The following is a 288358-nucleotide window of genomic DNA, read 5'->3' as shown; positions in this document are numbered from 1 at the left end:
CAGTCTGTTCTGCTTGGGATACATGTGAACTCTACTATCCCTTTTCTGTCTGTCTAGCCAAGGCGTCTCTGAATGCTCAAGGATTGTTTTCAAACCGAATTGATAAGAGACTAAAAAGACCCAGTCTAAGTTTGCTGGACCTTATCTTTTTTCTTTAAAATGCCTACCACACTGTAAATTTAAAAAAAAAAAAAAATAGGCAAAAATTAAATCAAATGTAGTCCAAATAAATACATTTGCTCTTACCAAAATAAATATTCTTGTGATTTTTAGAAAGCAAAGGCCATTGCAAGGTTGAGAATGTGAGTGTCAGGTGGGAGGAAGGAGAAATTGCGGGTAGGATCCACCAGCCACAGAGAACAAAGCTCCCTCTTGTTCCGGGAGGGAGGACACTGCCTAGGAACGTGTCCACTAGGTGGCGTTTCATCTCTGGGATTGGGTCTGTCATTGAAGAACCAATCTGGTAAGCATTTTGGTGGGCTTGAGAAAGGTAAATATGTATTATATGCCTTAAAAATCATTTATGTCTGCAAATCACTATTTTAAATAGCGGTGAGAACAATTAAGATTCCCCTTGTAGTGTGAAAACTGAGTGCTATCACTTTGGAAGATTTCATAATCAAGATTGTGAGTATTAAGCAGAGTGGAACAATTCCGAAACTGAAGGTAATCTTAGAGATCATCTCACTGATCATTCTTGTTTTGCAGGGGAAGACATTGAGAACCAAGCATATCATGTCACTTGCCTCAGATTATATTATTGGATAGTGATAGGACCAGGATTCGACTCCATGTCACCTGAATCATCCTGATTCAGGTTAAAAGCTTTCATCAATAACTGTGCATGAAACAATGACCATGAGGATGTCTGCTTGGTGTCCGGAGCAGAATGTGTCATGCGGGACGGCAAGGGCAGACCCTGAGGAAGATGAAGCAAGGCTGAATGTTTGGGGGAGGACGTGAGTTCACAAATTTTGCTTCTAAACCTTGATATTTGCCTGTTTCGTTTGACAGGGAACTGGCTTTTCAGACCACAAAGAAAAGCCCCTGGGTGGGTCTCCGAGACTAACAGTGTAATATGATCACGAAGCAAGGCACCACTATGGCCACGCTGAGTTCTCTGTTGGGTGTCGACTATATTCATTATCTCAAACTCATTTCTTGAGGTGTTTTACTCAAACTAAATATAAATCTTGGCTTATTGTGGGTTTAAATTTACCAAAACCGCTCCAATGAGTCTGGAACATGCTACTTCCCTGGGATATTAATTTTTGAAGGTATGATTTACAGTGTTCTTTTTATTCTCCAAAATATTACGAGCTTATTTTTATGAATAACTCAATATGTCATGAATCTTGGGTTGGGGCTTGTGGGTTGGTGACATTGTTCTATTTCTTGACCCATATGATAGTTCCAAGATATTTTGTTTCATGATAATTCAATATTTTTATGTTTTATATTTTTCTTAACATGTATTATATTTAAGAGTAAAAAAAAAAAAAACTTTAAAAAAATGTTGGGGTCTGTGTTTTTGAATTTGCGAGGCCCTTCGTGAAACACAGTGGAGTGCTAGCAAACTCAGCAGTGGTATTCCATGAGCTCCATCGACAATGAGAAACCAGTTTCCAGCTATAGAATAGTAACTACTTTTATAGCAGCACTTTAAAAGTAAAATATTTAGATGTATATTTCTGCTGTTCTTTTAGTGACTTGAAAACACTGTAGAAATATCTTTTTGCTTTTTCTAGATTTCTGATACTCGGATGAAGGGATTTTGGCCCAACGTAAAGTAAGAAAATGAGAATTTCAAAATTGATTTTTTCATGTTTAAACTTTAGCTTTTGAACGCCCATTTGTTAGTTTTGGACTGTCTGCCTGAGGAAGACTGTGTACTTGTCATGCATCTGTGTGTGTGCCATCCATTCACCTCAGAAAATTTAGATGACTTCTCTGAAAGCGTTTGTCCTTCTGTTAACTTACTCCAGGTGTGTTAGTGACAGGACATGAAACTCAGGGGCTCCAGATCCATGTTCACTAAAACAGACCTGAGTTTTTAATCCTTTCCTGAATGTTCTGCTAGTTTAAACTGGTCTCCCTGTCTCCCTTTGTTAGTCTGCACATATATATCTCCTCTATACAATACTAGGAACAATTCATGTGGGTCTTACACTGCCAAGTTTAGATCCAATCAAAATTTGTGGTTTCTGTTTCAAACTGACCTTGAACCTTTGGTGTTTGGGCTTGTTTAATCTTGGCAAAGTTTTGCTTCCCGTTTCTAAGAATGAACTATTATTTGGCCCAGAGGCTTCTTGCCCATCTAATAATTCTTAGAAAGCAAGATTATCTATCATTGTGTGAGTGAATTTGGTAGGTTAAACATTCATTGTAATGAAATAAAGCCTGGAAGCATCAAATAAGAAATATAGAAAAAAAGTACTTGATAAAAATCAATTGTATTTGAAGACATCTAAAACATTCAAAAATAGGTAATAATTTTATATATTTAAAATACTAAGGAGAAAACCCAGTTCCTGAAACTGACCTTTAAAGTGTTTTACTGTCATGAAACTCTTTGATTTAGTGAAAAAGAAAAAAAAACTCAGGCTAAAAGTCAAGATGCATAGGTCAAATTTTCTCAGTCAATAACCAACTACCATGTAAAAGTTGCTAACCTCTGCTACTAATTGTTTAACATTTTTAAATAGGTAAGTTAATACCTTTTTTTTTTTTTGGTACCAAATTACTTTATTGAAAGCAGAGGCGGATGTTTTGGTAAAGCTTATAGAAAGTGTAAAGGCAACACAAATATGAATGCACCGCATTATTCACCATGAAAAGCCATCCCCATTGGCTATAGGGAAGCCAACTTGAGGCTTTACTCCCATTGTCACTGTCTCTTGGATGTGCTGGTTAAAGATATATACTCTGATGCCAGATTTTAGAACCCCTCTCTTGCACAAGTTCATCACATGATCTTCCATTTTTAAAATGTTTCTCACCTGTTGATTTAGATAATGTATCTCAAGGAATTCAGACAAATGAGAATCACTTGTCAGTGGGTATTTTTTACAGTTCCAATAATATCAATATTTACACATTTTCTAGGTATTATACATACTCCATTACAATCAGCCTGCTCTCCTGTTATCAATATCTGGTTTATTAATATCCTCTGGGAAATGTGACCACATTTTTGGTTCTGTAGTCCTGGGGCACCTGCAAAATAGGTCATCATGTCAGGTAATTGAGAAGAGATGACTGCTGCATGGCATTGGGGTGGTGGAGCCCGTGGGGCAGTTTGAGCACAGAATGTGATGGTAAAGTAGGGGCATGGATTTCCGGGGCTGATCAGGCTCCAGGTTCCATCCAGGCACTGCTGAAGAAGGAAACTATAGTGATTCTCTGCATTTAGCATCTGCTCACTCACTAAAATTGTTACGCTTTAGTTTCAATTGTAAGATAATAGTAGACTTTAGCTTTTGGCTTTAGTGGAATAATAAGGACCAGATAAATCCTTTACCTTAACCAATTAGAAAATGTGGCAAAATATATAAAACAATAATTTTAAGACATTGGTCAACAGGAATCACATAACTATTATCCCAAAGAGAAGGGAAACAAAATGGTGAACTTATTGCCTGGAGGTAGTTTACAGCTACAGCAGGGGGGCAGGAGACTTACAAAATGCATTAGTTTCACTGACTTATGGAGATAGAGTTCAGGGTTTGGGGAAACCACAGAAGTGAGAATTTATGAGACAGAGTACCAGAGAGAAAGGAACTGGGGGGGGGGGGGGCGGGGGGGTAGAAAGGGAGAGAGAGGGCTAAAAATAATAAACAGTGTATACTGAGCTATAAAACAATATCAAGAGTTTTAACATACATGAAATTATAATCCCAGATGGAAGAGAGAAGAGAGAATAGAAAAATATTGGAAGAAATAAAAATAAAAATATGAAAATTTTTTGAAAACTATAATTCCACAGATCCAAGAATATCCATAAATTCCAAGCAGAACCAACAAGGAAAACCCAACCAATGCATCTCATAATCAAATGCTGATAATCAGTGAGAAAGAGAAAACCTTAAAAGAATCTAGAGAAAATGATACTTTACATACAGGAGAAAAACAATTTAAATGACCACACATTTATCAGCAGAAACCACAGGGTCCATAAGACAGTGACACATTTCTAAAGTGCTGGGAAAAAAATTATTATAGAGGTACAAATATAAGAATAACAGCATACTTCATGTCAGAAATTATGTAAGCCAGTAAACAACACAGGTATACCATTAAATTCCTGGAAGAAAGAACTATCAACATAGAATTTTATACCCAATGATAATATATTTCAAAAAGGAAGGTTAAATAAAGATTTTTTTTCAGACAGAATTAATGTTGAGACAATTCATTACCAGCAAATATACACTATCAAATGTGTTATAGGAAGTTCTTCAGACAGAAGAAAAACTGTATCAAATGAAAATTTGAATCTATGCAAAGGAATGAGGACAATCAGAAATGTTAAATATACATGTTTCTCATTTTTAATATGTTAAAGGACAATGAAATGTTTAAAGTATTGTGGATTTTATAATATATGAAGAAACAGAAAAGATTTGCAACACGTAATTGACAGATGATTTGTTTACAGAATATAGAACTAATTCCTATGAATTAATAAAAAAAATTAAAGTTCCTCACAGAAGAGAAAATACAAATGGCCCATGAACATATGAGAATATTCTCAACTTCATGAGAAATTAAAGAACTACATCTTAAAATCACAAGGCAATCTCATCTAAAATCCACCAATTGGCAAAAATCAAAAAGTTTGACAACATCTGTGTTGTTAAGGGCATATAGAAATAGGAACTCATGCCCTGATTGTACAGCTAGTATGGGAAAAAATGTACTCTGTAGTAAAATTCCACTTATAGGGATAGTTTATAAAGATTGAATATGTATACTGGAGACTTATATAAGAATGTGCATCATGACAGTCTTTGTAAGAGTAAAAATTAGAAACCTAAATGCATACTGATAATTGAATGGATAAATTAATTATAGTATAGTCATAAAATGGTACACTATATGCCACTGAAGAAAATTTTAGTTACATGCAACATGAATAAACCATAAACAGAACCATAAAATTAAGCAAAAGCAGCAAGTCATATATTGCTCATCATTTATACAATATAATACAAAAAATCAGCCAAAGCTAATAAAATATTGTTGTCTGTCTTTTCCACTAGACCCTTTAGTATGTTTATCACAGCAATATGAAAGTCCCTGTCTGATAAATCTTTACCTGGCCCTCTCTACATCTGATTCTATTGACCATTTCTCCCCTTGACAATGGGTTAAATTTTCTTACCACTTGGCATGACTCAAACTTTTATCTTGTGTGCCCAAAATTATGTGCAAACCACTAGTGGAGATGGAAATAATATTTACTCCCAGAATAAGGTATGCCCTACTTCTGTCATGCCACTAGTGTGAGGGACTGAGTCAATCTAATCTACATGTTAGCTGGGTCTGGGCTTTGTTACAGCTTTAGTTATTCAGTCCACCATTGGTTGAAAATAATTTGATGTTGGAATCAGGACCTTCCCTTCAGAAGACTTGACATCTGAGGATTTATAAAACTCCAAAGATCTCTTTGTGTTCTGCAGCCTGGCCACCGGCTTTCTGAATGTGAGAAGTTCCTTCATAGTCTGTGAATATCAGCTTTCTGGGGTTCTGGGAAGTCCTCTTTGCTCTCTAATACAGTTATTGGCCTTCTGTACCCAGGAAGTTCCTGGTCCCAGTCTTTGCAGGTTTGAGATAATGCATTCAATGAAGGCCTTGAGAAGCTGGAAGAGATTGTGCTCTCCTGCCCTGCTCCCAGGCCTCAGCAGATGCTACCTTGCTCTCAAGGAAGGCCTGCAGATCCTCAGAAGCATTCCCTTCCATTCTCCTGCCTTGACTCTAGCCTTTAGCATTCTACCCCCACACACTAGGTGAATCCCTTGGGAAAGAGTTGATGAACGGATGGATACTTGCTTTGGGTCTAAGACTCCTTGGGATTTTAATCCATCATACCAGCTCACACATATCTGTTAACAGTTTGTTGAGAGTTTGGCTGCTTTTACGTCATTCTCTCTTATGGCAGACTTCTCCTACTGTTGCATCAGAGATGAAAATAGTTGTACATATCTTTATGCCTGGGAATGTCTAACTACTTTCTGGATCTTAGTTCACTTAATTTTCTTTACATCTTTAATACTCTGATTAGTTTTAAATACCCGCTATTCTCATTGTTAGGTAGGAGAGATGAATGCTTGTGATTTACAAAATTGTTGAGTAAAAGCAGAAGTTAAACTTCGAGTTTTGAAAAAGAATTCATCTAAAATGGGTTCTTTTAAAAAATTGTTTGTATTGCTTTTTGCTAATTTCAAAAGCATTGCATGTTGATTATTAAAACTCAAATTATACAAAAATTATAAAGATCTCAGATACATAGATATTGAATGTCTGTCTTAATTCTGTCCTCCGGGCATATCACATCTAAAAGTTTGCTATAGTATTATTCAAAATAGCAAACAGAGTTGGTAATCTCCAAAATAATCTGATTCACCAAGACTGTTTTAAACACAGCTGTATATGCTCCTTGAGGTGAGTTAAAGTTATGAATTTCTATGTGCATTTAGAAAAAGTGGTGTCTCCAAATAAAATCAAGGGCCTGAAAATTTTGTACAGCATGCAGTAACTTTCTTCTTCTCTCTTCTCAGCAAGTATTGACCTTACCCTAATCTTATGATAACAAAATTTCATTGTACCAAAATGACCTTAGCTACATTTTGATTGAAGATCTTCACAGATCAAAGAGAAATAAAGGTTAGCTGAAAAATGATTGTAATTGACTTAAGTCATGTGCTTGTTGGATGTTGTGTTGAGAAAATCTGTGGAAATTTTTACCATCAGGCTGTTTTGTGCATGCAGAGATGGTCAGGACTGAGACTGAGGGAACAGAGAGCCATTGGCTTATCTGGAAAAATTAGAGGTATAGAATTATCATTCTTGCTTCATTCATAATTATTAATTATTTAAAACTTGGGTTTATGAATCTATTTCAATAGAAAGATTTTTCCTTGAAGAATTTAAATAAATAAGTTCAGCATATTTCAGGAAATCTTTCCAAGAAAAATTAGAAATACTCAATAGTCATGATTAATAGTTTTTGGTTTTATGGTGGCATGCCCCAGTAAGTATTTCTAGCTTGGAGGCCCCAAAGTTCTAAAGGCACATTGCTTTCCTTAAGGCAGAAGTTTAGCCCTTATAGACTGTCTCAGTTCATGTCTATTCCATTGTTTACTCTACTGAATTGTACTGTACACTTTTACAGCCTATGCTGCTCAATTATTCAACAAATATTTATACACAACTTACTATATGCTAGAAGCTGTGCTAGGTGCTCTAGGTTCTGGGACAGGCAAGTGAGCAAAATCAAACACAATCCTTACCCCTGTGGTACTCTGCTGGGGAAGATAGATATTATTACAACAATCACAATAAATACTTACAAATTACAAGCAGATATAAGTGCTCTGTTTATAAAAGCATATAACAGAACAACCTGACCTAGACCTAGTCAGGAAAAGTTTCCCTGACTCTGAGAGCTGAAGAATAAGCAAGGGTAAACTGAGTGAGTGGAAGAGATTTGGTCCAGATGAAGTGAACGGCATATACAAAGGCTGGATGGGTCAAGAATTGCTTTGGGAACTTAAAAAGGCCAGTGCAGTTGAGGGGCAGGAAAATAGGGAGTTGATGCTTTGAGATACGGTGGAGAGGCATGGAGGGGTCTGACCAGGCAGAGCTTTAAGTGACTTAAGTGATTCTGATCTTCATTCTCAGAAGAGTGGTAATTAATTAGAGTGGATTTGGGGTTGGGTTGAAGAATGATTTGATCAAAATAACATTTTGAAAAATGACTCTATTTTCAGTGTGGAGGAAGTTTGGAAGGGGCCAGCATGGATTCAGGAAGAACAACTATTACTAGTAGATTTTGCCAAGTAGGCATCTTGGAAGGTGGTGGTCTCTTGTACCAAAATGTTGTCAGTCAAGAATGAGAGAGAAATTAGCCGGGCATGGTGGTGCATGCCTGTAGTCCCAGCTACTCAGGAGGCTGAGGCAGGAGGATCCTTGAGCTCAGGAGTTTGAGGTTGCTGTGAGCTAGGCTGAAACCACGGCACTCACTCTAGCCTGGGCAACAGAGTGAGACTCTGTCTCAAAAAAAAAAAAAAAAGAATGAGAGAGAAAAAAATTATCATATGAAATATTTACAAGGTAAAATTGACAGGACATGATGACAAATTTGACTTAAAGGGGGTGAGGAAGAAGGAAACATCAAGGATCACTTTTAGGATTTTAGCTTGCCCCATTGATTGGATGGTGATGCCATTAGCTGAGATGGGAAGCACTGTATAAGGGTGAGTCCTTAGTGGGAGATGATGAGTTTGATCTTGGATATTTTGAGTATGAAGTGCCTTTGCAGGATTAAGTGGAGTTGTCAAGTAAGCAATTGGATTTGTAGGTCTGGGGTTTGAGGAAATATTCAGACTAGGTAAGTATTAGTAAGATAGATGTCTAAAGTATGGAGATGGAAGAAGTCAGGGAAGAAAAGTATAGCGTAATAAGAGGAAATAAAAACAAACTATGGCCATGCTTGGATTATTCCAAATGCAATGTGTCCCCCTCCTGTCATGATACCCTGGGAAGGGCACAATATCCCTTCTATGGTATTTCTCTCCCAAAAGTATTACCTGATTTCAATCAAAAGAAAACATCAAAAAACCAAAAGTTAGAGACAGTCTGCAAATAAAAGGTCCGTATTTTTCAAAGAGTCAGGGTCAAGGAAATGAAAGGAAGATCAAAGACTGTTCTAGATTAAGGAAGTCTAAAGAGATAACAACTAAATGTAATGAATGATACTGATTTGGATGCTGGATGGTACAAGGAAAAGTGGTAGGTGACATAGCCTCATGGTATAAACAGCCCACCATGCACCACTACATCATAAACTACAAAAAGTCAGGAACCCTGTCAGTTCTGTTCACTACTGTATCCTAGTGACTGGCACCCACAATGCGTTACATACATATGCACTCAATAAATATTCTCTAAAATAGTGAACACATGAACAGATAGTGTGCCTTTGGTGGATTTTTAGATCTCTAGTTGCTATTCCCATTTTCTGAACCTGACTTATCTCTCAGTCAGTTGCCATTTCCATTCCTGGACGTGGTTAGTATCTTAGCCAGTTGTCATTCCCATTTCCTGAGCCTCTTGGCTCCTGCAGAATTATAACTGGAGAGTGTGTGTACTTGACTCTTCTTAATCTTTCCACAGCCCTCTGCTTCCTCTGCCCTCAATGATTAAGCCATTGGCTTTCATGCCCATAGTCACCTCAGGAACACACTCATAAGATTGAGAAATTCAACATGGTTCACAATTAGAAGAAAGTGCCTTATCTCAAAAGTAGCTTCCCCCACTTCATTGAACCATTAAATTTGCTGTTCCTTCAAATTTCAATGCCTGAGTCTTTTATGATTAGCCTGGAGAGCTGCATAATAATGTTTTTGTTAAAAAATAAACTGGTCTATTGGTATCTGATAAAGGCTATTGTTTTCTATATATAGGGAGGCCATTTTGATTAATCTTAGTGTTCCCTACCAGCATTGAGCACAATGTTTTACACATGGAAAATTCTCAATTATAAACACACACACGTTATGTGTGTGAGTGTATTTGGTGAGGGGAAGAGAGAGAGAGAGAACATTTACTCTCCCTGAACCACATTCCATAATAAAAACATCAATTGATCTCGTAGGTTTACTGCCTGCAAAACAGAAGGTAGCTGGGATTGATGAATAGAAGCCTCCATTACATTTTATTTAATTGTCCTACAGTAAAGAAGTCTGCATCTTCAACTGAATGACAAGTTATGCTTCATTAGTTTCTCCTCTCATTTTTGCACTTCAGGCACTTTGATTAGATGGCAGCTCTATTTTGAATGGCTCATTCAAGCGTGACAAGATGCCAGTGAGTATCTGGAGAAGCTGTAGAATTAAAAGCACCCTTTACATCTGGGAGACACTACCTCTCACTTATATTAAATTGAACCCTGTGGTTCATAAATATTCATGTCTGGAAAAAAAAGTATCTTAGATAAATGAACAAACATCACAAAATTCCTTGATGGGAGGCTCAACTAATGCTTCAGAATTAGAAATTTATTTTTACAGAAGTGAAATGTTTGCTTCACTTGGCACACTTGGGGTTTAGGGGGCTTAGAGATCTATTTATTTTTAATTATGATATGCATAGAACATTAACCCTTCAGTGATCAAATATGTTCCAACAATATATGAAGCTTACAAGATGTAAAGCTTGAAGATTTTTTATTTTCTCAAATTGAATGATACACTATATGCTGGTATATTGTCTTTAAAATAAGTTTAATTTTACTCCAAATATGAACTCTGCTTTTATATTCATATATTGACTTGATTTTACACAAATAATAAAATTTCATGTATGTGGGGATAAGATCTTTTAAAGATCTTTCCCCATTTTCATATCTTCATAGAGAATCAGATGGCCTGTAATGTCATTGGTGAAAAGCCAAGAATCTTAAATTGTTTCTCTTTTAAGATAATTAAATACGAAAAATATAACTGGCTGCTTTTAAAGCAAGTATTTATAATATTTTAAGTTGTTTATATTCATGAGCCATAAATTTGTGTTCATGATCTGGTAAAATCATATAAATCCATCATTTCAATAGATGTAATCTTTAACCAATATATACCCTTCATGACTATTTGTACTCCTCCTTATTTAAAAAAAAGTCCCCATTTTCCCTGTGGTTTATTCATCACTGTCTGGTAAAATGCCTTCCCCAATTTATATTCTAACCTCTGATATCCAGATGCCTGGAAACTTAGCTACTATCTTTGCATTTGTATTTTCTTTTTCAAGATGGAACTCAGAGGCTTTTTAAAGCCCTTTAATAACGTTTCTCAGGGGCATGGGTTAATTCCAGAAGAAGTTCAATGGAGATATGGAGACTTTCAGAGAAAAGATGGAAGAACCCAGAGAAGCCGACTGAGATGGGTACCAGTGACGCTCAAGAGCCCAGCCCTATCTGATGGATTTTTCAGCAGCAACTACTTCATTGTCTTTCCTCCATGCCTGGACAAATACTTTTTATGAAAATTGTCTCTTTAGTTTATTTACTATCTTGCACACATAAAAGTCCTTTGAACTGCTGGTGTGTGTCCCACCAACTCCTCTCTCTCTCATAGGAGCCTTTGCTCTCTGCCTTCCTGCCCCCACACATACTTTTCTTAAACAAACATCCTTGTTTTAAAAAGCAAAGAAAATCTCATCTCTCCATTTTTGTTTGACTTTCCACACATTGCTGTTAACTGTTCCCTAAACACAGATGGAAGCCAGGCTTAGACTCTTCTACTGGTAGGTTTTTCACAAGATCTCTTCTCTTTAAATATTATGATTTATTCTTCTGGAAAAAAAATTGTCCCTTTCAGGGTCTCCTCTCTCCCCCATACACCAGGAATTGGTTATCCGTGACTCTTGTCATTCTGCCAGTAATGGCTCTCTGGTGACAAAGCCTACACCAATGTAATAGCCAAATGCAGGGTTAAAAAAAAAAAAAAAAAAAACCCTCACAATGTATATGTTTCTTTCATTTGGCATCTCCTAAATAAATGTGTCAAAGATAGAAAGAGACATAAAACATTCAATAATCTCTGATCCAGGAGAGGAAGCATGCACGAAGATGAAGAAAATGATTCCTTCAATTGTTTATCATCTATTAATATAATTCCCTTGCTTTGTCTCTGAGCCAAGAAATGTGTGGCCATACTCTCAGTTGTGTGATGATTTCAGACTACAGTTTGGTCTTGTGCATGCAAGGGTGTAGTAAGGATGCTGGAAATTCACAATGCCTTTTAAAAACCAGGTAGATTGTTCTTGGGATGGGGGAGGCAGGCTTCTCGCTGTCACAGAGGGCAACTATTTCCAACATGAACTCATATAAAAAGCTATGAGCATAATTTCAAAATGATAAAAGGCTTTTTACTTGGAAAAGAAGAGGTTTAATCTAACAGAAAAAGTACGTGGTTATATATTATCCAGAAACCAAAAAATGTATAAGCGCCTTGCACTTTTGATCTGTCACTACTAATTTCACTATCTTCATCTATAAAATAAAGAAGATAGACTAGAATCAACTGTTGGTTTTCTTTTAATGCTAATATTTTGATCTTATGGTTCTCCAAGTATTTCTAGCTATTTAAAAAAAAATTGAGGCACCTTTATTTTAAGCAAACTTATTACACAAAAGCTCCAACTTTAAAAACTTTGACTAGAAGCTGATTATGCACATCACTAGAACTTTGTTTCTTCCTTCCTTCTTTCCATTTTTCCCTTTTGTTTCTCTTTTTGTTATTTTGTTCTTTCCTCTTTTCTTTTCTTTTTTTTTTTTTTTGGAAAGAGCTCCTTAAAATTTTGAACTTTGAAGTACAAGCTATATCATCTAATTTTCAAACAGCTTTGGAGGAAAGATGATAATGTAACATAATGCACACTGTTGAATACCAAGAAATGTGAGACCCTTTGAGATTAGAATACTACGTTTAAAAAAGGTTAAATTTATTTTTATTTTCATGTTCTTCTTGTAACTTGTACAAAATAGAGTCTTGATTATATATACACATACACCTCTCTCTCCATATATACACAAAATATATACATATATATGTGTGTATATATGTGAAGGAAATAAAATATTGGGTGAACAACAGCACTAACACAAAGTATACACACATGTGCATACAAACACATCAAGCCTGACTTCCACACTCTGTGAAACTAATTTATTGATTTTCTCTCTCTCTATAATACATATATATACATAATACATATACATATATACATAATACATATAGAGATAGCTCTATTATATATATTGACTTCCTATCTTATAGATGTATATATTATATATTATATATTGAATTTCATATTAATCAATATAATATATATCTCTATATATTAAAACAGTTATGGACAGATCTCAATTATATAATTAATAGATATAATAGAGATCTATTGTATAATTTAAATATATCTATTAATTATATAATAGATTTCTCTTGGTAGATAGCTATAGATGAATTCAATATAGAATATATAATAGATGTATTTGTAGGATAGGAATTCAACATATATGATAAGGATATCTATATATCAATATATGCTATCTATATATCTATATATATCTCTATATCCATATATATGGGAGAATCAATAAATCACTTTGCACAGGATACGGATTCTAGCTCCTTTCTTCTTAAAGTAGCTTTCTAGACACACATGTGTACACACACACACACACACACACACACACGCGCTCTCTCATACGTGTGGGCACCTCTATTAATACTGTCGTTCACCAAATATTTTTGTATTTCCTTCTTCCAGGCACAAGATAGGGTTGCATTTCCTCACCCCTTTGAAGTTAGATGAGGCCATGTGACTTGGCTGGCCAGTGAAACATGAGCAGAAATGTTACATTTCACAGCCGGGTGGAAATTCTGACAGCCAGTATTCAGCTCGTCGCATTCCCTTCCCATTGCTGTGGTGACCAGAAAGCACACATGACACGAAGTGTCTGTCAGTCTGGATTCCTCGGTGGTCCTGATAAGCAGAGACTCCTGACGACCCGTGTTGGGTACGTGGCGTCAGCAGGAAATACATTTTCTTGGGCAAATCACTGAGATATCGGTGTTGTTTGCTACCACAGCCTAGCAATGTAACCTAGTCCAGGAGTTGGCAAAACTTTTCTGTAAAGGGCCAGAAAGTAAGTTTAGGCTTTGCAGGCCACATATCGTCTCTTTCAGATAGTCCTCCTTTTCTTAACAAACTTCTAAAAATATATATTCTTAGTTTCCAGACTGTACAAAAACAGGCTGCAGGCCAGTTTTGGCCTGTGGGCCATAGTTTTTTGACCCCCTGACTTAGCCTATCCTGAGTGTAAAAGGCAAATGCCTTTTCTATGTATCAGTTTCTTCAACCATAAACAGAATACAACTGACTCATTGTCTCAGGGTTTCTTTGAGAATAAAAAGAAGAAATGAAGATGAAACTATTTTGAAAAAAAGTAATGTTATATGCTATGCAAAATGTTATTATTAGTTCAACTTAAACGATGATTCAAAGTGATACTTCCAAACAAAAATGGATAAAAAACCCCCAATATTCTCCATTGTATCCTCTTTATTTTCAGGGAGGTAAGCTATTTCAAATGGAGCTCTTCCATACCATAGCCCAACATTTACCAAGGTGCCTTTTGTAGAGCACTGGTCTCTTAAGACGCCCTTTCCCACTCCACAAAATAAACTCTTAGGATAAATAAATTTAGACAGTTCTACACATGATGTCTGTAGAATCCTTTTTAACATAGTACCTAACAATATCCAGTGGAATTGCTATTCAGCAGAACCCTTTAGGCAGCCTTGTTCGCCTTTTACTTGGTATTTAACTCCTTGAAGTTAAGTCGTTGCTAGCATGACAGGTCAAAATCTACGACCCAGCTCCAGGTTTACAACATCTCTGGACAATTTGCGTGGCATGCTCAGGGTTGAACTCCAGTACTTGGTGATAATAAAAATTAATCTCATGCTAATGTGTGAAGCTACAACAAATGCAAGTTATCTTGGTTTCAAAAGAAACACGCTCAGGAAAAATCACTGGATGGGAGAGACAGAGGATAGATGTTTGGTTATTTGAGTTTTTATTTTTCCAGGCCAATTGTTTTATAAGAATCAAGGGAATTTGCAGTAGCATTCTCTGAAGAACTTCAGACTTTTAAAAGCAACAAATAGGGTTCCATAGAGACCTTGTCATCTGCGCTAGACATTATGTTACACTGGATTGTCTCACTCTCATATGTGGTAATCATCTCTATGCGCTGTGTTAGCCAAACCTAACTCAGTATGCAACCCTAGAACGAGGAACAAATGTTTTCCATTTAGAACTATATTAGAATACTGTAAGCTAGCAAATAAATCCAAGGGGGAATTATGAGACAATAAAGAAATTAAGAGCTGAATGAAATGTTTCATTATTCAATATACATTATATGTATATTGCAAACACATAGATATATATGTACAAACATACATACGTATACATAATATTATGATGTAACTGGGAACAAGCTTGAGAAATACAAGCGTTACCTATGCCAGAACAGATATTTGTATTTCAACTTACAGGGAATGTTACACCCATAATGATCTCGGCGATTTCCCACAAGACACAACAGGGGAAAAGAGAGGTATGGTGTACTATTTAAGATGATAATCAATAGTCTACTCCATGAACAAAAATTGTCTCCAGCTGAAATGGTCTAGAGTTCTTCATGCATTCCCATTCTTCCTGCCCTGAATCACCTAAATCAAAGCACCAGAGTAATACCACCAGACACTGGAGCCTAAAGACTGGAGCTCAACTGTGAATTTTTCAACAAATAAAAGTGTGACTACAGAAAAGTTACTTAGCTGCTCTGAGCTTTTACTTATTTACCAAAAAAAAATAAATAAATAAATAAAAATAATAATATCCCTCTCTCTAAACTTGCTGTGAACATATTTATGGAGAGTGCATATGAAAGCTCCTACATTGTGACTGACATATGTTATATTATGTGCTTAATAAATATGGACACACATCTGGGTCAGTTTACATGTCTCAATCAAATTATCAGTGATTCAGAATACACAGCTCCTAATTATTCCTTTAAAATCAAAACTACATGGCAGGTTCTGAGGGGGCAAGATGAGTTTCCTAGGTTGTTTTGGCTGCAAATTAAAAGAAAGCCAAATTTAAACAAGTTTAAACTATGATAACATACATTTTTCCCTCAAATGGAATTTAAAAGTGATGTGGCCTTCAGGGATTGTTGATGCAACAGTTCAGGAATGTCCCTGCATATCCAGGTTTTTTCCCTCTGTCCTCTGTTGTCCACAGCGGTAACTTAATCCCAAAGCTCTTTCTGCAGTGGGAGAGAAGGTAAACTCCTTGCAGCCATGGGATACATTTCTCCATTGAGTCTGATCGGGCCAACTTAGGCGTCACATTCCTGAGCAAATGACAGCCAGGGGAATGTTGTGTCCTGATTGGCTTAAATGTTAAATATTAGTTCCTCCAGCAATAGTGGCAAGAAGAAAGGAATCATCATAATTGGCTTAGTCAAATCAGAACCTGTCTCTTTAGTATCACCTTCCAAACCACAGGAGGCTGTATGGTAGGGGGTCGCCTCTAACAGATTTATCTCTATGACCAGCTTTTTCCAAAAGATCTATAGGGATTATGTTTTCCTGAGCCTCAGTCACCATTCCACCTTCAAAAGTCATTCAATTTTGAGCCAGGAATTTGTAAAGCAATTTAAAAAATTATTTTTTCTTATTTGCTTTATCTAAGCTAGACATGTAAATTAGCCCATGTAAACAGGAAATAGAGCTTAGTTTGAGAGAATGCAGGCCGTACAAAAGAAGGCATTTTTTTTTTTCATTAGAAATTATATACCAGGACAGTCATGCACTGCATAATGACATTTTGGTCAAGGACAGACCACGTAAGATTATAATGGAACTGATAAACTTCTATCTCCTAGTGAGGTTGCAGCTGCTGCAACGTCAAACTGCAACACACTGCTCACGTATTTGCGGTGATGCTGGTCTAAACAAACCTACTGCGCTGCCAGTCATATAAAAGTTTAGCATATACAATTATGCAAAGTACATAATATTTGATAATGATAATAATGAATGACTATGTTACTGGTGTATGTATTTGCTATGCTATATTTTAATTGTTATTTTAAAGTACTCTTTCTATGTATAAAAAAAAGTTAACTGTAAAACAGCCTCAGGCAGGTCCTTCAGGAGGTATTCCAGAAAGTTATTGTTATTGTAGGAGACCACAGTTCCATGCATGTTATTGCCCCTCAAGACCTTCCAGTGGGACAAGATGTGGAGGTGGAAGACAGTGATTATTGATCATGACCCTGTGTAGGTTTTAGGCTAAAGTGTGTGCTTGTGTCTTAGTTTTTAACAAAAAGCTTTAAAAAGTAAAAAAAAAAAAATTAAATTAAAAAAAGCTTATATAATAAGGATATAAAGAAAGAAAATATTTTTGTACAGCTGTACAACGTGTTTGTGTTTTAAGCTCAATGTCATTACAAGAGTCAAAAATCTTTAAAAACCAAAAATGTTTAAAGTAAAAACATTACAGTATGCTAAGATTAATTTACTATTGAAGAAAAAAATGTTCTTGTAAATTTAGTGTAGCCTAAGTGTACAGTGTTTATAAAGTCTACGGCAGTGTACAGTACTGTCCTAGGCCTTCGCATTCACTCGCCACTCACTCACTGATGTACCCAGAGAAACTTCTAATCCTGTAAGTTCCATTCACGGTAAGTGCCCTATAGAGGTGTATCATGTTTTGTCTTTTAGAGTGTATTTTTACTGTACTTTTCCTATGTTTAGATACACAAATACTTATCATTATATTCCAATCACCTACAGTATTCAGTACAGTACCATGCTGTCTAATTTTGTAGCCTAGGAGCAATAGGCTATGCCATATAGCTTAGGTGTGTAATAGGCTAGGTTTGTGTAAGCACACTCTGTGATGTTTGAACACAGTGAAATTGCATAATGACACATTTCTCAAAACGTATCCTCGTAAAGTGATGCTTTACTGAGCCATATTGCAAGACAGGGGTCTACCTTATCATGTGCCATAAGTTTAATGTGCTGTAAGTTTGATGTCAATAAATATGAAAAGTTGTGGCCATGCAACAATTTTAGTCAGATGATATTTTAGGGTAAGCACCATCATGTTTGATTTCTGGTCCTACCAATTTCCACCTGTGTGACTTCAGCAAATTACTTCACTGCTCTGTGGTTGATTTTCCTGAACTGTAAAATGAAGATAAATATAGTACCCACCTCATAAGATTGATATGAGGATTAAATGACTTAATATATGTATAGGGCGTAGTACAGGATGGGCATGTGGAACTCTATGAAAATATTTCCTGTTATTATCATATTACTATTATTTTTTCCTTCTGCTTCAAAGTAGTGAGCTCTCTATTAAGAATATATCAGGATAGACAAGAAAAATAAAAGCGAAGATATCTCTTTTTATGTATTTTATGACTGTTATTAAGAATCTGCTTCTAAAAAATATATTGCATTTTAGAGAAGTGTGATAAAATTTGTGGGGAATATAAATCTGGAAAGACATATTTCATGCAAAATGATAGAAACCCGACACCTCGTTTTGTATGCTCCATGAGGTTATAAAACTCCTCAGGACATACTCATGCCAAGACTCAAAGTATAAAAAAGAATCCAGTTTGTTTAAACAGTATTTGGGTAAGATTTTAAGTGTTAGTTGTTCATAGATTCATTGACTCTGAAAGATACAGTATTACCTGGAATTTCTTCTTCTACCTATTGTAGAATAACTGTACCTATGTGATTGCTATTTTTGGAATATATTTTAATTCCAGTAGCTTTAAAAAGCTATGGGCGGCTTATGTTATTCATCAATAACAAGAATTCAAATGTTATTTTTAAAATTGTTTTAATAGTACTTAATCTAATTAATGATCTAAGAATAAAACAACTAGGACATTAACATAGGATACTTCATATAGTTTGCTATTATAAAAGGTTGCGCTAATGAGGTCACAGTCATAAATTCTATTTAAGTATGACATGGTTTAGTTTGAAAAGTTCTGTTCTATAACCAGTCCAATTCCAGGCAGCCCTCTGGGGACTGTGGGCTTTTGAGGACATAAGTAAGACCAAGCAAGGGTAGAGAGGGTACAGCCTGCACCTATGCAACTGTTAGAAAATAATCCAGAGCTGTATCTTACAGATGGTGGGTCAGTGGCATCATGAGTAATAACAATCATGGCAACTGCAGTTTGCTGAGTCCGTTATAAGTAACATCCTAGACACATTGATAGATATTTTACAAAGTTTATTTCATCTGATTTAATTTTCACACCACCATAAGAAAAGAGGTGTTATTAATATTATTCCTTTTCCAAAGATGAAGAACGTGAAACTTGGAGAGTTAAAGGAAACTTACCCCAAATTACAGAGCTATAGCACTGCACATAAGAAATGCTCTTTTTCAATGAAGGGTGGTTGAAAATGGAACAGCAAGGCAGCTCATGGGGCTGCTGAGCTTTCTCAAGTCCTAAAGTTGCTTTCCAGTGTTTTTTGAGCTATACTCCACAGTTGCAATTTTCAAACAGCATCATCAAAGGCAAATAAAAAAGTTATAATTTAAAAATGCAAAAAAAATTTTCCTGATTTTTATTTTGGGGGAGGAGGACTGGTTAATGATGGTGACACTAATAATAATAATAATATTGAGTACTTACCATGGGGCAAGGACTGTTTAAGCACATTTAATCTTCCCAACAACCTCAAGTGTAAGATAGGTATTATTTTATTCCTAGTCTACAGATGAAGTAAATAAAGATAAAAATTTCCTCCAAGATCACAAAACTATCATATGGGAGAGACAGAATTTAAGTAACTTCCATTTATAAGGTTAAAGCCCAAGCTTTTACTGAGATATTTTATTGACAAAAATAAACAGCAAAGAAATGTTTACATAATTTTGTGGGTTTGTGATAATAATGGTACCTAACTCCTGATTGATTCCATCTAAATTTCTCCTCCCCAATTCAGCTTCCAGAATGTCTTATCAATGGTTTTATGGTATGTTATACCTATAATGAGAGTCTCTGGTGAAGACATAAAAATTAATATTTCCTGGAGACAAAAATGCAGAGAAGGGAGTATACAAGCTTCCTCACACATTTTGAATGGGATGTTGATTCTCACCTAACTTTCTTTTTTTCATTTAATTGGTGAAAAGTCATAATGTTATTGATACTTCCCTAAGGTACCTATAACCTGCATACAATGCTTACATTTACTTAAAGCATGTGGGAATTCAGCCATAAAAACAAAACGGAGAACAATTCAAATTCAATTTCATCATTTGTTGAAATACATGTCTCTTTGGTCACACTTCCATGATGATAGTAGCGGACAAGCAACACAGCTAATAAGTTATTTTAATAGGGTGATGTAGCTGTGTGTGAACTGTTAGTTACCTCCCCGGAGAGTGAGTGACAGATTCCAGTTCTCATTACTGTGTAGATTAGTCTCAGAGAATTCATTAGTGCCCAGTGTGGCAGCTCTGCTGAGGGCCCTTAATTTGGAGAAAGAGACAGGAGGCCTATGTGCCCAAGAAACTCTAAAGGCAGACGAGCTGGAGTTGAAGGCTTTTAGAGCAAAGAACTCTCCTGAGAAGATGGCAATTATTCACCGAGTTTTTTAGGCAATTGGTGACAGCTCTCTTCCCTTAGTCTGTGTCACTACATATGATAGAAACAGCAGAGGACTACTGGATTTCACCTCACCTATGAGGATGCAGGCTTAATGTAGAGTGTTTCAAAGGCATCATACATCCATATAAATTATCTCCAAATGACTTTTTGATTTTTCAAAATGACAGTGAGCAGAAGTAGCATAGAAAAATGCAATTTATCAATAATCCTAATATTTTAGTTTTAGGCAATAGTTTTAACCCTTTCCACCACAACACCAAGCAAGCTTGGTATTAATTGATTTAAAAATCTTATATGTGTTATTTCTGCCAAATGCTGCTGAAGATATTTCTTTGAACTAGCTTCATAACAAACACAATTTGTGACTTCTGGACAATTAAAGGTGCCATCATAGCACCTTTCATGTACTATTAAAAAGCTCCCAACTTTTCAGACTGCTGCCCTTAGGAAAATATATGTTTTACACACAACTAATACCCATATACATGTAGGTATTTACATAAGTGAAATTAAAGTTTTGGTGCATATGATGCACTCTTATCTGTATTAGTCTATTGTAATCTTTTCCTTTATACTTTCCTATTGTATTTCTTTTTTTAAAATATTGGTTTTTAAAATGTTGATTCTATTTAAAAAATTGATTAAAAATTGATTTCACCACTTAACAATGAATCAAGGTCTGCAGTTTGGAAAACCGTATGAAAGAACCCCGTCTCAGGATGAAAGACTTGTCATATTAAATATCGCCAGAATAATAATTTATTTACTGATTGCCAGCCATAGGCTGGCACTGTGCCACTGCTTTACAAAACCTCTTATTTAGTTTACTCTTCACAACAATGATGGAAATAGCTATTTTTTTTTTTTTCTATTTCTCACACGAAGAAAGTCAAGCTCAGAGAGGTAAAGAAAGTTGTTCTGGTACACACAGCTAGTTAGTAGTGGAGCTACAATATAAGCACATAGCAGGCATGCAATAAACATCGGTGGACTGAATTGATCGATCACTCAGCAATCATTGAGAATGAGGGCACCAGCCAGCTGACTTTTGACTGTTGGATGTATGGACAGCTAATCCTCATTCCACCATTTCTTTCTGGACCACAGTCAGTTATAGTTTTCAACTATCTCAAAACAAAAATTAACAGTTTTTATTGAAAATGTAAAAATTCTTTCTTGATTGGGAGGAGTGATAATAATAATATTGATGCTGATGACGATCATTGCTAATATATACTGATTACTTAATATATGCTGAGCACTACCCAACATGTTCCTACATGTGTCAATATAAAATAATACTGGCCACCTCATAGAGGTGGTTGTTGTGAGGATTAGGTTTATTTATCGACACTAAGGGGTAGGTACTATTATTATCTCCATTTTATAGTTGAGGAGACGGAAGCACAGGGAGGTTAAGGGATTTGCCCAAGTACATACAGCTGATAAAACCAAAGCAGGCTGTCTCCAGAGCCTGAGCTCTTAACCTTTACTCCTGCCTAATCACTGGCGATCAGCTCTGTGCTTCTTTTATCACTAAGCAAGGTTGATTGCTTCCAAAGCAAACACTTAACAATAAGAAATGCTAGATGCTTTGATGGAGAGAGCCATCCATTTTAAGTCATTTAGCTTTCCTAACATGCTCATAGTTTCTTAACTTTAGAGCATTTTTCTGGTGGTTTGAAAATAGTCTATATTATTCAGCACAAATATTGAAAATTATGATTTCAGAATATTTTATATTTTCTTTTTCTTTCTTTCTTTGTTTCTTTCTTTTTTTTCTTTTTTTTTTGAGATAGAGTCTCATTCTGTTGCCTAGGTAGAGCACAGTGGCATCATCATAGCTCACAGCAACCTCAGATTCCTGGGCTCAAGTGATCCTCTTGTCTCAGCCTCCCGAGTATTAATAGCTAGGACTACAGGCACATGCCATGACACCTGGCTAAGTTTTCTTTTTTTTTTTTTTTTTTTTCCAGTAGAGACGGTGTCTCACTCTTGCTCAGGCTGGTCTCAAACTCCTAAGCTCAAGCAATCCTCCCATCTCGGCCTCCCAGAGTGCTAGGATTACAGGCATGAGCTATTGCGCCTGGCCTGAGAATATTTATTTTCATGTCTCAGTATTTTATAAAGTTGGTGATGTTGTTAAAGAAATTAGTCATGATTTTTAAAAATAAAATCAAATAAAAAATATCTGAGTAGTTAACAGCAATTCATTTTGCTAAGACCATGTCAGGAAGACAAAGAAATACATTCTCAAGTATGAACATGAGTACCTTAGTGGTGAGAAAAGCTGTGCTGGGATCATTTTATTGATATAATTTAAGGGACTGACATCAGACCTGAAGAGGAAGTCAATTTAAAGCCAGGAGCCAGGTTTACAAGCTGATCACAGGATTGGCCAGAGGATAGGAGTGGATCTCAGAGTTCTTCAAGCTACTTTGTAATGAGAATTTCTCCCTTTGGTCCCTAGGGAACCAAAGAAATGAGACTTTCTCCCTTTGGTCTCCTAAATTAGTTGAAGCCCTCTCACATAAATATAGTGGACAAAATTGATCAGTTTTTGTAGCAGAGAAGGCCAGTGCCCACAAATACGCATGATTTTCTTCTTTATCACTAAAGCAAGGGACCAACACTAAACCACCTTTCCTAGCCTCAACACTGTGACCTGTGAAACGGGGAAGGAAGCAACGTGCCTGTTCTCTAGCACCTCTCCTGGGATCCTCTATTCTCTCTCTGTCTTCTCATCTACCTGCTAGACCAGTGGTCCAACCTTTTTGGCGCCAGGGACCAGTTTCATGGAAGATAATTTTTCCACGGATGGGGGTTGGGGTGATCTAAGGCGATGATGCCAGAAATGGGGCATGGCTATAAATACAGATGAAGCTTCCCTCACTGACCCACCACTTACCTCCTACTGTGAGGCCCAGTTCCTAAGCTTCATGGAAGACAATTTTTCCATGGATTCCAGGGGACAGGGAGCAGAGCTGACAGCGATGCAAAGCCCGGTTCCTAACAGCGCATGGACCGGTACCAGGCCGCAGCCAGGGACTCGGGGACCGCAGTGCTAGATTATACCAGGAAATCTTGTGTTGAAGATGGAGGTAAACTAGGTCTCTGAATGACTGGGTGGGGCAGGGCCACCCTGACAACCTGCATCAGACAGGAACAAGAGCAAGAAATAAGATTTCATTGTATGAGGCCACTGAGATTTTGACAGCAAAGAAATCTGCCCCCCAAACAAAACAGGCTGTTTACAGCAGCTAGTGACTTACCCTGACTAAAACAGCACTCGAATCTGAACACTGGCAAAAGACTGGTGTTTAGTGATGTAAATTCGGAAAATGGGTGTATGATTGTCACGTGGCCTCCTCGGTAAAAGCCTGGCTGATCTCCTTAAGAGCTACGACTGCTCCGGGGAACCACTCTGGCAGAGCAGAACATGCGGTGACTGGTTTTCTCTCCACTAATCCTGCTGGAGCTGGCCTCCCCTCAACAACCAGAGAGACCTGGGATTCCTCAAAGGCTCACCTGGTGGGGTCTAGGTAAAACACCTGAGTTCAAATTCTGCCTTCCATGCTTAGTAGCTGTGTCACTTAGCAATTTGTTTAAAATCTCTATGCCTGTCTGTCTGTATTTACTTATTTATTTATTTATTTTCTTTCAACGGGGTCTCACTTTGTCGCCAAGGACAGAGTGCACTGGTGTCATCATAGCTCACAGCAGCCTCAAACTCCTGGGCTCAAGCAATCATCCTACCTCAGCTTCCGGAGGAGCTGGGACTACAGGTGTGCACCACCACTCCTGGCTAGTTTTTCTATTTTTAGTAGAGACAAGGTCTCACTCTTGCTCTTGCTCAGGCTGGTCTCGAACTCCTCAGCTCAAGTAATCCTCCTGCTCCGGCCTCCGAGAGTGCTAGGATTACAGGCTTATCTGAGAAAGGAAATAGTACCTACACACAGAGTTCTTTTGAAGATTACAACGGTTAATCAGTACAAAGTACATAAAACAATGTCTGGCACATGGTGCATGTTCAACCTGTGTTAGCTATTGGTTTTGTTATCATTTGCATTTCTTCGTAATACTTGAGTCATCCTCTCCCTTTCTTGGAGGGTCTGGGCTTAGAATTCTTACCTCTTTCCTAGGCTAAGGACACTTTCTCTTTTTCCTGATCATCTAGGGATTCTGGGGGCAGTAATAAGGCTTTTCTTTCTTATAATCCTATTTTTCTACTTTGTAGTTTCCAAGTTCTCACACAAAGGAAAAGAATATCCTAATGATTTTACATTCAGGTTTACAAAGAAAGAAAACTTCCAAATTTTAATTAGACTAAAACATGCACAAGGCAACAATAACCTGCAGGTGAGGTCTGGGGGCAGGTAGGGGCTGTCCACCCTCCTTTCTCCACAGGTGATGGTCATTTTTAGAAGGACCTCAGCTTTCTTTGCCCAAGCCTACCCATCTTTGCCATACATGTCAGTGTGGCTGAGTTACAGCGGGAAAGTGAAGGCCTACTTGTAAAGGAATGGGTAACTCTAGCATGAGCCAAGATTTGGGTTGAGTGGGCGAATTTATAATAAATTTTTACACAAAGAGATTCTTAATGTTTTTTATGTCTCACATCTCCTGGAAACAGTTAATAATTAATGCTGATAAGGACATTTTTGCCTTTTCTCTGTCATTGGCCACTTTATCAGGGTGGCAGCTAGACTCACACATGAAGGTAAGAAGGCATTTATTGCCAGAGTTTATCAGTTCTCTTCCTCTCCATTTCCAAAGCCAGATGACTGCCCATAAGTTTTTAAAGAGAACAAAGCGGGTGAGAGCAGAGACCATGAATGTGACTGAAGGTCACATGATAACAACAAGGAGGGTTTGTCAATACTGGGATGATGATAACAGCTCAGACGTGCACAAACTCTGGTCTGCATTGTCATCATTGCTCACAGGAGGAGAAAAAGAAAAAAAGTGTGCTTACCTGATTTTTAAGACTTGGATATAAGTCAGTACCTATTTAGTTTCTTTCATAAACTAAATCATTGACACATTTTATTAGCAATTAATAAGCAATGTGTATTTAAAAATTTAAAAATTGTCTTTAATGAGAGGGAAAGAAAACTTTCACCCATAAACAAATAATGCAGTGCCCTTTTTTTGTGAAGATGTGGGACAGACAATATAGAAAAATGATGAGTTGCAAGAGAATGAATACTAGAAAGTAAAGTTAAATCAAAATATATAATTTACCAAGCTTTAGAAAAAGCAGCCTTTACCTATATAGTTTTCTGTTTTATACAATTAGGTATACTCAAATTATTCAAAGACTTCTTTTACATATCTTCAATGTTATAATTGTACCAACATTATATTCATAAAAGATAGTAGATATTTTTCCATTCATCTTGGCTGCCAAGTATCTGAACTTCCTTCATATATTTGGGGAACACTTCCCATTAGAGAAACTAAAAAAATACCAGACATTCATCTTTCCAGCTTCTTTTGAAACTAGGCCTAGGCACAGGACCTGATGTCCACTAATCACACAACACCCACGACACCCCCATTTTCAATAGAGGGCTATTGATTCAAAGAAGCGGCATCTCAGGGAATTCTTTCTCAAGTTAGTGACTCTTGCAATAAGATCCCATTCCCAAGGCAGCAGCAGCCACAGCCCCTGTGAATGACTGTCCTGTCCAGTGCCAGTGGTGCTGGCAGTTCAAGCAGCAGTGGTAGTGACATACAGTCGACCCTCCATATCCATGAGTTCCACCTCCGTGGATTCAACCACCCAAGAATAGGAAATATTTGGGGAAAATAAAATTGTGTCTCTACTGAACAGGTACAGACTATTTTTCCTTGTCATTATTCCATAAACAATACAGTATAACAATTATTTACATAGCATTTACACTGTATTAGGTATTATAAGTGATCTAGAAATTATTTAAAGTATATAGGAGGATGTGCATAGATAGGTTCTATACAAATCCTATGCCATTTTATACAAGGGACTTGAGCATTCATGGATTTTAGTATCCCAGGGAGGTCCTGGAACAAATTCCCCACAGACACTGACGGTCAACTTTATTATTTGGGACATTGTTTGTGGCTGTGTGGCCTTTGAGTCTGATACTCCTATGATCTCGGCAATTCAATGAACTACTCAGTATCCTTTGTATTTTCTTATTAATAATTTTAGATTTACGGGAGAGTTGCAAAAACAGTGCAGAGAGCTTCCCAATACCCTTTACCCAGCTCCCTCTAATGTTAATGTCTTACATACCTACGGTGCATTTTTTAAAACTAACAAATTAACATTGGCACTAAACTCTGTTCAGGTTTCTCATTTTCCCAGGAATGTCTTTTTCTGTCCCAGGATCCAGTTTGTGATGCCACATGACATCTATCTACTTGTGTCTCCTCAGTCTCCTCCAGTCTGTGACAGTGTCTTGGTCTTTCCTTGTCTTTCATGACAGTGATACTTTGTGGTAAAGTATTTTGAAAAGTGTCCCTCCATTTGGGTGTGTCCGATATTTTCATGATTAGGCGGGGGTGATAGATTTGGGGGAGAAATCCACAGAAGTGATGTGCCCTTCTCAATACGTCATGTTGGGAGGCACATTACTGGTGACATCAGCCAAGATCTACTGGCTGACCTGGTGTCTGCCAGGTTTCTCCATTATAAAGTTACTGTTATTCCCTTCCCATATTGTATCCATTAGAAGCAAGTCACTAAGTTCAGTTCACAAGCAAGAGGAGGGAAATTAAACTCCACCTCCTTGAATTTGTGAAGATATTTTTAAACCACCACAGTAATTAATAAATATTTTGAGGTAACTACTTTAAGGCTATGCAAACATCCTGCTTCTCCTTAAAGTTTCACTCACTAATCTTAGCATTTGCACTGGATCTTGCCTGCAGTAAATATTATTATATATATTATGGGGTTCTAAGGGTGATTTTCTATTACCTTAATTCCTTCTATATTCAGTAATTGGAATTTTTCCAAAATGAATATTTGTCACATTTCCCTCATCTATTTATTTATTTAATCAGTTATTTCTGTCTGTCTAGACTCATGGATATCTATATTATTCTGTGGATCTTAATTCAATACTTTTTTTTTGCTTTTTTAGCTATTGGTAATTCTTTCGGGTTGTCTTTTGTGTCCTTTTGGCGTTCCTGCATCCTGAGTTTTAAAAATTCATTATCATTACAGTCATGTGGTGGACAACAACATTTCGGTCAACAATATATCACATATACGACAGTCATCCCATAAGATTACAATGGCACTGAAAAATCCCTATCGCCCAGTGACATCGTAGCCAACGTAGTCATAGCACAATGCGTTACTCACGTGTTTGTGGTGATGCTGGTGTAAACAAAATACTGTGCTGTGCATAAAAGTTTAGCAATACAATTATTTACAGTACATCACACCTGATAATGATAATAAATGACTATTTTACTGGTGTATGTATTTACTATGCAATACCTTTTGTGTTATTTATTTTAGACTGTATTCCTTCTACTTATAATAAGTTAACTGTAAAAAAGCCTTAGGCAAGTCTTTCAGAAGGTATTCCAGAAGAAGGTATATCATAAAAGATGACAGCTCCATATGTGTTATTGTCCCGAAGACCCTCTAGTGGGACAAGATGTGGAGGTGGAAGACAGTGATATTGATGATCCTGACCCTGGGTAGACTTAGGCTAATGCATATGCGTTTGTGTCTTAGTTTTTATCAGAAAAGTTTAAAAAGCAAAAAAAATTTTTTAACAGAAACAAGCTTATAGAATAAGGATATAAAGAAAGAAAATAGTTTTATATAGCTGTAAATGTGTTTGCATTTTAAGCTAAGTCTTACTATAAAAGAGTCAAAAAGTTTAAAAGAATTAAAAAGTTTATAAAGTAAAAAAGTTACAATAAGCTAACATTAATTTATTCTCGAAGAAGAGAAATGTTTTTATAAGTTTAGTGTAGCATAAGTGTACAGTGTTTATAAAGTCTACAGTAGTGTACAGTAATGTCCTAGGCCTTCACAGTCACTCACCACTCACTGACTCACCTAGAGCAATCTCTAGCCCTGTAAGCTCCATTCACAGTAAGTGTATGATACAAGTGTATCATTTTTTATGTTTTATACCATATTTTAGATACACAAGTACTTGCCATTGTGTTTCAGTCGCCTACAGTATTCAGTACAGTAACATGCTGTGTAGTTTTGCAGTCTAGGAGCAATTAGCTGCACTGTCTAGCCTAGGTGTGTAGTAGGCTACACCATCTCAGTTTGTGTAACTACACCCTATGATGTTCACACAACCATGAAATTGCCTAACAACACATTTTCAGAATATATCCCTGTTGTTAAGCAATGCATGACCGTATTTCCTTACCTTGTGACACTACAGGGTATAGTCATGTATACACTTCACGTATTTTTCCATCACAGTCCTAGCATCAGCAGTTTCTCCAAAGACTCCTACTTCCTTTTACTAGAGAATAGCATTTAGAAATGAATGAGCTTGCAATGCTTGTTTCCACTAAGGTGTCATTATTTCTAGATCTTTTCAGCCAAAATAGCTAGGAAATACATGTATTTCTGTATATCTATATATCTATATTTCTGTATCTATCTGTGTATCTCTGTGTATATATATACATACATATATAATACATGCAATTTATATTTCTGTATCCTTTTACCTGTATGTTTGCAAATACATATTTAGCTATATATGTTTCATATCTATGTATCTCTATCTATATTTAAATAAACAAGAGTTTATTCCAATATCTCTGACTCCAATCTAGCACAACAAGTTTCATTCTAGCCTTAGCTCCTTTATTTGTGGCTTCTTTCTCTAACCATGAGAAACCCGGTTCTCAACATCACAATGTATTTACTTATTTTGTTCAACTCTAACATACATGTCCTAGGAATCACTAAACTTTAACCTGTGAGAAATAAATTTACCATCTAGTACAAAGTTTTGGTGTACAGTTCCTTTTGTATTTAACCTTAGAGTATCAGCCAAACACTTTGTTAGAATTACTTAGGTCAACTTCTTTTTTCTGTATACCCTTCAGTGAAGTTATCTTATATAGTATGCTTGTAATATAGTTAGAGTCATTGGTCACATTTTGCATTAAATCCTGGTTAATTTGCTTTCAATCTGCATACAAGTTATGCAGTGTACAGCTTTGAGTTTTGACAAATGCATAGAATCGTGTATCCAACACCACAGGTATCACGCAGAACGACTCCATGACCCTAAAATGTCCCTGTGCTGCCCTTTGTAGTCAGTTTCCCCATTCCTCCATTCAGAACCATTTGAGACCACTAAACTGTTTTCTGTTCCTTTGGTTTTACATTTTCAAGAATGACACATATATATGAAATCACACTCCATGCAGTCTTTTGTGTCTGGCTCTTTCATTTAACAAAATGAAATTAAGATTCATACATGCTGCTGTGCAACATGAACAGAAACTTTGCAAAAGAAGACAGAATCATGGCCAGAAAACACATAAAAAAGTGCTCAACATCTCTAATCATCAGGGTAATGTAAATCAAAACCACAATGAGATATCACCTAACTCCAGTGAGAATGGCTTTTATCAAAAAGTCTCCAAACAACAAATGCTGGCGGACATGCAGAGAGATAGGAACACGCTTACCCTGCTAGTGGGACTACTACAACCTCTGTGGAAAGTAATTCGGAGATACCTCGAACAAGTAAAAATACAAATACCATTTGATCCAGCAGTTCCACTACTAGACATCTACCCAAAGGAAAAAAAAGACATTTTATAATAAAAACATCCGTACTTGAATGTTTATGGCAGCACAATTCACAATTGCAAAGATGTGGAAACAACCCAAGTGCCCGTCAATACATGAGAGGATTAATAAAATGTGGTATATATATACCATGGAATACTACTGAACCATAAAAAACAATGGTGAACTCGCAACCTCTTATATTATCCTGGGTGGAGCTAGAGCCCATTCTTCAACATGAAGTATCGCAAGTATGGAAAAACAAGCACCACATGTACTTGCTATCAAACTAGTACTAACTGATCAACACTTAGGTGCTCACATGGAAGTAATATTCATCGGGTGCCGGGCAGGTGGGAGGTGGGTGGAGGGGATGGGTAAATTCATAACTAATGGGTGCAGGGCACACTGTTTGGGGGATGAGCACACTTGTAGCTCCTGCTTGGGTGATGCAAAGGCAATATGTGTAACCAAAATGGTTGTACCTCCATAATATTCTGAAATTTAAAAAAAAAAAGAAAATAAATAAATAAATTGAAAAAATAAACATAATGCAGTGCTTTGCTTATGATTAAACATATGCATTAATTTGCTGAATTTACCCTGTATAATGCTAAGCATCTTTTTTGGTGCCTGTTTAAATAAGTCACCATTTAGAAAAAACAGGAATATTGGTGGGGAAATAAAATTATAAAGTATTCTCGTAAATTGGTTTCCAAATAGTAAATACTTAAATGAGGTTCATTATTCATTTATTGAATAAATATTTATAAAGTGCTCACTATATGTGACCCTGTTCTGCCATCAGGGATATAGTGACAAAAATGACAGACAAGGTTCTTGCCCTCATGGCAAAAGAACCCTTGAAATCTATTAAGTTTTGGATAAATTGCTATCCTGTTGGGACATTTTTATTTTAAGGTAGTGTAAGCACATCTCATATTCAAAGAAAAATTTGGTGTTTCTCTCTTTAGCATCCCAAAGAATTCTTTACCTCAAAAATTGAGCTTATGCTTTAGTACCGTACTTCTGAATTTAATTTTATAAGGGAGTGGGCTTTAATTAAAAAATTAAATTTTTTAATTTTATAAGGACTACATAGACAATAATAGTTACAATATTTATAATATAATAAAATACCTTTTATAATATTTAATGCTTACTGTGTCAGGAGCTATTTATTTATTTATTTATTTATTTTTTGAGACAGAATCTCACTTTGTTGCCTGGGCTAGAGAGCCATGGCGTCAGCCTAGCTCACAGCAACCTCAAACTCCTGGGCTCAAGCAATCCACTTGCCTCAGCCTCACGAGTAGCTGGGCCTACAGGCATGTGCCACCATGCCCGGCTAATTTTTCTATATATATTTTAGCTGTCCATATTATTTCTTTCTGTTTTTAGTAGAGACAGGGTCTCGCTCTTGCTCAGGCTGGTCTCGAACTCCTGAACCCAAACGATCCACCCGCCTCGACCTCCCAGAGTGCTAGGATTACAGGCGTGAGCCACCGCGCCCGGCCAGGAGCTATTTATTAGGTGTTAGATATACATTATCTCTTTTTTTTTTTTTTTTTTTGCTGAAGTAGTTATTAATTCCCATTTTATTGTGAGTGAACTGAGGCACAGAGAGGCCGACTAGCTGGAAAGAAAGGACTGGATTCAAACATAGGCTATCTGACTGACAGAGCCTGTGCTTTTAATCCCGTATAGGTAATCATTGAGATATTCAGTGGTTATATATCCCTTATTTTGTTAAAAGCAAACACTTTAAATATGTGTGTGACGGTTCAGTTATTGCTTTCACGTGTAGTGTGTACAAGGTGACGAAGCCAACAAGGATGACCCTACAGCTCTGGATGGGAAAGGCCTCTGACAGCAAGGCCATCAGACAACACCTACAATACATGGCAGAGCGCAAGAAAACTGGACACAGTTCTCACTACTTTTCCTTATTTGGTAAATCATTGAGACAATCTGCCCTCTGAGATTTTATAGACTTATAATTGAATAAATAATTGCAAAAAAAATTCCTGCTTTTCAACATCAACTTACTTCCTCTTTTCTTCTGAAGGTCTGGAGTAGAGAAACATTTTCTATGCTCAGTATTAGAATAAAAAAGTATGCATTCATTTCTTTATTAAATTCCTTTATGCCAGACACACTGTGATAAGTGCTAGCAATTCATCAGTAAACAAGGACAAGTTCTCCTACCTCACAGAACTTCTAATATACTGTGATAACTGTATGACAGAGGAAAAATACGTACAAACATGTGTTATGATTAATTCTATGTGTCAACTTGACCGGCCACTAGACGCCCAGATTAAACATTATATCTGGGCGTGTCTTTGAGGGTGTTTCCTGAGGAGATTAGCATTTACATTGGTGGACTCCGTAAAGAGATTGTTCTCCCCAATGTGGGTGGGCATCATTCCCTGTGTTGAGGGCCTGAATAGAACAAAAGATGAGGGAAAGATAAATTTGCACATTTTTCCCTGCTCCATGGCTTGAGCTGGAACATCTCATCTTCTCCCGCCCTTGGACTGGGGGTTACACCAGCGGCTCCCCTGACTCTCGGGCCTGCAGGCTCTGACTGTACCACTGGCTTTCCAGGGTCTCCTGCTTGGAGACGGCAGGTTGTGGGACTCCTCGGCGACCCTAATCTCATGAGCCAGTTTCTCATGATAAATTTTCTTTTGGTTCTGTTTCTCTGGAGAACCCTGACTGACACAGGAAGCATATTGAAGAGCTGTCTCAGCCAGTCAGGGCCCAGTAGGCTTCCCAAAGAAAGTGATGTGTTGGCTGAAGAATGAAGAGTAGCAAGTAAGTAGGAGTTAGAGAGGAGAAGTGACACAGAACAGTTAGCGGTGACGATGGTTCCAGGCCAAAGGAATGGCACATTCAAAGGGCTGCTAGCACATGAGGAAATGAGTACATTTAGAAAAGCTGAAACATGAAATTGGAAGAGGGAATGAAGTGGAAAACATAGCAGGAACTAGTCACAGATAGCTGTATAGTCATTTTAGTGTATTTGGACCTTATCCTAAGGGGAAACTGCCTACATCAAGGCCTGAGTGTCTCAGCACACTTTGCTCACATACTGAGACCATGTCACTCCCCGTTTACCTCCCAGGTTTTTAGTATGAACCACGTGAATGTAAAATGGTTAATTTTGGAAAACACGCTAATTTTCTATTTGGGAGTTGAAGTGAATGTGGGAAGTCCCTTTGAAACTTTGCTTTACTTTTATAAACCCATTACCGGCTCATCCCAAGGAAGGAGGGGATCATGCATTTGGATTCAGAATTGAAAATATGTTTTTCTTCTTGAAGGAAAATAAGTGAAAAACATGACGACAAAAGGTAAAACTGTGAATAAAATTAATGAATTTTTTTCTCTAATAATAATAAACAGTGGCTCAGAGACCTGGCCTGTGTAGCAGACTTTTTTTTTTCTGAAGTCAGTGACAACTCTGTGGCCAAGCTATGACTATTTCCCCTCCTGTGACGGGAGCACTGAAGATGAGAGTGAAGTCTGAGTAATGGATGCAGACAGCTGATCTTGTTGCTCTTGAAATGTTTGCTTCTCTTCCTTTACTTACTGAAAAGTAATTAACAGCATCAATGATTTAAAAGGGGGAAAAAGCATTGTCAGTCATGATTTGATGACCATTTTCTCTCATTTAGTGAAAGAATCTGAGTGGAGGTCCATTTCGTATATTATATAAAGAAGCCATTGGCTGGTAAATAGAAAGATACAATTAGTAAAATTTCAAATTTCTATCAGAAATGGGCTTTTAAAAAGTGTTTAAAATGTGAAAATCTTGTACCTGTTGGCAGTAATTTGGCCATTTTTCCTCACCATTGCCCTTGGTAATTGCTCATGGATGGGAATCCAGATACACAAGATATTGTGACACCACGACAGAAAAAGAAATTGCTGAAACTGGCATGTCAACCTCCCTTCCCAACATCATCTCCAATATCATCTACAGTTTCATCTGGTAGATGCTATTAGCATCCACATGCTACAACTGAGGAAAATGAGGCCCACAAAGTTTAAACAATTGCCTAAGGTTACACATCTAGTAAGTGGTTAAGGGCTGGATGAACCCGATCTCCTTTACTCCAAAGTCTGTGGTCACGTCCATTTCACACAGCACACTTTTTTGAATTTGATTGCTTCAAAAGCCAAACAGCTTTTCCAAAAGCATATCAGTTAGGAGATATTTTTGTAATGGTAATTTAAAATACTATTTTTAAAAATATATTTTTATTTCTTTAATATAAAAAGAGCATTACTGATAAAATGGAAAGTTCATATCAATTTTGAGATAAAATGAAAGTTTAAATATTAATAGATTTTATGGTTGCTCCGGGCTTCGGTGGATACAAATTTACTGTGTTTAGAGGTAATGTAGTTGTGAAGTTTGAGATATATAACAGACCTGAATGCTATTTTAGTTTTCCTTATGTGGATAAAAATGTTTTCTATGAAAAGTGTTATTTTAATTGGAAAAATATCATACATTCATGGAAAAATTCAAATATTACAGGAGGTTACAAAGTGAAAGAAAAGTACACATTTTCTACAGAGCACAAGAAGTTCGGCAAATGGACAGATGCATACTCAGGTGCAATTTGCTGTTTGCTTTTCAGTCCTGGAATTTCATTCATCATTCTTTCTAGTAACTGTGTAGCAATCTAGTGCACATTCATAACTTGTTTAACTAGGCCTCTACTGAATCACATTGAGATTGTTTCTAGTTTTTTGCTATTATGAAAAAAATGCATCAGTTCAAACCTTATATCTGCTTCTTTTCTCATTTGTGCAAACATATATTTACAGAATAAATTCTTATGTACTGTGTAGAAAAAGCATAATATGATTGACCAATTTCTATATAGCATCATAATGGAAAAATTTAATCTGTTGATAGGAAACTTAATGATTCATGAAAGCCCTTCATTCTTCTGGAAGTAGTAAAATAGAGTTTTTCTTTTCTTTGTAGCTATAGTTTATGATTGAACCTAAAAACCATAAAGTTACCATGAAACCACAATGTGTCAAGATGCAGAGTAGTTGTTTAAAAAACTGTACACTCTGGGGCCAGGATGACTTGAATTTTAACTTAGGTTCCATTGGTTATTAGCTATGTGACTTTGAGCACATTACTACCATTCTCTTTGCCAGTTTCCCATGTGAGATGGCCTAACCACCACCTCCTATAGGGCTATTTTGGTCACTATATGAAAGAATGCATATAAAGCACTTAGCATAATGTCTGGCACATAAAAAGCAGTACACATTCATTACTGTTATGTATCTATTAGTTCTATATGTTTTTTGTATGTGACATCACTTTTAGTATCCAAATCTGCACGAGTTAATATATTGTTAATATCTTATTCATTCATTCAACAATATTTAACCACGAACTACTATGTACCCGTACACTGTCCCGGTGTTGAGGATACAGTAGGCCTGTAGAAAAATGACTCGTGTTTAACAGTCATCAAAGTTTTGTAGAAGACAAAATGTTTTAATGTATTTTAACTTAAAAAATAATATTAGTTAATACCCTCTGAAGCAGGATTTAGGACATTTCATTACAGCTCTAAAGGTTTGCTGTTATTTTAAGTTGATTTTGATACTTTCCTAAAAATGAAAAATGACACTACAGTTTGTGGGTCAATGGCTTGTGGGAATTCTTTTTACAGCTGTCTTGTACCATTTATCTTAATCAGGCACTAAATAAGCTATTTTTTTTTTTTTTTGGTTATTTAGAAGATCATTGTGTCTTTTATACTCTGGGTCCCAGATTGCCAAAGATTATAGCTTAACCGTTATTTACATCTATCCGTGTGAAAACAGTAGTATGTTAGAGGGGTTCTCTTACATTCCAAGTCACTTACATTTAAAATATCAGTTGAACAAAAACATTAACTAGTAACATTTACAGAAAAAAGGAACTTAAATTAAATGTATATTTCACCAAAGATATGCAAAACATTTTTGAAAATTCAGAAATTTAGAATCAAATAGGATATACTTTTCAGTAACTGCTAACTCCTCTGTAGGTCTATATGTTATTATGCAAATATATATATAAAAGAAACATACACACATGCATCAGCAGTGGTATTTAGTGGATAAGTGGCAGCTTTCTTATTGTTATTTAAGTTTATGCGTATAGTTGGAAAAAGTTAGTGAGGGATCAAAGCCTGCCCAGAATGATGTCATAACAAGGTAATATGGAATCTGATTATGTGAAAAGCTGGATATTTACACAAAGAGGTCAGAAACCAGCTGGCTACATATAAACTAAAGAAAAACCAACAAACATCCTCAGACAGTTCTTACTCTTGAGCTGCTACGGACTTGCAAGCCCAGCACAATTTTTGTAAGACCCAGATATTGAGAATGTTTTCTAAGTCAGCATAAATCTACTCAAAAATTTTGTGTGGCTTGCTACCCAAGTTATCCCGGAGGCAATAAGAAAATGTGTTTATTTTCCCTTTGCATGCTATTATTTAAAAATTATAAAATTTTTAAAAACTGTAGCAGCATTCTACCTCTATGATTTAGGGAAAACATGCCTTAGATTAAATAAAACAATTTTGGATTATTTTTATGTGCTTTTTATTTTTATTTTGAAGATTAGAACATTTGTTCAGATTAGTTTTGGAGTAGAGATTTAATTGTCTGGACTATTGTCAATACCGTAGGAAGCACTTACCTGAAAATCTTGCTCTGTGATTGTCTGTTTCCCTCCCTCCCTTCCTCCCTCTCTTCCTCCTTCCTCTTTTCTTTCCTTCCTACTTCTTTTCTTCTTTCTTCTTGGCCCCCTTTCCTTCCTTCTGCTCTCTCTACTTTCTTCCTCCTTCCCTCCTTTTCTATCTCCCTCTCTTTCTTCTTTCTTTTCTTGTGACTCTAAAATTACAACCAGTACCATGAAAGATTATGTAAGAATATAATTTATCGTGCAAAAACCACTACTAAATTTTTTAAACAATTTTGTCTTTGGCAACTATATTCATGTCTTCAAAAGACTGAAGATACATGGTAAACTGAGTTAATGAATTATGGGAAGGAAAAAAGGAATTATAAATGTGATATTTTAAGGTTAGTCCTTAAAAACAAAGACGACTCCAAAATAAGAAAAAATGGTGATGACACAATAAAGCAGTATATTCAAGCCTAATGGAGAATAGAAATAGGCTAGCATTGCAGTTGTAACATTATATAGGATAAGAGCTGTTAAATATTTCAATGAAAATATAACTTATTTTCATTCTATGATGACTTTACAAATTTTTCTGTTTGTTTTTTTTTTAAGTAACTCTGGATTGCCAAGATTCTTGCAATATCATCTATTTTTTGTGGGGTTAAAAGCACTCAATGTTGGTACATAGCATCATTTTTGTTAGAATGGGTAAATACTGCAAGAGAAGTCCCACGCCAGTATAGTCCATAGACTTGCTGATCATGATGTACATTCTAGCTTCACAATAAGTAGACTTTAGTACCTGGCAGAATCAAAAGGCTTGACAGAGCAACAGAGAAATGTTGACCTTTACAGTGAAATTACTTTTGTGAACATTTGGTTTTAATAATCATGAAGACTTTCTAGTTTAACTCTTTTTCTGCCACCTTTATGGTCAATCCTTTAAAGTAAAAGAAAAAATGGTTGATGATCCCCTTTTAGCACAAAAGAGTGTAGCAATGGACCACAGCTTCAAGAACCAAGAGGGCTTGCACAAATAGTCATGAAACAATAGTGTTGTAATGACTCACTTGTTTGTCACTGTGACTCAGGGTACTCAGGCAGTGTCAAGATGAAAGAGTTGCAACGCAGAGCTAAAATGTCAACTACATTTGGGCTGGGCAATTCTGTCTAAAGCAATTAATCCCCCCATCTCCACTCCCTTCTCCTCCTCTCACTTTCCTCAATGTCCATCTCTGCTTTGCAGTTTCTTAAAAATAAAGAAATTCATGAAACAAAATTTGTTCTTTAAAGATAGCTGGTTTTTCCACCTCGTGTGCTGGAGGGCTACCTAGATTTTGCTTCTTGTTCCCAAGGCTAGACAGAGATGCAGTGATCCCAGAGATCCAGACACCACACAACGATCCCCCACAGAGTCATGAAGCCTTGAATTTCTCAGGAGAATGTAAGTGCTTCTTTGGCAAATACAAGTTTCCAGTATATGAGTCATTCACTCACAGTAAGCCCAAATGGAAGTTCTGTTTTATATTTTTCAAAGTAGAAACAGCTTCATTTTCTCATAATTATAAAAATATTTTGTGCTTACTGTACAAATATCAGAGAATCAAGAATGTTTAGAGAAGATATTCCAATTGTAGTTTTGCTAGCTATTACAACCATTTTATTCTATACTCTTCTATAATTTTTAATGCACATTCAAACACACACATGGAGTTGTTTGCCCCCCCAAATTTTTTTTTTTAAAAACATAACGTACAATTTACCATCTTAATTTTAAGTGTACAGTTGAGTAATATTGTTTATTCACATTGTTGTGAAACAGATCTGCAGAATTTTTTTATCTTGAAGAACTAAATCTCTATACCCTTTAAACAACTCCTCTTTTTCTTCCCCAACCCCACCACCATTCTCGTTTCTGTTTCTATAGGTTTAACTATTGTAGATACTTTATATAAGTGGAATCATATAGTATTTGACTTTTTGTGATTGGCTTATTTCACTTAGCATAATGTCCTTAAAGTTCATCCATGTTGTAGCATGTGACAGAATTTCCTTCCTTTTTAAGGATGAATAATATTCTATCATGTGTATATACCACATTTTGTTCATCCATTCACCTACTGATGGACATTTGGGTTGTTTTTACCTCTTGGCTATTGTGAGCGGTGGTTCTATGAACATGGGTATACAGATATCTTTTCTAGACCCTGCTTTCATTTCTTTTGGATATTTACCCATAAGTGGAATTGCTGGATCATATGATAAATCTATTTTTAATTTTTTGAGGAACCACCATACTGTTTTCCCTAGTGGTGGTACCATTTTACATTCCCACCAACACTGCAGAGATGTTCCAATTTTCTGCTTCCTGACTAACATTTGTTATTTTCTACTCTTTTTTTTTATAGTAGCCATATTAATGGATGTGAGATGGTATCTCGTGGTTTTGGTTTACATTTCTTTGATAATTAGTGATGTTGAACATCTTTTCATAGGCATGTTGGCCATTTGTATAACTTCTGAGAAATGTCTATTCAAGTCCTTTGCCCATTTTAAAGTCAGATTATTTGACTTTTTGTTGTTGAGTTGTAGGTGATTCTTATATATTCTAGATAATAATTGCTTATCAGATAAATGATTTGTAAATATTTTCTCCTATTCTGTAGATTGCCTTTTCACTCTGTTGATTGTGTTCTTTGAGGCACAGAAGTTTTTAAGTTTGATGTAGTCCCATTTGTCTATGTTTGCTTTTGTTGCCTGTGCTTTTGGTGTTACATCCGAGAAATCATTGCCAATCCAATGCCAAGAAGATTTTCCCCTATGTTTTTTTCAAGGAGGTTTATAGTTTTGAGTCTTACATTTAAGTTTTTAATCTATTTTGAGTTAATTTTTGTATAAGGTGTAGGATAAAGATCCAATTGCATTTTTTTGCAGGTAGATAACCAGTTTTCCTGACATCATTTGTTGAAGAGATTGTCCTTTCCCCATTGAGTGGTCTTGGCACTCTTGTCGAAGATTATTTGATCATATACATGAGAGCTTATCTCAGGGCTCTCTATTCTATTCCATTCGTATATATGTCTGTCTTTATGTGAGTACCACATTGTTTTGATTACTGTAGTTTTATAATAAATTTTAAAATTAGAAAGTGCGAGTTTTCCAACTTTGTTTTTATTTTTTCAAAACTGTTTTGGCCATGCAGGATACCTTGAAATTCCAAATGAATTTTAGGATTTCTTTTTCTGTCTCAGAAAAAAATATCATTGGAATTTGGATAGAGATTGCATTGATTCTGTAGGTCACTTTAGTGGTACTGACATCTTCACCAATATTAAAAGCCTTCCAATCCATGAACATGGAATGTTCTTTTGTTTATTTGTGTATTCTTTAATTTCTTTCAGCAATGTTTTGTAGTTTCATTGTACAAGTCTTTCATTTCCTTTATTAGGTTTATTCCTAGTATTTTAATTTTTGATTCTATTGTAAACTTAATTGTTTTATTAATTTCCTTTTTATATTTTTCATTGTTAGTGTATAGCAATGAAACTGATTTTTGTATGTTGATTTTGTATTCAATAAATTTGCTGAATTCTTTTATTAGTTCTAACAGGTTTGTTTTGGTATGTGGGATCTTTAGAGTTTCTATATATAAGTCATGTCATATGTGAAAGATTATTTTACTTTTTTCTCTCTAATTGGATGCCTTTTATTTGTTTTTCTTGGCTAATTTCTCTGGCTATGAATTCCACGACTATGTTGAATAAAAATGGTGAGAACCAGCAGGCATCCTTCTCTTGATCCTGATCTTAAAAGAAAAGCCTTAAGTCTTTCACTATTGAGTATGATGCTTAATGTGGGCTTTTCATATATGGCCTTTATTATGTTGAGGTAGTTTCCTTCTATTCCTAATTTCTTGAGTGTTTTTTTAAACATATCATGAAAGAGTACTAAATCTGGTCAAATGCTTTTTCTGTATCAGTTGAGATGGCCATGTGTTCTTTTTGTCCTCCACTCTGTTAAAATGGCTTATTACATAGATAGAGAGTTTGTGTGTTGAACCAAAGTTGCATTCCAGGAATAAATTCCACTTGATAATTGTGTGTAGTCCTTTTAATGTGCTGTTGAATTTAGCTTGCTAGTATTTTTTTGACAATCTTTGCATCCATATTCATCAGGGATTTTGATCCATAGTTTCCTTCCTTCCTTCCTTCCTTCCTTCCTTCCTTCCTTCCTTCCTTCCTTCCTTCCTTTGTGTCTTCATCTGACTTTGGTGTCAGGGCAATGCTAGTCTCATAGAATGAATAGTTGTTCCCTATTTTTTAATTTTTTGGAAAGGGTTGAAGAGGATTGGTATTAATTCCTCTTTAAATGTTTGGCAGAATTTTCTAGTGAAGTCATCTAGTCCTAAGGGTTTCTTCATTGAGAGGTTTTTGGTTACTAATTAACTCTTTACTAGTTATTGTCCTATTTAGATTTTCTATTTCTCAAGATTTAGTCTTGGTAGGTTGTATATTCTAGGAATTTACCCATTTCTTATAGGTTGTACAAATTCTTGGGATACAATTGTTTATAATACTCTCTTATAATCCTTTTATTACATGCAATGTCCCTTCTTTCATTTATTATCTTAGTTATTTTAGTTTTATCTCTTTTTTGTTAATCTTTTAAAAAAACTTACTCTTACTTATCTCTGCTCTGATCATTATTATTTTCCTTCTTCTGCTAGCTTTGGGTCTAGTTTGCTCTTTTTCTTGTTCCTTGAAGTGTAAAGTTGGGTTATTGATTTGAGATCTTTATTCTTTGTAAATATGTTTGTTTACAGCTATAGACTTTCCTCTTAGCACCACTTTCACTACATTAATTATAATCCCATAAGTTTTGGTACACTGTGTTTTTGTTTTCATTTGTCTCAAGGTATTTTCTAATTTCCCTTGTGACTCCTTTCACTCACTGGTTAAGAGTGTGTTGTTTACTTTCCACATATTTGTAGATTTTCCAGTTTTCCTTTTGTTATTGATTTCTAGTTTCATTCCATCATGATTGGAAAAGGCACTTTGTATAATTTCAATCCTTTTAAAATTCATTAAGACTTGTTTTGTGGCCTACCATGTGGTTTATCCTGAAGAATGTTTCATGTGCTCTTAAGAAGAATGTATATTTTGCTGTGTTTGATGGAGTGTTTGTTAGTTCTAATTGGTCTATAGTGCTGTTTAAGTTCTCTGTTTTCTTATTTATCTTATCTGGTTGTTCTCAAAATAAAGTCTCTTTTGCAACAAATTTTTTCCAATAAATTTATTTTGAACTTTTTTTCTTATTAGTGAATATTGTACTCATTAGAATGGGAGAATAAGGTTCCCACGAGTAACAGAACAGTAAAACAAATGGTGGCTTACGTAAGCTAAAACTTGATTCTCTTTTATGTGGAAGACTGAAGGAAGGCATTTCAGGGCTAGTATTGTGCACCGTGATATCAGGGGCCCAGGCCCCTTCTATGTTATTGCTCTGGCAAGCATGGCCTTCTTTTCCTGGATCATCTTATTGTTCAACATGTCTTCTACAGCTCCAGGGACACATTACAGCCAGAAAAAGGAAGGAAAGGGGGAAAAAAAGGTCTAACTCCTCTATAATGTGTACTTTCTGAAAATTGAACATACAACTTGTCCCTACATCTCATTGGAGAGAACTCAGTAACATGGATATACTTAGTTTCAAAGGAAAGTGGGAAATCATTCCTGTTGACCATGTGACTATCCAAAATCAAAGACTCTGTTGCCATAAAAGAATGAAAAGATGGATACTGAAAGACAACTAGCAGTTCCATCACAAGTGTAGACCTACCTCAATACATTAATCAGATATTTATTATTTTCTAAGTGTGCTATGGTATCATGTTGTATATTTTTATTCATTGTTGTTTTTGTATAACGAATGAGTTATTTTGTAAAAAAAAAATCCTGGAAGTATAATTGCTAAGCCAAAATGTATATGCACAAAAAATGAATCTATATGTCAAAGTAGTACATGTGCATAGCACAGATCAAATATTACAAAATATCTCATGATTAAAATAATAGTCTTCTTCCTCACATTTTCCCATCCTTAGCCCATTGCCCAAAGAGATCCAGAAGCAAATTTTCAAAACTGTTTTTGTTTTCATTCCATTTGTCACTTACCGCTATTATTCTAGATCACTGGTTCTCAATCATGACTACACATTTGAACCACCTCAAAAGCTGTTTTTAAAAAATACTGATTTCTGGATCCCATCCCAGACAATATAAAGTATAATTCTTAAGGGGGACTGGTCTTTGCCTCTTTTAATATAATTTTTTAAGCTCCCCACATGACTCTAACAGTGCATAGCCAAGGTTGAGAATCACTATTTTAGAAGAGTGCTAGTCAAACTTTAATGTGTTTATGAAACACACATGGATCTGGTTAAAATGCAGATTCCGTTACAGTAGTTCTGCTGAGATTTGGCTTTTCTAAAAGGTGATGTCAGTACTTCTGGTCTGCAGGCCACACTTTTGAGTATCAAGGAGCTAGACAATACATGCATTCTTCTACTTACTGGTTTAACTGCTTCAGACAATACACAATGACTCCCTGAGATGAAGATAGGGATTTGCTCATTTTCATTATACCTTCCCACCTCCTTTTCTCAACAATTGTTATATTATTTTTAGTTTTAATATTGGTTTTGTTCAGAATTTTAGATAATATGGCTAAATTCCTGTTTCTTTCTCTAATTTTGGCAGTATTTCTTGATGCTTAACCCCCCCCCTAAAAGATGAGATAATTAGGCTTCCATTTTTTCTTCCATCTTTCCTCTCTCAAAATTTTTGTCCCATCTCCTGTTAGTTTTGCTTTGACATTTAAATCATCTACATAGCTAATATTTCTGTGCCCTCCTGCAACTACAAATAAATCCTCCATAGTGTGTCCTTAGGTTATGTCTTAAAGTAGAAAAACCAACAAACTGATTTGGTTGTGTTATGTTTTAACACAAGAACAGATATGTGCAATGCCAAGTGGTACAGTAGGCTCCCAGTGCCTTCTCCATGAGCCCTTGTACAGGAATCTGGGCCTCCCAAAGAATGCTGTTCCTAGCATGATGGTCCATGAATTTCTTTATAGTTTGCTTTATATTTCGATCAAGATTTTCTAGCACAACTAGAAAATCTTTTGCCACTGGAAACCTCCTGGAACTTCTATTACTCTCCACTTTGTTGTTATTTGTTCTTTAATTTTTTTCATACTCTAAGGCATATTAGGTATTCAATAAGCCACTTGTTGTCCCAGAAGCCTATTCCCTGGGGCTTGCTGTCCTACTACCCTCACAACTGGTTTCTCCCTAGGCTTGCCACAGCCTGTGTCAGTTCTACTCTTTCCACCTTCCTAGTTTGCAGATTCCCTGGCTGAAGCGCACTTAAGTAGCTTCATAAGAGATGTTACGTAGGCGATAAATGTGCTTAGTGTTTGTATCTCTGACATATGAATAGAAGATTCCAGGTAGAAAATAATCTTATTTTAGAACTTTAAAGGTATCAGTTTGAATCTCTCTTTTGTGACTTGTGACTTTTTTCTTTCTAGAAGCTTTTATATTCTTCTTTTTAATTATATTGTTTTGAAATTTTACCACAATGTGGCTAGGTGGGGATATTTTTTCACTCATTGGGTGGACACTCTGTGGAACATTTCAAATTGAAGATTCTTGTCCTTTCTTTACTCTACTACATATCTTTTTATTATTTGCTTGAATAATTTCAACACTTCTTTGCCTTTTTCTCTTTTTGTAAGGTTTGTATTTGTTGAATATAGCCCTCTCAGTTTGTTCCTTATATTTTCCATCTTTTGTTTTTTTTTAATATTTTGGTAGACCTTTTTTTTGATGCTGTTTCCCAGCATGTGTAATAAATTTTTAATTTTGGCAATTATATTTTAAATCTCTAAGACCTCTTTCTCATTCTTTCGTTGTTCTTTATTTTGTTTTGTTTTGTTTTTATTTTGTTTTTATAGATATAATATTTCCTTGAATCTTTTTGAGAATATTTATAAGGATGATTTTTAAGTTCTTTTTTGCTACCTAAGTCATTTCAGCTTCCTTCAAGATTATTTTTCTGTTTTTTTTTCATAATTTAGTATTTCTCTTTTCAGATTGCAAGTTCTCCTCACATGTTACTGACTTCTTTCTGTCTATTCTTAAGAAAGGAGGCCTGAGTAGACGGAGTACATGCTTCTGCTTTTGTGAGAGTAGGAATGTTTTCCTAGTAGATATCTCTGCTTTTTACTGGAATTTCTTGCTGGGATGGGTCAGGCAATGTTGGCTGGTAACTTGGATTTAGGATTAGAGAATTGGGAGCAGGCTGTCTTGCTGAATCCGTGCAAATGCCCAAATGATAATGGCTTTTCTCTGCAGGAACAACAAATTTAGAAATTTTAGCTTTTCCTGGTTTGTTCAGTTTCTTTAGAAAGGATTCATCATACATATTACCTGAGGGTAAAATGTGGTCTGCCTGATCACTGTTGTATACATTGGAAATGAGGCACTGACCCAGAAGAATTCTGGCATATTCAAAGCTTTGAGTAATCTGTTTTTGCCTCCATCTTTCACTCTCCCCCTCCGTTGTGTCTATTGATTCTATACTGAGAACATCTCTCAGTTCCTACAGGCAGATTTGCTTTCTTATTCTACAGAACTCTCACAGTCTATTATAGGCTGATGACTTGTCTGCCTTTTTCTTCTGTCACATTTCTTCTATGTACTTTTTGTAATCCGGGAATTTATTAAACATCTTATCCTTTAGTGATGCACACACCTTTTTCTCTTTTGTCTGTTGTGCCAGGCATTTGCCTTTTGGCTGTTAGTCTTTACTCACTATCCCCCGGCTCTGCTCTCTGTCACAGGGAACTGACCCCTGCAAATAGCATTTCCTTGCCAGCTGCTTACTCCATGGTTCTAGTTCCTGCCAGGCAGTCCTGGATCCTGGGCTCCAGGAATAATACCTCTTTCCTTTGTCCCTCCAGCCCTACTGGTGGTAGTAGCAATGAATGTTGCTAATTTATCTAGCTTTTTAGATCTTCCTGCACCTACATACATAGTTCCCTGTATTAAATTCTCTCTGTTGAACTATTTGACTCAATTTCCTTACTGAACTCTGAGAGAGATACATATAAAAGCGTATTCTATTCTGTATTTCTACATTTTTAATTCAAAACTCTTAGAAGAAATGGGAGGTCAATGGATGTGTTCAGGCTGCCATCTTGAATTGAAAAATATATGTATTTTGATGCTTTTGATACATATTACCAAACTACTTGCTAGAATATTTGTATCAAGTTACATTTCCACTAACAGTGTGATGCTGTCCATGCCCTGACATCCTCACAATACAGGGTTTGATACTTCCTTTAAGTCACTGCATCCAATCTTTATATGGGAAATCAAATGAAAAATTCAATTTTTCTTGAATTCACAAGATCTCATACTTGTGTTGAGCTAACAGCTGGAAATGATCTATGAGGAGACAGAGCCAATAGCACTTGCCTAACTTTTGATTCAAGATGGCTGGCCAAGTTACTAAGGAGTCCAGAATCCCAACAGTATAAGAAAGATACAAAAAGCAGCTTTTCCAGTGTCTGCTTTTTCCAGTGTCTGCTTCTGATATCTAAAAAGGAAGAATTATTCTGGCTCTCTAGAAAAGTAAAATTCCCCTAAATAAATAAAATCATTGCTGAGATTCAAATTATTAGAGCATGATTCAGAGAAGAGTCTCAAAAAAGACTGAATCAAAATCAGCTCCTAATATTCTTGCTTTCTAGCGTATTAATTCCTTAGAAAAAGTTGTCACCTGTTTCCACAGGGGTCTCACATAGATTTCCAACTGGAGATCTAAAAACAGAGCAAGAGTATTAGAAATAAGGAATTTCTAAAAGAAAGAATCTGTCTTTCCTGCACCTTACCGAGTAATGTCATAAATGCAGCCCTTACCAAAATCATGTGGAAATATCAATCTGGAGTCTTGATTAGGCACATCTGGCCATGACTCAGTCCATTTTATGGTGGTTTTGCCCAATATTTACTTTAACTACAATGATGCTCTCAATATTCTTCACCTTATCAACTGCCAGTATTCATTCCACCCACCCAAGACCTCCTCTGTGCTTCCCATGTTCCTTCCACCTACATAGAGAGTCCGTTGAGATATGGTTTTACATCAATGGATTGGCCATGCTCTAAAGCACACAGTTTACATTGTGCAGCCTTAGTTTTCTTGTCCGTGAAATGAAGTTAAATGGCCATCCAGCTCTGAGCAGCAGCTACAATGGTTGGGTGATAGGGTTCCTCAGAAGAACCAATTAGCCAGGGCCTTAGATTCATCAAGGACCTCAATCAGGCCGTTTGATCTTGTCTTCCAAAAAAGTTATCTTATGTTTTGTGCGTTTAAAGTATGATTTTAAGTACTTAAAATATGCTATAATTTTTGTTATCCTGTCGTGACATTTCTTCCTTTTTTAAAAAAATCTTCACAGAAACTCAAAAAATGGAAGTGTCTCAGACCCTCTTAACGTCTGAGAGGGCCTGGTCCTATTATTTAATGAGCCTATTTGCATCTCTTTCACTCTCCCTATGGTCTATGAACATGTTATTGTGGGATGGAGAAGAAATTTGGTTTTATGAAGTGACGAATTGGTGTTCTGACTAAACCCAAATGTTTTGGTGACTGCCAGGGTGGAACCCAATAATTCTGCCAAGTTCGGATTAGCACCAGTGCTGCTTCCCCTTGGTGGAGATTCAGCCCAAAATTAAAGTTAAAGAGAAATAAAGGAAATCCACTGTGCAAATGGACTTCAATTATAATAATCACCAGAAGTAATTTTCAAAGCTTCAAAGAAAGAAAAATGGAAAACCTCATCAAACACATTAACACACTTTGTAATTTGCCTAATGGATATCTTTGTTGAAGACTATTTCTAATGAGATGAATTAAAAGCCAGAGTGGCCAAGAGATTGGGCCAACTCACGCACAAAAAAATGTCCCCAGGGCTTTTTAATTTTATTTCACCAGAATCTTTTACACACATGGTTTCTTATCAGTCTTATTTGTCATTACCTGTTCCTTTGACCTCTCAGAATCAAGGAAGAGTTCACAAATTATTTTTCAAAATAACCATTTATGGCTTTATATAGTCACAAAAGTTGTAAAAATCCACTAACTATACACTTTACTTGAATCTGAGAAATTTAAATTTAATCTAATTAGTCCCTTATTAAAGATAGGACATCAAAGCATTTAGTATGACTACATATTCTGTGTATATTGTGATTTTACTTAAACATAAGTTAATTCTTGGACGTCAGTTTACTTTTTCAGTTCACTAGATCAGCAGTCTCCAACCTTTTTGGCACTAGGGATCGGTTTCATGGAAGACAATTTTTCCACGGACCGTGGTGGGGTGGAGTGGGGAGCATGGTTTCAGGATGATTCAAGCACATTACATTTATTGTGCATTTTATTTCTATTATTATTATATTGTAACATATAATGAAATAATTACGCAACTTATCATAATGGAGAATCTAATGCCACCACTGATCTAACAGGAGGCAGAGCTCAGGCAGTGATTCGAGTGATGGGGAGTGGCGGTAAATACAGATGGGGCTTCTCTCTGTTTGCCTACCCCTCACCTCCTGCTGTGTGGCCTGGTGCCTAACAGGCCAGGGACCCATTCCAGTCCATGGCCCGGGGACTGGGGATTGCAGCTCTAGAGTATGAGGAAAGAAATAACTAACAGGAGTCAATAATGTATGTCGCAGGGTTCCAAAAGCTGATAGCTCTTGTTCTTTGCTAACTATGTGGCTCAAACATACAGACCAGTTTGTCCACACATGACACCACTTCTGTCTTGCCACTTTTAAATCAAGTCTCTTCTTCTGTCAGTGCTTCTTCTTACTGCTCAGCAAAAACTGAGTTCAACTCAATCCCGTTCTTCAGCAGTGGCTGAGGGAAAAGATAAGGTGTCGTCTTTGTGTATTTCCAAGATCAAGTTTTGCTATCTAGTCCTGGCCCAAGTAGATACACGAGCATGTTTTCTCTATATTCCAGTTGATGCCAAAAGACTAAGTATGTTTTGTGGGTAAAAAATGGCATCTCTGTTTTATACAAACAATCTCTCTGGGAAGTAAGGAATGTTTTTTCAAATTTTCAGTGAATATCTAGAAATTCAGAGTCTCAAAGCAAAAAACAAACAAAAAATTAACAAAACAAAAAAATGAAAAATTACCCATCTAGATGATATTCACCAAACTAGAGATATAAAGGAAAAAGCATCCACTATTTTTACAAGCACATCACAGTACTTGTTTGATAAATGGGCTCATACAAGGCAAAGGATTGGTCTTCAGTACAGGGAAGGGACTTTTGTCTGATTGTAGCCTCTGGCATTGGTGGGTCATATAAGAACTTGTGTGATTTAAGAAGTCTTGGGGGGAAAAAAAACTTCTGCAAAGAACTTTTATACTATGGAGTAGGCTGTGGCTATTGCCTCTCTACAGTTATCTGTTGCTTAGTGAAGAAGCACATGCGAGCAGGTTTCATTTTTGAGGAAGATGACTTCCAAGGAGGTTAAGTGGCTGGCTTGAGAGGAAAAAGTTAGGCAGTGGGGGATCCGGGATCGTAACGTCAAAGTCAGTGACTCTAGTCCACTTTATCTCAGTTGTGACGCTATCTCCACTATGCTGAAAAAAAGTGTTGCTGGAATTATCCATCGCTGGAGTTGCCATTTGTGCTATTTGCAGTCTTTTGGGGATATGTTTTCAATGAGCAGTAAGAAACATGTACTCCTGTTTTGGAGGTCTTGTGAAAGGGGTAGGTATGGGATTAATTCAACTTGGCAGTCATGTCCTTGAGGGAAAGGGAGAGCCAGGATTATCTCACAGACAAATAGAAAGGAACAGCAAGTTTTACACCCACTGGCTTTAAAACAATAGCCAGTGACGTCTGACTTGACTTGAGTAATGCACTTGAGAACTGTTTTGTCAGCATCTCAAGATGTAATCTTTAACCCCTTGTACGAATGGATCCTGTGACACTCTGGCATGGTAAGAATGATACACTGCCAGGTTAAAAACATAATGAGGTTTAAACTCCCTTTATCAATGTTCTTTACATTCAAAGATGCTGGACCCAGTGCTATGGGTAATAACGTATACATGTGTAGCAGTGAGGGTCCAGTCAGAACTCTGATGACTGATACATGCCTCCTCACCTCTTATGGTCATAAAATTAACCTATTCTGGATCCTTTTATTCAGGATGCTGGGTGATGAATGGCTTTTCCACCTTGACAAAGGACTTCATGGTCACGGCTTAACATTTTCTGTTTCTTACTCATGCATTTGCTTTGTGATAGGACAGATCCTCACAAACTTCGTTCTTGAATAACTTGCATTTTTTGCTGTACCATGAAACCATCATTTAGCCTTATTTTTCTTTAACTGAATCACTTTTTCTATTACTTTAAAAGATTATATCACTATTATAAACAGATTTAAAAAGTATATTATTTGCCTTAAATAGAAGGTAGCTATGAACTATTGTAACACACACACACACACACACACACACACAATGGATACAAAACAATGCTTTAAAGTTTAGGTAAATATTGTTATCTTGTGCTAAAGGCTCTGAATGGGAGGTCTAGAGACTGTCTCTGTTTTTAAAAAAATGGAGAAAGTGTAGGGGGCACTGTGAAGAGTGTTAAATACACACCAGTACTAGATTAAGAGTTTCTCCTTTGTGTGATCAGAAGGACTGAAAGAAAACTGATAAACCAGTTTCTCATTCTTGGATTAAAGTAATGATGCTGGGTCAGTGTGTCATCTTTTGCATTATCTCACTTTAGAAAATATTTAAGCAAGAGGTTTTTGAAAAACATGCCTAAATTAGAAAAACCATTTCTATTGCTCAGGCAATAGTGAGAAAGAGAATTTGAGACAAGAATGGGGTGTTGCTTTTCCTCCACAAGCAATTCTATTTGACAAACAACTTGAATTATGTGCTCAAATATTTCAAGTAGTTTATTCTCTCATTGGTACGGAAAGACAAATACATCTCTGAAACAAGTAACTACAAAACAATTCAACACTCAATTAAGGGTGCATGCACCCAGGCAGACGTGAGCACACAAGAGGAGCCCTGGGCTTCTCTGCATGAATAAATCACAACAAGACGCCCCCTATGGACAGACAAATTGGAAACAGGAGCCCACTCTGCGTGGAAGCTGCCCAGCGGGGTTCAGTGCACAGCAAGCAGAAGGCAGGCAGAAGGAAGGAGAGATTTCTGCCTCCATTTTTCCACCCTGGGAAGGACTATCAGTGTTCAGAAGAGGAGGAGAAACCCTACTCAGACTTATGAAGAATTGGCCCTCAGATGCTCTATTTCATTTTCCACGGTCTGACTGTGGTGTTGTGTTGAGCATGGACTAAGAAGGGCTTTAGCACAAAAGAATTCTGCAGAAACAGAGAGTAAATAAAACTGGTTTGTTCCTTGAAACACACTGCAAGTGTTTTAAAAGACAGATTTTTGATAATGCAAATAATTATTAAAACATTAAATATTTTGCTTCCCATTTAAATTATTGTCCATGGTTTTATCCATGTTTTATAGCAAATAGCAGTGGCAACAGCCCAGCCTTTTTTGAGAATGAGGACTGTGTTATGCTGGAAATTATACTTTCAATGTCTATAGATTCAGAAAATATGTAATGATCAAAGGCTGCTATTAATTTGGCAGAGCAAGTAAGTGAATTAGTATTTTATTCATCACCTCAACTACAGACGTTTACAAAATAGTGTGTGTATGACATATTATTTATTTAGTCTCTCTATGCTGAATGTGCATATGGATTTACAGACCCCTCACAATAAATTCTGCTACCCCCAGGGGTCCAAGACCTACTGATTGGGAACCACGGAGCAGGACAGGCTCATGATTGATGACAGTGAGGAGGGCTGGGGGCACATCTGCTAGTCTTCCATTGCTTTTATCATCACAGCCCTCACACTTTCTTCCTGGAACTCTGCACTCCGTTTTGTTTACTGAAAATATTTTCTGTATAAACTTCAACAAGTTGGTTATGACTTTCCACAGTGGAAACATTTGTCATACTAAAAAATGAATTGCACTTAGAGATTTGCACATTTGGAAGGAAAGTCATTTTAAATTCAAGATTCACCAGGTCTTCAACTGTATTTAATAATATTTTATCCCTGGAGCTGGGAAGTGCATGCATGGTTGTTTGCTGCATGACTCTTCATACTTTTGTGACGTAAATATTTAATAATATATTAAAGCAAAGGATTTCCTGCATCTCTGTTCCAGCTGTTTCCTTTTACATTGTTATCACAATAGGCCAACAAAATCTACCAATACAGTTATTATTTGCTGCACCAAGCACAGCTAAGAAACATTGTAAACTTACTTTCTGAGTGCTTTCTGGAATTTTCTCATTTTTCCTAGTACATTTTAGCAGAACATGTGATTTAATATGTGCTTGTAGACTTTTGCCCAGTTGTGCATTTCTTTTTTTGTGTCTACCTTTTGGGTGACCCTAACGGCAGTTCTGACTTTCTTACAGAGGAATTCTTCAATCTTTTATGTGTACGTTCCTGCAGTCATCCCTTCCCTTCCTGCATCGACAATGCCTTCCTTTTATCACAGCACAACTTTTCAAGCAACTTGTCTATACATTTGCTATCTCCACATACTCATGTCTTAGCCAGTTTCAATACACTGTGCTCTGGCTTCTGTCCCCATTACGCCACTGAAAATGTTCTTGCTGTGGTCACAAACCACTTCTATCTGGGTCCAAAGTTCACTTCTTTGTTCTCAGCTCCTTTGCTCTCTCAGATGCCTCTGATATGTTGGTCATTCCTTTTTAAATTGTTTTCTTAAGTTTGTTTCCATTATATTCATTCATTTATTCATGTGTTCACTCAGGAAGCCTTGTTCTGGGTACAAGGAATAGAAGAGTGAAAAAGAAAGACTGGGTTTTTGTCTTTATCAACTGACAGTCTGAGATAATCAGAAAAACAAATATGCAATTACAATACTGTGTGCCAAGGATCATGATGGGGAAAATACATGCTATGAGAGTGCCTCTGGGGATCGCCTAATCAGGATTTGGGAAGTCAAGGACAGCTTCCTGAGAAAAGTGACATTTAATGGAAGACTCAGAAAAAGAATAGGAGGTAGCCAGAGAATGGAGGCAGTAGAGTGAGGAAGGGCACTCCAGACAAGAAGAGCAGACACAAGGGCTCGGAGGCCGAGAGAGAGCATGGAGAGCTGGAGTGGAGCAGGTGACAAAGGAGAGAATGGTAAAAATGTCATGGGAGTGAGGCGACATCATGTCAGGACAGGCCTTGCAAGGTAATTTAAGAAGATTGGACTTCTCCGACTGGAGAGCCATTGAAGAATATGGAGGTGGAAAATGACTGAAGGGGGAGAAATGGCTGGAAGGGGCAAAGTTGGAGGAAGGGAGGCTTTTTCAGAGGCTGTGACATCAATCCAGGTAACACAGGATGGTGATATTAGTGGAGACAGAGAATTAGCTATCACAGAGGAGGAAACAACAGAATTTGAAGTTTTGTCGAGGGCCAGAATTGGGGACAATGCCTGGTCACAGAGATGCAAGAGTCAATGATGACAACCACAATGAGGTTTCCAACTTGGGCAACCAGGTGTGTGGTGGTGCCATTCAACAACCTGGAAAGCACCCAGGTAGGAACAAGATGGGACCGAAGGAGGAAGGGAGATTCTGACTTCAGCTGGAGCTTATTGATGCTTTTCAAAAGCAGGGACACACTTGGGCAGGCAGTAGGAGCCCTGAAATGCCCTGGATCCCCTCTGTATCTCTCAGAGAGGTAAAGAAACAAGAAAATAGTGATGATTTCTCTGTTCCTGGGAATCTTATCAGGGAGCATGTCTGATTGACTCACAATACAAGACGTGGAGAGTGGGAGTGACATGGCTCTCAGGGGAATCTACCTCTCTTCCAGAAAGAAAGACATTTCCTATGACATATAGAAGCCACAGCTTAAGATACGCAGCTCTGAGAATTGGGCTATCAGGGAATCTGCAACAAAAATCAGACACTTAGCACCAGAAATCACATTCTTAACAATATGCTTTAAGGCACCTCGGTCATCAGAACAGCCAAGGAAAGTTTAGGGGAAGTAAGAGCATCCCTAAAATAGCTTACATCTGAGTTGGGGGCTCTTGTTCTTTCTCAGGATCCTGGCAGGAACTTGGCAAGATATCCCAAGTGTGGGGTTAGCAAATCAGACCAAGTTGAAATGAGTATAGATAGAGGAAATACAAGAGAAGGAAAATACTAGCTTTTCCGTATTAGCTTTGCTGGTTTGTGCATTCTCTTTTGTATTTTAATGGTGCATCCCATTTTCAGTGGAGGTTTCATTTCTTGCAAGACCATTGCTTTTGTAATCCTGTCTAGAGCACTATGTAAAAAGGAATATTGAAAAAATGAAGAACTGTATTTTACTTACTTGCTACGTATTTGTTTAGTGCCATTTACATTTCTAACACCCCTAGTTGAAATATTGTACCTTTTTGTGCTATTAGAGGGACCATAATGAAATAATTAGAATATTATGGCCAAAAGGGACCATTTTTCTATTTTCAACATGAGTACTCTGGTGCATATTCCCCATTACTTACCATCTACTAAGTCCTATGTCTCTCTCCATGCTAAAACCCTACACACTAGCACAACTTGCCTCTTCAAAAGGCTATTACCACACCATTAGTAGAGTTCATTTCACTTCAGGAAGTATGAAAGAAATTCTCAGAAAATTATATTTAATGTTTCTTAAGGGTTAAAATTTCTTCTGCAAATGAATAAATTTCTTCTTTATTAAGAACTATTTTAGGAGCTACAAGAATAAGAGGTCATTGATGACCCAAATTTTTGTAAGCCGAGCACAGCCAACTTCCCAATAGTGCCTTTTGCAACAAGGGTGGCCAACTCCCTTCTGCTGTATTAGTCAGTTAGCCACACCAGGGAGTGATTTAACCATTTACAAAAAAAGTGATTGTTCCACTATCCTCAGGAGAGGGCTTAGTTAGTCATCCACATCCAGTTTTGTTGCCTCAGGCATCACACTGCACCTATCCTTCTCATTAGAATTTTGGGCTAAGATGGAAGTGGCAGAAGATTAACACTAACAATCCCTCATACTTCACACAGCTATTCCTGTGCACCAGGCACTGTGCCGACCACTGTTGTACGTTATCTCAGACCTCAGAATCAGCTGGGATTATTGGCTGCATTTTAGAGATGACAAAACTGAAGTTCAGAGAGATAAAGACATTTTCCAAGGGTCACCCTGAACTGGGGTTTGAACTCAACTGTTCGATTCTTTAGTCTGGTCTCTTAATCACTAGACTGGACCAAAGGCTTGCAAATTTTGTTCCTAAAGGATGAGGGAACAGAACTACTGGATCCTGTCCCAATCAGAACAGCTCCTCTTTTAGTGTTTTACATATTGAGGTTCAATGTACAGTTCATTGAAGTAAGAGTCCATGGCCCTGTTTTAAACACAGTTTGAAGCACTCGCATTAGCTATGTTGTCTCTGTACAGCATCTGAACAGTTCTATACCTGCACGTGGACTACAGATCTGCCTGTGTTGTGCCCTCTTGGGCCACTAAAAGATTGACTAAAAGAATAGTCCCACTGGATGGATGCAAAGTCTAAAATCTCATGTCAGTAACTCTGGGTTAGATCAACAAAGATCTGTTAAACTGTTTACATGACACAACAAGAATAGCTCAGTAAAAATGAATTCTCATGCATGTTAGGCATCAATTCATTAGCTACCTTGTTATTTAGGAGTGTCCCAGGATAAGAGACAAGGGAAGGTATATTTTTTGTTAGTGGGAAGGCTAGAAACAGTTACAGTAGTGGAGAGTCATTGAAGAGATCAGAAGAGACAGAATGAGGAAGATGGAAGAAAAGCAAATTTTTTCATGAGGATAGTCTTACATAGCAAAAATTAAAAAGGATGGCTCTGATTCATCGAAGAGTCTAAAAGGCAACTAATCAGATTTAGTTTCTTATAGGCCACTCCCAGAAACCACATGGTGGGTCTTTTTACAATTTTTTCCTAGTCACAGTTGTACAGTTAGAAAAATATTACTGTCTTCATTCTAAAAGCAACTATGATTTCACAGTTCAGAAAAGATGCTGTGAGAATTTATTGTACAGCATGAAAACCTTTTGAATTCAAGGCATTACTATTATCTAAAGGACAAAGGAAGCTGGGATTATAGAGAAATAGCATGTATGAACCACAAACACTTGGCATATCATACACAGTGGGACTTCCTGCATGAGGCTGTACTTCAAAATTTTGAACACCAAAAGGCAGAAGCTGGGGAATTTGCCATTTTGTTGCTGCAAGCAGTTTTTTGTATTCCAAGACGTGGGTATCTAGAACCGACAACTTTTTTATTCTGGGAAAACCAATTCAATTTGCATTTCCTTTCTGAAAAATAAGGAAAGTCAATACTCTATTCTTGGGGAAGAAATAACAATGTGGATTCAAATACTTTCAACCTGGAGGATGGGTTGTCCATTTATTCACATAAATTTGATGTAATCCAAAACAGAATTCTCTTTCTCTGCAGGCAATTTCAATTTTGGGGGTGGAGAGAGTAGAGGCCAGGGACGAAAGTATTTTCTTTTTTAATACAGATTTATGTTGCTTTGCAATAGTATATTATTGTTTATTTTGGGGGAAACTCTCTCAGAGCATGTAAGCCCATATGTGTTTGTGTGTGTACATAAATGTATGCATGTATATGTTATTGCTAGTTTATAAATTATTGTCAAGATTTTAGAGTCATTGAGACTGCAGGAAAGTTGGGAATGCCTGAACTTGACATTTTATAAAAGGTTCTGGACAGGACTTGGTGCAGCCTAGACTGGATTGCAGATGCCCGATAATAGATGTAATTCATGACTGAATAGTCCAGCTTGAAGGCATGTACTGATGGGGACCCATCTGCCTGTTGGTCCGCATAGGTTAAGGCCAACTCTGAGGCAAGGCATGGGGCTGGAAAGAGGCAGATCTTAAGATATGCAATGAAGGCCCAGGAAGCAGACTTCAGGATGAGAGAGGAGGAACTTCTTTTTCTGTTGGAGCCTCATAATGATTGATCCAGGAGGGGAGACATGTTAGAGGAAACTCCGTTGCAGGGTATGCATAAGTGTGATGGGGGGGTATGTGTTGATAAGCTGATTCTTGCGGCATGTCACATGCTTTATTACTAAACTTCCAGTTTTTAAGTAATCAGTGTTGCAGTGTGAATAAGATGAAGACTGTGGAATGATCACTGAATTTAGTAATGTGAGGTCATCAGAGAGCTTAATAAAGTCTTATTTAAGTGACAGCCTGGTCTCCACTGTGCTTTGTGTGTTCCAGCTTCAAAAGAAACTTGATGCCCACTTTTGAGATGAAGCAGTGAGGTGGGCACAGCAACAGCATAAGGAAACTCATTCCAGGGAGATGGAGTGAGCAGAGGTCCATGGAAGGAGCAGAGACCTAAGGTCTGAGCCAGAGGGCTGTTGAAATTGTAAGCAGTGGCCAGGATGAATCTCTACAGAGAAGAACTCAACAGTCACATGAGGTGAAGACTCAGGTCTTTGTTTTGGATATTTAAGGTTAATATGATTTCATTTTCAGCTTTACATTAAAGGGGCTTGGACATATGATTTGCACACAGAAATGTAATATGTGAACACTACCAATACTAAGAGAGTCTGTTTTTATCCTTTAGACCAAGCTCTCAAGTTAGATTTAGTAAAGGATTCTACTAAAATTGTAGTGAGTGCAATCAACAAAACTTTCTATGTCTTATTGCTTTTGTAGTTATCATGATACAGATTTAAATCATGAACTCAAAAACAATCTAATGAGCATATGCTGTGTACCCAACACTGCCCTAGGCAACATAGGGGAGAATAAAACAAACTCAATCCCTGTTCTAATCATGTTTACAATCTGGTGAGAAGAGAGAGTCAAAAAAATAAACACACTATGGAGTATGCCATGTTCTGATAAGTAGTGTGGAAAAATAACTAATCGGGGCGAGGAAAATAGTCATGTAACAGGTAGGGGGAGTATGGTGCTATTTTACGTAGTATGGTCATGGAAGGCCTTCCTAATAACACGAAATTTCAGCAGAAACATGAACAAAGTAAAGGAGTAACTCTGTGGATATCTAAGGGGATGAGCAATCCAGCCAGGAAAACAGCATGTTCAAAAGCAGATGTGTGATTTGTTCAAGGCATGGCAATGACAAGAGTGTGGTTGGAGCAAAAAAAAGAGAGAAAAATAGGGCAGGTAGGAGACGAAGTCAGAAAGATAGAGTTGAGTGAGACAGATAATTTCCAGAACCTTGCGAGCCATGGTAAAGACCTTGGATTTTACTTGAGTGTGCAAAGAAGGCACAGGAGCATTTTGAGAAGAGAAGGCACATGAATCTGACATTTTAAAAATGTTTACTAGCTACTACATGTACAATTTCAGGGAGACTAGTTAGGAGGCTACCACAATAACCCAAGTGACACTTGATGATGACTTGTTCTAGCTCTGAAGCTGGTGAAAAAGAATCCAATTCTGGTTGTATTTTGCTTATGAATTGGATGCAGCTTGTGAGAGAAATGGATGAATCAAGGATGCTGTCTTAATCTGTTTTTGTGCTCCTATAAGAGAATAGCACAGATAGAGTTATCAATAGAAATTTATTTGACTCATGGTTCTAGAGACTGGGAAGTCCAAGGTTGAGGGGCTGCATCTAGCAAGGGCTTTCTTGCTGTATCATAACATGGCAGAAGATGAGAGGATGGAATGAGAGAACTCAACTCATTTTTATAACAAACTCACTCCTCTGATAATGACACTCATTAATTCATGAGGGCAGATCCCTCATGACCTAATCATCTCTTATTAGGCCCCACCTCTCAACACTGTTGCATCGGGATTAAGTTTCTAACACAAGAGCATTGGAGGCCAAATTCAAACCATAGCAGATGTCTCCAAAAGTTTTGGCCTGGGCAACTGGTCAAATGGAACTGCCATTTATGAAATGGGAGAGGTTGTTGAAAAAGCATGTTTGAAGCGAAATTTCTAATGTTAGACTTAATATGTCTATTGAATGTCGAAGGAGAGAAGGCCAGGAGGCAGTTTGCATTTTTCAGTGTATAAAGTTACTTAAAGCTATGGACTACATGAGGCCACTTAGAGAGCTGCATTAGTCAGCTTGGGCTGCCATAACAAAATACCATAGACTAGGTGGCTTAAGAACTGAAATTTATTTTCTCACAGTTCTGGGGGCTCAAAGTCTTCAGAAGACCAAGATACTGGATAATTTGGTTCCCCAATAAAGGCCCTCTTCTGCTTTGTAGATGACCACCTTCTCACTGTTCCCTCACATGGCAGACAGAGATGGAGCTCTGGTCTCTCTGTCTGTTCTATAAGGGCACCAATCCTACCATCAGGGTTCAACCCTCATGACTTTATTTAAACCTAATTACCTCCCAAAGCCTCACTTCCAAATACCATCACATTGGGGAGTAGGGCTTCAACATGTGAATTTTTTGAGGACACAATTCAGTCCATAGCATGAGCTAATGTGGAAGAAGGAACACGTGCAAGCACTGACTCCTTCACAGAGATTGGGAAAATTAGGAGGAGGCAGAAAGGGATAAAAAGAGACTGGCCTGTGAAATAGAAAGAGGACTAAGAGAGACCAATGAACCAGACATAAAGTATTTTAAGTTATCAGTGTTGCAGTGTGACTAAGATGAGGAGTTAGGAATGGCCATTGAATTTAACAACTTGGAAGTCATGGTGACCTTGATAAGAACTCTTTAGCAGAGTGGTAGAAATGATGGCTTGCTTGGAGTGGATTTCAAGAGAGAATGGGAAATGCACCTATAGCACAGTTCAGTTGGGACCATGATTTGGAGATAGTCTAATTTTATTATTATTTGTTGATGACATATAATAATTACTTACGTATAAATAAGTCAACTCAGTAAGAGTTAGTGGGGCCATTAAAACGGGAGTCATCAAAGATGGCATACCTCTAAGTCATCCGAGGAAGGTGCATCACCAGTGGTCAGCAGAGGGCATACGCTGAGGGGACAGGTGGTCCATTTAAGAAGGGCAGGTCTGCAAGTTTCAGTCAGTTACTATTTGGGATCCCTTCTAGAAAAGTAGCAAACTCTACTGTATAATTGTGAGGACTAAGGGAGGACACACAGTAAATCTGTTGTCACAGTCTCTGGCACTGAAGCCATCAGAAAGGTCATTTCCATTATTACCATTATTTTCTTAAACTGAAATTAGTAATAAGGAATCCATTTACTCAGTTTTTAAACTATGCAGATTTTTCTTCTTGCCTTGGCACTTTTACATAACATTTCATAATAATGCAATTGGTAGGGGGCAAATCTAGGGGACAAAGTTTATTGTTCTTGAGGGGCACATTTCTCTAGTTTGTGTATTATGGACCAAAAATTTAATTGTATCTCTAAAACTAAAAGCCAAGCACAAAGAGGTTTGTTTTCAGCTTTCATGCAGGGTGGTATAACAGTGTAAGCGTCTCACCCTTCTGGGACTAAAGACATCATGCTTTCCCATGCCTCAAAGTGGAAAATCATTCCACTGTTCTGGGGCAGCATGGAACACTCCCCGTGTGAAGCAGTCAGCAAATATTTTACTTGTTTTATCTTACTTTTTCCTCTTGCTAGTTCCCTTTATTTTGGCAGAAGGTGGGATGTGATGACCTACATTAAGCATTTCCACATCTAATTCCCAGATTCTGGGACGCCGGTTTTACCTTCCTGCTTAAAAACACATGAACTTACAGAAGTTACCCAGAAAGAGTCCCACTGAAGACAGATGTCCCCTCAGTTATAGCATGGTCTGAAACAATGTATTTGAATGAGGATTTCCTTTGCCTGTTGATCAGACTGGTCACATTAAGCAAATTTTCAGTACAGTAAGTAGTATTTCCTGAAGTAACAGAGCTTCCTTCGAACGGCCTCTGAGTGCAGCTCTCATGAACCATAATGTTTTTTGCACACAAGCCTGAAAATGACCAGTGCAGATTTTAGCAAATAAACCCCTTTCTGCATACAGGGTTATAGAATTCTATGGCAGGCAATTCAAACAAGATTATATTTGCTTCTCTTCACCTTTTTCTAAGCTTATGCCCCTGAGTTTTTGCTAACATTTAAAAAAGATATTTAAAACTGCACCTCAGCCACTTTGTAAAAATGAAAGAGTACATTGTACAGGCACCAAAGGTGCATGTCAATGCTTTTATCAAAGTCAGGGGCCTGCTCTGGGGCACTAATTGGAACCATGTGTTGAAGATGCAAGACAGAATTTTCAGCTGTTCTTTAATTAAATGGAATAAAATAAAGACTAAACCTTACATTTCTTTATAAAGAGAGGCTGCTGGATTTGTTCTGCTAGCTGGACTGATGGATGACCCCAAGTGGGGATGCTGGCACCTGCATCAGGGCTCCACAGACACTGGCAGTTGTTTTAATATTTCAGACATTCTCCATGTTTCTAGGATGCTATTTAGTCACATTCATAGAAGGGCTGGTTGCATATGCTTCCCTGATAAGGACATGAAGGGAAGTGCTAGAAAACCTAATTATTTTCAAGTACACTAGTAGATTGGCTCATGAAAGATTTTCTTATATCCTTCTAAAGTTCAGTTACTGCAAAAATCATCAGTGAGGTGGAAAAAGTGCCTCCTCCTGCACTTGCCCACTAAGAACGGTGAAGAAATAGTGGCTGACATTTGTGTCTAGTAGAAAGACAATGAGAAATATTGTCTCGAGTTTTCTGTTGAAACTTGAAAACAAAATATAATTTGATTTTTTAAAAAGTGCTATTTATGCCACTTTATACTTGGGAGAAAAGAATAGTCTTTAGCTCTTAATTGTCCTGGGATCAAAATCCTAGGGAATAAAAGGTTAGCTCACAATGTCTCCTTTCAGGATTTAAGCCCCTCTTGCAGGGTGCTTTATGTTATTTAACATTCATTGAATGGCACCAGTGTATGGAACTTTACTGGATTGCATCCAGAAATGGTACCTATGCACCAAGTGCTGAAGCCTTATGAAAGAAATGTGAATATTGTTTTCAACAGCACAGTGGTAACTACAGCCTCCAGAAAGACATGCAAGGGAAGTGAATTAGTGATAACAGTGACAGCAATTACTTTAAAAGTGTATATGAGTAGCATTTTGCAGGAAATGAAGATGTTAAAACAGGGTTGGCAATGTTCAAGAAAGGAAGTCAGTTCTACAAGAGGCTTAAAAAACTCCCATGATCATGATCACTTCTAAAGGAAATGATAAAAACCATTTCTGCTTATACCAATGCCTAAGGGACAAGCACTGGAAAGAAGCTCTCTCTGTTTGGGCAGGTGAAGTCTCACTCTGCCAGTCATCTCTCAACCTCCAAACACTGTGTTGGAGTTTTATCTGTGGATGTTCATTGGTATGAAGTGGAGTTTGACAACTTCCCAGACAGGCTGGGAATAGCATCAGTGGGTTACACAGCCTGCAAAGAAATGGGAGACCTCTGAGTGCATGTCATTGTGCCCTCACGTTACCCTCAAAGTTCCTTTTCTAAAGCAAGCACAAATCGAATCAGGGCACTCCCTTACTTCCCTTAAGATCCTTCTATAGCTGTTCATTTAGGCTAAAATCTAAACTCTTAGGGCCAAATTGAAGACTCTTAGTAGGTAGCCTACCCTACTTCTCAGCCTGATGGTTCACTCCTACCACAAGGAACTGAACAGGCCACACTCTCTTGTTCCTCTGTGCCTTGCACATGGCTGGGTGTGCCTCAGCCACCTGGCAAACCTCGAGTCTTTCCTGAAGTTCAGTTCAAACTTCATCTATCTCCTCTCTCAAGTTTCCCTTCATTGCAACCTCTTCTCCCTGTACTCTCCCAGGGAAATAAGAGTAGGCTGATTCTCTTTTGTGTCCCCGAGCATCTTGGGCACATCTCCTTTTCAGCACTTATCAGGCATCCTGTCGTCTGTATACATGTCTGCCTCCTTCCTTTGCCTACACCTCCAAACACCTAGAAGACAAGGGTGATGTCTTGTTCATTTGTATATCCCCAGTGCCTGGCAGAGAGCTTGGCACAAAGTGTTCCATAAATGTTGATGAATGAATGAACACACATACGTGTACATATCAGGACTTGTGTTCTCCTAAACACTTGAGAACTTTGGGTAAGCTGAAGGCCCCCTGTCCTTGTATGCAGCCCAAATTTCAAATTCTTGATACAAAGGATAGTGAAAGTGAAAGAACACATTGTGTTACTATCACTCAAAAATCTTTACTTAACATTTGCTAATTGTAGGCAATTACGAAAGTTACTGATATCATGTATGTATGATGGGTTAAGGCTATCATAGAAAAATCTAACCAAGAGAGAAGTGTTCATCAGAAATGGCAATATTTGGTATAGAATTCCTCAAGAAAACAATAGTTTTTGTTTTATTTTGTACTTTTTTCTCTCTTGTCTTCCTCAAATGCCGTCAGTCTTGCAGAATATAAAATTCTTGTTAAATACACACAGCCTTTGGGTGATAAATTATTGCATATGAAAAGCCATCTCCAAGTCAGATGTAACCACACCGTAAATTCCAAATCTTAAGGAAAGACAACCAATTATGGCTAGTATGGAAGAATTACAATTTTATCTCTTGTGGGAGAATATAAATAAATAAATCAATAAGTAAATATACTAATATGAACAAACCTAAAGCAACGAGATAGATTTTTCTCTTGCCTAAATAGCACTTGGACATACAATGGTTTCCTCTAGAGTTTTTCATTTCTTATACTTTGATGGCACATTCACCCCCATTCTGATAGTCATATTACTTCTTTATATAGGTCAGTGCCTTCAGTAAGGTCTTGCCTTGTCTGGATGTCATGCCATCTTTAACATGGCAATGCACGTGTGGTAGAAAGTATTATTTCAACATTTAGTACTAGGGAAAATATGTTACACAAAAGCATGTTCATGACTATTTGATAAAAATGAGATGAGCAAAAGAAAGAGATAGCTAAGTTGCTCTGCATGAGAAAGTTACAGGAACTGTGAAAAAATAGAAAGGAAAGGGCGGAGGGGAGGAAAGAGGGAAGGAATAGACAACGTGGCAGTTGGCTCAACCCCATGGAGACATGTTGTCAACAGGGAATTCTTGCAGTAGGAAAGCCAGAAGACTGTAAAGAATAAAGTTATGGTAAAACAAAATATAAATTGCTTGTTTTATTTGGGGTAAACAGCTTTTCTCTGATCCAAACCTTCAATGAGTTCTGCGATACACAGAAATTTGAGTGTTTTTGTCATAGAAATTTAAAAAGAAAGGAGATAAGTTCCATGCTGGCTTGGCATAAAGCTGAGAAAGAAGAAAGTCAGGATTGATAAAATGTGCGTGAGACTCAGAGCCCAGTGGAAGCAGGAATTCAGAGCAGAAGTGTCCATGAAAATATATCCTACAGGAATTTGTAAAAATCTTTGGAACAACAAAAGACTTATGGGACCAGGGACAGGGAGCTTGGTTTAATAAATTTGAAAGAAAGGGTCAATTTAGTTGATCATTCGGTAATATGTAACTCTTGCCAATTCACTATATGCTGATTTTATAGTGCAATAGGAACAACCATGATAGGATCTGCAGACATGTTTCATTTACTGTATGCCAGGCACTGTGCTGCTCTAGGTGCATTATCTTACTTATTGTATCTCATTGTATGGATGAGGACGCTCAAGTTCACAGAAAATAAGTAAGTTACACAGTCCACAGCTGTCAGAAACATGTTAGAAACTTGGCTTGATCTGGTCCCCAAATCCATATTTCTAATTCCTACTTCTTCAGTAACCAAGTTCCAGTCAGTAAACAACTGATTTTTGTCCCGTGCATATACTAAAAGCTACTACAAGTGTTGTAAAATTACGTCTGTATGTTATTTCATATGAGTAACTGTATTAGTCAGCTATGGTCAAAATACTGCTACATAACAAACTATCCCAAATCTCAGTGGCTTTTGATAGCATGCAATTCTCATGCTCAAAAGATAGCATGTTTGAATATGGGTCTGCTTATCTAGCTTGGGCTCAGCTGGGCAGATCTAAAGGTTTCAGGATAGTGGGCTTAGCTCTAGCTTGAGGATCAAGTTCAGTTCTGCTCTATAGTTCATCAGAGGCCAAGGCGAGAGGGGTAGCAGCTACTTGGAGCCTGTTCCTCTCATGGCAGGGATTAGACCCTCTTGAAGGGATAAGCAGAAGCATGTAATGCTTTCTATTCCTGGGCTCAAAACTGGTACATTGTTATTTAATCCAAATTTTGTTGGCCAAAGCAAGTTAATTAACTGGGGTTGTAAAGAGAAAATATTTACTGAGAATAATTTAATCTTCCATAATAATATAATTACTTCTCTGTAAACTTAGGTCCTCAGAGAAATATACCATATTATAACTCTTTTAGGAGAGTGAAGCAAGATTATTTCCAATATTCTTCAGTAGGAGCCTCTGGAAAATTCCACATGCTTGAATTCCCTAAATGTTTGCAAAGCATAATGACAAAACCATCACCTTTAAGCATGCTTCTCCTGTCCTCACTACCATCATCCTATCCCAATAGATTGTGTAGAACTCTTATAAAGTTTTCAATCAAGTTTTATATGTATACACACACACACACATATATGAAATAGAGACACAGAAAGAACTTGTCATAGCATAAAAATACTACAACTTGCAATTAGTCTTTTGACTATTTGATAAGACCAAGTAAATATTGTTTTGCTTCATGTAAAAATTGTGTTGCTTTGTATTTTTCAAGGATCAATATACATATTATTCTACTAATGGTGGCCAACTTTGTAAGGTCTCATATTTAAAATGTTTTTTACTTACAAAATTTATAGCATTATATATGTTCCCAAAGATCATAGGTATTTCACACTGTCACTAAAATCTGTCAGAGATTAGAAGATACATCTAATGTATATAAGACCTTAGCTCTATGTAATGGCATTTTAATGAATTTAAAAATTTATGTTATAAAAATTACCTGTACTTTAATAATAAAAGTGATTTTATTTTCCTATCATATTCAAAAGTTTAATTGTCTATACCAATCAATATAAAGCTCTCCTGATTTATTCTTTTAATGGTAGTGTTAACTAGTGACAAACTTGTTAATTGAAGATAATGAAAATTAATTGAAATCTGCTCTGGAGAATGTATTCTATTTCCTTATTAGTTAGGCATTTTTTTGTTTGTTTTAAAGAACCAACCTCAGAAAAGGAGACAGTTATTTCTAAGAATATGTATGTACTAGAACTGACTTGGGAATCCATAAGGACTGAGGCCACTCCAGGCACTGGCTACTCTCCCCGTCCGTCCCCAGGGTACTCTGCTTCTGCGTGTAAATGTTCTCATTGCTCTCTCTTATAACCAGCTTTCTCTGCTAATTTCTAGTTTGGCTTCTACAGTGAACGCAAGTTCAGCCAGGCCATTACCAAGTTAGCCAGGACATTTCTTCCCCATGATCTAACCAACTATGGTTAGGGTTGGGACATGAGGCAGGGTCATGTGGCATCAAATGTGGGTATTATATTGGACACTCCTTGTACACTACTTCATAATCCTCTAGGCCTCTTTTCAACACCAGCCACTTCTTTGGCAATCAGTTCCAGGGAGGCTTTGCCCTACTTCAAGTAGGTGCAATCGGCACCTGTGCTCCTCGTTTCCTGAGCTAGGGCTGCTCCGAGACTGCAGCATGGGTCACCTGCAGGACATGATGTCCATTCACAAACCGCCACCTGAATTATGGGGGAGCACAGTGCTTCCAGGCTATCCTTGACCAACAGCAAACAGCAACCAACGGATACATACTTCTCCTTTTCACCCCTGCATGTATAGTTCTGAGAAAACTTTCAAAAGGTGTCTCAGAAGATCCTGGTGAGATGGAGCATATGTCACCCACAGGGGTGGCTGTCTTCTCCTCCTTTCCTGTTTTACGCTCCCTGTCCTGAGTCCCTGGGATCACGTTGCCTTTACATGCAAGCCCTTGTCTCAGGCTCAACTTTTAAAGGAATCCATGGTAAGATAGATTGCTAGAAGGGTCTTATATGAACAGATTTCATAGGAATTGTCTAATCCACCTATGTTAATTTGAATGGCTGTGTTATTTCTAAGATAGCAGTTAAGTTGGAGATATTCCCTGAATCAAAAGTAAGCAGTTCAGGACTAGTCTATATTCCATTTACTGCAACAGTGGCTACTAAAATTGCTCCTGACCTTAATAGGAACACCTAATATCAAGATGGGTGCATGGCTCTAATCTCTCTCCTTTCCTGCAGAACCAAATGCCTTTAGGGGCACTGAGACCTTCATTTAGAAAATTTAGCTGTTTGTGAGATTGTGAGATGAGATTTTTGGATGAAAGGCCTCTGAAAGACATAAGAAAAATCAATGGATGAACAATAAAATTCACATAGAATTTTATTCAAGTAGAGGAGAGGAAAATCAGAAAAAGAGGACAATAGTGGTTAAATGAGAGGATATGTGGATATATAAAAGGGAGAAAATGAGTTTAAGGTAGGCTGGGGAGTGTTTCTAAGGGGATAAGAAAGAGAGTTGGGCGTTAGGAAAAGAGATGGTAGATGGTCAATTAATGAAGCAACCACAAAATGATTGTTCTAATGTATTTCTTTCAAGGTATCTTTTTCCAATTATTAAAATATGGAGAAATTCATTTCAGGTTAGCTCTTAGAATACTTACAAATGAAATCTGCCCTCCTAAAAAGAATTTATTAAAAGCTGTCAGATCAGAAGTGAAAAATTTAAATTCAGACAATAGTTACAAATGGATGCATGAATAGTTCTTTTGTGATTATATCATTCTCCCTTAAAAAAAATCATTAAAATAACCACAAAATGTAACTATTTCTGGTGTTTCCTGACTTACAGGTAAATCATGAGGCCTTTCATGAATTTATATGTCAGCTATTTAATTTCATTTTATTAAAAACAGATTCCACAAATAATACTGAGTGCAAGAATGACACAGACGTGAAAGGATGAGGGTTGGCAGCTCTTCTGGGCACTGTCTATCAAGGGGTCCCTCGACTGGCCTTCCTTTCCCATTCCTGCACACCCAGGAAGGGCCCTGTGACCTGAGGTTTTCTGGCAGCCCATACCTTCCCAAGGAACTGCCAATTAGAACTGCAGGGCTCAATTCTTGCCATATCTTCTTTACATAATTGAGCTCACTGTTCACACGCCTTAGCACCCCTGGACAACACTGCTTCTAGGATAACTTGTAACTCAGCCCCTTCATCTTGATGATTTACAATTACAGATTTAGGCATCAACCCCATGCCGCCCCCCACAGCACTCTCTGATGAGAGCTCTGTACTCTCAACTGATCTTGGGCAGACAGACTCATCCTCAGCTCACCCTTCAATCCTTCCCAATTGCTCTTAATCTCCCAGTTGGATTTTTTTTTTTTTTTATCTTCTATGAATTGTTACTCATAACTTTTTAACTTTTTGTTCTTCTCTTTATGCCACTTATCCTACCACTCCTTGATCAGTTCTCAATGCAAGCCCCTCCCACATACTCCATTCTTTGAAAGCAGGCCCAAAGTTTCATTTACTAGAATATAATCTCCACAGCAACAGGACACTTGTCTATGTTATTCACTGCCACATCTAGTGCCCAGAACAGAGACTGGCACGAATACTCAACAAATATTTGTCGAATGGATGGATTTATTCTTTAATTCTACACCCGGCCCAGTTCTGTGTTTTGTGCATAACAGATCCTTAATAAACATTTGTTGAATCAAACTTGCCCAGTAAAGAGCTGCTTGGCTCAAAAACACAGGGTCTTGTATTTTACAAATTTGAGTTATAGGCCACTAAGAAAAACTTTTCTAAAGTAGATTCCCAATCTTTTAAAATCATGTAATAAAGACATCTCTTCTCGAGAGGGGATTTTTATTCTTTCATGAGGTTCCTTAATGAGGCCCGAGCCATACCCTCTGATGCCCAGACCAAGAATTATACATCTTAAGCTGAAAACACCTTTGGAAATGTAATCTGCTTGTCTTAGAGATGAAGATGATAAGGTCAAGAAAGCCAGGTTGCATTATAACTCAATTTTTGTTCCTTCCATTTCAGTGTTCTGCCACAATCTATTTTAGAGTATAGGCAATGGAAAAATGTGAGGAAAAAAATATGGCATGGAATGACAGGATCTGGACATCTTAATACCAAATCAATAGATCTCTATCAATATAGGGCAATAAATACAAAATTGTGTCTTCAATTTCTCGACAGTAAAGGAGGAACTCATGATTATAGGATTACTATACTCTGTTCTAACCAACTGAATCAATCTGACACATAGCAATTGTTGAAAAAATCCACTGCCGTAGAAGAATATAAACAAAATGTTCTAAATATTATGAACTTTATAGACTATATTGTTATGATTACTTAAGAAACACTTTCCCTACCATTCCTATATCACCACTAGTGAGTTAATAGCCAAAATTCTGTTCCTTCTTTTTCTCTTTCACTACACACACACACACACACACACACACACATACACACAAAGTTGTATGTTGATTTTGGATAGTCATTTGTGGTCTATTCGGGCGAGATAATGTTATTTTGAGATTTTGGTACTTCACATACAAAATCTCCTTGGAAAGATCCAAGATAAATATTAGATAATACCAAGTTCAATATTATCCAATGTGAATTTCCAATGTGACTGAATAGAATTTTATATTTTATAATTATTTATTTACATTTCATATATTTAAATTTTAATTTTAAAGTATTCCTCGTAAATGTAAGCCATCAAAGAAATTAAAATGTTAAAAATTTCTATTTAAAATGTTATCCTGTTGATTTAGTTAAAACCTGTCCTGTATAAATAATAGTGTGTAAATATGTAATTTTTCTTATTCTCTCTGTAGTCAAACCTACGTGCATGCATATATATGCGTATATTATATATAATTAATCACAAGGAGTACTTGAGATTTCTGAATAATTATCTCTTTGTATCAAATCATCTGGCTGAATTTCAATCTTTCAATGAATTTCTTTTCAAAATGGTTTAGCAACTTAATGAAATAAATATTTGATTATCTACTGTGTGAATGATATACATTCATTCATTTAATAAATACTTTTAAGCTTCTGTGAACCCAACCCTGTTCTGGGTACTGGGGATAGAGAGATGAGACAGATGGCCTTGGCTCTGCTGTGATGGGGCTCACTTTCTATCAGGACATAGAGACATGAAAACATAATTCCTGACAGTGATATGCACAGTGAAAAAAATTCTATTGGGACAGAGAGTGACAACTCTAAAAAGGGTATTTCAGGGAAAGTACCACTGAGAAGATGACATTTGGTTCTAGATCTGAAAGATAAGAAACCAACCATGCAAAGATGAGCATTTTAGGCAGAAGGACCAACAAACAGTACAGTGGTTCTGAGATCTGGCCTGCTTGAGGGACAGCAAGGGACAAGGCAAGTAAAGAGAAAGAGGTGGGAAATCAGGCTGGGGAGGTAGGGAGAAGCCAGATCATATCAGACCTTGTAGGCCATGGTAAAGATGTAGACTTTTTTCAAAGAGCAATGGGTTACTATTAGAGGGTTTTAATCCATGTAGGGAAATGATCTTATCTAAGATTTTAACATTCACTTTGGCTGGATTGTAGGGGAATAGGAGATTAAGCAGGGAGACCAGTCAGGAGGCAGTTGTGGCAGAGTGAGACAGGTAGACAGAGTCAACATGTATTTTGGAGGTAAAAATAAAAGGATGTATATACAGGAAGAGGGAAGCAGAGGCTCAAAGAAGGATTATTAAGTTTTTAGCTTGAAGCAACCGGGTAAGTGGTAGTGAAATTTCTTGAATAGGTAAGACTGTGGAAGAAATGATGTTGGGATAATCAAATTTCTGCTTCGGATGTGCTAAAATATCCAAAGAAAGGTTTAAGAAGATAAATGTATTCATCTGTATTTGAAAAGAGATACTAAGATGTATCAAGATTTGATACAAAGAAATAATTTTTCAGAAAGCTTAAGAAACTTGCTTGTGATAAATTAATAAATTATACATATATACACACATACATACACATACATATACATAATGTAACTAGAGAGAGAACTATGCTAATTTTGGAGATATCAGCATATAGAGGGTATTTGCAACTACAGACAAGCTAGCGTGACCTAGGGTGACAATGTGGGTAATGAAGAGAAGAGGACTGAAGACTGAACCCAGGGCAATCAAACATTCAACTGCTGGGCAAAGGAGAGGGTATCAACTAAGAAGTCTAAAAAATGAGTCACTGGAATGAAAGAGGAATACAAAGAGCATATACTATTGCAAAAGTCAAGTGAAGAAAATGTATAGTTATTGACTATATCAAAAGTGCTGAGAGCCTTAGTATGATGAGGACTGAGAATGGAGCAACTATTGGATTTAGCAACATGTGGTCATCATTAACTTTGATATTGTTAATTTTGAGTAGTGTGGAAAGAATGGATGTTAAATTGGGAAAAAGTGAAGATAAGAATGAGAAGTTAGGAAGTAGAAATAATGAATATAAAAAAATAGTGCCAGATGTTGGGGATAGATAAGTGGAAATGACAAAGTCCTTGTCTTCAAGGAGGGCTCTTGTATGTGTAAGATAAATCTTTTATCAATAATCCCTGAAAAATATGCTTTTCTTTTGACACAAAGGGATTACATTTATATTAATTAATGAGCACTTTCTAAAGACCTACTACAATAGTAAAAGAAAAACTTAAGCTACATAAAACATTTTATTAGGAACACAAAATCTTCAATGCATTAAACATTTTATTATCAGGTTGTTTATGTTCAAACTAAAAATATGTTTCATATATCATCACACAGGCTAAAATGCTCAAATATCAGTGTTCAGAATATGACTATTCAAAAAGAACTGCAGACATTTAAAAAAGATGTTTTCTTTGTCCTATTTCCAAAATCTTCCTAGACAGGATGTTAGACAACTACCACATATGATATGTGTGAACGATTACGATAAATGTGTCCTTTGCAACAAAAAGTCTGAAATTTTATGTAATTATAGGCATGCTGAATGAATAGTTTAGAATAATGTACCACTGTCATCAAGTCATATCTTCATATACACATGTAATCCATTTTGCACAATGGTTCCAACTCAGTGTGTATGTAATTAAATTATAAGGTGCAGTAATAGCTGCTGCTGAGTTGAAATTTTGCTTTTTCACTTTTAAGAAATGAATAGAAAACATGGTCCAGTGAACATCAAAGTACTTTTTCGAGACTATTAAATCTCATCAAAGAGGTCTGCTGGGCTGCTGTTTTTCAGAGTTTCCAAAGACATGTTTTCAGCTGAGATGTGCCCCTTTTTCAACGTCTCAGGTAATGAAGAATCAAGTCTAGAGTTAAAAAGAAAATCAAGACAGTTTTATTTTTAAAAACTTCCATTATAGAGTAAAAGAAAATGAAGAGACATATAAGTGAAATGACAGTTAGATCCTGTTTCAGAATTGGTTTACAGATTTATTTCCCTATGCTCTTGCTGTTAACTATAAAGAAAGAGATGAAGAGAATTTAATTTCTTTAACTTCTTTAGAATTAATTACTTTTTATGCTGAGCTAATGAAATTTCAAAGGTCTACAATAATACTCAAAATCAAGGTTGAGAAATAAAATATCCTATCCTCTGTGCTTTTCTGCCATGATACAGAAGAGTTTTCAAGCCAATCCTTTAATGATTTCATCACAATTTACATTTTCCTTTGGCTTCCTTAAGTTCTACCTATTAACATGCATTTTAATCTCTTAGTAGCAGAAAGTTCTGATCACATGAATTTCCTTTAGTGGTCAGTTGATTATAAGCAGGTAGATGACTAATAATGACACTTCACATTTATAACAGTTGCTGATGAAATGTTGATCCACATTCATTTACTGAATCGACATTTCTTCATTTAATAAATTAAAGTATATTCAGGCTTGGTACTGCAGTTACTATTTCAATGGATTGACCTCTATGTTTCTGTAAATATTTTCCATGAGTCCTACGATAATAGGCTTGTTCACTGCCGTGATCACTGTTGACCTGTTAATTCGCCTTAGGAAGAGTGAGCTGGAGGATAACCGAGCTCAATCAGAAGTAAAGCTGAGGAACGTACATTAATAACCTTGTATAAACCTTGTCAGAGGTCCTCCATGCAACCTAAATAAAATATGCTTAATATTAACAATTAGAGGTGGCTTCTGGGGTAATTATGATTAGGTTGAGTTAACCCAGTAATACTCAGTAATACTCAGTAATACTCTCCAAATTCCAACTTTGAAGGCAAGAGAGGAGTCAGAGCAGCATGGTAGAGCTGAAAAAACATGGGACTTGAAGTCAGAACACACAAGTTTGAATCCAGGTCTATTTCTTTTTAGCTACATGACCTTAGGCAAAGTCCTGTAAAACTGAGATAATATCTGCCTCAGAGGTGGTCTAAAGATTAAATTAGTTGATGTAAATGAAAATGTTTATATATTTCTACAAAACATTTGGAAACATCATTACCTGCTAATATTACATAAACTACATAAGAGCTTCTGCTAGTAGCAGAATAAAAGAATAACCAACTAAACCACCAAAATATCAAGTATGTTTAGATGATGAATATTTTAAAAAGCCTGCACCGATACTTAGTTTCACAGGTTATTAGAAATGAATACACCACAGGGTCCTTCTTAGCCTCCTGATTGCATACAATTAACCACGATTGCCTGCCACTAGACCTGAGACATGTTCTGTCTTATCCTGAGCAAGCCAAGTTCAGACAATATTACCACTATAGGAATGCCAAGGTGCTAGGCATTAGTATACTGTCAAGATGACAAACACTACCCTCCGGGAGTTGCAATTTTAAAATTAACAATAAATACAGACATAATTATTATAACATGTAATTAAACAACTAAAAATATATTTCATAGCAGGAGAAAATGATACAGCATGAAATAAAAGTATAATTATTACATGTATAAGTTCTCAATGTCAACTCAAAACACATTAAACATTTTTCTTTGTCCCTAAATGTCTTAGAGGTGCTTTTACTTTTCCTAGGCAAAAGAGATAACTGAATTATTTCAATTAAAAAGTAAGACATGGAAAAATTTCATAATTTTGTTTATTGTCCAGACACTGTACAATCAGAACATAGAGATCTATCAATTTCATTTTAAAAAATCAACTTAAGACAAAATGACAATTCTGAAGTGACAAGTTTGAAAGAAATAGATTTGTGGTGCTTCATTTATGATTCTCATCTCCTTCTGAAGTCACAGGAGCTTAGGAAGTAGATATTGACCCTTGCTCATTGTGTCTTGTCATAATAGGTGCTCAGTAAAAGTTGTTTGGTGAATGGAGATCATAGTTCGATAGCTTTCACATCCATGGTAAGTCAACGGAATATATTTAGAACTCTCCCCAAGACAAAACAAAAAAGTTTTATTTTTATAAGTAATAAATGTTTACAAAAAGACTTTTTGTAAATCCCGAAAAGCATAAAAAGGAATATAAAATGCCTGTTATCCTATTTTGCATTTTTTGTATTTTCAGACTTTTTTTCTTTTTAACAAAAATGGGATCATTCTATACATTTATACTTTTACAGCTTGAAAATTTTACAGTATATTAGAGATGTCTTCACATGCTGATTTACACTCATCATTAATTTTCATTTGGACGTACTAACCACTAGTCCACTGATAGATTTTGGATTGGTTTCCATTTTCAAATACTCTTATAAATAACACAACAATTAATAAATATCCTTATGCATATATTTTAGCATATTTATCACCTTAGTTTTTCATGAACATGCTTGTTTCAGAAATTGTGCTCAGAGGTGTAAATAGAAAGCAAATAACTCATAGAACTTGTATCTAAAGTCTTAGAAAGTGAGCTAAACAAGTGATTTAGTGATTTGAAATTTGGGAGTTCCTTGCTATCTAATTAAATTACAGTCATTAGTTATGGCTCAGTTTAAATTCTAAAACTTCCACGAAGACTTTTTATTTTGACTTTCTACATTCAGGCTAATTTTTCTTTCCTCTGATCATTTAGATTACCTAATGTCTGTACCCTATATTTCAATATATATTTTTTTCCGTTTAATCAATGCTGTATTTGTTGAGTGTACACTATGAACCGCTCACTGTGTTAGGAAAATCTAATAAATATGATAAAGGTAACACATGATTCATGACTTCAGAAAGCTTTCAGTTAAAGTTTTTACTTTACTTAGTGTTTTTCAAATGTGTCTTTTCATTCTAAAAATTTTATGAATAGCTTAAAGATAAGAACTATAATTTGTAGGCCGGGCGCGGTGGCTCACGCCTGTAATCCTAGCACTCTGGGAGGCCGAGGCGGGTGGATCGCTCGAGGTCAGGAGTTCGAGACCAGCCTGAGCAATGAGCGAGACCTCGTCTCTACTAAAAATAGAAAGAAATTATCTGGCCAACTAAAATATATATAGAAAAAAAAATTAGCCGGGCATGGTGGCGCATGCCTGTAGTCCCAGCTACTCGGGAGGCTGAGGCAGTAGGATTGCTTAAGCCCAGGCGTTTGAGGTTGCTGTGAGCTAGGCTGACGCCACGGCACTCACTCTAGCCTGGGCAACAAAGCGACACTCTGTCTCAAAAAAAAAAAAAAAAAAAAAAAAAAAAAAGAACTATAATTTGTCCACAAAGAGTAATTTCTCCCTTTAGCAATCTCTATAAACATCATATCAATATTTAGGGTTCAGATAGATTTTTAGATAGTTTTCCATGGGCAACATGGTTCAATAGGAGGAATTCTGAATCCAGGGCCAGGAGATCTTTATTTATGTTCCACCACATGGAGATTTTGGTTGGGTCACTGAATCCTTCTAGACCTCTGTTTCTTCACTTAATTTGTGGAAAGTGAGGGTTACTATAAATGATCCTGGTGCTCTTTAAGTCCTTGAATTTTGAGACAGTTATGCTCAAATAAATTACTTTACAAAATATCAGTTCTCAAAAAATATTTATGGAAAAATGAATAATGTGCATTAAAGAGGAAAAGCAAATGACAGAATAAGAAACTGTAAAGTTAAAGGCTAAAGCATAAGAGATTTTATAAATAAAAGGAATAAAATGAAGCTTCTTCAGATAATGATGGCCTCACTAAAAGATAGTTTAAGTTCTTAATCATATAATTACAGAGATTCCTATGTTCTATTAGTTTAATTTCACACTGCATTAAAATACACACATACACACACACACACACACACACTAGAACTTGAATCAAATTTGTACTATTGTCATCTAATTAACAATGAGTAGCGTAGATCAAAAGCTAGATTTGGCAAAAAAAAAAAAAAAAAGTTCATCCAAGGAAAGTTTCTTTAAAGTGTTAGAATGAATGATTGACTTCTCTTTTAACTTTCTGCCTGTTGAATTACCAACATCTTTTAAAATGATATTTCCAGGTATTAGCTAATTTTGTAAAGACATTTTCTCAGGCAAGTTTAAAATATTATGACCATGGCTGGAACAGTAATCTTTTCTTATTCAAATGAGAAGCATTAGCATTGCTTGGGGTGAGTTACTTGCTTTTTGTAACATATTCTGAAAATAATATTTCTGCAACATGTCAAGGCACCAACCTCAGCAAATAGAGAGGTCCAGGAAAATGTTTAATTATTAATGGCACTGTGACACTTAAAGAATCATGGTCACTTGACTTCTGACACAAACAATGGTTCCAAACTAAAAAATCAATATTTATGTGGCCTAACTATATGTCTACCTGCACAAGACACATAAAATTTAATTCCAGGTAAATTAAACACGTAATGACAAAGGCAACATTTTAAAGCTTTTAGAAGAAAAGAGAATGTTTTTAGTATCTTGGGACAAGAAAGTTTTTTAAGGCAGAAATGGAAAACCAGAAAGGTAAAGATTGATAAAATCAATTACATTAGAAGTACTTCTATTCATCAATAGATATCTTAAAGGAAGCAAAAAAATAAGTCACAAACTTCAAGGAGGTACTGCAACATACACCACTAACAAAGGATTAGTACCCAAAGCACTCCTAGAAACAATTAAAAAAACCCAGCATAATTTAAAAACATATGGCAGGCAAAGACTACAAGAACTCCCAAGAAGGAAGAACAGTGGGGGTAAATAAGCATATGATGATAAGCTCAACTTCGTTAGTTACCAAGGAAATGCAAATTAAAGACACTATGAAATGTTTTACACCAGATTAGCTAAAGTTAAAATGTACAACAATATCAAGGATTTCAGAGGATGTGGAATAATTAGAAAAATTATTGCTGGAGGAACTGCAAACATTTGAAACCACTTTAGAAAACAATTTGGCAATAACTGACAAGGTATACGAAGACGTGCGCACCTCTAACCCAGGATTTCCACTCCTACCTATATATCCTAGATAAATATTGGCATATGTGTGTGTCAGAAGATACGCACACAATCATAGGCGTATTGTTTATAATAATGAAAAACTAAAAACTACCCAAATGTCTTTTCACAGGAAAATAGGCAAATAAATTATTGAATTTTCAAACAATGGACTACTATACACACACACACACACACACACACACACACACGGATGAATCTTCAAGCATAACTTTAAGCAAAAGGGCAAGGCACAAAGGAATACACAGGGTATGATTCTATTTAATTAAAGTTCAAAAACATGCAAACTATGCATTATTATTTTATTCTTTGAACAATGGTGTTTGTGTGCGTGCATGTGCATGTGTGCAGTATGTGTCAGTGTATCTGTGCATGTATATATGTAATAGCTCTGGATCTTACTTGCTCTTCCATGACAGTGTTCTCAGATTTCTACATTTTGTATTAACAGCTTTGGCTATTGTGAAGATGGCAATACAGAAGAGGAGCAGGGTTAATATTAGGCATAAACAGTTTAATGTCGGACATAATTGGTGAGTGTGAAGTGCCTGCAGGATATCTAAACAGAGATAGATGTTGAGTAAGCATGTGATTATACAGGTACAGAGCTCAGGAGAGAGGTTTGGACTAGCTGTACAGAGACAATCACTGCCATGTCACTGACCACTAAAGGCAGATAAATGAGTTGGAAAGATCACCCAGAGCAGAGTCTATCAGAGAAAAAAGGTTTAGTTTGGAATAGTGGAGAATATTAAAATGGTAGGAGCACACAGCTAGAGAGAGGGGAATGAGTAACAGGAGGTTGAAAAGGAATGATTCAAGTGGGATGAGGAGAACCAGGGAGCAGTGTTGTTACAGAAGCCAAAGGCAAGTTTATTTTTGTGTGCCCACAGCTTGTGCTGTGTCCACTTGCCACCCAAATGTCGGCTCTGTGTAGAACTCTGACTGCCGAACCTGTAAACACACTTTAGATAAATTATTTTCATCCTCTGTAAATTATCTAGAGTTGAGAAGATAAGTCTGGAAGGATACTGCGATGCTCATGATTTATTACAGACAAGAACAGTCAATGTTTTCTTTTGGGACAAACGAAGTCTCAAACTCTTGGACTGCGATAGTCACAACAAAAATCTAGCAAATGTTCAATTCCTGCCTATCCACCAAGGCGGGGCATTCTGAGGTGGCTGTTTCTCTCACATTAAAATTAAAAAGTATATACAACTTTGTTTTGCCACAAACTTCCCTGGCATCCCCCTATCTCTTCTCTACGTTTCTTCTGGGATTGGGATAAAGCTCAGATGTGGGGAGAGGGATGAAGATAGAGGTAAGGGCAACCTGAGAGTTGGCTGGGAAGTCCATTATTTGGTAATAATAATAGCCAAATATCTAATAATTTCTTTTTTTAGGAGGAAGATGTATTAAATCAAACCTTTAAAATGACCTCAAAAAACAGCCAAATCAAAATATCAAGTACTTGCTGCCATTAAGTAACTAGACAGCTATCAGATTGACCTTAACAGAGTTCTCATTATGGAATAAATTCAATTATAAAAACATCTTTTAAATGAAAAAGTTTTAAATAATGTGCTTAAAGATTTGACATCACCAAAGTTACCACTGTATTTTCAAAATGTTGGTATTTTCAAAAATGTTTGATCTTAGAGTAAATGGGAAAAGTAGTCTACAAATATCTAGTTGACCTTATAAAAACCAAAAACATCTCCTAAATAAATTAACAGACTGAAGTCATCAGGATTCGGTAAAACCAGTGTTGAACATTGTCTGGAATTCACTAGGCCTAGATGCCATTTCATCAGCCTGAGAAAATGAAAGAGGAGCTGAAATTTCTGGCAACCAAAATGGCAAATAAAAGAAATTGCATTTTTTATTTTCAATTAAATTCTCAAAGAAGTTTTCCAATAAGTAAGAGTTTTGCCCTTTAAATTCAGCAAGAGCAAAAAGGAAATGAAAACATGCCTTTGAAATAAGTGATTTTGAATGAAATAAAGAGAATAATAAAGAGTAAATACATTTAATGCTAAAATATAATTATATGCCTTATAGATACTAGGAAAGGATGATAATTCTAAAATTTTCCTGTAATATACATATATTATCGATTTGAAAATAAAATTATCTAGTTCTACATAATTTAATTTTTAAAGTCAACCACCAAGATAAATATATCCAGAATCTACAAGAATGCCGACCATTTATGTAGGAATTTCATAATAAGAAAGATTTTGTCACTCTGCTGTACTTTATTCATATAAATAATATTGTCCTGGTAATTCATTAAATAACCAATATCAAAGTCCATACCATGTGTACTCACCATTAAATTGGTACTAATTTATCAACACTTAGGTACACATATCCATATATGTGTAACATTCATCGGGTGTCGGGCAGGTGGGAGGAGGGAGGAGGGGATGGGTAAACTCACACCTAAGGGGCGCAGAGCACACTGTCTGGGGGATGGGCACGCTTGTAGCTCCGACTCAGGCAGTGCAAAGGCAATTTATATGACCAAAGCATTGGTACCCCGTAATTTTCTGAAATAAAAAAATCAATACCTGAAATATATTAAACTCTATGTTGTCCTGTATTAATTGTGAGTTTTCAAATAGCATAGGTGACATTTGCACTGTTGATCTATGCCTACAAAAGTAGAAAACTGTCACCCTGAGAAAAAGTTTTTCTCTATAACTTTGATTTTAAAGACAAGCCAGGTAATGTGTGAGCTAACTGCTGCTGGCTGTGCAACAAATGAAGCCTCCCTCCCCAGCCTAGAAACTTCTCCAGTGGGAAGACTCTAAATTTATTCGTCCTGGCACAACATGTGGCACATAAGTGTTTCACTGATTGTATGTATTAATTAATGAACAAATAATTGAATAAATAAGATAAACAGTACTAACAAGAAGGCACAATAAAGTTAAGCAACCTGCCCAAGGCTACATAGGCAGTAAGCACGGAAGTGAGCAGGCAGCTAAGCTGGTGACAGAGCCCGAGTTTTAGCCTTGGTTTCCCTCACTTTAAAATACATACCAGTGTATGGGGGGAACTAAATCTTATTTCTACTCCAGAGGATGTTGTTTTTCTTCTTAGGAAGGCAGCTTGGTTGTGTGCACTGTGTCTCAAAAAGTAGTTCTGTGAGGTACTCTCTAAAAAATGAGAGCTGTAGTCCAAATGTTTGGAAAATATTTATTTTCCTCCACTAAGTCCTGTATGTGTTTCATGTGCATGTTATATATTAAGAGCTATGAAAATTTCTTCCATAAATAAACCTGTTAATTAAATTATTAGGTAAAATGAAAGCAAGGTGCAGAAGAATGTATGTAGAAAACTAGAGTGTGTGTACATACATTATACATGTGTGTGCATTTATGTATATGTGTGTATGTCTAGAATAGCTCTGGAAAGATACACAAGTAAATGGTAATGGCTGAGAGGAATTTGGACTGAGAGACAGGGATACCTTTTGCTGGGTATTCTCTTAAACTGCTGGAATATTTTTTAAAAAACCCTTATATAGAGAGTGTATTTTTCTAAGTGCTTTAAGAAAAAAGAAGCTTGTTTAACCTAGGTTTTCCAAATGAACTTGGCAGCAGAAATCTCTTTTCTCACAATCCTTCCACCATTAACCCAAGAAACTAGTGTTCTCTAAAATAGGCTGTTGTTCCCTAAGAAAACAGCATGTACCAGCCTGAACCCAAAAGCTTAGTGGTCCAATAAAGGAAAATAAAAATACAGAAAAAGGAGGCAGAACACTGCTTTTGGCTACAAAGAAAAGTGGAAAACACACAGGCAGACGATAATGCCGTTACGGAAGTTAGTGATTTCTAGCGAACCTGGGGCCAGGACTGATAGTCTCAGGACAGTGAGGAACCAGCTGTTTTAGTTTCCCATGGCTTCTGGAACAACTTACCATAACATAGTGCCTTAGAACTACACGAATTTATCATCTTACAGTTCTGGAGGTAGGAAGTCTGACAGGGATCTCACTGGGCTAAAATCTAGATGTTGGCAGAGCTGTGTTCCTCTCTGGAGGTGCTGGTGGAGAAGCTGTTTCATTGCTTTTTCCAGCTTCTAGAGGCCACTCCCTTCCTTGGTCTTTGAAGTCAACAATGGCAAACGGACTCTTTCCCACATCACACCATTCTGACCTTGTTTGCTTTGTCATATCCCTCTCTGACTCTCCTTTTCTACCTCTCTTTTCCACTTAAGGGCCTTTGTGATTACATTGGACCCACTTGGGTAATCCAGAATAATTTAGCTATTTTTAAAGTCAGTTGATTTGCAACTTTAATTCCATCTGCAACCTTAATTTCCCTTTGCCTTGTGGTCTAACATAGTCTCAGGTTCCAGAGATTAAGAAAAGGACGTCTTTAGGGCGGGGAGGGGGAGAAACATTATTTTGCCTACCACTCCAACCTTACCTTTGTTAGGGCTCAATTGTTATTCCAATCTACCAGCTTAAATACATTTCAGGAAAACTGAATATTGACACAGTCCGAATAAGAGCAGGACCTACAAAACCTAGAGCTGAGAGAAACCCCCAACCTGGTTGGAAGAGGCATCTGTGAAGTCACGGCAGTATGACCTGACGCTCAAAAAACCCCCACACATTGGGTCTTATCTAGAGATTAACTGAAGCAGAATCATTGAGACAGGCTGGCAACCACCGTCACCCATCACCTCCTCGTCCAATATTTACTGAGTGCCTATCATGGGTCAGAGACTGAGGTAGAGACTTGTGATAAAAAGTGAGCAAACAATCAACCTAAGGCAGAAGTAATATTGAGCTGCCAAACTCCCCTAAATACATACTTATAGGAGCCCTTGTCTAGGAGATAACAAAATAGAAAGCTGATTCACTACAACAGTTCTAAAGAGTAAGGCTGCTGAAGAACCATCATGGGCATGTGACCTGTGCTGCCAGTCACACAGGGACACAAGCTTAAAAGGGCTTCATAGTTGGTTCAATGCTCTGCTGAATATTTCCCTAGACTTTCCATGAAACGGTCGACTAAGGATGATTGTGCAGCCTGACGTGGTAAAGACAGACTATTCTGTAACATTACCAACATCATATAATACCTTCTATGTAACCAATATGTAAAACTCACAAACTGAAAAACTATTTCTTTACAAGGTATACTAATTCAACTTGATATTATGGGTGAACATAAAGAGAGTCACTACTCAAATTCTGGGAGATGTTCTGTCTTTAAGAGATATGTCAGAAAGGGATCAAAGCACTGGAAGAAGGCAGCCAGAAATAATCAATAGAATTCCTTGGCTTTTGATTTTGAATAAAAAAGATTGAACTTTTCAGTTGATGTTTAAAATATAACCAAACTGTAAAGTAAAACCAAAATGTATGTGGAGGCTGAATGCTTTTAAGACAAATCGCTGTATCCCACAATTGGTAGCAATTCGCTGTGTAGGGAGGCAGCGCAAGCCACAGAGGATATAGTCTGTATCTCCGGAATTACTGGAGAAAGACCTCTCCAACATTTTTTGACCCAGAAAAGTCTTTTACATGTATGGTACTATGATTCCAATAAAAATGTATATGTCAGTACTAAACTTTTATTTATCACACTAAAAATACATGAAGTAATCTCAAATATTAAGTCAATCAAATCTATATAGAAAGAAGTTGACTACAGTTGTGTATCATTTCACATAACTATATGAACTAAGGACACTATATACATTTTCTCACTGTGAAATCTGTATAATTACATAAATTTCCAATTTTCAGGACTTTATATTGAACTAATGTTTATTTTGAGGAAGCAGAGTAAGTATAAGAGAGGGTTCCATTAGTGCACTAACTGATACAATGTGGTCTCATTTCTTTAAATGTCCTACTATAATCAATGGCTTAAGAAAAATATAAAAAGAGATTTTTACAATCGTAATTCTCCAAAATTCATAGTGGAGGAAGCTTTCACATTCCATTTAGAAATATTAACAAGTTTGATAAAATCAATGTTTTGTAAAGGCATTGTTTTAATTTGCCAAAATGCAGGATTGGCTGCAGCCTTTGATTATTATGCCCTGAATGTATAAATTCAATAAATAATTAATTTAACAATTCAAACAACCACTGTTGTCTAACTTATTTTATTCTGGTATTATAAGAAAGCTATATATCTCAGCCTCAATCGTCTGTCACTTGAATTACTTATATAACTATTTACTGTTCTTGCCTTTCATTTTTTCCCCCTCAGGCCATATTCCACACTGCTGATAATTAGTTACCTTTCTACAAGACAAATCTGATTATTACTTTCCACTCCTGCAAGGCTACAGTTGAAATTCCCTTGGAATAGATAGAAAAAAAAATCATTGCATAATTTCTAGCTTCATGTCCACCATTCTGGCTCTAACTATCCAATGCCTGCCTCATTAAACTTCTTGTCATCCACCAAACACACCATTCTCTCTTAGTGTCCATACTTTTCCACACAGTTCCCTCAGCTTTAGGACTCTTCCATCTTCTTTACTAAGTAGACTCCTACTCATCCATCAAAGCCAAGTTCAAATGTCACTGCTTCTGTTTAGCCTCCAGGAAAGAAGGTCATTATCTCCTATTTACACAAAGTCTATCCTAAATCAAGTAGGTCTTCGTTCCAGTTAACCACTGCTGTGGAATAAACCACCCCAAACTTAGTGGTGCTTATATTTTCTGTGAGTCAGCAATTTGGACAGGGCACAGTGGGGATAGCTTTTCTGTGCTCCATGGTGTCAGGGCCTTAGCTGGGAATACTGGAAAGCTGAGGTTGAAACAAGGCTGGGTTTGAAAGAAGACTCATTCACTCTTATCTGGTGCTTGGACTGGAAGACTGGGACTGGCTACTGGAGAGTCTACAGTGGTTTGGCTTCCTTGCAACATGGAAGCCTTAAGTAGTCAGACTTCTTATATAAAAGCTTAGGGCTCTAAGCACAAGTTTGCCTTTTCTGATTTAGCCTCTGAAAAATCACACAGCATCATTTCTCCTGCATTCTACTATTTACAAATAAGTAAAAAAGCCCACCCATATTCAAGGGGAGGATACATAGAAATCATCTCTCAATGGAAGCACTGTCAACCAAAGAGTTTAATTCTGCACATCTTTGTTACTTCCATCTTAAGTAACTTGAGAACAGGGACAATAATATAGACTCATTGTTTCATTCAGAATTTAATTACTTAGAACAAAGAACTGAGTTTCTATTGAATAATTTACTAAAAAGCCTCTTGTTGAGGGTATTTGCCTATGTTTTCTCTTAGAATTGAGTGTGGAAAAAAAAGCTATAGATAGTCTCATATACAATTTACACAGACTATAATCCATGCCAGACCAAAAGTGCAACAATATAGACACAATGTACATTATCTGGGGCATGGGTACAATTATAACTTTGACTCAAACAATACAAAAGCAATTAATGTAACCAAAACGTTTGTACCCCTGTAATATTCTGAAATTAAAAAAAAAGAAAAGAAAAAAATATTTAAACCTCATTTATGGCTCAGCAAGGAAATTTTAATTTCCGCAACTATTGCTGCCCAGTAGTTAGCTCACTTTCCATTATGAGGCAACGTAAATTATTTACTTTTCCAAGTAGTTTTGGATGTTTATAAATTTATATACTTACAAGTTCACACTAACACCATTAGTGTTTAGTTATACCCCACTTTACTGGAATGTTTGGGGAGGGAAATTTGTGGTTAAATGAACAGTGTTTTAATCCTTGTGGCTAAAAGTCTCACTAACAAATGCTGGCTAACTTCTAAGCACACATATACTCAGAACCCAACTTCTGGAAGACTCTCGTTAGTTGGATTTTTTATTAGCTTAAGTTTCATTAAATTATTATTACCATTAAAGTCTTAGAAATGTTGTCAATTGAAACCTCTTCTATCTGGCTATTGAGAAACAACGTGGAAAATAAGCAATCATACTTCTATTAATAATGCCAGTAAGTGAAAGCTGAAAGAAAATCTTTCAGTTCTGTATATCCTTTACTCTGTACAGAATGTGGCCCCTGTTCTGAACAGGGAACTATTACCATCAATCTCACAATCAATAAGTAATCAAGAAGGAGAATCAGATTTTAAAAATCGGAAAGCATAAACAGAAATTAAAATGTTAAACCAAGAAATTCTAACACTTGTTTGGAATTACGAAAGTTGTCATCCATAAATTCACATGCAGCCTCAAAAGACAACCATGAAAATTGAACAGGCAGAAAGTATTTATCTGGATTCTACAGTCTGATCATAATTTCCTTTAAAATATATATAACCTCAAAGCTCCCTGCAAAATGTTACTGGACCTCCACAGATGGGTAAATAAAGAAATCTTAATTCTTGTAAATGGCTGTCTAAAGTGTATCCTTTCATCACTCTCTGTAAAAATAGGCCCATATATGTCATATCATAAAAGAAAATGAATCTTTGATATTTCCTATTTTATCACTGAACACTTTTCTATAACTAAGAAATTTGGAAGTGACTAGAAGGAACAATTAAAAAAACCCATTTGTAAGAACATAAGTTTCCAGAAGGTAGGAACCATTGTTGCCTAAGTGTAGTTTTCCACATACAGAAGATTTGCAACTTAAGAAATGGTCGTTTTTTAAAAAAAGCTTATCTTAAACTCGGGACACATTTTTCAGAAATGTTTCAAATAACAGAGTTTTTAAGACTATCCCACAAAGACTACTTAGCCTATGATCTAGATGAACTACTGGAAAGTAGTAATCATAAGAACTTAACTAATAGGCAACTCAATTGTTAAGAACCTGTTTTTCATGCATTCCTTACTTGAACCAATATTTTCTCAGTGTCAGACATTGTGCTAGTCACTGAAATGCAAAGATAAAACAAAACTACTCTCCTTGAAAATCTCACAATCTAGTTGATGAAAAATATATTTAAATAATTAATTATAACATGCAATGATGAAGTATGTAAAAAGTACTGATTTGTAGGATTAAAAACCCATTTTAAGTTTCAAATATAATGCCAGTAACACATCTTTCCTTATAGAAGGCCTATTCATATTTTTAGATATAGAAATAAAAATTCTCATGTTATTCAATGTGTACTATATGGTCATTTCCCATAACCCTTGAAGAAATACCTGGTTGTTAATGATTAAAAGTAACTTATTCATAACAGCAATAACTGTCTTCTTTGGCAAATTTTCTCATAAAGAAAATGGAGTTGACTGCTGTATCAGGCCACTATTTAAGAGAAAAGTTTATTTATATTCTAAATAAAATTTTATTTTATTAAAATAATAATAGACCCATCTAATCCAGACAAACCAAATGCAACTATCTAAATTTAGGTAGAATGGGTTTATAGGCTATTTCTCCATGTGAAGTTCCCTTCTAGTTCCAAAATTATATTAATGTATTCTCAGGACATAAGAGAATAGTGTAGATTTTAGGTTTTATCCAAAGTTCTGAATCTAAATTATTTGTATTATCTCCTCCCCATAATTTGCTTTGGATGTTAAATCATAATCAAATAAATATTCTATAGGGTAAAATAGTTACTATCTAAAATAAATTTGGAAAAGACAAATAATGAAGTTCCCTTATCGCTGCTTAAGAAGACTAGGATTTCAAATACTACAGAAAATCTAAATCCTCTGTAGATCCCAGTGGATGCTAGTAACCACAAAAATCATTTATTTTTTGGTATATAAAGTAGTATATGCACATAAAGACTTCAAGAAATCTAGAAAAAAAAAGAAAACAAAATAAAGATCACCTGTCTTTACCTGTTGATATCTTAGTGTACTATTTTAAATTTTTATTTCTATATACACATGATATACATATATACATAGTCTTTTTAAAATAATTATACTATGAAAAGTACTTTGTACCATCTTCCCCTTAATAATTTGTTGGAGAATACCTTTCTTTGTCAATAATTACAGGTCTACATAATTGTTTTTAATGACTTCATAGTATTCTGTTACATTGAGGTACCTTAAAAATATAACTGATTCTTGATTCATAGTCAAAAATTATGAACAATTTAACCTATAAATTACATTTCAATTAACATCCTTGAATATACTCTTTTTAGGTAATGTTCTTAATGCAACAGGTCTATTTAATTCTAATTGAAAACAGTTGACTACGACACTACAGTGCCTGAAGTTTCTTACTCATAGGAATGCTAGAGGAAGAAGTAGAACTTACAACTAAGAAAGTAACATATATGCTTTTTCCTACCTGGAAATTAAATTTTTTTAAATGGACATTGTATTTTGATACGATGTGATTTTTACCATAGGAAGATTAAAACACTTCACAGATATAAAGACATTAATGGGAGCAACTACCACAGTAGTTGTCTGTATAAACCTGGAAAGAAAGATTAAATCTGGAGGGAATAAAGAGAGTATTTAGTAAAATACCTTTATATTACCAAAATAAGTTAGAAACTCTTTATTTTTCTCTTTAGAGACCATTCCCCCCAACCCCTTACTTGGCAGTCATAAAAAGTTTTGTTACTGCATATCAGAGGTGTACCTCATATATATTATACATGGAATGCTATTTTTGTTCATTTATCTTGATGAATTTAGATTACGTTATCTGACCTATTACAGATGATGAGTGTTTTGTTGGCTGCTTATGTAAGTGTGGAGGCCAAATTCTTCCTTACACTTGAAATAAATGGTTACTATTAACTTGGAAATAAGGCAAATGGGTATTTTTCACAGGATTCAGAAAGAGTTAGAGCCCACAATGCTTCTAAGCCTAGCAAGCGGAGGGTAAATAAAAGGACTAAAAAACAAAGGTAACTTACACATCATGATGCTGATATTTTAATTTCAGTATACATGGTTATACTTTGATCTCACTCTGCCACACAGGTAATTGAATAATTCAAGAGGGAAAAAATTACTTTTTAAAGAAGAGGACTTCGCCTTTGTCTGTGCAAATAAGAATTCTAACCAGAAATTTTAGATTTTCACACATAACCTGGAGCTTCCTTTTATGTTGTTTTTTAGAGCTCAACATTCAAAATTCTGTTGACATGAGCAATATATATAACCTGAACTTTTGTACCCCCATAATAAGCTGAAATTAAAAAAAAAAAAGAAAAAAAAAATGCTGTTGAAAGCCTATGTAAAATTGCTAATCTCTGACTAAGAGTAACAGCTAAGCAAAAGTATTAAATGTTTTCCTTATACTTAGGACTGTATTAAGCTCCTCATTTGTGTAATTGTCACAGAACACTATGTCCTTATAGTCTCTATTTTCCAGATGAGAAAACAAAATCTTAGATATTAAAGTGACTCATGGAGGTCTCACAACTTACAAACTGGCCAAGGAAGGACTTGAACTCAGGCCTGCCTGCCTTCTCCATTCTCCTAACCAATACCTCTTTCCCTTTTTTTCCCCTTTGCCTCAAGTATCTTTCCCTTCATCACTATAAGCCCAAATTCTATCCACCCTGGAAGGCACAGCCCAAAAGCTCCATCCTTCATGAAACTTGCCTTGAACTCTGCCTCTTTATAATCTCATATCACACATCACTAGAGAATGATTCTAACATAAAGTAAACTAATTCTGCTCAAAACAACATAGCCTTATGTGTTACCTGGCTAATTATAATGTGTGAAATTAAAAGTAGGTTCATTTACAGCAAATACCTCTTAAAGCACAAAAGGTGTTTACAGTCAAATTATAAACTCTATTTTTCCTTAAAGTCATTAACATCACCATTTTGATTGACTAATACTTAGCAAGCACTCAGAAGTGAATTATGCTTTACTGGACACTGTCTGCATCATATTAAATTGACATGGTCACTTCCTTCTTTGAGCTTACAATCTAAAACAGATGCCATGGTATAAACGAACATAAAAAGAGATAAAGGTGCCCATATACATCTGCTCAATGATTAAAATACATTGCACGAAATACTTGTATTACGTTCCAGTCACAGTGAAAGTGGTGTGTGTGTGTGTGTGTGTGTGTGTGTGTGAAGAAGATTGAAATGTTCATATTAAGGAAGGGTTGAGGTAAGGATTTTTCAAATGCAAGTTTTGTCTGTACAGGAAGGCAACAGCTCACATCTGTGCAACTGAGATTTTATTAGAAGAATACAGATGTCAATCACACAGAATAACCACTGGACACATGTGAACCAGATGCTTCCATGTAAAATAACCCAGGGTGTTTCACAGATGAATCACTGAAAACGTAATTACACATCAGTCCTAGTTTATTAGTAACAGGTCCACTTCTGTGGTAGCCATATGGTACTGTCCATCCTGAAGTAGTGAAAAATACAAAAATGGGTACTTGGAGATTTCAAATATAAACTCTTCTGCTGCTGCTTTGCTCTATTATCCTTGCGAGGAGGTAAGTGATGATTATATGTTTTCAGTCAAATGTCGTTGGGACATATGTGTATTGCTGTCTCTTACTAGTAAAGGATGTTATATCAACAGAAAAGAAACTGTTTAGTGGCCATACAACTCCTATCTATCTAATCAATGACTGCTGGGGTAAATATTCCTTTAAAATATCCCAGAATGTGAGCTCAGTAGGGGACTGCTATGAAAGTTTTCTTTTGCATATAGTTTAAACGTTGATTCAATAGGTATGGATTCATTGCAGACAAAGCACATGTAAAAGCTGTCAGGAAACCTCTATGTTTTATAATATTGAGTCTTAGACCTACAAGGGTCACTAGTCTGTGTTTCATAAAGCTGTCTACCTATTTACATAATCAATTTGCTTGTTTTCTTCACGTGCTAGAGTACCAACTGACAAGTAGAAATGGAACTCTTTAGTTAACAGCAAAGCCTTTTAAGAGGAGTTTAATTTTCTGCCACAAAGAGACTCTTTAAAACAAGAAAAATCAGCAAACCGAACTGTACTGCTTTGGAGTATTGTATCTTATCCATCCATGCTGTACTTCAATGCTGAGGTAGAGACAGTTTTAAATAGTCTTTAAAAACTGAGGCCTTTGGGACATAATACTACGCAATATTTTAATGCTTCAGCTCTGGGGTTTTCTTTTGTTTACTGTTTGCCTACATTAGTCAAAAAAAGAAAAAAGAAAAAAAAATGTCCTGACAGGTAGATCTTGCTACGTCTCCTTCTTTCTCTCCAGTCTTAAAATGTTTTCATAATAGGATTAAAAGGGAAAAACCTAACCTGTTATCTTAAATTGCTCCTCAATGGTTTCAATTATTCAAAAATATTTTATGTAATATTTGATACATACAACGTACATATAATATGTAACATACATATAAGCTATAAAACATACTAAGAAACTGAACCCCTGAAATGCTACCACCTAACTTTACCAATTTTACCACCAAAATTACCAATGTGGGTATACCCAATCTGTTTCCCGTCTCCCCACAGAGGTATAATCTTACCCTATACAGTGTGTTAATTATTCCCTTGCCTTAAGAAGAAAAGTTTTATTACACACATATACATATACTACTAAATAATATATTGTGTAAACACTGCTTTATTTTTGAGCTTTATACCAATGGAATAAGGTAGCTTTCTGTGACTTGCTTGTTGTACTTAATTTTAAATAACTATGATACATCCATCTCAATAATTTTCAATGTTGTATTGTGTGATTAGATAATTTATTTTTATTATTTTTCCTAAAACAATGCCACTATGGCCGTTTTTATATAAATTATTTAGAGCACATGTACTAGATTTTCTCTTTGCATAGTATGGATTCCTGGGTCATAACCATATGTGAATGTTTAACTTTTTTTAAATAAAATGATGCCAAATTGTTTTTCAAAGTATCTGACTAATTTCTACTCCCAATAGTGGTGTGTAAGAATTCTTGTTGATTAATTTCTATCCAACACTTAACATCGTCAGAACTTTATATTTTGCCAAAATCTTTTTCTAGGATTATAAAGTTTTTCCTCCTTATACATTGAAAGAAAAGTTACAGACACAGTATCATTTGAAGGTAAGTTGCTAATACAATGCCCCTGTTACTTCCAAATACTTTAATATTTAGTGAACATTAATGTCCTTATATATATTCTCCTACTTAACCAAAATACAACCATTCAAAACAGAACACTAACATGGATATATTACTGCCATCTAATCCTCAATCTCCATTCAGAATGTCCAAAATCTCATATTACTTTAACAGTTACATCTCTTTAGTCTTCTTCCTCAGTTCTTCAGTCATCTCTTGAGGTACTTTTGACAATAATTGGCCAACTGATATCTTAGAATGTACCTTAGTTTGAATTTGCTTGATACTTCATCATGGCTTGATTAAAGTTGTGCACCTTTGGCAGAACTATAACAGAAGTGTTGCTGTGTTCTTATCGCATTTGATCAGGTGGTGTATGGTTTCAATTTGTACCACTGCTGATGATATTCACTTTGATCACGAGGTCGGCTATGCTTTTCTACTGTAAAGTTTCTCTTTTTCGCTTTGTAATTAATAAATGTTTTGTGGAGAGGTCATGATGCAGACCATATTTTCATATGCTTAAAAGCTATTTGTGTATTTCTTCTTTTCTGGAATGTCTGCTTAAGTCTTTGGCCCATTTTACTACTAGGTTTCTTGGGTTTTACTTACTGACTCAGAGAATACAAATTCTTTGTCAGTGATATGAGTAGCAAATATTTTCAGTACGTGGGTTATCATTTTCTTTGTAATGTCTTCTGATGAACAGAAGCTCTTTATTTTAATGCTGTCAAATTTATACATTTTTTCTTCTATGAGTTGTACTCTTTCAGCCTAATTTAAGAATTTCTTCTTTTCCTCAAAACTTTAAAAATATTCTCCAGTGTTTTCTTCCAAAAGTTTTAAATTATTACTTTTTATATTCACATTTTTAATACTCTTGAAATTCATTTTCAATTTTCCTAATATCATTTATTACGTAGTTGATCCTTTCCCTAGTGAACTATATTACTACTTTTGCCATTTACCAAATTAGCATATAAACATGAGCATATTGTTTGACTCTTCTATTTAGTTTACTTGTTGTCAATCCCATTGTCAATACCATACTTTACGAATTATTATTCTTGTATAACAAGTCATGGTATCTTGTAGAGAAAGTTATTTCATTTTATTCTTCTTCAGGACTACTTTGGCTATTCTTAGCCATTTGTTCTTCTATGTAAATTTCAGAAACAACTTGCCAAAATCTTGTTGGGATTTTGATGACAAATGAAATGAATATACAAATAATTTGGGGAGAATCGAAATCTTTGATATTGAATCTTCCTGTCCTTCAAAGTTTATAATTTGCTCCATCTTTTTATAATTTAATCCTTGCATATTTTGAATTATGTTTTCTAACTATGTGACACTGGCATATGGAAATGCAATTGATTTTTATATTATATATTAAGTCACTTTGCAAATTCTGTTATTAATTCAAAGTATTTGTAGATTCTTCTGGATTTTCTATGTAGTCAATCATATGCACTGTGATTATTGAAAATTTTCTTTCTAAGACTTGCACATTTTATTTCCTTTTGTGCTCCACATGCATGGGCTAGAACCTCCCATAAAATATTGAATGGAAGTAGGGTTAATGGGTATCTTGATCTCAAGAAATGTTTCTATTTCTTGTGTTTTCTTATTGCATACATAAGAAAATTCTCATAAACCCTAGCTTGCAAAGAATTTTATGTCTGATTGCTGAATTTTATTAAATTTCTATGCACTAATGAAGTTTATCATATAGTTCTTCTACTTTAATCAATGTGGCATATTGTAATTATTTATTCCTTCCTGAAATAAACCCAAATTTTTATCAGATATTTTTTCAGCTTTAATGAGGTTTAATTGATAAATTAAAATTGTATATATTTAAGGTATACAACTTGGTGTTTTGATATATGTATCCACTGTGAAATTATTACCCCAGTCAAGTTAATTAACATATTCCTTACTCCACATAGTTATCTTTTCCTTTTTTTTGTGGTGAGAACACTTAAGATCTATTCTTTTAGCAGATTTTGAGTATATAATACAGTATTATTAACTATAGTTATATTTCTGTACATTAGATCTCCAGAATTTATTCATATTGCATAACTGAAACTTTGTATCCTTTGACCAACATTTCACCCTGTTTCCCCCTCATTGCACCATATATTTTTATGTTTTAAGAAAATCTGTTGCTAGATTTATTTTGCTGATACTGTTCAGGATGTCTATATTTATGTTCTAGAAAAAGACTGGCCTGTAATTTTCCTGTTGTAAAATTCTCTCCAGCTCTTTTGTTTGTTTGTTTGCTTGCTTGCTTCTGGAATCAAGGTTAGGTTAGCCTCATAGAATGAGTTGGGAGAATTCTTCATTTACTTTTCTGGGAAAGTTTGATCATGTTGAAATAATTTGTTCCTTGTGAAATCTGAGGACTTTCTTCCAGAGAGGATTTGTACTTATTCCACTGAAAGCAAGGGGCAATACCCGAGGATACTCACTCAGGGCCCAATATAGTCTCTCAGCGGCTGTGCTCCATCAGCATTTTCAGTGTAGCCCTACTTCTCAGTTTGTTTACTGCCCATAGAAAGGTGCCTGCTTTGGCTTCAGCTTGTTGTAGTTCTGAAGATGTCCCATAATTTTAAATGGATTTTTGTGTGTGCTAGGAAAAGTATATTTATAATTGATGCGGGATTTAGCTGTATTTTAGTGGAAGAGTCCCTCAGAATGTCTAGCTTGCCATATTTTCAGAGAGGGCTTCAGTAGTTTTAACTTCATGATATGCAGTGCCTTGTCATGGAAGAAGCATCAAGTTTGGAACCAGATAAGGCTGAGTTAGAATTTTGGATCTGTCACTTTACTGATCATGTGATCTTGAGGAAGTCAGAACTTTTCTGACTCTGTCTCTTCTTTGAACTGGGGATACGAAAACCCAACTTTACATGGTTCTTCAAAAGTATATAGCTAAATGTAACTGGCATTTACTGAGCACTATGAGCCAGATACTGTTATAAGTATTTATAGGTTATTAACCCATTTAATCTTCGCAACAGTGCTAGGAGGTAGTATTATTATCATCTCCTTTTCATAGTTGTGTAAAATTGGAAGATGTTAAGTCGTTTGCCTAAGATCATAAAACTAGTAAGTAGGGGAGATCGGAGTCATCTGATGGGATTTCATTTCATACTGAAAGTCTGTCTCTATTGTTAAATAATACTATGCTATTATTTGCAATATTAAATCATTTAGTATGTAAAAGGTCAATAACAGTATCTGGCACATAGTAAGGACTTTAAAATAATAGCTAAATTTTTACAATGATAGTAATATAATTATTATTCGTGAAAGAATTCATAAGGCAAATGGATAAACAAACTGCGATACATCCCCAGATAGAGTATTACTCATAAAAAGCAATGAAATACTGACACAGTTCTACATGGAAGCATCTCAAAGGCATTACACTACATGAAAGAATCCAGACTTGTGATGGCTACATGCTATATGATTTTACACAACATTTAAAAAAAGGCAAAACTGTCGGGACAGAAATCAGACGAGTAGTTGCTAGGGCTGGGGGTAGAGAGAGGACTGACTAAAAATAATTGTAAGGAAACTTCGGATGATGAAAATATTCCCAGCTTGACTATATAAATTTGCCAAAATTCATAGAACTGTACAGTTAAGAAGTGTGAATTTTACTTTACACTAATTATACTTCGATAAACAAAATAAGTAAAATTTACAAAGTAGGTAGAAATCTTTCCCCTGAAAAAGCATTTTCCAGCAATTATTAAATATTCATATGAACTTTTTGCTCAGATTAACATGCAGGTGTATGCTATTAGTTATTGTAAAAACCTACTGATTTAAAAAAGTAAAGTGTATTGTTAATTGTGAAACACATATCCGTGGAACAGCAATAAGAGTTCCTAACCAATCCTCTGAGAATGGAGGAAAGCAATTAAAGAAGGGGGTTTGCTAGTGTCAAACCGTTAAGAGACACATAATATGCTTCTTTAGATTTTCTTCTTTTTACACTCTTTAAGAAATAGATTATAAGCTGCTTTCTGGCAAGAATAGGTAACAATAAGACCAAGAGAAATGTAACTGTATAGTACTAAAAAGCTAATGTTATGCAATGTCAAAATTACACTTGTCAAAGCAAAACTTCCAGAAATAAACCATATTGTAGTTCAAAATGAAAGAGTGGAAAATGTGATGGTAGTGGAATATATAGATCCCAAATGGATTTTCCCATAAAGATTATTACATGTGAAATGGCTCAAGCTTGGTTAGAAGGATTACCTAATTTCTTTTAATTATGCTTAAAAAATTAGGGACATATTCTATTATGAAGAATAACTAAATAAAATGGAATCTGGAAGAAAACTGCCTTTGAGTAATAAGAGAACCTGCTGAAAGCAGGTAAGGTCATGGTTTATGAAAAACAGTATGCTCAACTATATAATAGCTTTGATTATGATGCAGAAACATTTTTAGCCTCACTGCAAAAGGGAAATGTTGACTTTGGAGTAAGGTCATACTAGGGAGTAGAATAGGAGATGCCTCCATGCTAAAGAAGACTTCCTGGTACTACATTGTTCTAGGAAGCAACTTCTTAAAAATCACTTGAAGGGTTTCCATTTTATCTGTGAAAGCAGCCAAAGGTGGGGAAGACAGCCCATTCTACAGGATCACCTGAAGCTGAAATAATCTTATTAAATCAATTTAGTAAGTCAATTTTCAAATTATTTTTAGTCTGCTTTACACAGTGGGTTTGTTTTTAAATTTAGATAGGGACTATAGGTATATTATTGTGAGCCAACCAAAATCTTTACTCTCCTACGGTGACTACCTAATGTCAAATAGGTCATAATCTTAGCAAAGTCTTATGGCTAATCATCAGAGCGAATGGGAGGAAACAAAGGCAACCATAAGATTAGTCCACTGACATTAACATATAAGAAATTCAAGTGTGTGCATGTCTTCCTAGAATAACAATTGTATTTTCCTTCTTCGAGCTACACAAAAAAGCTGCACAAATGGCAAAAGGCAATCCAATCTTGTATGCTTTAAAAAAATGAAAACAACCAAAAAGCACTGATGCACACATTCAACTTTTCCTCTTACATCTGTTAGTAAGCATAAGTTCTATTGAAATTCTACATAAATTAACACAGATTCCCAAATATGATTGTGACTTTTGTGAGATTCACATTGGTTTATTGGCTGATTAAACTAGTAGCTATTTTTTCAGTCTAGATTTCCTATTACTGAAGTAATTTTTTGTCTAGAGATTAGCAGACCAAATAATGTTGGAATAACTGAAATTTCTAAGCTTATGCTGGCATCGCTAGAAATCAGAGAGACAGATTCAGCATAATACTATGTTTTTGTTAAGAGCAGCCAATGGGCACAACTTATGAAATACCCTTGAAAATTAATGGAAAGGTATACATCTCTTTAAGTGGATGATATTACCACTATATATAAAATATTTGGACATATGATCATGAAACTGAGTTAAATATATTTGTAGACAGCCAGAAAAATCTTGTTTTGCAGTAAAATGATAAGTAGAAATTATAAGATATTTAAAATAAATCTTTCTATAAGTGAATATCAGCATATATATTATTCCCATAGGTTACTATACTATTATACTATTACCCTGATTATTTTTATAGGTATCACAAGTAATATATATATAGGAATGAAAACCCAAAACTATGCTCACAGGAATAATGAGAAAGAGGATTTCCTATACTATGTACTATCCTTCATTTAAACCTAATTACTATGCTATGAATAAAATATTTTTAAAGTTTTAGAACTCAATAGAAGAGTTCTCTTAGACCACTGATAAAAACAAACAGAATATTGACCTCTGTCTAAATGGATTCTTTCAGTTCTGTGTTCATTTGCATTAATAGCAAAATTTTTAGACCATATTGGAGGCAATTACCCAGGGAAACCTGCTGCCAAAATAATACATGAAGGGAGACCTCCCTGAAGGGGTGAGTTTGCAAACCTGTATGTAACTGGGATGTAGACACGGTTCAAGTTCTGGGTGTGTGGGCCAGAAGTCTGGAAGGTCTGGGCAGAGGGTGTGAGCTCCATGGCTCTCAGCTGAGCTGGGGAGCATGGGAAGGGGAGCAAGTGTTGGGCTTCCTCAGGAAGCCTAGTGAATATGGCTAAAATGTGATTTTTAATTTTTATTCCCTAGTACTTTGGGAAGTGGCAGTATTTGGTCCCTTTCCCTACAAAATTGAAAAACTGAATAATGCTTAATTCTGTGAAGAATGTGGGAATGAAATTCCTAGTATCAAAGTATCTAGTGATCAACTAATCCAGTTTACTGGCTCTGGGGATAAAACTAAAATCAACAGCTGCCTTTTTACTTGTCATCCCTGGATAATCTAATTGTCCTTGATATTATAATTTCTCTTTCCTTCTTTGTTTTCATGGGTAAATTACTGATACCTGATCTATTAATATTAATACACTGTAGTAAATCTCCATTTAGTTTATAACATCTTTTCTTTACCATTCTCTCTCTTGAATTACTTAAATCAATCTTGAAGATAGATTTCAAAACTCATCCCAATCTGGTCTAATCTGAAAAATTTCTACATGTTCCAAACACAACATCAGATATTTTGTTCACTTCTGACATAAGAACTCAGAGAAATGACCTCTCTTTATTTTTCACTTAGCCAAAAACTTCTAGGCAAAAATTCTTACTAATCTAAAAAAAAAAAATGGAAGAAGAGAAGAGAAATATTTTTATTAAAACTGTTGCCTTATTTTTATTAGGATTTGAGGGACTGGTAATTATTTATATAACTAGAATAAATAATCTCTCTTTCTCCCACTGATTTAACTATGGTACTGTTGATATGGTTTAATTAACATTTCTATGTAACAACTTCTCTAAAATCCTCAGCAACTGGCAATGACAGAAATCATAATTATTCTTTACTTTTATAATACTGGAATATTCCTTTATCTTATTTATTGTATATATAATATTACTTTTTCCAAGAATACTTCATAGCCTTATACCTTTTTATAAATGTGACTAATCAAAATTTTAAAAATCAATGAAAATTATTTTAAGGCATATTATTGATTTAAAAACGTGCAATTCAAAATGCAGTTTTGTACTGTAAAACTCACCACACTTTTTTTGGTTTTTGTATTTTGTACTTTCTTCCTTGCTTGGAAAACACTTATTTTTATTTCAACTCTCAGTTCAGATCTTCTAAGTAGCTTTATAGAATTTGGCCCATCAGAGTGGGTAGACCAGAGTCCATGTTCCACCCCTGTACCTGCCTCCTCCTTCCATTCCCATATACCTCCCATAGGGCTTTTGCTGCACCATACTATTATTTTTTGTGTTTGTCTCTTTCACTAAATGTTAGTTCCTCAGTGCATTTGTTTCCTATGACTGTTGTGACAATTACCATAAACTTAGTTGTTTAAAACAACATACACTTATTCTCTCACAGCTCTGGAGCCCAGAAGTCTGCAATCAGTGTCACTGGGACAAAACCAAGACGCAAGCAGGGCTGCACTCCCTCCAGAGCCTTTAAGGAAGAATCTGTTCCCTGACTCGTCCAGCTTCTGGTGGTTGTGGGATGCCGTGGCTGGGAGCCACAGCACTCCAGTCTCTGCCTCCAATGTCACATTGCCCTTTCCTCTTCTGTCATGCCAACTTTCCCTGTGCCTTCCCCTTATAAGAATACATGTAATTACATTTGGGGCCCCCTTGAAAATCAGTACTCTTAGGACAATCTCAAAAGCCTTTACTTGATCACATCTACAAAGCCTTTGCCATATATAGTAACATTCCCATGTTCCCTAAATTAGGACATACATATCTTTTGGGGGTTGTGGGGGGCAGTTAGTCAGCCAACCATACTCAGTGATGGAGAGATATCTTATTCATGGTGGTACCTTCAGTCCTTAGCATATTGTCTGGCACACAGTAGGTGCTACATAATTGTGGAATAAACACATACAAAAATTCACTAAGGTTTTTAATTGTATATAAAGTCATTTAAAATTGTGAGTTTACAGTGTTCAATAGAGTTCAGTATTGAAAACCACTGACTAGAGGCTTTAACAGGCTAATTGTAATGTTTTTAGTGGCTATACATAGTAAATAAATAAATTTGCTTTATAATTAGGTTCACTTTAAACGTATAACAAGATTCAAGACAATATGCAGACAACAGATATGGGAAAAATTCTCCAGTCAGCACAATTTCCAAGTAATTAAATAAATGTTAATTATGAAAACATAAAACATATAATAAAATAAGAAATAGCCTATCAGTACAAGCTCATTATATTTCTAATTAAAAATATAATTCAAATGTTTTCAATTATTATTTTTGAAAGGGTTATTTTATTTATTTAAAGTCATAGATAATAGATAATTAAATATTTACCAATTTATAGAAATCAAGTGGATCTCCCAGAGATTGAATATGAATGCCCCCAGTGAATGTTTAGCTGGTTTCCTGGTCTTTGTGCCATTTTGGTGTGACTTAATCATGGGTAATAAAGAACATTATCAGAACACATTACAACTTCTTTGCATGCTGATCACAGATGTGAAAAATGTCTTTTTTTTTTTTTTTTTTTGAGACAGAGTCTCACTCTGTTGCCCAGGCTAGAGTGAGTGCCGTGGCGTCAGCCTAGCTCACAGCAACCTCAAACTCCTGAGCTCAAGCGATCCTCCTGTCTCAGCCTCCCGAGTAGCTGGGACTACAGGCATGCGCCACCATGCCCGGCTAATTTTTTCTATATATATTTTTAGCTGTCCATATAATTTCTTTCTATTTTTAGTAGAGGTGGGGTCTCGCTCTTGCTCAGGCTGGTCTCGAACTCCTGAGCTCAAACGATCCGCCCACCTCGGCCTCCCAGAGTGCTAGGATTACAGGCGTGAGCCACCGCGCCCGGCCTTGAAAAATGTCTTGATAGAGGATATTCTTCAGAGGATACCACATCTCTGCAATCATGTTATGTTCTTATCTGCACTCTATAATTCCAGTTCATGTTGTAGAGTAAAAACTCCATGCCTATGCCTGAAAGGTAGACAGATCTAAAGCACCTATGTTTTATTTTATGAGATATCAAGTTTTTTGTATATATGGTACATTCTTTTTCTCCATAGTGTACTGAGATTAACAACAATTCGAAAGATAAAAAGTTAACATATTAACCTTATTAATAAATATTTGCTGTGTCTTAACAGGAATATGCCATGCTACCAATAAAATACTTTTATATAAGTTTTTCTGAGTGAATATATAAATGTTTCCACAGAGGGCAAGAATCAAAAAGCTCTGATAGCATTTGTCAAAAGCGTTAGAGATGTTCTTGATGTATTCTGCTATGTCATTCCAAAATATCTGATGAAACTTGTGGCAAATTTTGCAACTCTAAAAAAATGAAGTGAAACTGATATAAACTTGTTGCAATCATAATTCTCAAAACTATTGTTTAGTGAATACAGGCATACCTTTGAAATATTGTGGGTTTGGTTTCAGACCACTGCAATAAAGCAAAAATTTCAATAAAGCAAGGCAAACAATTTTTTTAGTTTCCCAGTGCATGAAAAATTATGTTTATACTATGCTTAGTCTATTAAGTACACAACAGCATTATATATAAAAAACTAATGTGCATACCTTAAAAATACTTTATTGCTAAGAAAATGCTAATGATCATCTGACAGCCTTTAGCAAGTCATAACCTTTTTGCTGGTGGAAGTTCTTGCCTTGATGTTGATGGCTGCTGACTGATCAGGGTGGGTTGCTGAAGGATGGAGTGGCTATGGAGTTTCTTAAAAACAGACGACAATGAAGCTGGCTGCACTGATGGATTCTTCCTTTCATGAAAGATTCCCCTGTAGCATGTGATACTGTTTGATAGCATTTTACATACCATAGCATTTCTTTCAAAATTGGAGTCAATCCTCTCAAACTCTGCTGGTGCTTTATCAACTAAGTTTATGGAACAGTCTAAATCCTTTGTTGTTATTTCAACAATGCTCACAGCATCTTCACCAGGAGTAGATTCCCTCTCGAGAAACCACTTTCTTTGCTCATCACTATGAACGAACTCCTCATCCATCCAAATTTTATCATGAGATTGAAGCAATTCAGTTACATTTTTAGGTATTCCACTTCTAATTCTAGTTCTCTTGGTATTTCCACCACATCTACAGTTACTTCCTCCATTTTAAAGTACTGAACCCCTCAAAGTCATCTATGAGGGCTGGAATCAACTTCACCCAAACTCCCATTAATGTTGATATTTTAACCTCCTCCCATGAATCATGAATGTTCTTAATGGCACCTAGAATAGTGAATCCTTTCCAGAAGGTTTGCAATTTACTTTGCCCACATTTGTCAGAGGAATCATTATCTCTGGCCTAATTAAATGTACTTCTTAAATAGTAAGACTTGAAAGTAGAAATTACTTCTTGATTTATGAGCTACAGAATGGATGTTGTATTAGCAGGCATGAAAACAGCATTCATCTTTGTGTACATCTCCATCAGAGCTCCGGGTGGCCAGGTGAGGTGTCAATGAGAAATAATATGCTGAAAGGAATCTTTTTTTCTGAGCAGTATGTCTCAAGACTGGGCTTAAATTATTCAGTTAACCATGCTATAATTAGATGTGCTGCCACCTAGGCTTTGTTGTTCCATTTATAGAGCACAGGAAGAGTAGATCTAGCATAATTCTAAGGGTCCTAGGATTTTTGGAATCATAAATCAGAAATGGCTTCAACTTAAAGTAACAAGTTGCATTAGCTCCTAATAAGAGAGCTAGTGTGTCCTTTGAAGCTTTGAAGCCAGGAATTGACTTATCCTCTCTAGCTATGAAAGTCCTAGATGGTATTTTCTTCCAAAAGAAGGCTGTTTTGTCTATGTTGAAAATCTATTGTTTAGTGTAGCCACCTTCGTCAATTATCTTAGCTAGATGTCTGGATAACTTGCTGCAGCTTCTCCATCAGCGCTGGCTCTTTCCCCTTACATTTTTATCTTATGGAGATAGTTTCTTTTTGTAAATCTCATAAACCAATCTCTGCTAGCTTAAGTCTTTTCTTCTGCAGCTTCCTCACCTCTCTCAGCCTTCATAGAATAGAAGAGAGTTAGGGCCTTGCTCTGGATTAGGCGTTGGCTTAAGAAAATGTTACAGCTGGTTTGATTTTTACCTAGATCACTAAAACTCTCTTCATCTCAGCAATAGGGCTGTTTGCTTTCTTGTCATTCCTGTGTTCACTGGAGTAATACTTTTAATTTCCTTCAAGAACTTTTCCTTTGCTTTCACAACTTGGCTGTTTGGCACAAGAGGCTTAGTGGTCAGCCTATCGTGGCTTTCAACTTACCTTCCTCACTAAGCTTAATCATTTTTAGCTTTTGATTTAAAGGGAGAGACATGTGGCTCTTCCTTTCTCTTGAACACTTAGAGTCCATTATAGGGTTATTAACTAGCCTAATTCAATATTGCTGTATGTTGGAGAATAGGGAGGCCTGAGAAGAAGGAGAGAGATGAGTGAACGGCCAGTCAGTCAGTGGAGCAGTCAGAACATATACGTTTATTGATTAAGTTCACTGTCTTCTATGGGTACAGTTCATGTTTACTGTTATAAACAATTACAACAGTAACAGGAAAGATCACTGATAATAGATCACCATAATAGACAAAATAATAATGAAAAAATTTAAAATATTGTGAGAATTATCAAAAGGTGACAAAGACACGAAGTAAGCACATGCTATTGGAAAAATGGTGCCCGAAAACTTACTCAATACCAGGTTGCCACAAACCTTCAATTTGTAAAAAATGCAATTATCTGAGAAGCATAATAAAGTGAAGGTATACCTGTATTAGAACAACACTGCCTATTGAAAGCTGTTATCACGTAGATCATTTACATTACTATTTCCTTCCATTTTGGGTATAGAGAATCCAGGGTATTATATATTCTATATCAATCTCATTTACAATTATAATTTTTATAAAATAGAATTCTGTGCAACCAAATAATTTTCTTTCACTAGGCCATGTATTATCTAAAAATAGTGCTAAAGGATAATTATCAAAATATAGCACTGCATTACTTTTATCCCTTTATTAGAGCAAGAGGTATGATTTATTTATTTGATTGATACAATGTTTTTTAACTGGTGTCTACCATATGCTATTACTATGCTTTTTAAAGGAATATATGTTAAAGCAACATGTATTAAGGGAAAAGTTTATAGTGTTAGTAGATGTTTGAGAATCAGGAGGAAGGTATTTGAAGAATGTGATTAAATAACAATTAAATAATATTAATGAAGAATAAGATTTTATTAAAGATTATGATCTTATTTGGGCACAAGATGTATAGAAATTCAGAAAGCTATGTAGGAATAATTAAATAATATACAAAATTACTGTCTTTACTTATACTTTAGCAAAAAATACATAAAATAAATTAAAATATAATATTTTAGAGAGTGAGATGGTCTATAGAGAAAATTTTAGATTATAACTGGGGTGGGGTTATAATATTTAATAGTGTGATCAACAATAAAAGAAAACTATAGGTGCAACACAGATGACATAGATGCAAAAATCCTCAACAAAATACTAGCAACCAAATTCAACAACACATTCAAAAGATTATTCATCATGGTCAAGTGGGATTCACTGTGGGGATGCTAGGATGGTTCAACATATGCAAATCAATCAAAGTGCTACATCATATCAACAGAAAAAAGGACAAAAAGCATATGATGATTTCAATTGACGCTGAAAAAGCATTCCATAAAATCCAACACACCTTCATGATAAAAACTCTCAAAAAATCCTGGGTATAGAAAGAACTTACCTCGATAGAACTAAAGCCATATATGATGGACCCATAGCTGGTATCCTACTGAATGGAGAAAAACTGAAAGCCTTTCCTCTAAAATCTGGAACAAGACAAGGATGCCCACTTTCACCACCGTTATTCAACATAGTACTGGAAGTTGTAGCTAGAGCAGTCAGAAAAGAAAAAGAAATAAAGGACATCCAAACTGGAAAGGAAGAAGTCAAATTACCCTTGTTTGCAGATTAAATGATCTTATATCTAGAGAAACATAAAGACTCCACCAAAAAAACTATTAGAACTGATAAACAAATTCAGTAAAGTTGTAGGATACAAAATTAACATACAAAAATCAGTAGCATTTCTACATGCCAATAGTAAAGGATCTGAAGAAGAAATCAAGAAAGTAATCCCATTTATAATAGCTACAAATGAAGTAAAATACCTAGGAATAAACTTAAAGAAGTGAAAGATCTCTATAATGAAAACTGTATGACAATGATGAAAGAAGTTGAAGAGGACATACAAAAAAAGGAAAGATATTCCATGCTCTTGGATGGGAAGAATCAATATTGTTAAAATGTTCATACTACCCAAAGCAATCTAAAGATTCAATGCAATCCTTATTAAAATGCCAATGACATTCTTCACAGAAATAGAAAAAATAATACTAAAATTTATATGGAACCATAAAAGAGCCAGAATAGTCAAAGCCATCCTGAGCAAAAAGAACAAAACTGGAGGAATCACATTACCTAACTGCAAATTATACTACAGAACAGTAGTAACCAAAACAGCAAGGTATTGGCATAAAAACAGATCCATAAACCATGGAACAGAACAGAGAACCCAAAAAGAAATCCACACACTACAAACTTATCTTTGTTCACTAGGTACCAAGAACATACATTGGGGAAAGGACAGTCTCTTAAATAAATGGTGGTGGGGAACCTGGATATCCATATGCAGAAGAATGGAATTAGACCCTTATCTCTTACCATATATAAAAATCAAATAAAAATGGATTAAAGACTTAAAATCTAAGACCTGAAACTATAAAACTACTAAGAAAAAACAATGGGGAGACACTTCGAGACATTGGTCTGGTCAAGGACTTCTTGGGTAATACCCCCAAAGCATAGGTAACCAAAGCAAAACTGGACATATGGGATCACAGCAAAGGAAACAATTAAAAAAGGTAAGAGACAACCTATACAATGGTTGAAAATATTTGCAAACTACCTGTCTGATAAGGGATTAATAACTAGAATATATAAGGAGTGCCAATATCTCAATAGGAAAAAAAAAACCAAATAATCTAATTAAAACATGGGCAAAGGATCTGAATAGACATTTCTCAAAAGAAGACATAATAATGGCCAACAGATATGCAAAAAAAAAAAAATGCTCAACATCATTCATCATTAGAGAAATGCAAATCAAAACTATGACGAGATATTATCCCACCCCAGGTAAAATGGCTTTTATCAAAAAGACAGGCAATAATGAATGTTGGCAAGGATGTAGAGAAAGGCAAATTCTCATACGCTGTTAGTGGGAATGTAAATTAGTGCAACCACTATGGAAAACAGTATGAAGGTTTCTCAAAAAAATAAAAATAAAACTACTATATGACCCAGCAATCCCACTGCTGGGTATATATCCAAAGGATGGGAATTCAGTATATTGAAAAGATATCTGCACCACTCCCATGTTTATTGCAGCACTATTCAAAATAGCCAAGATTTGGAATCAACCTCACTGTCCATAAATGGATGAACGGATAAAGAAATTGTGGTATATATACACAATGGACTATTATATAGCCACAAAAAAGAATGAAATTCTGCCATTCTCAACAACATGGATGGAACCAGGGGACATTTTCTTAAGTAAAATAATCCAGGCACAGAAAGATAAATCTCACATATTCTCATTCATATATGGGAGCTAAACATTAAGAAAAAAAATTTGATCTCATGGAGACAGAGAGTAGAATGCTGGTTACCAGAGGCTGGGAGGTAGAGGGTAAAGTGGGAATGGTTAATGGGTACAAAAATATAGTTAGAAGGAAAAATATTTAATGGACAACAAAGTGACTACTATCGACAATAAGTTAGAGTACACTTTAAAATAACAAAAAAAGTGCAATAGACTGTTCCTAACACAGAGAAATGTTAAATGCCTGAGGTGATGGAAATCCCAATTACCCTGATTTGATGATTTGCATTGTATGCCTGTATCAAAACATCACATGTACCCTATAAACATATACAACTATTTTGTACCCATCATAATTAAAAAGAGAAAATTTAAAAAATGTGTCATGTATTAAAAGATCTCAACAGACAGGGTCAGTACTGTGCATGTATTATGATCCCATTTGTGTACATTAATATATATGATCTTTATGTCAGAAAAATGTTTTCCAAAAGGATACATAAGAAAGTTAATAGTGGCAACATTTAGACAGAAATTTCAGAGGTACGGTGGAATGTGAGAGAAGCTTTTACTTTTTTATTTTATACTTTTCTGTACTGTGGTTTTTGATTTTTAACTACCTGTATTGTTAATTTTACTTTAAAAAGACATGAAAAAAGAGCCATTTGCATATCCTTGGCATGGTCTCCTTTCAGTCAAACCTCATCAGCAGTTGATGTAAGAATTTACCTTTGCCCTTTCGATGCCATCTCAGCATCCCGAAATGAATTTTGCAAGTGTCCTGTTTCCTAACTTCCTTTCTCAGAGCCTAGTCCAATGATTTACTAAGTCATAAGTTCACTAAGAAAAATCAGTTCCTCAATTTCAGCTTCTTGGCTACTTAGCAACTACATCAATCTTAGCACTCATTTCCATAACTTCTCCATGCTGACTCCTGCATCAACCAAGTATAACCACACATGTGAATATACTCCTGCCTCTGTACTGCAGATCTGTCCTTCACCATCCAGAAATGCATTTCCTTCTCTTTTGAACAGAACGAAGTCTCTTCTTTGAAAACTCTGCTCCCATATGAAAATTTCCTGCATTCATTTCCAATTTATGTTTATCACTGAGAATTCCCAAATATAATTTACACTGTATTAATCCTACTCAGGTATCAGTTCTGTTTCTGTATTAAGCATGTACTCTCCATAAGAGCAAAAGTCAAGTCTTTCTTAGGTATCTTCCCATCTTGACCTAATACATGCACCTCATGCAATAGGTAATCTCTCCACATTGCTGCGTTATGTGAGCTAATTTTATTAATTCGTATTGCTTAGAAAATAAATCTATAAAAACATAAGGAATGATGTTGCCAAGAATGGTTCTGTAAGTAACCTCCAATCCTTTTTAATAAATTCTGTGAATTTACTTGCTCATCTTTCTTTCTACTCTCTTTCTAGAACGACTTTTTACTACTGCAGAAGCTGGAAAGCTAGAAACTGTATTACCAATCTCCTCTGTAAAACTATTGAGATATTTGGAAGCTGAAAGTGGGGCAAAGGACAACATCTTACTCAATTTGCCGTTTTTGTTTTTCTTCCCACAACAAGCAAAGTCTTAATGAAGAATGAGAGGACATTCTGTAGCAGATTCTCACGCCCATTCAGTGTTCTATGTGTCAAGAGGCAGTTGTGTTAGAGACGGTGGCCAGAATACACATTCTCATAACCCATTCACCAACTTTCAGGCTACCATACAGAGGGATTTCCTGGTGCTTGGATTGGAGTATGGCTTATTCTGGTCTTTATTTTTCTTTTATCAGTTTCTCAAAAGACTTTATTTCCATGTTTGGGAATGTTTTATAAAGCATATTAAAATTCTATAAAATTATTGATATTATGTTGCATTTTAAATATATTGCCTTTATGAAAAAGAAGAAGTATGTATAGGAACTATATCTGAAATAAAGGGCCTCCTTAAATTATTGTACAAAAAAATAGTGGAATGAGTTATTGTTAGAATAATATATATGAAATACATGAGGGAATTTTTTTGTTTTGATTTTGCCCTGTCAGAAACTCTACCAAAATGATAAGATGATAAATTGTTAGTAATTTTTTTTATGGTTGAGAATCTTTTATTGCCTACCTTATCAAACTTCTCTGCCACAAAACACAGTTATGAATTGAAATTAAAATATTTCATTTCCTGTGGCCAAAGGTTCTAAGAAGTATTTTTTTTCCTATTTTTGATTGATACATAATAGATGTACGTATTTTGGGGGTACATGTGATAATATGATACATTCATATAATGTGTAAAGATCAAATCAGGGTAATTGGGGTATCTATCACCTTAAATATTTATCTTTTGTTTATGCTAGGGACATTCAAATTATTCTCTTCTACCTATTTTGAAATGTACAATAGATCATTGTTAACTATAGTCACCCTATTGATCTACCAAGCACTAGGTCTTATTTCTTCTATCTAACCGTATGTTTATACTCATCAGTCAGTACCTGGCTTCTGTGTTCCAATGGCAGCTGATGTGGATCACTCCCAGAGGCCCATCAGAGCCCAGTCCAGGCTTTCCAATGACTTTATGAGGACCTAATTCCTTATGTGTATTAGCTTCTTAAGACTAAATTGCCTTGAACTTGACAGCTTAACACAATACAAATTTATTCTCTTATAGTTCTGGAGTCCACAAGTCCAAAACGAGTCTTATGAGGCTAAAATCAAGGTGTTGTCAAGGCTGTACTCACTCTGGAGGCTCAATGGGATCAGCTTCCTTGGTTTTCCCACTATCTAGACTCTAGAGCTTCAGTTCTTGGATTCCTTGGCTCACTTCCCTTTCCCCCATGTTCAAAGCCAGCAGCTTAGCATCTTCTCTAATTCTGCTTCCATCACATGGCCTCTTTTTCATTTGCCTAAAAGCTCCTTCTTCCTTCCTCTAGTAAGGAAATTTATAATTGCATTTAGGGCTCATCCGGATAATCCAGGATAACCCCTGCATCTCAAGATCCTTAATTTAATCACAGCTGCAAAATCCATTCTACCACATAAAGTAACATTCACAGGTTCCAGGGATTGGCACCTGGATCTCTTTGGGGACCCTTATTCAGCCTACCACACTATGCCTTCCTCTTCACATGTCAACATATGAAGTAACTTATTCACAGATTCCAGGCATTAAGAAGGTGACATCTTTTTTTTTTTTTCCCCCTTTGAGGGGAAGCATTATTGTTTGCCACAGAAAGGTACATAGAATAAATGTGAATATATAATATAAACATAATGAAACTTATAGTAATGCCAGGAGGATTTTTTTCTTGATCACCTTCCCCACATCTGGCCCATCCTTCCCATTTAGCTCTGACTCCTGCTGCTCTCCTAGGTAAACCTCCCACTGGAGCCAATCAAGCCTCAATAAGTCACCTTTCTTTCTAAAGAAACTAAGATGTTATTTTGTAAATGCCTAAATCCATGTATTAAATAAGACTTCTATTTTGTCTAAAATATAAATGGTTAAAAGTGACCCATTTTACAATATGATTTAACTTATTCCTACATGCATAACTTTTCACTGAAACATTCCAAACCATGTACTACTATTAACATTTCTATTCATGCATCCATATACATGCTGTTTATGTTTCTATCCATTCATCTACCCATGGTATTTACGTATGTCACATTAAAAGAAATGGAACGCTCAGAATGAGTTAATACTTTCTTAGTGATACAACTATGTAAGAACTTCTCACTGGACTCAAACTTTGTTTCATTGGTGGAACTCTTTCTTCAAATGAAATCTTGTAGTAAAAAGATGAAATGCCCTGGGAGTGAGGAAGAGAAGGTGGGAGGAAGACCCTCTCATTGACCACCCCTTTTCTTGGTTCTCCAAAATAAATCTGAGGAATTTTTAGGGCTTAATGAAACACAGTTAGAAAAAGAGAAATATAAAAATGCTCTGGTAAGATATAGAGTATACTGCATGCTTCCTAAAGACTTTCTTCACAAAAGTGAAAATATAAAGCCAATCCTTTAGTGTTAACTCTAAGCTATCTGGAATTATCCATCTAGAATCCCATATGGTTCAAGAAAGCCAACCTTTTAGAGTGTGTGCATGTAGTAAACATGTGTATACATAAATGCTTCCTGGCTTTCACCTTACTTTTGCAGTTGTCTCTCTCAACCTTCCTACTGTACCCTGCATTCCAACAAAAAAGAAATGCTTTCTGCTCCTTAAACATATTTTTGTTTTTCTACTTCTGTGTTTCTGAATCTGTGATTCTCTGCCAGGGATTCTGCTTTACCTCCACCATTCACAAATTTGGCTTTTTACCACTAGGGTATAAAGCTTTCTTATGGTCACAACTCTAGTCTAGCCCCCAATTCTAGTCTATAATACTCTTAAGAGATTGACAAGTGCTTTCAATTTTTTATTTAAAAGAATTCTCTTTATAGTTTTCTTAAGACATGTATCCTATTTTGCCTTTAAAATATAGATTTTGTGCATTTGTTCATCCCTAAGCTCAATAACAAGTATATTCAGGTAGCTACACTGGGGAAAGCTGGTAGCCCCTCAGTGATGAATATAGTGCGGAATCTGTCAGAACTGCTTGTGGAGGGCCATAGATACAAATGCTACCTGTTCTGTACAACTCTTCCTCCTACCCCAAACCCTAAACAATTGGAAGGAACAATGTACAGTGACTGTCCAGAACAAATGAGTAAACATTATCAGTTTGAATTAATAAAATTAAAAATCCCATCAGAATTCCTTGAGCACTTGTAGAATAGTCTATTAGCAAGGAAGTGTGCTGGACTAAAATACTTTAGAAAAAAGTCTTGCACTTCTTTTAAATATTTGGCCAAGGTGAGGCTAGACTAAGAGGGGAAAATAATGAAGGTAAGTGTGCTCTCTCTCTGGCTTAGTAAAGGTCCTGAATCCTAAATACAAACAACCTTGATTACTTACTCCCATAGAAATAAGGTACGATCTAAGAGTTGAACATCAAAATATTTTGGGGAGTTACAAAATTTCCCTTCCTCTATTCCCCCCTTTTCTTTTTGCTTTCTGTTCTCTCTTCTGTTATATTTTGTGCTTCATGAAGGAGGAAAAGAAGCCACAATGAGATGAGTCAGAGTTTCCAGCCTCTCTAAAGCAATCACTGCCCAAGCTGAAGAACTTCACTGATGCAAACTCTTGTTGTGTAATCAATCCTTTCACTGGACACAGGAAGGAATATTGCTAGTGTGGCTTGGCTCACATCACCCGCTCTCCATCAATTTCTCTCCCGCTCCCCATGTATTGCTTACTTACTTTGAAAATCCTAAACCATGCAAAGTACCAGACAACAATGGCTGGGAATCGTATTACTCCCTTTCTGTGGTACCAACATTTCCTTTTGATTATGAAATTATTCATGGCAACATAACATCTTAATCATTTCATACTTAAAAAGTCAATCTTAAGAGTATACAATCCTAAGAGATTTACTTGATTACTTGAATGTTTTTATTAAGTTTGGCCTTGTTTGAAAATGTGACTAGAAAGTCTAACATAGAAATTCAATAATGATCTATGATTTCATGTACTGAAATGTTTTTCTTTTCATGTTTGAAATGAGATGAACTTACAAATGGTTAATTAATTTTGAATAAATTTTAATGTGATGGCAAATCCTAGGGTTTTTAATAACTACTCATTTTCCTACTTTTTGACCTTCATGAATATTTATAGATAGATATATATAAGCACTAATTATGCATCAGCCCATATAGGTATCATAATAGCACTTGATAAGGACCACATGGTTTCTACTCACTAGGAATTTGCAACCTTCAACAGAGAATTCACTAAAATATTCAGGGATAAACTTGATATGGTTAGGAGCTGCTTTTTCCTGGATAACTAAGCAAAAAATGTTGCCTGAAAACTCTTGCAAAATATATCCTTATTCTTTCCTGACTTAATAAATAGAGGCTGCAGATAAAAATGTAACATCTCCTTCAGGTGATCATCCTGAAAATGAGTTCTCATTTTGCTGTGATTCTGAAGAGATTATTCTAAAATTCCAAGGACATTTTTATTTTTAAAATACTTAATATCATCTTCCTCTCTTTTAATTAATTCTTAATTCATTAAGAAAGAGTTACCATAGAGCTAGGACAGTAAAGTAGAGTTGACAGTGCCCGGAGATCTGTGGGTAATGCAGGAAAAGTCCCTTTACTGTCGTGCCCCTTCCTGCTTTGTAAAGAGGGATCAATAATAAATCCATACAACACACTTCCTGGGATTATAGTAAAACAGTGATAATATTAATATAAACATATGGGAAAGAAACACATAAAAGTTGTTATTTTATTTTTATAAATCAGAATAATATGCTACAGTACAGACCTTACTGCCCAAGCATTTTACAATGATTTTATTTGGACAGACATTTCCCAGTGAAGTGGCTGAGAAAGTTTCTTTTTGTACTGAGGCCAAATTATGATGGATCACTCATTGCAGAACTCATTCATTGTTTAATAAACTTTTACTTTGTGTTCTTCTGGTAAATTTGAATTAACTTCTCTAGAATAGCCAACTTTTAGAAACATGTTATTTATATTAAGCTAAAAGCTATAGTCAATAGGGCAAACTATTCATTTTATTAAATTACAAAAATGTATGTCTTGTGAGCATAATTTTCTGATTTCTTACTATGACCTTATCTGAGAACATCTTCTACTGGTTATTTTCTAAAATATTCTTATATTATATTGAAGTTTTATGTTAAACAATGTATCAATTTATTTGAGAATGGGTTATATGTGTATTATTTTAGTAACAATGTTTTATTGCTGTGGACATATACCATTAATAGTATGGCAGCAAAATCCATTTTTACATATAGCAAACTTTTTTTCCAGAATAGACTGAATTAGTGAGCAATCCAATTTATAGCATTTTGTTAATTTTTGAGTAGGTAATACATGTAATTGATACAAAATAGCACACACAAAATATAGATTTTCCCTTTACCCTTATACCTTTAGTCATAGTTACCTCTAGGAACTAAAGCCTGTTGATATTAACTTCTCAGCCATCACTCAAGAGATTATTTTAATTAAACTGAGTTTTAATGATTTCAGATCTATATACTAACCCAGTCTAAGTTAATTGTAGGCCAGGGTATAGGGCAGAATTTTCCAAAGGGTATTCCTTAGAACATAAGTCCTTCAAAGTGTTCTACATAATAAAAGTCCAGTTATTCCAGTTAAGTTGCATTATGGAAAGTGCAACATATTCCAGACTCTACTTGGAGATTTAAATTACATATCTTAGAGGTGCTGAGTTTTTCAGGTAAGAAATATGTCTAACTGTAACTTAGAGTTTCTCAAACTTATTTTATCACAGAACACTTTTTTCTCCATTCTCCCCACCCCCACCCCATTGCTCAATAACACTAATAAACAGCCTGTAAAATTCATCTGGATTAGGCAAAACTAAAGAAATCTGAATAAACTCTTGGCTTTAGTTAATAATGTATCAACATTAGTTCATTAATTGTAATAAACATACCATACTAAAGTAAGATTTTAGTAACAGGAAAAACTCAGTGTGAGGTATATGAGAACTCTCTGCACTATCTTTTCAATTTTTCTGTAAAACTAGAACTGTTTTAAAATAAAGTTTATTATAAAAAATTAGTTTGAAAATGCAAATGGAACATGAAATAACACTCAGATGAGTGTTAAGAAACCTGATTTCTAGTCTTAGTTCTACTGAGTTGCTTTTGGGAGACCATGGTTAGGTCACAAAAACTAAATCAATGAAATTTTCTTTTTCTCCCCATTCACTATAAAATGTTACCAAGATATGAATCAGCTAGAATTCGTTTCTAATTTTTTATTCAGAAATTCAACTTCAGTTTATTAATTCAATTTAACAAATAGTTTTAGGTATCTATAACATATTAGCTAATTTGAGTGCTTTAAAAGAACTTAAAATATTAGTTTTCTGAAGCAAATTAGAGTCTTATCTATTATAACTAACTATCAAATTAGTTAAAATCAAGTCTTATCTAACTATTCATTTATGGAAAAATCAATAATTTATGAAGAATACATGGATAAATTTTATGGAAGCAAAGCAAAGGCAAATTTAAGCAAGTGTTTATCTAAATGACTACATATTGGGGAGAGCAATCAAATCTTCATTATCTGACAGAAGATAACTGAGGGAAAAATCATAGCGAGTATATTTGGGAACAAATTCTATAAATCAATAAAACATCTACATACCAAATATATTTGTAAGAACTAACAGATGGCAAGAGTTGTCATCTTGGAGACCCCATCCCTCACACCATACACAGCAGTGCTTGTGGTGTATTCTAATACCATAGAACAAAGGACTTTGGTAGAACTCAGATAAGAAAGTGAAGAAAGAGAAAGGAGGCATGTACCTCTTTAATTCAAGCCTCATGAACACAGAGATCTTTACCAAGAAGTTGTTTAACATCCCAATATATTTTGGCAGACAATTCATATGATCTTAAATCAAAGTACTTGTATTACTTTTAAAGTTTTGGATATTTGTGAACTGTACTCTGAAATACTAGATTATTAATAAATTTATTTATATCATACTTTTATTAGTTTTATAGTTGTAACCATTTCTGGATAATCTGTGAATTCCTTGTTATCTATTCCTCACTGCAATTCTGCCAGTTAATTAAGGGTTGACTGTAGTTGAGTCCAAAGAAATTAGTTTTACTATATTTTCAACTCATTTCCTTATTTGACATGTGTCATCTACATATATTATCAAAGTTTTCCTTAATAATATTTGTAACCATTTTTTGAACTAGAAATTGCACTCATTTGAATCACTAACTTTAAGCCTTCCATTCTCAAACATTTACTTCACAATAATATTAACTAAATAAAAGTAGGATATGTGGTGCTCTTTGTCCATCTAGTTGAAATTTCTATTCTACTATTTGTAGTTTTTTTGACAGATCATACACTACTTGATTTTTGCAAGTTATAGTAGTATGAAATTAAAGATATTCTAACTGACCCATTCTAAAAGATTTCTCATAAAAATAATCTCTCTTTTTTACAGTTTGGAGGTATTGTAAATTATAGTTGTTACTTATTTTCCTTATACTTTATTGTTACACTACCACAATTGTAATTAACGTTTTCTCATAATAAAAGCAAACCATATGTGTTGGCGTCTACACTATAATTAACTGTTTTTACAAATGCATGTTTTGTTTTAATTCTATCTCCAATGAGATATATTTGACACCTTTCTCTGTGCATAAATAAAAATAGCCTTCATTTTCTTTTATGGCTAGGGTGCAATATGGTATAGAGCATGTACTTCAGATTCTTACTACCTAAGTTTGACATCCTTTTCTAACATTTATCATCTGTGACTCTTTGTGCTTCAGTCTCCTCAAATATAAAATGGGAATTAAAATACTAACAACCTCATTGAATTATGATAAAGATTAAATGAGGTAATACATGTAAAGCACTTTGAAAAGTTGTTACATTGTGGTCTTTCATAGTACTAACTATCATTACTTTTGTAGTTGATGTTATTCTTCATTATCCCCAGAACCCTCATGAGCTATTTTTCCTTGAATTAGGTCTTTCTTAATTTTTTCCTATTAAAGATAAAATTTATGTATCATAGTTATTTGTCTTTTAGCCATCTAATAAGCTTTACCCATAAAATTATTCTACTTTATACCTTTAGTATAACTCTTACTAAATTTCAGAAACTTATGAATTTGAATGCTTGCTACCAATATAAAAGACTAGGTGTTCAGATAATATCATGTATAATCCATGTATAATGCAGTTCCAAGTAGTTTCTGTAGAACAGGCCTCGTCCTGACAAATTCTCTCAGTATTTGCTTGTCTGGAAAAGTCTTTATTTCTCTTTCATATATCAAACTTAGTGTTGCAGGGTACAAAATTCGAGGCTAACAGTTGTTTTGTTTATGAAGACTGAAGACAGGGCCCCAATCCCTTCTGGCTTGGAAGGTCTCCATTGAGAAGTCTGTAGTTAGCTTGATGGGTTTTCCTTTGTAAGTTACTTGATGTTTTCACCTCATGGCTCACAGGAGTACTTCATTCATGTTGACTTTGGCCAGTGTGATGATTATGTGCCTTGGTGACTGCCTCTTTGCAATGAATCTCCCAGGTGGTTGTTGAACTTCTTGTATCTGGATGTCTAAATCTCAACCAGGACCAGGGAAGTTTTCCTCAATTATTCCCTCAAATAGGGTTTTCCAGCCCTTGTGTGTGTTTTTGTCACTCCCAGGGATGCCTATGATTCTTATATTCCTCTTAATTTTTTGTTCTTTATTTTGACTGACTGAATTACTTTGAAAGATTTGTCTTCAGGCTCTGAGATTCTTTCTTCTACCTGGTCTATTATATTCTTAAAACTTTCCACTGTGTTTTGCATTTCCTTAAATGAATTTTTCATTTCCAGTTCTATTTGTGTGTGTGTGTGTGTGTGTTTAATATGCCAATGTCTTTAGTGAATTTTTCATTCATTTCCTGAATTGTTTCTCTGGCTTCTTTGAGTTGGTTTTCCATTTTGCTTTGGATTTCATTAATTTTCCTTGCAATCCATATTTGGAATTCTTTATTTGTCACTTCAATGTTTCCATTTTGGTTGGTATCCATTGCTAGAGAGCTGGGTGTGTCATTTTGCTCTGATTTTTCATTTTTCCCGAGTTCTTCTGCTGATTCCTTCTTGTCTGCTGTTTCTTCTTATTTTTGGATTTTCTTTTGTTTAGATGGGGTATTTTCCCCTTCACTCATAAGGGTTTTGTCTGTAGTATATGTTGGGTAAGAAACTTTGGCTTTGCTTGTGGGTACTTTGATGGTGGTCTAGGTTCTGGATGGATGCCTTGGTTATAGATATCCTTACTGTAGTGATTTTGTCAGGTGCTAGTTCTTTGTAGGATGTAGGAATGGTGAGATATGAGAATGAGCAGATTCCCTGACTGCCCACTCACATAGGGAGAATGGAGGTCTTTGAAATCCTTTCCCTTTCCCCAGACCTGTGGTCTTCTTAACAGTGTGAACTGTATTGGCACATCCAGTTTAATCTCTGAGACAGTAGGTGGTGCTTGTGGGTAAGAATCAACCACACCCTATATGATTAAGTCAGTAAATGTTAAAGGCCTGTGCAAATTGACTTCCCTGTCATTAGGTGGCGCTTGCTAGGAAGACCAGCTGTATTGTTATTTTTGGGATCTGTCACTGACTCTAGCCCCTCCGTGGAATCACTTGAGTGCCCCACATGGTGGGTGGGACCCTGGAACTTCCAGGTGAGTCCTTATTCTCCACCAGAGCAGAGGTGGGTGGAGGTATGAGGATTTGTGGGGTTGAGTCAGATGAGCCTGCCCTTAAGCTCCATAAAAGCTGGTAAGGTAGCTGACTTAGTGGAGGCCAAAGGTCCACTCCCAGGCTTCTGGGGAAATAAGCCAGGGAGGGGCTGAATTGTCCCTATCCAGCCAGAAAGTCTACTTGTCAGGGAGGCGCTGTCTGATATTCACAGTCTGGCTGTCAGCAGTGGGTTTCATTCTTCTTCCCTCTCCCCTGCTCTGTGGTCTCCCTCTGGAGTCTGCCAGTAGACAGAAGCTCAAATTAGCTGAGCTCCCCCACAATGGTGCCACAGGCTGGGAACTTCCCGGTTCTGGGCTGAAAGCACAGCCTTCCTGTGGGAGGAGGGGTGATCCATGAGTGTGCTGCTTCTGCTCTTTTTAGTTCTTCCCATGAATGCACCCTTGCCCCCTGGATTAGTTCACAAATCTCCCCTCTGAGATCATGCCCCTGACCAACACGATTGAGTCCTGGGGGTACGGGATCTGGCCTGTGGGCCTGTCCCTGGGTCCCTAAAGATCAATCCTTGACTGTGCCAGGGAGAAGTGTGTTGGTCCCAAGTTGCCTATGGGGTGCTCGAGCAGGTCTGAGGTCCCTCTAGTTTGGGGTGTGCCCTATTCTGATGGAGCAGCCAGGCAAGCAGCTCCAGGGAGGGCTGGTGAGCAGAGAGCTCACAGTCGATGCACCCCTTACTCCTCTGCAGATCTTTAAGAGGAAAGGCTTCAGCCCCACTCTCTATGGAAGCCCCGGATTGGTGGATGCACTAACAGAGGGGAAGCAGCCTTCCTCAGAGCCCCAGCTCAACTGTCTCTCTCCCCGCAGCCATGCATGGGGGGAGGAATAGAGTACGGATGGAGGAAAGCTAGCACTGTGGTTGTCTCTGTACCTCTCTCTGGAAGGCAACCCACTTGGAATGTCCAGGCTCTGGGGTCACGCAGATCCCCTGGGACCCACTGGCCCCTGTGGCCCCTGCATTTGGGGCCAGAGTTGGGAAGGTTGGGAAATGTTTGTGTGGGAACATGTGAGACAAAAACTGAGGAGTTGAAGCCTGCTGGGGAGGAAAAAGGTATACGGTGGGTGGAGAAGCAATAAGGCACCTGCTGTCCTGGTTTGGGTCTCTGGTGAGAGGAAGTGCCCCAAGAGGGCTGGCAGCCCGGTGCTTTCTCCTCAAGAAGCTTTTAGTTCATTGGCAGCAGCAGCTTTTGGGCTCATGAGGGTAGAAAAGCTCTCCAGCAGCTCAGGAGTCAGAGATGTGAGGGAGGGAGAAACAAACCACCCACCTATCCTTTTCCCTGGACTCCAAGCTTCTTGGGAGTTGATCTCTGCTGGTATCTTGTAGGTTCTGGCACCCTTCTCTCAGAATGACACTTGATCTGTGTGTGTGTATGTGTGTCTCTTTCCCATCTAAAACTTTTCCTACTTTCTGAGAAGATCTGGCAGCTGATGTCTCTGGGCAGCCAAAGTCCTGAAGTTAAAATTAATCTGCACAATATTTTTATGTAGCACACACATCCTATATGGAAGAGTTTTATCCCTTAGTTTCGTTTTTAATTTTTAATCATTGACTCCAAGTCCATAAGTGGTATGAAGCATGATTTAAATTTAGGGAAAATGACATCTGGTTGGTGTAAATGACAGTAATTAGAACAGTTATTGCAGAGAAGGCCATTGTGGCATATCCTTGCCAAAAAATGTTCCTATTTTTCATGGTACCAGTTTAATTTTCATTTGCATGTCCTATACAAGACTGTCAAAATTAAGGTGAAGGCAAACAAGGTTCATTCAAAGTGAAGGAGAGTGTTGAAATAAATTTAAGTGTCAGAATAAGATGAATAAAACAGGCAACAGGGAAAATGTGACTTCAAGGGATTTTACACATTTTCTTTGTTGGTCATTTTGGAAATCTTCCAAACATTACATGAAATAAAGTCAAACTCAAGAGATTTTTGTAATTTATATAATTTATACTCTGGAATAAAGCAGTGCTAAATATCACTGGTTCTGCTATATAGAAAGGCGAGCAGCGGAAGAAAAGAACAACAAGGTCATGCTTATTGCTACTTTCTTCTTATCTCCCACTGGAAAGCATCAAACTCTATCTTGAGTCTGACAACACATCATTCCTTTCATCTCTCATCCGGATTACAACAGCCTCCTAATTGGTCTTCTAGAGTTCCACTCTTGCCCACTTTTAATCAATCCACCACAGAGCAGACGTGATCACACAATGTAAATCAAAAAACATAATTCACTGTTTAAAACCCTGTGAAAGCTTCCCAAATCTCACAGAATAAATTCCAAACTCCCTTACTTTGGCATCCATGTTCTATATGATCTGGAGCCTGCCTATCTCTCCATGCAAGGTGGGCGTGTGTGAGTATGTTACCTCCCTTGTACACTTCTACCTAAACATGCCAAATTTCTTCCTACTTTAGAGCCTTTGCATATGTCCTTCTTTCTTCAAGAAATACTTCACTTCTAAAAGGTGAGCTCTTTCTATTTGCATGCAGCTTAAATATCACATGCCTGGAGTCCTTTCTGACCTGCTTGTCTAAGGTAGATTCCTTCTGTGGTTCTCTGTGTCAACATCTTGTTTGCTTCCTTCTTAGCATAGATCATAATGTGCAATTATTTTTTTTATTTCTCAATTTATTTATAAAGTCTCTCCCTTAACATGTAAGCTTTATGATAACAACAATGTGTATATCTTTTCTGATGGTTTCTTTTTATATTAATATATAACTTTTTATGACAGAAATGTAAGGTAGATTATTCTATGTGCACATCACTTGGAAACACTAGGACAGTATTTCAGAAAATATGTTCCATGCTGGTGCATGATAGTCAATGAAAAAGTGGCTCTGTGGTCAATAATTCTTGCAAGTATTATGCACTATATGTCCCTCTTGAGAGTCCATGATGCACATTGATATATTAAAAGCTTTAAGAAAAAATCCTTTTCCTTTTACTTAGTCCATTGATTCCTATATTTGTAGATTTTGCAAACTCTTTACTCTTTTCCTTACTTAGCATTTATTAACCTCCTAAGGTACTAGTGTTCAACATAAGACTCTCTGAGAAATCATGTGCTAGGGTTTTTAGAGAATAACTATTTGTCTATTGACATTTGTTTACCTACCTAAATGGATTCATGGATTTTTATCATAGCTCCAGATAGTGCTTCAAAAAACTCTCTTGTTCTATAAAATCATGGACTCAAAAAGTCAGTGCTAGAAGAAAAAAAAATTACCTTTAAAGCTAACTAAATTTATGTGAACTAGGAATAAACATTAATAATTTCTGAAAACCCCAAATGCAGGCCTACACCCAATGTATTTTATGTGTTTTATTTTTGATACGTGATCTTTTAACTACAAATATTCTAGTTTTATTATTATTTGATTTTGAACTAATAAAACAACCAGAACTCTTCACAATTAATTCCTAAAAAAGCTAACCAGGTAAAATTTGCTTTTAATGGCAATCTCTGCCCATTGTTCTTATGTGCCATACGAATTGCTGGAAGCAATATATGAATTGGCTGTCCACTGCTCCTAAAACATTTTTGTTTAGCTAGTTCACCAGAACTTTCACTAGTAGTCATGAGTATTTGGAGTATATGACTTTTTATAGCATGATATAATAAATATAAATTTTCATTGGTAAAGCTATTTTTATTACTCTATCTTTGAACCATTTCACAACTTTACATTTTTTTGTTCAACGAAATTTTATATCTGTAGAAATCCAATAATACTGAATCTTTTTGTCACATTCATTATCTTTTTAAAAATTTTGTTTAAATTTTATTTTTAATTATTATGAGTACATAATAATTGTATATCTTTATAGGGTACATGTGATGTTTGGTATAGGAATACAGTGTGAATTCATCAAATCAGGGTAATTGGAACTTTCATCACCTTAGGTATTTAACATTTCTTTGTGTCAGGAACATTCCAATTCCACTCTTTTTGTTATTTTAAAGAATACCCCAACTTGTTGATCATAGTCACTTTGTTGTTCTATCAAATATTGTTCATTCTATCTACCTATATTTTACACCCATTAACAATCCCCACTTTATCCTCCCCCCACTACCCTTTCCAGCCTCTTGTAACCATCATTCTACTCTCTGTCTCCATGAGATCATTTTTTTTTTTTATTATTTAGCTCCTACATATGAGTAAGCACATGCAAGATTTGTCTTTCTGTGCTTGGATTATTTCACTTAACATAATGTTTTCCAGTTCCATCCATGTGGTTGCAAATGGCAGAATTTAATTCTTTTTTGTGGATGTGTAATATTCCATTGTGTATATGTACCACAATTTCTTTATCCATTCATCTGCAGATGGACGTTTAGGTTGATTCCATACCTTGGTTATTTTGCATAGTGCTTCAATAAACATGGAAGTGCAGGTATCTTTTTCATGTACTGAATCACCATCCTTTGAATATATATACCCAGCTGGGGGATTGATGGGTAGTAGTTCTATTTTTAGTTTTTTGAGAAACTTTCATATTGTCCTCCACAGTGGTTGCACTAATTTACATTCCCACTAACAGTCTCTGAGGGTTCTCCTTTCTCCACATCCTCAGCAGCATTCATTATTGCCTGTCTTTTTGATAAAAGCCATTTTATTTGGTGTGAGATGGTATCTCATTGTAGTTTTGATTTGCATTTCTTTGATGATGAATGATGTTGAGTACTTTTTCATATACCTGTTGGCCATTATTTTGGCTCCTTTTGAGAAATGTCTATTCAGATCCTTTGCTCATCTTTTAATTGGATTATTTTTTATTGGATTATTTGACATTTTCCTATTAAGCTGTATTAAGGTGTATTAAGTCAATATACTATATAACTACAAATTTGAAAGTTATTTTCAAATAAAAATAACATTAACAGTAAAGGTAAACATTTATTACTATGAGACATGTATTATGCTGTGAGTTTTACATGAATTATCTCATTCAATACTAAACAAAACAAACAAAAACTTCAACTAAGATATTTCATTATGTCCTTTTAACAGAGGGGAAAATGAAGTTTAGTGATATGAAGTAATTTGCCAAGGGTCAAAAAGCTGGTAGGTAATAGAGCTTGGGTTTCTATAGTCTGTATTCTTAGCTGTTATTTAATCAAGATATGATTTTGACTGAATATAAACCATTTCACTTTTCCAAACCAGTGACTATATGTTGACATTGTTCTAGTTATTGAAGAACAGAGGCCAGTGGTACACAATTTTTCAGAACTATTTCTGGAACAGTCATATGATGGGCAGATAATCAGACTAGCATGATGAAAGGCAGCATTTAACATGGCCTTTTGAAGCAAGAAAGTACCAGGACAAATAATAGCGACTATGTTTCAGTAACTTAATTCATATCTGAGTTACAGCAAACACCTATAATTTACAGCAAGCATCTAAATTAAAAGAAACTATGGTACTGTGAACTGATTTTGATAGTAATATGTATTCATTGAATTGTACTGTTTGTTACCGCTATATAGTATTAGGTGCTAAATAAATGGTGGCTGCTCTTATTATTGCCATCACTATTATTGTTATCAGGATCGTGGGCAGCTCCCTGTATTATAAAGAATATATCTTAGAAAATCACATCAGAGAGCCACTAAGCAAGGGTGAGAACCACTGTTGGTTGCTTTGGGCATAGAATAAAGGTGACAAGCTGTTAGACAGAAAAGCAAATGAGTGAGCCAGAAAGGTCAGAGAAGAACCGTAACAGGGAGCTTCTTTTAGACATGTCAGACATGAAGTTGATTAATTGAGAAAGGAAACTAAAACTCACACAGACAGACCAATTCAGCCTACTGGTCCCCAGAGTCACATTTAGATTTCAGGCAGAGATGTGTTGTGCCAAATTATTCCATCTCTAGAACCTCACCCAGCTATGTCTATTATCTTACTAACCAGGAATTAAGGGTTGGATCGTCTGGATTTTCTAAAGGAACACATGCCAAGGGAAGGGGATATCTTAGACCAATCCCACTACTGATTCAAACAAACTTTGAAAAAAGAAATAACAAGCTCCTGCGAAAAGTCATGTTTTCAGCTTTTGAAAATCAGTTGTTACATTCCAGGAGGGTGGAGTGACGGTGGAGGGAATCACAAGCCATGCCTCCGCCCCTCTGAACAAAGCCCAGAGGAATTACCAAGGGGATCAGAACACATAATACAACTCAGAATTATAAGAACATACTCATGGTTTTCAACTGAATTTATTACTTTTAATTTACCAATGCTATTGTAATGAAATAAACAACCTCCCGCTTTCATATTAATTTGTTGCACAATATGGAACCACAGCCAATTTCTCTTTGCTGAGTATTTCCCAAAACTATGAACAAATTAGGATGATTCTGAAAAGATGCTTACTTTCGATTTTTTTTGTTTCTGCCAATCAGTAGGTCAAAACAAGTGATATAAAACATTCCATAGAGGTTCCAAAGACGGTGTGATGACGTGTTTTATTCACAGAACGTCAATGACTCTCCCATTTACTTCTTTATCCATTCCTACTCCTTCTTGGTACAGTTCAGTAACTTTCAGAGTTTACCCGTACATTCCTTAAAGTTTTTAACAATTATTTTTAACTTCACAAGCCATATATAAATGTATTTAGATTGTATTTCAGATAATGTTAAAATTCCCCCTGAGGCCCCCTTCTCCACCAATTCCAGCTCCTACTTGCACCAGAGATGGCCACTCAACAATTTATATGTAACCTTTCTGCATGTTTATTTATGTGCCAATAGAAAAGATTTGGTATTTTTTGTTTTTACTAACTGCTATTGTAATGTTTGTACAATTCAGCAACTTGCTTTTATTAGGCTGTAAGAAATTCTAGGGCACAGACATTCATTTATAGAGGTTAAAAGATTAATGAAAATAATCCTGGACAAGCAGCAGGTTCTGGGCCTGACCTATCAAACAAATTTTGAGTATGTCACTAGCCTCACTATTCTCATTTTTGAACAATCTTCCCCATTATCCTCTCTCACAGAGTTTGTATAAAATCTAAATGAAGTAATATGTATGTGTATGCTTTGAAAACTGTGCAGTCTTACATATAAAATATTATTATTAAATATTATCTGGAAAATAATCACAGGTGCTACTATTCTAAAAGTATATACTATAGGAATTTAACTTAAAATTTTAAGTAGGAGGTGTCACAAGAATATTTTAATATTAACATTTTTAGCTAGTGGCATAGTCATTCCTAAATGTGAATGCTTCACTGGAAACACTTTGAAATATTAGGTCAAATGTTTAATCATGAGGAAATATATTTGCATGCACACTCACATTATTGAATTGGTCATTTACAAATCTAATTCCATTTTTACATCCATAAGTGTCTGTGCTTGATTCCCAGAATAAATGTACCACAGCCCAAATGCATTAAAACAATCAGAATGACAAAATCAGAAGAGGTTGCAAAATTATGACATTGTAAAATATTGAAAAATTCATCCCAAATCTCCTATATATGATGTTCAAAGGAATTATTTTGGTAAAAACAACTGACAAATGATTACAGCTTAAATTACCTTTTTTTTTTTTGACACAGGGTCTCACTCTGTCTCCCAGGTTGGAGTGCAGTGGTGTCATCATAGCTCGCTGCAACCCTGAATTCCAGAGCTCAGGCAATCCTCCTGCCTCAGCCTCTCAAGTAGCTGGGAATACAGGCACATGCTACCATGCCCAGCTAATTTTTTCTATCTTTTGTAGAGACAGGGTCTTGTTTTTGCTAAGGCTGGTCTTGAATTCCTGGCCTCAAGTGATCCTCCTGCCTTGGCCTCTCAGAGTGCTAGGATTACAAGCATGAACCACCACACCTGGACTTAAATTACAATTCTTTTTAAGTAGAATGATCTCTATAAGATACATGCCTGAAAGGTTTGCATTTTAAGTAAATTAAAACGTTAGGATTCTTACAGGAAATGGCTAAAACAATTCCTTAGTCTCTGAATTAAGTTATAATACAGTAAGTTTGATTATAGATCTAATATGTTACTGGGCATATTGATTTTTCTTTATACTATAATAGTTAAACACTATAATAGTTAAATGAAAATAGTTAAATAGTTAAACACTATAAATAGTTAAATGAAAAGTTAAACACTATAAATAGTTAAATGAAAAGATTGCTCTATAAAGCCCCTCTTTTTTTTTTTTTAGGTCTTTTCACAAATAGGCTCATCAATAATGAACTGTATCACCTCTACCTTAAATAAAAACCTCCATCTATTTCTTTTGATTGACTTGTATTATGTCTTATTCACTGCTTTTTTTTTTTTTGGGGGGGGGATGGTTAGGAGGTTTTAGGGAAGTGACTGATGTTTATAATCTTCTCATTTTCCTTTATTTGAAATACATTACCTCACACTATTTTTTCAGATTCTCCAAGTTTGACTGAATACCCAATTTTTACTTCTCAACATTAAGTCAGAAAAGAACCATGGGAAAGTCCTGACATATACACATATGTAAAAAACATTACAAGAAGTCATTACATTTGTGTTGGGGGGAGTGTCAATGTGATGATAGCAAGATAACTCAGAGATGAGTTAAGATCCTGAAATAGAAGACAGAGTGCTTCACAAGTACATTCATGTCTGAGAAGGAAGGTGGGGCAGATGGAACATGTATCTAATGTCTACCTTTTAGATGCCAAAAGTGAAGGCAAACAGTAAGAATATTTAGAGTCAATTTAGTACAATTCCAAAGTATTGGAGTGAACGTGCGCATTTAACGAATTAGTAGAATGAAGTCCATTATAACACTCTAATTGTATAAACCAGAACAATGAGTTATATGACAGTTTTAAGAACTGTTTTAATGTTCTAGTTTGTGCTAATTTTTTTAAATAGAGAAATTCTGACCACCAGCACTTAAAAAAAAATTAGTTTCCACTCAAAGGAAAAAGTAAAAAAACACAATGATGAATGCTCCAGCTACTCCAAGGTAAACATAAATGGGAGAAATGAGAATTATGAATGTCCATTTTGTAAATTAGGTAGATAGTAGAATAAGAAATGGAATCCGAAGATCACAATGTTCTAGATCTAGCTTCAATACAGCGAAACATTTGGATCATAGTTTCTTCAAATATAAAATGAGAGGGTTGGACTATATATTCAATGTTCTTTACAACCTATGATATTTAGTGGGGAAAATTTCATAACTATAGCAGGTTTACAGACCTATGATTTGAATGCCCAAAATGGTAAGCTGGAAAATTTCCAGCGGTTCATAGACTATTGCTATCAAATCCTTTTTTTTTCAAAAACAATTTTTTGGGCCGGGCGCGGTGGCTCACGCCTGTAATCCTAGCACTCTGGGAGGCCGAGGCGGGTGGATCGCTCAAGGTCAGGAGTTCGAGACCAGCCTGAGCAAGAGTGAGACCCCGTCTCTACTAAAAATAGAAAGAAATTATATGGACAACTAAAATATATATATACAAAAAAAATTAGCCGGGCATGGTGGCGCATGCCTGTAGTCCCAGCTACTCGGGAGGCTGAGGCAGTAGGATCGCTTAAGCCCAGGAGTTTGAGGTTGCTGTGAGCTAGGCTGACGCCACGGCACTCACTCTAGCCCGGGCAACAGAGTGAGACTCTGTCTCAAAAAAAAAAAAAAAAAAAAAAAAAAAACAATTTTTTGTCTGGCTACAGAAGTAATTACATGCTCTCTGAAGACAATGTGGATAATACAGACAAAACCAAGCAAGTACTGTCACTACCCAAAGATAACCTGGGCTGTTAACATACATGTTTCCATATATATATATTCTCATATGAATTACTATAATTTATTGAATCCAGTGGTTTTCAACTTTTTATTTGTATGAGTAGATTTTTTTTTTCCTAAACAAAATCTTACATGGAACCCTAATATGTAAAACACATAAAAGTGAAACTATTCTGGTTAAAGTGGTGATGAAGGTCTTGGGCCTTTTCTGAGAGGTCAACACATTCCTATGGAATCTTATACTCTGAGAAGTACTGTTTTAAAACTATTGACTTAACCAATTCCCTAATGCTGGACTTTTAAATTGTTTCCTTTTTTTGCTATTATTAATAACATTCACTGTCTGGGGGATGGACACACTTGTAACTCTGACTCAGGTGGGGCAAAGGCAATATATGTAACCTAAACATTTGTACCCCCAATATTCTGAAATAAAAAAAAAATATATGTATATATACATATGTATAAAATAAGGAAAAAAATAACATTCAGATCTTTGTGTACATTCATGGTATTTCCTTAGGGATAGTGTCCTGCAGATGGAATGTCCTGCATGTCTAATAGTTTTAAGGCACTCATTGTCATGCCAACTAACTCTGCCAATCACCTCCCCAAACCATTTGCCACAGGAGGCATCCGTTTTCTATCCGGCTTTTTAATGGTAGCTAACCCCAATGTAGTATTTGAAACAGATTCTATTCTCTCTGATATATGTCCTCATCTTTTGTTTCTTTTCCTCATGATGCCAAGTATTGCTACTAAGGTTAAATAAATGCCCCCCCTGAAGCACTAATATTTCCTTTCGTTAAACGCCCTCACGTACCTATTGAAAGAGCCCTTTGCTGCCTTTGGACAATGATCTATCAAACAGTCATCTTCCATATGGAGGTGAACAATCAAAAGCAGAGAGTTCCTTTTGGAGGAGAATACCTTTGCAACTTAGCACTTTAGGATACCACGTCTTATCAACAATTCTATGACAGGTCCTAAGTTCCTTTAATGCTTTTTTAGTCTGTATCTAAATTTTGGTTAAAATATGTTCAAAGCAGCTTCTGACCCCAGATTCCAATAAATGGATGGTTTCGAGCAGATTTTCAAGTAAGAAGAGACCTCGGAGATCATTTAATCTATGCTCATAATTTTGTAGATGATGATACTGAGGCCCACAGTGGCTCCTTCTTTAAGTCAGTTACTGTACTTCTACAAAGTGGCAGGTAGTCTGCTGGGTAGAGCTAAAATCGTGACACAAAGACATTGCATACATACTCTCTATACCCAGGGGATTTATAACCAAGTGGAAGAAACAGACAAATAGATTAACAAATACTATACCACAAGTGTGACTGACGCTATGGGAGAATAAGGCAAGGCAGGTAGACAAGACAGGTAAGTTGGATAAGTTTTCTGAAGAATGCAACACTTATACTATACTTTGAAGGAAGTATATAGATCAGTGAGATAAAGAAATGCAAAGGCAGGAAGGCATTCCAGGCAAGGGTAATCAGAAAACACTGGAGGAACATGAACTTCGTATTCAGCATTATAAACAACGAACATTAAAAAGTGGATGGACATGAGGCCAGAGGGGGATGCAAACGCAAATGCCCACAAGTTACAAAAAGGGGTGAAACTCCTGAATGTACTTAAAGAAAACAGTCAATACAGCCAATTGCTACCATGTGAAGGAATAATCTTCTAATTTCAAGAGAAGCCAGAAATCTCTCAATTTTTAAATTAATGATGATACCACATTTTAAAAATTTTAAATGCACAGTTCAAACCAGACCAAAACACATATGTGAACTGAATTCTGCTAACAGCCTGCCACTTTACAACCTCAGGACTAGAGAGATAGACAAGACACAGCTCATGAAAGCCTGTGTGTACTAAGCTAAGGGTTTTGAACTTTATCTAGGGACACACTGAAAGACTTGAAGATGATTAACATCTTAGAAGGATAACTCTGGCGGCTGTGTTGGAGTCCAGTCTTGAAGGAAGCTACGTAAGAAGGGCTTAAACCAAGGCAGTGACAGGGGCATGGAAAGAAGACAGATTTGAGAGAGGTTAAAAAGTCATATAGTTTAGTAAATGGCACACTTGAGAACTGAACCCAGGTCTCCTACCTCCTTGCTTGACATTATTAGAACTACAACACTATTATAAAATGTCTTTTTGAGTGGAATACTATTTGTTTTGCAATTCATAAGATAAAGGTGATATAATAAAAGGAATATTCTTTGCAAATGTTAGCTAGAAACGTCAGAATTTTTTCCTGTTGATATCATTAGTGTACATAGGTAAACACTAGAGTAAATAAATACTATGTAAAAATAAATCCTCCAGATAAGAGTATATACAGGGAAATGATGAGGAGATAGACAACGGGCACAGACATTGACCATGAATAAAGTCGCTCACACCATGCTTCATTTAGCTAACTTTCTAAGCCAGTTTACAACTAAACAATATATAAAGATATTGTTATGGTTTGAATAATGGTGTTCCCTCCAAAATTCTTGTTAAAACTTAATCCCCATTGTGGTGGTATTAAGAGGTGGGGCCTTTTTGGGAAGTAATTAAGTCATCCGAGCCCTACCTTAGGAACAAATTAGTGCCTTGTTAAAAGGGCTTGAGGGAACTAGATTAAGCCCTATTTTGCCTCTCCGCCTTCTGCCCTGTGAGGGTATAAGCATTTGCTTTTTGCCATGAGGCAGCAAGAAGGTCCCCACCAAATACTGAATGCTGGGCCTTGATCTTGGACTTCCAAATCTGAAGAATTGAGAGAAATAAATTTCTGTTGTTTATAAATTACCCATTCTGTGGTATTTTATTATAGCAGCACAAATAGACTAAGATAGATATGATAAATTATTTAGTAAAGGAACAGAAAGTTCTTACTCTATTCCCATCTCAAAAATTCTATGTCTAAAATTTAATCAATTTGTAAGTTTCTAGATTATCTGCATTATAGTTAATTTCTACATACTTAGTGGAAGTGAAGACTACAGCTTCCATCTGGTTAGTACATTTTTGTTTTAGTTCAATGAAGAACTGAGCCAGACAACAAGCAAGTCAAATGGAAAGTGAAGTCATTAGGTGGGGTGAAGTGATGTCAAATCTGAGTGTTTTCTCTCTTAACCTTCTGGATAGAAGCTTGACTCCATTTGTCTGACTAGCAAATGAGTGTACAAAGGAGTATTTGTTAAATAGCTCTGTGAATAATAAAATTTACTCCTATTACCTAATTATCAAAAGGCTAAAAAGGCTATATTTTTTCCTTACTAAACAAGATTATTAAAATTTTTTGTAAAATCATCAAATAATTTATAGTTGTCCTAAAGTTTTGATATTATACAATCACATTGGTAATGAGAGAAAACAAAACTTCCAAATTATAACATTTGGAAATATGTTATATACTTGTAAGTCTGTAACAATGTAGCTAAGCAATGGTTCATTGTATTATGACCCTCTACTCTGCTTATAGTAAAGGTGTCAATATTCACTTCATGGCAGTGGTACTAAACCTTCAACCAATATTGTTTGTGGTTCCTTATTTTTAAAAGAATATAAGAGTGTGTTGGTGCTAAGGATATGCTAAATTTACACAAGTCTCTGTATCCTATCAGTAGGAACAGATTAGGTTATGCGCTGTAACAAACGCCCCAACATCTCAGTGGCTAGAAACAATGAAGCTTTAATTTTTCATTCATGCTATATGTCCATCCTGGGTGGCCTGGGGGACTCCACTGTGTTCTGTCTCCTTATTCCAGGACCTATGATGACAGGGCAGCCACCAACACTGTCAGCTGCTATGACAGAGGGAAAAAAAATTTCTCTGGCTTGGAAATTACACATGTCACTTTTAATCAAAACTTGCTGGCAAGAACTAATCTCATAGTCTCACTCAACTATAGCTATGAAGAGCAATTTTACCATGTGCCCAGAAGGCAGAGAGCTAGAAATATTTGGTGAACAGAATTAATGACTATCACAGTTACCCAAATAATTGCTCCATTATGGTTTCATGTATCTTTGTTTTCTCTACTTGACTAGACTGTAAAGTCAGAATCTATGACTTAAAAGGCTCTCAACAAATTCTTTTGATTCATTGATTATACATGAAGAGTTCAGTTTTCAAGTGTTTTTTAAATAAAGTAATTATGCCCATTTAAGACTTTCCCCCTAAAACCCAAAACTGCATATATAAAAATGCTCCTCAATTTATGATTGGGTTATGTCCTAATAAATCAATAAGTTGAGAATATCATAAGTTAAAAATGCATTTAATATACCTAACCTACCATCTTAGTCTATTTTCTGTTGCTTATAATAGAATACTTAAAACTAAGCAACTTATAAAGAAATAAATGCATTTCATACAGTTTTGGAGGCTGGAAATCTGGGGTCAAGGGGCCACATTTGGTGAGGGCCTTCTTGCTGGTGAGGACTCTGCAGAGTCCCAAGGTGGCACAGGGCACCACATGGCGAGGGGGTTGAGTATGCTAGCTCAGGTCTCCCTTCCCTTTCTTACAAAGCTACCAGTCCCATTCTTATGATAACCTATTAATCCATTAATTCATAAATGTACTAATCTCTTCATAAGGACAGAGTCCTCAATACCCAATCACCTCTCAAAGGCCCCACCTCTTAATACTGACACATTGGTGATTACATTTCAACGTGAGTTTTGGAGGGAACAAGTATTTGAACCATACCACCTCCTAGACACCATAGCATAGGCTAGCCTACCTTAAACATGTTCAGAACACTTTCAGTACAGTATTCAATAAATTATATGAGCTTTCCAATACTTTATTATAAAATAGGCTTTGTGTGAGATGATTCGGTCCAGCATCTCAAGAGAGTATTGTACCACCTATTGTTAGTCCAGGAAAAGATCAAAATTCAAAATTCAAAGTATAGGTTCTATTGAATGTGTATTGGTTTTGTACCATCCTAAAGCTGAAAAATCCTAAATTGAACCTATTATAAGTTGGGGACCATCTGTATTTAAATACAGTTCTGGGATAATACTAAAGTTGTCAGGGACAGATGATCTAACAAAATAGTACAAATGAGTTGAGAGCCCAGAAAGAAACTACCTGAGTGTCAAATCCAGGTATAATCCACAAACCAGATATTTAAAAACTGACTGTATTCATTTTTCCACCGACATTATAATCCATTAAAGAATAAAGCACCTACCATAATACCTCTCTTTACCTTTATTGTATTTGCTGCTTAAAGCTCCACATTAGGAAGCATTCACACATTGTTGAAGAGAAACACCGACCCACGTTGTGTGTTCTCACTTTAAGATCACAGTCATAAATCCCAAATGTCTAAAACTGTTAAATTTTTATCTCTAGACCTCACTTCTCCCAGAAACTCTGATTCATAGTTCTTGCTATCTCTGTTGTGATGTCTGTTAAGTTTTTAAAACTTAACCTAGCTAAATGGAACTTTTTATTTTTCTGCTCTGCAAACCTGTTTCTTTCTCAGTTCTTCCCCTGTCTGAAAACTGCACCATTCACCCAGTTTCTCAGCTAAAACACAGGAATTCTCCTGATTCCGCTCTCTCCCTTATTCTCCTCAGTCAAACCGAGCAGCAAGTCCTGGAAACTTTACTGCTACAACACTCTCTGGATCTAGGAATTCCTCACTATTTCCCCAATTAGCCTATGCTAATACAGACTCTCACCAGGACTACTGTAAAACCTCCTAACTGATCTCTTTGTTATCACAAACTCCTCACTTCCAAATCCATCTTCCACATGTGGTTATAGCAATCTTCACAAACAAACATCTGTTCATGCCATTACCCTTCTTCAAATTCACCATTATACTTTGAATAAAAATTTAAAGGTCACTGGCTCTTAAAGCCTAAATCACTGACCACATATTTACATCACACACCAATCCTCATTTCTACTACCAGGGCCATCTTTCTGCTCCTTCAACCTTGCCATGTTGTCTCACCTTAGGGCCTGTGCACTGCTTTTCTTCCAATTTTTGCAGGATGTCTGCTTGTCACTTAGGTTCAGTTTAAATGTCAATTCCTAGAGAGACCTTTCGTGACTATTCTGTATAAAGCATACATCGCTCTCTTTTGCATCAGCCTGTTTTAATTATCAGCATATCTTTTTATTATTTTATGATGTGTCCTTGTTTATTTGTTTATTTTTACTCATTTCACACCACTAGAACGTAACTTCAGCTGGTTTGCTACCCACCATATCCTCTGTACATAGATCAGTGCCTAGCTCACATTAGGTACTTGGTGAATATTTGTTGAAAAGATATTTATGATTTGAATATACACTAGGTATATGACATCAGCAAGGAAGGTACCAAAGTTACATAACATAATATTAAAAAATTCACCCTTGGATACTTTGTAATTATTCTAGAATTTCAGATGATAAAAATTATTAGGTTATAAGTTATTAAACATAATAAAAGATAAGTTAAATGGTTTCTTTTTCTTTTTTAAAGACAGGATCTCACTCTATCCCCTAGGCTGGAATGCAGTGGCGTCGTCTTAGCTCACTATAACCTTGACCGCCTGGGCTCAAGCAATCCTCCTGCCTCAGCCTCCTGAGTAGATGAGACTATAGTTGCACACTACCATGCCCAGCCAATTTTTTCTCTTTTTTGTAGTGACAGGTCTTCCTCTTGCTCAGGCTGATTGCATACTCCTGGCCTCAAGCAATCCTACCACCTGGGCTTCCCAAAGTGCTAGGATTACAGATGTAAGCCATTGTGTCTGGCAAATGCTATTAGAGTATAATTTTACCACACGTAATTAACATGACTTGGAAGACAATTTGCATTTAAAGCTAGACAGTTGGATACTGGAAAGATAAAACAAAATGAACAAGAGCAAGAGTTGTAGTTGTAACCAATGGTGAGCATTTACCATATGCCTGACATGTTATATTTGTCAGTTCGTTAATTTAATGAGGTGGATGTTGCTATTCCAATTTTAGAAATTAGAATAGTGAGGCTCAGAGTGATTAAGCAGCTTGCCCCTAATCACATAGCAAATTGTCAGAATCAGGATATAAATCTGTATCTAACTCTTTACTCTGTGATATGGCCTTAGAAGGCAGTTATATAGTGAGTCCTAACTGAAGAGCAGCAGCAGCTACAACTATAAAATTGGTGATAACTCAGGAATGAAAGGTGTAACAGCAGGAGACTACCCCACACTAACAGAGGTGTGGTATCCCATTAGTCTCTGTATAGACCGCACTATCTCTAAGCTATAAACAACAGGCTCTAGGGCCATGACTTTACTAGAATACTGGCAAATTACATACATTTAGTGAAAAGCAAATCCAACCACGAGACTGACAATGGTAAACCATGTTATAACAGGAACATTCATGAACTTAGGCTCTGTTAGCTTACAGAAGAAAAAAAAAAAAAAAAAAAAACCTGAAAGATAAAATGGTCTTCAAGTTAAATGGAGTTGTATCTTATTTAGGGGTGAGGTTCTAATTGTAGCTCTTAATGTGAAAATCAATTTATTCTGAGAAATCCTTAGTTAAATATAACACTCTAGCATGATACACCAATTTCAATTGGTCCAGCACCCCAAGATCAATAGGTTTCCTATTTTGTGATTTATGGCTATTTGTTTTCTATTGAGCAGTAGAAAATGTAACATGGTTGCCTTTAGTGGCCACATTGTATAAACAAGGTTTATCTTTAAATGTGTTGCTCCTATTAAGAAGGATACTAAGAACCCAAACAGATCGGGAAAGGAGATATATGTTTCCCATTTCATTTTCACTCCTGGGAATATGTTTGAGTAGAATGCCCAGCACCATTTAAATTTTCTTTTTTCTCTTCTTTCCTCCCACTGTTTTTTTATGGTGGCAGAGGGGGATGGAGAGTGTCTGTGGCATATGCGTAAGTTCTATGCACTCATAACATGACCCTATTCTATATGTGACTGTAATGTAGAAAATATATCTGATATGCTATAGAAGGCAGAACTGTGGCCAATGAGCGGACATTACCAGGTAAAGGGGGCTTTCATTTAAAGTAGTATGCCTTTTGTCCCACAGAACATTTATGTAAAGGTTGCATGCCATATATTTTGAATTAGATAATAAATTCCATTCCAATACTACAATAATAATTATGTGAAACAAGTGGACAAAGTAAAAAGAAGAGAAAGAATAGAATTATAATCTGTTATTTTACGGGCGCAGTGGCTCACGCCTGTAATCCTAGCACTCTGGGAGGCCGAGGCGGGTGGATCGCTCGAGGTCAGGAGTTCGAGACCAGCCTGAGCAAGAGTGAGACCCCATCTCTGATAAAAATAGAAAGAAATTATATGGACAACTAAAATATATATATACAAAAAATTAGCCGGGCATGGTGGCGCATGCCTGTAGTCCCAGCTACTCGGGAGGCTGAGGCAGTAGGATCGCTTAAGCCCAGGAGTTTGAGGTTGCTGTGAGCTAGACTGACGCCACGGCACTCACTCCAGCACGGGCAACAGAGTGAGACTCTGTCTCAAAAAAAAATAAATAAATAAATAAATAAATCTGTTATTTTAGATTATCTACATTATTATTCCATTTATTGCTTATAATTCAAATGGGAGTATAAAAGGTCATAAATTTAGGATTCTTAGAGTATGTTAATGATTTATGATAGCCCTAACATTCAGAATGACCAAGTCACTGGATTAGATGTTCTATCATTGTAAATTATTTGAAATGTAGAATAGGATCACAATAATTTTAAAATTTAAAGAAAAATACAAAAGGCAGTAGAAAATTAAGTAAAATAATATAAATGTCAAGAGAAACAAGAATTTTCAAAGTTTCAGGTGACTTTAACCAAAAGAAAATTTTAATTGGGTTCACAGAAAATACAAAATACAACAGTGGCTCTGAAATATAATCCAGTAATATATTTGAGTCAGTAGTGTAGTTGATTAAATGGGCTAAATAAAACCCCTTCTATTTTCCTACATGCATCCTGTGTTACATGTATTTTAAAAGTTATTGTAATATGTAGAAATTCTTTTTACCTATGTTCCTTACCTGCTAGCCCCTTGAGAAAAATGAACGGTACAGTGCCTGGTCCTTAATAAATGTGGGCCTGAACTCTGAGATGAATTTAAATATAACAGCTATACATAATATATTAGCAAACACCACTGACTACATAACCTTAAAATTAAGGTAAGAAGATGACTCTTAAAATAATGACAACAAATATAAATCATGAAAAATAATTAACAGCAACTTCCCAGGGAGAATTTGGCAGATATTCACAGAGCCCAAACAGTCAGATAAATTAACTTTTAACCTTTACATATTATCCATTGAGACCCTTTCCCTTCACCCCTCCCTCCCCTCATTCTACTTCCATTGTATCTTTCAAAAACTTTCATTCTTTCTTCTTTTGGTTATTTTTTTTTTTTAATTCTTTCCCAAACTATCAAAGACAATATGCAAAAAGACTTTGAAAAGGAATTAAAATTTGTGATGAGTTCAAAATTTCTTTTTTGACTAATATTTCAGCTCCATGAAAACAGAGACTTTGTTTTGTTCCCTACTATATCTTTTTAAATAGTGTCTTGCTAATATCAGACCTTCAAATATTTGATGAATAAATTTTGTATTAGAAAAACTGTCTCCTCCAAAGAATCTTGTTTAAAATATGAGACTTCCTACTGGTTCACTAACAGAAATTATCACTATTTATAACAGTATTATAGAAAATGGCAGAAGATATTTCATACTGTATATATCCTATAGAGTATTTGGAGAAAGTACAAAGAATATGTGATATAAATATGGGATCTACAGCTGATAGCATCTTACAGAGGGAATGATAAAAATAATAAAGATGAATAATAAAAAACTGTGCTAATTATTTGCCAAGCTCTGTGCTAAGGATTTTATGTGCAGTATCTCATAATTTCTACACATTTAGATAGGTAATATCATTACACGTTTTCTTGATTAAGGAAACTGAAACATGAAAACATAAGCAGGAAACCCCAAATCTGATAGGTAGTAAGTAGTGAAGCTAAAACATAGATAAAGGTAGTTAATTTTTGGAATCCACACTCTAAACCATAATAGAATGGTGTTTCCTTACCTATGAAGTAAATCACATAATTTTATCTGATTAAGTCCCTCATAGAGAGAAAAACTAAGACCAAGACATATTGAGTTACTTGGTCAAAATCATATTTTTTTTTTTTACCTGACTTGGTCATTACCAAAAGCACAAAAACACATTCTCTTACTTCCTATATTAAACAAGCAAGCAAGTAAAAACCTTCCCTAAGCCTGCAACCTTCTCTGGCTACTTCTCCATTTGTTTGCTCACTTTAAGAGTAAAACTTCTTAAAAGACTTATCCACATTTTGCATTCTAATTCTCACCTCATTCTACTCTAATTGGTTATCTGTTTCAGATTCCCCTGGAGAACCTAGCAGCTTCTTTGTCCTTATTGTACTTGAGTTCTCAACAGTATTTGAGAGTCGACCATTCCTTTCTTCTTGAAACATTTTTAGTTTTGATTAAATCAAAGTCACCTTGTTTTCCTCCTACCTTATCAGTCTATCTTCCAGCTTGGCCTCTAATTGGTAATTGGTGACTATGTAGAGCCTGACTCCCAAGTCTTAAAATGTATGAGGGCTCAATAGTGAGCATCTTTTATTCAAAATCTGGGTGATTTCTTCTGCTCCTGTGGTTTTAAATACTAACTACAATCACTCTTCATTGTTCATGGATTCTGTATTTATGAATTCACCTACTCACTAAAATTTATTTGTAACCCCAAAATCAATACTCAAGATACTTTCTCAGCCATTTGAGGAAATATACATACACAGACTGGCAAAAAAATTGAGTCCACTGATACGCACGTTCCTAGTTGAGGTTAAACAAGGCTCTCTCTGTCTTCCTGTTTCAGCTCTCATACTGCAAACAAGTCTCCTTTTTGTGATAAATTTAGTGCCATGTTTTTCACATTTTTGTACTTTTTGTTGGTGATTTCACTGTTTAAAACAGCCCTGAAGTGTAGTGCTGAAGTGTTCTCTAGTGTGCATGGCTGTGATGTGCACTATAGAAGAAATATGTGGGTTAGATAAGCTTCACTGAAGCATGAGTTATAATGCTTCTGGTCATGAGTTCACTATTAATGAATCAACAATATATATCAAATAAGATATCTGATATAAGATATCTTTAAACAGAAATACACATAAAAGCAGGTAATGTATTGATCAGTCAATGAAAATGTAACCTACTAACTCTGTTATTTGCCCTAGGAACAATGGTTCAGTATTTGTTAATTCAATGTTTGAAGCTACTTAATAGAACATGGTTGCTGTGAATAACAACAATTGACCATATATACCTATGGTCCCCAAATCTTTGTCTTACTCTGAATCTCTCCATAGAACAATTAATCTAGTATAGCTATCTGCCCTCCTGACATATCCTCTTGGATGCTTAGTTGGCATCTCAATTTTAAACTGGAATAAACAGACCTCTTATCATTTGTGCTATCCTAAACCTGCTCCTCCACCCATCTCCTCAGTATCAGTCCTCCATCCACTCAGTTACTTAGGACAAAAATCATAGAAATCACCCTTGATTCCTCTCTCTCCCATAACACCACCTGTCAATCTTTACCCCTGTCCCTCAGTACCCCCCAAAACTATTCCATCAGCAAGTCTCTCTGTCTCCTTGGCTACCACACCACCACCATCTTTTCCTGGAATAACCTCTTAACCCCTCCTATTGCACCTTCTCTTTCCCTCAGGGCCATTGTGTAAGGTTATGAAGTATATGACTTATATACACTTCCACAGCAGCACTGTTACAATTCATATTACATATAATAGCCACTAGATCTTGTAAAAGAATAATCAGAGTACGCCACTCTTTTGACTAAAATCCTTTAATGGTTTACAACTAAGAAAAATATCCAAATTTCTTACTCTGACCTACAAAATCTGATATAATCTAGTCCGGCCCATATCCCTGAGCTCTTGTGTACTGACTACTCTCCCCATTCTGATAACACTCCTCATGCATTAGCTTTTTCTTTTCCTACAAAAGGTCAAGTTCAGTTCCAATTTAGGAATGTTTTACTAGCTGTTCTCTTTGCCTGGAATGGTCTTCAGCCTGATTTCTGCAAGACCATCTCCTTGTCATTCACACTTCAGCTTACACATAATCAGGGAAGGCATTCATGATTCAATTAAAGCAGCCACCCACAAATGCACTATCACATCACATGATTTTACTTCATTGGTTAATACATACAACTATGTCTTTTTCCCCTAATTATTATATGCTCCATCCCACACATATGTAAGTCAGTCCCTTGTCTCTTGTTCAACAAGCTAAGAGTCAAATCAAGAATACAATACCATTTACAATAGCTGCAAAGAAATTAAAATACCTAGGAATATACCTAACCAAGGAGGTAAAATATCTCTATGAGGAGAATTACAAAACACTGATGAAAGAAATCACAATGATGCAAACAAATGGAAAAATATACCATGCTCATGAATTGGAAAAATCAACTTTGTTAGAATGTCCATACTGCCCAAAGTGATTTACAAATTCAATGCAATCCCCATCAAAATACCAATGCCATTTTTCACAGATCTAGAAAAAAATAATCCTAAACTTCATGTGGAACAAAAAAGAGCCAAAAAACCAAAGCAATTCTAAGCAAAAAGAAAAAATCTGGAGGTATCACATTATCTAACTTCAAATTATACTAAAAAGCTATAGTAACCAAAACAGCTTAGCACTGGTATTAAAGTAGAGACATAGAAAAATGGAACAGAATAGAGAACCTAGAAATAAAACCATATAGCTACAGCTGATTTTTAACAAAACAGACAAAAACAGATACTGGGGAAAGGATGCTGTATATGATAAGTAATGCTGAGGAAATTGGATAGCCACATGCAGAAGAATGAAACAGGATCCCTATCTCTTATAACAGACAAAAAATTAACTCAAGGTAGATTAAACAGCTAAATGAAAGGTCTTTAATCATAACAATTTTGGAAGAAAACATAGAAAAAACTCTTCTAGACATCAGTCTATGCAAAGAATTTATGACTAAGATCCCAAAGACAAATACAGCAGCAACAACAAAAATAAATAAATAAATGGAAATTAAATTAAAAAGTTTCTGCAAAAGAAATAATCAACAAAATAAACCTACAGAATGGGAGACAATATTCTCAAAGTATGTATCTGACAAGGGCTAATATCTAGAATCTACAAAGAATTCAAATCAACAAGAAAAAAAAATAAATCCATTGAAAAGTGGTCAAAAGATGTGAACAGAATATTTTCAAAAGAAGATAGACCAACAGACATATGAAAAAATACTGCACATCTCTAATCATCAGGGGAATGCAAATTAAAACTACAACAAGGTACCACCTTACCCTTTATCAGACTGGTCATTATTAAAAAATTAAAAAAACAGTAGATGTTGGATGAGGTGAAAAAGGAATGCTTATATTTGTTCATAGGACTGTAAATTTGTACAACCTCTATGGAAAACAGTATGGAAGTTTCTTATAGAACTAAAGTAGACCTACCATTTGATACAGCAATTCCACTGCTGGGTATCTATTAACAGGAAAAAAAGTTATTTTATCAAAAAGACAACTGTACCTGAATGTATGTAACAGCAAAATTCACAACTGCAAAGATATGGAATCAACCCAAGTCCTCATCAAGTGATGAATGGATACAGAAAATGTCATGTGTGTATACACACACATACACACACATATATATATGGAGTACCACTCAGCCATAAAAAGGAATGAAATAATGTCTTTTGTAGCAATTAGGATGAAACTGGAGAATATTATCCTAAGTGAAGTAACTCAGGAATGGAAAAACAAATATCACGTGTTCTCACTAATACATGGGAGCTAAGCAATGGGTATACATGGTCATAAAGTGGTGTAAAGGACATTGGAAATTAAGAAGGAGGAAGGCTGAGAAGGAGGCGAGGTAAAAAACTTACTGTTGGGTACAATGTACACTATTCTGGTGACGGGCACATTAAAAGCCCTGACTTCAGCATTATACAATTCATCCATGCAACAAAAACACATTTGCACCTCCTAATAGTTTGTAATAAAAATTATAAAAAAGAGAAAAAAATATAAAATTATTATTTTCATGGTTTCTTTGAAATAGGAATATATAGGTCTGTTTGGTTTTATATCGATATGCTCATACTTCATTAGTTTGTCAAATTTATTTGTAAATACAATTCATATCTTATCCCTTATAGTCTAGAAATTTCTGGAAAGTCATATGTCTTGGCCCTGTGGAAAATCCTTTTTAAAATTAGCACTACATCCATAATAGATTGTGACAGGGAAAACGTCCATTTTCTCTGTATTCCATAAGCAGAATATCATATATCACCAAGTAAGAGAAACTCTATGACTTCAGATTACAATGAAAATACATGTCTAGAAGGAATATTTCCTGTGGTTGGAGCTAACAAGAACCCCTATATCAAGGAATGTTTTCAGAGGTTACAGTATACCTTCCAGAGGGCAACTATTCTGAAATCACAATTTGAAGACAGCTTACTTAAATGCTAAATTAAGTTCAAAAATTGAAATAAAATAAACAATATTAATACATCACAATCTATGTATTTGAGTATATAAATACACTCGTGTGGAAAAAGGATCTTTTCCAGTCTTTGGAGAAGTCAATTCCCATGACCACTAACTTTTGTTTATCCAGCTTGTGTGGTAAGCTGATTTCTAAAGAAAGACAGATAACTTACATTGTTAAAGACCGTGTTTACCAAATAGTTTTCAGTAACTGATGAAGCTTCCCAGGTCTTTGGTGGTAGGAGGATATCAACCTTAAATGTTTCCCAGTCTATCCCTACTGTTGCTTCCCAATCACACTCATACACTTACTTACAATCACTGTTCTTCAGATAACTCTTCCTGGATTAGCATAATATCCTCCTGTCTTCACTGCCAATCTGTAAACTTCCCCACCATCTAATACATGGTTTCCAGGGAAATTTTTCTAAAGCAGTGTTCATTATGCCATTCATCAGCTCAAAATCTTTTATCATGTCCCTGTACCATTCATAAAAGAAGTCCAGATAAATAAAGCTAGCATTTAAGTCTCTTTGTGATCAAGTTTCGCCTACCTTGACAGCTTTATTCATATTTCTACTCACTGTATATGGGCATTTTCCCTCAATCTTTCAGACTCTTCCTCTATGCATTTACGTATGCAATCTGTTCCCCTGATAAGATACCCTTCTTTTTAGTTAAGAAATATCCCAAGTTTCTCTAGCAAAGAGAATCAAGAAGTGTAATGGCTTCATTCAAGCTAGCCATTTATCTCTCTCACACAATAGTCCAGAGGGAGCTGGGTAGTCCATGATAGATATCTTGCCCTGCTCCACGAGATTGTCCAGGGACCATGATTCTTATCTTGTTGCTCAACCATCTCCTAGGATGTTTTCCTTAAAGGCTAGGTGGAAGATGGGCTAAGAAAGAAGAAAGAGACATAGAAATATATGCCCAATCATTTTAAGGTCAAGAGCCCTAAATTGTATACATCATTTCCACTAATATACCAATGGCAATGACTTTGTCACATGGCCATACTTTACTGCTAGTGAGGTTGGGGAATGTACCCTCTAGGCTGGCAGCTATGTACCCTATGAAAACTTGTGGATGCATCGGATGGTGGGAAAGGGGTTCTGTTACTAAAAAAAATAAGGGGATTCAGTGGACTGGGTTCAATTGTTAGTCTCCACATTATCTTTCCTCAGTTTATGCTTACAGAAACACTATTAATTTTCAAAGCCAAACTCAAATACACCTCCTCCTGACCAGTCTTCTCCAATTTTATCATAACTCCTTATTCCATAGTCCTACAAAAGAACTATCAACTCTCTCTCCTCTGAAATTTCATAGTTCTTCCACTTGTTATGGAATTTGCCACACTTTAGGCATATTTCAGTTAGCCATATACATATTAAAAATTTGTCAGAAAATTTACCAAAAAAGAAAAGATTCATGTAGGCTATTGATTAATCTTCCTTCATTGTTTTATTTCACATACAAAGATTGTTGGAGACAGAGCCTGTGCCAACCTCTTATTCTGTATTTCTAGAAGTGGTGTGGAAAGGAGTAAGCATTCAATAATATTGGTAATGATAGTATTGTTTTACTCAATACACTGATAATTTATCTTCACTTATTACAAACATGACATTTTAAAAAGCAACACACAGATTTGATATAGAGAAATTATAATTTTTAGGAATTGTTTAGAAACAAGATTATTGTAAAAGATTTTCAATTAAACAAAATATTATGTTTAAAAATTTTTACTGGCCGGGCGCGGTGGCTCACGCCTGTAATCCTAGCACTCTGGGAGGCCGAGGTGGGCGGATCGTTTGAGCTCAGGAGTTCGAGACCAGCCTGAGCAAGAGCGAGACCCCACCTCTACTAAAAATAGAAAGAAATTATATGGACAGCTAAAAATATATATAGAAAAAATTAGCCGGGCATGGTGGCGCATGCCTGTAGTCCCAGCTACTCGGGAGGCTGAGACAGGAGGATTGCTTGAGCTCAGGAGTTTGAGGTTGCTGTGAGCTAGGCTGACGCCACGGCACTCACTCTAGCCTGGGCAACAGAGTGAGACTCTGTCTCAAAAAAAAAAAAATAAAAAAAAATAAAAATTTTTACTGAAAATATTTTCAAATAATGATGTTTAAACAAAGGGTGTCTGTACCTACTGTCCTTTAGTAATGATTTCCCAAAATCAAACAAAATCCATGAATAATAATAATGGATTGCTATATGTTTTTAATTTCTTAGGTTTATTGTTTTTTTATTCTCACATCTGATTTCTTTATTCTATTTGCCAACATCTCAGTTACTTTTGGTGTTCATATCTTCTTATTTTGGCATAACTATCTTATACTTTCAGACAACATGAAACAACCTTTGGTTCTAGTGTGATAAAATATTTTATTTCATGATGTTTTAGTACAGACCAAATACTTATTTTACACTTAGTTATATATAATGGTAAATGATTTAAGTTATAGAATTTCACTTTTACACTGTAAATTTTGGATATAGTATACCAAATTTTAAAAATGGACCTATTTTTCTTTCAATATTGAACTATAAATTATGAGCAGGGAGTCATTTCTTTTGATTAATAAACACACTGACCAGGTATAATGAATATTTATACATTATTCTATGTTGGTAGAGTACTTAAAATGCCTGAAACAATAACTCTTATCAAACCAAATTTAGATAATTATGTATCAAAGTCTTTTGAAAAATAGGAGCATAATATATTCAAAACATGTGATAAACTAAAACTCAGATTATAACAGCCTCCTATTAAAAATCTTTTTAAACAGAAATCTGAGTCTGTCAGTAATTTGAAATTTAAATGTATGTAATGGCCTGGGGGAATTGTAGTAAGGGTTGTTCCCAGGGTGAGTTATAAACATGAAAATACTTTTTAAAACACCTATGTAACCTCCAATGAAATGTATTGTCTTAAAATTATGTTAAGATAGAACTTAAAACACATGCATTTACATGACCATGCCTATGATACATTTAATAAGCATGCTTTAAAAAGCCATAAAGCAGTGGTTAATACTGAATAATTAAAAAAAAAATTAAAATTTTATCCTTTCTGTATATTTAAAAAAATCTACTTGGGCAAACTTTATTTTAAAATATAACTGCTAATTTCATTGGCAAACCTATAATAATGTATGTGATCAATCTTTACTTAATTATTTTGTGTTGCAAACACAATTAATAAATCATCTTTGAAGTGCACTGACTATAATCAGTATACTCTGGAACAAGTCCAAGGGGCCATTAATCAAAACATGCAGCAAGAAAAGTGAGAGTCGCAGCCTGAACAGTTAGGTAAACACAGAGGGAAGCTAGTAAAAACCTATCTCCTTTTAAAACCACCTCTGTGTTTACTTTTGCAACTAAGATAAACATTATGATAAAATTAAGGTTGTGTAAAAAATGAGGTTTGCTCATGATGACCAAAGTAAATACATAGCAATTGAACGTTCATTTTATAAACCTAATTTGACACTAAAAATGTTTAAAGTTCAGGTACCAAAAGTCTGCAAGAATTAGATATTTGAATCTGATAATTACATTTTCCATATAAACATATATAATTTTCAAATATTTTGAGATTTAAACTAGAAAAAAGCAAAAATTTGTTGGCAATTTTTAAGAAGATTCTAGATTCAAAATCAAAAATACAGCACTTCTCTTTGGGCAAGTTATTTACCCTCTTTAGGTCTGAGCTTCCTGATGTAATGAGTACAATTAAATAAGATAATGCATATACAGAGCTTAGCACAACGTCTAAGACACACTTATTCAATGAGTGTTAAATATTATCATTATTATTGACTAATAGATCTTACCAATAATTTATGTGAATACAAGATGTCATTAGTAGAAATTAAAAGGCAAATGACAACTGGGAAAAATAAAAACATTTAATATATAAGGAGCTCTTATAAACCAATAGGAGACAAAGACCTCCACTCAAAATCAGCTAAGGCTACGAACAGGTAATAAAGAAAAGGTGAAATGCCAAAAATCAATATATATTTAAAATTTATAAGACTTCTTTAATGGTTAAATATAACAATTCAAAGAATGAGATACTATTCGTTGACTAAATGATTAGAATGATCTGGCAATGATCAAACTGAAATAGAAAATAAAACAACAAAAGGCAAACACTGCTTGTGAGAGTACAAATTATTATAGCCTTTCTAGAGAAATTCTGATGAACATAATAAAGAGCTAACAAATACACATGTCCTCTGACCTAGTAATTCCACTTTTTGGAATTCATAGGTACAAACAAATACAATGCTCTTTGCAATAACATAAATGTGGATAAAGCCTAAACGTCCAGTAGGAGATTGGTTAAAGAAATTATACATCTCTACAATGGAATACTATATCAAATGATGTTGAAACTATCTATGAAAGTAGAAAATGTTTATAATATATTAATATGGAAGTTAAAAAAATAGCAGGTTACATCATAAATGGTATGAGCCTAGTTTTGCAAATAAAGTGTGGAAGAGGAAGAGATCTGCAAAGATAGAGAATCATGCTCTTAATGGTGGTTGGCTCCAGGTGGGTGGGATTATGAATTTTCCATATGTTCATCCTTTTGTTTCTGTGTGTTCTGATTTTACTAGAATGAGTATGTAGTTTTATAATTAGAAACAAATAAAATGAACTTCATTTTATTGAAAAATAAATGGGTTAAAGTTGGACCCTTACCTCCTCTAAGTTTTAAGTTTTTATAATTTATGATATCTACAATAGAAACATAGGAAGAATTATACCAGAAGGCAAACTGATAACTTTCTTCAACACTCCATTAAAAGAAGAATTGTATTAAGAGTGAACACTTTATTTTATGTATTTCTGTTTTTTGAGACGGTGTCTTGCTCTGTTGCCCAGGCTTGAGTCCACTGGCATCATCATCATAGCTCACTGCAACCTCAAAGTCCTGGGCTCAAGTGATTTGCCTCCTTCAGCCTCCCAAATAGCTGGGACTACAGGCACATGCCACCACACCAGCTAATTTTTCTACTTTTTTTTTTTTTTCTTTGTCTTAAGCTTCTAGATGCTTGTAAAATTTTTCTACTTTTTGTAGAGATAGGGTCTTGCTATGTTGCTCAGGCTGATCTCCAACTCCTAGCTTCAAGCAATCCTCCCATCTCGGCCTTCCAAAGTGCTGGGATTACAGGGGTGAGCCACTGTGCCCAGCGATTTTAAACTCTATTTGACTGCAACTGTGTTACTGTGGGGAAGTGAACTCTTTAGGACACTGAAAAACGTTAATACACACGGTAATTTTGGTTCGGTAGCCAGGAGTGCTTGATGTTTATAATTATTCTTCTAAACAAAAGTGCATGGACTGTGCAGTTTCTTCAAGGATGATGCTGTAAGACCGTAGTATTAAAAAAATAAGAATTGAGCTTTTGCGGTGGAGGAAGACCATACCTTATACAAACAGTATCAGTGACAGCTGTGCAATACTCCATTCCACTCTATGAAGGTGGGGAAATACTGGGCTGAGATGTGCTGCATCTTTTTCTGTTCCTTATAGCCACAAGGACTGTGATAAAATTGTGTCACCTTGGCTAGTTAAATCATAAACTCACTCTAAGGTGTGTGTGTGTTGTTTTGCCATCCACTGCTCACCTGAAATATTACGGCTACCCAATTACTTAATGGGACCATTTAAAGGTTGATTCAGGACACATAGCTAAAACTACACTATGGTTCAAGAAGCAACCAACATCTGTGAAAAGTCATAATTTAATAATATTTTTAAGGTTGTTTTGAACAACATGTTCGAGCTCCGTGTTTCAGAAATCAGCCATCATACAGAAGATTAAACCATGTCTGTGACTTCTATATGAAATATGTTAACCTATAAATTTTTACTTGCTAGCCTGCAGAAACAAAGACTATACAAAAGGATCTAAAACATGCAAGTATTTATTTGCACATTTTGCCCAGGCTACTTTAATGGTTTTATCCTGCAGTTAAGATGATGTTCAGTTGCTCATTTCAAGGGTGTTTCAATGTATTCCAATCACTGAAATTCTCTTAGAAAATGATCCTGCTACTTTCAGCAGGGCTACCAGTGGGATAAACAGGAAATTTCCTAAGTAGTAGGATTGGGAGGGGAACAGGGAGGTCCCATATACACCAAATTTATTTTCTTGTAATCCATTTTAATGCCTAGCATCCTATAATTTGGCTTAAATGTTCTTATATCTTAAAAATCATGGACAGCCAAGAATTTTCAGAGTTCACATCCCAAACTAGTGCCCTGAAGAACACTATCTCTTTTTTTGTGGGCAGAGGCAGATTGCATGAGGGTGCTATGCTTGAGTACATTTGAAAAATTAAACAAGATCAAATAAATTGTTTCTGTGAAGAGTTAAGCAAGCCCTTATTCAGCTTCTAATCCCAATATCTCTTAAAACTAGTTTGCTTTTGAGAGAAGGAACCTACAAATCTGAGAAATAGAATGTCTAGAAGAAAAAAAAGAAATTTCTAGGTGGGAGGAAATAAGCTGAAATAGTTGAAAAAGTGTCAAGCATTAGAACATTAATTAAATCATTTAATTTGGACATTTTCTTAGTTGGCTGATTTTATTACCTGGCTGTTAGTTTCAGTAACCGGAAAAGTGGCTCAATTTACCTAAATAAGTAAATAATGAATGGAGTAAATGATTTGTTTGAATAATCCAGTTAGTCTACCTTGACACAATTGACTTTAGGTCATACCAATAGAATGCTATCAATAGAATTTTATTTAGAGATAATGAACAGAGTTGGACTTATTTGTACAGTAGTCCCCCCTTATCTCCAGGGATAAGTTTCAAGACCCACAGTGGATGCCTGAAATAGTACCAAATCCTATATAAACTATGTTTTTTCAATCTGGTAACAGAGATAGATACTAAGTGACTAACAGGCGAATAGTGTATACAGCCTGGATACACTGGACAAAGGGACGATTCATGTCCTGGGCGGGACGAAGCAAGACAGCGTGAAATGTCATCATTGTACTCAGAACAGTGAACAATTTAAATTTATGAACTGTTTGTTTCCAGAATTTTTCATTTAATATTTTCAAACCACAGTTAACCATGGGTAACTAAAGCCAGGGAAAGCAAAATCACAGATAAGAGAGAACTACTGTATTTGCTTTTTTAGAATGTTGGAAGAAATAATAAGAGCTTCTAAATTTAAGGAAAATATAAAAGAAAAATTCTTCCTTGGTTATTATGTTGTCTGATAAAGCATGACTTCATTAAAATTTTAAGGTGGGTGCTTCATAAAGCTCTAACATATTGTACTGTTGTATTTAGATACCTATTGTGCCCTTATATATTTACAAAAAGCAATTTTACAATGTTCTTGTTTACACTCAGGATTTTACCTGATGATCTTATGAAAGTAAAGTATACAAATATGAAAATAATTTTGCAATTTCTGCAGTCTTTGTCAGCTGGATCATTTTAATATACAGAATTAAAAAGACATAACAAGCAACTCTATAAATCACAATTTCAAGTGATGCAAGATAGTAAATAGCAAGGAATGTACAGCATATGGTTATGTTGAATAATAACTCTTCATGTTCACGCTAGTTGACAGAACAGAGTGCGTATTCCTCAAGTATAATCATATTGTGTGGATTAGTCACACTAAATTTTTAAATGAATTATTTATCAATATATGCCAGATTCAAGGATTTCAGAGTCTTATTAAAAGTGGGAAACCATCAAAAATCTAAAAATATTCCTGAAAAAAAGCATTTATATTCACCAAAAAGAAGCAAACTGGCAGGACAATTCTGTACCTCAGAACTGCTAACACATGCCAATTTAATCTATTATCCCTGGGAGCACTCTACATAAGTTTCAATGTTTTTAATTTTCTGGTTTCCTCTGTTTCAAAAGAATGAAAGTTTTATTACTGGGAATTCAAAATTGGACATTAAGCAATTTGAAAGCACAGTTAAAAAAACAGAAAAAGAAACTAAGTACAATAGTATCAGATCACTTTAAATCATTAGATCTAAGAAGATGCAACACTGACCAAAGTATCAGCATTTTCTAGTCAATGACAATTTGATAACTGTTAACAAGAGTTAAAAAACAGTATCAAAAGGTAGGAAAAACAGAAGAAAAGTCCTCTGCAATGTAAGAAACAGGGATGCTATCCAGTCCATGAGGAAAAGCTGAATTCTGAACATGGGCCACACAACCTGCTCGGTCTGGCCTCCGAGAAGCCCTCAGTTTAGTCTCACGCCCTCTTTTGCTGGTGCCCTCCCACTCATCACATTCACACATTCCGCCTGGGCACGGACTCATAGGCTGTTTCCTCTGCCTCAACACTCTGCTCTCTATTCCCTACCCCACTATTTCACTCCACTTTACCCTTCAGATTCTATAGCTCCAATCATGTTTCTTCAAGCCATATCTTCTTTGCTATGTTTCCCCTAAATTCTTAACTCCTTCATAAGTTTAGAATTACATAGCTATGTAATGATGTAATTAATGCTTGTCTTCTCTCAGGTAGAAGAAGCTATATGAGATCAGGGAGTGGGTTTAGTTGGCTCAGCAATGTGAAGGTAGTCATAGTCCAAATTCTTTGGTTCTCAACAAACACTGTCTACTGTGCATTTCCTTAGTCAATGTGAAATCATATGGTAGACCTACATTGGATGCAAACTCAGCTGAGAGGCTATCATAGGAGATACAGAAGAAACAACGTCTGAAATCCCACAGAGGCTTAGAATTGAAAATAACTAATGAAGTCAGGCTTCCCACATGAATTTAATGAGACATAATGGTTAATAGGCTGTGGTGATGTGAACTATAAAGTTAAAATTTTCAGTGCGATCTTTTCTTTGTCACTAAGAGAAGTAAACACAATTGTGTAATATGTTCATTCACATTTAGTCTTTTCTAGTTAAACATGGCTTAGAACACAAGAAACATGAATGTGGTAGAATACCTTTATTCACTTACAAATTCTTAAAGTATGCAGATTTCAAAAACTCTTAATAATGGTCATCTAAGAGTTATTTCTAATGAATGAACTTAGAACATACACTTACGAACATATCCATCCAAATATTTCATGTACTTTTAGTAAGTTTTATAAACAGGTGACACTTTCTTTAGTGTAGTAAATTGAAGGAGAACACCATGTAGTCAAAGAGCTTCATAAATAGTAGTGACTGGTTAAGGTTGAACTAACAGTTTAATTTGTAAGATAGTAATAACAATAACACAATAGTAATAATTAAACTGGTTTTATGGGTAGATTTGGCAAGTTGAAATAACTCATTCATATATTGTCTCCTTCTCTCTTTTATGAACAATGAAGAGTACGTCATTCATTAATCCACTGAATAATTGTTTAAATTAAAATCACTAGTATTGAAGTTCTGTGCATAATACAGATTTTGACATTATTTAACAGAATAGGGTCAATATTTCCCTAGGACATGGTTTTCACTTAGGATGGCATCACTGCATTTTAGAGTAAACTTAGAGATTTAGAAAACTACATCTATCTAGGGTTACAATGTATTTTTAAGATATCAGAAGTGACAACTTTTTAGAACTTCCAAACATACTGAAATATTCAATTATTAAAAACTGTGACTATTACAAATGCATTTTAACTTACTAATTTTTGTTAATGTTTTCTTAATTTTCTTATATGGCTGAGGAATAATTATTTTCATAAGGATGGAATTTTAATTTATACGTAAGTGATAATGTTTGATAATCTGTTGAGAAGTTATCTGCATTATAGCTTTCACACTTATTTACAAAACCTAAATAATGTGCTAAATTTTCCTGTATGAACAATATTTAGTTGCTTATTAGTTATGTTGCTATCCTCTCATTAAATTTTGTTTTAAAGCCCAGATACTCTGAGAGGTCATTTTTGCTTTGCCTGTTACCTTACCTCATTACTATGTTATATCACTCTTTATTTAAACTAAATCCCTGAAATGTAGACATACTTATTATCAAAAATAAATACATAGGGCTTGACTTCACTTCTCCCTCTTCACATGAATATATTTTAACAGTATTTTACAGAATATGGTTAAATATTTCCATGGTAGTTTTCAGACATATTTTCTTGTGAAAACTATATTTTATATTTCACTATTTAGTGTATTTATGGGTACAAACAACTTTACTATAACTTTCTTTTATACTTGACATACATAATTTGTCCAGGTATTTGGAAAGTTTATTTACAAATTAACTTCTCTCAGGTGAAAAATAACATACTTTTTATCAAATTCTGGTAAATTACAATTACTACTTAAAATGCCATCTCATTAACTCAGAAAGAAGTAGTTTAATTTTTTCAGAATGAAAAGTTTATTATATTTTTAAACAATGAATACAGATTAAATATAATGTACAAGTAACACACTGTGACTTTCTAATATTGAAATACTGTTGGAATAGGATTTGAGATCCCACCAATTAGGTTCTAGCATATCTTTGTAACAAAAGATCTTAAGTGGTTCTTGCTTAAATATACTGAAAGAATAAAATGGGTAAAAATAGGCACAAATAAAAATTAAAAGTTAAAAACCAAAATTATTTAAAAAATCATTGTAAAGCTCTGTAAATTTAAATGTTTATTTTATATCTGTATTCCTTTTATAGCTACTCATATTTGTTCTGCCGTCTCTAATAACTTTTAACTATAAAGTATTTTAGGTATTAACTGAAGTCACTTCTTCCCTTTGTATATTGAGTCAAAAGAAAAGCTTCCAAGAAAAAAAGTGGTTCTCAGATACAAATAAAATGCCCTAAATTGGCCAGGTGTGATGGCTCATGCCTGTAATCCTAGCACTTTGGGAGGCCAAGGCAAGAGGATCACTTGAGGCTAGGAGTAGGAGACCAGCCTGGGCAACATAGGGAGATTCTGTCTATTAAAAAAAAAATTTGGCTGGCCATGGTGGCATATGCCTGTAGTCCCAGCTACTAAGGAGGCTGAGGCAGAAAGATCACTTGAGCCCAGGAGTTTGAGGCTGCCTTGAACTATGATTGTGCCAATGCATTACAGCCTGTGTGACAGAGTAAGACCCTGTCTCAAAAAACGAACAAAAATGCCCTAAATCCATTCCTACTTATGATAGATGGTATATTTAAAATCTGAAACATAATTCCAATGATTACAATTTAGAACCTTACAGTTGATGTACTATACCCTCAAAATATACTATGCTATACTCTTGCAATCACAAAATTATTTCTGTATATCTCTTGTCTCTCAAAAGATTATAAGCTTTGTTTGGACCAAGCACAAACTCTCCAAACATTGGTTGTGCAGCTCTGGAAAAATAACTACATCTTTCTGAGCCTTGGGTGCTTTTTATGTGTAAGAAGGGCAAGTTAATACCTACCTCGTAAGATTTGTGTGAGATTTAAATGAGAGATAACATAGGAAGCACTTATCACAATTCTTATTTATTTTTGTATCTCTGTACTCTGACACCTTGTCATTATACCAATGACAAAGAGTCATAATAAATGTTCAGCTAAATTTAAAAGTCACTAAGATTTTTGTTTTATAGAGAAGTATTTAGTATTTTTAAGAATACAAGGTACCCTATGGTATTTAAAAAGTACCAAAAATTTTACATTGTAAAATACCTATAAATACTTAAATTTAAAAGACAGATAATTTTCTCATGGATAGATATGTTATATTTTTAATGGTTTCACAAATTTTAATTGGTAGCTAATAAATATAGAAGTAATTTATTGTTAAATCATATTCATGTTTTGAAAATGATAAATAGTTAAAGGTGTAATAGAATTATAAATATTGAGAGAGATCTTACAGATCCTCTGGTGTAATCCTTTCATTTATAGATGAGAAAAACTAAATCCTGGAAAGATAAAATGTCTTCTATAGACAGAAAAAAGAAATTAAATCATAGTACCTATGACCACCCCTTCTCCCCGTTTTGTTTGTTCTTGAGATGCAGAGCTGGAAAAGCCAAGAGAAGCCAAATAGAGGAAGTGTATGTTAGATGACCAGTGGGAATGTCTGAAGGGACAGGAGGTCATGGAATCTATTAAAGGGCCCAGGGAACTATTAAATTTAGAGGTAGTGGCGGATGTCTTTTCACCCACAAGTAGCAAACTAACCACATTTGTATTTGCTTGGGAGGCTATAGCTAGGATACATTAACCTAATTGATGTATATATTGTTGATGGATAGGAAGGCAGAAAAATAATAGTAGATTTAATTTAACAACATAAAATATGTGCTAATCATCACTATTTGGGAATGTCTTATTCTAAGATTATTTTTTACAGCTAAGGGCTTATTTTTATTTTTGTTTTGTAAAAGCTTCTAATTTTTTTGATAAAAAGAATTGGAAAAGAACTAGTATTTTAAATTTCTAAGAGCCATAAAATTTCAGTCTCCTGTATTTAAAATGGAAAAAATATTCCTGAAGTATGTTTTATTTGGGCAAAAGAGAAGAAATTATAAGGCAGGGTATCAATCACTTACCATCTGATTGATACATGTTATACTAAATTTCCTTTAATCTTTAAAAGTCTTCCTGACCCCTATCACGTGTTTTTCATTTGTATTTAGGGGCAGTCTTGCCTAAAGGCCCTACAATGTTATAATTAGCTGACAATTCAAAAAAGCTGATATGGCTTATGCCAACTTTTAAAATGGTGAGAGTATAGAAAACAAGCATTGACATGATCATCTAAACGTGGAAAAGAAAAGGAACAGAATATTAATCATATGTATGTTTATAGAAACAAACACATTGCCTTTATTAAAAAGCTAAATAAAAATATGGAGTCTTGATCATAACTAAATTTCCTTCCTCCTTGTACCATGCATATCAGAAACCCATTTAAGCAATACAGTGTACTCAGAAAATGTAAGTAACCTCAAAACCTTACCTTTAGTTCACACATAGAGTGAAAAGTCCTAAGATGCAGCTCTCTAACATAAGACCAATATATTTCTTTCTTCCCTCACACTCTGAAACTTTATCAGACAAAACAATTGGACCAAAAGTTCTATAAGGATAAGAGTTGTGTCTATTTTCCACTCCCCTGAGTGCTCAGCATGATCAATATTATGCCTGGCAATAACAATACTCATTAGTCACCTGTTTACTGATTGGCTTAATGAAGTATTCTGAATATTTCAAATTGCTTGAAATTTTATTATTTCTCATGTTAATCTGCAAAACTAGTTTGGCTATCCCAATGTTTGTAAATTGGAAATATTTTTGGTTCATTATGTAAAAGAGATCATATTTGAATTCTATGAACTCAATCAAGGGGTTATGAGCTAATTAATACATTCAGATGATAAACACAAACCATACTGGGTTTTTGCATATATTGTTTAAAGACATTGGGACTCAGTGTAGTATACAGAGTGCATTTTTAAGTACAAGTAGATCAGGCTACTTGTGGAGAGAATAAAAACCCAATGATAAACAGACAAAATAACCCCACTGTTTACTAGGTAATACTTATTTTTATGCTAGAAACGAAAATATGTTCCTCTGAGGCTGCCAGTTTCCTGACGGCATGGACTGTGCCTAAGCCTTGGCATCCTCATTGTCAATGATAGAATTCTAAAGCCTTTTGCTCTAAGTACCCCTTATACTTTTTAAAATTCTGGAAGGTCTCAAGAATTTTGAGTCCACATTTTAGTTTGTGTGGACTATTGCCATACTCAAAATTAAAACTGAGCAAATTTGAGAATATCCATTAATTCATTTAAAAATAACATGCATCCAGTATATGATAACATGAATAACATATTCTTTATGAAACATCATTATATTTTCCAAACAAAATCTTTTAAGGGCATTGTTTTATACGTATGCACATCTGTTTGCTGGCTGGTTTGATTGAAAACAGTTGGATTTTCATTAGCTTCTGCAGTCAATCAGCTGCGACATATTATTTTAATTGAAGGATATGAAGAAAATCCAGCCTCACACAGGTATGGAATTGAAGAAGGATAGATTTTGTGGTCCCCTACCCCTACCATTCCATACTTTGAAAACCCCTGGACTGTAACATCACCTGTCATACGGTCATTGTTCAATAACTGTTTACAAAATTAAGAAAAAATTTAAAGAAAAAATAAATTCTCAGAGCATATATACACATAACCAACCATACAAATGATATACACATTCATTTTGGATTCAACTGATAATATTCTTTACAAATGCTCATTGTTTTGCTGTAATGAAATGTTAAGTATTCCAACTTCTTAACTCATTACAACTAAATTGGATTGTAGGTTGATAGAGGGCAGTCAGAACCAAAGAGTGAAAAACCGGTGAAAATAATGTAAAATAAAATATATAATGCCAAAGCTTAAAAGAAATAAACAGATGACTAGGAAAGAATATTTTACTTGAAAAAAATACCAAGCATAACCAAATCAAGTGGCTAATTTGAATGCTATATGGATCTCTTTTAAGCAGTAAATTAGATTGAAATACTTTACTGACCACAAGCTGGATTTTAATATTTTTAGCATACTGCATGCCATTTTTAATTAATTCCTAAAAACTACAAGAAAAATATTTTTGCTTATGTTTTTAGCATATCTGATTTAAATATTAATAGGAATTAACCAAATACCAGAGAAAATATATTAATTCAAACATTTTACAATTTCCAAAATCATAATTTTTATTCTTAAAAATAACTTCAAGTAAATACAGAAAAAATATAATTTTTATGATTATGTATTAGATTTTTAAAAATGTCATCTATTTGGCAAAGAATAAAATAACTTACTTTTTGTTTTCTTGAAGCTGATGCTCCTGAGGAGCCATTTTAGGTTCTGTCCCAAGATTTTTTTGCATTCGCTGCCTCCTCTTTCTACTTGGTGCAATATCAGTGACATCAGGAATTGAAATAATGGAGTCATCTTTACTCACAGTGGCTAAAACAAAATGACATAAGAATATGACTCAACAAAATTATGCACATAATTTGTTAGTAAAATATCAACTTGCTGCTTTAGCATTGACACAAGGTGACAGTTAAAATATAGCAAAACTATTCTCTTAAACCTTTACTCAGATTTCATGAAGTGAGCCAGTTAGATGACATATAATACATCAGTACTAACATAAAACATTACATGTATTGTACACATGGAATAATTTGATCAAAATGGTCTTTTCGTATTCTCAGGCAACCACCTTCCTAAATGCATTATTAGCACAGTTTAATCTCTCATTACTAGAACTAGACAGATGCCTTGAACCACCTCCAAATACTGTTTGGGGAAAAAAAAACTGCTATAGGAATGATATAAATCAAGTTGATATGAAACAGTAATTATCAGCAGAAATGAGGACTTTTGTTAGTGGACTCAGAGATAATTTCATAGACTTTTAAGCTAAGTGTGAGAAATAAGTACAAGAATAATGTAAGAAAATAATAACACAACTATCTAATGTGGCTAAACCATTAAATTATGCCTCAAAGTATTTGAAACATGAGAAACAGAAGCAACAATAGAAACATGCTTGAGTTATATTCCTCTATTCTTTATTAACAACTTAGTTTCAAAAAGCTTTAGGGGAGTTTATTTATTCCTTCACATTCAGTAAATTCCACTATAATATATGCTACTGTAAAAGAAAAGGGGCCCTTTGCTATTGGTAAATAAAGCAATGATATAAATATAATTTGAACATTAGGATGTCCTGTTGGTTCATGTGATTTTTTCCCAGTATGGTAACATTTAAAAGCGATCAGGGGCAAGCTATCATTCCAATCAAAGAGAAAGCCGTAGCAATGTACAAAGGTCTCACAGAGGGTGTGCTGAAAATCCAGGATGTATAAGTCCATTCCTTTAGCACAAATAGGGGCTGGTTTAATACAGTGAGGTAGTCAAGAGCTCTACACTCTTTTCAAAAGTTAAAAGATCTGCTGAAGTTGTGAAAACATTTCTCCCTGTATCTTAAATGAGATTTTTGATTTTGATGAAACTATTGGAATCAAATGCATTCAGTAACTCACATCTCCTCCCTTTGAGAGGAAGTGTGATATAAAGGTCAGCTGACTATGATGCTGGGTGCAAGCATTCCTGGAGATCTAAGGGCTAGTATTTTTATTAGGATTTTAACTAGAGACCTAAAAACAACAACGACAAAACTGTACACATCTTGAATGCTCTCTTCAAACCTTAATTTTTTTCCCCCATAAGCCTCATTTATGTTTAGTGTGCAGTTTTGGAGAATGAGTGGTTTTTCCCGTACACATATATCACATTCTAGCAGAAAAAGGCTGCATGTTGAGTTTTCACTTGGTACAGTTCATACTTTATTTGATCTCTCTGAGATCACATGGACATTGTTGACCACTCTCTTGAAACTCTTCTCTTGATTTTTCTTTTCTTAATAATGACTACTATTTTTCAGAACTTACATGCTGGGTACTTTGCTAAGGGTTTTACATGTATTACCTTATTAATCCTTAAAATAACTTTTAAAGTACTTACTATTACCACTTTCCTTTTATTTATGAGGAAACCAAGGCTTCGGAGAAATTAAGTGACTTGCCCAAAGCACATAGCCTTTGCTCTTATATTCTCATTATGACAATTAAAAAATATTTTTCCCTCATGGGTACATTTTTCCTGGATCAAATATTAACTGAATTTCCATCAAAGCATATTTTACTTTCCAAAGCTGTTTAAATTTTAGGATGTATAGTTTCCACTAGATTTCTTGTACATTATTTCATTAACCTCTAAAAATGTACTGGGAGTAGAGAAGGATAAATTACAAAGGAAATTTTTCTGAACACGTTAAAGCTGAATGATTTTCCAATTTTTATTAAGCTATGATGTGACTAATTAAAGTATAAAACATAGGCTGGCCTATGAACAAAACTAGAAAAAGTACTGGAGGTAGAGGACATTTCAATTGTAGACACACTTGCAAAATGGAGAAAGGTTATATTTAATATCATAGAGGAGATCTAGGAAGAAAGAATATTAAGTTTAAATTAAAATATAAGGTAAAATTTAAAAAAAAAAGTTACTGAAAAGTGCTGCCATTCATTTCAAAACTCCAAATGATGGCTTACAATTGGCAACCAAAAGGATATTCTATGTGTGATGTGTTTACACCATTTGTTATAATAATGTCTGGAATTTACTTTAAAATACAATGTGACTAAAGGTGTGTTAGTTAGGATGAGCTATAACCCAGGTGTTTCTAGAATCTAACCAGGAATGCACAGAGCAGGAGCAGATTAATGGGATAAAAAATCCACACTCCTGAGGGGGCTACTATAGACACTTTTGTTGTTCATCTGTCAATCAATACCTGATGATTTATTAATACTAATTAGTATACTGAATAACAAAAATCTGTGTCAATTAGTAAAAACAAGGCATGTAAACTAACTCAATGAATATTGTATATGGGCTTTCATAAATGAAATTAAAAGTACCAGAGATATACAGATTGGCTAAAATATTTTAGGGATACTTCTCACCATTTCATGAATAAGGTAAAAAAAATCCCATGAGGCCTATTGACACTTAGAGATGATGTCTTGTGTTAACTCTTTAAGTGGTTTCGTATCCATCTGTGAACTCTGTATAGTCATGGTTGCTTGATGACAGGAAGTATTGTCATCCCTGTCTCTGCGATCTTTATATTTGCCAAATATGAAGAACATTTTCTATGAGGTGGTGACTAGGACACCTAAAAGGACAGAGAGCTTAGAATTTCTTCAAACTTATAGAACAAGCTCATGAATTATTTTGTACTTATTTACAAGTAAATTTATAGTTACTAATTGTATGTGTGGCAAAATTTAATATGATCATTTCATTATTATTATTGTTGTTGTTATATTAAAGCAGAATTGTGTGGAAGTGTCTAATCTCAAACTTCAAAGTTCTTGGTGGCTATTGTTATTTACCACAAAGAAACTGAAGTTGTATGTTGACAAGTATTTCCGGCCAGTTCACCACAACATTATGATTCATTTCTCTTGACAATTACAGTTCAAACTTTCCATAGAATTGTCATGAGGAAAAAGAGCTAGCTGTGTAAGTTTAGTTACTGTTTAAACAATGTATATTTTTTGATTTGTGTTTATATCAAGGAAGACAGTCTTCCCTCAGTTTTTCAAGCACGTGTAATAGCAAATTGTATCACAATAGATCCTCTCACTTTAAATATTTCTTTAAAAAATTAAGTTTTGATCTTTATCTAGTCTTTAATAAGACTTCTCTCTCTCCATCCTACAATGCCAGATATTAGGAAAAAGAGGTACTATTCCAACACATGGTATCTAAGTACTGAATTGCTCATCTCAAACATTTTCAAATTTTAACCCATTCTGCCTCTGTCCTCTACTTGTGATAGTTTGGTCCTTTTATTCCCTGTGGTCTTGATGCTAAATATTACATTTCTATTCTGAAGTGAGATCTCTTGAACAATGATTGTGGGTTTTCAAACAAGCAATGCTGTTTGGGATGTGAACTATATCAATAAGAGGTCAAAGATAGGGGCTTCCAAGATGTCTATAGTATTGAAAACCTTACATATTTTTAAGTGCAACAACTCAAGTTTTCACTTTCAAATCTTGCATCTCATTTTTAAGAAAAAAACAGCTATTCATATTAAGGTTATACATAGTAGGTTATACAAACTCATTTTAGATGTGAGGAAGAACTTGAATAGAATTGGAAAAGAATGGCAACTGTCCAAAGGGTAATGAGGAGGAGTGTGACCTCCCTGGAATGGTGTTCATGAGAGACAAAGATGTGGGACATGAGACAGGATATAAGTATGGGCAGCAGGGAAGAAATGGAAGGAAAAAGGAGACAGAGATGTATTAAATAAATTTGCAAGCTTTCAAATCCAGGCAGAAGAGTATGGATTTGATATTGACTGAGGAGTTTTTTTTCCTGAGATTCCACCTCCAGAATTCTCAGTTTTTAACATAATCATGGGCTTCTTTGTCATGACAATGCGTCTTTCACCATTTCCAGGAATCCTTTTAAAAAGAAAATAAAAGAAAATAAAAAACGATTGCCAATTAAGTTACTACAGCTGAAATACTGATTGGCGTAGCTGTGGGATAAATTTCAAGTTCTCATTAGGTTCACTGCATCTAGAAAATGGGGAATCTTTACACAAGTCCTGTTATTGTGAAAGGTGGCTCCACAAAAAGCCACACTTCTTCTCATCTGACAGAAGAACTGCAGGATCTTGGCAGCAGTAGTTCAGACATGAGAAAGGCAGAGTGTTGGCTTCCCTGAGTACTCTCGATGTTGAAATGAAATGACACCGTTGGATAAACTGCCAAGAATTTGGATGAATCTCTTCTAAGTTAAACTACCTGGCAAACGCAGACTCTCACTCTTACATCTCAATATTTTTAAAAGTCATTTTTTCAGGTTTATATTTTTTAATCAGGCCCTCATTGTTATCTCATATTTATGGGATTTTTTTCTCTTCATACGATATATAGATTGGCATACAGAAAGTCTACAATACTCTAATGGAGACTGTCATCTCTCCTCCCTTCTCTGCACCACATACATACACTCATCTCCAGACCTCTCCAAACACACACTCACACACACACACACACACATACACACACGAAGCATGTTATTCATGGCAGTGACAATATAGCTCTTAGATTAAATTATAGAATGAAGGAGGCTCTGATCTTTAGGTCCCTTGACCATGAAAAAAAAAATTGTGTGCTGTTTGCAAATGCCACATCCAAACAAAAAACCAACATAGGTTCCCCATTGCCTATCAAATAAAGTCCTAAGATCCTAGACCTGTATACCAATCTTTCTACAATGTGACCCTCACCTGCCTTTTAACCACACCTCTCACAAATCTTCTACCATGGCATATAAGCTATTTCATGGGCTCCAGAGCTCCTACATCTTCATTCTTGTTCCTTACTTTCCCTGTTTTGAATGTCCTCCACTCCTTTATTGGCTATATGCTCCCTTCTAGCACAGCCCAACTCATTTCAATCGTCCTAGTAGTCCCAATCCACAGAAATCTTTCCTTTCTCTATTGGACTTATAGTTTGAACCATTCATTTTATACATACTATATTGTATCGTTACTCTTTTTATCTTTTGTTTCTCTACTCAGATTACGAACATCCTACAGCTAGAATCTATGCATTATATTATACCCTAACATATTACCCAATTATACAAGAGAAATACGCAACTGGAACTCTTCTTTTCAAGTATGTATCTTATTTTTTAATCAAAAACTTACATATAGACTTCCATCTCAGTACTAACCAGCCCGACCCTGCTTAGCTTCTGAGGTCAGAGGAGATTGGGCGTGTTCAGGGTGGTATGGCTATGGCTATAGACTAACGTGCACATGTGGGAAGCAACATTCACAGGGTGTCGAGCAGGTGGGAGGCGGGAGAGGATGTGTAAATCCACACCTAAAGGATGTGTTGCATGCTCTCTGGGGGATGGGCACACTTATCAGGCAGTACAAAGGCAATTTATGTAACCAAAGGGGTTTGTACCCCGTTAATACTCTGGAAAAAAAAATAAACCTTTACTTAGAGACTTCCAAATGAGATGTAGGGAAATGTGGAATGAGAATACATGGGTTTGGGTCTCCATTTCTACCATTTACCTTGAGCACATTACAGAATCCCTAAGTTACTTAGCTGAAAAAATGTATATGAACCATGATTTCTGGAGATGATGAGATAGAATAAATCAACATGTAAATTGATTATAAATCAATTTACAAATTTTTAAAAATAAAAATCTATCAGAAATATTTGATATCATCATTAAAGTATAATCAAGAAAATGTGTTGCCTTACAAAGGACCAAATTAAGGTTCATTTAGATGAATTTGAAGAACTTTAGATTATCTTCTGTATCTTCTCACAGACATAAAAAGAAAAGAAGAAAAAAAAGACAATATAAGATGAATTAGTAGTTTTCCAAATTCAAAATAACCCAATTGTCACAGAACCACCATCTGTTATGAATATAGAGTAGTACCCAGTCTGCTATGACTGTTTTGGGCTGTTTTATTTATTTCATAAGTGTTTACAAAATATTTACAATCAGTTAAGTTATTGTTTTATTTCAAAAGATATAAAATGTTAAGGGAAAAAAACAAAACCCAAACCTTAAAATATAACCTTAAGTAAATCTGAAACTTCAAATAACATCTTCTTTTTTTCTCCAGAGAAAACAACTAACCAATGCCTCAGACTACCTTGTGCCTCTGTAGTACGTCTTACTGACAAGTATAAAGATAATCAAGAAAAGAAACTGAGATAAGGTCCATCACACCATACTTCAATAAGCAGTATCTTAAAGTGACCTATCTTAGGGTAGTAAATTTCTAATCTGACCAAACAAGCAAACATTATTTTTCCTCACTTTTCATCACATGGCCTTTTTTCAAATCTGTAATCAGTTGCTACCCAGTTTTTACAATCTAATCTGAAAAACTGATGACCATCTTACAAGAAAGGTCAATGGTCTAACTTATTAAGCAGCAATCACCAAAATAAACTGGTAATTAACATAGCACTAAACGCTTAAAAGTGTGTGTGTGCACATGCATGTCCATGTATACATACTTTGTCAAAAGTCAGACTCTTCTTTCAGCCAGCATAGCTGGAGTCAGACTTAACAACAAATTCCTACTGACATTGGGGTATTCCAAGAGGTCATCTTTGGAAATCTAATACTCTCAATGTCAGAGGCAGGCTGGGCCACTAAAGATAAAACCAGACTTTAGAATTATCTACAACATTAAAAAAATGAAGGTTGATTATATTAAGTATTGTTCTATGCCTACATAACAATCCAATGTTTAATTTTTTAAAAACATTTAAAAAAATTTTACCACCAAAGGAGCTCATTTTTCAAACCTTAAGAATTCATTCATTCTTTCCTTCATTCAACAAATATTTATTGATTGTTTACTATGTATCAGGCACTATCCAGAAGACACTATGAGCATGCATTCAAAAAGTTTATAATTAAATAGGACAGAAGCATACAACTATTTTCCAGAAAGCTATAAGCTACACAAGCAATTATAAACGAATACTTTACAAGTTCTAAGGAAGGCACAGCTTTCCAGCCTTTTACTACTACTTTTTCCAAATTAATCTGTGAAGCTTCAGTTTTTCTCTTCCATTGTCAAACATATATTAAGCTTGATTTCTTACATTGTTTTCCTTCTTGAATAGATATGTCTTTTGAAAGCATAATCCTTGGTATCGGAGGGTTCTGAAGTAGATTTCCCAAAAGAGAAAATTAAAAGGCTAGCTCACTCTGAGTAAATTGACTTAAGAAAAGACTGCACTTTAAAATTAGGTTTCGAGTATGTTTCAGAATAAACTCAAATAGCAAATCTGAATTGAAACTATACAATCACCTTTTTGGGTAGTCCTTTTGGATTGTTTTCAAACCTCCCCAGATTTCATACAACTTGTAACAATTTACCAATATTGATAAACTCCATGAAGGCAGAGGGCTTCCTATTCACTGCTAGTTCAAGACAGACTAGCATGGTGTAGAACCCATAGTAATCCCTCAATAAATATTCATTGACTGCTATAATTTTTATTTTTTTTTGAGACAGAGTCTCACTCTGTTGCCCAGGCTAGAGTGAGTGCCGTGGCGTTAGCCTAGCTCACAGCAACCTCAAACTCCTGAGCTCAAGCGATCCTCCTGTCTCAGCCTCCCAAGTAGCTGGGACTACAGGCATGCAGCACCATGCCCGGCTAATTTTTTCTATATATATTTTTAGCTGTCCATATAATTTCTTTCTATTTTTAGTAGAGATGGGGTCTCGCTCTTGTTCAGGCTGGTCTCGAACTTCTGAGCTCAAACGATCCGCCCACCTCGGCCTCCCAGAGTGCTAGGATTACAGGCGTGAGCCACCGCGCCCGGCCGACTGCTATAATTTTTAAATATTAACAATGGAATTAATAATAAATAAATTCTTAAGAATTATTTTGCATCTCTGTGAAATACGACACTATTGATTACGCCTGATGCTGCCAGTTCCAGTTAAAATCAAGAAAAAAAATTAGTAGGGAAAAACAACTTATGAAAGAGCAACATTAAGCCTTCAGTTCATATTATTTTGCAGTTAAAAATAACAAACCTTGGAAAGCACTTTTAATGGTTAAAAAAATTTCAGAAAACAAAACTACAATTTCTCGGTTTTCAATAGCTACCAATGTCATGAAATGTTTGGAGCCAACATTAAGCTTTCACTGTTGTACATGAGTCAGGTATGGACTTCTGTCAACCTAAGCTAATTATTAGTGTTTTCTACATGGAGATTTCTGAGGATTTTTGAAATTTTCATTGTTTTTGATTTTGGTCAACTGTTAATAAAATCTAGACTTTTTACAAAGCTTAGAGAGGATTTCATTGAGCTAGTACAGATGGAAAAACTTGGACAAAAATAAAATATAAAATCTTTCTAAAGGATTGATATAGAGAATCTTTCAATTTTTCTTTTAAAAAATAATGTCTTACCAACATATTGCAGTACCCACAGTGACTCTAGGCTAACTGGTTAGAACTAGGACAAGATCACTGGCTTGACTAATAAATCAAAATCAGCATCTGATAAAATTGGCAGAGTGAAGTGCTACATAATTATCTGGTGAACTTGGTGGATAAGAATCAGTACTGGATGCCACAAACTCTGATCATTAACAGGAGTAGAAAAAAGAACTTGACTAAGTTTATGTGACAATGATAGACTTTTCCACTTCATTTTGCCAATGCATGCTTAATCTCAGAAAAGTTTGGAAAAAATACTCTATTTGTACTTCTTTAAACTCCTTTACAATAAAGGTAAGGACTTTGTGATATGATTAGCTGGTTTGTAGTGGTTCTATGAAGGCAAATATGAGGTGTCTCTTGAAAACTGTGGAATGATTTTCAAACAGAAGATTCCCAGATTTGCAATATTAGACATGTCCTAACTAGCTTTCAAACCAAGTGTGACTAAGGCAATACTTTCACTGAGAAGGATTAAGAAAAAAGCAGCACCAAATGATCAAATAGCTAAGATAATATTTACATTGAACTAATAAAATATTAGAAGGATGCCAAAGTGAGTCTTTTAATCATTATCTCAATGACTGTGGACAGGTCATAAAGCAACTCTGTAAAGTTTTTTTTTTTAACCCTATAAAATTAGGTATGGAGAAGTTAGACCAATTAGTTACTTCTGGTATAAAAAAATGCCCTGATTCTATAATTTGCTTTATTATGTTTTAAGAAATAATTATCTTATATTGTCTGAATTTGGTAAAATAAACTTTCAGACCATTTTGAAGTACTTGTACGTTAGTATTGGGTCAAATGCCTTGCCCACATTAGTAAGTTTTTCTTTAGAATTTTCATTCCCAAATATCTACATATTTTTCTTTATATTATACTGCTTCATATTATTTATGATTTTAAAAAACTTTTCAGCAAAAACCTTGCAAAGTTTTGTTTTTAAAATGAGTAATTTGTATATGGTTTTGCCATCGGTACTCAAAATTAGACAAAAGCAAAAGTTACTTTAAGGATCTATTTGACAGGAAGCATAACATCTGGGAAATTTGTTATGGTTTATTATGAATGTTTTTTTTTCATGATATCTTTTATTTAAAGAATTTTCAAAGGTAGCAATCTTCTTAGTGTTAGCAATCATTGTTAGTTAGCAACATGCCAACTCCTTATTTTGAGCATGCTGTCTTAGTAACGTGTTCAGGACAAACCCTTCATAATGTCATTGTCCACATGACTCGCCAAGCCCCAAACTGGAAATCAGTCTTGACATCTTTCAAAACTTCATCTTGCAAATCTAATTAGTACGACCTAAAAAGTTCTTAAATCTGTAATCTAATAATTCTCTGTACCCCCTATATTTCTAAGTCACTTGCCTAAATATTGCTATAACCTTTACATGTCCAAAGCAGATACAATTAATTCTCTACAAAACATCTAGGAGAATTTTTCTAAAAATGCAAATCTGATCAAGTTGTGTCCTTTTCCACTGCCTTCAAGACAAAGATAAAACTCCCTAGAGTAACTTAAAATGTCCTTCTTTTCCTGGTCAGCTTACTGCTACAGCCATGCGGACATTTATCAGATGTACCATTCTCTCCCTCTGCTCTTGAAATTTGCACATGTGATCAATCTTCTGCCAGAAAGTGCATTCTACCTATCATTCAACTCTTAACCATCCCTGATATCTCAATAAAGATATCACTTCTGTCAGGAAGGCTTCTCTGATTTCAAAAGTCTTGATTAGGCGTCACTCCTTTGTGCCCATATAGCACAGCACCTTTCGCTACTCCTATCATTGCAGTATAGAAGAGCGGTCAAGGTCACTGACTAAGAAAAATGAACTGACCAAGAAAAATGAAGAAAAATGTTTTAGGTTCTCCTCGTGAGTAGCAGACACACTAGGGTTGAATCTTATTATAAATTCAGTGTACAAGACAATCATAATTAATCAAAACTACCTTTGAAAATTAACTTTAAATTATCCATTATGTATAGTAATACATAGTGTATGTATTATTACATAACTCAGTATGGTACACATGCATAAATACTTTTTAAATACCATAGTACAAAGTTTCATATAGAAATTTTACTTAGAAAAAAAATCACTCTAGGTTTTCAATGATCTAAACATATCATCAATATAGAAGGATTCAACTTGCCAGCCTAGTATCATCATCTTAATCTTCTGTGGAAGATGTATTAGTTTCTCTGACCCTTCCTTAATCAGATTTCTCTATGGTTCCCAATTAATTTTCCATTATTTTCTTTCCTCTAAGATTGCTTGGCTGTCTAAATAGTGCTTATCATTTCTTTGTCAATGGACCCAAATCTTTAGAATTTTTCCTACTTATTCATAAGTGTTTCCAACTGGTATTAACTCCTGTTAGGCTTGATTAAATCCACTGCTTATGGACATACACTTATAAGTGGAATTGCAGGCAATCAGCAGAATGATTTAAAAATATTTCCTTTCCCTTTGTAAAACCTGTATTTACATAGCAAACACAGTTAAAGAAGGCAAACACAGTTAAAGAAGGTTAGTATATGTATGATGTCACTCTACTATGATTCACAAATGACTAGAAAGTCCAAATTTCCTTCTCATAAAATGTTTTAATCTTGAAACTGGAAGTAGGGACATCATATCATAGTAGGTCTCATAAGGTTCTCTATCTATCTCTGAAATTCATAAAATACACGCATGCACAAAATGCATTTACCTAAACGTTTAGTTATAAACTAAAACAGACAAACTGTCATTATGAAAGGCTGGTAATTTTTTAGTATTACTATATAAAATGGAAGGAAAAGATGAATAAAGACTACCTACATAAAAAACATCTTTGCAATGAAATAAATGCTTCACGTATGCCCACATTTTTGACATTTCTTAATTTTTCATGATGAATTGACATTTAGAAAAATGGTTCATTATGTTGCCCAGTGCATCTTAGGTGCCCCCAAAAAATTCTTGTTGAATAAAAATATCACCAAGGAAAATAATAAAAATTTATAAGTGGAATTTGAAGGACAGAAAACCTTTTCCAATTAAACACAGAGTTAAACAAAAGCAACAAAATAAAAGTTTGATTTGTTTATCCACAAATATAACTTTAAAAAAAAGTTTGTAATTTTCATTGTAAGGCCAACACTGAATTCAAAGCTTAACACATTAAACTGGAGTTGGTATTTAAAGTGTCCCTGTGGAGACTATTCTAATCTTGTACAAAGGAGTATATTATTTGTAAATAATGGTTACCAGATATCTTAGCCAAGGAATATAATTACACAGGGGAGGTTAACATAACACAGCTGGGAAAGTATAGAAGAAAAAAAAGTCTGTGTTTTTGTTATTGTTCAGATAGATACATAGATATAGACATAGACATCTGTATCTATACTGGAATATCAATTGGAAAATAAAAATATAAATGTTCTAAGTAAAAGTTAGAAAAATTATGTCTAACTTAATAGAATGAAAGGCCACAGATAGAAAAAAATTAACTTGCAAGAAACTTTGATGAATAACTTGATTGATTTTCATCTATAGAAAAACAAGGTGAAAGAAACAGTGGCCTTCAAGAGTGAGTATTCAATAAACAATAATCCATTTCTGGTAGGTCACGTGATTGTTGCAGAGGGAAGGAGGGAGATTGAGAGAAAGATATTAAAAAGGAGAGGAGGAGAGGGGGCCAAGGGGAAAGGGAGGTGAAGATCAAGAAAGAAATTTTTACTGAAACTTTTCTAAAATTAATCCATATTATCTTCTTCCTTGATCAAATAAATATTTTCAGATGTATTTCAAACAATTATTTACTCAATCCATAGTGGTTTCTTTAGAGAAACAATTATTCCTTTTAAATACAGATATCAAATGGACATTTTTTTTGAAATTTAAATAGACTGCCACTGGCACATTTTGATATGTATGAATTTTCAGCTAAAAAAACTTAAACAATTATTCAAAAAGTAATTTTTGTCTAATTTCTCCTTATTTATATCTTTATTAATGTATTTCTATAGTGATAATAAAATTATATTCATAGGTTTCTAGTCATGTTATTTCTGTTTTGTTTATGTTTTCAGACAGTAAATTATTTTAAAATCTACTAACTCTAGGTAATTACACTGAACATGATAGGTCCAAAGATCAATAAGGTCATTTAACTCACTTCCTAGACTCCCTTCTCCAATTCTATACAGCAACAGATTAATTTCAAAATCTCTTGTTTCAGTAATTATAATAAAGAAAACAGGGTACCCTAATGATTTAAGCCCTAAATAGTTTTCTTATTACCAAAATACCTGTTGCTTTTTCCCCAACTTATTTTCATTAAATACAGAAGAATGTTGATTTTGTTACCCGAGGACATCAAAAGTTAAGAAAACAAGCTTTCTTTAACAGAACCATTCTCAGAAAACTTTTCTCAACACAAGTGATTTTAACATGCTGTTCTTTCTCAGGATGGGGTTTTTATAAAGTGGTTTACATTAATGTTTCAGGCTGCTATAATTTATCTTTGATATGTTGCTAACATATACATATGTTTAACTTCTTCAAAACAATAGTATTATTAGTATGAAATATATAAAACTGATAGCAGCAAAAAACAACCTCTAAGAAGTTGAATTAATTTTATAGAAAATTTATGTTAAAGATGCTTTCAATTCCTCAGGAAGAAATTACTGGTTTTCAACACTGGAGAACAGTTTGTGTAGGACTGTGCTTCCTGAAAGAAGGGAGATACAAGAGGTGAGCCCCAGGACCACTCTGTTTTTCTACCTAGAGGCATTTTCTGGATCTCAGCACAGGTAAGTAGATGAAGTCCAAGTAAAGTACAAGACCTTACTCAACAGAAGAGGCAAAAATTTAGTTTGGTGCTATTAGAATAGTTAGAATTTACAGGGCAGAGTAGTGGAGAAGACATAACTACACAAAAAATGAGCCCCAAAAGGTTTATCACAAGAAATTGGATGAATATTAAGCTGCATATGCACAAAGACTGAAGCCTTAGCAGAAAATAGCTTGCTGACGACTCATGAGCTGTGATCTGAATAGAAATCTAGATGTTACATACACTGGGAGATGTAGAACTTCCGACCGGCAGAGTAAAAGACCTCACTGAAAATGCTGAGTGTTCCAGTGACTCCCCTAAAATGTCCAGACATACCCTAATTAAGCTTAAAAAAAAGAAGAAAAAGGATTAAGCTGATTTGCCAGCAAATTAACTGTCTGCCAGAACAAAACTCAAAATTCTTTAAAGAAAGACAACAAATTCCAGACTCTCAACAATATGGAAATTAGAATATCTGGTATATAATTTAAAAGTATTAAACATGTGAAATAACAAGCAAATTTGACTCATAATGAGGAAAAAATCACTAACACTTCAAGCACATAATGAGGACAGTTATATTTATTGTTCTATTATGTATACCATGTATAATAGTACAATCCTTAGAATAATAGAAAAATATCTTTAAATTAGTTATACCACTTTAATTCCCAAAACATTTTAACTTTACATATTATTTTAAAAAGATATGCTCTAAGAACCTGCCTTCATCTGTCACATCCCCACTATTTCTTCCTCTTCCTCCACTCTCTGTTAATTTACTCTTTCTCAGTGGCAAGCGTGCAGTAGGGATATAAGCTTTGCAGAGCCCTCAACATTAGCTTTCTGCTTGCAACTAGGGAGGCCAGGTAGGTCAACAAGCCTACCACATCTTCCTGTTTTGTCCTTCCTTTCTCCACAGTATGAAAATATGCTTCCAGTTTTCCAATCTCTTGCCACCTTTAGCCTCCTTACATTGGTATTCAGGATCGATACCCTCTCTTTTGGTAACTCTTTTCTAGTTCTCATTCTCATTAAATTGGTCCACAATCCTTTCCAGGGTAACTGTGTGAAGCAGACTGCCTATTTTGTTGGTAAGAAATTCCTTATTAAAGACTGAATTGTGTTCCCCCAAAATTCTTACATTAAAGTCCTAAATCCTCAATACACCTTAGAATATGACTCTATTTGGAAACATGGCCTTAAAGAGGTAATTAACATTAAATGAGAACACATGGGTGGGCCCTAATCCAACATGACTGGTGTGTTTACGAGAAGAGGAAGAGACACCAAGGATGTGCAAGTATAGAGAAGGAGATGGCCATGTGCAAGTCAAGGAGAAACCAAACCTGCTAACACCTTGATCTTAGACTTCTAGTCTCCAGAAATGTGAGAAAATAAATTTCTGTTGTTTAAAACACCCAGTGTATAGTATTTTGTTATGGCAGCCCTAGCAAACTAATATACCCCTGTATATATTTTCATTTTTCCTGGAGCATTCAGTCAACCTCCTCATCATTGTGAAACTCATTTGATGGCATCACATCCATCAAAACACCATTCTTATCCCTCGAAGTAATGCAAGCATGTAGCCAGACCTTTTGCCAACTACTACTACTTCTAAGCTATTATTCCAATATTATATCAATCTTTACACATGGTAAATTGGATTCAGAACAGAAATTATATTTATGGGAGGGAGAAAGAGACAGAGGAGCAGAGAGAAGAGGAGAGATGAGATGAGAGAGAGATATCATAGTTAAAAATATAAACAATAATGTGGAGTTATAGAAATGTTTAAGAGTCAGCTATATGTATTAATAATACCTGGGTTTGAATTCTAGTTTCCCTGCTTACTACCTGTATAATCTGGGCAAATTACTTAATCTCACTGTGGATAATAACAGAACCTACTGCATATTGTTGTTGTGAGTAAAATATATTAATATTCGTAAAGCACTTAGCCTGACACCTTAACTGTTATGTAAGTGCTTGCTATTATCAAGGAAACTAATTTTGGATGGGATTGCTAAGGGAGTAAGTGCAGGAAAAAGGGTCTTGGTGATGGGAAGGTTAAAATAGCAAGTGTTGATTATATACCTTAGAAATTTGGAGGTAAATGAAAATTAGATTCAATAATAATTTTTAAAATAAGTAGAACAAGAGAAAGATTTCTTGTTTGTTTTATGATAAATGAAAATTGTGCATGTTTACAATCTCATATTAATAGTATCTCATATTTACAATCTCATAGACTTAGTAAAAGTGAGATGGAGTAAGCAAAAGCGAATGCAAAACACTTTAAGAAATTAAAGGACTCTGGAGCGGAGTTTTTCAAAGCGTAGGCTGTGACCCATTAGTAAGTAATAAATTAAGTGAGTGGTAACCAGCATTTAAAAAATAAATTATATCAGAGTGCAGGAATGAAACAAGGGGAAGTAGTGTTTCATGCAAGTTTGTGTCAGCTTCACACACACACACACAATGTGTATACAGTTGACTAGAGAACAAGGGGTTTGAACTGTGCAGACCTATTTATACACAGATTTTTTTCAATAAAAGTTACAAGTAGTGTGCCTGCCTTTCCTGCTTCCCCTTCCACCTCCTTCAACGCTTCTGCCATTGCCACCCCTGAGCAAGACTAACCCCTCCTCTCCCTCTTCCTCATCCTCCTCCTCCTCAGCATACTCAACGTGAAGAGGTACAAAGACCTTTATGATGATCCACTTCCACTCAATGAATAGTAAGCATATTTTTTCTTCCTTATCGTTTTCTTAATAACATTTTCTCTAGCTTACTTTATGGTAAGTATTCAGTATATAATACGTATGTCAATGGAAAAGAAGATAAACTCTGTAAAATAATTTAAGGAGGGTTATTCTGAGCCAAATTTGAGGACCATGACCTGAAGCCACGCCCAAGAAGCCTTGAACAAGTGGACTCACTGTGGCTGGGTTACAGTTTGCTTTTATACATTTTAGGAATTATACATAAAGTCATAAATCGATACATGAAAGGCATACATTGGTTTGGCCCAAAAAGTGGGACATCTCAAAGTGGGGGCTTGCAAGTCATAGGTGGATTTAGGGATTCTTTAGTTCACAATTGGCTGAAAGAGTTAGGTTTTGTCCAAAAGACCAGGAATCAGCAGAAAGGAATGCTTGAGTTAAGATAAGGGTCTTCTATCTTTTATGTGATGCTATACCAGAATCAGGTTGGGAAGCAAACTGTGTCATAAAAACCCATTTACTGACATTGTACCATTGGTAGGCGTGACTCACCAGACCCCCTTAGAAGGAATTTTTTGGGGGGTGGGGGGCAAAGAAAAAGATGAGAGTTCAGTTCTCACATATAACATACAAAGTATGTGTTAATTGGCCATTTATGTTATCAGGAAGGCTTCTGACCAACAGTAGGCCATTAGCAGCAAAGTTTTTGAGCAGTCAAAAGTTATGTGTGGATTTGCAACTGTTAGGGATGTGGGGGTCGAAGTCCCACACTGTCCAAGAGTTAATTGTACTTGATTGAAAGGTGAAATATATTCTTATTGTGGGTCTCAGTAAAAAGTTTTAAACTTTCTTATCTAGAGTATAAAGCATTTTTGAAAGAGATAAACATTTTTTCCTGCGGTGAGAAGAAAAAAACGATCAGTGACCTAGGAGTGTGGAGGTATTATTCTATTTAACAGAATTAAATCATCTGTATATTATATTCCTTAGGCAAAAAAACCCCACCAGATTTGTGCAAAATTAAGTTGTGCTTCTTGGATTTTAAAATAAATGACTAATATGACTGCAAGGATTTAATAAATGGACTAACTTGAAAATCTTACAAATCAAATTTTTATTTTCTTATTTTATTTACTTTGTATTACTAAATTTTTAATGCAGTGAATGAGTCACTTTTGGAAAGTCCTGTGGTACATTCACAAGATGTCAATTAAACATAACCACTGGTTTTTCACAGACGTGTATTACTTAATTTGGGTTGCCCCCAAAACCAAATATACCCCTCAAAATAATCTTTGTTTTTCCTGACAGTGTCCTTAGAGGATAAGTTTCAGAACTCTCAGTATACTATGGTACTGGCTCTTCCTGGTGATTTGACCCATTTACATAGCGTCGGCTCTCTTGCACACAAAAAGAACACAGAACATACTTCTGTGTTGTCTGTAGCTCTGGACACAGAGTTCCAACTGTTTCCTGGACTTTCTTTTTTATTTTAATCTGCAGTCCCCAAAGCAAAAATTCAATATGTAAACATTTTAAATCATTAGTTTTGATTACTAGCTTTACTTTCTACCTACTAGTTTGAGGTAGAAACCTAAAAGTCAGAATGCCTATATTCATGTGGAATAAATCATTAAATTCTGTCAATTCTAACTCCAAATAGTGCTCATCTCATCCCTCTCTCACTATCCAGGAGGACACTGTTTTAGTTCAGGTCATCATGTCTCTCTTGTTTTAATTCAATTCCCCTATTAACTCATCTCTGCCTTTTGGGTTTTCTCTCTCTAATCCATCCTCCACACTCTAGCCAGAATTCTCTTTCTAAAATTTCAGTCTAATTGTATTTTCTCTCAGGCTTTCTATCTAGCTCATTTCTCACCACTCCGCCACAAAAGCTCTAAGCCAGTCACACACAACTTCTCCCCTTCCTTGAATATGTCCCATTGTTTTACTTTACAACAAAAACAAAACACCTTCATGCCTTTGCATATGCTGTTTTCTTTTCTTGGAATGTTCTGTGTTGTCTTCTTAACGTGCTCACTCTTTAGCTCTCCTGCTCACTCTTTAACATATAGTTCAAACATTACTTCCTCTGTAAACCACAGGCGGAGAATCATTCTTTTCTCTTTTTTGTCACAGCGCTTTCTACATAGCACTTAAACATTCATTCATTCATTATTTATTCACTTAATATGTACTGAGTACCATCAATGATTAAAGCACCATATTTACACTTATTACCTTGCATTATAACTAATTGTTTAGATGTTTTTTCTCAACTAGAGAGTGAACTTCTAAAAGGCAGAGACAATATCTTATTCAATGTGGCATCCTTGCAGCCAGACGTCAGACCTAACACCTAATAGGCTTTTAACAAATGTTGGAGTAAATAAATTAAGTTGATGATTCCTAACACACTATTTTCTCCTACTCTCTAATTATTTCTATTCTCCCCACCAAAATTTAAAATTTCTGTGAGAATAGAATCATTAGGCATTTAATTATTAATAGCATAGTCTGTGAACAGGAATTAAACATCTTTTCTAAAGAGCTACCAGCCTACTTAGGAGCTGCCTGTAACTTGGAATCATTAACACCCATTTGTGGTCTCCTAGCAACTAACCATTTCTTAAAGGAAAAGATAACATTATTTTGTCTGGTTTCTTGTATTTCAAAAATTGTGTATCTTAAAAACCTTTATATTTCCTGAGACAATGATTTAACATTTTTTTTGTTACTGATAAATCTGAGGACCATAGAGCTAAAAGGTTAGGAGCCACGTTTGCTTCTTTTATGAAAAATAAAATGATTCATAGAAAGACTGAACTTCCTTCATCATCAGCAACATCATTTATATAAATACAGGTCTTTCTCATCTGCTCATATTCATATGTAGATGAATATTTTGTATGTATTATTAGACTTATTAGTGTTCATTATTATATTTTTCTATCTCATTCTTTAATGTTTATTTTTGTCTTATTTAAAATCAGGCTGCAAGTTAGAGAATTTGCTCAAGAAAGAGCTTTATGAGCATTTAATAATGTCTACTGACCTAGATAAGCACTAAAAAAATTACTAGAGCACAACAGCTTTGTCTAAATTTTAAAAACATCCAGGGGTATGAAGGCTCCTTGTTTCTCCCAACAACTTACATTTCTCTGAAGCCTCACAGATCCTTTCTCAAAATCAAGAGCATTTGTTCAAGAGGCAAGGTCTCATTTTCTGGGGACCACCACTGTGTCTCTTTATAACTGCATTATCAAGATCTACTAAGATTTAAATTTCAAAAATATTTTTAAAATATTTAAATTATGAGAATAAATACTATCTCCATATTTTCTTTAAATATTTTTTGAAAATTTAGATAAAATAGTAATATTTTATTTTACTTAAAAGTAGTGCTTTTTACTATCACCAATGCCATCACTAATAAAAATACTACTAATAATAATGTTAATTACAGCTAATTTGTTTTGAGTATGTGGCAGTTACTATATATCATAGGTATATTTAATCATATATAATATGTTAAAAATAATAATATACAAATACATCTATTTGAAGAGGCTTAAATTTAAACCTCTTTAAACCTATACTGCTATTTTATAATAGAGAAAACTGATGCTTAATTGATCTAAAAAAAAAAAAAAAGTCAAGTCACATACCTTTGAGAGGAGTCTGACTCCAAAGCCTGAGATTAATACAGTATAGTCTCCCCCACCCCTTAGCAATGCAAACAATGTGAACCATACATTCTCCTGCTTCTAGCTCAGGCTGGTCATCTTCATAACCATTGTAAGTTTCCTTCTGATTACATTTCTGGGCAGAATTATTGAATACTTTAGGACTTCTCAAAAATCACATAGACTATGGTAACACGCTTGGGCCTAGGAGCTTGGGGCCAGAATGGACAATGTAGCAAGACCTCCATCTCTAAAAAAAATACTAAATAAATAAGATAATGCATATTATTAAAAAATCAGATGGAAGAAAATAAAGTTGTGATTTTAGCAGGGAGTCATTTATATAATTTCTTTCATAATTACAGGGATGGCAATCGGTGTGTTGCTGAGTGGCGGGCACCACCTGGGAGTTTTAACAAAAGACTTAACCTGCCTTAGGGATGCAGGCCAGGCAGCAGTTCCCAAAAAGAGTGGGGGAAATTTTAAAAAGACAGAAAATTTCTTTGCTGTTTTTTTTTTTTCCAGGCCATTCCCTCTGTTACAAGAGGAAGAAAACTTAGAACATCCTTCCATCAAATAGCACTTTTACCTCCTAGCACATTGTAGACTTTCCCTGACCTCATTATAAAACAAAAGGTAGGCCTTAAATGCATTAGGAAACTATAAATGTAGAGATGATGGGATTTTGGAGATTACCTAATTTTCTCCTTAAATTTTACAGATGAGAAAAATGACACTTAGAGAAGTTAGCAAAAAATGCCTTGATCAGAGAGCTACGGTATTGGCAGAACTACAAGTAAACCCCAGATCTCCACACTGTTGTAAATAACTGTGCTGTATATTAATCAGTAATTATTATTGATAGATAGAATTATTTTATATTTAGAAATTCTAGGAAGTAAAGGTTTCTAGGTATTATATAAATGAAAGAGAGATCTGTCCTTTTCTGGAAGAAAGGGGTTCCGCCTAATGAGGCAATCAGTAAGCAAAGGATCAACATACATTAAACTAAACTGACTCTTCAAAAGTGATATAGTCAATTGCTAACATCAGCAGCCTCCTCCAGAATGCCTAAGGATAAGGAAGAGTAGAAAACGTGCTTATTCTCTTCCTGGATTCACTTCCAGAGAAAACTAGAAGTAACTGGGTACTTCCATTTGTCTATTGCCCAGACAATCACAGAACATGTGGTTACTCATGTCAAAGTGGGAGAAATAAGTAGGATTCACATTGACATGGGACTTACTAAACTATGAAAGGATTTTACAGATTGATCCTTTCTGTGCATCTGACTGACTTTTAAATGATGGCTCTATTACTGTTTATTTTCCAGTATAATAAATGACAACTTAGCTTTTTGGTTTCAATATTTTTGACATTAAATCTTGTCAGTTTACCCACGTAAAATAGTTAAGGCTTGCTTAACAACCAAATCTAGTTATTAATTGAAGGTAAACCAGCCTGAATAATAGAGTGGGTAATTAAATGATGTGGGCTTTGTTGTCAGTCACAAATGAGTTCAAATTATGGCTGTTCATCTTACTAGTGTGTAATCTTGGACGAATTACTTAACCTTTCTTGAAATGAGAGCCATAAGGCCCAATATTGATTGTGGTCAAGATGAAGTGAGATAAGTTATGTAAAGCAACTAGCTGTAAGCATCCCACAAAGAGCATCATAAAATCAATGTGAGTTCACTTTCCCATTACTCTTTTTGATCAGAAACTTATAAGACTCAATGACCTTGCTCTTAAGTAAGATTTGATTACAATAATTCTAGTCATCCAAATTTAGACATTGTTTTGAAAGGAAGATAAAAGGTTGTCTAGATGGATTTGGATAAAATTCTACAATATTCAGTTCTCTGCCACACACTGAACAACTATTAATAGTTTCAGGTGAAAGTCCCAATGCTCGAATGCCTAATCTTTTAGCCAGCCACCTGAGAATTACATGATAGCTCTGCTCCGGCTCTGGATTTTTTTTTTTTTTTTTTTTTTTGGCTTTAAGGAAAAGTTCTTCTAAGGCCTTTGTGGAGCACTCCTAGTAAGAATTTTTCATAAATCTTTTATGGAAGTATTAGAAAAATTCAAGTTGACAAAAAATATTGGCTACTTATTAAGTATAAAGCACTGTGCTGATGCTGGGAAGGAAAGATTTGGGTAAACTATGCTTTTATCCCTTTTCTTAGGGAGTTCAGAATCAGACAAGAACACAGCTTACTAAAAGGGTAGCTTTGTTGCACTTTGTAAAACTTATCAAGAATGCAGAAAATTATTTTTAAAAGGTGATTTTGGTGAAAAGGCTGAAGTAGAATATTGTAATATTATTTTTATGAAAATATTTTATAGATGCACAATTAGTTTGCACTTTGGCTTTTAAAATATTCTAGGATATGGTTTAATGGAAAGAAAAGAATAATGAGGGATAAGAGTTTTCTTTGGGGTGGTGTCCAACAAAACAGGGACTTAAACCAGGCTGACCTGAGATTAAAGAAGTGTATTTTGCAGGGAAAGGCATTAAAAACACCTATTACATGTTTTAAAGTCCAATAGCAGAGGGAATTGTGACTCACTTAAACTGTAAGAAATGACTAATCCATGGAAGTAGGTCTCAGTGGCAGTTTATAATCAATCACAGTCAATGAATCTGTGAGTAAGTGGTACACCAGCCAAATAACAGAGAATGAATGGAGTCTTTTAGGTTAATTTGGATACAACACAATGTTTAAATAAGTGTTATGAAGCTTGGAGAAAAACAACTAGTATATGGTTTATAAACCATATTTTATACTTCTAAAATAGGTAGGAAATTATGCCAAATAAAAATCATAACTGCTGAGCTTTGTTTAGGAATGTGACAGTGCTAAAATAAACTCTTAGGTAGTCCTGATGTTATGCCAGAAAATAACAATGAGAGTCCAAATTTGTCAACATTTTACTAATGATGTTTAAACAACATGGCAGATAAAGTGATTTTAAAAGAATAATCCAATTTAAACTGCATTTATTGTTTTTGTCTGAAATATATTTGATTATATTGCAAAAATTCATTCACTACCTAAGAAACAAATGTGAAAATTCCACTGTGTGCACAGTACTAGGCTTGATGATGCAGGAATAACACTAAATCAACTCAACTACCTTTTAGAACACAGAGGACAAAAGTATGGAGTATGGTAAACAAAGAAAACTGAATCTAAAAGTTCTTGGGGATTTATAAATTCCTACTTTAAAGAGTAACATTGATAAAAATAATGAGTCTGTGTGCTCTACAGACTGCAAATACTTTCACATTTATACAGCTTCCTGAATCCCTGCCTGACATACAGGTAAAGGATGTTGGGTGTCATTATTCATAATAATAAGGAGAAGATTAGACATGAGCCCTCAGCTCATGGTCTAAATCTTTTCCATTAAAATAGCCTATACTGCCTTTCTTTATAGATCTGCATTTGATTTTCATAATGCTGATATTGAAATAAGGAAGTAGGATTAAAATATGGTACCATCTAAAACATGTGAGTTATTATATGTGATTTTTAAACAAGCAGACAGAACAATACATGAGAAAACCCTATGCAAAAAAAAAAAAAAAATCTTAAAAGAGGATAGTTTTTCCTGTTTAGAATTACAAAGATCTGGTGGTTCAAGAGATGCTACATTTTCCAAGAATGAACATAAGATTAAGTTCCTAAATAAACATGAAATAAAATAATAGAAAGATGCTAATAAGTGGTAGCATCTTCATTTTATGTTTTTAAAGCAATGCACTTCCTATTCTGAGTTACCAAGGGACCCAACTGCCAATCACATTCTTTGTAACACAAGCTATAAGAATTTGGCTTTGAATATAAAGGCTTTCCAAATGATAGCATGTCTATGGGAGGCTGTCCATGTAACTAGCAGATGCTATTTTTTGTTTGTTTTTTTATCTTTGGGTTTAAAAAAAAGATTTCACTTAAAAAGAAATTTAAATTTTAAAAAGTAATGATTCATTCTTCCTGATCTCCTTTGTAATAGAAATTATAGCAAGTACATAATATTTTGCACACACAATGCTTTAAAGAAATTATTCACGTGAATCCTGACTCCAATGGTGGTAAAGTCTAACTTTATTTCACTTTGGAAAGTTATATCATAATATAGCAGAAAAAGGGTTCTTGTGTAGGCTATATATGCAGTTGAAAAATCTTGAAGAAAACCTGTAGATTTTTCAAAAGGAAAGTCACATTAATTAGCTTTTGAAACTTGCTCTTTAATAAGGAAACTGGCAAGAGTTTGTCAGGTAAAGTAAAATTATTTATTTTTTTTTAAATCTCTTAAAGCTTGATACTATTAGAATTTTTATTTTAAAATCTAATATTCCCTAACTTCATAATTTTGCACTTCCAAATCAAATATGCTACAAATATCACTATGAAACAAGAATAACTAATAAAAAGAAAACAATAAAAAGAAAACAATAAAAAAGATAAAATGAAAAGAAAATAAAAATGCACAGAGCAATGTAAGGGAGCCTCTAATTCAGTAAACATTGTTTATTAAAGACTGAGTTTCATGTCAACAAAGTTAATACTTGTACATAAGGACAAATTAAAAAGTAAAGTATATCAAATATTGTTATGTAATTTATTTAATTTTCAGTACTCTTGTGATCTGTTTGAAATAAATTAACTTTCCAATAATGGAAATGTTAAAATGTGGGAATAGAGTATGCTGTATTTAATGGGATTAAAACTGCATATTAATTACCATATTAAAGACTGAATAATTTAGAAATAAAAAAATCTGTTTAATTTTTATAAACTCAATGTTTTCCAAATTTATTTGGTCATAAAGGTCATCTTTAGAAAAAATTATTTAAACACTGCGTCTTCTAGAATATAGTTTTAATGAAATGGACATCTTTTCTCAGAAGATATTTCTCTAGTTCAAATTTATCTTCCTGTTTCTACTTAATTTTAACCTTTTTTTCCCCCTAATAAAAACCACTGGAAATGTATTCAAAACAGGGCTGGTAGAATCTTCTTCAGAATGCATCACTGGTCTTTTGAGTTAACAATACTAGATACTATCCCTGATCCTCCCATCTCCACTGTCACTGCTTTTGGCCACAGCAATTTTAACAACTTTGGGGTTGCTAAGGTGATACATTGAAGAAAGAGTTCAGGATGACTTGCATAACCTTAGTTAATGCATCTTGTAGTCATCACAATATCTTCCGTCACAATTCCTGAGAAGTTGATGACATATGTCAATGCCTATAACTCAAGTCCAGTTCACACAATAAATTTTTTAAAAGTTCCCATTCATATTGCAACGCCATTTCCAGTTCCCTGCCAATATCATAAAACCTACTTCCAATGATAGCCAGTGGAGCTATATAACAAGAGAGGTAGAAAGGGTGAACTATAGTGTTTAAATTCAGAAGTTGTTTCGGTTGATTTTAATCATGTTTTGGTGGGATTTAGTTATGATGCTAACTTGCATTCAATACATCTTCAGAAATGGAGCTGGGTCCTGTTTCTCTGCACCACAGGAACTGTAACTATTAGGTTGAAACATGATATTGCCAATACTTAGCCATTATTGACACATATAAATTCTATATTGCAAATACAGGGATAGTAAAAAGGATCACCTCTAATTACCTCTTAATAAAAAAAAGAGACTGTACAATGTTTAAGACAAAGGAGAAAGCAGGATAAAAGGGTCTTATGGAGAGAATGTTGCCAAAACTGGTGAAACAAGTTCATACTTAAAATCAGCATCCAGTACACTTCAACTCAGCTCAAAACATGATGGAATATTTTTTTTGTTTACTTTTAATGAACATTTACCACCAAGGTTTACATGTTGCAAATAAAAAAACAAAACAATCTTTGAAAGTACTGTTATGAAACCTGCATACCCATTGTAAATGGATGCTCAAAAATTATTGGCCAGCTTTTAAAACCCTAGCTGTGAACTCAAATTTTTCAGAGTGAAAAGTACTGACTATATTACAATGGTAATTCTTGAAAATATTCATTCTCTTTCAAGTATCAGCTTAGATTAGAGATCTAATTCTACCTTGTTAAAACCTTTACAGAAGTGGGACCGTACGTCAATAAGAAACTTGGGAGGCACAAGAATACATGGTTTTGTTTCCAAATTATGAATTATTTAACTTAGAAGTTATGTTAACTTAGAAGAATTATGAATTATTTAACTTAGAAGTTAAAGTGGAATAGAGTAATAGCAGAGGAAGTATGATGCTTGAAAATATGGGGACTTGGGTTTTAGTCTTACTTCTATCATGAGCTGGTTGTGTGATTTTAAGCATGCTGACATAATTTCTAATCTTCCCATCAATTCATAATTATGAATTCATAATTTGATAATCTAGAAGCCATATCTAAAAGTAGTATCACACTGTGAAAATTCAATTAGAAATCAAAACTTATTCTACCACATACATTAAAAACTGTTAACAAGTGGTCCAGGCATGGTAGCTGACACCTGTAATCCCAGGGCTTTGTGAGGCCAAGGTGGGACGATCACTAGAGACAAAGAGTTCAAGATCAGCCTGGGCAACACAGCAAAACCTTTTCTCTACAAAAAACTAAGAAACTTAGCTGGGTATGGTGGCCTGCACCTGTAGTCCTAGCTACTTGAGAAACTGAGGCCAGGGAATAGCTTGATCCCAGGAGTTCAAGGTTACAGTGAGCTATGATTGCACTACTGCACACCAGCCTGGGCAACAGAGTGAGACCCTGTCTCTAAAAAAAAAAAATTAAAAACAAAATTATGAACAAATGGACATACTTCATTATAAAAATTGTTATAAATTTTTTCTATCATAACAGATTAAAAATTAAAGAACTTTTTAATAAATGGAGAAAATGTACAGTTTTAAAATGTAGATACCTAGTTTCTTCCTAGGAAATTAGTTGATCAGTCAACAACTTTTCTAAGCATGAAGGCCCTGACAGTGGCATTGAAAATATTAGGTTGGTACAAAAGCAATTGTGGTTTTAGCATTGTTGAAATTTGATGTTTGATTTTGGAATACATTCTTAAATAAATGTGGTTATATTGTACATCATTTTACTGCACATTTCTCACTTTGTTTTTTGCTAATGACTTATTACTTGCTGTTTATTTGATATTTGTTTTAGACTATGGAAATGATGCTAGACAAAAAGCAAAATCAAGTAATTTTCTTATTTGAGTTCACAAATGGGGGTCGTAAAGCAGCAGAGACAACTCGCAACATCAACACTGCATTTGGCCCAGGAACAGCTAATGAATGAATGTACAGTGCAGTGGGGGTTCAAGGAGCTTTGCAAAGTAGATGAGAGCCTTGAAGATGAGGAGCACAGTGGCCGGCCATTGGAAGTTGACAATGACCAATTGAGAGCAATCACTGAAGCTGATCCTCTTAGAACTACATGAGAATTTGCCAAAGAACTCAATGTTGACTATTCTACGGTCATTCAGCATTTGAAGCAAACTGGAAAGGTGAAAAAGCTCAATAAGTGGGTGCCTCATGAACTGACTGAAAATAAAAAAAAAAACACGTTGTTTGAACTGTCATCTTCTCTTCTTGTACGCAACAACAAACCATTTCTCCATCGGATTGTGACATGCGATGAAAAGTGGATTTTAAATGACAACCAGCTCAGTGGTTAGACCAAGAAGAAGATCCAAAGCACTTCCCAAAGCCAAACTTGCATCAAAAAAACGTCATGGTCACTGTTTGGTGGTCTGCTGCCGATCTGATCCACTACAGCTTTCTGAATCCCAGCGAAACCATTACAACTGGGAAGTATGCTCAGCATATCAATGAACTCGCATTGAAGAGCTATCAAAGCAAACAAACAATAGCTGTTTGGTAGCTTGAGCTGGAGCACGGTACTTTATGAAATCTTCCCCCAGAGATAAATCTAGACCTATCCATTCTTTTTATTAATAGAAGGAATTTGGCCACACACCAAGCTCCAGAACTTCCATAGCTCTCACCTAAGAAACTGTCTCCTTAATGATCTAGCCCTGAAAGTCAAGGGGGCTTTTTGATCCTGAGTGACAAAAGGCCACAGAAGCAGCTTCTACTTCCAGCAGTTATGCCCATAAGACAGAAAGTGCAACCTGAACATGAAAACAGGCATTCACCACAGATCATCTCCCTGGCTTAGCACACAGAAAGTGGGAGATAAATTCCCACACCCAGCCACATCATGGCCTAAATAATGCTGTCTAAATAAATATGAGTCTATAGTAGTGGTGATGATGCTATTAGTCACAGTGGTAGTGGAGCCACAATAAAAAAGTAACAGAAGAAGTTGAAGTAGTAGTGGTCACAGTAGCCACAAAAGGGTAGAAGAAGAATTAGAAGGAGAAGTACTAGTAGTCACTATCATCATTATCATCATCTTCCAGGGGTCACAAACTCATGTATTTCTAGAAGTCATGCAAGTGATACCCATGAATGAAGTGAGCCAGATCTAAGATAATAAGATGTGTTGGGACTACAGAAAACTAGGAAACCGAGACCGTGTTTAAGTGCATTCATATCAATTATTTAACACTGATTGATATCACTGAAAGAAAAAAAATGTAGCTAAGTTCACAGAAAGGATCAACACTTCACAACTTCTGATTTCATCTAAGTTATTCATTTAAATTAAAAAATAATATGGTTGTTGATATGGCTTTAGAAGTATGTGCCCCTAAGTTCCTTTTTGTTTTGTCGTCCCTCACATTATATACCTTCCCTCTCTCCTCATAAAATCCTGAGTGTTACCAGGTTTACCATTTCTCAGTATCCCTGAATATTACCACAAGGCTTCAATGTGGCACTAAGGGGGTCACGTTGAACATTTCTTCTGGCTACCCCACTTGCAGCTAACTGCTCCCTTTCACTACATCATGCATTCAGAATCTGCTTAGCAAGCCTGCTGACTTCCATCCTTCACACATCCCCAGGCCCTGAGAGTTAAGTCACAGCAAATATCACGTCAATGCTGGTGGGCTGGCAACGTTCCAGAACCTCATCAACTCGTAACCCTGTCTCTCCTTTTGATCTTAAATATGGCTTACAGGCGATGTTGATGAATTGGTTCAAGGGACCAGATATGCTCTTTGTGGTAGAGATCCCTGTCACAGTCACAGAGAGACAAGAATCCTCCATGTGTACATTATACACATTCAGCTGATTTAGGGATTGTTACTGTATTCACACCACCTTTTGTCTCGACTTGGTCATGCTTTGCTCTTTTAGAGGGCCAATGAAAATGTTTAGCTTCGCTTTCCTAAGACAAGCTAATAAATGATTCAGGCATTCTTAAATCAGTTTTACTACAATGAATCAAAAAAACAGTGTACTACCTTTTGCATTTCTTAGGTATAAACACTCAATTAAACCCACAATCACAGTCATACATGGGTCCTTAGATTCCCTCGTTCTTCTCTCCTGTGTGACTACGAGTAATGTGTATTTAACCTCTCTAGGCCTCTGTTCCGTCATTAGAAAACTGATGGGTTTGAACTACAAGACCTATAACTACATGAAATCCAGATTTCTAAAGCATATAATGTCATTCCTAGCAACAATGCTTACATATAAAAGCCCACTATTGCTAGGAAATACACTTAAATTGCTTTTTCAGTTTGGTGATAGGTTTTACTAAATCAAGCCTTTTATTTAGAACTTACAAATAAATGTGCCTATGATAAACTAGCTGGATAAGATTAAGAGCATAATCTGTAATTCCAAAGCTGAGTTTCTGAGTAATCTCTTTGGCAGTACATGTTGTTATCCCCTCTGTGAGTAGACATTCACTGTTTGAAGCAACAAGCCCTTTGATACTTAAAATTTTGGATTCTGTTCTATTTTTTAAAGCTACTATATCAGTATTCATCAACTGTTTGACATAGCCATTCATTTATTTTCAAAAAGGCTATTCTATAATCACACTTCCTTTCAGGAAGCCTACCAACTAAGTAAAAGCCTAAATTACTGATAGCAGTTATACAGGGACCTTCCTGTTAGTTAAGAAGGAGGATTAATTAAACTAATGTGCTAAATCTTGAGCAAATAATTATGCAAAAAAGTATAAGAAAGCTTATTTTATTTGTTTTTTGTGGCTGTGTACCTTTAATATGAAATTAAGTAGGGTAAAATGTTCTAGAAAAATATATTTCTTATTTGTACTTTTAGTAAGGCTGATTTAATTATTCCCTGACTATAAGAAATATTATCAATTTCTATTAATAGAAGTAATTATAATTTTGATATATTATTTATTAAAATAATTAGTGAAGTATTAAAATAGTTCCTCTTGTGATGGCTAATTATGAGCCAATTAAGCATAACTTTACAAAATGTTTCATAAGAAAGATCCTATCTCTATGAAATAATCCAGTTTTTCCACTAAATAGTTGTATACTTTTTAAATTATGGTGAGACTAAGAAATATTTCATAATAATGGCTATAATTCTTAAGACTATTAATGTATATTTAAAAAATTATTTCACATATAATTCTACTATTATTATCGCATCAAAATGGTTCAGAATAATATATAAAAATTACACAATGATAAATTGTTTTCTAGGTTCTATCTGATATCGTCAGAGTAAATGAAAGGCCAGTCGGGTGCAGTATTGCAAGTTTTGGCTCTCATGCTATACATCATGGTGCTTATATGTCTATATATTTGGGTGAGGTTCTGTTACTCAGTGGACCTAGTTTAACTTGACATCTCTGCCCAGATAGGGACATCATGTGTAACCTTGATTTGGATTAAAAGAAACAGAGAATTTCCTGTAGAGAAAGTTGTTTCACAGTATCTATAATAATGTAACAGGTTTCCATTGAATTAAACACACACACACACACACACACACACACACACAAACACACACATTCTCTCTTTAGAGGCAGAGGGAGTCCAGACTAACCAGGAAATCCTTAAAGCCACAAAGAGTTACTACCAAATAGATGAGGGTGAAAGTGATCCCTCCTCCTTTGTAATCTAGGTGTTGAGCTATAAATAGAGACCATAGCAACTATCTTATCTATCATAACCTTAATCTGAAACAAATTGAAATGTCTATTAACTCTAGGGCCTTAGTTTAAGAAATAAAGTCAGTAATACCATTACTACCTATCTGGACATTCTAAAATTCAAGACATAGGGAAACTAAATCTTGCTACAGAAAAATATAAAATGCAGCGTGGGATGGTACTGACTGTGATGTTCAAGTTTCAGAATACTTTGGGGGATCTCCTTTTAGCCAATAAATTGTTAATGAGTATTTTAGAGATTTATCATGCTATATATTATAGTGTAGTACATACAAGCATGTTGTAGTTTATTAGTTATTTCCTCAAGAATTATAACAATTAAACTTTGGAAAAAAGCAATAAAATCAATTGCTTATTCATAAAATGCTACCAGTCAATTTGCTTCAAACTGTAATATCCCTACTCTACTTCAGGCTATATGCATAAACGTAAGCAGACCTCTTTCTTGAATGAATATGGTAGAATCACTAAATGATCTTGATCTTACTAAACCTCTTTTATCAGTCAGAAATGGAGTAATAATATAAACAACTCATGAGGAAATTTGGGCATTTTAGTAATTAATGACGAAAATTCACTTACATAATAAAAATTACTACCAAATTAAATATTTAGCCCCTTAAAGAAATGGTTTTCTGAAAGATAGAGCAAATGTATTAATTCCCATCAATCTCTCTTCCTCTTATTCCTATTGTTGGGAAACCTCACATGAAACTACAATATCTAAAATAAACTCACATATTTACTTGTATTCTAAGATCAAGGTGGTAGAATAAGTTCAGGAAGAAATTCTCACGGCTCTGCCTTAAACACATAATACTACCACATAAAGTACCAAAAACACAAAGCTTTCCTCAAATAAAGAAAAAAAAAAGATAATACACCATGGACTAAAACTATATTTTATCACTGTAAAAGAATTAATTGTGGAAGTTGGTATAAGGGGGAATGTTTTGTTGTTTTAAATATACAATGTTTTTCTCAGATCTGTGAAATCTAGTTCTTAATTCAGTGTTAAGCATTTTAGCTCTGAGATTTATTTTTTATCTTAGCAAATACCACTTTCCTGAATATTTCTTACTGAAGCAGAAGGAAAATAATAGGTAAAACTTCTAACAAAAATACTCTTAATTGTTGATATCAAAAACTTACCAAAAGTTAAGTGCAAAGAAAAAAAACCTAAACCAAAGACCTATGAATCAAATATGTAGTGAACTAGATATGAGTTAAAGAAATGATGACACTTAAATATATGAAGAATATGAAATAAACTAAATATTTTTGAAGAGAGAATTTTTGCCAAATCAAAAATAGTACAATTATAGCTTAAAGTTTTGCTTAAAACAGACTGAACACATAACGGACCCCATTCTCATATACCTATATTGAACCATATATTGTCTCTTCAACAATAATTTTCATCTACTTCAAATGGTGGTGAGGCTCCTTGAATAAAGAACACAACCAAAGCCCATTGTGTTTAATAAAAATTCTGACAGTTTAAATTGGAAAGAGTGCAGATTCTCTTGCTTTGTGAGATTTTTATTACATTCGATTATTAGACAATGATTTCATTTTAAATGGAACATTAATGAAAAAAATTAATTTCCATATGCCAAAGTGCATATATGTGATCCAATTCAAATCCATTTAGAATCAGATCAATCGGCTAATTTAATCAATATCAGTAAGTTTCCATGACTGAAATTAATTGTTTTCCTGTATCTTTGTACATGTATTTCACTCTTTCTTGGGTCATTATTGGAAGTTACCAGGCTCCTAGCTAAACTAATCTGCTACTTGTCCATTGGATCTCATCCTCTTATCTACTTAGAGATAGTATTACAGCAATTCTTCCTCTGTCTACTGACTTGGTGTTTTTTCCCTCTGTCCTTTTTCCCTCTCATCACTATGCAAACATATTCTTTCCTTCATCCTAAAACAAAAACAAAAATATTCCTTTTCACCCCACTACCCCCTCCACCTGCTGCCTCATGTCTTTCCTTTTCTTTACAGTGAAACTTGCAAGTGTTGCCTATATTTGCTATCTCATTTCCAATTCTCTCGTCTCACTCTCTTTTGAACCTCCGATTCTCTCCTATCCTCAACATCCCACTGAAGATGTCATATTAAGATCCTCAATAACGTTTTGCTAAATCCATCAATCAGCCCTCAATCCTCATCTCCCTTGCCCCATTAGCAGCATTCAACTCAGCTGATCACTGTCTACTCCTCAAAATACTTCACTTCACTTGCCTTCCAAGATACCACTTGACTTCCACTTACAGTATTGCCTCTCACCTCCTGGCTGCTCCCTCTCAGTCTTCTTCACTCAGTTTTCTTTGGCCATACCCACTTCCTCAGCAAATTCAGCTGCCGCTAAACATATCTAGAATCTTCTCATTGCTTATCACCTTCACTATCACTCTGGTCAGAGCCACCCTCATCCTTCACTCAGTTGTTGAACTAACTTCCCATATGTTATGTCCTGCACCTATCATCCTGTAGACTATTCTCAACACAACAGCCAGACAAATCCTGTTAAAATTTAAGTCAGATTATGTCACTTGACTGTTTAAAACCCTCCAATAGTTTCCAATCTAACTCAAAGTAAAAGGTGAAGTTCTTATAATGGCCTACAAGGCCCTACATGTGATGTAGTCCTATTATCTCTCTGATCTCATCTCCAAATTCTCCCAATCTTATTTCCAGTCCATCCATATTGCCCTTTGTGCTATTGCTTAAGTCCATCAGGGACTTTGTACTTAGTGGTTTTTCTGCCTGGCATGCTCTTCCCCCAGACAGGCTTGCAACCTTCTCACTGAGGCCTTTTATGGTACCCTAGCTAAAATCATAACCCTTATCCCTATTCCCACTCTGATATTTCTATCATCTTTTCCTGATTTATTTTTCTCTCTAGCACTTATCAACCTAACATACTTTATATTTATTCATCTTGTTTTCATCTGTTTCCTTGACTAGAATTTAAGCCCCATAATGGCACAGATTTTTGTATTTTGCTCTTTATTGCATAGAAAGCTGCCTGGTACATAATAGGCACTCAAAAATATTTTCTAAATAAATGAAACAAACATTTATTTCTGATAATATTGGGTTTAGAGCAAAACCATCTAAGTATAAAAATGATTTCAGGGGATCCTGTTTCCACTGACTGCTCCTAGGAAATGCATAAAACTCTAGAAAAATTATCCATGGGTTAATATTTGCCAGGTGGTCGATATAAGGGACTAAAAAAGCCTCAAGTACTTCAAACTTTTCCTTTCTCTTTTCCTCTGTTACATTTCGCCCCCCTGCAATCCTTTTTCTGAAGAGTGAGAGAAGGCTTCAACCTCAGGATAATCTAAAGCATTCTGGGTCACCCTGCTGCAGTGTCCCATCTATAACTTTAGCTAGATAAGATCTCAAATGTTGAAAGCAACCAGCTTTGCGCTGATGATATTTAGCATATGGCATATCTTCCTTATTGCTTATGTGTCCTTGCTTAACAAGGAATAGTACACCTTGAATTATGTGTGTATGCAGGCTTGCTTGCTTTGCTGTTGATAACGAATTGCTGCATTTTACAACAAATATTAATATTTAATATAAAGTATTTGACATTTTAAACTAAAAATCCTAAAGAATTTTTGTAGAATACATTTTTCACACCACTTTTCATTGTGATTTTTTTTACATTAGAGTAATAAACCCAAGTGGGATATTCAACAAAGGAGATAGATGTATTTCTCTTACCTGGAGCCAACACAGAGGGATCAAACTGGTTTTCACTGTCCTCATCAGTGCTTTCATCATAGATTGCATCTCGGTCAGCAGTCATTTCAGAACAGGTTGCAGATTCCCTAGAAACAGAGAAAGGAAGAATTATAAATCAATGGTTCACCCCTGGCGAGGCATCAAATTCACCAGCAGGTAATTATAGAACATATTCCTGGAGAAAGAGTTTAAATAGACAACATATATTTAAATATATATGATTTAGATGAAGCCCCTTTAAAAACTACATATTAACTCTCTTAAGAACAAATGTCTCTTTTACCTAATAATCTGAATATTTAGTGTTCACTATAATTAATCTTAAATCATCAGTTTCTTATCACTTATTATTATTCTATCAAAATGCTATTCTACCAAATTATCTCTGTGGGTCACAGAGTGTTTAGCATTTTACTAATCTTAAAGTAGCTCTGTATTTCCTTTGATCTTCCCCAAACCCTGAGATGGCTACCTTTACCCTTATTATGAGGATAAAGTGACTTGTCCAAAGCTATAAATTAGTAGATATCAGTGCCAGACCAGCACCTGGATTAGGACGAGTAGACATCAAATGTTATGTTTTTTATACTACATCATTGATAAACCTGTGCTTCCTCTAAGAGTCAGAGCAACAGACCCTAACCTATATTTGCTAATGCCTGAAAAATTATAGTTGTTGAAAGCCATAGCAGCCAACTGTCACCTACAATTCTTCCTTAAAAATCAAATATACATTCATTTTCAGAGAACACTTGACAGAAGGATGAGGCAGATGATCGCAATCAGATAAAATAAATTCTCCCTGGAATTTAACATTAGACACTTGATTCTAAAGGTAGCCACTTCTTAGATATTAAGATTACAAATGTGTGTCCAACTCTGTAGTTTTGCAGGAGATGAAAGGTTTTTAAATTAATATATTTCTTAGTGATGTCTAAGAATTAAACAATATTTAGAAAAGCCTCATGCCAGTTTTACAACGTAAGTGTAGGTAAGAGAGTTTAACAGACATGGAGTGATCATGTTGAGAATTCTTTAGCCCACGGAATCCCTAATAGCCAGAGCATCCAACCACACACTACTGAATGACCTCATATCACTAAAATGTTGGCACCTAACTTTCACAAAGTTTAGGAAGAAATTCCACTTAAATTTATGCATCTGTCACTCAAAAACAGGAAGGCCAAAATACCTTTCATGTTCAGTGTTCTTTTCCTGTTCTTGAACTTCATTTAACAATTTTTGTAAGCTTCTGATCTTTGTTTTCTTCTCATTCAACACCAGAATAAATCGTTTATAAAGATCTGTCTCCAAAGCTTCCTTAGCACTCACACATTTTTCAAATCTTAAAAAGTAAATAAATAAATAAACAAATAAATCACACAGTTCTTCTTAGCCTTGACATTATTCAGTCTAATACTCAAGAAGATTTCAGGAAAACTTTTCATGGAGAATACAATTAAAAATCATTTTTATATAAACTTCCAATGACTTAAAAGTTTTATATAGACAAATAAATAATTAGAAATTATTGGGAATAATGTTAGTAATTTATGTACTAAGGATGGAAATTGATAACTGATACAAATAAAGTATTAAAAATCTAAATGCTTAAATGTAATTCATGTCTATGACTTATTTACAAAAGAATGTTTATTTATGGGAGACATTTCAAACAGTAAATGTAGCCTCTGTTTCTTCAGTATTGTGTTAATATTATAATAGCAACAACAATCTTGTTTTCTGATAAATGATATACCTAACCTGTTTGATTGCCTTACTAGACTATGAACTGCTCCACCAGCACCACATTACTTACCCAGTTATATGCTTGTAACCTAGCACTACAAACATACATACAAATGCACATAGAAACACATACATACATATATAATGAATGAAAAGATCCACTTTATATATCCAAGGAGAGATTAATGAAAAAGCAATTGTGAAACACTAAATATCTTCAATTTTAGATATGTAAGGCAAAACATACAAAATTCTCTATTGCTTATAATTCTCCCTGCACTGCTCAAATGAGCTAATAAGGGATTGTATTTTATTTTAATCTTCTAAGAGATTTATAAAGTAAAGAAAGAAAACTAGCAGAAGTTTTATATACTTGATATGTACATACACATATACCATGAATAAACCCTTATTTTATAGATTCACGTCCATATTATTTCATGTATTCTTTTAAATGTAGTCTAGTTCTGCCTAGTTTCTTTTTACCATACTGTTGTTTCACATAGGTGCCGTAGTATTTTCATATTACATGTATACATACACATATGTATGTATTAGTAGTAACCTATGTGTGTGTATATATAATATACACATATATATATTTCAGTGAAATAATTAGAAACAAAAATGTTAACATTTGATACCTTTCATATATGCGCCCTTATACTTTAAACAACTATCTGTCTAGAGATGTAGAGAATTAGGTCCTCTCATAGGATGAAAAAGAACATATGGCAATATATTCTCTGGGACCAGTTAGAGCAAATTCTTACAGTATAGTCTTTACTAAGGCTGTGATCTCCATGAGGGCAGACAGTATGTGTGTTTTATTGGCTGCTTTATCCTCAGTGCCTAGAATAGTGTTTGGCATTTGGTGTCTAGTAGGGATTTGTTAGATAAATGAAAGAGTTAAGATGGACATTTTTTTGTTGTTGTTTTTTCCATTTTTACTGCTTATTTATCACAAGTCCTTAACAGTGGATGAGGACTTCTTTTCAACATCCTGTTCTGAAGTTTCTTGTTCCTTTTTGCCCAGAGGCAAAAGAGCTGAGCATTGGTGCCAGCAGTCTGGAAGTTCTCCTCCTTCTTGGTGATGATTCTGGTTTTCACCTTGTAGATATTCCATAGGGGCATTATTGGCCTGTCAGCTGGGTGGCCAATTTGAGTTCTTCAGCAGGGCTGTCTCCCTTCTTGGAGGCTGAGAGCTTCCTGGGGAAGAGGATGAGTTTCCAGCAGTATTCCTTCAGCTGCTGCACATTGACCCGCAGGGACTCAATGGATTTGTTCCACATCCTTGGATCCACAGAAATGTTGATGGTGTAGGCTATGTTCTTGTGGATGCTGGCCACCCTTAACTCTTCTACACGGAAGGCCCTGCCACCTTGAACTTTAGTATGATACCTCACTGGGGCCATCTTACTATGGGCCAGATGGGTCTAGATGCAGGGCACAGAGTGGTGCAGCAGGCCTTTTGCTTGCCCAGCTTTGCATAAGGGAATCTTCCTGGCCAGTTGGTTGAAACATGTGGCCATGGGCCACTGCCATTCCATATAGAAAGTGGGACTTCAGGATCATTCCATTATGGCTGGGTGCCATGACTGACTATGGCTCTCCTCCAAAAGACAGTGGCCAAGCATAAAGGCTAAAATGGGTATCTTATAAGAAAACGGAAAACCAGTGATTCTGAATATTATATTTTTTCACCCATTTAACAACTATTCACCATTATGACAGTAATATATTTTACCTTCAGCTTTTAAAAAAACTTTCTGGCAAATAATATTAATCTAACAGTATTCCCTTCATCAAACAAAGGACTTTGAAAAGAAGTACACTAAAAGATGTGGAAAAAAATAGAGCCAAAATTGAAAACGAGATACCAATATTGATGGCTTATCTTAAGCAGTCATTGCATTTATATTTCAGATGCAAAGTGTTATGTAAGCATAACATTCTCATCTTCCTGTAATATTTTCTAATGTAACACAATGACAAAAATTTTAAAAAGATGAATATAACATATATACTATTAAAATACTTGAGTAATACTAAAATAATTCAAACATATGCAAAGTAAAAACCAATACATAAAAATATACAAAAATCTTGTATAATATCATACCTTCTTATAAAATTTTAGAAATAATAACCAATTAGTAATTTATCTGGTTTAAATCTATATTTGATTTCCATATAAGTCACTTCAGTAATTCTTGACTGAAAGATTATGTGCACTTAACTATCAATTCCCAAAATTTTATTAAAATTAACATTAAATATAACATATTAAAATTAAAAACAAATATCAAAATAAAATATCCTATAATTTGCCTAAAGAATATTGTTAACCTCAATAGCCAGTATCAGGACTACATTATCAAAGTTAACATCATTTCTATGATAGGGAAACAAAGTCAATAGACTAAATGGTATCATGTGAGTTAGCCTTGCTTAGTTTTAGGAATACTTTTGAATTTTGTTGCAACCAAACTTCTGATAATCAAACCGGATAACACTTTCTAGAAAAGCTGGGGGGTGGGGTTTGGCTGGGACAAAGTATCACTGTTAATAGTCGCATGATGTGAATTTACTCCTAATTTTTCAACAGACTCAGAAAATGCTGTTCTTCTATTCAATATTCAGTAACTAAGAGGTACATGGCATCATCCCCACCTCATTTTTAATGCCAATCCTCTCCTATAACATTATAGTGTTTCTATGCCTTTCATATTACTTTCTTCCTGCCAAGCCTATTAGGTGAGACCATTTAGTGGAGGAGAAACATGAGATTCACTGCCACGTCTAGTGACATAAAAGAAATCCAACATACAACTAGATCACACCACAACTAGTCCAAGGATCACCCCCAAGACAAAGCTCACACTGATGAAGCCATAAATAAACTCAAACAGGAAAGGCCTAATGGCACATCATCCTTTCAATAATGACTAGGACAACATAATACTAAGTCTAATTAGTAACCTAGGACTGAGGTATCTAGGATCTTGGACCAAAGGATATTAAATATTAATTTAAAAAAATGTAAAGGATAAAAACTAAATACGGAAAAACACTGAATATTCAAAATAAAATATTTCTGGGTGGGAAAACAATCTAAGAGTAACACGTCAAAAACAATAACATAAATAGGAGCAAAAACAAAACAATTTCATGCAGAAATAACACCCCAAATAAAACAATTGATAAATAAATGTGAACATATGGTACTTAGAAACAGTACCATAAACCTTACATTAATAAACAGTACTTGCCAAATTTATATCCAGGTCAGGGTTGTATAGCAAAAGAAAATCTGAATAGAGCTGAGAGGACAAAGAAAGCTAAAAAGAACTGGCAAAGAAAGCAGTAGTAAAAAGATTTAATAAGCCTTTAAGCACCGAAGAAGATGGTGTGAACAGCTGTTCCTCATCCTTTCTGACAACAGAACAAGAGGAAATGGCCTTCAACTGTACCATGAAGGATTCAGATTACCAATACATAGAAGGAAGACTTTTCTGACTGTGACTGTTCTTAAACACTGTAATGGGTTACCAAGGGGAGATGAAGATATCTCTTGAGATCTTTAAAAATTAGATTGAATTCATCCGGATATAATGTAATTCTATCTTGAAGGCAGAGAGATGAAGTAGAAGAGCGTTCAAGGTCTTCTATTCTAATGATTCTGTGAGTGTCAAACCTAATTCACTGAAATAAGCCTCCAATTATTGGTTTAATAACTATAACTCAGAATAAAGCCAGAGAATTTCTAAATTGAAGTCTGAGTATAAACAAAAGACCTATTCAGTAACAGGAAACTTGAAAGTTGTGATTTGGAATTAAGTGGAAAAACCCAGTGAAATAAATTTAGCACTAAGGATTCACATACAAATTTTCTAATGTTTCCTTCTTTATCTAAACTACACAAAATTAAATTAATCCAGTAATGCCACTTCAAAATAGAGCCCAAACCACAATTATTAAACAAACACTAAAAAATAAGAGCAAACAGGTATGTTAAAAGCCTACACATTAAATCTCACTCTTTTTACTCATAGTATAATTTCTCACTCAAGCTTTGTTTATTCCCTGCTATAATATCAAATGGAAATCACTTTATAGTTGACTTTGATCATAAAAGTGATACCTAATTAAAGAACAAAATACATGCAAAAATACCACCAAAAAGTAAAGGAAAATTTGATCCACAATTCCAGACATTTACTATTAACATTTAATTTTCTCCTTCTAGATATCTTATATGTAAATATATATTTTGCAAACAATGGAATATTGTTCATATTTTTAGTAATGCACAAGTCTCCCCTTAATATATCATAAACATTTTCCATGTTAATAAGCACATGGGTACATGGTTGATTTTTACTCATATAATATCCTATACATACATATATAAAATATATTTCAGGACCATCTACCTTAGCTTATAGGGGAATTCTCATCCCATACTTTCCCCTTTCTAACACCACTCCCATCCCTCCATAAAGTCTGGAACAGTGATAGAGAAGAAACGATTGGATCTTGAATGGACACTGACACAAGTATAATTAGAGGTTGCCCTGAAAACTGAACTGTGGCCAGACTGAACATCATGGCACCAACTCTAATGATTCTCTACTTTCTATGTCCCTCATGTCCTATTTCCAATCTCCCTAATGACTCTCTAATTAGTACTACTGCCTTATGGAAACTGGAGCTGCAAATCCTTTGCTATTTTCCATGCTCTACTGAGGGAACACTAAGAAAATGCTGCTTGGCCATGACCAAGATGTATTTACGGCTCCTTTAAGTGGCCCCTCTCTTTTCTGAAGGGGGAGAAACAAAATTTGGGAAATACATAAAGCTACTAATCTAACATCTGGAATACAACCAAGAGCCTAGAATTTTCTGGAGTGGATTCTCTTTCCTTTCAGTTTGTAGGGCCACCCTAATGGCACACAACCTCAGCCCCTGAAGAAAACGTCTGATCTAGTATTAACAAAAAAAGAATAGCTGGATCATCATAAGGCAGGTGACAGGATACATGAATGTGCTTTTGATCAAACAGGACATCTCCTGCCACAATAAGACAAAAGCACTTTCTGGATAGTTAAGAAATAGCAAATCAAGCATCTGTGAATCACATATTTTATGTGCCCCTCACACACACTGTTTTACAGCACAGGGTGCATTTGTCTCCAATGTCTCATCTTCCTTCCCTGCTGCTTTCAATTCTATGAGAGTGGTGTTGAATACTGATGAGATAATACCTCTTTCAACCTCTGGCAGACATTTTAAAGCAATTTGTTCAAGTACCAAGTACCAGTCTGCATTTTTGTAGGCAATTTGTGGATCAAATTTCCTATCATCTTGAGGGTATTCTGAGTTTTAAATATAATGGCTTATCACGACCACAGCACATCTTCTTTAATTTGATTTATTTCATACATAAAATAGGAAAATACAGCCAAACTACAGATATCAGTCCAAAAAAATGCTTTGTAGCACGGTTAATACTGATTCATACTAAAATGAAGGAAACAAAAGTCAAAGAAAAAAATAAACTTATTTTTTGTATGGTTTCTAATTCTTACAGAGTTTTGGTTTGGTCACACTATTTTTATATTATTTATAGGGAGTTTTATATATATAATTGGAGATAAAATTAATTTAGAGCTAAGTGATAACAAACTAAATACTTTCTTAACATAATAACTGAGGTCAAATATAACCAGGTATTAGGAATTTCATTTTACATGTCTTGCATCAACAAATATAATGCAATGTAGAGAAAAATAATTTCTTTAGTCAGCCTCATTTTCACATGCACATATTGATAATGGTAAAACCTTTCACTATTTTTCATGTACTCCTCCATTTACTTACTAATGGCCACATAGAGCAATCACAATGGTTGCTATAAAAAGACTGTAAATATTTAAGTGTTTCTATGCTTTAGAGCTATTTGTTTGAATGAATGATTGCAAAATCTACTGGATGTACTAGATGCAATAATAATTATTATCACTATCATATATGTTACACATAATTATTTCAGACATTGCTTTCTCTATATACATGTATGGACACACACATATATTGTACAAACATGTACATATTATATATGTCTCTATAGGGATATAAACGTTCACAACATATATTTTATTTCCTTAAAATATCTTTTACATAATACAGCAATACAGGTTACACACTGGGCTAGCCTAGATTATAACTTAGTCAAGAAAGTTTGTAATTGAAAATGCTTTTTTCTTCATCATTTAAAAAGTATTAATAAGAAGCAAAGCTAGGAAAATAAAAGGCTTCCAACGTCTTATCCAGTAGTCATAATTACCTCATCTTTCAAAAATGCTCATAGTATGAATTTTCAATCAATTGGTAGAAATAAGCATGTATTAGAAGCCAAAATGTGTATCATTTGAATAGTTGCCATTCACTGATTCCAAATAAGGAATCAGTTATGCTTATTTATATTTCATGTCTTTTTTATTTATTATTAATCCTATAATTTGAGTTTAATTAATCCTTATAAATATCTACTACATAATTTTTTGATTAATATTAATGGGCTCTGATCTTCAATGCCTAATTACTCCTTGTCACTTTTAAGTTTGTTGGTGCCACCACATACTAATGACATAAAAGTGTTACCTATAATAGTGAATAACAATTTGGTTTAATCATATTAAGTAAAGGTATAATTTATAACAGATTTTATTTTAAATATATGTGACTCTACATATATCATAAATTAACAAATTAATAACTTAAAACTACAACAATACAAAGAGAGCTCAACATTTTTATAATGTAAGCACATTGTGTACACACCGTCCTTGAACATCATTCCAATCTCTCAGAAGCCTTTCATTTTCTTTTTGCAGGTGCTCATTTTTGGCTTGATTTTCTGCGATGGTGTCCAGGCAGTAACAAATAAGTTCTCTAATGACCTCAGCTGGGCTTTCAACTTTCTCTAGGTTGAAGGAACCAAGTCTGAACTAAAATGAAAGGAAAACATGGATATTTTCAAGATTCAGCAGTCCAATTTTAAATATACATAATTTCTTCTGAGGGAGAAAAAAGGTAAGATTTAAAACAGTGCATTTACCAGGTACAAATACAGCGAACAAAAAACCGTGGGCTACTTCCTAAAGTTTCTTACTACTGTTTATCATACAAATCAACATATAGTCTAAGAATAATTTTTATAAGTGGTAAGTCCTTATCCCACCTCCTAGCAGAAAATAAAGCAATATAAATACCATACAGCATATACCATGTGGTTGCTCAAGCCTAATTTTAAGTGTCTGCTCAGAATTAAAAAAAGAATTATACATAAGCATTTTTAACTCTAATTTCTGTTAATACAAATCGTAAAATGAAATAAGTGAATATAACCTCTTACTGAAGAAAGATCAAAATTTTGGTAATAACTAAGTGAAACGTAGAGTTTTAGGAAACTGATAACCACATGGTAATTATTCCTTTATCTAAAGACTATAATTTATTATTATAAATTACCAATAATAAAGTTAAGTGCCAAGATTGAATACTGTTGCATATAAGTAAGACTCTTAAAAATATTTTAATTCCTCTATTAGGGGGCACTATAAAATAAAATAGTATAAGACAGTTTTAGTTATAGAATTTTTTTTTTTTTTTTTTTTTTTTTGAGACAGAGTCTCACTCTGTTGCCCAGGCTAGAGTGAGTGCCATGGCGTTAGCCTAGCTCACAGCAACCTCAAACTCCTGAGCTCAAGTGATCCTCCTGTCTCAGCCTCCCGAGTAGCTGGGACTACAGGCATGCACCACCATGCCCGGCTAATTTTTTTTTTTTTTCTATATATATTTTTAGCTGTCCATATAATTTCTTTCTTTTTTTAGTAGAGATGGGGTCTCGCTCTTGCTCAGGCTGGTCTCGAACTCCTGAGCTCAAACGATCCGCCCACCTCGGCCTCCCAGAGTGCTAGGATTACAGGCGTGAGCCACCGCGCCCGGCCTAGTTATAGAATTTTGAAGGTAACACAAGTACTCGCCATCTGTCTGATAAAGATGCTGAAATACAATGATTAGTAATAATTATAATTATCCTTAATATTAAAATTAGAATTGTTGTAGCAGATAATAAAATAAACAAATAATAATTATTATTATAAAGCTACCACATCTTGTGGTAGAAGTGTAATTCAAGCATAACACAAATATAAACTCATCTAATTTTCACCATAAAGGAAATATTATTATATCCATATTATAGATTAGTACATTGAGGTTCAGAGTAGTCATCCAAACTATTGAAGGGATAAAGTCAAGATCCTGTTATGCTAGGCTGTTATGCTGTTTCTTGATATAAGAAGGTATCCTAACTAGACAACTAGTGAGGGTAAGAATTAGGTTGAGAGTCTACACTTAATTCTGAAGAAAGATTCCAGTAGCATTGAGTGAGTAGCAAAAGAGTAAAACTGAGGGGTTTTTTGTTTGCTTGTTTTGGGTTTTTGATTTTTGCTTTCTAGGTCACAAATTTCTATTACGCCATTTATCCAATAAGAACATTTTCAAAAGGTATTGCTTTTAAAAGAATATTTCTATAAATATGTTATAAATAGATTGAGAAATATTTAACAGTGGTTAAGGATTCTGAGACAAATCCCTATCAGGCAGTTTATAAATAAAACTGGAAGTCACTAAACTAGAAATGCATTGTGGCATTTTACAAATCATTTCAGTTAATTCCTTTAATTTAGTATTATTTGAATGTATAATACCAGGAAGTTAATTTCTCTGGGTGAATTATAATTTGCTAATTTACTGTAAATCTTCAGATAGAAAACATGGGTAGAAGATCATTTAACATTACAGACACCCTGCCAAAAGGCTCAAATACTGACCATTTCTAGGTTGAGAAATATTTATTTATATTTGCTGAAAATGTAAAGGAAAATCACAGATATTTATATTCTTTGACATTATAAACACATTTTAGAAGATTGAATATTTCTCTTCTAGCCACAAAGAAATTGTGTAGGTATTTGTATATGAGGTTTTTTTAATTGAAATCCAAACAGGTTATAATGTCTGTTTAATCCTTTCATTTGTTTTATCTCACCTCTTCTTATCTCTTAACAAAAGGAAAACCAGTTAAAGAAAAATTTTATTTCACTGCATATGCTCGGTTGCATTAGACTCATAAATTAAACAATTTATGCAATACGTAACAAAAAGGACTTGGAAGAATTATAAAAAATTTATTCAACTGAAATTATTTCAAGCTATTTGTCACATCTGATTTATTTATTTCTCTTACACTTAGAATCAAACACTCAAAAGCATTTGCAGTTTTCTCATATAATGAAACATGAGTCCATTTAACAAGCATATAAGTTTAAATAAGAAAGTTTTATCTATATAAAGAATAAATAAACTGAAAGTAAATTTGAACATTTACCTTTTGAAGCTTCTCTAAATATAACACATACAAAGTTAAAGACAAAGGTCACCTATATAATACTACTTTTTCGAGTTGACACAAAGCAGGAGAAAAATTAAGCTTATTTTATTTTTAGACAACAGATTACATTATCAGCAACACATGAACCCATAAAGTGATTTCGTATTCTCTCATTATCACAATTGTCAGGCAGCTTTGACAAAGATGGACATTTTTAGAAAGAAAGAGTTTTACATCACTTGAAAGTTTCAAAATGTCAAATGGATAAAGAATTCATACCACACCTTGATCCTGAATAAAGTAATCACTAAAATACAAATGCAGAGATAAACACAAGTCTAGCCCTCTACACTATCTTAGATGACAAAGAAGGAACTAATTCTAAATCACTAATAACAACTTTCAAAATATAATGCAAACATATTTACGCAAAATTCCAAAAGAATTCTTGAATCTTTTTTTTAGCTATTCATTATAAATAAACTTAAAATGTCATTTCTTCTTAATAGTAGGCAATTATTTTTTGTTATTTTTTTTCCTAATTATTTTCATCGGTTTTAGTTCTTTAATAGGTACAAATATTTGTTAGTCCAAACAATAAAAATAAACTAGAAGTATCTAGAAACTCAACTGAAGAAAAGGATTTTATTTGAAATTGTCAGATTAAACTTTCTTTTTTTAATTCTCAAATGTATGAGAGTGACTCTGCTGGAGCCTTCTGCCTCTATATGCATGCTTCGGAGGCACTGTTGGAAGCACTCTTTCACTTCGCTGCTGCTGTTCCAGCCTGTCCACACTATTACAGATGCAAGGGACTACGTGCCTGTATGCACCAGACTTCAATAAGAGCCTCATATCAGAGTTAATGAATTGAAGGGCATAACATATTTCTGTGCTCTACCTCTACATCCAGTGCATCCTTACACTGTCCCTCAACAAAAGAAAAGTGGTAACTTTTTTTTTTTTTTTTTTTTTTGAGACAGAGTCTCGCTTTGTTGCCCGGGCTACAGTGAGTGCCGTGGCGTCAGCCTAGCTCACAGCAACCTCAAACTCCTGGGCTTAAGCAATCCTACTGCCTCAGCCTCCCGGGTAGCTGGGACTACAGGCATGTGCCACCATGCCCGGCTAATTTTTTCTATATATATTTTAGTTGGCCAGATAATTTCTTTCTATTTTTAGTAGAGACGGGGTCTCGCTGTTGGTCAGGCTGGTCTCGAACTTCTGACCTTGAGCAATCCACCCGCCTCGGCCTCCCAGAGTGCTAGGATTACAGGCGTGAGCCACCACGCCCGGCCAGAAAAGTGGTAACTTAAGTATCATTTTTAAAGCTGGAAAATTCGCACAAAAGCTATATTGTAATGTTGCATCAATTTTTAATTTTTTCACTCTAGTTTCTTTTTTGACATGTGGGGCCATTAGCACAGCTGTTCTTTATTAGCTCTGTCCTTTCAAAATAATCTACAATATAAAATCATGACTTCAAATGGTAGAGCAGAGTCAGAAACCACAAATTAAAGACATTTTGAGAGCATATCTCTTCGGTTAGAGACATGAACAAAAAAGGTTTCTTTTTGCAGTAAGTTCTCGATCTTATTGAGAATTCAAACTACATAGACCTGTGCTAAGTACATTATTCAGTCTATAATCTTTTAAAATTTTCAGCCATGTCTTCATTGTTCTATATAAAAAAGTTGAGAACAATTGACTTTTTAAATATTAACAATAATCATAGTGGGCTGCACTAATTGACTCCTAAGGATTGTCATTACAGCTGGTAAAACAAATAATTTTAACATTTTGAATTTAGTCTGCATTTAAAATTCTCAATTTCAGAAAACTTATCCATTTTCTTTGGCCAGGGCTTTATTTATTTTGGCTATCTGTCCATCTGTCAATCCTTCAAGTCTAAGATTAAATGCCACATCCTTTCACCCATCACCTCAAAGCCTCAAGATTCAATGAAATTTCCATCAAAAAACCAGCATTCTATCTCACAGATCTAGAAAAAGTAATCCTAAACTTCACTTGGAACCAAAAAAGAGCCCAAATAGCATGAGCAATTTTAAGTAAAAAGAACAAATCAGGAAGCATCACATTACCTAACTATGTGATACGTTATACTACATGACTCTGTGTATTGTAGATCCTATATGGTTCTTAAAATCAAAATGCAATAATCTAAATGTGAAAAGTATGTTGACTTACAACTATGGTGCTAGAAATTATTAGCATTTTAAAGATTTGTTATATGTTTTAATATTTTAAATATCATATGAAAATTCTAATTTAGGTCTTCATAATTACAAAAATCATAGTGGGAATCAAAGAATCCTTGAGAGGAAAAAATCCAAAAGTCTATGTGGTAAAAAATCTCAGAAGTTACTTTACTTGGAAGGAGTATAACTATTCACCCCATTACTGTCTTAAAATAGAGATGATGACTCTTTTGGTTCATGGAAAATATAGTGATATCTAGGGGATATATTTTGGCCTAACTAGGTGTTATAATTAATAATGAAAAATTAAACTTTATATGAACTCGAAGAACGAGAAGGCTTTTCTTATAACTGTATTTTGGCAGGGAGAAGGGAGGAGTTGCCTGTTATTTGCCTGCTACTTTATTTTTGGTATTAGGTACTGAAAAAGAAATACAGATTTCCTTGGATTTCATGACACTCGTTCAAATTTCATCATACTTATCTAATCATATCTTCTCATTACCCAGATGTTATCAGTAATGCTTTCTGGAATGATCCCTTGGTCCTCTTCTCCTTTTATTCTATGGAGTTTCATAGGGTTATTCATAATCACAGCTTTCATCATGAAACATAAAATTAAAACTGTCAAATCTAGGTGGGGCCTTTCTTAAGCACCAGATCTATATACATATTTAACTCCTTTTTGGATTGGTGCCACCAGGATGTACTACATAAACCTCAAACTTCCAATGCCAATACATGACTTACTGTCCATCCCCTTCACTCACAATAAACTAGCTCCTCCCTATATTTTCTACTAGACAGTCACCATTCATTCAGTTATACTTGTGTGGTCTGGTGAGTGAGTAGAGAGGTCTCTCATAGCAACATGGTATTTAATATATATATATATATTTTTATTTTTTATTTTTATTATTAATTTTTTTTACTGAGCTAAAAGCTGCAAAGGAACAGGGGCTATATATCACTCATATTGGTAGCCTCATTCTTAAATAGTGAAATAGGATGTATTCATTCATTCATTTATCAGACTTTTTGAGGATGTACTATGTGCTAGGCCTTGGAGAATGCTATGAATAATAAGAAAAAAATGTATCTATTCTCTTGGAGTTTATATTTCAACAGAGGGAGTTGATGATGCACAATGATCAAATGGTAATTTCAGATAATTTTATGTTGGATGAGGAAAATAAAGTGGGTAATGTGATAGTGAATAGGGTAGAACCACTTGAGATATAGTCATCAGGGAACAAGTCCTTGCTAAATAAATAAGTGATATTGGAACAAACACTTAAAGGATGAAAAGGTGATAGCTATAGGAAGATCTGAATCTAGGCCGAAGTAAAAATGCCTAGAATGATGAGTTCTAGGAATAAAAGGCCGGTATGAGACAAGAAAAACTGAGGGTGAAAACAGAGGAGATGAGATTGGAAAGGTAGACGGGGGGCTAAATCATGTAGGACTTTGTGGCCACAGTAAGAAGATTAGAATTTAACATTCTAGAATCCTCCAAACAGTACTAAAAAGAAACAATAGTACGAGTATTGGGAAATAATGTTTCATAATCATGATAGCAGTTGTGATTATCTGAAATCATCATATTTACAAATGTTTGTTGTCTCCCTTCCCTACTGCAAATATATGCCACATGCTCATAAAGGGAGTTCAAAAAATGTTAACTAAGTGACTGACTACTTTGTCATAAATGCTACAAGTATTTTTTCAGTTTGGCAATATTACTTGTGGGGCATTTATATTTTAAAGGAGTTAAATCTAAAAATAATTTCCTTTTAAGGTCTTTGTCTATGAGAGAAAGTAACTATTCACCTATATTTTCGTTTTTTAATTTCTTTCTCCAAATACATATAACCAGTATTTCCTCACCAGTTATTTAGGAATCTATTCTCTCCCTACTGATGTGAAATACCAGCTTTGTTAAAAATTAAATATTTATGCATATTTAAGGAGGTTCTTGAGTTTCCTATTAACTCTCATTAGTTTTTACCCCTTTACCAGTAGCATGCTCTTTTAATTGCCATAGCTTTATGTTTTATTAAGTTCCATCACATAATTCTTTTTTTAAAATTTCATTACCTACTTTTGCCAAGAATGTCCCATGAAATTTTGACTATGAATTTCAGATGAATCCAAAACAAAAAATAAACAGAATACAATTAAAAAAAAAAAAACCCACTGGTTTCACAGGTGTATATATCTCTCCAAACTCATTAAGTTGTATACAGCAAAAATTTTTGTACAGCTTTTTGCATACCAGTCCTATGTTAGTAAATGTTTTTTTTTAATGCTAGGAATTATATTAATTTTCAAATTGTTTTGAAAGGAATTAATTTACTTCTAATATGAATTACAAAGTAATACTGATTTCCCTCCATTCAGGACCATTATGTTTTTCATCTAATCTACTTTGGTTAAGTTTCCCATTCCTTAATTTTGAATCAGACACCCTATACTGCAGCTAACACTATCAAATGATGTGTAAGTACAAATATAAATGTAAGTGTCTACTCAGTCCTTATTATTTTTTTGATCCCTTGGTAATGTCAAAACAATTGTATGGTATATGGGAACCTTAGAAATCTGTACATTAGAATCCCAGTATTGACATCTATTTGTAATGAGGTCCTGAAAAAGTAATTATAACCTCTGTAGGAGATTTGTGAACAATATCTAAAGATTGCATGAAGGACTGTGCAAATAAGCCACAACAGAAATAACGCCTAAGGGCCCCAAAAACTACACTCTCTTCAGTCAGTTTAACTTTGATTTGCCTTTTAAAAATGGTTGATTACTTTAACACAGTAGCATTCCAGAGTGTCTATGACAGAAAAATCTCACTGGGGCTGGGATCACTGTTTGCTGTTGCATGGATTCTGTTGCTCACAGAAACAGTGAGTAAGCAAACACTGGACAAAAGAAATAATATGATAAAATATCATGCTATGGGATACTTAGGAAATATAACTTAATAGAATATAGTATGAAATATCATAAATAATTTTTTTCTGAATGTAAACTAGCTTACCCTGTTTAGTAACAATTAGTCAGGTCTCTCATAGCATTCTCTAGGAAACTTAAATTCAAAGAGTAAAATCTTCTTTTTTTGACTATAAAATTCTGATTCTTTCCCATTTAAAAATGTCAGATACTTAGGCCAATCTCCACCCCACCACCACCAAAAAAGAAGCACTGAATTGTAATTATTTGAGGGAATAGCATGATTGATTAAAAGGCATTACACTGATAGATACTTTAAGAAACAATTTTTTTTTTTTTTTTAGACAAGAGTCTCCCTGTTGCCCTGGCTAGAATGTAGTGGTACCATCACAGCTCACTGCAACCTCAAATTCCTGAGCTGAAGCCATCCTCTTGCCCCAGCCTTCTGAGTAGCTGGGACTACAGGCACCCGCCACCGTGCCCAGCTAATTTTTCCATTTTTCTGCAGAGAAGGGGTCTTGCTCTTGCTCAGGCTGGTCTTGAACTCCTAACCCTCAAGCAATCCTCCCGCCTTGGCCTCCCAGAGTACTAGGATTACAGACGTTAGCCACCTCACCCAGTCAAGAAACAAAAAATTTGTGTTAACTATAATTCCATTATCACTTATCATAAGCTAATAAACTGAAAACTAGTGATCCTTATAAAAAAATCATAAAAATACCAAGTATCTTTAAATCCCTAATTTAAGTTGAATGATAAAATATAAATCAAGAAAAAAATGCTAACTTGATGTTTGGTTTATGAATTTATTTCTAAGAAAATTTTTAAAGTTTAATCATTGTCTTTTTAAACAATGGTTTAACAAAAGTTAAGATAAAAAAAAAATTAAGGTATAACTATACCGGGAAGTTAAGGGAAGATTGTAAGGTACCTGTTCATTGGAAGGGGTAATAAATTAAGAAAGCTAATTACTCATCTTCCATAATAAAAAGGTAATAGATAATACCTAAAACTAAAAAAAAAAAAAAAGAAAGAAAAAAGAAAAGAAAAGAGAAAAATAAGCCAGTTAGAAACTTAGAAGTAAACAAGAACTGGCAAAAAAAAAAAAAGTTGAAAGTAGAATCAGAGATGAGAGACTAGGTACAGACAGGACTGCCATTTTTTCATTGTAAGCTTTGTACAAACTATTTGACTTTCAAAATTATCATGCATATATAACTTTGATAAGATAAAAATTAAAACAAAACAAAAACAAACAGTGTTTGAGATAAGGTGAACTAGTTCTACTTTTAGGTTATTTGCTATGGCTACAGAACATTCATTGTTGATGAAGTAACATCAACAATGGCTATAAAAGTATCCTTTTATAGTCCGATAACATAATTCTTCCATATTCCAGGCAAGAATGACCTTCTAAAATAGCTAATGTTGTCCAGCCAAATATCATTTAGAAGAACTTCTAAATAGTAATTATGCCAAAAGCAAAATTATTTTTGGCCAACACATTATAACATCCTAATGGACAATAATGAAAAAATGCTATTCAACAGGTCATTCTTGTACTTACCAAGAATATAAAGGTAAAGTCACATTTGAAATTAGTAGGAACATTTTTGGGATTCTGCCAAAGTGGAAAAAGACACTTGAAAACTCTAGATACAGAACTTTAGGCCTGTTTCAGAGAACCAATTCCAGAACCTGAGCCACTGAGATTTTTAAAAAGCATAGTTCCAGGTCAGGCTTGTCATTTTCATATACTTGGATTTCCTCTGAATCTTAATTCCAATTTTCTTGGCTCTGACTAACGTTTTACCTCCATATCTTTCTTGTTTTTCGACATCTATTACAATACTCTCTCTGATACTATGGCCATCTGTTCTCTGAAGTCCATTTCTGTCTGCAAAGCTGAGCTTCTCTATATAATCAAGATTCCACGAATCCTTCACCAACCACACTCTTAACAACATCCTTAATCACAACCCCTTTCAATTTGGATCAATATAAACATCCTTTATTTTGCCTTTTTCTTCTTCCTTATCTCTCCATTCATTCAATCACTAATTTCTGTCAATTGTACATCCTAAATAGTTCTCAAATTGCTCCCCCTTATCTCCATCTCAATTACTCTTGTCTTAGTTCCAATCCCCAAAACCTGCCATTTAGATTACTGTGACAGCCTAGCCTTCCAACTAGGCTCCCTGCCACATCTAGTCCCATGTTTCATTCTTCACATTTACCAGAGTGATCTTTTAAAATGTAAATCTGATTATGTCAATACTGGCTTAAGATTCTAAAGACTTCTAAGGTAAGGCTCTTCATGGTCAGTGACTGCTTACGTCTCAGGCTTGGTCTCCCACAACACCCACTTCAAAGCCCATGAATCACTTTCCTGAAATATCTGTAGTCCTCCATCCCAACCCCAATCAATCTTCATGCTCTCTTTTTCATACTTCTGCACAATGCTGAAAAAATCTATTTGCTGTATACTTAAACCACATCACTTTGACCCTTTCAGAATTACTTTTCTTCTGGAATTTCAATTAGTCTCAATATAAAGAAAAGCTACATGCAGGAATAGCTCCATAATTGCTATATAACATCTTGTTCTTTATGTTGCTCAGTACCCTTCACACAGTGAGATACATCAACATCTTTTAGAAAATCAAAATCAATAAAAAAGGTTTGAGATTTTTATGAACAAACTGATAATGCTATTGCTTTAATAATTAATAGACTTTGAGAGCAATATAATCAGTTCTCCTTTACTTGGGTCCTAAAAGATCATAATAAAGTTTTATACTAAAACTAAAGCTTTTCTTCTTCCTTATTTTTTGGCCCGAGTTTTTTGCTTTAAATTCACTGCTTTTGTAAACATTTTATCTGTTTTTACTGAGACCTATTTCAAAGGCTGTTTCAAAATAAGGGAGAAATAATCAATTTATAGATAAAGTAGAAAAATAGCACATTTAACATTTAAACCTTTATTTTGGAAAGAATATTTAAAGCTAATCATAGAAACAGGAAATGGGTGGGGGGGTAACTTGTTGATTTAAAATCTTTCTTATGCCTACCATATCTGCTAATATCACTTCAATGAAATCATGCTTTAATCCTTTAGTAATATTAATAAACAAATAGAATTTTAATAGTTTTTCCTGGTAACTAGATTATAGTGTAACTTTATTAACCTTGGTATCAGGAATCATTTCCCAATATTTTAAATGCCTATTTTCTCTTAAAATTACTTCCAAATAAAAGTACCTTTGCAAATTTGCCCAAGACAGGAAGAGAAAATGTTACAAAACATGTCCCTAGAATGTAGGTATCTTATATCCTCATCTTCCTTCTTGGGAAAGTCCAGATAAGTCTTCCACAGCCCCCAACCTGCACTATCTATCATATCACCTTGCTTTATTTTTCTCTTAACACTTTTCAACAACTAAAATTATCTTGACTATTTTTTTAATTTATGTGTTTTCTGTCTTAGTACCTATCCATCCATAATTAGAAAGTCCCATGAAAGATGTTTAACTTCCTTATCAATGTATCCTTAGCACCCAAAAAGTATTTGTTGGTTGAATAAAAGAGTGAATGAATTATGCTTATGTAATAAGCATTCATCAAGATTTATAATGTTTAGTGTAGATTATAACTTACACTTATCACAATAGCATAGAACAAAAGGAGCTATAACTGAAATGAAGAACAAAAACAGTCTAAAAATTATACCATAACATTTTTCTAATATGACTACTAGTAATAATAAGTAACATTTAGTGAGTATTTATTACACCACGTTTCATGCATTATGTCAGTTAATACAGAAGTCTCTTGCGAAAGAGTTAATAGTATTAAGTTCAGTTTTTGAACTCTGGATCCAAGACTAAAATCATGTAAGGAATATGTGAAATGTAGTCAATAAGTTTCTGTGGAATCCTACATGAAAACCTGAAATTCAATTGAACATTATTTTGTTAGTTCCTACCATGTTATGTGTACAAGGCAATCTACATTATGGAATGATCAGCCAGATAGAATATCTACTTTATATAAATGGAAAGACAGTAGTAGTATTTTATAGGGCCTACAATATTAAATTAATTCCAGAAAAATTAATATAAACGATAATAGCACAACCACGAATTTTCACCTTTTAAAAGCCCAAAGTATGTAAGTAGCCAGACAAAAATGTTAAAGTTTGCAGTACAAAAATTACTGTTTGCGATGAAATAATGTCATTACTACATGAAATACCAACTGTTTTCTGGTAACTATGTAAATAATTCACATTACATAGAATAGCACCTTGTTGTTAGCAAATATTGAAACCAGAAACACAGTTTAAGTCCAAAAGAAATCAACTGTTTTGGCATACTCCAGTTCCACTTCTGTTTTTTTATGATGCAATCCCAAATGAGAACACTTATCCATTGCCAAAAACATGTTTAAATGGTATAGCAATTATTGTATTTTGACAATTTAGTAATCACAACTCATTCAATGGAGTAAAGGATGAATCTCTAAAACTAAAGGAGCTGTGGAAGGAAGGGTGGCATTCTGAAAATACAGTGTGCACTAAGATACACAGTTATATGAAAAGTCATATCCATGGGGAAATAGTGTCAGATACAAAATTAATATTTAGTAAAATATTTTAGATAATTTTGATTGTATAACTGAAAAGGACAGATCAAAGATTTATGTTCAACTACTAGAAATGCTCTGGCATTTACTGTCATAGTTACAATATATTAAGGTAAAAAGGCATTCCCCTTAATAAACCAGTTCACAAAATCACAAAAAATCAGTTCTTAAAAAATTATCTTAATTTTCTAAATCAGTATTTGGCTATAAATTGAAGCCAGGATGTCTGGTGTGGCTGTCACTTATAGGGCCAGCTCCTTTTTGGACAGGTAGCTCCTACAGGTTTATTTAATGTTTAAACTGGGTAAATAATCATCTACAAACTCATGGCAAGCTTTTAGAAGTCCGTGTTTTAAATAAAATTCAAATTTGCTACCCAGGTATTATTAACTGAATCAAAACACAAGACAAAGAAAATCACAGGACTGAGAGTATGGACATGGCTGACTGCTTCTAAAGAGTCTTGATCTAAACTCTTCTCACAGGGATTCTGTATATTAATACTAAGTGACAGCAAATGTTACATTCCTTGTCCCCTCAGAATTACCAAGCCAGTGGTGATTTTCAGCAAACAAAGTAGAAGGCAGTTCCCATAAGGTTAGGTTGTTCTCAACTAGACAGAGCTAACATTCCAATTCACTTCATTTTAGTCTTATGGGAACTAGAAGCCAGGCATGATTGGGGGCCAAAAGTGGCTATATTCCATTCTGTCCTTACATTCCCCTCAACGAACATACTCTTGTTTACATAGATATTTCTAATACACTTCAATCTGCAAAAGTCATCTGTTTATATATCTTCTTTATGATCTGAGGAAATCTGACCTACAATCAAGACTTCCTGGCCGGGCGCGGTGGCTCACGCCTGTAATCCTAGCACTCTGGGAGGCCGAGGCGGGTGGATTGCTCAAGGTCAGGAGTTCGATACCAGCCTGAGCGAGACCCCGTCTCTACTAAAAATAGAAAGACATTATATGGACAACTAAAAATCTATATAGAAAAAATTAGCCGGGCATGGTGGCGCATGCCTGTAGTCCCAGCTACTCGGGAGTCTGAGGCAGTAGGATCGCTTAAGCCGAGGAGTCTGAGGTTGCTGTGAGCTAAGCTGACGCCACAGCACTCACTCTAGCCTGGGCAACAAAGTGAGACTCTGTCTCAACAAAAAAAAAAAAAAAAAAAAAGACTTCCTAAAGTTGAATATCTGGACTAGCTACCTCAAAAGTAAGTTCCTTAAGCAAGGTCCTGCCTCTGTGTAGAAACACTCAGTTTACCAAGGAAAGAGACTTATAAGGAAGTAACCATTATATAGTATGAGAACTGTTATAAAATGGTGCTCATTAATATCATGTTAAATATTTTTTCATGACTACAATGATCTCAGAATAGAAAACTACATCTTTGGGATAATAGTAGCAGCATGAAAAATTAATTCAAGTATCCATATAGAAGACCATAACCAGACTTAATATCAAGTCTGGCAATAGCTAGTATTTCAGCCTTACAGAGTCTGTGGTTATTTTCTAAAGATATCTCATTTCCTAAATTCCCCCACTGAGCCCTTGTCATCCTCTAGCTAATTCAAAAGAAAGATGTGAAGGGCATAAGAACCATTTCTATGCATTTTTTTTCATGAATTTTAACATTATAAATGACAAAATTTAAAAATCCTGGAACAATGTCTAAAAACAAAACCAGAGACTATCACAAACGTTGTTGGAACACAAACACAAATGTTTTCTTGTAGACAACTCATATCATCACCACTAACTACCACTGAAAAAGGAAACAGTCCAGAATGTTTTGAACCTGCAAGATACAACATAAAAATAGGATCACAAAAAGAACTTGTTTGCAACTTAGAGAGAGGAAAAGAGCAATGATGCGAATTTTTCCATTTTTGTTGTTTCATCACTTAGTAACCTAGAGGAACCACCCTGTCTTGGATTAAATATGATTTTCTTCTCATTGCCAACAGCAATCCATGATTCTTTTTAACATGAGTAGCTACCTCTAATTTCATGACAAAATATTTCTGGGGGATACTGAGTAAAGATATGTATTTTCCTATATTTTAATATGACACTTCTGAAAAATAGAACTAAACTCGGCAGAGGAAAGGCCATATAAGTACATAGAATACTATAAATGTCATCCTTCTGGATTTATAGCTTAATAAGCCTATTTACATTTTCATGTGCTAATCCAATCATAAACCTAAAGAACTATAGTAGAAATTCCATTAATCATCTGTATATAATCCTCCAATAACCAAACCCATCATTCTCACGGAGACTTTAAAGAATCACAGTTTAAAATGTTCTTTAGTGACTAGTAATCATTAGAAGACCTGTTTAGAAAAGTTATAAATATTTATTGACTGATGGATATCAACAAACAGAAAGCTTTTCAATATCTTTCAAAGAAAGGATCCAGAACCAAGTGGAAGATCTGTTTTCTCTCAGTGCGCTCCAGAAGACAGAACATGTAAAACTGCCAGAGGAGCCCCAATTCCCACACTCCCATGAAAGAATGAAAGGATCGAGACACTGACGATACTGAGGGTTTTCCACCACCCCTGTACCATCACAGCATTACTACGGACTATCCTTCACAAATCAAAATGACTCTATTGATTCATTTTTAATAAAGTTTGACTTTTAAGATTTTTTAATAATGCAAGTGAGGAGACATATATTTTGTTCATATTATCTTTTGACCAATTATTAATATATGGACACATAAAGTCAGTATGTCAGTGTGAAAGTACAATCCGCACCATTCAAATCAGTTTCGCTGAGTTTCTAGGATGTGTTAGGAATTGTGCTGGGGCTGAGAATGAAAGCATAAGCAAAGCATACTCCTTGTCATTACGGAAATTACAACTTGACAGGAGAAAACCAAATGTAATCATGCACCTAAAACAACAGGATTTGAAAAGAGTGAATGGGATGAAGTTAGAAAAAATCATGAATGCCATGCTAAGGCATTTGGCCTGTATTTTCTAGGCCACGGCTTACAAAGTCAAATACCCTCAGGGGCCAGGTAGGTAAGGTAAATGACTCAAGTTGATAGAATGGCAAACTATGGAGAGCATTTCCCCACTAGGTAGCGGCAGTGGATTGTTGTCTTGTGGAACTGTGGGCCATTATACTCAGATTTCTAATTTTTCAAGAGAAGCCAGAAATCTAGATGTTTTAAGTATAAGCTCCTGATATTAATTGTTAGAAGCTCATTTAAAATCTTTTTCTCCATGTAAGGGCCAAACATAACATATCTACAGGCTACATTTGGCCCTCTACTAAACACAAGATGAGATTTTCATTGATTTTTAAGCAGGAGAATAATGTGATTAGATTTGTGTTTTAGAAATAAATGTCCCTCTGGTGGTGGATGAGAGTCCGGTGGAATAGAGATAGGAAGATTAGTTGTTTGCAAAAGTATCAGCAAGAAAAGATTGTAGACTTAACCCTGGGCAGTAGAAAAGGGCAGACTGAGGCAGCTAAGGGAAAAGAAGAATCGATGACTAGGCATGCACATAAGTTTGAGGGGAGAGGGTAAGTAGAAAGGGGAAATTGAAATTACAAGAGAAAACTGAGCGTGAAAATGGGAACGAATACACATCTAATAGAATGAATTCAAGGAAGGATGGAGAAGATCAGGACTGAATAATTTGGACTTAGAACAAGATAAGGATTTTTACTTTTCTGAAAGGAGAGGAGTTAAAGAATACATATTTGAAAATGGACAAAAGAAATACATACCTAATAGTTTCTATTATCTTAGTAGTGTGCAGAATTCTATGATGCCTCTCAAGATTCCCACCCTCTGGCGTACATGCTCTGTAAAATCCTCTCCTTTTAGGTGTGAGTGAGAACTTATGAATTTGATAAGATACTCACTGCCATGATCAGGCTAGGTTATATGGTAAAGTTGATTTATAAAAGGAGATAATTCCATCTGGGCCTGATCAAATCCAGTGAGTCTAAAAGGGGACTGGGTTCTTCATGAAGAGTAGGGATTAGACTTGAGGGAAATTGTTGCTGTCTTTGAAGATAAAGGGTGCCATGAAAATGGCCTCAAGGAGCTGAGAGCAACTTTGGCTAAGAGGCAGCTTGGAAAAGGAACCCGAAGCCCCAGATGAGAACACAGCCAGCTGATAACTTTGAATTCAGCCTTGTGAGATCCTCAGCAGACAACCCAGGTACGCCATGCCTGGACTCCTGATCTATAGAAGCTGTGAGATAATAAATGGTTGGTGGTTTAAGCTGCTAACTTTGTAATAAATTATTACACAGCAATAGAAAATTAATGCACTTAATAAGTAGAAAATACAGATTTTTTTAATGAAACAACAGAGACAGTTGGTAGAACTACCAGAAATGAGAGTCAAGCTGAATTTGTTTTCTAGCAACTTTGGTCTCACAAGTTTTATCAAAATGTCGTATCAGGCACAAAATGATTCACTAGAAAGAGAAAAAACTACTACTTGCGTTATATAAAATTTCAAATTATATGCTAAGAGTTGGACAGTTACAACTAGGTTTCCAGAGCATTCACCTATGAACAGACAGTAGAAGAAAGCAGATGGATGTAACAAGCTCACAAGATACAATGTCACTAAGTATTTCATTGATAGTTAATAAATATGGAAAATGTCATAAGTCATTCCTGACGATTTAATACCTTCAGATGGTTCTAGCAATCATAATTGCTGAAACCAAGTATATCTTCAAGTTTCTCTATTTTGTAGGAAAAATAACTACGTTTCAACTAAAACTCTAAAAAAATCACATATGCATGGCAAAAGATTAACATGTAAATCATAAAATTACTTCAGAATGTACTTTAATATTTAGGGTAGAAATAAAAGTTATGAAAGAAAAATAGTATCATTGCAGTCCTGTTGGCATTTAATCACTTAGTCTTCTGAAATCATTCTGTTTACAGTCATACTTACCGTCTGGTTTCCACAATAATAAACACACAGCCCGTTTATTTTAAATACTCCATCCTGAAATGAGGAGGATATTTTTTTTCTCAAAATCATACTGCACACTAACCAAGTTCTCAAGCCAAAAGAACACAGGAGATCAAATGTGTAAAAGACAAGTAAGATCCACCATGATCCGGACTTTAGATTTAGAGAAGAAAAATGTCAAACTCCAGCTGTTTTAGCTTAATAGGATGGCCCAGATTGGCTTAGTCTTTGTCTCTTGAGGGAGACAAGGAGCCCATGACATAATGTGTCCGCTTTGTTCATTTTATGTTAGTAAGCACAGCATTTGCTTTGTTTTATCTTTCTCATGTCAACTTTCAACTTTCTTCCCCCAAAGAGAACAAAAAAACTCTCTTTAGATTAAACATGACAGTCTATCCTAAATCAAATACAATAAGGAAATCAATTAACTCCCACGATTTAGAAATATAGAAAATAGAATTTAAAATTTAGAGTTGTCCAATCAGCATATATTTAAAGGAGAACAGAAGTATTTTCTTTAAATTTAGTAAAAAATAAAACAATCCATAGTTTAAAAAAGCAAAAAAGCTATGAAAAATGTCTATTTTCTAAGAAATTTTCTAAGAAATTAGAAAATAAATCTGAAATATATTTCTTTAAAAATGAAAGCATAAAATATATGGAAAATAAGGATGGGGAAAATATTACAAACAATTTACATTTGTCAAATTTTAACTCTAATCTAAAACAAACATAGCAGATAATTCCCTCCCACATACTCCCCCCCAGCCTCCACAACCAACCTCCTTGGAATCATCCCTCCAGGCCTTCTGACCAATCCCTGCTCCAAGATGGACGAGTACTCTCTAAGTCAATTACATTTTAGTCATCTTAGATCTATCCTCAGCATCATTCTGAGGATTCTCTTTGTTGTACACCCTGTTTCTTAGATCATATGTCATGAGTTGAAAACCTGGCTAACCAATCTTCAATCTTTGCTAAAATATGCATTTAAAGCTATGCTAATTCTTTAACTGCAAGTTCTGATGTGCAGTGTTCTGGCTGCTGTTTAATTCTAAATATTTCATAATCTTTCTTTTAATTTCTTCTTTGGGCCATGAATTTTCGTGTATATGTGTGTGTGTGCACTTTATATTTGTAGGGAGACTAATGATTTTGCAATTAAGTTATTAAAGAAAATTTGTATATTCTTCTCTAATTGAGAGAACTTTATCATGTTTTATTGTGCTTGAAAAAAGTGTGCATTCTCTAATTACTAGATAAAGAGATCTATCTATGTATTTATCCATCTATCCATCCATTACAGTAATCTTTTTAAAATATACTGTACAAGTCTTCTATTTTCTTGCTATTTTATCATCTGCTTAATATATTTGTGTTTGAGAGAGGTGTTTTAAAACTTACAATGTAATTTTGGATTTTTAAATGTCAACTTGTAATTGAGTCCATTGTTGCTTTATGTGTTTCGAGGTTACATTGCAAGGTGAATATAGATTCTCGGAATATGTCTTCCTAGTCATTTGTTCTTCCCTATTCTTAGCAACTTATTGCTTTCAAGTGTATTTTTTGTATGATAGTAAAATCGTCTCACAAGTTAAATTTTGATTAGTATTTATCTGGTATATTTCTTTTATCTCTTTCTTTCCAATGTTTATGATCCTTACGTTTTAGATATGTTTCTTAAGAATTGCACAAAGTTAGATTTTCCTTTTATACAATCTAGAATCTTTTAACAGGGGAGTTTGTTATGTTCACATAATTGATTTACTAAATTTATATCTACCATCTTGTTTTCCTATATTCTATGTGCTTATTTTCTTTTGCTCCATTTTATAATATTATGCTTAATATTCTCTGAAAATCTGCTTAATTACTTAACATACACTTATTTTTTATTCCTTTAAATTTGCTATATTATATCATGTTTTGTGATTTTAAAAATCTCCCTTTTATTGTGGCTGCTGACTATATCATGTTAGAGCATTTATGTGGCTGAAATTTTTTATTACGAACTTATCTTCATAGTGGGTATTCTTTCCATAAGATTCCCACCTGTATGGGCTTTGCCTTAGCTTCTGAACAGTTTAACATTTGTTTTTCCAAGAGTATCAGGAGTTATGACAATCTCTTAGCTTGAGATCCCTGTGCTATGGGGACAGTATAAAATCTAACTCCATTCAAACATTTGCACAAAAGGATCCTTCCTCCTCCCTTCCACTCCATCCCAAATTTCCTAATCTCCTACCACCATACAAGCATTAAAACCCAAGCCCAAACCCATAAACCTTACATAGAGATCAAATCACCCCTCTGGTTATTGCAGCATAAGTCAGTCTCTAGGTCTGAGTTCTTTTTTTCATTTTTGATCCCTGGAGATTCCCCCCTGTTTTCTTGCCTCAGCATTTTTATGTACCTGGAATGAAATGGAGGATTACATCACAGGTTCCGGTACTGCCAGAAGTCCTGTTACTTTCATGAATATCATTTGGTACTTATTGAGTGCCTTGCTAGGCACAAATGTGAATGACAAGAAGGTCATGATTTCTGCTCACTTGCAGTTTACAAAAGACCTGAAGACTGAAGATCATTCATCATTATGTTCAGCAATTTCAATACGCCATACTAGCACCATTCCAGTTTTCTACTCAGGGTTTAAATCCTCTAATTCCACAGTATCTTTTTTGTAGCATTTGGAATTGAATCTAATACAAATCAATAATTTCTATTGATTATATAATCAGAGACATGTTTATCGGCTCAAGAAATGCTACAAGATTTTTTCAAAAATATATATCCTTACAGAAGCTATGTTAATTTTATTCTCATAGGTTATGTGTGTTTAGATAAAAATGTTATTTCATCATGTCAGGAAAATTTCACATTTTCTTTCAGTTTGAATTGAAAAATGATTACAAATTCTACATATTTGCTCAAAGTTGCAAAGCTCTAGGATGCTATTTTATAATGAGATTAACCCAAATTCTTACCTAACCAGTTAGTAGTTTAACATTTCACCTTATTAGGAGCATTGGGAGAAAATATTTTAATTATTTAAAATTAAATAAAATAAGCATATCAAATGTAACACAGTCAGAATTAATAGTGTATCCACAAGGCAATTTCATATTTCTAACCAGTTTTTATATTATCAGCTATAATTATGCCTTATGGTTTGCTCTTAACAATTTCCTATACTTTTTAACAAAATAAAATTAATGTGATTCACAGATGCATCCTTACTTAATCTGGGAGAAAATATGACAGATTGAAAGAAAACTCTTTGATTAACTTCTTATGCTAATTTTAATTTTCTTCCACCTTTTTTGAGGTATAATTGGCAAATAAAATTATTTATATTTAAGGTGTACAACATGTTTTGACATATGTATACATTGTGAAATGATTACCACAATCAAGCCAATAACATACCTATCACCTTGCATAGTTAACTTTCTTGTCTATGTGTGGTGAGAAGATTTAAGATCTATTTTCTTAGCAAATGTCAAGTATACAACACAGTATTAAGTATAGTCACTATGCCACACAATAGATTTCCAGAACTGTAAGGAGGTATTTTTAACAGAAGATAACTTTAATATACTATGCTACATGCCAAAATTATATCTCACACTGTAAAATTTTAAAATTTTCCTGTTCTTGATCTTAGTAACGTTTAAAAAGTAATGATTTGGAGACTTTTAAAAGGAATGATTTAGGGAAAATATTATTCTTTAAAAGATACACAACAAAAATCCTCTGAGGTACAACTTAAATTAGAAATTCACTCATGGGCTGTGCTGTTAGAATAAAATTCGTTATATTCTGAAATTTTGAATTTTATGGTAATTTAGATAGTGAAAAGCTGAAGATTTCTTCTGTTTAGTAATTTCTTATATAGATAGCATAGGTCATTAGAGCGGATGAGACTTTTTAATAGATCAATTTCTTTCTAAGAACTTTGGGGAGTTTTTGAGGATTATCCTTTAAGTTAACAACCAGTGGGGATTTTTTGTTTTATTTAAGAATCTTAATGCCCTGTACTATAGCAGTTCTTTAAAAATTCCAAACAGAAGACCTTTGACATGCTGGGTAAATTTTCTAAACATGTTAGGAATTCTGCACATTAACAAAAACATAAACCTTTCTACCAGCTCCTAGTATTTTCAAAGCAACATTGCTCTTAAGAGACATGTTTCTGATTCATTTTCTTATATCTCAAGTTATGAGCATTTTCAATATTCCCTAGAATTTTCATGCTTGATGACTATTTCTCCAAAAAGACACAATGTTCTGAACACTTCAAAGGCTACCGCAATGAAAAGTATGAAACAAAGCTTCATATTATATACAGATGAACATGTAACTCATAGAGGGACAACTCTCCCACCTAAGTATCTGTGCTGCAAAATTAAAAGTCATTGCTATCTAAATTCTAGACTATTCTTTGTCATAGACTCTTAGGAGTTGCTCATGGTTTAAATATTAAAGCCATAAATACCAAGAAATCTGTTGATACAATCCATGATTTAAATTTTTATAGGTGGTCTTCTACCTGAATTTATCTAAATTGCAATGCTTTATTTTGTTTTACAGTGCTCTGTCAATAGACATACATTATAGATGTGTGTCCAATAAAATAGTTTCATTAATGAAGTTTGATTCCCAAATTTGGCAATGTTGATGAGTAAGGAGATATAAATCAACATTAATCAATCAGTTTGTACAACTATATGACAATCTAAATGAAAGGCACCCTTATTTGGGACACTTAACTCTCATTTATTGAGAATTATATTTTTTCCAGACAACTAAACAACTGAGAAAAGCAATTGCTCGAAAATAAGCTAATGCAAAGAGGACTGACACCAGACCTGAGAGATTTCAAAACAGCAGCAGGGGCTATTCCCAACAGCCACAGATGTCCACCACATGATGGCTAACATGATGACAACTTCTCTAGTTGTCCTCTGTTCCCATCATATTCATTGTAAGGTGTGAACAGCCATCTGTTCTTTATTTATGTTTCTAAAAATCCAATAACTTTAGAAATGTATTTACATAGAAAAAAATATATTAAAATCAAAAAGGAGCAAGTTATAAAATGACTCAGTGGTAAAATCTATGATATTTTAGTATGTATATAATAAGAGTTCATCAAAAGCCTTCCAAATAAATTTCTTCTATCCTTCAGTAATAAGTAAAGCAGCTAAAGAGGTGATCAGAAGTTCACTGAAATTGGTAAACTCCGTAAGCCATTATAACAAATTGAATTAGAACAGGAATCTGAAAATAAGGGAGGAAATAAAATGCAATTTCTGTGACTTTAATTTTTCTCCCTGATTCACCAATGAATAACTCAGCGAAGTTCAGAAAGTTCATAGTCATTTGGTTAAAAACAACAACAGCCAAGCAGGGTAACCAATCTTCAGAGGGCGTTAGTATCTTCGTTGTGGAAAATAAATGAACTTAAATTTTACATACACACTTGACTGCAACAGATACTCAAAAAGACTAAATAACATTTTAAAAACATATGCCAAACCAGAATTTAAGATAACAATACCAAAAAATTACTGCTATCAGCAAATTAAAAGTTCACTGTAGCAAATTCACATGAAATCATAAATCCAGATTCAAGAACAAGATAAAAAATGTAGCCTATTTATTGAAGTTCTTTATACTTCTAAAAGACAAGAGAAATAAATAAATATCTTGACTGAAGGGAAGAATAATACTTCAAGAGTAACCTGGAGCAACTTAGTCCTCTATTAATGACTAATTCTATTGAGGCTCTAACAAAAGTAGCCAAATATAAATAATTTGAATTGAAATGAGGTAAATGGAAATTGGATACATTAATAAATATTAAGAAAATCCCTAAACTTCATCAATCAGATATTATTTTTATTATTTTCTGATCTATTAAAAGATAGGGCCTCTTCTCAAGATAAAAATTTCTGATTATTCATCCCATAAGGATAAAAAAACCTGAGATCACTGTGGCCACTTACTTGCTATGTGCCTTTCTCTGTATCAGTTCCCTCATCTGTAAAATGGAGGTGTCAATAATATCTACTTCACAGGGTTGTTATTATTATTAAATGACCTTATATTTAATATATTATTAAATGACCTGGCTCACATAAATGCCATATTAAGTAGCTAAAAATGACAAATTTAGAGTATCATATAAAAATTTAAAAAAATAATTATTTCCAAGTAACTAAATTTAAATTTGGTTTCTTTCTTAAGGGGGAGAAGTTTAAAAAAAAGAGGGGGTGGGTAGAGTTCTGCACCATCTCTTGTAGCACTGAGATGATAGCAGTGTATAAACAACCAAAAGATAAGTCATGGGAATACATTTAGAAGAAAAGCAGGAACCCTAGTCAAAGGAAACTATAACTGCCTTCCTACATGAAAATGCCATCTGATTAGAATTCTGAAAGAATACTTTCTAAAGTAAAAATAAAGAACCTCACAGAATAATACAATTAAAAGTTCATCAATCATCCCACATGGTACAACAGTGACATGTACATACACATACCTATAATCTCATTTTGAATTATATGACATTTGACACCTTGAACTAAAGAGGCCATTAACCACCAATCCCTAAAACATTCCAAGAAAAATACTAATAAATGAAGCAGAATTCATGAGACTGCTTTCCAATTAGATATTGCATATACATTATTATAATTAATAATGGCTGCATCAAAGAGTTGTGGAATATGAGCAATATATTTGACCATGAATTTGAAAGCTAATTGCTGTACGCTCACATGAATAGACTACTTGAGTTTTTCCTCTTGTTTTCCCTCAAATGATTGAATATTCCATGACTGATGTTATAAAATGGCATATCCTATCATTGAAAGTTAACACTTTACAGGGCTCTCAGAAATATAATTATTTGATAAATTTAATTTTTCTTTAATTTCAGAAAAAGGTTATAATTTGGAAGATAAGATTCAGAGTTACTTCCATTTCTTTTTTATTTTTAATTTTGTAGCTAATAGCAAATTGAAAAATGAAATACCAAGCAGGGTCTTAAAAATTAGGATCTCTTTTAAATGTTTACATTTAACAAATGAGTGATTTTAATATAAAATTCTATGCATTTATAACCATAATAAAATTACTGAAGCTCTAAAAATATTCACAAATAAAAGTATTACTGAAGTGAATAATCATTCCTTTTATAAAAATAATGAAAGTATGGAAGAATTTAATATTTCTGAAAAGTTCTAAAACATTTTATTACCTTGAAATTGATTACTGTTTTCATATTTTCCAAGTAATACTCTGTTTACTAATCTCAGAATTCTGTGTAAACAAAAATTCCACAAAACTTAAGTTATAAGAATTTAATTTCCAACATATTTCTTCTCTTACTTTGTATGGCTAGGGGATAGCATAGCTTGGGCTGTTGCTGATGCCAGTTCAAAGTAGCATACATCACCTGAAGAAGTGAAAAATTTGGTGAAGGGTTGAAAAGAAGAATTATAAAAGAAATGAACATTATGCCAATTAGAAAAAATAAACATTTTGTATTTTTGTTCAATGTTGTTTATATAATATTAGTTCTTTATGATTATCATATTTAACATTTCCTATTTCATAACTAAAGAAAAAAAAACATAGTTTCTTTCAGTAAAACTGGGCAACATTTTCTTCTGCCTCCTACAATAAAAATTGTTTGCAGTTCTTTAGTATAATATGCAACTGTCTTATGAGAAAAAAATTAGTATTTATTATGAATTATAAAAGCCAAACATCAAATTGTTTTTATCCATTCATAAATTACTTCCTCCTCACTTTCCTCTTTTGTTTTTCAAAATCCATGATTTTACAATATTTGACGTTCGATATCTGTTACTTATTTAGTGCATTTAGTAAATAGTAGATGAATTTTATTGATTTATTTTTAAAATATATGTAGGAGAAAGTCTTTTTCATAGGTTGACAATGATATTAATTATCAATAAAAACAAAATCTTTTTATATTGGTACAGGAATATAGATGATCAGTATTTCACAATCAATAGAGATTCAATCCCTCTTATGACCTGTCATATGTACAGCGTTTGTTTTTCTGAATTTATTTTTAAAAAATTCTTTTAAAATAGAAAAATAACTATTAGATCATCTAATTCATCAGTTGCCATGTATTTTGTCCTAGCACAGAAACATAGCAGACCATTATAGAAGACATTTACTTGGTAGAAACCCCATTATTTCAGAAATTTAAAGTTATAGAATATAACCAGCTGTCCACAAATAGTTTTTGAGAGACAAAATCTCATATAAGCATTTAGATTTAGGGAATGTTTCCTCATACAATGAGATTATGAAAGATCATATCTATATGTAAAAACATTTCCAAATTGCATCTGAATAAACATTAACCATGTAATGTACTATCCACCTAAGTGTAGATTCTTAATAAACAGCTCGTAGGATAGACAACAAATTTCAAAATAAGAATAGGAATTTTTAATAGCAGAATATTTGAAGTATTTTTTAAATAATTTTTTATTCATATACTAATATTTTGTCTTTTATAAAATTAACTTTTCTATCATTTTCTTTTTTCCCTCTTTCTGGAGCTCCTATTAGAGAATGAATTTCCTGGTTTGATCATCAAATTTTATCTTTACTCTCTCATTGTTAATCTCTTTTTCTTTTAATTTTACTTCCTGGAAGACTGCCTCCAATTATCTTCTACCACTCTGATATTTTTTTAATTTATTTTAATTTTCAATAGTACTTTTCTTTCACTAATAGCTCTGTTTTAATAGCATATATTCTATTTGTGCTTTGCTGATGCAAACCTCTCTTATTAACGTGAAAAAATTAATTATAAGTTATTGAAAGGTTATTCTGTTCCCTCGAGATCTCTGTTTACTCAAAGTTGTTTTATATTTTTCATTTAATTTGATCACTGTATTTATATCACAGGATTTCCCCAAATACCAGACAATCCTTAGCTATTCATATTTAAGAGTGAAGAACTAAAAAAATTGATTTTAAACTCTGTTTACAGAGTAACAGAGCTATTCTGGAAACAAGCATATGAAGTAACTTTTCAGGCATTAGACAGTAGGCAGAACAGAGGAGGGAGGCCTCACTATAGTGTGGTCATACAGAGACACTGCATTCAAAGACTTTCCTACCTGCCAATATCTGAGAGTCTTTTCTCTAGATCAGCTTATTCTTTTACTTGGGAGTTACAAGACTGGCTGCTAGAAGTCTTGCAACTAAGTAAGGGAAGGGCACTGGTTCCCATTTTTAATTATGCAGACACTCATTTTAATCGTCATGATTTTGTACAATCCTTCAACCTTCCTTCAGCTGTGTTTGGTACTGTGAACTGAGATTTTTTTTCTAAGAATGAGAGGAGGAAGAATCAGGTGCATGGCTGCCTGGGTGGTTTAAGCATCCCTTATAAGCCTTAAACAAACCCTCATGGTTTTAGCACTCTTCTATACTCCCACCTTTAGAGGTAACTGGTACCTCTGATTCCTGAGTCTTTCTGCTTAGGAATATGTTTGCCTCTGTAGCAACCTCTCTCAACCCCCTTCTCTATACCTCTTACTGAGTTACAAATCATTTGTTTGCCTTCCATCTTCCAAAGATGTATAGATATCTCTTAGATGTTCTCTACTATTCTTGGCTTTGTGAATTTATACTGAGTTTCTGCCATGTTAACAGAAATCCCCACATGAAGTGACCACATGAAATGAATATGAGCCACCTCAAAGAAATTTTGCATTCATGCTAGTAATAGGCCATACACCAAGTTTATGGTTTTCCACCAAAAGGGATAGTTAAGTGGAAAAAATTGAGAAACAGTGACTAAGTAAACATAGTCTCTAATATTCAAGAAGTAGTATGATTATTACAATCTAACTAGTCTTTCTTTTTTTGCCAATCTGGCAAATTTTATTTGACTTTCTCTCTCCCCCTCATTACAGGTTTCAAAATTTATCTAGATATGTTTTCATAACAGATTTATCTAGATATGTTCGAAAACATATCTAGATATGTTTGCCCCAAATGTCCTTTATAACTTTCTAACATGATAACTTATTCTCCTTCTAGAATTTAAATAGGATATCAATGAAAAATTATATATGCAATCATTCACCATTTTATTTCAGTTACAGCTCCCAAAATTAACTAAAATAATTGCATATGAATTGTAACCATAGGCAACATTTCCTCAGCTACAAAACACACTACAATCACCAAATTCATATTTATAACTTCTTAAGTAAATTTACAGTAGATTCAATATTTAAACAGGTGGTACCAGAATCACAGAAAAAATGGCATATTCAAGAATAAACTCTTTGAACATGCAGATTTAAATTTATAAGGGGTTAAGACGTGAAGACTTTTGTTCTGTGATAGAAATTGGTATCAGGCTTCCATTCCAACTGTAATATTATAAATTTGGAAACAAACATATGAAGTAATTTTTCAGTTACCAAACAATAAGTAAAATAGGACCCTGATCCTTGTGAAAGAAGAAATTCACAAATTGATCCCCAATTTTACAGATTTCTAACTGGGACACTAGCTACCACAATGAAGAATGATAAAGCCCAATCTCACTAAGCAGAAGTGTGTCGATGTCACTGAGCTGAGGAGAAAAAGACTAGAGTTCAGGAATTTGTAGAATAGGGTACACTAGAACTACTAAAATTTAAGAGACAGCAAACATCAGTGAGAACAAGGAGCAATGGAAACTCTGATACTATGACGGCAGGAGCATAAAAATAGTACAATCTCATTTGAGAATAGTGTGCCAGTACTTATAAAGTTAGATATATACATACCCTCCAAAATATTTTCTTCTCTCAGGTATTTACCCAAAAGAAATAAAAACAGGTTCATGCAAAGATTTGTGCACAAATTTCATAGCAGCTTTATAATAGTCACAACTATAACCATGCAAGAGTCCATCAGCTAGTGGATGGATAATCAAAGTTTGGTGCATCAATAGAAAAACCACAGTGCAACACTAAAAAGGAATGAACTGATACAGCATCAATCTCAAAGACATTATGGTTAGCAAAAGAAGCTGCCATATTAGATTGCACATTGTAAGGCTATATTTATATAAAGTATACAAACAGGCAAAACGAGCGCATCATGAGAGAAATCAGAAGAGTGGTTACCTATGGGGAAGAGGGGTACAAGGGGCTATTCTGAGGTGATGATGTTCTGCATTTTGATTGAGAGGGTGGTTATACAGGTGTATATACCTTCAAACTTCATCAAACTGTACATTTAAGATCGGTGCATTTCACTACATATAAATTATATCTCTAGAAAAGAAATAAAATACAATAAGGAAAAAAATGTGTATATCCAGCTAGTTAAATGGGCAAAAGTTTTGCCATAAAATTACTGATATATTGAATAATGAAAGCTGTATGTACCTCATGACAGAATGTTTGTCATGATTAGCATTTTACCAAATACCTACCGAGGATTTCAGTTTTGGATGTTTACAATTGAGATACTCCCCAATTTCAACATTTCCTTCTTCAACTAATAAAAACACCTTTTGCTAAGTAAAATTCAATGATTTCTTAGACTTCTTCACTTTCTAAAAATATTATCTCCCTAAGGAACTTAACTTGATTGTGATATGCTAACAATTCTCAGGAATGACTTGATTAGTTTTAAAGTGTGTCACTGAGAATATTTTAATTCCTAAGAAATACTAAAATCTTTTAAAAAAATAACTACCATATTTTATTTAATAAGTGGCATTTCACATATTAGTGTTCAATCTGCTTGATTTTTAAACTTTTTATATTCAGCTTTATGTCTTATTTTTATTTCAAAATATTAAAAGGGTACAAATTTAGGTTACATGGATCATTTTTGTAACGCTGAGTCCCGGCTGTAGGTGTGCCTGTCACCCAAATAGTGTGCATAGTACCCATGTGGTTGGTTTATTCCCCTTCTCTCTTCCCCACTCCCCTCAGGTTAATTTCCACTGAGTTTTGCTTCTCTCTGTGCACATGTGTGCTCGTGGGTTAGTTTCAATTTAACAGTGAGTACATGTGGTATTTGTTTTTCCATTCTTGCCATACTTTACTTGGGAGAATGGCCTCCAGTTCCATCTAGATTGTTACAAAAGTATTACTTCATCTTCTTTTATGGCTGAGTAGTACTCCATGGTGTACATATACCACATTGTATTGATTCACTCATGAATCAATGGGCATTTCAATTGATTCCACATCTTTGCAATTGTGAATTGTGCTGTAATAAACATTGAAATGTAGGTGTCTTTTTGATAAAGCTACTTCTTTTCCTTTGGGTAAATACTCAGTAATGGGATTACTGGATCAAATGCTAGGTCTCTTTTTAGTTGTTTGAGGAATTTCCATAATGTTTTCTACAGAGCTTGTACTAATTTGCAGTCCCACCAACAGTGTATAAGTGTTCCTTTCTCTCTTCATCCACACCAGCATCTATTGTTTTTAGACTTTTTACTAAAAGCCATTCTGACTGGGGTAAGGTGCTATCTCATTGTGGTTTTAATTTGCATTTCCCTGATGATTAGTGACTTTGAGCATTTTTTCATATGTTTATTGGGCATTTGTCTTTCTTCTTGTGAGAAGCTTCTGTTTGTTTTTTGCCCACTTTTTAATAGGTTTTTTTGTTTTGCTTTTTCTTTTTTTTTTTCGATTTGCTTCAGCTTTTTGTAAATTCTGGTTATTAGTCCTTTATTGGATGTGTACTTGTGAATACTTTCTCCCTTTCTGTAGGTTGTCTATTTGCTCTGTTGAGATCTTTCACCTCCTTGGTTAAGTATATTACTAGGTATTTTATTTTCTTTGTAGCTATTGTGAATGGTATTGAATTGACTTTCGGCTTGACTTTTACTAGTATATAGAAATCTACTGATTTAAGTACATTGAGTCTGTATCTTGAGACTTTGCTGAATTTATTTATCAAGTCCAGGAGACTCTTGGTGGAATCTTGGGGGTTTTCTAGATGCAAGATCATATCATTAGCAAAAAACAATAGTGTGACCTCCTCTTTCCCAATCTGGATACCCTTAACATTCTTCTCTTACCTGATTGCCCTGGCTAGGACTTCCAGAACTATGTTTAATAGGAGTGGTAACAGTGGGCATACTTGTCTTATTCCAGTTCTTAGGGGGAATGCTTTCAACTTTTCCCCATATTATGCTGCCTGTTTCCCCATATTATTCTGAGATGTGTTCCTTCTATGCCTAGTTGGTTGAGGGTTTTTATCATGAAAGGCTGCTGGATTTTGCCAAACGCTTTTTCTGTATCTATTGAGATGATCGTATGGTCTTTGCTTTTGCTTCTGTTTACATGGTGAATCACATTTATTGATTTATATATGTTGAACCATTTTTGTATCCCTGGGATGAAGCCTATTTGGTCATGGTGGATTATTTTTTTGATGTGCTGTTGAATTTGGTTTGCTAGTATTTTATTGAGGATTTTTGCATCTACATTCATAAGGAATATTGGTCTGTAGTTTTCTTTTTTTGTTTTGTCCTTGCTTGGCTTTGATACCAAGGTGATACTGGCTTCATAGAATGAGGTGAGGGGAATTCCCTCCTTCTCAATATTCTGGAATAATTTCTGTATTATGGCTACCAGGTCTTCTTTGTAAGTGATAGAATTTAGCTGTGAATCCATCTGGTCCAGGGTTTTTTTTCATTGGGAATTTTTTTTATTACTGATTCCATCTCACTATTTGCTATTGATCTGTTCAGGAGTTTCATTTCTTCCTAGTTGAGTCTTGGGAGGTTGTGTGTTTCCAGGAACTAGTCCATTTCCTCTACATTCTCTAGTTTATGTGCATAGAAATTTACGTAGTATTCATGGATGATGTTGGATTTCTGCAGTATCAGAGTTAATGTCACCTTTTTCATTTCTGATTGAGTTTATTTGGGTCCTTTATTTTCTGTTCTTGGTTAATCTAGCAAAAGATCTATTTTGTTTATCTTTTCAAAGAACCAACTTTGTGTTTTGTTAATCCTTTGTATTGTTTTTTTGTTCTCTAATTCATTTAGCTCTGCTCTGTCCTTCATTATTTCTTTGCTTCTGCTGGATTTGGGTTTTGTTTATTCTTCCTTTTCTAGTTCCTGGAAATGTGGCATTTGGTTGTTAATTTGTGATCTTTCTGTCTTTTTGAGGTAGTTATTTAAGGCTATGAATTTTCCCCCGAGGAATACTTTTGCTGTGTCCCACAGATTTTAATAGCTTGTGTACCTTTGTCATTCAGCTCAAAGAATTTTTTGATTTCCATCTTAATTTCATTCTTGACCCAGTAACCATTCAGCAGCAGGTTTTTTAATTTCCATGACTTTGTGTAGGTCTGAGTGTTCCTCTTGTGATTGATTTCTAGTTTTATTCCACTGTGGTCTGAGAAGGTACCTGGTATGATTTTAGTTTTTTTTAATTTGTTGAGACCTGTTTTGTGGCCTAAAATATGATCAATCTTGGAGAATATCCCTTGTGCTGCTGAGAACAACGTGTGTTCTGTAGTTTGGGGGTAGAATGTTCTATAAATGTCTGTTAGGTCCACTTGATTTAGAATTTGGTTTAAGTTCATTATTTATTTATTTTCTGTTTTGATGATTTATCGAGCTCTGACAGTGGAGTGTTAAGGTCCCTAGCAATTATGATGGTACTGTTTATTTCTTTGCTTACCTCTAGTAAAATTTGCTTTATGTATCTAGGAGCTCCTGTTGGGTGCATATATATTTAGGATTGTTATGTCTTCTTATTGAATCACTCCCTTTACCATTATATAATGTGTTGTTTCTTATTGCTGGTTCACTATTAATGCAAACCCTTTTGTTTTCTTTTGGATATCTATTTTGACAAGGCAAGCTTTATTACTTCATAATGGTTTTTATATATAGCACAGTGGGTAGCAAAAAAAAGGCTATACTGAGATAACTAAATTTATCAATTTTGCTCTTTCACTTAGTAAATGACTTAATTCTCACAGAAGATTCTTTGTAATGTACAGAATTTAAATTTGTGCCTTGTGGAAAACAAGTTACTTTATGTCACAATCTTTTATAATAATGTAATTATATTATAAATTTGAGCCATTGTCATCTGAAACAAATTAACAAATATAATTATACAGTGTGAAAACATATACAGTTCCTAAGTCTAAGCTGTCTATTATAACTACTATTTATTCAACTATATTAAATGCTATAATTTGTTACAAGCAAACATACAATTATAATCATATTTGTTAATTTGTTTCAGATGACACTGTCACAAATTCACACAATTACGTAATTATATAATACAGCAATAATATGATTTCATAATATATACCAAAATTAAATAGCTTTATTTATACCTTTCACTAGGAACATTTTGCTAAATCTGGTGTAATCCCCTTCTCTTCCATGTTTATATTCCAAGAGTCAGAATAAGAAAAGTATAAGTATTCCTCAATATAAACTGTTGAAATCATTCAAAAAATAAAAACTCTTACTTTATATAAAGAATAACTGGAAAAGATCTATGAAAAACACTGTAAGACTAATTAACTGCCATATGAGTTATAGTAAATTCAGCTTGTTTTGAACCCGGGGCCTCATGAAGCATATGTAACTCACATATCACTTTACCTGGAGCTGCGTGAACAATTTTTCAAGTTGCACATAACCCACGCACAGAAAACCATAAAAAAATAACAACTTTTTCATGAAATTAGACAGGATCATTTTGTTTTTGAAGTTTTTATTCTATTTTCGTAATAAAACACCATGGCCCCAAGGGAAAAAAATTTTTTCCAGTGTGGCAGTTAATGTATTAAAAGCAACAGTAGGTAGAAATTATTATTACTAGTATTTAGGTTTCCTAGAAATCTAAATTCACTCCCTAAGCCTCACATACACTATGTGGATCATTCCTTACAGAACTTTTTTATTTCCTTTCTAATGAATAAATCACTTTCACACAAATATAAACATATTTAATAGCAGTGGAGACAAAGAAGAGGATTAAGTAAAGGGAAAAATATAAGAGTTGTATAAAGGGTATGACCACAATGATGATATAAACCTGAAAAAAGAAAAAAGTGTTTTCTTAAAGTGAAGTGTATTAAATGGTGAAATAATCTCCCTAGGAATGCAATGAAAGCCCCATCACTTAACTTGAGAACTAGCCCAGGCATAGCACTCAAAGAAATCCCATAGGGACTAGACTAGTGTTGGCAGGGAACTGCTTTGATGAATGTCTTAAATTTTCAACTATGTTTGCCATTCAAAAGATAAAAAGGTAGGTTACCTTCCCTGAAAAATATACCTGTATATAAACGATATATGGGAGCCTCATTTCAAATGAAATTTTATGTTCTTTTCAGTTTGCCCTTCTACAAATTTCAAAATAAAATAACTAATAGTCCATTTTCATTGAACATATTTCATTCACAACTGACTTATCAGTTATAATTACTGTTTAAATTTACTCTTCTATTTTTAAGCCACCAATTTCCAGAAAGCACTTAACTGAGAGTCATATTTATATGGCAAATCAACATCTTAAATGACATGTAGATTCAGTTTGTATTGCTTGTGTAAATCTGAAGGGAGAAAAAGCTAAAATAACAATACATTTAGATAAAATGTCCTAGAAATAATTTTTTAAAATGATTTTTTAAATAAATCACTCTTTGAAAGGGGGTTTTCTTAAGTTTTACATTGGTACTGAAATGAATATTGGCATTAAAATTGTGTAAATGTTTTAAAAATATAAATTCTGAAATCACAGTTATAGTCTAATCATGTCTAGTCTTACAGTTTTAACATTATTTTAGGTACATTTTTTAATATACTAGAAAAATGTCTAAACTATGATCATTCTAGGAGTTATTTTCTGACTTAGACTTTAAATCACTCTAGTATAGGCTAGTCTATCATGAATCTTCATATGCTGAAATTAAATCCATTGAGGACAGAGTACGAGACTCAATTAATATATATTTATTTTGTACTTTATATGCAACTGACTGCTTCCATCTTCACATCATGTAACATCACATAAAATCAATGTTTGCAATCCTCTTTTAGGCTAGTAAATACCATATGCAGTTGATTGGTATGCATTAAGTGATTAATAATTTTGTACAATACCTGCTTAAATATAAGGACAGAGGGAAATCTTCCTAACAGTAATAAAAGTTAACAGTTTGTTAAACTATTTTAATCCTTTTCCCATTTAGAATCATATCAAAGTTCTCTCAAAAAATCTGATGAGGGCTACTCCAAGGAAGTCTGACAGAGAATCATATCTTGAATATATTTCTAGCAGGTAAGACTATTACAAACTTTGTTTCTAGTAATTTAAATTTAAAAAAGAAATAAACTCTTAATTTTCCAAGTATGTGATTATTATAATATTGGATATGCTTGCTTAAACAATATCCTTCCTCTTTCTCCTGATGCAACTCCAAAACTAAGAAATATTTATTTTAATGAATGAGTGAAACAGCAGAAGAAAGAATTCTGGACAAGGTAAGAATATTAGCAAGAACACTGAATAGAAAAGCAGTGTGATTTGGAGGGAGAAAAGCGCTATCAGTGTGACTGGGTATGTAAGACTGGGGATGATAAGAGATGAAGGTGAAATGAAGACAAGGCTAGATAATTGGGGACGATGGCTGAGTGAAGCTGAACCATATTCTACAGGTGACCAAGAGGCCTGTACAAATCTTTTGATTTGTATGTACAGTTGGTTTGTCCATGATACATACCACATCAAGACACAGGGGGAACAAATCCTTCTCCTGAGCTTTTGAAATACCAGCAACAAGTTTAATAAATGAGATATTGTTTCTCTTGGGTGCCTGGGCCATAAAGGATAATTAGGGACAAAGAAGGCCAGCTGGAATAAAAAAGAAAAACCAGACAGACTCACAGAAAAAAAACAAAAAATAGTTTAAAATTGTCCCTAGTTCCATTACTCCTAAGGCTCAACTATGTTCCTCTCCTTGGGTTCCTTATGATATTTCATTTTTCTTATACAAGTTGAGTATCCCTTATCCAAAATGCTTGAGAAAAGAAGTGTTTCTGATTTTGGATTCTTTGAGATTTTGTAATATTTGTATTATACCAGTTGAGCATCACAAATCTGAAAATCTGAAATCCAAAATGCTCCAATGAGCATGTCCTTACAGTATTATGTTGGCACTCAAAAGCTTTGGATTTTGGAGCATTTCAGATTTAAGATTTTCAGATTTGAAATGCTCAACTGATAATAAATTTTCTTCTTCCCTAAGTTAGTTCAAGGTTGGTCTTTGACGAGTGAAACAAAATAATTCCATATTGACAGCTTCACAACAATTATGTTCTACGCTAAAAACAAAACCATAAATTTTCCAGTGGACTTGCATTTATATCCCTGTCAAAGCTTCCACAGATACAAGGAGCAACAGGTCTCTTCATATATATTTAAAATTAGAATACTGGCCTTGATAGTCAATACTTTCTTTAATTGTAAGATAAAGACAGATACGCTTTCTAAAATACAACTAGCTTTCTCCAGAGTATGCTCATTCTAAGAGGCAAATAAAGTTGTAATACCACTTAGATTTTCATGTAATAAAAAAATTCTAAAAACCACATAAAATAATGCAATTACATGAAAAATGTTTTCTACCAGTAATTACATAGTGATAATCATGTAAAAATAAGAAATTAAACATCTTCCAAATACGAAGTTTGACAAAAATAATACATAAATCATAGGCTTAAACTATAGCTATATTTGTTACTAGAGATTCTATATATGAAAATTATTTGCAAAATAATTCCTCGTAATTGAGGAGGTAAGGGAAATGGAGACTTATAACTAATTTAAATTTTTTAAAAAACATTCTCAGATTTTATACATAAAAGCTTTAATTGATATATAAATTTTATATACAAAATTTTAGGTTAAAGGAATACATTAACCTTTTATAAGTTTCCATTTCTATTTTCATAAGTGTTTTTTTTTAATAGATTTAAGAGCAGTTTTAGGTACTTAAGCGAAATTGAACAGAAGATACAGAGATTTCCCATATACACTCTTCTGCCATTATCAACATCCCCCACCTGAGTAGCACAATTGTTACAATGATGAACCTATATTGACACATTATAACCTCAAGTCCGCAGTTTACATTGGGGTTCACCCTTGGTGTTTGACATTCTTTGTGTTTGGGCAAATGTATATTGACATGAGTCTATCCTTATAGTATCATGCAGAACAGTTTCACTACCCTAAAATTCCTCTGTGCTCCACCTATTTATCCCTCATCCCTCCCCCACATCCTAGCAACTATTGATTTTTTTGCTGTCTCCATAGTTTTGCCTTTTTCAGAATCATATAGATGGAATAATACAGTATGTAGCCTTTTCAGATTGGCTTCTTTCATTTAATACTAGGCATTTAAGTTTCCTCCAGGTCTTTTCATGGCTTGATAGCTTATTTCACTTTAGTGATGAATATTAGTACCTCATGTAAAGTACCACTATTTATCTACTCACTCATTTAAAGACATATTGGTTGCTTCCAAGTTTTGGTCATTATGAATAAAACTGCTATAAACATCCATCTGCAGGTTTTATGTGAACGTAAGTTTTGAATTCCTTTGGATAAATATCAAGGAGTTTATGGTAAGAATATATTTATTTCTATAAGAAACTGCCAAACTATACTCTAACCACATACTCCGTGAGTTTTAAGAGTTCACTGTATATTCTAGATATTTATATACATAAAGTAGTCCTTTATCAGATATGTCTTTTGCAAATATTTTCTAACTACAGTATCTTTTTATAACTTATGACAGCATTTCACTTTTCATTACTAGCATTCATACGTACAGCAACCTAGATAATCTATTCACCAAACTCTGTCAAGGTTAATGAAAATCCACATATTACATTTCAGAGAACACTCTGGCATTTTAAACAGAAACAATGCCTCTAGACTATTTAAGAGAAAGAAAGGGGAGTGGAGGGAGAGAAAGAGGGAAAGGGGAGGAGGGTGGAGGAAGGGAAGGAGAAAGTTTAGAAAGACAGGGAGAAAGGAAGAAAAAGAAGGGAAGGAAGGGAAGTAGAAAGGTAGAAAAAAATAAAGAAAGGCATCTCAGGATTTGTATCCAAAAGAGAAAAATAAAAAGAGTAAAATCAAGTGCTTAGAATTACCAGATAAATTTCCCAATAAGGGAAAACAATGCAATACTGAAATAGACATCTTCCAGAAGAATCAAAATCAATCAAACAATCAAATCACAACCAATCAAAAGTTGCTGTCTTTTATTTGTAAGTGGAGCCTTAAAATGACTATATCAAAACTTAAAACATTTCCCAAAGATATATTTATTTCCTAATGCCTGGAAAATGGAAATAAATATTGCCTTATATGGCAAAAGATGTAATTAAGTTAATGATCTTGACAGGAGAAGCTTATCCTCCTAATTAGACTAAAGCAGGGGTAGTTTTCATACATGCAGGAGACGGTGATGTGAAGATGGAGACACAGATGATAATGCAAGCTAAAGGAGAGCAGCTTAAAAAAAGCTAAAAAAAGCAAATACAACATTGTGAATACATCTAATGTCACTGAACTGAATGCTTAAAAATGGTTAAGATGTAAAAGTTGGTTATATGTACTGCACCAAAATTTCTTTTTAAATTATTTTTTTAAAAAAAGGTAGAAGAGGCAAGGAACAAATTCTCCCCCAGGGTCTCTGGAGGGAGTATGACTGCCCATGCAGTCACCCTGAGTTTGCACTTTTGGCCTCCAGCCAGAACTGTGGGAAAATAAATTTCTGTCTCCAGCCACACAGTTTGTGGTAATTTGTTACAGCAGCCACAGGAAACTAATACACCTACTCTCTACTAAAGCCACGCATTTTAAAATAGCAAGGCTACATATATAAATCACACAGAAAAACAAATGGTTAAAAAATGCCAAATGTTTACATAAAATTAAAATAGAATCATTAATTGCATTTTGCTTTTAACAATAAATGTAGTATTTCAAAACTAGATTTTGAACTCCATAAAAAACATAAATCATAAACATGACAGTATTTTCTATACAAGATAATCTTTTATGTGAATAGTACATACCCTCTGACAGTCGTAACTAGAGGAAATAAGTTAAGGAACCAGGATAACATTTATTAGGCAAATGGCTTTCCTCCTAGTAGAATAAGTTTATATATTGTCAAAAAAAGTTACATATCAAGAACTGTCACTGTACCGAATCAGAAGAAATTATGTTTTCCTTTGCAAAAAGGTTTATAGAAGACTCCATCCATGAAAATTTTTTATCTGTATTTTTTATCAGACTATACATCTTATTAACAGAAATTATTTCCATGAAAGCTGTAAAATCTTTAATATAAACATGAAGGAAGCTATTTTAGTTTAGTTGTATCTATATTAATAATCTAAAAATCATTTAATACCCATAACACATTTTTTTCTATTTTCATTACCAACGTTCTGTGTGCATTATTACTTCAACAAATAAATTTCTGCTGAAACCACATCACTAAGTAAGAGCCTGGAAATGACTAGGAGCAAAAACTGTATGTCAGAATATGGTAATGTTATCTGAATGTGTGGCTTTCTGTGGAATAAGATTTAACTTTTATAACAGAGATTCAGTCCAGTGGAGATTATTCAAAACCATGATGATTGAAATGTTTTCTATGTGCAGTGATTTCTCTGCTAAACTACCACGTTATTATAGACCTAGGACTCTAATCCCAAGAGGTACTCCAAAGTAGATCCATGGTAGGCCAGGTATTAGCATAACTATTTATAATTCCATATTTATGGCTTAAAATTATTGTTTCTAAACCTATGTACTATAAAACATACTAATTGATAACTAATATTTGATAGAAATTCAAAAATGAAGTAAGTAATAGTTCTTGGTAACTGAAATATTGCATTTGCTGTTACCAAACAATAAAAGATTTTAAAATGTTACTTCCATTGTGGTTAATGGAAGTTTAATATTGATTTCTGATTATTTCAATAAAATACAGCCACACTTTTTATCAGGTTTCTTTTTACAATTCTTTTAAGTGACTAAGAAGTTTCCTTCCTAAATTTAAACTTAATGCCTAAGAATATATAATTTTATATGTAGGTACAATTGTAACAAAACTTCAAATATATTTATTTAAAAAATTTTTAAGTTTAAAAGGAGGTTTTTAGAAAGACCTATGTTCTTTTCAAAGTATTTTCTTTTAAATTTTTAATTTTGACATAATTATAGATTCACATATAGTTGCAGAGGAATATTTACAGAGATCCTGTGTATACTTTACCTAGTTTCTCAAATGGTAACATCTTGTGATCTATTGTATATCATCACAATCAGGAAATTGACATTAATATAATCTACCCATCTTACTTCCCCAGTTTTACGTGCATTCATTTGTATATGTGTGTATTAAATTCAATATAATTTTATCTCATGTGGGTTCCTATACCTGTCACCATAGTCAAGAACACATTCCATCACCACAAGAATACTTCCTGTTGCCCTATCCCTAACCACTAATCTGTTCACCTTTTCTATAATTTTGTCATTTTAAGAATTTGTTTTTATCTGGAATCATAGAGTACCCAATCTTTCAGGATTGCCTTTTTTTCACTCAGCATAATTCCCTTGAGATTCATCCAATTTGTTGTATGTATCAATACTTCATTCATCTTTATTGTTGAGTAGTATTCCATTTATGAATATACCACAATTTGTTCACCCATTCACCCATGGAAGGACATCTGAGTTGTTTCCAGGTTTTGTTTATCAAGAATAAAGCTGCTATGAACAGTATTATATAGTTTTTGTATAAATATAAGTTTTCATCTTTCTGGATAAATGTCCAGGAGTGTGATTGCTAGGTTTATGTAAAAATGTGTTTAGTTTTATAAAAACCTGCCAAATTGTTTTCCAGAATGATTGCAACAATTTACATTTCCATCAACAATGTATCTGCATCCTGGCCAGCATTTTTTATTGTTATTATTTTTTTATTTTAGTCATGCCAATAGATAGGTGTGTAGTGATGGCCAATGATGTTGAACATCATTTCATGTGTTTATTTGCCACCTATATATGAATATATGCTTCAGTGAAATGTCTATTCATAGCTTATGCCCATTTTCTAATTGAATCATTGGTTTTTTACTGCTGCATTTGGAGAGTTATTTATATATTCTAGACATTAATCCTTTGTTGAACATGTGTTTTGCAAATATTGTCTCCAGTGTATAGCTTACCTTTTCTTTCTCTTCACAGGGTAAAAGTTTTTAATTTTTTGAGGTCCATTTTATCAATTTTTCCTTTCATGGATCATGCTTTTTTGATGTCAAGTCTAAAAACTTTTCACCCAGCCCTAAATCCCAAAAATATCCCAAGGATTTTTTTTTTTTTTTTTGAGTTAGTTTTTATATAAGGTGTGAAGTTTAGGTCAAGTTCCATTTTCTTGCCCAAGGATATCTAATTGTCCCAGCACCATTTGCTATAAAGGCTGTACCTTTTCTCCATCCAATTGCTTTCACACCTTTATCACAATCAGTTAGGGGAAAAAACATGTAAGGTGGGGCAGCAGTCCCAAAGCAGAAGAGTAGCTATACTAGTTCCCACTTCATTTCTTTTCATCTTCTTCCCCAAGAAGAGCCAACCCCTGGCCTAATGTATTTGGCCAAATATTTTTGGTACAACATAGCACCTAAATTAAAGCTAACATTTTTTACCTGGTGATCAGTGAAAAAAGCAGCAATGTCTTTTATCACCAGAGGAAAAACTATTTGTGCTGGACTTACTGGTACACAGTGCCATGCTTGTACTCAATATCAATTTAAAGGATTTTCAAGGGTAACTTTGATGACATTCAACTTTTATCTTAGATACTGATTTTAACATTTAGCCCTCATTCCAGACTCCACTCCCATTGTAAAATAATCCAGTATCATTTATACTAACTCATTTTCACTTAATCTACCATTCATTTTGAGGGCCTTAGGCATAAACCACTTAAAAAGTGCTATATGCTTATATTTATATAAAAATGTTTATTTAGGAATTTGTTTTTTTATATATATCTTATTTTGAAACTTACTATGTTAAAAAAAAAAAAAAAAGCCCACAAGCTCTATTCCTAAAAGGATATATATTCCAATATTAAAAAATCCGAGGCTGGGCGCAGTGGCTCACACCTGTAATCCTAGCACTCTGGGAGGCTGAGGTGGGTGGATAGCTCGAGGTCAGGAGTTCGAGACCAGCCTGAGCAAGAGCGAGACCCCGTCTCTACTTAAAATAGAAAGAAATTATCTAGCCAACTAAAAAATATATATATAGAAAAAATTAGCTGGGCATGGTGGTGCATGCCTGTAGTCCCAGCTACTCGGGAGCCTGAGGCAGTAGGATCACTTGAGCCCAGGAGTTTGAGGTTGCTGTGAGCTAGATTGACGCCACTGCACCCACTCTAGCCTGGGCAACAAAAAAAATCCTCCTGACCAGCAGACTATAAATTATATAAACATATAATGCCTTAAATAATTAGGTTTATCTTTATCATGAAGGTAACAATTCAAGTCACAGTAAATCCAAGAAATCCTTCACACTGATTTACAGCTATATGACAGAATATAATAAATTTTTAAAGGGTTACGGATATATTTTTGGAATGTCATAGAACAAGTCCAGTAATCTTTCTCATTATTTATATTCTATCAATGCAGGACTTGTGTGTGTGTTTGTGTGTGGGTGTATTTATGCTTAACACTCAATAATTAGTTAATACAGATATCTTCATTACATCCATATTTTTCATTTTATCTTTGAGTAAGCTTTTTTTCCTTAATTGAGAAGTTAGTTAAATTACCTGGGAAACACTATGAACTCCAAGAGACCTCTGCTATTCAACCAATATATTATCAGACCACACAGTTATATTACCATTCAATCCTTGATCTAGCAAAACATGCTTAGGAAGCTTTTAACACCAAGAAGCTTCCTCTGAAAAGTAATCCGCTTACTTCATTATGATAGATTAGTATGAATGTGCATAATTCAAGGATATCTAATAAAATTGATATCAGAGTAACAACTGCTTTTTTTAATATTCTCAATAACCTCACTGTAATGGCAAAACACAGAGACATACAATGCAAATAAAACATTTTAGGAAGAGTTACAGTATTCCACACAAAGCTATTTAGACATTGTTTTAAATGATTATAAGAAGACACTCACCATACTAAAATTAAAGAAAATATTATAATTAAAAATATAATTTTAGCTATTAGAAGATTCATTTTAATTATCAGATTATAAATGTGTATCAAAGAAGTTTCTCTCTTCTTTTATTATTTGTATTATTTTTTAAATATAGATTCTCAGAAGCTCAGGCACTTGAAAACATTCATTTCTAAGTAATCACTTACTTAGATCAAGCACTAAATCACAGATTGGCAATGATATTTGTTTAGGTGGCAGTGGTTTAGCCAGCCAAACATCAATAACCCCTCAATGGACTCTGTGTGTGGTCCATTTTGGTGTTGCAGCTGGTTTAAAACACAGTATACCAAACAAATTGTTATTTTAATAGGGAAAAACATCATGCTCGCTCTCACTACTCAAATCCCTAGAAAAAGTGCTACCACATAGAAAGAACATTTACAACCTGCCAGATAGCAGCTTAGTGGGTTAGCATATCAGTGCATTTTATAAATCAGTTCTAATAACACTTTTTCTTTGACTAACTACTTTGAATTAGTACTAAATATTTCAAACTATTGAGTCACACAGAAATGCAACTTCTTTTATCATTGGTTCAAAAGACAAAAAGGAGAACAACATTTATAATTAGGAATATTAGAAATATTTGGAGTTTTATTGTAGGGTTGAATGAGTATTCATTTTGCTTTAAAGCTGCCTTTAATCATTATGCTATTATTAAAGTATATTATAACAAAAGAATAACATGTAATGACATATCCATTACATATATTTCCTATATCTCAAAAAAAATATTGTAGAATAGCAGATACATAACATACTTCAATGTAATTCAGAGATTTGAAGAATACCTGTTAAACTCAATTAACTATAGAAGAACATGAGACCAAAATAAGCTCTGTGAACATCAGAATACCATGAAGACATACTTTTCTCAAATTTCATGGTCCATCAAAAAGAACCAACAATGGATTTATCCAAATATATGCATGGCTGCAGAAACCATTAGGAAATTAAAAAAAAAAAAATCAATGTGGTCATATTAACATGTTAATGATATGATCTGATAATTACAGCAAACCGTATTTCACTATTTTGATTTAATAATAAAGTTCTTATTTTAGATAGTGCTATCACTGCACAATGTTGCAAAAATAAAATATAAATTGTTTCTACTGATAGGAACTTATGTTCTTACAGCTTGTTAAACACTGTTAGAAAATGTATTTATTCAAAGTAAATTTGATACAATCTCTTTACTATTTTCCTACGTCTTTACTACAATTTCTTTGTTGTTATTAATATTATACTGAATGCCCTAGGTAAGCTATCTGTTCCAGGAAAAGTCATTCACTCGCTGATACCTTTACCACTCACAAACTCAAGAAAAGCACCCAATACAATGCATTACATAAAGTGCGAACTCAATAAGTATTTGTTTTAAAAAATATAAAGTTACATAAATAAATATCTAAAGGCTTGGTTTATATTCTCAGCTATTGAAAGTTGAAGACGGAGGCTATGAACAGATAATGAATGATGTCAAATCTGGTTCACAAATTCACAGCATTATGCCTTCCAGTGAGCCATGGAAGTAACCTCAGAGTACTCACAGACTAGTACTCCAAGAAGCTCCCATCCATCTGACTTGGCACAAGGGGAAACTATGAATTGATGCAAGCCCTCATTTCATAAATAATTTAATTGTATATCAAAAGTTAAGCCAAAAATGTTCAAGGTCACAAAGTAACTAACTGGTCCCATGTTAAAAAGATAAAATTATCTAAAAAACAAAAAGAAGGGACTACAAAGAAGATTAAAATGAAGATAATAACCATGAAAATAGCAGCTGTCTTTTACTGAGTACCCACTGTGTATCTACTACAATGCTAAACAATTTCATATAGTGATCTCATTTTAAATTCATACCTGCCAATTAGGAGGTATTAAAATTATCCACACTTTTTAAATGAGTGTATTTTTAATTGGTAAAAAAATGTATATTTTTATTTTGTACAACATGATGTTTTAAAATACACCCACATCGTGGAATGGCTAAATTGAGCTAATTAACATATACATTACTTCATGTACTTATTTTATGTGGTGAGAACACAAAAATCTACTCTCAGTGATTTTCAAGAATACATGTTATTAACTATAGTCACCATGTTATACAACAGACCCCTTGAACTTACTCCTCCCATCTAACTGAAATTTTGTATCATTTGACCAACATCTCTTTCAAGCCCCTTCTCCCCCGACCCCACCCAGGTCCTAGTAAATACCATTCTACTCTCTGCTTCTGTGAGGTTCAACTTTTTTAGATTCCACATATAAGTGAAATCATGTGCTATCTGACTTTCTGTGCTGGCATATTTCAGTTAACATAATATCCTCCAGGTTCATCCATGTTGTCACAAATGACAGTATTTCCTTCTTTTTTAAGGGAACAGTATTCCACTCCATTTTCTTTATCATTCATCCATTAATGGACACTTAAGTTGATTTTATATACATATATATATATATGACAGGGTCTTACTATGTTTCCCAGGCTGGCCTTGAATTCGTGGCCTCAAGCGATCCTCCCACCTCAGCCTCCCAAACAGCAAAGACTATGGGCACTGATTCTATCAAAATTTCTTTAAAATGATGAAATTAAGGTTCAGATAGGCTTAATAAGTTGCCAAAGGTAACTGAACAAGTATAATTTGTAGCAAGGATTCAAGGTCAAGACTACTTGACTTCAGACTAACTACAACTAACCACTTTGTTTAATATATCTCTTCCAGCAAATATCTTTGATACTCTGTTTTCCTATAGTGCATTTCCCAGTCATGACAAAATCAAAGCATTTTGGATTCTTCCTGTGTCCAAATCCATAAAGAAAATTTAATCACCTTAAATTCAGTCTTCTGAACCTGGGAGTGGAGGATGGAATATAAGATAAATAATGAAAAATATCAACCTTAATTGTGACTTCTGATAACTGACATCTATTTGAGAGTGTGTCACTTTTTAGCTAAGAATTGTAAATGTAGAAAGGATACTAATACTTACTGAATACCTTCTAAATGCCAGGCACTATGCCAGGTGCTAGGAATACAATGATAAATAAGAGAGTTCAAGTTCCTCCTATCATGGAAATTCATGAAGACTACATAAAATGAATAATATCATGATTTCTTCCATTGCAGAAAAGTTTTCATCATTATAAGTTTTTAGAAAAATTCATGTTCTCACTCCAATTTGGACATTCATATTAATAATGTCAAATCTAAAGGGCTTTTCTGCTAATGACCACACAGTCAAATAGCCACTGGGAAAGGTAAGTATGAGATCATATAAACTGTCCATCTGCCAATGCATGACCTGGGCTTATTACTTGTTTTTCCCCTGACTTTTCCAATTCAGTTTGAAATAATTCAGAGAAAGTCCTCTTGCCAAATTGTTTAGTCTCAGAAATCTCACCATTAGATACTTTTTCCTGAAGTTCAGCCTAACTGGCCCTTTGCTTACTTTCATTTCATAAAACTCTTTTGAGTGTCAATACCAGCTGCTCACTTTCCCTGGAAATTTTCCCACTTTTCAAATACAGGCATGACTTTAATTAGGCAAGGCATAAACTAGGACAGCAGAAAGACTGATTCTAAGGAATTAGGTCAGAGTACCAATTTCTGAACAAGTGGAAAGTTTAACAATATAAACATACGTTTGTTGAACTATGGAGAAAATTCATGAGACATAAGAGACTGGAGAGTTCAAAAGCTAAGTATAGAGCTTTGCTTCTAGTCATGCTGAAGTCATTGCCATAGGAACAACTCTACCACAGATAACAATTATAAACTCGGGACCAAATATTAAAAAAAAAAGAAAAAGAAAAAGAGCTGAATGCACAGGAAAGTGAACAAAAGCATATTGATTCTGGGTTAAAAAAGGAATGACACTGAATAAGATTCCCATTTTTATGACTTTTCACCTGAGGAAGAACCCAAATCTCTGCCATGCAGAGCAGCTAAAATTTACTAGAAACCAGTAGTCTTACTCCCCTGAATCAGACGACAGGCTGCCAGGGAAATTATAACATTTAAAAAGTGAGGGGGAGAATTCTGGAAAGGGAAGAACCTGAGATGAGAAGCTCTAAATTCTACAGACAAACTGGTCAAATCTCTTTCGAAACCCCAAACCAAGTATATGTAAAACAGACTTCAAGCAGCACTACTAAGGTTAAAAGAATTGACATGACATTTCAGCTAACACCCACTACATGGGAATAGAATTTGAAGTTGGAATAGAGCCAAGTTAACTGGCTTAGAAAACAAACAGACTCTCTCCCCAAAACTCAATACTTATCAAATGAGTCTAAGAGAATCCCCTCTCCATGATATATTAGTCACAATGTCCAATACAAAATCTAAACCTCTCAACAAAGAGAAAAATAAAAATGTAATGAAGAGAAGCCACAGTTAAGGGAGACTGACAGTTTATCTATATGTTGAAATTAGCCCACAAAATTTTTAAATTAGTTATAACTATGATGAAATATTACAAGTAAAATGTGATCGTAACTAAGGAAAAGATAGGAAACCTTGGAGGAGAAATAAAAGCTATAAACAAAAACCAAATGGAAGTATTAGATGAAAAAATATGAAATTAAAAAATCACTAGGTTGAGATGAAAAAGGAGACAATAATCTTGAAGAAAGGTGAATATGAATTATACAATCTGAAGAACAAAGGGTAAAAGTATTTAAACAGTCTCATAAGCAGATGAAAAAAGAGAATAGAAGTAGAAAAATATTTGTAAAATAGTAGATGAAAATTTCCTAATTTTAGTGACAGACACGAATTTGCAGATTCAAGAAGCTCAGCCTACCACATGAAAAGACATTTTAAAAAGTCCGTTCCTAGGCTCATCACAGTCAAACTGTGGAAAATCAAAGATAAAGAGAAAATATTAAAAGCAGTCAGGGAAAACAATTATGTGCAAGAAAGGAATAATTCAAATGAATGCTAACTTCTCACAGAAAAAATGAAGGTGAGAAAATAGGATTCCAACATATTGAAATTCCCCAAACAAACAAACAAACAAAAAACTTCAATCCAGAATCCTTTTTTCAGAGAAAAGCTCCTTCAAATTTAAAGGCAAAATGAAGGCATTTTACATAAAATAAAACTAACAGAATTAATTATCAGCAAACCTACACTATAAAAAATGCTAGAGGAATTTTTTCAGGCTGAAATAAAATGACACCAAATGAAAATATGGATCAATCAGGAAACAAGAAGGAGCAAAAGAAATAATAAATCCCAATCCCACATAATGTTAGAATTTTGCTTTTAGCAGTCATTTTTAATTTTTTTTAAATTTTAATTGATACATAATAATTATACACATTTATGAGGTATATGTGATATCTTGATACATGTATATGATATGTGATGATCAAAGTGGGTGAATTTGCAATACAAAGTACTGAGTTCCTTTAAAAATGGTCAGGTAGCTGTTTTACATTACATTTCTGTATTTTTACTTTGCTTCTAAAGTACAACAGACTTTACTATACCTCAGTATTTTCAGTATAAAGGTAGATTAAAAAACAGCAATGACAAAACTAATTCTCGAAACATCAAAACAGCACTGGAGTAGGATTTTGGTAAGGCGTTTAATCTTTAAGTCAACCTAACAAATAATCATACCTATTCCATAGAGTTATAGGAGCCTATAAAATAATATTAAAAAGTTATCCTTTTTCATCACAAAGTTTTCTATCTCTGATAACTACCTGAATTTCTACATTTTAGTGACATCAAGTATAAAGGATCACCTGATACAATAAAAAAATGTATCCTAAGCATTATATCTCAACTTGGCAAACAAACCTACTGAGAAACATTTATGCTAATCAAAGTTTTGTTAACATTTTTTTAAACAAATAATGTCTTTGAAAGAAATTTTAATGTCTAACATTTAGCACTTAGAAGATAAAAATAAAATCACAGCTGAGATCTCTCAATAATAATTTAGAAACAACATACAAAGGAAACAGTGGGTCTGAGATGTTATCCAGTTACCATCTACAGAATGGGTTCTTTTTGCCGATGTAAGCAGAATTAATGATAAATTCTTAAAAAATAAAGAGGCTCACACTGACAAAACTTCAAAGATCTTTACAAAATTGACCAAATTATCTCAGTATGTATTAACTACATGTGGATGTATGTTTACTTTCTCCTGCTCCTACACTTTCCTTTTACTGTCACTCCCGTAGCCAAGGCCCTACCAATTTTATATCTGGAATATCATGAATGCCACAGAACTTTAATACATCAACTCAACAAAAATTTGAGCATATCAACTATATACAAAATTAAAAGACATTATACTTCTTGCTTGATGTGCGTTTAAAAAAAAAAAAAGACATTATATAGCACACTAATTAGTGCCATATGCTTTGAAGTTACACCACCTGTGTTCAATTCTAGCTCTGCCACACACTATTTGGCATCAGAAAAATTAAACAACACTGAGTGTTATTAAATAATTTCCTCATCCACATTACTGAAATGATAACAGGACCTATTGGATAAAATCATCACAGCCGCATATACAATGCAATAGCATAATATATAGTAAACAGTGGTCACTCTCATTATTGGTAACTTTCATTACTAATCACAGTAAAGGAGTGAAATATGACAATTACAAGGTCCTGGACCTAAGGCAGCTATAAAGCCTGACCACAATTCAATGTAAATGTAATTATGACATATAGAAAATCTATGGGAATACCAAGAAAAGACATAATAGTTTTGAATAAAAGGAGAAGGCAAGTGAAAAATTCTTGAAGGATAAGGCATTTCCACACACACACACACACACACACACACACACACGAAGATGAACTTTCTACAAGACAGTAGACATAAAAGATATAGAGTAACAATGACCATACAGAGGTCTAATTCAGTTTCTAATCACATTTTTAATGTCTAATTCATTTTCTGTCACAAATAAATTGAAATAGCATTTGTTTTAATACAAGATTATTTATCTGGAATATCTGAGACCTGAGACCTGATCTTCTCCAGATTAATGTTTTGGGAAGTTCAACACCAAATAAGCATACTAAACAAAGTTTATTGCAACACTTTAAGTGAAACCCAAGCAAAGTGGTAACATCCTATAGATATATAGATATATATATATATACACACACACATATATAAAAAAAATATATATACACATATATATATTTTAACTCTTAATCAAAACCCAATAGAAAAAGGGGAAAAGATCTGAATAAACAATACACAAAAAATATATACAAAAATAATCTGTGGACATATGAAAAGGTATTCAAATTCACTCATAATTAGAGAAATGAAAATCAAAACAACATTGAGATACCATTTTTCACCTATCAGATTAGAGAAAATTAAAAAGTGAAAAAAACAGTGATTTCTATTCACTGATTTCTGGTGAGGCTGTGGGGAACCAGGCAATTTCACGTGTTGCTAGTGGAAATACAAACTGGTCCAACCCTCCTCGAGAGGAATTTGGCAATACCTAAGAAAACAACATATATACTTAACTTTTTGACCTACTAATCATACATCTAGGAATCATAAATCTAGGAATTTACTCCAAAGATAAACCTCCAACAATACAAAAATACATAGGTTATTCATTGCAGCATTATTTGAACTGTAAAATTCTGGAGATGACTTAAATATCCATACATAGGAGAGTGGCTGAAAAAATAATATATCCACATAATGGCATATAATGCACTTGTAAAAAAGAAAAAGAAAGATCTTTATGAATTAATATGGAGTGATTTCCAGGATATGTTATTACGTACAAAAAAGATTAAAATGTAAAACAAGTGCTTATAGTATACTATTCTTCATATAAGATAGAACAGAATATAGGAAAATAAACATGCTCATTTGTACAAAAGAAATGGAGGACATATAAACCAGAAACTAATGTGCTTGGTTACCTAAGAGATTTGCTAGAAATGTAATGGAAAAGTATGGAAATGGGGGATGAAAAATTACATATGGGCTACAATATACACTACTTGAGTGATGAGTACACCAAAGCCCAGACTTCACCACTATACAATGCATACATGTAATGGAATTCAACTTGTATCTCCTAAATCCATTAAAATAAAAAATGAATACATAAAAAGTATGGAAATAGGAAGAGGGCAGTGGGGATGAGAGTGAAGTAGCACATTTCTGAATATACCTTTTTATATAGCTCTGATTTTTTTTGTAATTGTCATATACTCAAAAGCAAGTAATCAATCAATATCAATTATTAATAGAACTGAGATGAACCCAAAATGAAAATAGACACTGAAAGTGGTGGTGCAGAACTAATTTTAAGAAATTCTGGATATATAAGATATATTCATTGGATAAAGATAAAAAGAATGAAATACAAATATTATACTATATTTAGAAACATATGATTTAGCAATTTTTTTGAGACAGCACACTAATATCCCTTATGAATACAGATGCAAAAATCCTCAATAAAATACTAGCAAACCGAATGCAACAGCACATCAGAAAAATAATTCATCATGATGAAGTGGGCTTCATCCCAGGGATTCAGGGATGGTTCAACATACATAAATCAATAAATGTGATTCACCACATAAACAGAAACAAAAACAAAGATCATATGATCATCTCAATAGATGCAGAAAAAGCATTCCACAGAATTCAGCACCCTTTCATGATAAATACTCTCAACAAACTAGTCATAGAAGGAGAATATCTCAAAATTACAAAAGCCATAAACAACAAACCCACAGCTAGCATCATAGTGAATGGGAAAAGTTAAAAGCATGCCCACTGAGAACTGGAACAATACAAGGATCTCCACTGTCACCACTTCTATTCAACGTAGTGCTGGAAGACCTAGACAGAGCAATCAGACAAGAGAAAGAAATTAAGGGTGTCCAAATCAGGAAAGAAAAGGTCAAACTATCACTTTTGCAGATGATATGATCTTATACCTAGAAAACCACAAAGATTCTACCAAGTGACTCCTAGAATTAATAAATAAATTCAGCAAAATCTCAGGTTACAAAATCAATGTACACAAATCAGTAGTATTCCTATACACCAATAACAGTCAAGCTGAGGGTCAAATTGAGTCTTACTCAGTATCATTTACATTTGCTACAAAAAAAATAAAATACCTAGTAATATACTTAACCAAGGGGGTAAAAAACTCTACAAAAAGAACTATGAAACACTGAAGAAGCAAATCACAGATGATCCAAACAGGTGCAAAAACATATCAGGCTCACGGATTGGCAGAATCAGTGTTATTAAAATGTCCATACTACCCAAAGTGATTTACAGATTCAATGCAATTCCCATCAAAATGCCAATGTCATATTTCACAGATCTAGAAAAAAGTAATTCTATGCTTTGTTTGGAACAAGAAAAGAGCCCAAATAGCCAAAAGCAAAAAGAACAAACTTGGAAGCATCACATTACCAGATTTCAAACTACACAACAATGCTACAGTAGCTAAGAGCATGGTTTTGGCACAAAACTAGAGACACAGACCATGGAACAAAACACAAAACCCAGACATAAAACTATACACATACACATACTGATCTTTGACAAAGACAACCATTTACACTGGGGAAAACAATCACTATTCAATAAATGGTGCTGAGAAAACTGGGGAGCCACATGCAGAACAAAGAAACAGGATCCATATCCCTCACCACTCACAAAAATTAATTCAAGATAGATAAAGGACTTAAATGTAAGGCATGAAACTGTAAGAGTTCTAGAAGAAAATGCTAGAAAAACTCTTCTGCATATTGGCCTAGGCAAAGTGTTTATGAAGAAGACCTCAATGGCCATCACAGCAACAACAAAAATAAATGGGACTTGATTAAATTGAAAAGCTTCTGCATAGCCAAGAAAATAATAGAGCAAATATGCAGCCTACAGAATGGGAGAAAAGATTTGCAAGCTACCAGAATCTACAAAAAACTCAAGCAAATCAGCAAGAAAAAAAATCAAACAACCCCATTAAAAAGTGGGCAAAAGACAGGAGTAGAAGCTTTTCAAAAGATAGATAGCCAATAAACATATGAAAAAATGCTCAACATCACTAATCATCAGGGAAATGAAAATTAAAACCACAATAAGAATCACCTTACCTCAGTCAGAATGGCTTTTATGAAAAAGCCCAAAAACAATACATGCTGGCACAGATGCAGAGAGAAAGGAATGCTTATACACTGTTGGTGGGGCTGTAAATTAGTACAATCTCTATGGAAAACAATATGGAGATTTCTCAAAGAACTAAAAACCAATCTATCATTTGATCCAGCAATCCCACTACCAGGTACTTACACAAAGAAAAACAAGCCACTTTATCAAAAAGACAAGTGAACTCAAATGTTTATTGTAGCACAATTTACAACTGCTAAGATTTGGAATCAATCCAAATCCCCATCAATTCATGAGTGGATTAACAAAATGTAGTATATATTATATACATATATATATAGCATGGAATACTACCCAGCAATAAAGAAGGATATCTGAATGCCTTTTACAACAATTTGGATGGAACTGGAGACTATTCTCCTAAGTGAAGTATCTAAAGAATGGAAAAACAAACACCACATGTACTCACTATTCAATTGGAACCAACTGATAAGCACACATGTACACAGAAGGAAGTAAAACTCAATAGAAATCAAACAGGGGGGAGGGAGGAAGAGGTGACAGGTGAAAATCTACCTAACAGGTATAATGAACAGTATCTGGGTGACAGGCACTCTTATAACTATGATTCGAGTATTATAAAAATGATATAAAACTAATCAAAAATATTTGTACCCTATAATACTTTGAAATAAAAAAGAAAAATCCCAGCAGACTTGTTTCTAGATAGTGACAAACAGATTTTAAATCTTATTTTAAAAACTACAATACATTAAATATCTTAATCAACTTTGTAAAAGAACAAAGTTGAAAGACCTATACTACCTGATTTCATGATGTATTATAAGGTAAGTAATTAAGACTATTTGTGGTTGGCACAGAGATAAACATGTAGAACAATGGGGCAGAATAGAGTCCAAATATAGATCAATACATGCATGACTAACTGATTTTCAACAATATGTAAAGAAAATTCAATGCGGAACTCAACAAATGGTACTAGAATGAGTGAAGATCCATATGCAAAAAAGTGAACTTCTATCCATACCTTGAACTATACACAAAAATTAACTCAAAGTGTATCACAGACTCTAAATGTAAAACCTAAACCTAAAAAACTCATACATAAAAGTATGAGAGAAAAATCTCAGTGATCTTTGGTTAGGCAAAAATTTATTAGAAATGACACCAAAAGCATGATCTATAAAAGAGAAAAAAAGACTAACTTCCTCAAAATTACAGATTTCTTTTCCTCTCTCATAAAATGGAAGAAAGTATTCCCAAATCATTTATCTGTTAAAGAACCTGTATCTGGAATATATAAAGAACTCTAAAAAACTCCGTATTAAAATAAACAACCCAATTAAAAATATATAAAGGATATGAACAAACATCTCTCTAAAGAAGATATACAGATGGCAAAAAACATCATTAGATATTAGGGAAATGCAAATTTAAAATAAAATGAGATATTGTTATATACCCATTAGAATGTCTAAAATTAAAAATTTGAACACATCAAGTATTGACAAGGATGTAGAGAAACTGGAACTCTTATATGCTGCTGATGGAAGAGTTAAATAGTACAATCCAGTATGAAAAACTGTTGGGCAGCTTCTGAAAAAGTTAAACATATCCCTACCATATAATCTAATTATTCTACTCCTATGTATTACCCAAGAAAAGTAAAATATATGTCTGTAAAAAGGTTTATATATGAATACAAATATTCATAGTAGCTTTATTTGGTATGGCCCAAAACTAGACACAACTCAAATGCCCATCAACAGGTGAATTCATAAACAAATTTGGGTATACCTATAAAATGAAATACTAAGCAGAAAAAAATGAATAAATTATTGAATCATACAACATCACAAAGGATTCTCTAAATAATTATGCTGAACAAAAATAACCAGGCCTAAAACAAGTACATATGATATGAGATGATAAAATGCATATAAAATTCTAGAAAATGTTAACTACTCTATAGTAACAGAAGACTGATCAGTCATTGACTAGGGATGGAGTAGGGAGACAGGAGAGAGGGAGTGAGGTATGAAAATAGGCATAAATGAGGCCAGGTGTGGCAGCTCACACCTGTAATCCTGGCACTCTGGGAGACCAAGGTGGGAGGATTGCTTGAGCTCAGGAGTTCAAGACCAGCCTGAGCAAGAGTGAGACCCTGTCTCTACTAAAAATAAAAAGAAATTAGCCAGACAACTAAAAATAGAAAAAATTAGCTGGGCATGGAGGCGTATACTTGTAGTTCCAGTTACTCAGGAGGCTGAGGCAGGAGGATTGCTTGAGCCTAGGAGTTTGAGGTTGCTGTAAGCTAGGCTGGCACCACTGTACTCTAGCCCAGGCAACAGAGCAAGACTCTGTCTCATAAATAAATAAACAAATAAACAAACAAAACAAAATAGGCATAAAAAAAATTGGGGGCAGGCTGACGATTTATTATCCTGATTGTGGTAACAGTTTCATGGGTATATGCGCGTTTTAAAAATTTTCCAATTATATACTTTCTATATGCACATTTTATAATATGTTAATTGCATCTCAATAAAGTTGTTAAAAACCTACCTACAAAAAGACTTAGACACGATTGTATAAAGCTGCTTTATTCACCTTATCCCAAAAGTAGAAACCACCTACATGTCCACCAAAAAGTGAATGTAGTACAGTGGAATACTAGTAACTCAGCAATCAAAAGGAATGAACTATAGATACACAACACAATGATGAACCTCAAAAACATACTATGCAAAATAAATTTATAAGCAAGGGTAGTTACATTTATATGAAATTCTAAAGGAGGTAAAGCTAACCTATAGTGATAGAAAGCTGTCCAGTGGATGCTTGGGGCCTCAAGGGTAGGCAGGGCTGGGGGAGAAAAAGAGGTAGCTGGGGACTGACTATAAAAAGACATGAAAGAACTGTCCTGAGTGATGAAAATTGTACACTTGCTATAGGTACATTTTTTTGCACCTAAATCATAACTAAACAAAAATATATTTTTAAAAATATGATTTGGGATTCGTAAGACAAAGGCTTGGATTCTACCTTAGCTAATGTACTACCTCTGTTTTCCTTAGCAACTCACATATATTTTCAGCATCTATTTCCTCATGTATTAACAGTGACAACACCAAGTACACTTGAAGTGAGAAAATACATGTTGAAGTAGCTTAACTAAAAAGTAATAAGCAAATCTTAGTATTATTAACACTCGAAAGTCCTTTTACAGCACAGATTTTACATGTTATTTTCTATTTCTATCCTTATGGTAAGTTGTTTCTGTCCTGAACAATCTGGAGTAACAAAAAAATTATTTAATAAGACATAATAAGATATTTCTTATAAAAGAAGACAACATTTCACATCAAAGCAGAGCAAAAGGAAGCAAGAAAAAGAAAATGAGTCCCCAAACACAAAATAGTATAAGAATTAATATTTTTGTTTTTAAATGTAGTATTTCTAAAATCTCTTCTGTGGCTTAACTAGAAAATATATACTTTGAACAGGATTTCTGCATCACTTACATTACTGATTTAGTTTCCACATTCCAAGTGTCAGGAAATTATAAATTGTTTAGTATAAAAATGGCACATGTACACAAATACTTTTATCACAGAAATAAAGAATACTATGATTTTCTTTTTAGGCAATCAAACAACACATTTGTAACCCATACTCCCACAAACCTGAAAGTCATTACTATTTTTGACAAAATCTTTGGCAGAGTACCACAACAAATGCTCCAATTCTGATATTTCATCTGGAAATGGTCCTTTGAATTCAGAGTCCCTCAAACCACAGAGACACATGGCAATAATATAGGATTTTGGACTGCTGTTCTTAAAAACAACTTTGGCTGTTTTTTTTGGCTAACACATTCTACCTCATTTTCATATATCTGAGAAATGTAAGTTAAATAATGTAGGGAGTCTGTCTGAATTTAGAATGCATTATCCACTAAAAAAAAATTAAGTTACAAAATACAGTAAGATACAGACTAGGCTATACCTTACTATATGTTATAACATTTTTTAAACTAAAATATGACTGAAATACTGATTTGCAATGAAAATACTGGAGAAATACCCTTGCAACAATTAAAGTAAACCCTTCTTCATGATACATATTTCCATCTTCTCTGAATGTTAAATGCAGAGATTGCTAGTTGTCCCACAATATCCTCCTTCCCCTTTTTACACAGTAATGGAAACTTCTAAGAACAGGACACAACTGAAAAACACTTTTCACAGATTCCCTTGCAGCTAGGTGAAGCCATGTGACTAAGTTCTGGCCAATGGGATGTGAACAAAAAGAATATATGCAATTTTGGAGTGATGGACTTAGAGAAAAGGCACATGCTCTTTACTTTCTCTTCAACACAGTCCTGCTGCCTGAAAGGTAAACATAATGGTGAAGCTAGAGTAGCCATCTTGGACCATGGAATAAAAACTACCTGTTAACAATGCAAACCAACATGATCAAAGAAACCTGTATCTTCAACATGATAAAGCTGTCATAATAAGCCAGGACTGCCTGTTTGGGTTTTTACGTTAGAGAAAAACAAACCTACATGCTATTTAAGTAGCAAGGGAAACAAGGGGAAAGGAAATAGGAGACTTTGCATTTAATTCTACTAGAGACTTGTTACCAATTCTAGTGTTTTTATATACTCAGTATATTTACAAACATACACATACACACACATATATATATTATATATTATATATATTATGTTTAATTTTCCTTCAAACTTCATGGCTTACTTCATTAGGACTATTTTTTAATATATAAAACCACAATATGTTAGATGATCTGGAATGAATCTAAGAAATCACTTTAAAATTTTACAGATGAAAAAAAAATTTGACAGTTGAAAAAAACAGAATCATGAGCAAATTAAAGTTAAATGATTAACCCAAGGTCATTTTTATCAAAAATAATTGTTTTTCTGTGACTTATAAATTCTTTCTGAAGAAACAGAGCAAGATATGAAGGCAAAAAGGAAGAAAACTATATTATTCATTAAGATGCATTGTTAGCATGGCAAAGTATATACTATAAAACCAGGATGAATTGTGAAAAGTCGAAGGAAACAGTGACATAAATTATATGAATGATCTCCCAAGTGAGTGACGGTACTTATGGTGAAAAGACGATGAGTTCCAAAGGCTGGCACTAGAATATGCTGTCAGTCAGAACAATCTACTGTCAAATGAGAGCACTGGGGCAAGAAGGGTCATACCATATAGAGAAAAGGAGTTCATGTGTGGCTGGCTGTCTAACATTTATTCCAATAGGAATTGAGATAAAACAGAAACATCTGTTATGTATACAGTAAAGCTAGTTAGACTATAAGTGAAATTTTGGAAGTATAAGCTCGAAAGCAATTTCATGTAAACTGTGGAGCCACTTCTCCCAAAAATTGAGTATAAATATTAAAAAACAAGTTATACTTTAAAGATATTTCACTGCATTAGAAATTGACAATTCTTTCATTCAGACAAAATATAAGATAGTAGTTCCAAAATATCAAGTCTTTTTAAATATAAAAATTAGTGCTTATTTCCTTTAAAAAAGAATGAAAAGGGAAATTTGTTATAAATGTAGATTTCAAACAATTCTTACATGAGTTGATGTTCAAAATGTTGAAATTGTGCAGTAATCTCCAACACACAATTAGACACATAAAATTTCTTGAACTGATGGAGGTGTATGTACTCTTAGAGGTGTATGTCTGGTAGCAAGTGCTTAGAATTCATAAAGTATTCTTTGTCATGGGAAACTAACCTTATGTCAAGAAACAACAGCATTCACTACAACTCTTTGAGTTCATTCTTTTCCTTTCTTCTAAGTTAGGAGGTCATTTTTGGCAATAATCAGATGTCTGTGTCATCAAGAAAAGGATAACAAAATCCTTTTCAATTTTTAGGTCATCCAGGCATAATTAGCCTTAAAAAGTATTCTACCATGTTTCCAATTGTCTTCAGACTTTTGCCAGCAGATGAATTTACAAGATATTGTCATTCTGAAATCAGTTTGCAGAAGCACATCCTGAATACTGGAAGATTCCCATGACACTTTAGCCAAATGAACTTGTGATTTTTCAGCAGCATTCATCCATAAGGCTGACTGTAGCACTGAAAGTTTTACCTCATTTAAATATCCAAAAATATCTCTCCAGTAAACCAAGCCAGGAATAAACTCCTCCTTGTTAAACTGTTCTGAAAGTGACTTTCTTTTTCTCCTAAACAAATAAATAAATAAGGAGACAGCTATTTAAACTGCAATGTAGTGATTTAAGGTATATTCTGTAGGGAACCAACACACTTCTGCATTGCTGGGAATCTTTTTGCTGTTTCCATTTCTTAAGAAAATTTGTTGAAAACATAGTACCTGTAGTTCAAGGTGCTGGCTCTGATAAATTTGGTTACTTTCAGGGTGGTAAGCAAGAAATCTTTCAGGATTATTGTCAGTCTTTGGTGCCAATATATGTCAAGCCAATTGTAAAAGACGTGAGTCATGAGGACTTGAAGTTCTTTCTTCACAGAAGCAGGAAACCCAGATGTATTGCCAACCATTGCAATACTCCATCCATGCTGACTGCACGAAACCCCCTCTTTCACCATGTCAAAGATTCCACAGGCCTTTCAGCTTTCCAAAAGGCACTTCACTAACTTGGAATTTGTTATCCATCAGTGTACACAAAACAGACAAAAATCAGAAACTGGCTGCAAGAAATAATGTTGTTACATACAAACACTTGTTGAATGGGAAATGGCCTTACTCCCAATTTGACAATGATCTGCTTCAAAACACTAGAAAAAACAGTCAGCAGTTCTGTAGTGTATAACACCATCTGATTGAGCTTGGCCCACAGGAAAGAACACTTGTCATAAAGAACAAAATTTTTGTAGCCAGTTCCAACCTTCTTACTGAAACTATTTTAAATTACCATTTTAAGGAGCTTAGCATATTGAAACTTACATAAATTGACAGCTAATTAAGAAAAGTATGTATCTTTTAAACAGAAATTACTGAAGCTGGTTTCTCTGTATTATTCTTTATATGATAATATATATATATTTGAAAATGATTCCATTTGTTTCTTCAAATGTTTCTCTAATTGATGAAATCTCTTTAACCATTCTGAATTAATGAGGTTGTTTAAAAAAAATTTTTTTAAATCAATTTAGCTCTAAAACAAATTCTCCATAACTGTAAACTTAATGTAGTAAATATTTCCTTCAGATACTATAAATCTCATATCTGATTGATAAACCACTGGCAAAAAAACAAATTCAATATCTAATAAACTTAGGTAAAATATACAAATAGTAATTGTGAGACCAACTGCCTTGATCTGATTTGGTACAGGAACTAAGCAGTATAAATAGCAGATACTCTTGCCTGCAAAGCAAGTTAAGTTTTGGAAAGCTTGGGATAAAAGTTGTTTCTTTCTATTTTAACATTTCTAAATCTGACAATATAAAGTATCCTAATCCCTATTAAATGCCTTACCACACTTACAGATATCATTTTGTAAATTCAAATGCATTCTAATAAAGTAGAAAATAAGTCATAATTATTAAATATTCAAAGGTAAATATATTATTTTCATTCTTAAAATCTGTATTTTACGAAACTATTTCAATATTTCCTAAAACTTTTGATCCCACATTTTAAGATTTGCTCTTTTGTGTGATTAACTCTAATACATTAAATTTTTTCAAGCATTAAAAATTAAATATATTTTCCAATAATTATTTTCCATACTTCATTAATATAAAACATTTAATGACTTTAATTTTGAAGCATTCTTCCAATTTGGAAACCAAGTACTTTTCAAGGCTTTATTTCTGAGGTGTTCTGGGAATAATATGCTAATTACTTAAATATTAAAGATAATTCCTCAGTAAGTGCTCTGATATTTTACCACTTATAACATTATGGAAAGTTTTACTTACTGAAACATCTTTCAGGTTTTTCTCAAAGGAGAAATGACTAGATTCTTTAGAAAAATTAAACTTGTATGCATCAGCTGGTCCTGCTCGGGACACCAATGCTTTTCTCAGTTCATCAATATATTTCTCTTTTTCCATTGCCATGTCATCAGCTTCTTGGGAAATCTCTGATTCAGAAACTATGGGAAACATTAACAAAGTTTTGAAATGAAAAATTACTAAACATGAGAAAATAGTTGTTTACTTGTTAGTACTAATTATCACATATAACAGAAATTTAAACAAAAAGTAAAATCAATTACTATACTACACATTTTACCTCAAATTATACCTTTTAACTGAACTAGCAATGTTTAAGAAATGCATTAATTTAGTCTCAAATCTCATGTGAAAAGCATTAGACTCCTGGCAGTCTTTCTCTGTTCTCAGATGAAACACATACATTGTAAATTACCACAGAAACTACCATTTAATGTACCTGCTCTTACATCATAGCAGATAAATTATTTCCTGTAATGATTAATAAGCTCATTATTTTACATCTTTCTTCCTTGCCTGAAATATTCAATAGTCTATAGTCTATTTCTCATTCATATGGGCAGAGTCAAATTAAAGTAAAAATGGAGTTCATTCTTCTTATCTCATGTGCCAACAATAGAAAATGTGGATGAAGGGAGGTGATAAGGGAGGAATGGGAAGGGAACTTATATTTACTGAGTCTAAGACATACACTATGCTACAGATCTGGCTTCCAGTTAATTCTGTCATCATAGTATCCTTAAAGCTGATGTTTTACCCATCACTGATATTTTACTTCAATGATTATATTTTCAATTCTAGATATTCTCTTTGTTCTTTTATCATAGTATCATGTTCTTAACCTACTGTTCCCTTAAATATTTGAATATTTTAAACATAATTAAGATCTCTTTCAGATTGGTCTTTATTTGTGGTTCCTGGAATATTAATTCTGTTTCTGCTATCTGCTAAAACATTCTTGTTCTGCTTTTTTCCCTGTTACACTTTATAATATTTAAGCATGGCTCTCCTCTAGCTAGAGTGGCCAGTGCTCTGGGCAGAAGTGGTCTCAAATGAAGTTTGCTGGTTTGCCTTTCTTGGAGTCCCTACAAGTTTCACTAGTTCTGGACCAGTTTTGAAAGTTAATTTCTTAACTTGGTTTTTACACTTGAGGCAAAGTGTTCAATTTTAAAACTCCTATCCATACATAACACAGGCTTAGGGTTCTGATTTTCATTGAAACTTTTATTCAGTCATAGTCCTTAGGGACTGGTCTGAGTTTTATGCTGCATGGTCAAAGGGTAGTTCTTTAAAGATGATTTCATTACCTGGAGATCCCTTCCAGGTTCCTCTGTTTATATAGAGAGCTCAGCTCCAATTCCTTAAGAATCCTGTAGCCTCAGCATTCCACCCAACTCAGGCATTACACACAACAGTCATCTAGACATATATCTAGTTCAAATATTCCATTAATGTACAGTGAAGCTTTAGTTCCCATTGACCACTCTGGTTTTCAGATATTCTTCAAATGTGGCATCTGAAGTTTTACCTTTCTTACGTGCACAAGTGGCAATATGTCCGTATATCTGTTTGCTTTTAAAATTACAAGATTTAATCTAACATTTGTTGGAATCAGTGTATGGTTGGGTGGTTTCCTGTGTCAACTCAGGCTATTACCATGATGAACAACCCATATGGCTCTGTAATTTCATAGTTATACATTACACTTATCTCATTTCTTCCTCATAACACTAAAAAATAGATATTTTCATTTTGGAAAAGAGAAGACTGAGGCTCAGAGAGATCAAGTAATGGTCTAGTGTCATGTAATAGGTAAGTGGAAAAGCTGGGATTCACACTTATAGCTCTCTGGCTGTGTTGTTCTGAGGTGAGGCAGAGAGAGATGAAACATTGGATAAATTATTTCCTTCTATGATTTTGAAAAACACATCAGTACAAAATATTACAGAATATAAGAAAATCTTCATTAAGGAATCCCTAAAAATATCACACACCTTTTCATAACTTTGGTCTATATGCTATCAAGTGTCTGGAATATCCATAACAGGCAACGAAAAAGGGAGTCTTGGAATATGTCCATATATTTTACCTGATCAATTTTGAATAACAAGTTATGATAATGAAATATAATTCTCATATTTCATATAACCTTTGAAAAGTAATAATTAAAATGCCTTATATTCCTATATGATTTTACAGCTTCTAAAACACTTTCACATACTTTCTCTCTCAGAAACAGATGCATATTTAAGATGATCATCACCATCAAACCTATCTATCTTTCAAATACCCTATTATCTCTTCTGAATAAACAAAAATAAGAAGCCAAATGCTTCCTCTTTAAGGAATAATTTTATATATTGTGTTTGGATTATTTCAAAAAGTAAATAACTAACTTTACGTAGCTAATACTTAGAGAGAACAATTAATTCATAGAGAAATAGGAAATAATCTGTAGAAGTCATCTTTAATGCATCTATAGAAAAAGAAGAAAACATAAAAGAAAACAGAGAACATTCTTTGATAAAACATCTAGTTAAAAGTATTCTAAATTTCATTAAAATGAAAACATACGTATCTTAAAATATTTAATAGAATTTATTAATTCAATTCATTCATTCAAAAAAATGGTTAATGAGCATGTACTATGTATGTGCCAGACATTGTTGTAGAGACATGACAGTTAGACAAATGAAAGTACCAGCTTTATAGAGCTCACATTCAAGTGATGACATCTTAGATAACATTTTATATATCCTCTCAGGTATCATCTTAGATATCCTTTTATGTTCCTCCCCCTATGAATGCTGTGCTGATTATGAAATATTTAATTTTTGAGAGAGAAAAAATATCAAACGAAATTATTTATCTATTTACACTTCCCCTTTAAAAACTGTCAAAAAGGTACTAGTTAAAAAAATGTACTTGAACATTTCCTGTAAAAGGGAATGTGAAAATCTGACTGCCTATTTAGAGCTTCAACCCTGAAAAAAAACAACTGGGTCACTAGGTTTGAATTTTGTGCTAAGAACATCTGGAAAAAGCACAGCTGTAAGCATTCAACACTCTAAAACTTCAGTGACCAGGAATAAAAGCAATGGAAATAATAAAATTCAGCAAGAATGCAGCTGAACCACATAATAAGGCATAAAACACGAGCAGGCCAACATGACCAAACAACAAGGAACTATTCTCAGACTGGTAGGAGCCAAAAAAGCATCACTTTTACACTGTTTGTAGGTATATGAAGACAGAAGTAAGGAAAGGAAATTCTTTCCTTCAGATACCTATATATAACTAACCAAAAGACTAAACACATCCTAAGCATGTGTTGGAGCTCAAAGGACATACAGCTTTATCATACCTTTAGGAATCCAGATGGTATCACATCATAAGCCCACTTCACTACTTCATTTACTAAAAAATCCTTTCTCCACTGAGCTCTTACCACTATTTCCATATAGGTCACCAGATATCTATGTTTAGAACAATTATAATCAGAACTAACTATTTGATAATAAAATAATCAGTAAAGATTAATTTACTCTTCAGTAAACTTCAAACTACTCCAAAGACAGGTGATATCTTACACTGAAGCAATTCTTTTAAAAGTCAGAGTCATAGATCATGAACATACTTTGCCACTTAACCCTATGATATAACCCTCTTTAACACTGAAGTGATGATAGACCACATGATAGTTAGAACTCAAAAACATTCATTAGATAAAGTATTGCTAATGGAAAATAAATCAGTGAGTTTAGTGTGGGGGAGATTAAAAGGAACCCCACATCTTTCTAATTTCACCCAAATGAAAAGAGAAAATAATATCCAAATTGAAGGTTGTAGCAATCAAAAAGTTGAACAAGAAAACATGATGAGATACAGGAAGGAAATCCATCTTCATGTTTCAATTATTTAACTGTTTCAATGTTCTTAGTCATATTATTGTCTATCTGTAAAGTACCAAATCACATTTATGTATTTATTATAAGCCTTAACTAAACATGGAAGCAATGTTTATATTATTTGATTTCATATTTTGTCCCTGAAACTTAAACAAGAAAACAGAAATGAATAATGAAAGGCATAAAACACATGTGAGATTTAATACTTTATTAGATAACTTTGAAGATAAAATGACTATATAGTGCATTATAAAATTTTCTGTTTAAAAGAAAGCTTGTTCAATACAGGAAGTCAAAATGTTAACAAGCCACCAGAGAATACAGAAGTTTGATATCACATTTTTGTCACACTAAATTCCATTAACTAGAAAACAAATGGTAGCATACACTGTATTTATGATCAATGTCAACGATAAATAGACATAAAGGTAAAGTTTTCATTCAAAAATATTCTAACCCTAAATGAACAGCTCATTTTCTTTTTTTTCCTAGCCAGTTTTATATATTTGAGATATCCTTGCATTCTTTCAATCAAAAAATATTCATTGAGCAAGTTCTAAGTACTATTCTAAATAATTATATAGAGTGGTTGGCAAATAAGGTATGTCTCTTACTCTCAAGGTAGATCTGTATTATCTAGTGAAAATAATATTCATATTAATAATATTAAGAACAACTGCCAGCATAATTTGTATGACATAAACAAAATGTTCCATAAATGTAAGTTAATTTAAATTTCTGGTTAAATTAAGAGTTAACGGTTAATCAGAGTACTCTTCCCCACCCCACCTTAATGATAAAAAAAATTCAAACAATATATCATCATTGCTCTTTGCCTTGGTAAATGAGGCTTGCTAACTAGATTAGAATTTAATCTCTTCCTTTGATAATTAAGGCTCCTGAAGCACCTCAAGGTCATTTGTCTGACAATAATGTCACGTTATACAGAACATACCATCTGCCAATTAGAAATATCTGAGATATAAATACAGTATTCCTTACATACAGGCAACCACTTCATCTAGGACCTGCCCCCCAAGCTGTGCTGTTAAAACAGCTCTTCTCTTCCAGATGACCAGCATTAACTTATCACCATAGTCTTTAGCCCTGTGCACTGTCCTTCACCCTAAACAAGAACTGTAATCTGGGTGCACCTTCTCTGGCCATACATAGCACCAACCTGACAAATCCGCCTCTACCCCTGTACTGCAACAACCAACCAATAACTAATTTCTCTTACATAGAAATTTACAAGTTAAACAGATACTATAAAAACTATTACAAACATTACTCTTGAAATTTATTTTACAATAATCCCTAAATCAACATCTCTTGTACTGTGTCATAAAAGATGAATTTAAAAAAATGCAAGTATAAATTCAGTTTGACTGTTTTGTATAACAGAATTTGTAACATTCAAGAAAGAAGCAAAATTTCACAATGTATTACAATTTTAAAGATGATATAATAGTTATAGTAATAGCTTCTAGGGAAATATTTCATAAGTTAATAGAAGATACAAGTAGCATATAAATTACTATGAAAAAATTATTTTACCATAAACATCATTTACAACATAACTCTAGAAATGACTGTTGCATAATTATAGAAATAGTTCTCTAAATTTTCAACAAAATACTTTAGAAGAATATTAAAACTTTGCTATATGAGTAAAACATAATGCTAAATTTTTTGTCTTTATATCTGCCATGTTCCACACATGATTTGAGGGTCATTGTCATTTTAAAAGATTATCACCAAAGATTAAAAACATCAAAAGTCTATTTCATACAATCATAGCCAAAATCCTATATATATGATATGGGTTTGAACCTTGCATTACCAAGCCTTAAGCTATGGTTCTGTTTTGTTACATACGTAATACATGTTCATTGGGAAATAATCCAAACAAAAATCATACAAAGAAAACAGAGAACCAGCACCACGCCATACCTGCAAACCAACACTAACCCCTTGACCCAGTCAACCCCCTTCCTCTATCTCCCAGTATTTTCCTGTAGTTCTGACAAAATGTATATATAAAATGTACTATTTATGTTTTCCATAAAGAGATCATTTTACAACTCTGACTAAGTCCTACTTATTAAGACTCAAATGGTAGCCAGAATTTGCTGGGGCACATGCTTGTTTCCCTATTAATATCAATTATAAAAAACTTGTATTAAATATTACAAATCTATATATAAATTAGACAGCAATAACAAGTAAAAGAAATATTAGTTCTACCCAATATGTATTGAAGAAATATCACTAAGCACTGAAGAACAGCACATTTAAATTTTACTTTTAAAACCTTTGTTTTTAATATTACCTGTCCCAGTCCATGCTGACTGTCCATCAGTAAGTGTAATAACAAAACCAGATCCTAGTGTTTTCTCCCAAGATATTTGGAGAAAATGAATTATGTTGGGTTCAGAAGTAAGACAGATTCTGCTTACTTTTCTTTCCATTTCTTGATACCTGTAATGGAAGAATAAAATTAATATTTTTATAAGAAATTGTAACTCAAATAATGTTATTTTCAACACTGGTCTCTCAGCTATATAAACACCAAGGAAATAAGATAATAAGTAAAACAAAAAACTGTATAATACAGTCAACCACTAAATTTAGTAAATCATAGTTTTGTTCAATATTGACTCTCAACTTTTACAGATGAGAAAAGCAGAGGCCCATAAATGGAAAATGATTTGCTCAAGTAATGGATATGAATAAAAATTACCATCTCAACAATATGAGAGGTAAATTTTATCTTTTCTTTTCCACGACAGTCAATAGCCTCTTTCTCTACCACAAAAGAAGTAGTTACTAGAACTTGTGTAAATGACCTGGGAGTGATACCAGGATGGGAATGGGACTGTAATTAGTGAGGATAAATTTGACCAAGTATCTTAGTGTCTGTCTGGAAAAACACTATGTGAAATGGAAAAGGGGAATAAGCACAAATATAGGAAAAGAAAATCTCAGAACCCAACAGATGGCAGTACCCAGTTATGCCTTTTTAAGAAAGGGATGCCCAGGCTCAGTGACTCAAACACACTGTCCACCGAGTCAAGAGCACCCTGTAATAGAGATGAGTTATATCAGATTATCACAGCCTGAAGCCAATAAACTTTTTTTTTGCATTTTAAAAATTCTGTATTGAAGTTTACGTACATGCAGAAAAGTATATATATGAACAATACACTTGATGAATTTTACAACTGAACAAATCTATTTAAGCAGTACCTAGATCAAGAAGTAGAACATCACCACTAAGAACTCATTCTCATATTCCCTCCCTTCAGGTCACTACCTCTCCAAATAACCACTATCCTGTCTTCTAACAGAGATTAGAGTTTTGAATGTTTTTGTACTTTATGTAAATATAATCATATATCATATACCATGTTCCATTTTGTGCCTGGCTTCCTTTGCTCCACATTATGTTTGAGAGATTCATCCACATTGCATCTTATAGTTGTAGATGATTCTCAGGGTTGTATAGGATTGTATTATATGAATATAATACAATTTCTTTATCCATTCTCCTGGTGATAGGCATTTGGGTACCTTCCGGGTTTTGACTATTACAAACAGTGCTGCCATAAACATTCTAGCAAATATCTATGCATTTCTGTTGGATATATACCTATGAGTAAAATTTCTGGATTAGAGGATACGTTCAGTTTTGGTACTACACAGCAACCAACTGTTTTTCCCCTTTTTTCCCACCTCTTTTTGAGATAGGGTCTCACTCTGTTGCCCAGGCTAAAATGCAGTGGTGTCATCATAGCTCACTGCAACCTGAAACTACTGGACTCAAGTGATTCTCCTGCCTCAGCCTCCCAAAGTGCTAGTATTACAGGCATGAGCTACCATGCCCAGCTATTTTTCTAACATGGTTGTACCAATTTACAATCAATCAGTGTATGGGAACTCTGATTACTCTGCAACCTTGTAAACATTTTCCATCTTTTGCATTATAGCCATTTTGGTTGATATATAGTGTCATTACATTGTGATTCTAATTCACATTTCCCAAATAAGTAATGGATGTTGAGCCCTTTTCATATAGTATTTACTGGACATTTGAATATCCTGTTTTGTGGAGTGTCTGTTCAATCCTGTCAAAGTTTTTATTCAGTTGTCTTGTTCTTATTGATGATCTTATTTATCTGTTCTTTGGGGTTTTTTAAATCTGTTCTTAATGAGTCCTCTTATAAATATATGTATTGTGAGTATCTTCTCCCACTCTAAGTTACTTTTTCACTTTCATAATACTATCTTTAGATGGAAATAAATATGATTTATCAAAATTTTTGTGTTATGGTTAGTACTTTTGAGCCCTGCTTAAGACCTCTTTGGTAACTAAGATGTTCTCCTGTGTTATCTAAAAGCTTTATAATTTTATCTCTCACATTTAGATCTCCAATCCATCTGGAATTGTGTATCATGTCAAGTAGGGGTCAAGACATATTTTTCTACATGGATATTTAATTACATCGGTGCTACTTATTGAAGATCATACTTTGCAATGCAGCATTTCCTTTGTCATAAACTATGTGACCAAGTTATGTATGGGTCTATATCTATATTCTTTATCTAGTCTCATTAGTCACTATGGCTAGCAATACATCAATCCCACACTATGCTAATTACTATAGTTTTATAATAAGTCTTAATAACTGATACTGTAAACCTCCCACTTTTGTTCTTCTTCAGGATTGCTTTGGTTAATCTTAGTCATTTGTATTTCCATACGAATTTTAAGATGAGACTATCAATTTCTACAAAAGTACCTAGTGGTGTTTTGATAGGATACTTTGTGTAGACACGACAGCTTTCCAATATTGAGTCTTCAAATCAATAAGGATGGCATGTCTCTTGATCATTTAAGCCTTATTTCTCTCATTACTATTTTTATTTTGAGAGTAGAGGTCTTGTACTTCTTTTGCTATATTTGCTTTTAGGTATTTGAAAGTAAATTTCTGAGTGATCCAAGTTAACTCCCTTACACTGATTTCAGATTTACTAAATAATCTGTTCATACTTAGATCTCACTGCATACACATTTTACACAGACTAAAAGACAGTTCTAACAAAAAAATTCTTTCCTTTAGAAAAACTTTGCATATGGCAACAGGCATTTGCCTTTCCAATTTTGAATCTCTGATCTTGACTGAAAAATCCTAAATCCTACAGAGGAAAGAAAAAAAAATTCTTAGTAAAACTAGTATCAGATAACTGAAAGACTGCCTTGGTTACCTGGCCTACTCCTACAGCACCACCCTACAAAACATCTTTGAAGGTTCTGTTAATTGATATTCAAACAAAATATTCACGGATGGTTAATTATCCTTTGTCCTAGGGAAGGCTGTCCCAATCTTAGGTTAGTAAAATCAATAGAATCTAGCCTGCAACAGTCAAAATTAAATACTAAGAAGTCAAACTATTTACACAAAAGCACCATTCCTCAAACTCCATTAAACAATAAAACAAAATAATTTCACCATGCAGAAATAGCTGGAAGAAATAGCTCTATTTATCATAAAATGTATTTTTTACTCTACACAATAAAGAACAAAAGAAGAATTAAAAGGACATAAGCTATTAATACTATTGGAAGTTAGGGCTAGAAGGGAGTCAAATCTAACATAATCATTATCATCCATTTGTTAAATAGGTTGCAGTTTCATGGAAGCTTTATTATTACTTCAACAAATAAAAATCTACATCAAATAAATATTTTAAAAATTAATCTCACCTTACCCAAAATAACTATGTTCATTTGTCCATTTCCCCTCCATGTCCCTATCTACAGACACATATAATGTCTAAATGTCTTATAAATAAATACCACTTCATATTCCATTTTAGATGGATATACTCTGTGGAAAAAAAAAGCCTTTTTGTCATGTAGTTATAGAGTTTCACAACTAGCATTCTTAGTGACTACATAATAATTCATTAAATGCCATAATTAAAGTATGTTGACATATATTAGCTTCCTAATCTTCACCAGAACCCTACAAATATATTATAGGAACTATTAGTATCCTCATTGCATGAATGAAAGACAGAGGTGAAGTTTAATACCCAACATCAAACACCTAATAAGTGATGGTGAAAGGACTCAAATCTACCACCTGCTCTTCTTATCATAGCACTTGGCCTGTAATTAGGAATGAAGAAGTCCAGTAGGGCTGAAGTTAAGAAAAATCAGAACTCCAAGAGTTTCTGAAGTTACTAGGTAAAGAAACAGGGTTAGACTACAAAAGAAGTGTGAGCAGGGAGCTTCTGCCTTGTGGTAAGCATTGCCAGATGAGAAACTGTTCTTCTAAGACTACTCTAAAACGAAACAAATACTTTAATTTCCAGTCTCCCATCAAATGGTAGTTAACCAAGCTCATATTCTGCAATCATATAAAACATGGGAAACAAAATAAATTAGTCTTGATTCTGGATCAAGCTACAAAAAAGAAATTTACATCTCTGATATCCTATATCTTATTGATAATTGACTGCTGAACACATCTACCTGGGATTCCAAAGCCTGTGCCTGTCCCAAAGAAGGCTTTAAGTTATCTCAAATCTGTTACCTAGGAATTCTACTCATTTTTCCTAGCAATATCAATTGAGAACACACAAATTAAGTCTAAATATACTTATATATGGCAGGCCTTTTCTCAAGGCTAAACAGTTTCTGTTCATTGAAAATATTTTAATAAAACATGATTTCTAATACCTTCACCATTTTAATTATCTCCTCAAAATTTATGCCAGAGGGGGTCAGAGCGAGATGACTGAATCGAAACTTCCAGCGATCGTCCCTCTGCACAAACACCAAATTCAACAACTATTTACACTAGCAAGCTCCTTCAGAAGAATCAAATCAAGTTAACAATCATACTACCTGGTTTTAACATTATATCAAGGAAAGAGGCACTGAAGAGGGCAGAAAAGACAGTCTTGCATTGTCTACGATACCCCTCCACCATCCCCCAGGAGTGCTGAGCCAGCTCCCCAGTGGAGGCAAAATCTGCGTGCACAGGGGGAGGGAAAGTGAAGTAATTGTGGGACTTTGCATTGAAACTCTGGGCCACCTTGGCAGAGGAGAATACAGCACAGAGCAGAATTCTGGCAGTGCCCACTGAGAAAGCATTTAGACCAGCCTGGCCAGAGGGAAATCCTCGCATGAAATCAGAGTTGTGGCTAACCCCACCACTGGCTGAAAAAAGGAGTCTGGGGCCTGCACTAAACCCATAAGGCAGTTGGGCTACAAAGGCTAGAGTCCGTGGATAATTCTAGAGCCAGTGGATTTGAGGTATATATGACCCAGTGAGACACTAAGCCTGTGCCTGTGTCACCCCTGACACAATTACAGGCATTGCAGCTCAGGAAGAGTCTTCTTCCACTTGGGAAAAGGACAGAGAAGAGTTCAAAAGATTTTATTTTGCTACTTGGGTACCATCTCAGCTTCAGTAAAGAACCCAAGCAGACTCCTGAAACCCCTGCGTCCAGGCTTCAGTTCCTGGACAGCATTTCTGGACCCACGCTGGGCCAGAATGAATCACTCTGCCCTGAAGGGAAGGACTCAGTCCTGACATGATTCACCACCCACTGACTAAAGAGCTCTTGGGCTTTGAATAAACATCAGAGGTAGCCAGGTAACAGTCACCATGGACTTTGAGTAAGACTGGGCTGGCATCAGGTGCGACCAGGCACTGGTGGCCACAAGGGAGTGCCCATGTCACTTCTCCCCAACACAGAGAGTGATGGAAGAGAGTGAGAGACCTGGTCTGGTAATTGAAGGAATTCTCCCCTATCTTACCAAAGTTGACCAAGGCAGTACCACCAGGAGTCTGCAAGAATCACAGCATTACTAGGCTTGGGACACCCCCAGTGTCCCAAGCTGCAATGACCAAAGACTTAGACCACAACACTCAATTCCACTTCAACATCTGGAAAGCCTTCTCAAGAAGGACGGGTATAAACAAGCCCAAACTACAAAGATTAAAATACATACCTAACTCTTCAATGCCCAGACATCAAAATTCACAAATATCAGGAACATCCAAGAAAACATGATCTCACCAAATGAACAAAATAAGGTACCAGTGACCAACCCTAGAGTTATGGAGATATGTGAACTTTCAGAAAAAGAATTCAAAATAGCTGTCCTGAAGAAGCTCAATGAACTTGAAGACAACACAGAGAACGAATCTGGAAGCCTATCAGAAATTTAACAAAGCTTGAAATAATTAAAAAATAAAACAACAAAAAAAAAAAAGCAGAAATTCTGCAGCTCAAGAATTCAACTGACAAACTGAGAAATGTATCAGAGTCTCTCATCAGCAGAATTGACTAACTGGAAGAAAGAATTAATGAGTTTTAAGACAGGCAATAAGAAAATACACAGGCACAGGAGAAAAAAGAATAAAAAAGAAGGAAGTATGCCTACAAGATCTAGAAAATAGCCTCAAAAAGGAAAATTTAAGAGTTCTTGGCCTTAAAAAGGAGGTAGAGAGAGACACTGGGGTAGAAAGTTTACTCAAAGAAATAGTAACACAGAACTTTCTAAACATAGAGAAAGATACAAATATCCAGGTAAAAGAAAGCCATAGAATACTAAGCAGATTTAACCCAAACAAGGCTACCTCAAGGCATTTAATAATCAAGCTCCCAAAGGTCACAGATAAACACAAGGTCCTAAGGGAAGCAAGAAAAAAGAAAAAAATAACATATAAAGGAGCTCCAATACATCTGGCAGCAGACTTCTCAGTGGGAAACTTACAGGCCGAGAGAGAGCAGCATGACATATTCAAAGTGCTGAAGGAAAAAAACCTTAACACTAGAATATTAAATCTTCCAAAAATATTCTTCAAACACGAAGGAGAAATAAACACTTTCCCAGACAAACAAAAGCTAAGGGATTTCATCAACACCAGACCTGTCTTACAAGAAATGTTAAAAAGAGTTCTTCATTCTGAAAGAAAAGGACATTATTAAATAATAAAAAAAAATCTTCTGAAAGTATACAACACACTGGTAACAGTAAGTACACAAAGACAGAATATTTTATTGCTGTAATTGCAGTATATGAACCACTTAAATCTTGAGTAGGAAGACTAAAAGACAAAACTATCAATAATCACTACAACTTTCTAATATATAGATTATATGAAAAGATGTGGATGGAAACAACAGAAGGTTAAACAGCAGCAGGGATACAGTCAAAGAATAGAAGTTCTGCTAGATTTCTCTTTGCAAGCAAAGTTGTCATAAGTTTAAATTAATTAGTTATAAATGTTTTTTGCAAGCCTTATGATAACCAAAATTTTAAAAACCTGCAACAGATATACAAAAAATTAAAACACACTACCAGAGAAAATCATTTTAACAACGGAAGACAGGAAGGAAGAAAGAAAGAAAGAGAGGACCACAAAATAACCAGAAATCAAATAACATGGCAGTCATAAATCCTTATCTACCAATAATAACGCTGAATATGAATAGACTAAACTCTCCAATCAAAAGAAACAGAGTGGCTGAATGGAAAAAAAACAAGAACCAACCATATGTTCTCTGCAAGAAACCCACTTCACCTATAAAGATACACATAGACTGAAAATAAATGGATGGAAAAAGATATTCCATAAAAATGGAAACAAAAAAAGAGCAGGAATAGCTATACTCCTATCAGATAAAATAGATTTTAAGACAAAAACTGTAAAAAGAGACACGTTCATTATGTAATGATAAGTGGGTCAGTTCAGTAAGAGGACACAACAATTCTAAAAATATAAGTACTCAACACTAGAGCACCAAGATATACAAAGCAAATATCAGAGCTAAAGAGAGAGATAGACCCCAATACAATAATTATCGTAGACCTCACCATTCCACTTTCAGTACTGGACAGATCATTCAGACAGAAAATCAACAAAGAAATATTGGACTTAATCTGCACTATAGAAACATGAACCTAATAGATACTGACAGAATGTTTCATCCTAACAGCATCAGAACACATGCTCTTTTCCTCAGCTCATGGATCATTCTGAAGAACAGACAATATGTTAGGCCACAAAACAACTCTCAAAAAATTCAAAGAAATTGAAATCATACCAAGTGTTTTCTCTGATAACAATGGAAAAAAACTATCAGTTGGTACATTGGGATATATACAAACACATGGAAATTAAACAATATGATCCTAAATGACCAGTGTGTCAATGAAGAGATAAAAAAGAAAATTTTAAAGTTTCTCAAAATAAATGAAAATGGAAACACAACATATCTATGTAACTATAGGATACAGTAAAAGCAGCAATAAGAGGAAAGTTTGTAGCAATAAGTGTCTATAGCAAAAAAGTACAAAACCTTCAAATAAACCACCTAATGATGCATCTCAAAGACCTAGAAAAGCAAGACCAAACCAAACCCAAAATCAGTAGAAGAAAAGAAATAATAAATATCGGAGCAGAAATAAATGAAATTGAAACAAAAAATTACAAAATATCAATGAAACAAAAAGTTGTTTCTTTGAAAAGATAAAACAAAATTGACATGACTTTAGCAAGACTAAGAAAAAAAAAAAAGAAGGCACATGAATAAAAGCAGAGATGAAAAAGGAGACATTACAACTGATACTGCACAAATCCAAAGGATAATTAGAGAGTACTATTAGCAACTATATGCCAATACATTGGAAAACCTAGAAAAAAATGGATAAATTCCTAAACACATACAAGCTACAAAAATTGAACCAGGAAGAAATCCAAAACAGAAATAAACCAATAACAAGTAATGAGATAGAAGGAGTAATAAAAAGTCTCCCATCAAAGAAAAGCCCAGGACCCAATGGCTTCACTGCTGAATTCTACCAAATATTCAAATAAGAACTAATACCAATATAAAATAAAAATTCTGTTCCTGTGATCTAACACATTTATAATCCCTGCCTGACCCTGTCATTTAAAAATTTGATAAATCTCTTCTTCTAAGTATTCAAGTCAGGTATATAAACTGTTGAGCAGGACAAGTTAAAGTACAAACCTCTGCAGCCCAACATTAGAAGCCTCTAATAGACATCAATGACCAATACTACCGGGTATGCCACTCACATCTTCATCTAAGTCACAAGCATATAAGGAGAATTCTTGGCAAAATCTACCTACTCTACTGGTCTAGTAATGTTATGAAAAAGGGACAAAAATGGAAATAAGACTGAGACATAGTGATCCTACTCTCATTTCTAACAATTAGAGGTTCTTTTTCTATGAATTCAAAAGCAATTCTTAGTGGTAAATCACTCTAGAATCTGGCTCAGATTGATTTTAAACTTAACCAGACTGTACAATGACACATATTATTTAGTTCAAAGCAAGTACTTATATTTGTCCTAATACTAAAATATCCTTTGATTATGTGTACTTCATTAAAAGATGCTTAAATTGTAGAAAGTAACAAAGTAAAGTATAAAAATAATGTAAAAATTATAAACATGCAAAGGGAAAACATAAAAAGTCAAAATCAGGAACATAGCCCAAACTTCAAAGATGAAAACCTTTATAAAAATCATTTTTTTAAATTTTTTATTTTTTTTATTTCAGCATATTACAGGGGTACAGATGTTTAGGCTACATATATTGCCTTTGCCCCACCCAAGTCAGAGCTTCAAGAGTGTCCATCCCCCGACGGTGTGCACTACACCCATTAGTTGTAAATATACTCATCCTTTCCCACCTGCCAGACACCCGATGAATGTTACTACTATATGTGCACTTAAGTGTTGGTCAGTTAAATCAGTTAATACCAATTTAATGGTGAGTACGTATGGTGCTTGTTTTTCCATTCTTGTGATACTTTGCTTAGTAGAATGGGCTCCAACTCTATCCAGGATAATAGAGGAGGTGCTAAAAAAAATCATTCTTTAATCACATAGTATGAACTTCTTACTTGATGATCCTTGAGAAACTAAAAATTTTCTTTACGCTTTTATTTGGGGGGAGGGTATAAAATTGTTCCAAATTTTTATGAGTAATACATATAATGTACTATAAAAATTCAAAAGGAAACTATTAATTGACATATCATTGATAATTGAATAAGTTTATTTTACTAAGAGCAAATTTATAAATCAGAAGTTTTAATTTACTTTCTCAATTTGAAACTATTATGGTCTCATAAATTAAGCATCATATTTTTCCCAGGTTACAACTGAATATAAAAATATAAACAACCTATTTTGTTAGCTCTTCACAAAACAAAACTAAATTACTATAAATCTCTATATTTTGAGGATAAGGAGAGTGATATATATATATACACACACACACATTTGGTTTTATATTATATTAATATAATACTGTTTAAACCAGTTCTAAAAGTACTTCATTCTTTTACTTACTGAGGTTACCTTCTCATTAAATATCATATACAAGCATCTAAGAATCAACCACAGAAAAAGGAAAAAAAGGATGACATGGAAATGTCTTTTAAGATTCTTTCAGAGGGAATCAATGAACTCTTTGCTTTTACCAGCCCTGTAAATGGGAATAGTCAGCCACAGTTTTTTGCCCCTAGACTACTTGAAGAAAGGGTGGAATCCTCTTCAGAGGGACGGACTGATTGACTAGGACTATAAGAAAGCCTGTGTTTTGTTTTCTAGGGGCACTAAAGGTCACACTAGTATCAGCACCTCTCCCAGCCAGAGCCAAGCATCTAAGACAAGACTGCAGGTGGAAAGAGTTGGGTCCCACCCCAATTTGTACATCAGTAGCTTTATTGAGAATTCAGAACAGTTGAGAATTGAGAAGCTTATCTTTAGTACTTTGTGTCTTTGATACTTGGCTTCTCTCTTAGAAGAGAAATAAGTTGTTGGCTAGTACGCAATTGATGTGATCTACAGTCTGAACAAATGCCATTCACAGTTGCTTCTGAATAAACAAGACACTTTTTAAATTAGTTTACAAAGAATTTTGTATGCCCTTTTGGATGCTGATAAGAAGCAGTGCAGAAGCCAACTCTCTTAGGTCAGCTCAAGTTAGTTACAACACTATATCATTGATAACACCATTTTGAACTTGAGCTTCTTTTATTTTCCTTTATGGTAAATTATGGCTTCTTTTCAAGCTGCTTGGGCTGCAGGTGTTCAAACTTCTGCAGCTCTGCCAAGGAGTTGTACTTACAGATCAGAAAGGGCTAAATGCATGTTTCTAATGAAGCAATTAACTTAAGTGCCTCCTTGTTGAGAAAAGTAGGCTGATACCTAAAGTGAGTTCAGAATAAAGATTAGCACACAGCACATGCTGTTAATAGTCTGTAATTAGATTCCTGGTTACATTATTATGTTTGACCTTATATTTTTTTCTTAAAGGAGGAAAAGAAAAATGTAAATGGCAAACCAAAAATGTGGTGACAGATTTTTTAAAAGTCTTATCACGTTATAAAATTCAAGGAAAGGAACATATATAATTACTAGATAAAAAGAAAAGAAAGGTTTATGCAACCTTTATGCACTAGTCTATTTACTTCTGATAAGACAAACATTACATAACAATTTAGAAAAACTAAGTGCAAATAAAAGGACTATTTCGTATTTGTTTATTACAGTAATATGACTATTCACATTTACTCTTTTATCAGAATTCCCACATTCAGAATGTTTTTAATTAACAATTTATTTCCAGTATTTTCATTATTAACAGTGACACATTTGCTGGTTGGTGTTACCAAAGGGTAAATTAAGATTTATTTTTTAATGCTCACAAAATCAATTTATCTTTAAATTTCCAAAGCAATTAAAATAACAATATCAAGCTTCCATTAGAATAAAGTGCTTTCCTGAAATAATATTTTCAGGTTAGAATCTTCTAAACTTTAAATGTAAAGAATTTACAGAATTATTAAGATTAAATACTTTACCAATCACATCAGAATTAACTCCTGGTAATTTTGAAAGTGAAAGTCAGGTAACCACCTGTCCAAGTTTTCCTTAGATTTTCCCAGTTTTAAAACTGAAAGTCCCAGGTCCTAGGAAATCTCTCTATACCAGGCAAACCAGGATGACTGGTCACCCTATAGTAGTAAAACGTAGTTACAACTGTTAACAGAATCGTGTTCAAAAACTTGTATTACACAGCTGAGGTTCAAGACAGACATTAAATTAATTAATTTGACACTTCAGGAATAAAGTATTAAACTATAAAATAAGTCTAAAAAATAAGACATCTTTGCCGAGGTCACAGTCCATTCTCAATTACCTCTCATGACTGTGGAATGCCAGTTGCTGCCATTCCAAATATCATATTACTGCTCATTTCCTCTGCTTATCTTTTACAAACACCATTAATAATCATTAGTTTCAGTGATTCATTTAAATTTCACTTCCTCTCTTTTCTTTTCTCTTACCCTATGAAGTGAGCATTAAAAAGCAATAAAAAGACCTAGTGAAGGAATAAATTTCCTACATACAATCTAATACCTAGCTCCAAAGTGCCCTTAAAATTGGACCCAAAGTTCCAAGACTATGATTTCCTTCATATTCATCAAATGGCCAAAGTCGATTACAAATAACCTTGGCAGAAAGGATGAGAATACTCTTATCATTTTGGAAACTTTCTAGACTGTCACAAGAACACTTCAGTTCTAATTGCAGTTTCATGTGAGAATGACACTTAACAGAACTGAAGAGATAAGATAGTACCTGAAATACAGCATTAACTAAGCAACAATCTTTTTTTGATAAGAACTTTGTAATTATCATTTCTTCAGCCTTGAAATTTTTGACACTTCTCTTATATTTTAATTCCAGAAAAGTGAGGGTGTTCCTATGAAACACCATCAATTACACTTACATACAGTTCTTTCTACTTGAAAAAATGTATTACTCAGAACTGAAATGTAACTAAAAGTGCTTGTATGAAAAAGGAACAAGACTTGCACTGTACTTTTTCCCCCATGCACAAACCCACCATTTACGTACAACTGTACCCATTTATTTCGCTATTTTTTAAGGGCAAACAAGGAGATGAATGATAAGATTGGGGTACAAGAGAAACAAGAGCCTCAGAAATGAAAAAAAAAAAAAACTATAATGTATCCTCAATTGTTGATGCTACCTAATTCCACCATCACCCATACAGAAATATTTATGAACCATATAAAACTGCCAATATTTAACAATTTTTAACCTATAAAATGGCAAATAATGCATATGGTTCAGATAATAGTAACAGTTACGAGCAGCACATGAGCACTTGCATTTGTAATTGAACGACTAATTACATGTTTATTTCCCAGGCTACAATTTCTCAATCTAAGTCATTTTCAACTATATCCCTGAACATATTTTGGACAACTCTAGTGGAGGAGATTCCAAGGTATAAACAAAGGACTCAAAACTGAGTTCCTTTGGGTGATACATTCTCAAAGTGAACTGAAACTTTGTTCCTAAAATTTAAATCAAGCCCTGTTCTCTCTTGCAAGGGTGCCAGTCCTAATACCTCCAGGGGCCACACCGATCAGGTATAAGCCCATATGCATCATTGCATGAGGGGTGGGGACTGTGGCAAATCGGAAACTGCAAGTACTATATAAAATAGTAGCCATTACTCATTGCAAAGTAGACTGTTACTATGGGTAAGTACAGGTCCTTGGGAGTCTGCCATCCTGATTATTCAGGAAACTGACAAATCCCAATTTTTATGCAGAAGTCACTTGACTTTTAATTGGTGGCTCATGTTTTTTAAAAAAACACTGGATATGAGTAAGATGGTGAGATACCCTCCCAAGAACAAGAATTCTTCAGCCATTTACAGACAAAAGCCTCTTGGGATTCAGGTACAAGGCTGTTAAAAGCCAGTGGAGCCCAAGACCCAGGAAGGCCATTTTGAGAGGATAGACGCGCACCCAAGTGGCAGACACACTGATTGGACTCCTGAGTTCAAGCATGGAAACAACCCCATTCACTGAAGTGCTTGGCTTCAGCCCCATTTGGCTTTGAACCTGCAACCAAAACCATCTGCCAAGGGGTCCTGGAGGAATCATGCACGCTAGTGCATCAGAAAAGCCCATCTGCTTGCCAACATCAGTCTTAGCAATGGACAGAAAGGTTAGCCTGTAACTTGGCTCCAGCTTCCCTCAGCTGTGGTTCTAAGTACTGTTCACACAAGAAACTAAAGGAGGACTTGCCTATGTGGGCCAAAGGAACAGGCTTGTCCCCCTCTATCCCACAGCAAATCCTGAAGGAGTCCTGTTTCAGTTAAAGCTGCTTTCTGCCACAGCCTGGGAAATACCTACCCATGTAGAAAACTGCTGGGAGACTCACCCGTCTGAGCCACCGGGACAGACTTACCAGCCTACATCCCACAGCAGATCCTTAAGGGACCTACTCTCAGCTCCAGGCCCTCTCTGCCACAGTCAGGAAACTATCCCAGCTATGTAGGGAACTGCTGGGAGACATGCCTCTCTGAGCTACAGGGACAGGTGTGTAAACTTCCAACCCATAGCAGATCTTGAAGTGCCTCAGTCTTAGCTCCAGGCCCCTTGATGCTACCAGGGAACTATCTTGCCTATGCATGGAACTGCTGGGAGAAGCATCCATCTGAGCCACCAGAACAGGATTGCCAGCTTCAGTCCCACAGCAAATTCTGAAGGGGCATAATCTCAGCTCTAGCCCCTCTTGCTACAGTCAGAGAACTATCCCAAAAGCACAAAGATCTGTTAGGAGTCACATGATCTTAGCCAGCCTCTATTCCACCGTAGATCTTGAAGCCGCCCTGTCTTGGCTACATCCTCTGTATGTTGCAGCCCAGGAGTAATCATGCTCATGTTGCAAACTGCTGGAACACTAGCCATCTGAGCCACCAGGACAGGCTTGCCAGCCTTTGTCCCAGAACAAATCCTCAGCAAATAATTGATAATAAGCAGGTATTAGTTCTGACACAGCAAGTTTAATCAGACCTGCCTATGGCCTCAAAGCCTACCTCTCTACCCAACCCAAGGCAGGAGACAAATCTCAACTGTGCATTTCAACTAAACATAGCAATGGGTCCATCCATCCTTGATCTACTTAACCTTGGGACCCTCCTGCAACCCTGAAACCACCCCAACTGCTGAACTCAAATACCAGAACCCTCTAGACAGGGAATACATCCTGTGGTCCAGCCTGATCAGAGGCAATTGCATTGCCCATTCAGCAACTCATTCTGATTATAGAGCTTAACCAGTGGTCTTGCTAAATAACAGAAACTAGGTATCTACCCCACAAAAACTCAGAGCAAAGGTAGCAGCCTAGCCATCTAGAGAACATAAAAGTAAGTTCTGCCTACCAGTGTCATTACCACCTGGCCCATACAGAATCATTAGCTAGACTAAATAGGGAAGGTCTACCCCTGCCAAAGAACACCAATAAAAGCCAGAAAAGGTAGCTGCCTCCACAAATATGTAAATACCAACACAAGGACACAAAATTACAGACTCAGGAAATCATGACACCTCCAAAAGAAACTAACAAAGTTCCAACATTGGATTCCAAAGGAAAAAAAAAAAATCTATGAAATAACAGAAAAACAATTAAGAACAATCCATGTAAAAATGTTCAGTGAACCCCAAGAATATACAAACAAAAAATTAAATAAGATTTGTCAACAACATATGAACAAAACAAGAAGTTACTGTTTGTGTCCTTTGCCCACTTTTTGATAGGGTTGTTTGATTTTTTCTTGCTGATTTTCCTGAGTTCTATGTAGATTCCAGTTATCAGCCCTTTATCAGATATGTATCATGTGAATATATTCTCTCATTCTGTAGGTTGTCTGTTTGCTCCTGTGATAGTTTCCTTGGCTATTCAGAAAGCAGCTTTTTAATTTGATCAGGTCTCATTTATTTTTGTTGTTGCTGTGATTGCCTTTGGGGTCTTGTTCATAAATTCTTTCCCTAGGTCAATGTCCATAAGAGTTTTTCGAACATTTTCTTCTAGAATTCTTATAGTTTCATGCCTTAGGTTTAAGTCTGCTATCCACTGTGAGTTAATTTTTGTGAGAGGTGAAAGGTGCGGATCCTGTTTCAGTCTTCTATATGGGGCTATCCAATTTTCCCAGCACCATTTATTGAATAAGGATTCTTTTCCCCAGTGTATGTTTTTGTCTACTTTGTCAAAGATTAGATGGCTATATGAGGATGATTTTATATCTGGGTTCTCAGTTCTGTTCCATTAGTCTATGTCTCTGTACTTATGCCAGTACCATGCAGTTTTATTTACTATAGGCTTGTAGTGTAGCTTGAGAAGACAGAATGGCCAACGAACATATGAAAAAATGCTGAACATCTCTAATCATCAGGGAAATGCAAATCAAAACCACAATGTGATATCACTTAACTCCAGTGAGAATGGCTTTTATGAAAAAGTCCCAAAACAATAAATGTTGGCATTGATGCCGCAGTAATATAAAGTCTCCCATAAAAACATCAAAAGCCCAGGACCAGATGTCTTTGCTGCTGAATTCTACCAAACTAAGAACTAATACCAATTCTCCACAAACTATTCCAAAAAATCAAAAAAATACTTCCAAACTCTTTTAAGAGGCCAGCATTACCCTGATGAGATGGGCCATGAGTTGGTAAATGTTGTGCTAGCTGCCATCATCTACACCTACATAGAAATACATTATTCTCTCAACATTTGTATATATTTGAAATTTTCCATAATAAAATGTGTAAAAAGAAGAGTTTCAGTAAGTGTTATTTGACCATCAGGCTGATTATGTTCATTAGAGGGTACATTTATAAAAAGAAGAAAAGGGTATCTGTAGAAATTTATTCTTAAATATTATATAATATAATGCTTCAAAACTTTGAAGCCCACCTAAAAAAATATATAGGATTCAGTATTGGCTTTTTGGTAAATACTCCTATCTAATAAGCGTAATACCAGGAACACTGGTACAATAAGGCACTTGTAAATTTTGCTATGCAACATTATATCAAAGATAATAAAGATGGAAAAATATTTTATATTCAACTGAAAATTATTTCAATATTTATTGGTTATATTTTAATAAGTTGTTCTTAGAGCCAAGACATGTAAAAACATTATAAAATAGTCAGCATATGAGCCATTTCATATGTATATTCAATTATTACATGTAATACCCACAGTAAAGAAACGAGAAGTAATAAGAGTGTTGACATTTTCTAAAATTTCCCACCCTGTGGCATGTCATTAAAATCATGCAATCTTAGATTTTTGACCTAACCAATAAGAATCAAATACATATTACACAGTCTGTTGCACATAATCAGTTAACTGACCCTAATTCAAATGTCCAAGTTCATTTAATTTGCACTAATTTGAATGACTATAGGTTATACTTTTTTAGTTTGTTTAAAAAAGCACACAGGATCCCAACAGAAGGATTTAGCTATCTTGAAATATTGACCAGAGAATGCTGTCAATGCCATGGCCATGACCCAACCATTTCTGCTTAAAAATGTTTGCCCAACATTTAAAGGGAATTTGTTGAGTCTGCACCCAACACAGACTTCCCCTGCTTGTAGCATCAAAAACTTGAATGACTCCCACCTCTGCTATTCTCAGCCCAAAGGCTTTGAGCAGGCTGACTCTGGCCCCAGATTCAGACCTAAGCTAAAGCAACATTACATTCTAATCTCCAATGATTGATTGAGAGACAAGCATGTGATTCATTCAAGTTAGGACAATTAAGACTAACGAGATTCAATACCAAGACTTCTATTTTCATTATAAAGAATGTAGACTCTTCTCTGTTGGATTTGGTGTTCGATGTTGTGAGCCTGGAACTGTCAAGAACAAAATCAGCACAGCAGAAAGCAGAACCGAGGGGTAGGCAACAGGTCAGACCTGATTCCAGCTGCACCAGAACCCAAATCCGACCAAGGATGTTTTAGCTGTGAAGCCAAGAAACTTCCTTTTGATTAATCTACTTTAGGCTTTAGAATCAGATTGACTTCGGTACGAATCTTCCCTACTAATCATTGGTTGTGTGGACTTCCGCAAATCATTTAATTCTGTTAACCTCAATTGTTTCATAGTATTTACAAAACAGTTGTAAGTTATGTGCCTATTCCATCAGTGGTATGAGTACCACATATGGAGAAACATTATATTAAATTCATAATATTCAACACCAAACAGAAAGTTTTACATTTTCATCTTAATTTGCTGACAGGTCTCATCAAATCTAAAACACGAGACATTTTGAAAACACTGACAACATTGTTATCACTACAGGATAAATAATTGGTAACAGGCAGTTCAAAAGACAACTGACAAAAATTTTGCAAAAAGGCCCTAATGATTCTAGAAAAAAAATTCCTAATATAAATGTCTATTGAAAACAAAAATTCAGGTCTTTTTTTACACAGTGAAGTATTTTCCAAGTTTTTAAAAGTTAGCAATTAATACGTCCAATGTTTTCTTCTCAAAATACAACATCTTACCTGAGAATACCGGCACGTTCTAAAAAAAGAATCCAGTCAATATAAGTTTTAAAACTGTATTGCTTTCTCTTCTAGTTTTGATTAATACATCTGAAAAGAATAGGTTAAGAGCCTTTTATAAAACTATAAGCAAATTTGTTTTTTCATGTTTCTCAAGATATTTATAGAAACAAATGTAGCATCTGACAGCATATATTATCTCAATTGTATTTTTCATCCATTCATCACAATATAAACACAACATTACAATGTGGTTAAATGATTAGATTAGTATAGAAAAGCCATCAATCTCTGCCATTAGAAAAGAGAAACAATGAGAGGACAAGTCCCAATATTCATGTTTTATGTTCTTAAGATTGTTTTAGGACTGTCATTCAAAGAATATTAAGTTTAACCTTCTACTAGAAGTCTGCAAAACAGATGTAAGATTGTGTGGTTCCAATGACTTTATAAAAAAGCTTCAAATGTCTATTTTGCCTCAAAATACTCTTTGTTAAATGATGGTGATACTCATGTGGGAATTAACAGTGGTAATCCGAGATATTCAACCAAACACATCAACTTTATTTGCTCTTTACTCCACAGATTTTCTTCTGAGACATAGTTGTCATCTAAAGATAACAGGTCAGATTTCCTTATCCACCTAAGCTTCAAAAACTTATAATTTCTCTATTACTATTTAGGAAGTTTTCAGAACACAAACTTTTAGTTACTGAAATTAATATCTAAATCATAACTTGAGCCAATTTCTCTTTTAAAAACAATATTTAAAATGAGGGGTTGGTTCCTAAACACAATACTAGGCAAGTTTTTAAAATTCAATTTATAGATGAGCATCACAGCACAACTAATTTACAAATGTATAAGTTAGCAACTATCCTGTCATTTTTAAAAAAAACATGTAAATGAAAGCCATACATGGAACTATATTAGTATGCTATATTGTACAAGCATATACCTACAAATTAGCAAAGAAATATCAGAAACTTTTAAACTTTAACTTTTTAAATGCCTCAAAGTTTAGACAGATGTAATTCTATTTTCTCTGAGCAGCTGTTCATTTGGACATGTTCCTTATTTATTGATATACTGTGTTCAATTCCAGGGTCACATTTCTTAAACAGGAACTTGGCAACTTCCAAATTGTATTGTAAATATTGACATGTTTTAGCATGTCAATATTTATACTGTCAAGACTTTGACAAGTTTCAACATTGGCTGCATCTTATTTCTTAGCAGCCACTTATTTCTCTTCCAATTGAGCAAGGTCCTTCTTTATCCAATAAAATTCTCATTCACTGCTCACATAAAATTACAGGTAAGCTAATAGCATCCTCTAACACAAAGACCAGGTTGAATTCTTTGTTTATGTAAGCATTTTGCCATTTCTGTAAGGTGAGCAAAGCCCTAGAAATGACACACAAATTCAGGACGCAGTGTCCTCCAAGTAATATTTATTTTTGATAATTTAACCCCAAGCCTAACCATCATTTTCAACCCCATTAATTAATTCCAAAGCCTTTTTATAATCTATAAACTATTTCCTTTTTCGTCAGTCCTAAAGGCTAAGTGATGATACAATAGATTGGTTTAGAGGCTGCAAGGTTAATGATGATATTCAGAGGACAGTCTGAATTCAGAATGCTAATCATAAAGATTAGTCAGGAAGCCAGGCTCATTATCTAGTATTAAACAGTATTTTAAATGCAAAATTAGTTTACCTAAATTTTGTGTGAAGTGTCAGAGATCATGTTAACAAACTAAGTATCACTAAACCAATCTTAGGAGCAAATTTCCAAATTGTTGAAAGAAAATCTCTGTAATATCTTATAAGCACCCTGGCATTTCCCAATGGTACACAAACAAAAGTTTAAAATAAAGCTTCTGGTAGTAATGGCATCTAGTGAAAACATGAATGCCTCATGAGCAGCTTGGAATTCTAGCATGGATTTCTTCTTTTTGGCAATACAAGCCCTACAGTGTTTCTGTCTCCAAAAGAGCCTAATTTTCATCAACATTAAAAATGTGCTGACTATAATAGTCCCCTAATCAATGATTTCAGTCAATGCCTTTGAAAAAAGCACAACTTACATTCTCATCAGTACTGACAGCTTCACAAACAAGCAGCAAATTCCCCAGGGCTATAAAATGTATTAACTACCTTCTGCTTGTATAAAAAGGATACAGTATCTTTCTATTATTTTAAAGACAGACATCTTTTTCCTAGGAAACAGGGTATAACAAACAGAGCATTGATTTTATACCCAGAAGATCCAGCT

General features: G+C 34.4%; 1 protein-coding gene across 2 annotated transcripts; it reads right to left on the bottom strand.

Annotated features, from left to right (window-relative positions):
- Positions 1-72056: 72056 nt before the first annotated feature.
- XRCC4 (X-ray repair cross complementing 4) lies at positions 72057-268073 on the bottom strand. 2 transcript variants are annotated; one of them, XM_069492306.1, is made up of 8 exons: positions 267925-268063; positions 261649-261824; positions 200725-200891; positions 193322-193474; positions 192109-192215; positions 157232-157379; positions 88728-88733; positions 72336-72664 (listed from the first exon to the last, which is right to left on the bottom strand). In XM_069492306.1, exons 1-8 carry the CDS (start codon positions 268061-268063, stop codon positions 72553-72555), a joined length of 1008 nt encoding a protein of 335 aa, XP_069348407.1. In that variant the 3' UTR covers positions 72336-72552. The 2 variants fall into 2 exon arrangements, with proteins under 2 accessions (XP_069348406.1, XP_069348407.1); XM_069492305.1 differs by lacking the exon at positions 88728-88733 and having other exon boundaries at positions 72057-72664; positions 267925-268073.
- Positions 268074-288358: the final 20285 nt, after the last annotated feature.

Source organism: Eulemur rufifrons, chromosome 17 (genome assembly GCF_041146395.1).
Source record: "Eulemur rufifrons isolate Redbay chromosome 17, OSU_ERuf_1, whole genome shotgun sequence".
Classification (NCBI taxonomy): Eukaryota; Metazoa; Chordata; class Mammalia; order Primates; family Lemuridae; genus Eulemur; species Eulemur rufifrons.
The sequence above is the reverse complement of the archived record's forward strand: the minus strand, read 5'-3'. Positions and strand labels throughout refer to the sequence as shown.

What these genes read in the sequence shown, in the direction of transcription:
- XRCC4 (XM_069492306.1), bottom strand. Translation starts at nt 268,063, where the DNA reads ATGGAAAGAAAAGTAAGCAGAATCTGTCTTACTTCTGAACCCAACATA. An exon ending in TGGAATGATGTTCAAGGACG is followed by an intron (nt 193,475 to 200,724) that starts GTGTGTACACAA and finishes TTACTTTTTAAG; the next exon opens with ATTTGAAAAATGTGTGAGTG. An exon ending in TCCCTCTGTGTTGGCTCCAG is followed by an intron (nt 157,380 to 192,108) that starts GTAAGAGAAATA and finishes ATTTTGTTTTAG; the next exon opens with CCACTGTGAGTAAAGATGAC.